Source organism: Lepidochelys olivacea (assembly GCF_965140295.1).
Source record: "Lepidochelys olivacea isolate rLepOli2 genome assembly, chromosome: 8".
Classification (NCBI taxonomy): Eukaryota; Metazoa; Chordata; order Testudines; family Cheloniidae; genus Lepidochelys; species Lepidochelys olivacea.
Genome location: NC_140418.1, coordinates 69,866,085 through 70,154,442, shown reverse-complemented (window position 1 = coordinate 70,154,442; position 288,358 = coordinate 69,866,085). Strand labels below are relative to the sequence as shown.

The following is a 288,358-nucleotide window of genomic DNA, read 5'->3' as shown; positions in this document are numbered from 1 at the left end:
ACAACAGTTTATTGATAACCATCTATGAGTTATAATCTAGATTCCTAACTGTAGTATATGTCAAAGAATAACTAAGAAAGCCAGATTATAAAAAAGTTTTGCTTCTATATGACAATTTTATAGATGAGAGCCTTTCCTTCCTTATTAACTTCCCTGAATGACGTGGGTGCTAGAAGACATTTGACCCATGCCAAGAACAATTAGCCAAATAGCTGAGAGAATGTGCTGATAAATTGTTTTTTCAGGCAGTGGTTTTGTAACTTGAAATGAATCTTAACTGAATGACAATTTTAATTCTTCAAGTACTAGCTGGAAATAAAGGTTTTAACTGCATTGCACATTCAATACACAAAAAAACCCAGGACTGCAGTAATGATGCATGTGTGTGCAGGTTGATTCAAATTACTATTTAGCACACTGGGGACCTTAAATCCCTGTCCATTGACTTCAGTACCTACATCATGCAGAACAGATATTATTCTCTTTCTTTTGGTCTCTCCAGGTTTGTAATACATTATGGAATATTTTGATTTTTTTGATTCACGACATTCATCCCAAATGATTCCCTTTGTAAATTCATGTTGTTTTTTGTTTCTCAGTAGCTTTGTTTCATTGCTGTAATGAATTCCCCTGGTGCAAACTGTCATCAGTGTAATTTTTATATACAAGAAAATGTGTACAGCCTTGGTGAGATCTACTTGTGGCGCTTCCAATGACTCTAACAAGTCTTAAATTGTTACTTAATTAAACACAGTGAAGTGAAAGGAAATGAGAGAGACAAATGTTACCTCAGATTCTTGAAGGGAGGGCTGCTCTTATTTGTACTGCAGTTTAGGTCTAGCTGAAAGTAAAGGGCTAGAAAACACTGCAAATGAATATCAGAGGGGTAGCCATGTTAGTCTGTATCCACAAAAACACCAAGGAGTCCGGTGGCACCTTATAGACTATCAGATTTATTTGGGCATAAGCTTTTGTGGGTAAAAAACCCACTTCTTCAGATGCATGGAGTGAAAATTACAGATACAGGCATGCATCTGAAGAAGTGGGGGTTTTAAGCTTATACTCAAATAAATCTGTTAGTCTTTAAGGTGCCACCAGATGACTTGTTGTTTTTGCAAATGAGTGTCCTTCAGTGCAGCACTTTCTTAACAAGCTGCCACATTAAAAAGTTTCTCTGTATTTCTGTTACCACTTACCCTGAAATGCAATAATTGGTCTGTGAGGAATCTCACAGTATGTCATATTTATTTTATGCTGGACTATTCTGAAAGAAAAATGTAAATAGATCTGATCATGCTAAGCTATGTGATGACTGCCATGCTGCACTTAGGTCACCCTCAGGGTTAACTTTAGGTACATTCAGGCTCCAGATCACACTGAGGTGTCACATATGAAAAATAGTAGTGTGTTCACAAATCCAGTCCCCCCACCCCCACCGCCCACCCAGTTACTCAGACAACGGAAGAAACCTTATACAAGAAGGCAATGTCAAGTAAAGAAATGGAATCATTCAGATTGGAAGAAGGCAGATAAAATAATACACACTGTTCTTGTTTTGCCCATAGATATTTATCACCATTTTACCTGGAGTGGCCTTGGGTCAGAAATAATGCCTCTGGGCCTGATTTGAAGCCCACTGGAATCTGTTGGAAGCTCTAATTGATTCCAGTGATATTTGGCTCAGGCCTTCTGAATGTGGTAGGAACTGGTGTGTTTATTTGCTAAATGTCAAATTAAAATGACAATCAACAGAAATGAAATGGACCTGTTTGGTGAAGTTCAAATGCCATAAACCAAATAGAGGGAAGGAATTCAAACCAGGGTTTTACTTTCCTTTTTGAGGATCCACCTATAATGAATTTCTCTTGTGAGAAGAGGGAAGAATGAGAGGACCTGATCAGTCTCCATTGAAATCAATAGAAAGGCTCCAAGTGACCTCAGTGAGCATTGGAGCAGACCAGCCATGAGGGCTTTGTAAAGAGAGCCAAAGGAGTAATCTAAAGGGATGACGAACCAAGGAAAAAGAGTGCATGGGGAGAATCGTATTGAGGGAGGTTGTCTGAACAAGGCACTGTGCATAGGCATGATTGAGAGTCCCAAGCAATGAGCAATGATCGCCATATTTGGGGTCAGGAAGGAATTTTCCTCCATGGCAGATTGGAAGAGGCCCTGGGGGTTTTTTGCCTTCCTCTGCAGCATGGGGCACGGGTCACTTGCGTGAAGATTCTCTGCACCTTGAAGTCTTTAAACTATGATTTGAGGACTTCAATAGCTCAGACAGAGGTGAGAGGTTTATTGCAGGAGTGGGTGGGTGAGTTTCTGTGGCCTGCATTGTGCAGGAGGTCAGACTAGATGATCATAATGGTCCCTTCTGACCTTAATGTCTATGAGTCAATGAGACTGCTGCTTTCTTTCTGGGAAAGTGGTGGTGCAATTAGAATAGTGATGAGAACAGAGCTCACTGGACTAATACACTTCTGGAGATGGCAAGTTTTGGGAGAGTCTCTCTGTTAGGACATAATTATGAGAGAATTTTGCATGTTTCTTATGCTCTTGATCAGGCGTATTTTGAAGCCCTTCCATCTAGGATAACAAGCCAGAATAAGGTCCCTGCCACTGTAAACCGGGAGCTCTTACCAGTTACATTTTCATCTGATGAGAAGCTACTTTGTTTGACAAGAAGGTGTGAGGATACTTAAGTGTGATACTTAGATACTTAAGAAGGTGTGAGGATACTTAAGAAGGTGGAAGTTGCCATACAACTTAAGGATACTTAAGTATCCCCACACCTTCTTGTCAACTGTCTAAATGGGCCATCTTAATTATCACTACAAAAGTTTTTTTCTCCAGCTGATAATAGCTCATCTTAATTAATTAGCCTCTTACAGTTTGTATGGTAATTCCCACCTTCTCTGTATGTATATATGTATCTTCTTACTATATGTTCCATTCTATGCATCCGATGAAGTAGGCTGTAGCCCACGAAAACTTATGCTCTAATAAATTTGTTAGTCTCTAAAGTGCCGCAAGTACTCCTGTTCTTTTTGTGGATACAGACTAACACGGCTGCTACTCTGAAACCTGTCAACATGAACAGAGGTTGGACAATCTGGTGCCTTTTGAATAACTTTTTCACATGTATGTTTGTGTTGGGTCCATTGATGGTTAAAAGAGCTTTGTTTTACACACATTCAAACAATGGTGTGATACATTTTGGGGCCATTTTTTTCCAGGTTTGTGTCATGCAATTTCCTGCTTAAGATATTGAGAAGTACATTGGTTAACTATTTAAGACTAACCAATGTATTTAACCAAGTTCAAAATTTGTAACTTATCGTATCCATATATTTCAGGAGATCTTGTATGCTGAAACAATTGACAAATATTTCCATGTTTCCATACAAATTTTCACCTTTTGTTTACATGAACAATCACTTAAGTATCCTCACACCTTCTTGTCAGCTGTCTAAATGGGCCATCTTGATTATCATTACAAAAGTTTTTTTTCTCCTGCTGATAATAACTCATCTTAATTAATTAGCCTCTTACAGTTTGTATGGCAACTTCCATCTTCTCTGTATGTATATATGTATCATCTTACTACATGTTCCATTCTATGCATCCGATGAAGTGGGCTGTAGCCCACGAAAGCTTATGCTCTAATAAATTTGTTAGTCTCTAAGGTGCCACAAGTACTCCTGTTGTTTCTGTTCATGGTGAGTAGAACCTCACATTAGAATAGTTTAAATGAAGTCAATGAGGTCATTGTGCAGTAAGATGCTACTCAGTGTGAGTAAGGGTATCAGAATTTGGCCAATGCATTGTACAGTTGATTTCAATGGAACTACTCATTGAGTAACTTTGCTTACATTGTCAAGTATTTGCAATATTGGAATGAGGGACAGGAATGGTAAGAGGAGAAGGAAATGGAGCAGGAAAGATTTCTCTCAGACATCAGTACAGTAAAACACCTTAGGGCCAGTATTTAGGTGCCTAAAGAGAATAGTGCCTAGCTGATCATTGAAATTTCAATGGGAGTTAAGTGGCTGGACACTGTGCAGACAGACATCTAGCAGGATTTTCACCTTTAGGTGCCTAAATACCTTAGGAAATCTGGCTCTTAGCAACTGCTCCTGCTCCCACTGAAGTAAAGAGCAAAACTCCCATTGACTTAAATGATGCAAGATCGGACTCTTAAACATCTGCTTAGTTTTAAGCACACAAGCAGTCCTGTTGAAGTCAATGGGACTACTTCCATGCTAATAAGCTGTTTAAATACTTGGTTGGATTGTGGCCAGTGGCTTTTAACTTAAGTTCCAGCAAGGAACTTCATTCTGCACACAGGAAAAATAAGGTTAGAGGCATCACAGGTTCTTCTTTTTAAAACAAAACAAAACTGTTTTTATTAGTGAAGTTCCTTGTTTGATTCTTCCAGATAACTTCCTCCTCCATTATTAGTCAGGATAGAATTCAACTTATATCGTTCTTAATATATCCTTAGCTTGAAACCATGTTGTATATATCTTCCAATTCTAAATTCCAACAAAGAAGTGTTAAAATCTTGGTATTTACTCCTCATACCTTTTTTTCTTTTAAGTGTTGTGAGTGAACTTGGTGGATTCATGAAAATGAGCAGTTACTAGCACTAAATACAGCGATGTATAGTGTCCTTATTTATGGCCTAGAGCCCTCGATAGACAAGTGTTAATTTGAATCAATAATTAGGGCATTCTAGTTCTGATTTGCAATATCCTTGGATTCCAGCCCTGGGCTTCTCCTGAATGATGATTGTGAATGCATCAAATAGATTTATCCTAGATATCACTAAACTATCATACACTTTCACAAATGAATTTCATGGCTTTGAACTGAGAATCAAGATTTTCAAAATTGAGTGCCTTAAATTTAGCTTCTACATTTAGGCACCCATATTTGAAAAATCTTGGCCTACATCTTCAAAGATAAAAGGCTATTTAACAATTACACTGCCAATCACCTCATTTCTCATTCTGTTTAAACGTATTCATAGCTTGGCTCAATTTCATGTGAGCAATAGCCTAGTTCTTTATTCACTGTGTTGCCTTTTCTGCTCTGCCACTTACTTGGTCTGCATGTTGGGACTGCATGCTTTTGTCTACTATGATTTTTGGTTGTAGAATTGAATTCCCATTGCATTACAGGTGCAGAATAACTATTCTTTAAAAAAATATGAACTAAAGATGTATTTGTTTGGCTTGGCTTATTAATATTTGATTAAAATAAATGCAAAGTGACTTTGTTCAATGCCCTAGAATGCTTGCACAAAGGATGCTTTATAATGTAAATTTGATTTGATAGTTCTGTAGAAGCTAGACACATTTGGCACTGATCTCAAAGTCACTCATCCTTAAGTTAAACCACAGTAGACAAAAAAGAAAAGCTGTTAGGCTTTTTGTGTGTTTGCTTGGTAGTATATGAAAACTAGACATTCTAATTTTTCACTCTTTTCATTGCTTCTTTACTGACAGGAACGTTGCATCCTTTATTCAACACCTTACTATAAGAAAGACTTTGTTGCTTTTCTACAAAAGTTCTGCATTGTCTTGCATATCAGCAACAAATTTAATTTCACTATCTATTCATACAGCTGCACTGATATGAAGTAAAAACACACACAAAATAAAGAGTATATTTTTCGGTAAGCTATTAGGCATGTGAAGTGCATGAAGGAAATAACGCGGAGTTTTCTAGCTTGCCCCTTTTATAGAATGTAAAAGGGACCCTTCTAACTCTTTCACTTCAGTTTTACCATGTTTTTATGAGTATTCTATATCTTGGTGAGTGTCTTATTTCTTTACCACTGTAACTGATCAAGATGAGTTAAAAAAATTAAGTGTAATGAAAAGCAGGAAATAACATAGCCAGTTCCATTCTCCCAGGCTTTGCAATGTCATCAACCTGAGTGCTACTGTTATTGCTCTGGCTTATGTCGTTCCTGTACACTCTATTAGTGGGACACTTAATGAAGGGTAGCATAATGTATCAGTAGCAACTGGCTGGCCAGCCTGAAAAATAGCAATTCTGAGCAGCAATAGTGGTGGTGTTGGCAAGTTGTCCATTATGTACGAAAGTATACAAATACTATATAAGTATATACAAATGCACATGGCATAAGAAACAAAGAATAAGAAACAGACATTTTACTGAATGACTGAGGTAACGATCTACTGGGCAAAACTGAAACCTGATGGGATGGTTGTGCTACAATTTAGACACTAGTAAGACAGAGAAATCACAGAAGAGATGGAGCAGTGACACTGTTACATGTTTTTCCCAGCACTAGCAAGCAACAAATTGCCAATGGGGTAGATGGTAGTGAAATTCTTGGTAAGGTGAGAATGAATAAGAATAAAAGTTGTGTAATTGGTCATTGTCTTGAGGAGATCATTGACTTGAGGAGAATGGGATCTGGGGACCCTGTGGATCCAGGGACAGAATCGGCCCACTGCTCCTCCTACATGTCGTAAGAGAAGACTAAAAGGGGGCTGCCTGGAGAGGGATGGGCTCCGCCAGGTTAGAAATTTGCCCAAGACACACCATATGATGAGCAAATCAATGATGTCCATACCAGATTGATCGCAGCTCGGGTTAATAGTGACCACGCCATCCGTCTCCCACCAGGGCAGACATGACAAGTATACTACTGGTATAACCCCAACAAAGAGGATCTGTGGAAGAGAACATCACCATAGCCACATGGAATATAAGGACATTGAGAAGAATAGGGAGTTTGAAAGAGCTAACATACGAAATGGAACAATACACCTGGCACCTCCTAGGAATCTCGGAGGTCAGATGGAAGAACTTTGGAGAGGTACTAACAGAAGAAGGCCATGTACTCTATTACAGTGGAGAGGACAAACATGGCAATGACATAGGATTTCTTCTGCATAAAGATATCAAGAATTCAGTATTAGGATGCTGTCCAAGCAGGCTTATTTCCATCTGTCTAAAGGCAGTATCATTTAATATCCCAGTGGTACAAGTCTACAGCTCTACAGCAGACTAAGATGATGAACAAATTGAAGATTTTTACAATCTGCTCCAATACATCATCGATAAAGTTCACAAGAAAGATATGCTGATTGTACAAGGAGATTGGAATGCTAAAGTGGGTATTGATGCACAGGTAGATTGGTGAGATTATTGTGGCCCTTTCTGTAATGTGGTAACCAATGAGAGAGGATTGAGACTTTTGGAGTTTGCCAGCTATAACAATCTGGTTCTTGCACATACACTAGGAGCACATAAAGTATCCAGATAATCAACATGGCACTCACCTAATGGTCTACATCACAGCCAGATCATCTACATCATGGTGCAAACCCAATTTCATTCTGGGATTAACAGAGCTAAAACAAGGAGCTTCACCAGTGCTGATACTGGAAGTGATCACGACCTTGTGATGCTAAATTTTTGGCTGCAGCTAAGGAAAATCATCAGGCCAAAGTTCGCCAGAACCAAGTTCAACTTAGAAAGACTCAGAGACAGAAACATTGCAGAGTCATTCCAAGCAATGATTGGTGGAAAATTTGCCCCTTTGCTTGCTCTAGAGGAAGACGTAGAAATGATGACTGACAATTTCAATGCTGTTATGAATGAGGCAGCAATGGACATCCTTGAGAAACATCGTAAGAAGGCAAAACCATGGGTCACAAATGAAATACTACAAATGTGTGACATTAAAAGAGAACTTGAGAGAGACGAGAACAGAACTGAGGGAGCTGATAAACACAGAGTGCTTGGCAGAAAGATTAAGAAAGAAATGAAGGTGGCCAAGGAGATATGGATTGAAAAACAAAGCTCTAAAATTGAAGAGTGTATCAATAATAAAAATAGCAAATGAGCCTTCCTGGTTATAAAAGATCTGACCAAGGAAAGATGGACCAAAGCTAACACAATGCAAGACAAAGAAGGGAATAGTCTTACAGAAGAAAGGGACATTATCAATAGGTGGACAAACTACTACTCTGATCTATACAACCACCAGACAAATGGAGATCCTACTGTCTTAGACAACCCAAATTCAACAGAGAAGGATGACTTTCCAGTACTACATGAAGAAGTGGAGACAGCTGTGAAATCAGTCAAGTACAGAAAGGCTATAGGTATTGACAACATCCCAGCCAAACTGACGAAATTCAGAGGAGAAATAGTAATAGATGTACTCACCAAGATCTGCAACAAGATCTGGCAGACCGGTGAGTGGCCCTCCACGTGGACACAGTCACTAATCATCACTCTGCCAAAGAAAGGCAACCTGCAATTGTTTCAAAATGACCAGACCATAAGCTTAATTAGCCATCCCAGCAAAGTGATGTTGAAAGTCCTATTGAACAGATTGAAGTCACAAGCAGAGAATATCATCGCTGAAGAACAGGCTGGCTTTGGTGCTGGAAGAAGTACCACAGAACAGATTTTCAACCTTTGTGTTCTATGTGAAAAGTACTTATAACACCAGCAAAATATTTACCACGTCTTTGTTGCCTTCAAGAAGGCTTTTGACAGGGTATGGCATGAAGCTCTCTGGGCAACCATGAAGAAGTACAATGTTGGACGTAAGCTTATTCTTACCATTAAACAACTGTATGCCAAAGCTAGCAGTGCAGTTCTCGTCAATGGCAAAATAGGAGAGTGATTTTTGGAAAGAGGTAGCCTTCTTTCTCCCACTCTATTCAACATCTACTTGGAGCACATAATGACTGATGGCCTAGAAGATCACATATGCACAGTCAGCACTGGGGGGTGAACAATCTCAAATCTTCGGTTCGCTGATGACATTGATGGCCTGGCAGGTAGCAAAGATGAACCAATCTTGCCAACCTTGTGAAACGATTGGATGAAACCTCTGCAAAATATGGCATGGAAATCAGTGCAGAGAAAACCAAACTGATGACAAACAAATGTGACGGGACCAGCTCACATATCACTGTCAGTGGACAAGAGCTGGAGACAGTGAAACACTTCAAATATTTGGGAGCAATCATCACTGATGAAGGATCCAGAGCAGAAATTCGGGCAAGAACTGCTCAAACAACAGCAGCAGTGGCAAAGCTAAAGCCAATTTGGAGGAATAAGAACATTTCTCTGGAATCCAAACTGAAACTGCCACATGCATTGGTCATCTCCATTTTTCTGTATGCGTGCGAGACGTGGACCCTTACGGCAGAACTTGAACTGAAAATACATGTAGTAGAGATGAGATGCTTCCGTAAAATCCTGGGCATCTCCTACTTCGACCACGTCACTAATGAAGAGGTCCACAACATCATCACCCAATGTGCTGGGTCATTTGAAGACCACCTGATGACTGTGAAGAAGTGCAAGCTGAAGTGGTACGTCCATGTAACAAGATCATCTGGCCTATCCAAGATCATCTCCAAGGGACAGTACAGGGGAAGAGAAGAAGAGACAGATGGATTGACAACATAAAAGACTGGACAGGAATGGACTTTGCAGAGACTCAAGTAGTGACACATAATCTTCAGGGGTGCAGACAACTGGTTGATTGCTCATCAGTGATGGTGCCCCAATGACCAATGCAGTTATGGGAGTGATGATGATAAAGGCAGAGAAATCACAGAAGAGATGGAGCAGTGACACTGTTACATGTTTTTTCCATCACTAGCGAGCGACAAATTGCCAATGGGATGGATGGTAGTGAAATTCCTGGTAAGGTGAGAATGAATAAGAATAAAAGTTGTATAATTGATCTTTGTCTTCCGAAGACCATCAAGACTTGAGGAGAGTGGGAATGAGAAGTTTCTGGGCTAATGCTAAGGTACTCTGTGTCAGGATTCTATATTTAAAAGGGGACGTTAACTACTTAGACACGTCAGGAAGCAAATATTACCAAACATGCAGTATCAGCCTCCGTCTCCTTTTTCCTTTTAATATTTAATCCAATCACACAAACTTTAATTGTGGCCAAATCCTGGACCCTTACTCAGACAAATGTCTAAAACAAAGTTTATTTAAATTAAGGGCTGAATGTCTGCATGATTTGGTCCCTAGAGGCTAAAGTGTTAAAATCCAATGTGGGAAAGAAGGCTTGGGAATCTGAAAAGACACCCCAGTTAAGGTGTAGGAAACTTTCTGTGACAGAGAGGAATTCCAGGAACAAGAAGCAACCAGCATCTCTTTCCAAGAGTCTGCCTAATGATCTGAGGAGGTGGTGGTAGTGGAGGGAACACCCTGTACTAGAAATAGAAAAGAGGGAGGCAACCACACATGGATGCTGCTTCAGGAGGAGGCGAGACAACAGATCTTACCGACAGCTTGAAAGCACTGCTGCTAGTGCCGGGATCATTTGCAAGTCTGCTGATTTGGTTTCTGTTGTGCCTCTCTTCTCAACATCTCCCCATTTCACTTCAGGGCTGCTTGTGATCATTTCTTTTTCTCCTCTGTTTTTCTGTGGTATGGTGAAGAGGAGGACACAAAACATCTGGGAAAAGGTTTCTCATTTGAATCCAGAATTCTAGCTTCCTCCCCCTAATGGCTCTTGATGACTTCCTCTCTGTAATATGGCGAGACACCATTCACCAGGGTGCTGGTTTTGTTTTAGCAGTTGTAGCTAGTAGGGCTTTCTGCTCTTCTACTGTATCAGTTCCCAGGAATCTGCAATTTTAATGGAGGAAGAAGAGTTTCCTTGCTGCTGTTTGCAAGGTTATTTGCCAGATGGGAGCTCTCCTTTCCAGTAAGTTGAATATCTTCACAAGCTTCATTTGATAAAACTGAGTTTCACTCAGAAATTGTAGAAGAAACTGTTGTCACTATTACTAAGACAATTGAAATCTGGAAAATAACTTCCTTGAAGACCCTTGCTTAAATCTGAACTCCCATTGAAATCCGTGGAAACAGGATTCCTCCCTAAACTATTCCCCCTGCTCCCCATGTTATGAATCTAATTCCCACTAATGACACTGGGCCAAATTCTCTGCTGATGGCATAACTTTATCATCATCCATGGAGTTATATCAGCAGAGGATTTGGGCCAATGAGGTTTGTTTTTTTTATATTGACATTCAGTGTGAGCAGGATCAGAAAGTCTAGGTCTGATTCTCCATTGCATTGCACAGATAGATGTAGGAAATTTATATATGTTTGCTAGTATCTCATATATGTAATCTAATACATATGAGAAAAATAATCAGGAACTAAGATACACAATGAGAAGGAGAAACTGAGGGCTTGTCTACATGGGGTTTAAACCATATTTAGTCAAATTAAGCTGGTTTGCGGACACTTGCATATGCAATGGAACACAAATCATCAGAGTACTAGCTCCACACTTATCACGAACTTTGGAGTTCTCATTCAAAATGAACTAAGTTTGGTTTGAATTGAGTTAGTTTGGTTTATTGTTTATGTGCATGCAACACAGCTGCTACCCTAGCAGTCCTCCAGCTGCTATCCCACACTGCTTTGCGGGTGACCATTACTGACCCATCTGTTTACCTGTGCGTGATCCGCTGCTTCAGTGTCAAGTTGATCGCATGTCCCTCTCCTATTTAAAATATGGTTCAGGGCCAGAATTTACCCATTTGTTCCTGGATATGACTATATCAACCTTGCTGTGAGATTACTTCAGAAGCTGTTGCGGTTCAGTGATGAGACAGAACACAGCTTTTTGCAAGCAAGCAGGCTGGTCAGCGGAGATGGGCTGTTCTGCCCCCCCGCCTTCCACCTTCTCCTTTTATTATATTTCTCCCCCTAAACATTACACACTGCTACACAAAGGAATGTATGATGTTAATTCATATGCTTAGTTACCATCCTTTATCTACTACAATCCTGGTTCTCAGGCCTTGAGCCCAGGCTAAAGAAACCTCCCACAGTTGCTGTCCAAACAATCAAGTTCTCAGGGTTCATATCTAGCCCTTGTCCTTGGATAGAGCAATGTGTGCATTGCTCCTAGGAAACAGTCAGGGTGTGCCGCGCCTGCTTCCAGGTGGAATAGCTAGACATTAACCCTTCATCTCCCCTTTTTTGTTTATTGATAATTGGCCATCTCATGGTAGCCGCCAATTTGTTTTATCATGCTATTTAACTCCCAGACAGACAAGGACATAACCTGGGGAGCTTTCCAGGGCAAAAATTTTACAAAGTCTTAACAAGGAAGGAATACATTGTACACAGCAACAACAAAAAATAAGCCCAATAATTACAAACACAAAATAACCAAAAGCTTAACATCTGCAATATAATCATCTAAAAGGGATACACTTCTTTTACTACAATTGTGACCAGCAAAAGGCAATATAAGTATCATTCTACTAAGACAGCAAAGGGTGCCATCACTTAAATTTGCAGGAATATAATTAAAGGTGCATGAACCACAAGTAAAAACCCATCCTGATGGTAGGATGATATGGCCATAATTATATAAAACATTAACAGCATGGGAACAATTTAAAAGGGATTGAGAAATTTTTTGACAGCCTAAGGGCACCTTTGTACTAGTGCAGTTAACTACACGCGCACAGGTGACATTGTGAGCCCCGGCCGGGTACGGTGTGTGAAGGAATATAGCCGTGCGAGGCAGAGTATAGTTGGCCGGGCCCCAATTAGCCATGCTAAAATACTGGGAGAAAAAATTAGCATAAGCAAAGAGCAGTATCTTATTCTCCTTCGGGCTTGTAACGGGGGAGGCGCTTCCGAGCCAACCCCTACAGAAAATAGCAGGCACAAAAGGCACACAATCATCACAGAATTAGCAGTGATTTGGGCGAGAATCGCCACAAACAAAGTCTTAGGAGTTTCTGGCTGCTGATCTGCTGCCAGTTTTCGTTGAGCCGTGGCGACCAATGCTTTTACTGCTCCCCCTGTCACGGGCTGGCTTGGGACGTTACGCCTCCTCCGTTTCCGTCCCGCCGTTGTCGACTCGGGGGGCAACGCGGTCTCCTCCAAGGTCAGCTGAAACTCTGGTATGGGATTCGACAGCCCCTGGTGCCATGCCATATTGTTTAAGTGCTGGTCGCACGCACCGGGCTGGAACCCACAACGGTCCTGCAGGGAGAGACACAGCAGCATATCCCCGACCCCAAGTGATTAGAGGTGCTGGGCCCAGCCACTGTGGATCGGGCAGCTGACGGTAAAAGACACGCGGTCTTTCCAGTACCTCAGATTTGTGAAAATGCCGATCCGCAGGGGTCTGCTGATCTGCATTCAGTGTTAAATTATTTAAAGTAAACAAGAGGATATACATTTGTTGTTGAATGTCTCCTAAGGTTTGGAGACGCAGCTCCCCTTGTTTTAATTGTTTATCTAGCAAGGTTTTGAGTGTGCGATTGGCACGTTCAACAATGGCTTGGCCCGTGGAATTATAAGGGATTCCGTGTTTAAGACGGACGTCCCAGCGGGCACAAAAGGTGGAGAGGGCTGCAGAGCAGTAGGCTGGGGCATTATCTGTTTTAATTTGGCAAGGGCGACCCATAACAGAAAAGCAGGCCAGCAAATGGTGAATAACTTTGTTAGTGGCTTCCCCACGTTGTGGGGTTGCCCAAAGAAAACCTGAATAAGTATCAACGGAAACATGTAAAAATGAATAGGGGCGGAATTGTGGTACATGAGTAACATCCATTTGCCACAGCTGATTTGCTGCGGTACCTCGGGGGTTAACAGCATAAGAAAAAGTAGGAGCAGCAGCAGCACAGTGGGGGCAGGAACGAACAATAGAACGTGCATGATCAGCAGGAATGTGGAACTGCCGGGCCAAAACAGAGGCAGACTGATGAAAAAAGGCATGGCTTTCAATGGGGTCAGAAAAAAGGGAATTCACCTGACCACGCAACGCGCGATCGGCGCGTGCATTGCCCTCAGTGAGTGGCCCAGGCAGAGGGGTATGACTGCGAATATGAGCAACAAAGTAAGGGAAATGACGAGTGGCAAGAAGACGCTGTAAAGACAAAAACAGGCGAAGGAGATCTGCATCAACCTGAGGGGTAATGAGGGCAAGGGGTAAATGATCAATTACCTGATAAACATAATGGGTATCCACAATTAAATTAAAGGGACAATCAGTAAAAAGTTGAAAGGCCAAAATAACAGCAGCCAATTCTGAACGCTGTGCAGAACGCTGAGGCAGTGTAAAACGAGAATGCCAACGAGGGGGGTCACCCAACTGATAAGTGACTACACCTCGGTGGGGAGAACCATCAGTAAAAAGAGTGACAGCGGAAATAATGGGTTGAGAGCGGCTAAGACGATGAACAACTAGGGGCACCTTTTGGGTAATGACCAATCGAGGATCTTTTGGAGGATTGTAAGAAATCTCTCCCACATAATCACAAAGAGCAACCTGCCAGGGCAAGGAGGTGTGGCACAAAGAGTCAAATTCAGTACGGGACAAGGGGAGCACAATGGCAACTAAATCAGTGCCAGTGAGTTGCACTGCACGGTGGCGGGCTTTACGAACAAGATCAGATAGGGCATCTAAATACGGATAAATATTTCGAGGAGGGGTGGATGAAAGGTACAGCCACTCTAGATCACGAATCACTGTAACGTCAGCTCCAGTGTCCACCAGCCCTGTAAAAGGAACATCATTTAAGAGAAGTGTTAACTGAGGTTTCGAGGGGCGGACTGACATTGTCAGAGCAACAAGTGGAGAAGACGCGCTGTGAGACGGCGAGTGAGACAACGTAGATCCAAAGCCTCCTCCGCCCCGAGTTCGATCCTCGGCAGCTGGCACCTGATAGGGGACTAAAATCAATTGTGCAATTGACCGTCCACGCGGGAGCGACTGTGGAAGACGAGTCCACACCTGAACCTTAATAATGCCAGTGTAATCAGCATCAATGACCCCTGGAATGGCAAAAAAGCCCTGTTTCCCAGCATGTGAGCGAGGGAGAACAAGACCTACCAAGCCGGCAGGGAGAGGTCCCCTCACCTGTGTAGGTATGGCACAGACGTCCCCTGGCAGCTGAAAGTCAGTGTCCTCCTGCATGATCAAATCAAGCCCTGCACTTCCAGCAGTCGCTGCCCTCATAGAGTCTACGGATTCCAAGGCAGAGGAGCGATTGCCTGAGTAGGAAACACCCCTGTTTGGCCCTGGGTTCGGGGGGGACCCGTCGCGCGGTTTCCTGACCCGCCACGACACTGATTAGCCCAGTGATAACCTTTCCCACACTTGGGGCACTTCTTTGAGGGTCGGGCTGGTGCCTTAGATGAGCGGCACTCCCGCTGAAAATGACCCTCCTTTCCACAGCGGTAACAGCGCTTCCCCTCCTTCCCAGTTTTTCTGAGGGCGGCAGCCAGAACTCCAGCCTTGTGGGCTTGTGTGCCAATGTTCTGGCACGCCCGCAGCATGTCTGAGAGCTCTAAAATACCAGAGACTTGTGCTGCCTGGAGAGCACGGCGGCAATCCTCATTTGCATTTTCAACTGCCAATTTTAACAGGAGCTCGTGAGCTGCCTCAGTGTTATCCACCTGTCGGAGGATAGCCTCCTGCAATCTGTTGGTAAAATCCAAAAAGGACTCTAAGGCACCCTGACGGATACTGACAAAGCTTTTGGTAGGCTTGCCTGAATCCGGGACCTTCTTGAAAGCATGCTGGGCACAGGTGGAGATAATGGGGAAGACGGCCGGAGGGAGTTGAGACTGCATCCCAATAGTAGCAAACTGGCCCTCCCCTGCCAAATGCTCATAAATGATACCTTGCTCTCTATATACCTGGGCTTGGCGTTCTGCCATCTGCCGATACTCACTAAGCCAAATAACATACTGACTGGGTGACAACATCATGCGCAGCAGCGTTTTCCAATCCTCAGGGATTAGGGAGTACCCAGCACCCATCCCTTCAATGAGACCACGCACAAAGGTGCTAGTCAGGCCAAATTCACGAATTGCTTTCTTTACCTCTCTAACCACCGAGTATGGCACAGTGGTCCAGGTGCCCACGGGGTTGCCCTGGTCATCATTCTGCCAGGTCACCGGGCAAACGGAGACCAGATCAGCCAGCTCCTCTGCTGTAAGATCTGATCGAGCTTTCGCTGCGTGAACCATTTGTTGCACCAGCGAAAGCTTCTGAGCAGATGCAGATGACTCTCCGGGGGGCCCCATGGGGGGAGGGTGATCACACACCGGCTCCGGTGGGGAAGGCCAGGGAGGCGGTGGTAATAGAGGCACTGGGGGCGAAGCAGGGGGAGGGATGGCTGCAGGAGCGGACGGGGGTGGCAGGATCGGCAGCTCCTCTGTTGGTGCTGAAGAGGGCCTTTCCAAGGCGACACGCTGTGTCGCATCGCCAGGAGGGGGGATGACTGCAGGGGCGGACGGGGGCGGCGAGAGCACCAGCCTCGCGAGGGAGGGTCTGTCTGAGGCGACACGCTGTACCACGTCGCGGCAGAGGTGCCAGGCATGTAAAGCCTGCACGGGTGCCCGAGGCTCTTTGTGCAATGTCTGGCCCAATCGCTCCCAGTCCGCTAGCTTAAGGCTTCCAGCTTCAGGATACCACGGGCACTTGGCACGCACCTCCTGTAGCAGGAGAGTGAGTTCTCGAGCCGGGCAGTCATGCTGAGCCTTACGCAGCAAATACTGCAGCTCATTACGGTGTTGCACTTGCAAAGCAGAGAGGGAGCTTCCCATACTTACCACAATGAAAAATACTCACCGGGATCCACGAAGTGGATGAGTGACGCGTCTGAAACCCTTGCCGGGCGAGGTGAGTGCTGAGGGCCCCACGTTTGGGCGCCAGTTGTTGCGGTTCAGTGATGAGACAGAACACAGCTTTTTGCAAGCAAGCAGGCTGGTCAGCGGAGATGGGCTGTTCTGCCCCCCCGCCTTCCACCTTCTCCTTTTATTATATTTCTCCCCCTAAACATTACACACTGCTACACAAAGGAATGTATGATGTTAATTCATATGCTTAGTTACCATCCTTTATCTACTACAATCCTGGTTCTCAGGCCTTGAGCCCAGGCTAAAGAAACCTCCCACAGTTGCTGTCCAAACAATCAAGTTCTCAGGGTTCATATCTAGCCCTTGTCCTTGGATAGAGCAATGTGTGCATTGCTCCTAGGAAACAGTCAGGGTGTGCCGCGCCTGCTTCCAGGTGGAATAGCTAGACATTAACCCTTCAAGAAGCCTTACAACATCCCTCATGCAGCCACTTGGAGCTATGCTGAGACCCTGGATTTCTTCACCGTCTGGGGAGAAGCATCACTGCAGCAAGCCTCTTGTGGCCAGCCACCGAAATAAAGATCTTTTTATCGACATTACTAAGCAGATGGCTGAGGGTCCATATTGGGATATTGACCAGTGCAGGATAAAGGACAAACAGCTCAGGAGAATGTACATTAAACCCCTGAAAAAGTCTGGCAATGGAAATGTGACCTGTACATTTTCTGAGGAGCTGGACAGGATTTTGATCAGCTACACTACTACCCAACCCAAAAAAGATTGTGAATCCTCAAGGATAAGCAGCAAGACTCATTGGAGGATGAATACAAATAGGCCAATGAAGAGCTGTCCCCAGAAAGCCCACCTATCTTCAGGACCCTGGTGCTGACCAGGTAGAAGCTGAGCCTGATTCCTGCTGTGCAGAAACTGAGGCAGATTCCCAGTCTGAATCACAGGCCAGGACTGAGGAGACAGAAATCATGTATCTATCTTTATATTTTATTGTTATTATGTTATACTGCCGTACTGGCTTTTGTTACATGTACCCTATAGCCTTGACGATGTGGCCATATTTTCGGATTCCTGGGCAGACCACCTGGAACATCTACAAAAAGTCCTTGAGCGCATAAGGGAGGCAGGACTAACTGTTAAGGCTAAGAAGTGTCAAATAGGCCTAAACAGAGTGACTTACCTTGGACACCAGGTGGGTCAAGGAACTATCAGCCCCCTACAGGCCAAAGTGGATGCTATCCAAAAGTGGCCTGTCCCAAAGTCAAAGAAACAGGTTCAATCCTTCTTAGGCTTGGCCGGTTATTACAGACGATTTGTACCGCACTACAGCCAAATCGCTGCCCCACTGACAGACCTAACCAAAAAGAAACAGCCAAATGCTGTTCAGTGGACCGGAAAGTGTCAGAAGGCCTTTAACAAGCTTAAAGCGACACTCATGTCTGACCCTGTACTAAGGGCCCCAGACTTTGACAAACCGTTCCTAGTAACCACAGATGCATCCGAGCGTGGTGTGGGAGCAGTTTTAATGCAGAAAGGACCTGATCAAGAATTCCACCCTGTAGTGTTTCTCAGCAAAAAACTGTCTGAGAGGGAAAGCAACTGGTCAGTCACTGAAAAAGAATGTTATGCCATTGTCTACGCTCTGGAAAAGCTACGCCCATATGTTTGGGGACGGCGTTTCCACCTGCAAACCGACCATGCTGCACTAAAGTGGCTTCACACCGTCAAAGAAACTAACAGAAAACTTCTTCGGTGGAGTTTAGCTCTCCAAGATTTTGATTTCGACATCCAACACATCTCAGGAGCTTCTAACAAAGTGGCTGATGCACTCTCCCGTGAAAGTTTCCCAGAATCAACTGGTTAAAATCGTCCTTGAGATGTGGAAAATATTGTTAGTCTTTATGTACTTGGTAGTATATTTAGAGATGCATGTGTCTTATTAACTCTGTTTTCCTAGAGCTCCAGGAAGAAATCCCAGCCAGTGTTTCACCCTAGCTGAGATTTGGGGGGCGTGTCATAAATATAAAGGGAAGGGTAAACCCCTTTGAAATCCCTCCTGGCCAGGGGAAAGCTCCTCTCACCTGTAAAGGGTTAAGAAGCTAAAGGTAACCTCGCTGGCACCTGACCAAAATGACCAATGAGGAGACAAGATACTTTCAAAAGCTGGGAGGAGGGAGAGAAACAAAGGGTTTGTGTGTCTGTCTGTAGTCGTCTTGGCCGGGGACAGAACAGGAATGGAGTCTTAGAACTTTTAGTAAGTAATCTAGCTAGGTATGTGTTAGATTATGATTTCTTTAAATGGCTGAGAAAAGAATTGTGCTGAATAGAATAACTATTTCTGTCTGTGTATCTTTTTTGTAACTTAAGGTTTTGCCTAGAGGGGTTCTCTATGTTTTTGAATCTAATTACCCTGTAAGATATATACCATCCTGATTTTACAGGGGGGATTTCTTTATTTCTATTTACTTCTATTTTTTATTAAAAGTCTTCTTGTAAAACACTGAATGCTTTTTCATTGTTCTCAGATCCAAGGGTTTGGGTTTGTGGTCACCTATGCAAATTGGTGAGGCTTTTTATCCAACATTTCCCAGGAAAGGGGGGGTACAAGTGTTGGGAGGATTGTTCATTGTTCTTAAGATCCAAGGGTCTGGGTCTGTAGTCACCTAGGCAAATTGGTGAGGCTTTTTACCAAACCTTGTCCAGGAAGTGGGGTGCAGGGTTTTGGGAAGTATTTTGGGGGGAAGGACGCGTCCAAACAGCTCTTCCCCAGTAACCAGTATTAGTTTGGTGGTGGTAGCGGCCTGTCCAAGGGGTAATATTTTGTACCTTGGGGAAGTTTTGACCTAAGCTGGTAAAGATAAGCTTAGGAGGTTTTTCATGCAGGTCCCCACATCTGTACCCTAGAGTTCAGAGTGGGGGAGGAACCTTGACACTGCCGTACTGGCTTTTGTTACATGTACCCTATAGCCACAGACATTGTAGATGGATGTGGGCTGGGAGACTTTGAATCTACAGTCCCTACCTCCCTTTCTTCCCTCAGCCTATGCTGTTTATTCATGCCTCCTCCCTCCCCCACCCTCCACGGTATATATTTTCAAAATAGCATCTGCTCTGGCCAGCGATTGGCCTCTGTCTCATGCTAACATCCTGACAACGGATCATTTTCAAACCCATGTTGTGGAGGGCTTCTGCCCATCTACCTATTTTCCTTTCCCTTCCCTGCATCTGTCCTGCCTGGTGAATGCCCTCGCATCCCCCTCGAATCCTGTTCACTAGCTCAAAATGGTGGCTGGCTGCATGGCACAGCTGCAGAAATGCACCCCCCTCTACACTGTGGCAGATTCTGATAATGCATACTTCAACCATTTATTGAATCAGTGGCTACATGAAAAGACGTTTGGTTAGTATTCTCACTTTACATGAGGGACACCCTGGGCATTGCATGCCCCAAAGGTAAAGTTTACAGCTCTCTGTTAGGGTATGACGGCCCTGTAACAGGCATTCTTACAGGAAAAGAGCTTTACCTTAGGAATAGCAAATCTCTTAATAGCTTTTCACAGGCTTACATAGAGAAAGACTGATAATAGTGGATGCTTCAGACAATCATTGCAGAACCCTATCTATCTTTCTCTGAACTTCCACATGTCTGCACGGGATATGAAGAAGAAGCCAAGACTGAGAAATTGCTTGATTTCTTATTTCATTCAGAGTAGGGCTGTCAAGCGATTACAAAATTAATCACAATTAATTGTGTGATTAAAAGAATTAATTGCATGATTAATTGCATTGTTAAACAATAGAATACCATTTATTTAAATATTTTTGGATGTTTTCTACATTTTCAAATATATTGATTTCAATTACAACAAAGAACACAGAGTATAGTGCTAAATTTATATTTTTGATATATATTTTGATATTGTTGATAAATTTAGCACTATACACTTTGTGTTCTTTGTTGTAATTGAAATCAGTATATTTGAAAATGTAGAAAACATCAAAAATATTTAAATAAATGGTATTCTATTGTTTAACAATGCAATTAATCATGCAATTAATTCTTTTAATCACAATTAATTGTGATTAATTTTGTAATCGCTTGACAGCCGTACTCTGAATGAAATAAGAAATCAAGGAATGGATTGTGAGCAGTGCAGCCCTCTTTCTGAGTGGTGGAACACTGTGGCAATCCTTATTTTACCTTGGGTCTGTGCTTTTGTAAAACATAATTGATAATTTACAGTTGAAAGGGTTTGTGTGTAAAATGCCTTGGCACTTTATAAATGAATTTTAAATTGAATTTTAAACAATGTATTATATAGCAACCAAAAATAAACCTGTAATTAAAACAACACCGGAACCAATTCAATGTGGCGCAGGGCAGCGACCAGCATAACACATCAAAAGGAGGAGTGAGTCAAGTCACAGGCACGTAAATGCCTTGCCTTTGCCTCTTCTTGTTCTTGGATCTTCTAGTGTTGAATTGTGACGTTTGTAGTATTAGGTTGTTATATGGCTCAAAAGAACTGGGCTCCCAGGAGCAGCTGTTCTTGGTGCTCTGAGCTTGGGTCAGGGAAGCAAATGGACGCTGCAGCAAGGGTGAAGCAGGAAGAGTTGCTGGTGTTCCCAGTTCCCTGTTTTGTCCCAAGGCTGGGTCCTGCATGTGCTGCAGCAGAGCATTCTGGCCCGATACTGTCTCCAGGAGTTGCCCTGCATCTCTATGTCTTTTGCCATGGCAACACTATCCCTGGCCACTGTTATGTGATCTTTCAGAAAAGCTCCATTTCTTTTTCCCCCTCTCTATCCTCAAGTACAACTTTACCTCTCCATTGTTATTGGGTTGGGAGTGATTGGGAGTCTACAGTGAGATGTGCAAACATTTCATCCCAATTTCCCTCCCCCACACCCTCTCAGTCATTGATAAAAGCCTTGTCCTTGGGTGTCTGGCTGCTGCAAGTAGGAAAAAACACAAGGGGTAGGAAAAAACACAAGTGGTTTTTGTGACCTCTCTCATATTCCAGAGAGGCTATAGCACTTTTATAGCACTAAAAAAAAAGAAATAGTATTTTTCAGTTCACCTCATACAAGTACAGTAGTGCAATCTCTTTATCCTGAAAGTTGAACTTACAAATGTAGAATTATGTACAAAAAAAAGCTGCATTGAAAAATAAAACAATTTAAAACTTTAGAGCTTACAAGTCCACTCAATCCTACCTCAGCCAACCACTTAGACAAACAAACTTGGTTACAATTTGCAGGAGATAATGCTGCCTGCTTCTTGTTTACAATGTCACCTGAAAGTGAGAACAGGCGTTCGCATGGCACTGTTGTAGCTGGCATCGCAAGGTATTTACATGCCAGATGCGCTAAAAATTCATATGTCCCTTCATCTTTAACCACCATTCCATAGGACATGTGTCCATGCTGATGATGAGTTCTGCTTGATAATGATCCAAAGCAGAGCAGACCGATGCATGTTCATTTTCATCATCTGAGGCAGATGCCACCAGCAGAATGTTGATTTTCTTTTTTTGGTGGTTCAGGTTCTGTAGTTTCTCCAAGTATTGCTCTTTTAAGACTTCCAAAAGCATGCTCCACACCTTGTCCCTCACATTGGTATCTTCTTTGTGTTTTGTCAAATCTGCTCTGAAAGTGTTCTTAAAACAAACATATGCTGGGTCATCATCTGAGATTGCTATGAAATATATGGCAGAATGCGGGTAAAACAGAGCCAAAGACAAACAGTTCTCCCCCAAGGACTTCAGTCACAAATGCAATTAACACATTAACCTTTAACGAGCTTCATCAGCATAGAAGCATGTCCTCTGGAATGGTGGCGGAAATATGAAGGGGCATATGAATGTTTAGCATATGGCACATAAATACCTTGCAATGCCAGCGACAAAAGTGCCATGCGAATGCCTGTTCTCCCTTTCAGGTGACATTGTAAATAAGCAGGCAGCAGTATCTCCTGTAAATGTAAACAAACTTGTTTGTCTTCGTGATTGGCTGAACAAGAAGTAGGACTGAGTGGACTTGTAGGCTCTAAAGTTTTACATTGTTTTGATTTTGAGAGCAGTTATGTAACAAAAAATCTACATTTGTAAGTTACACTTTCACGACAAAGAGATTGCACTACAATACTTTTATGAGGTGAATTGAAAAATGCTATTTCTTTGTTTATCATTTTTACAGTGCAAATATTTGTAATAAAAATAATATAGAGTGAGCACTGTGCACTTTTTATTCTGAGTTGTAATAGAAACAATATATTTGAATATGTAGAAAAACATCCAAAAATATTTAATACATTTCAATTGGTATTCTATTGTTTAACAGTGTGATTAATCATGATTAATTTTTTTGAGTTAATCACGTGAGTTAACTGTGATTAATTGACAGCCCTAATTCAGATGCTATGGAGGATAGTTGCACAGGCATTCCCTAGGGTATAGCTCACAACTCCCTTCCACTCCTGCAGAACTTCTGGGGGGGACCATCTTGCTGCTCTGCCCTTTGCCTTTTTGAATAAGATCATTCTCTGACTCCTAGTCACCTGTCTCAGTGTAAGGTCATTGAGAGTCAGGACAGCCAAAAGGGGATGTACAAGGGATTACTACCCAGCTTGCTCCCAGATGTCTCCCATTAAACACTCTGAAACAATATAAGCACAACTGCAAACCCAAACTGGGAACATAAATCCCAACCCCTCAAGACACAATGGCAAACCCAAACAGCATATACTGGCCAGACAAAAATCCCAGTACAGCCTTCCTCATGCACACCTCTTATGTTGGAGGTTCCCCCTAGTCTTGGAACCTGGACCATATAATCTCCTGGACCATATAAAAGTGTTATAGCCTCTCTGGAATATGAGAGAGGTCACAAAAACCACTTGTGTTTTTTCCTACCCCTTGTGTTTTTTCCTACTTGCAGCAGCCAGACACCCAAGGACAAGGCTTTTATCAATGACTGAGAGGGTGTGGGGGAGGGAAATTGGGATGAAATGTTTGCACATCTCACTGTAGACTCCCAATCACTCCCAACCCAATAACAATGGAGAGGTAAAGTTGTACTTGAGGATAGAGAGGGGGAAAAAGAAATGGAGCTTTTCTGAAAGATCACATAACAGTGGCCAGGGATAGTGTTGCCATGGCAAAAGACATAGAGATGCAGGGCAACTCCTGGAGACAGTATCGGGCCAGAATGCTCTGCTGCAGCACATGCAGGACCCAGCCTTGGGACAAAACAGGGAACTGGGAACACCAGCAACTCTTCCTGCTTCACCCTTGCTGCAGCGTCCATTTGCTTCCCAGACCCAAGCTCAGAGCACCAAGAACAGCTGCTCCTGGGAGCCCAGTTCTTTTGAGCCATATAACATCCTAATACTACAAACGTCACAATTCAACACTAGAAGATCCAAGAACAAGAAGAGGCAAAGGCAAGGCATTTACGTGCCTGTGACTTGACTCACTCCTCCTTTTGATGTGTTATGCTGGTTGCTGCCCTGCGCCACATTGAATTGGTTCCGGTGTTGTTTTAATTACAGGTTTATTTTTGGTTGCTATATAATACATTGTTTAAAATTCAATTTAAAATTCATTTATAAAGTGCCAAGGCATTTTACACACAAACCCTTTCAACTGTAAATTATCAATTATGTTTTACAAAAGCACAGACCCAAGGTAAAATAAGGATTGCCACAGTGTTCCACCACTCAGAAAGAGGACTGCACTGCTCACAATCCATTCCCCCCTACCCCCACCCTCCCAGACTGATGGCTGGATGTACAGCTGCACATTCTCAGGCCTTGATCTCAAAGTAGGACCAATAGCCATCCCTGACTGGATTGCCCTGACTGTTTCCACTTACTAGTAGATGCCTTGATGGCTGCTCAAACCACTGAGTAAGTCTCTGCACCTCTGGCTCCCACCTATCGTTACAGTTTTCTCCTTTACTCGCACAAATATTGTACAACATAAAACACATAGATATAATCTTTGGTACATTTTTTCTAGCCTATTCCACAAGCACCACCACTTTCCTTTTGAACAATCAAATACACATTCCATTATCATTCTGCACCCACTGAGTCAATGGTGCAATAGCCATTTGCTTCCACATGGGATTAGGGAATTGCATTTTGGTGCACTGCTGCTGCAGCTCCAGGGTTAGTTCAGCAAAGATCACAAAAAAGGTTGCCTTTGCCATACTGAAGTTCTCTCACCACTGCTGGCCAGCCTGGCTCTTCAGAACAATCCTTTCTCACCAAATTGATGCTGGTTTTCTGAGCCCACAGATGGTGCTGCACGGTGTGAAGCTGCTCCAAGAACTGCTCCTCCAGAATCAATTGCTATGATGGGATGTACAAACCGCACACTGGACTGGAAGTGGTTGAAAGACATTACTGGGCTCAGGTAGCGCCGGCCTATCGGCCCTGCAGAGCATGTGCCACCTGGAGAAAAGGGAGTAACCTAGCTCAGAAGGGAGCTACCCTGAAGGCTCCTGATGAGGGCATGGGAAAAGCCTCTCTGAAGGAATGACTATATGCAGAGCCTAGTTTGGTTGCCTTTTCTTTTTCTTTTCACCTTATTTTGGACTGGAAGCTGGGAGAGAAAAGCAGGGTCAGGGTGACCCAGGGAGGGTAACTCAGAGGGCACCTTTGAAAGGTCAATAGTATCTGGCCCCGGGTTGGAGCCTGGTGGAGTGGATGGGCCCTGGCTCCCCTACCATAAGAGATACTAGGCTGAGCCAAGGTCTTTCCACCTGGAGAAGGGAGGTTGAAACAAGTCTATCCACAGAGTTATTTCCCAAACAATTGGGTGTTATCCCACCTAGTCACCCTATACTAACAAGGGAAAAGGAGAAGAGTTTATACTTACAGAAGTAGTCCAGTTACTCCTACAAATCGGTATGATTGAGACACACTAAAAGTATATTATCAATAAATAACTGTACCCTACAATATTTTTTTTAAACCCTTTTTTTCAGCATGATCTACATTATAAGCCTATTTTACAACTTATTTATAAACTGGGTATTCTATATTTAAAAAATAAAGGAAAAGATACTCAGCTGGTGTAAATAGCCCCAGTAAAGTTGATGGTGCTGTGTTGATCTAAACTACTTGGGGACCTGGCCCAATATCACTTTTTTGTAATAAAATATTTGTACACATGTGAAAATGCACAGTTCATCAGACAAGCTATGAGCATGAGGTCAGATCTTCAGCTGATCCATCAGCAGCACTAAGGGTGACCAGATAGCAAGTGTGAAAAATCAGGATGGGGTTGGGGGTAATAGGTGCCCATATAAGACACAGCCCAAAGTATTGGCACTGTCCCTATAAAATCAGGATATCTGGTCACCCTAGCAGCACTCTGATGCCAATGAAACTACAAGGGTTTACAGCAGCTGAGGATCTGGCCTGTGGAGTCCACTAAAAGCCTTTTAGTGCATTCTGGTGACTCTTAGGTTACTTTCTATGTCTGCTTACTTACAGCATTTTAAGGTGCTAGCCAGAGAAATACAATAAAGGAACCTAAATGAATTGTACTTCTGTTTTGTTTTTCCCACCTCTCTGTTTTTCATTTTCACTCCTTTATTACCAACTCATTCTCTCTCTCTACTATTTTCTCTCTCCCCTCTCCTTCATCTCCTCCTCCTCTTCTTTCCCTCCTTTCCTTTCTTTGGAAAAAACCTCACTCCCTCTCATTCTTGATTGCCTGTCCCCTCCACTCTCCCCACTCCCCTCTATTCTCTGCTGTCAAGCCTTTTGTTATCTCCCCATTCAGGAACAAGCAAACATGGGCTTTGCAAGCCTCAAATACTGTCCCTGATTGCTTTTTGATGTCTTGTGGCAGAGATCTATTAAAATGATAATGAACACTCCCACCGCCCTCAAGTCTTTACAGAATTCTATATTGTCCAACGTAAATAATCCAAGTGCTTCTCTCCTGTGCTCATGTCTGGATTTAGACATCATCATCTGTCTAGTCTACAGCCATCCACATTGTCTTACTGTAAATCAAAAATTTATTCCTATAAACAATTTGTCGAATCTAACTTGGTATATAAAATAACTTAATCCACCACATAATACGAATAGTGTGAAATCTGTCAATTTGTGGTCAATCTTTTTGGATGACAAGGGCCCTAACATAATAAGAAAAGAGCAAATGTAATAGGGAGTCACTAATACGTTGCAAATATTACTAATAGGGCATGAAAGTGTTAGAGCCTGAAAATGAAATGATAAATTCACTAAGTCTGTAGAGCCTTTCCTCAGAATATAAAAGTTTTATTACATAATAAAAACACATGACAGGAAATCACTTATGTTCACCCTGGTAGCATTTAATGTAAAAAATGCAAGTGCTGATCTTTAAATGAAGCAAGTTCTGTTCATCCTTCCTTCTTGCTACTACACAGCCTCTACTTGCTTCAGGAACATTTAAGTGTGTCCTTCCTTTGCAATAGGCATCAGCATAGTGGGAAGATCCAGCTGCCTCAGTGATCAGCACTATTTCTTCTGTATGTTCGATCTTCAGCTTCCAGGCTCCCCTATTTGTTGTACCCCCGACTCATGTGAAACTCTGAAGCAACGTACTGTTGAAACAGGGTGGAGAGGCTGCTGGAGTTGGGTTCTGTTAAAGGGAAGGGCTAAGTTATTGAGCAATTCCTGTTTGGTTCCAACTAGTTCTTGTGTAAACTGCCTGAGGACATTACACATTTCTGAACTGAAATTGATAAACCACTTGTCTTTCCATCCTGAGTCTTTCTGGATAGAATAATTTGTATGGACTATTGTAGAGATATCTACAAAGCAGGACAGCATATTTGCTATATCCTCCATGTTCAGTACTGAGTTTTAGAGTGTCTACTCATATTGACCTATATGTAAAATCTAGAGAGTAAGAATATGTTGGCCTCAGTAAAGAGCCTTATGTACTTCATGCATAATCATCATATTTGCTGGCTCAGAACATTCTGCCCTTGTTCAATTCACTGGTTCTTAACCCTTTTAAGGAGAGTGAATTGTGTATACTTCCTGGCTGTATGTGTCCAAACCTGATGTCCTTCTAAAGTTAAACTCCCAGTGGAAAAAAAAAAAAACAGGAGTTAAAATGAGTAAGGAGTTTAAGCCTTGGCCCTGTTTGTATTACTTTACTGTATGACAGTGTGCCTTTTTGAAAGTTAAGCTGATTATATCTCCTCCTTTATCTCTTCTATTCTCCCTGTTATCTTTTTAAAAATTCCACCAGATTCCACAGACAAGATTTACTCTCTTATGAAACCATGCTGACTAGTTTTTATCACCTCATATTTCTCCAGAAGTCTTGTGATTTCATCCCCTATTAATTTCCTTAATATCTTGCCTAGTACTGCCCATTGTGTGATTAATTGGCTCCTCTATTGTCCACTTTGTAACGATTGAAGTTAGGTTTGCTTCTCTTCAAAGGGTGATGAAAAATACAAATGGACAAAAACTATTCAGCCTCCTCTTTCAGGATTTGATGATGTTGTTTTTGTGACACTGGGACTTTGCCTATCTTCAGATATTTTAACTAGTAGCATTTTATTTTATAACTCTTCAAACTCTTGTCACTAACCTTTCCCTCCTCCCCTGACTTTATTTCTATTTTTTGTATTTTTTTCTGGCTTCTCTCATGAATACAGATGAAAATAATTTTTACTTTAAGCATATCATACTACGCAATTAAACTCTCTCCAATGTTCCGTAGGCCTTGTCTAAATTAAATTTGCTCCAATGTAACTAATTCAATTTATTACACTACTAATATTGATGCACAAAGTGGGGCTTTAATCAATGACCTAAGAGAGAATTTGAAGTAAGTCTCTATGGCTGAAATGTTAATGTATTGACACACTGTACTGCCTAATACCTCATTTTGATTTTTCAAAAAATGTTCGTAACCTACCGTATAGCATCACAATAGTAAAAGGCCCCCAAATCATTGCAGTTTGTTTGACTTTGAAGAAATGATTCCTACACTGGGATTATTTCCAAAATTATATTATATACATATAATATTTTGTATTGTATTTCAATGGCATAAAGCTTCTAAATATAGGGGTTACTCCACTATGGCTTCTGTATGATCCTCAGTACTGAAACATCTCCAAACCAAATTCTGTGAGTTCTAATTATTTCATTTAGGAGTAATCCATCATGATTGTGGTAACTCATGATTATGCAGAATATATTTCCTGGGAATTAAATTAACTCACATTGGCATTGTAGTCAGTGCTGAATCATCATTACTAACCAGTACAACAAGTACAGACCCACCTTCACACTTTTACAAGGGACTCTTTCTGGTTCTGTGATCTGAGCTGAATGCAAAATGCACTTTTTGAATTGAGAACAACTTTTAAAGTAAATTGCATTAACTTTTTATTTCTGTGCCATGTCTTATCTTCTTACTATGATGATTTAGCCTAAATGATGAGGTTGAGTCCATGATAAAAAATTAAAATGGTACACAATTATTTTTAATTGGCAGGCCTGTACATGCTGATCATAGAGCTTCAAAACTAGGAGCAAAGGAGACGAATGGGTAAACAGTAAAATTCTGTGTGGGCCACATTTGATGCCATCTGTTCATCTCAACTGCATTCTCAAATATGGATAACCATTATCTTATACAGTTAATTCAGATTGCACTTACAACATCATGATTGCTATCTATAAATATATCAGAGGGATAAATACCATGGAAGGAGGAGAATTATTTAAGCTCAGTACCAATGTGGACACAAGAACAAATGGGCATCAGGAAGTTTAGACTTGAAATTAGACGAAGGTTTCCAACCATCAGAGGAGTGAAGTTCTGGAACAGCCTCCCAAGGGAAGCAGTGGGGGCAAACAATATATCTGGCTTCAAGACAAAGCTTGATAAGTTTATGGAGAAGATGATATGATAATTAGGATAGCTTAATTTTGGCAATTAATTGATCTTCGGCTACTAGCAGTAGATATGCCAAATGGCCTGTGATGGGATGTTAGATGGGGTGGGATCTGAGTTACTACAGAGAATTCTTTCCTGGGTGTCCGGCTGGTGAGTCTTGCCCACATGCCCAGAGTTTAGCTGATCACCATATTTGGGGTCGGGAAGGAATTTTCCCCCAGGGCAGATTGGAAGAGGCCCTGGGGGTTTTTCGCCTTCCTCTGCAGTGTGGAGCACGGGTCACTTGCTGGAGGATTCTCTGCACCTTGAATTAAACAATGATTTGAGGACTTCAATAGGTCAGACATAAGTTAGGGGTTTGTTACAGGAGTTGGTGGGTGAGATTCCGTGGCCTGCATTGTGCAGGAGGTCAGACTAGATGATCATAATGGTCCCTTCTGACCTTAAAGTCTATGATTCTATGATCAAGAAAAGAAAATGAGGCTGCTATTCTACATTATATACTTCAGTGAATTGAGCTTGATTTAAACTAATTAATTTGGGGTTTCTGCATAGGCGTAGTATGACTTCTATATTTGGGGAGGGCAGGGGCAGAGGAGCCAGGTCAGCAGTGACTGAGTACCTTGGAGAGCATCTCATGGCAGCCAGGATCCACAGGCAGGTGCTGACTTCAGGGGGCGTTGCTGGCCAGTGTCCGGTTCCTTCGGGGGAGAGGCAAGAGTTCATCGGGGTGCAGCTTAGAGCTGTGCCTGGGGAGTGCGTGGCCCTGCAGAGGCCGTCCAACTCAGGGAGCAGGGCAGAGATGGCTGCTAGGCTGCCAGCCAGCACCCTGTCTCCAACAGCATGGAGAGGCAGGGCCCAAGTGGCTCCCACCAGCTTCTGAGCTGCCGGCTTCTTACAGGAGGCAATGGTTTTCAAACAGTGGGCGTGACCCCCAAGGGGGCTGCACTGCAGAGTTGGAAAACTTTGGTACTAGATGGAAGGCAGAAATCGGGAGGGCAGGGGGGCAAATGACTTTGTGTGTCCCCTGACATGTCATCTCTGGGTTGGTGGGGGTAACACCCATCATTCCCCCAAAGTTCCACCCTTGCGTTTCTGTTTCCTGTAAACTACTACATGACAAAGGAGTAGGTCACTCTGTGATAGCTGAAGTCTAAAAATAGACACTGGAAGTTATGATTTCACAGCAGTGACACTCACCGTAGCTCCAGAGATTTTATATTTTTAGGTGGGTATTATCATGCTTAACATTAGCATGGCTGTGCTGATCAAAATAAAAATATTGGTGACATTCCCAGACCACCACTTTATATGTAAAAAGCTGCAATATGTCAGTGTCACCTGGTTAAACACACTGACCCCGATTATCAGGTATTCTATTACTGCACCATTTTTGTACCTGTTGAACTCTGAGGTCTGACAAGGCCAGCATGGGAGGGACTGTTTGCCCAAAGTCTGCCTGTGAGCAACCTGGCAGGGAAGAGGAAGAAAGGGGTGGTGACTGGGAGGAGCCTCAGCTCTGCCCCACTTATTTGCCACCCAGAGTACTTGACTGGATACTTAGGGGTAAGAAAATTGCTCTTCTTCCCTGATGAAGAATGAAGTCAGGAGGTAATTTCGCCTCAGAGGCAAAATTATCTCCTGGCTTCACCCTTCTAAGTCACACTGCATGTCAGGGCTACTCCTAGGGTGGCACAGTTTGCACAGCTTTGAGCAGGAGATGGTGTATAATCTGCCCCTTGTGACTCCAGCTGCAGGAAGGAAGAGCAGAGTAAACATACTTGATATTGCTTTCTGTGAACAAGTAGCACAGGAGATGCGGGAGAAGGATGAAGGGTGGCTCCCTCCACCACTTGCCAGCCAGTGTGCACCGGGGAAATAAGCCACACCAGGAAAAATGATGAAGTAATTTCCTCTCCTCTGTGGAGCAAGCGGGGAGTAGTGGGAGGATTATGATTCAGGGTATGTCTATTCTGCCAAAAAAAAAGTATGTCCTTAACTTGGGTTAAGATAGCGTTGAAGACATGACAATTCAGTTTTTAACTTGAGTTAGCTTAGCAGTTTGAATTCAACCCCAGGCTGCCTTTTAGGCTTTAAGTGGAGATGCTAACCCAAGTTAAAAGCAGAGTTGCCACATCTTAATTGCTATCTGACTCAAGTTAGCTGGCATGTGTTCATAGGATGATGCAGCTATGCATCAAATCTTACTCAGGGCAGCTTCTGTAAAGTTGCAATCCAGCCCATAGTAGGAGACGAACTTCTCATTAATGGGGGTTAATCCTTCCCCAGTTTTTTTTAAAGTAAGGACTGAGGTCCAAATCCTACTTCTCTAACTAACTCATGCATGTAGTCACAGTAACATCAATTGCACTACCTATATGAATAAAGCAAGGAGGATTTTGCTCAAAACAACTGAATGTCTTCAGGAATCACTTATGAAATAGAGGATGCTTAGATAGATGATGGTGGAAAACTGGGACCACAAACAAGAGAGAGAAGGGTATAAAAGCAAAGGGCAGGCAACAACGTGGTAGAAGAGAAAAATACAGCACTGTGGCACAGAAATCAAAAATACAAGCTGTCAAAAATATAAAGGGAATGGTAACCACCTTTCTGTATACAGTTCTATAAAATCCCTCCTGGCCAGAGGCAAAACCCTTTCACCTGTAAAGGGTTAAGAAACTAAGGTAACCTAGCTGGCACCTGACCCAAATGACCAATGAGAGGACAAGATACTTTCAAATCTGGAGGGGGGTGGGGAACAAAGGGTTTTTCTGTCTGTGTGATGCTTTTGCCAGGAACAGATCAGGAAGGCAGCCTCAGAACTTCTGTAAAGTTAGTAAGTAATCTAGCTAGAAATGCGTTAGATTTCCTTTTGTTTAATGGCTGGTAAAATAAGCTGTGCTGGATGGAATGTATATTCTTGTTTTTGTGACCTTTTTGTAACTTAAGGTTTGGCCTGGAGGGATTCTCTGTTTTGAATCTGATTACCCTGTAAGGTTTTTACCATCCTGATTTTACAGAGGTGATTCTTTTACCTTTTCTTTAATTAAAATTCTTCTTTTAAGAACCTGATTGATTTTTCATTGTTCTTAAGATTCAACGGTTTGGGTCTGTGTTCACCTGTACAGTTTTGTGAGGATTCTTATCAAGCCTTCCTCAGGAAAGGTGGTGTAAGGCTTGGGGGATATTTTGGGGGAAGATGTCTCCAAGTGGGCTCTTTCCCTGTTCTTTGTTTAACACGCTTGGTGGTGGCAGCATACGGTTCAAGGAGAAGGCAAAGTTTGTACCTTGGGAAAGTTTTAACCTAAGCTGGTAAGAATAAGCTTAAGGGGTCTTGCATGCAGGTCCCCACATCTGTACCCTAGAGTTCAGAGTGGGGAAGGAACCTTGACAGAAGCCAATTTTTCAGAGGGATAGTGCCCCTCTATTTTGTATTTTTGTCTGATGCACTTTGAGGATTGATGAAAAGCTGCCACTATCAACAAATGAGCATTTCTACAAGAGAAATAAACCAGACAGGAGTTACAAAAGGTACATAAATACCCCCCCCCCATAAACAGCTAACAAATAATCAAGGATTTTGTTTGAGTCACTCTGGGATCATTGTTTGTTTCATTATATACAAGGTCCTTTAATACTGTACTTGGTTGCTTGGCTTTACTGGTTTTTCTCTCTCTTCTTTCATATAAATTACTTTTTGAGATTGCTATGTTTCTTCCCTTGTTGACCAGGGGCCGCTGAGAATTGCAGTAGAAGGGAATAACTAAATCAGAACAGCTCTGGATATGTCTATGTCAAGCTCTGGCTAAGAAATTTTCTATTTCAAGCAGCATTAGAGAAACTCATCACAGGACACCAGATAATATTTTGAAACAACTGTGATTTTACATAAGACAAGTAGCAGCTTCTCTTTATTGCTCTAATGGGTGCAATGACATAATACCTTAAGCTTCTCATTTTAGAACATGTGTCTAGACACAAAACATAAAAATTTATGGACTGAAATCAGTGAACAGAATTTCTTAATGGAGTATTGGGGAAGAAAGTGTTGAATGCCAATACAGGATGCATGGAGGTTGAAAATAGTTGAATATACCTTCTTTTCTTGGCTGAATGTGTATTTTGACACAGTCCATACCTCAGGTTCTCCACAGTTGACCTCCAACTTTCCATCCCCTTAGATGATTTCTGTCTTTTGAGATATTGAGCATTTGAGCTGAATTCCCAGAGACAGATCTTCCAGGCTACAAAAGGAAATTAAGTAGTCATGGTGTGAGAGACAAAGTACTGTTATGGAATAGAAATTGACTAAGTGATAGAAAATAAAAAGTAGGGATAAACAGTCTATTTTCAAGATGGCTAAAAGTTTAACAGTGGAGTGATCCCTGCTTCTGTCCTACTACTATTTATTGTTGATCTGGAAAAGCAGATGAATGTTGAAGTGGCCAAGTTTGCAGCTGACAAAATTATGTAAGTCTGTGAAAGACTTTGGAATGTCAGAGGGACTGAACAGCGCTAGGTAAATGGGCAGCGTGATGGCAGAAGAAATTCAGTTTCAGCAAATGCAAAGTAATACCATTCATACCCATTTCTGAGTTTTACATTCACTTTGGAGAGGGCTGAGAACATGATCAGTAGATCTGCAACTACTTGTAACTATTGGTCAAAATGCACAGGAATGGACTGGGTCACAGACAACAGTTAACTAGGGGCTATGAAGGACTTGTTCCACTCCCTGTTTCTGGGTTGAGGAGGAGAATTCCTTCCCCTATGTCCCCATATAGATTTTGTGTTCAAGGCCCATCAAGTTACTGGTTTTGTATATTGGACTGGGATTTGGTGCTTGCAAAAGTTGGAATATTCAATATTATGGTAAAGTGACCAGGTTGTATAGGTAGGTACTATTTTCAAACATGGTGTTTTAACAGTGAGCAACTAATCCCATATTCAGGAATCCAGACTTCCAGCCTGATATTTCAGAGGATTTGTGCTCCAAAGGCTCCCATTGATAGCAGTGGGGGTTGTCCCTGAGTGAAGACTGCAAAACTTGCATATTAAAAGAAAACGACCTGGAGAAACAACACTCATAAAATAAATTGTAAGAACAAAATCTTTTATTCAATGTTGTTTTTCTTTGGTTCATTTGTCCCGATTCTAATTTTAGTGGACAATTCCATTTATAAAACATCTAAAAAACCTAGCATGTTGAGAAAATTTCACTAGTGACTTAGAAATATTCAGTCTTTTGCTTTACATGAAACATGACTTTCTTCCTTTTTTTGGAATGAATTGAGCTCCTTGTCAATGAACCACTTAACAGTACTCTGATACGAAGGACTGACAGGGAAGGCTAGCACATTCACACCAGTATTTTATAAAAAACAATTAACTCAATGCAAGTTTTCTGATGTAGCAGAAATTAGTTAGTATTCTTGCATGAATATTAAAGACTGCAGAAATGATTTCAGTGCAAATAGGTTTAATGATTTCGGTGCGGGGAAAATGTCCCCAAGAAAGCCTTCACATTGGCCAAGAAACTAGAACTGCCATTCCATGCCCAGTAGCTGATTTAGAGCAACTAGAGTTTTTTGTTCCTTGGTATTAAGTTCAAAACCAAGCTGGGTTTTGTGATAGGACTGTAAAAACAGCAACGGTGCCTGTGAGAGACAGAAGACTTCTAGAAATTGGAAGCAAGTTCCAATAATTTGATCTAAAGCCACTCAGAATCAGGAAATAAAATCCCATCAGTTCTTAAAATTACACCTACTATATATTTCTGTGGTGTTAGGAAGGTGGGGCAGGGGCAGGAAATGGGAAGAGTGGAAGGAAGGAATGATGGCTCTACTACTGCTCAGGTCCACTGCCCAGTGTTCCTGTGGAAAGCAGGACAATGGAGGCTGCTGTGGAGAGCTGGAGCATTTTCACTGTTGCTCTGTAGCCTGTGGGGAATGTCCCTGACAGAAATCCCCTCAGCCAGGGCCAGCTACATGAGATTGGTTCAGAAAAGTGAGGAGCAGGATATGAGCCACAGAATATATATGAAGCACAGAAAAGAGCCATCACTCGATTCACAACTGCAATAATAGAATTTTTTCTGTAAGTAACTACAGTGCCTGGTACAACAGCAAAGGAGATGTTTTGAGGTCTCAGCAGCTGCATGCCTAACAGGAAGTATGCTGTCCCACACCATCTACCACCCTTCCCCTCACCCCCTGCAACTTGTACAGGTATAGGACGGGATGCTACTCCCCATGCTTCTCATAAGACTCTGTGGGTGGCACCTCTATCCAGGCGCATGTGCTTGGACAGTGCAACTTCTTTCCCTGTGAAGCAGTTCAGGCTCATAAGAGCCTAAATTGCACCCATAATATATATACAATAATGCCATATAGGAGCTAAACTCAACAGTAAATTAAATTAAAGAATTGCAAGTTAATAGAATTATTTATCACCATATAGTAAATCTCTTTGGCTGAAAGAGTTGATTTTGCTATTTTCAAGGTTGAAAATGAATTTATTAGACTTTGAAGACACTCACAATGTAATAAGGTTGGCTCTTGGGTCTGATACAAAAATATCTCATCATCAAGTGTTACTGGTATTGGGCCTGATTGAACACTCACTTACACCGCTTTTAAACTAATGTAAACTCCATTGACTTCAGTGTAGTTATTTCCAATTTACAGTAGAATAGGTGAGTTCAGAAGCAGATCTATTGCATTGAAATTTGACATGCAATACAGAATGATTCTGGGAGTAGATTGATTCTGTGGCAAATTCCATAGCTGCAGATTCAAAGAATACTAACTACAAGTAGCTATCTGCCTATTTTATGTGAAGATGGTGCATATCGCCACATAAAGGGTCATGATGATGGGAGGCAGCCAGACAGCCAAGGTACCATGGATATTGGTGAAAGAGGCATCTCAATATAGAATATTCAAATAACTGTGTGTGTGGAGTTTATAGATGAGGGGATATGCCCTCAGTCTCTACCTTGGATTAACATTCATGATTTTATGGCCACGATAAAATAAGTGTTTAGGACTGGGGTAAATAAAGTAGTTTCTATGGCCTCAGTAAACTTAGGATGAATACGTTAGCCATGTGGGGAATCCTGTTCCCCTGACATCCTGGTTATGGAAAGGGTATGGAAGATTTTTAGAGAATCAAGCTAAGAGTTATAAAACACCTAGATAAATGGAGGGGAAAAAACAGCATGCCTCCTGCAAAGGAAAACTCTTTCCAGCCTATAAGGCAGTCAACAAAATGGATGATGGAGTATTTGTAGATATTTATTTGGACTTAAAAATAGCATTTGATAAAGTCCATCACAAGTGACTGTTAGTGAAACTAGATAGTCAGGGTAAGCACTTCTATCATGGATTAAACTCTGGTTAAAAAATGCTCATTTTTCCCCATAAAAATAGTGAATAGAGTGCACTAATGATCTATATTAACACTGTCATTTATTACATATATAAGAACATAACATAAGAATGGCCATACTGGGTCAGACCAAAGGTCCATCTAGCCCAGTATCCTGTCTTTCGACAGTGGCCAATGCCAGGTGCCCGAGAGGGAATGAACAGAACAGGTAATCATCAAGTGATCCATTCCCTGTCACCCATTCCCAGCTTTTGGCAAACAGAGACTAGGGATACTATCCCTGCCTATCCCGGCTAATAGCCAGTGATGGACCTATCCTCCATGAATGTATCTAGTTCTTAATTGAACCCTGTTATAGTCTTGGCCTTTACAACATCCTCTGGCAAAGAGTTCCACAGGTTGATTGTGTGTTGTGTGAAGAAATACTTCCTTTTGTTTGTTTTAAACCTGTTGCTTGTTAATTTCATTTGGTGACTCATTTGGTGACCCCCTAATTTGTGTGTTATGAGAAGGAGTAAATAACATTTCCTTATTTACTTTCTTCACACCAGTCATGATTTTATAGACCTCTATCATATCCCCCTTTGTCATCTCTTTTCCAAGCTGAAAAGTCCCAGTCTTATTAGTCTTTCCTCATATGGAAGCCATTCCATACCCCTAATAATTTTTGTTGCCCTTTTCTGATCCTTTTCCAAGTCCAATATATCTTTTTTGACATGGAGCGACCACATCTGCACGCAGTATTTAAAATGTGGGCGTATCATGAATTTATATAGAGGCAATATGATATTTTCTGTCTTATTATCTATTATCCTTTCTTAAGGATTTCCAACATTCTGTTCGCTTTTTTTACTGCCGCTGCACATTGAGCGGATGTTTTCAGAGAACTAGCCACAATGACTCCAAGATCTCCTTCTTGAGTGGTAACAGCTAATTTAGACCCCATCATTGTATATGTATAGTTGGGATTATGTTTTCCAATGTGCATTACTTTGCATTTATCAGCATTGAATCTCACCTGCCATTTTGTTGCCCAGTCACCCAGTTTTGACAGATTCTTTTGTAGCTCTTTGCAGTCTGCTTGGGACTTAACTATCTTGAGTAGTTTTGTGTCATCTGCAAATTTTGCCACCACACCATTTACCCCCTTTTCCAGATCATTTATGAATATGTTGAATAGGACTGGTCCCAGTACAGACCCCTCAGGGACACCACTATTTACCTCTCTCCATTCTGAAAACTGTCCATTTATTTCTACCCTTTGTTTCCTATCTTTTAATCAGTTACCAATCCATAAGAGGACCTTCCCTGTTATCCCATGACAGCTTACTTTGCTTAAGAGCCTTTGGTGAGGGACTTTGTCAAAGGCTTTTTGAAAATATAAGTATACTATATCCACTGGATCCCCCTTGTCCATATACGTGTTGACCCCCTCAAAGAATTCTAGTAGAATGGTGAGGCATGATTTCCCTTTACAAAACCATGTTGACTCTTCCCCAACAAGTTATGTTCATCTATGGGCCTGATAATTTTGCTCTTTATTATAGTTTCAACCAGTTTTCCTGGTACTGAAGTGAAGCTTACTGGCCTGTAATTGCTGGGATCACCTCTGGAGCCCTTTTAAAAAATTGGCGTCATATTACTTATCCTCCAGTCACTTGGTACAGAAGCTGATTTAAATGATTGTAGACTTGTAGGTTGTAGACTACAGTTAGTAGTTCTGTAATTTCACATTCGAGTTCCTTCAGAACTCTTGGGTGAATACCATCTGGTACTGGTGACTTATTACAGTTTAGTTTAGCAATTTGTTCCAAAATCTCCTTTAGTGATACCTTAAGCTGGAACAGTTCCTCAGATTTGTCACCTAAAAAGAATGGCTCAGGTTTGGGAATCTCCCTCGACCATGAAGACTGATCCAAAGAATTCATTTAGTTTCTCTGCAATGGCCTTATCGTCCTTGAGTGCTCCTTTAGCATCTCAATCATCCAGTGGCCCCACTGGTTGTTTAGCAGGCTTCCTGCTTCTGATGTACTTAAAATTTTTTTTGCTATTACTTTTTGAGTCTTTGCCTAGCTGTTCTTCAAATTCTTTTTTGGCCTTCCTAATGATATTTTTACACTTCATTTGCCAGAGTTTCTATTTGCCTATTTTTCTCACTAGGATTTAACTTCCACTTTTTAAAGGATGTGTTTTTGCCTCTCACTGCTTCTTTTACTTTGTTGTTTAGCCAAGATGGCTCTTTTAGGTTCTCTTACTATGTTTTTTAATTTGGGGTATACATTTAAGATGAGCCTCTATTAAGTGTCTTTAAAAAGTTTCCATGCAGCTTGCAGGGATTTTACTTTTGGTGCTGTACCTTTTAATTTCTGTTTAACTAACCTCCTCATTTTTGTGTAGTTTCTCTTTCTGAAATTAAATGCTGCAGTGTTGGGCCGCTGTGGTGTTTTCCCTTCCAGAGGGATGTTAAATTTAATTATATTATGGTCACTATTACCAAGGGTTCCAGCTATATTCACCTCTTGGACTAGATCCTGTCATCCACTTAGGACTAAATCAAGAATTTCCTCTCCTCTTGTGGGTTCCAGGACTAGCTGCTCCAAGAAGTAGTCATTTAAGGTGTCAAGAAACTTTATTTCTGCATCCCGTCCTGAGGTGACATGTACCCAGTCAATATGGGGATAGTTGAAATCCCCCATTATTATTGATTTTTTTATTTTAATAACCTCTCTAATCTCCCTGAGCATTTCACAGTCACTATCACCATCCTGGTCAGGTGGTTGGCAATATATCCCTACTGCTATATTCTTAATATTCGAGCATGGAATTACTATGCATAGAGACTCTATGGTACAGTTTGGTTCATTCAATATTAATCTCAATGAAGGAGTGAACGGGAAGGTGAAAACATCTGAAGGATATTTAGATTAATCAAAACTAGAGAAAATTTGAAGAACTTCACAAAAATCTAATACAACTAGATTATTGGGAAATAACCACAAAATCAGTGTACAAAAGCACATCAGATAGAACAATTTAAAATTACTTTTATAGACTGATGGGTTTAAAAGTCTGCAAGACATTGCTTTTTCAGGGTTGGGGTTAGGGAGTGGATGATATGATAAAGTTTGTTCTGGGCTTGGTTAAAGAAATCTTTGGTGAAATTACTTTAGGGTTAGGCTGTCTAAGTTTTTGAAAATCTAACAGCTCCAATGGAAGGTAAAGGGAGTTTTAGTATTGACTTTAGTGAGAGCAGACAGACCATTTTTGAATGCCTTTAAAAATCTCACCCTTTATGTTCTTGCTGACATATTTGAATACTGTTTGTGTTTGGAACTAGGTATATGCCTGGTGAATTATTGATTAATAATCTGTACCCACTTGGGAAAAGGCCTTGGTATCATTGTGGAGGACAATGAAAACATCTGATCATTGTACACTAGTAATGAAAAGACCAGACAAGTTGTTATGCTTTATTGTAAAGGGATAAAATATAATAATTAAATATAATGCCAGTGCAACAATCAGTGTTATTCCCTCATCTTGAATATTGTATTCACTTTTGGTCATCCCATCTGAAAATGGATGTTACAGAAACATTGATGGTCCACTTAGGACTTCAGTTTAGTAATGTAGACATAAGAGGTTACAATAGGTAGATACATGGTCTAGAGAAAGTCATTTAGGTGCTTTTATTATTTTAATAAATTACAACAAGGGTACAACCAAATGAAGTTAGAAAGTAACAAATGGGAACTAGATAGATGGAAATATTTTAAACATACAAGTAGCCTAGGTCCTATAGAACTCATTATCACAAGTTCTGAATACTGAAGCAAAGAGCTTACTACTGTTCTAAAAGGATTAGTTATTTGTAGGAATAATAATGCCCTCTGTAATTACACTAGATAGGATAAAAAATTCATGGGACCTGAATTTTAGCCAGGTATCAATCCAGCCACCAATACTGTGGGCACAAAATTGCCAGCTCAACTAACCACACCTACATTTGTACCCATTGAGACACACAACCATCTGCAAGTGTAGTAATGAGATGTCTAAAGAGGTATTTAACAAGCCAAGCCCTCCCTGAGTACCCCCTCAGGGCAGGAAGATGCCCTGCAGACAGTTTTCACTGTCTCTCTGTGTCCTTCCATATACTCCAGCACTACCTTGGGCTGAGAGTACCTTTGTCATGGGGTAATTTATTATTATACACATCTCAAAGGCATAAAATAAAGTCTCTATCATAACTCAAGACACCTCTGGCTATGCCACCTTTTGTCACTCAATTCTTGTCCTCAAGTCTTCCTTCATACAAAAGATTCCTTAACTGATCCTCATAGATCATAGAACCCTAACAGAGTTCAAAGGCTCAAAGCAATAACACAAATATCTACCTACCCTAGTCTTATTAAAAGTCTCCCATTCCCCCTGTGTTCTCTCTCAGCTCCCTCCTGTACAAGACAGTGGACATGGGGTCACTTCTGTTCTCCTTCACCCCAGTACTCTCACATATCAGCAGTAAACATTTCCTTTATTGCTCTACAGGCCCTTGACTTTCTTCAGCCTTGGTTCGCTCTCACAGTCTCCATCCACATCTCTCTGCTTTTGGCCTGTGACTCCTGCTTCCTGACTCCCCAGGCTCCTAATCTCCTGACCCCCAGTGCTATCCTGACCCCCTCATCATGCCTATCTAGGACCTGTTCAGTCATAGGAGGACTTAGTCTGTCCCTGAAAAGGGCTCAGTCACCCTGTGATAACGTGCAATTCTGAATGCAAATAATTGCACCTATAATAATAAAGAAGTTTTTAAAAATGTATGTCTAAGGGATACAAACCCTTCTGGTTGAGGATCTGAGACTGTCAGTAATTTATCTGGGATTACGAAGAAATGTACCCCATAGGAATGTTGCTGCATAATTGTCCATCATGGTCATTTAACTTCTTCCTGTTGTCCCCTTTCCCGCACTGTTCTGGTATAGGTTGATGCCAGAGCCAGAATACTCATGTGTCCCATTATGCCACAAGGCAGTTCTTATGTTCCCAGGTGTTGGTGGGACATTCTTTTAGAAAGAAAGGGAAAATGCCAATTCCCTAACAAATTTTGCAACTCTCTGAAGCTTCCCTCTCTGCTTCCACCGAGTTTGGGATATTTTGTTGCCCTTTCTTTAAGCAGATCTCATTGTTCTCTCAATCAGGTTGCATGTATCAATCTGATAAGTATGAGATCAGGGAGACTTTCAAGAGCTTGTCTGAGGAGTCCCAGATGTGTCCTTTCAAGGAAGTAGAATCTTGCTAACTGACTGGTGGATTTCTCTAGTAAGTTCACCCCAGAATAAACTGATGATGGCTGAAGTGGTGGTGGCATTGATTATGATGATCTGAATTTATCTATGGCAACTGATTTCATTTTAATTAAAAGATACCACAATGATAATCAAATCTATGATGGACGTGTTCCTAAGACCTAATGGTTGTCAGGCACTAAATTAAGGCTCCAGTGGGCAGATCCAGGATTTTATTCCCCGTGTGTGTGTGTGTGATTATTTTTTGGTTTGAAATGTTGCAATGAAGGGTAAGGGTATGTGTGTGTGGTGAAGACATGACACCTTTGCAGGTTGATCAGGCTCGGGTGAGCATGAATAGTGAGGTGGCTAAATTCACGTGACCAAGGGGGATTGGTAATTACTCATATTGGACACCCGAGTTATTCAGGGAAAATCAGCTACATCTATCCCACTGGGGAGCAGATATATTTTTGTCCAATACCATTGCAAGATTGGGGCTGATGTTTTTAATCATTAGCAATAATATAGATGATTGAATAATATTTGCCAACATTACCCATTGCAGTTTCCTCCTTTTATAAAAAGAATTGTTATTTATAAATGTTTCCTATTCAATCAGTTCTAGAACCAATCAATCATTGTTTGAGAACAAGATGAGCTGGGGAAGACATTGCTCTCTCCCCCAACAACATCCAGAGATGTGTTATCATTAATACAAAAGAATGTACTGAATCCCAGGAAGATAACATGTTAAGTTCCATCCATTCTCATCAAGTAGGGGGATGGTGGGCAATGAAAAGGTGGTTTCTTTTCTACAAGATATGCCAGAAAACTAAATTAAAAATATATTAAGTCAGGCAATGTTGATGAGAGGTAAAAATAAATGATCATTGACTTGGATAATGGATATGAGGTAGTTAACAAGGAATCCCCAAAGAAAAGGAAAAGGACTATAACCTGTGAAGGTATCCGTAGCAAATAAAAGAATGCAGTGAATACCATCCCAATGTAGAATATAATTATTTTACAGTTAAGTTGAAATGAAACCTGTATGACAACCACATGATAGTATAGAGGAAGCAACATTTGTAAGGTATTGAAGCCCATATAAATAATGGATTTTCAGTCATTCCCAAATGATTATGTGCTCTGTATGTTTGTTTAATCCTCATCATGATTTCTTCACTCATTTTCAATATTTTTCCTTTATTTTCTTCCTTCATCCTTACAAAGGTTTATGACAAGAGTATGTCCAGGCAAACACACAGCAGCATGAGTACATAATGTAAATCATAACACGTACCAATTAAATGTATACAGACCTGATTCTCCTCTAATTTACACCCAAGTCAGACTGATGTAATCTACTAATGGAATTACTCCTGATTTACACCAGTGCAAGAGCAATTAAGCTGCTTTGGATTTGTACCAGTATAAATGAAAGGAGAAAGAGGCAGGTCCATTTATTTTTAAGAGTTGTGGCACTGGGTTGCAAATAAAGCATGGTGGTTCCATGGTTCGCCATCTTTTCTGAGGAGTCAGGAGCCCTTATAAACCTTTAGTTTTTCCACTAGCCTCTTTGGAGTTACACTGGTAATACCATTCCGTTCTCTACTGTGATATAGAAATTTATTTAATAGAATTCTTTTCTGATTTAGAATTTTGTCCTTATCAGTTTTCTCCTCCACAGAGGACTTCCATATATCCTCCAACGGGTTATGTTGATGCCTTTGTCATTTTCAGTACATTTTCCTACAATTGTCCCTGAATTTTCTTATCTCTTTGTATTTTTTTTTACCCCCACTCTGGAGTTTATAATTTCCATATTTCACTCTGCTGCTTTTTCTGACAGTTCAGTTTCATTTCTTTCCTTGAACTATGCCTTGTTTAGACAGAATTTATCTTTGCATTATGCAAATTTCTTATCTCAGATTTGAAAAGCACAATTTTTGACTAGCGTCATTAAATTCCATGGATGTCTTTTATAGCATCACAACCATATCAAGTTTTTTTATCAACTCTATTGTAGTTGTATTTCTTAGGCATTTATAATCAACAAAATCATTGCTAGGTGTGGTGGGGCTTGCCTGGTTTCTGATAAATATTTATCTTCAGCTACTGTGATCCTTTATGGACCTTGTTGTAAAATCTTTTTGCATTAATTTTGCTGATGCCATGGGACTCCTATGAGATTTTGGGGTTAATACAAATTATATTAGGAACACCTGCATAAATGAAAAGCTAAACCCAATCATGCTTCTAGCAACATTTGTATTTCATGAAACACCTTGCTAGTCTCTTATCCTTGTACTAGCATATGATGTCTCATCTGTGTTCCCAAATATTTGTAAAGTGCCCATCGCTGCAGCAACCTAAGCATCAGTTACCATATTTGATCATAGATACTCTTGTATCTATGGCATTCAGCAGAGACTTTTCTCCTTATCTATCTTTTCCCATATGCAGTCCCATTAGTTGAGGGCCGGTAAAGTACAGAAGTTAAAATTCCCTAATTTAGTGTCTAAAGGTTGGTTCAAGGCATTCTTAGAGTAGAATCTTCACTTAGAATTTTGCTTTCCTTGCTGGTTCAACAGATCCAGACTCTGTTGACTACAGCTGGCTGAAAAATTTCCACTGCAAGTTTTCTGTTGAAATCAAGATGTTTAATGAGAATATGATGAGTCTGGTAACATTTTAGATGATAAAGTAAAATTGTTTAGACTTTGTTTCATTTTAATAGTATTGAAACAATTTTGATAAGCTAGAAATGTTTTCTTTCAACTTTATCATTGATTCATTTTTCTAACTCAATATACTAATTGTAGTTGATATATTATAATATTGTTACACATTATATTAATATATTGAATCAGCATTATTCAAGTTGAATGATAGACCTTACAGAAATGAAACAATTCAATGGCTCTCTATTGACATTCTTCTGAATTTTTGTTGAGGGAAATATTGAAATGTCAGCTTTTTGTTCCAATTTGGAATAAATACAAGTTTTGAAAGGTTGTAATAGAAATTCCATTTTCCAACCAGCTCGCCTATTAACATTCATGGTGTGATACAAAGCTTATTGTTTTAGCCTAAGAGATTGTGCTGGTAGTTGGGCATTGTGCTTGGCTTTGGGGAATGGCAGTTTTCAAAGAAAGTAGTAGAACTTATGTCTGCTATTTTCAAATCTGGGACCTAAAACTAGAAGATAAATCCCTATTTAAGCACCAACAGAAAAGTAACCTGATTTTTAGGGCACTGAAAACTCACAACTCTGACTTTGGTGGGATCTGCAAGTACTCAGCACTTCAGAACCACCCTCACCCCCACTACTTCAGTCACTAAGCTTCAGGCACTCATATTTGAAAATTTTGGCCTATATGTGTTGCTTTCAAATTTTACACGTACCTTGTTTGTTTTTTTAATTAGATGCATCTCGCTTGCTATCAAACAATTGTTTAAAATATACCTCTTACTCCACTCCTCATATCATTGGCAAAATATGCATATCAGATACCTGGATGAAAAAGTATACTATTATCTTATTAGAGAACATGTACTGTAGGTTTAGTAAAATTTATTTTAATCAAACAGAGATTAAAATTGATTTTCCAGCCAAGTATGTAATTTGCTGAATATTCAAAGATGTACTATATAGCTAAAGAACTTATAGTTTAGCTTTTTGTTTGCAGTTGAGTGATTTTTACATTATAGGAGAAAATATATCTTCCTTCTCTGAATATTCAGCTTGAAATCCTGGCCACACTGAAGACAATGGCAGTCTTAGTAACAAATCAGTTGAGGATTGTCAAGGTTCCTCCCCCACTCTGAACTCTAGGGTACAGATGTGGGGACCTGCATGAAAACCTCCTAAGCTTACTTTTACCAGCTTAGGTTAAAACTTCCCCAAGGTACAAATTAATTTTATCCTTTGTCCTTGGAATATCCACTGCCACCACCAAACTCTAACTGGGTTTACTGGGAAACGTAGTTTGGACACGTCCTTCCCCCCCAAATCCTCCCAACCCTTGCACCCCATTTCCTGGGAAAGGTTTGGTAAAAATCCTCACCAATTTGCATAGGTGACCACAGACCCAAACCCTTGGATCTGAGAACAATGAAAAAGCATTCAGTTTTCTTACAAGAAGACTTTTAATAGAAATAGAAGTAAATAGAGGTAAAGGAATCACCCCTGTAAAATCAGGATGGTAGATACCTTACAGGGTAATTAGATTCAAAACATAGAGAATCCCTCTAGGCAAAACCTTTAAGTTACAAAAAAGACACACAGACAGAAATAGTCATTCTATTCAGCACAATTCTTTTCTCAGCCATTTAAAGAAATCATAATCTAACACATACCTAGCTAGATTACTTACTAAAAGTTCTAAGACTCCATTCCTGGTCTATCCCCGGCAAAAGCAGCATACCAACAGACACAGACCCTTTGTTTCTCTCCCTCCTCCCAGCTTTTGAAAGTGTCTTGTCTCCTCATTGGTCATTTTGGTCAGGTGCCAGCGAGGTTACTTTTAGCTTCTTAACCCTTTACAGGTGAGAGGATTTTGCTCTGGCCAGGAGGGATTTTAAAGGGGTTTACCCTTCCCTTTATATTTATGACAAGGATGAAAAACTGTTTATCCATATTAGTAGTCAGTTAGTAGCAGGTTCAATCCCTATGTCTGACACATAATTATTTACCTAGTTTGGCAATATTTCTTGCCCCAAAAGGAGATATTTTGTTTTGCATAATGCTGGGTCAAATATTAGACAAGAATAAGGCTTTATAGAGTTTGGTTTACAGTTCTCCTAATAAAAAGAAAAGGAGTAGTTGTGGCACCTTAGAGACTAACAAATTTATTTGAGCATAAGCTTTTGTGAGCTACAGCTCACTGCATCCGATGAAGTGAGCTGTAGCTCATGAAAGCTTTTGCTCAAATAAATTTGTTAGTCTCTAAGGTGCCACAAGAACTCCTTTTCCTTTTGCGAATACAGACTAACACGGCTGCTACTCTGAAAGTTCTCCTAATGCTCTTAATACAGCAATAAATACTTTTAAAGAAAGAAAAAGAGCACTAGAGTGAAGAGTAAGCACCAAAGGCCAGATTTTCCAAAGGTATTTAGGCACCTAAAGGTGCAGCTAAATACTTTTGAAAATCCCCACTGGGTGCCTAATCAAAGGGAGTTGGGCAGATCGGGCTTCTTTGAAAATCCCATTAGGTGCCCATCTACATCTTTAGGCATCTAAATACCTTTCAAAACCTGGCCTCAAGTCCACCCACACGTCAGTGGAAGTGAGGAGGCAGGCAAACAGGGGAATTAGGATCCCAACTGAGCCTAAAGTAGGACAATGATGAAATGCAAACACATTAGGATGCTTCTTCCATGCTACTTTCATTAATAGTTTCTTTTCTTTTTTTTTTTATTACTGGAAGTGCATTATTTGCTACTCAGTGTTCATAATTTGCTGTTCCTTCCTTAAGATGTCTGTCATCCAACCAGAGTGCAAATGAAATGTTATGTAATTTAATTGATTAGTCATACCAGAAACAAATGAATACAGTACTGAAGTGCAGATTTCACAGACATCCCAAGAGTCAAAATTTGTTGACAAAATATTTGGCAAATACTTGTGATAATGAACATGTTAGCAGAAAATTGTAGTCATTTTGCAGACAAAATATGATGAGGATAAAAAGGACTAAATTCACACGGATTACTATTCACAATGAATAATTTAACTAGTTCTAGCTGGCAAAATACTGCCCTTCAGAAAAATCAGTTTAGAACACATTTAACAAAATAATTCACCCCCAACCATCCATCTACCACCAATCCATCCATTTTCATGCATCCTATTCAACTCTACATATTAGAATTGATATGCAGACATAAAGAGGTATCTAGTAGGTGCAGAAACAGTCAAAGCAGGGACTGCTGCATTGTGGGGAGGAGATAAAACAGGACCCAGCCAGGGCCACCCCTTTCCACTGTTAACCCAGAACTTTACAGGCAGACCACACTCCCCTGAGGGCACTATGACCAAGTGGTGCCTCCCCCTCCCCACTGTGTGGGCCTGGGAGACAACTGCAGAGAGGAGCCAGCCAGAGACTTCAGTTGGTAGGGGCAAAAGCAACTAAAGCAGGGACCTCTGGACATTGAGAGTACTTTCTACAATTCTGAAAGGTCTTTTGCTACCCTCTGCTGGTGGGCTGTTGACTGCAAGTCTCCTGCTCCCACTTCCCTACCCATCCCTCAGTCTCTTCACCTCAGATTCATTCCACACCTGCCTCTCTTACCTTCTCCCCTTCCCATTTAGTTTATTCCCTCCTAACTAAAACCATAGTAAAATAAATAAAAAATGGTGGGGGCAAACATAATGCGAGTTCCATCACATGATTAACTCTGTTTGCGTGTTCTAGTCCTTCCCCCACCTCTGTGTCTGTCTTGTCTATTTAGACTGTAAGCGCCTTGGGGCAGAGACCAAGTACTACTTGGTGTTTGTATAGCCCTTAGCAAAATAAGGCCCCATGAAGGTGGGACCTTTGGCACTATCCTAAGACATGCTAAATAAAGAAAAAGTGTTCAACTATGAAGAGGTTGTTTTTCTCTTTGCTTTAGATGCTGATTCTGCAAGTGGATGTCAGTAACCTGTCTTCACTGACCTTAACTCTACTAACTGGAACTCTCACACAATTGTCTGCAGAATGAAGTTGTTAGAGTGCAACATCTCTTCTTAGAAGTTTGACTGTTAATGCATGCCTCCCACCTCTCACCGAAGAAATCTCTAGCAATGAACACTAGCTCACATCACACACAAAGACTGAACTATTGCTTCAAAATGGCCTCTTGTCAAACTGACCATTTCAACAGTTGATTTCACAGGACAAGAAATCCTGGAAACCATATGGAAAGCTTAGGTGTCTTGACAAGTGTTATTGAATGGAGTTTTTCCAACTCTTGAAATTTCCTGTAAAAATAATTTGAAATTTCAGTTCTGATGGAAAGTTCTCAAAGGATATCAGGCAGTTGTAATTCTGCTGACATTCACATGATTAATGAAGGATTTATAGGATTTGCATAGGAAATGAAATATCGGATACTAACTAGGACTCTGAATAATTTGTGGGGAATAATCTACTTTATAAGTTTAGCCTTCTTCATTTTGTGAATTGTCCACAAGCAGTTTAAAATTTAGAATTTCACAAGCAGTTCCTAGAGAGCATCCAATTTATAAAATTTGAGCTGGTCTAGCTACTTTTGATTGAACTCACAGTCTACATGGTATTGCTTCAGATTTCAGATTAGTTGGTTGCCTCTTAGCACTAGAGTTCCAGTGAAGATTCTCTCATTTACAAATTCAAAATTCATTTTTCACAGATATTTTCTAATCTTTTCTTACAATTCATTGTCAGAGTCCTCCTCCGAGTCAACTCATGTTAAAATAAGATATTTGCTGAAAATGAACACAAAAAAAGTGGATGCAAATTCCAGACTTCGACTGAATATTTGCAGAAATTGTTTAGATGTGTTCCCCGAGTTTTTCCACCAGCCTGATTAACTGTACCTGCAAAATATACTAGCTGTGAACAATAATCTGGCCCTTAAAACAAAACAACAACAACAAAAACAACAAACTTCCAAACAAACAAACAAACCCAACACACCCCTACCAACGATAACCCTCAAGGTTTTTGGTTAAATGGCATTGATTTGGTATCAACAAGAGAAAGTTGATCTCCCAGCCTGCCTTTTGTAAGTCTCACCAATGAAGATTTTAGACCACACTGGCTAAAAGAAAGGGTATGTAACAGATAAGCATTTAGCTTCAGTGCTTCATGAAGAATAAGGTAGAGGCAATTTAAACTTTTACTGTACTTGGTTTAAACAAATCACAAATGTCACATAAAACCTCCGCAAGGAACAACGCATAGTGACAACGCATAGTGATTTAGCAATTACTTATAGGTACCGCGGATATGAGCAGTGGGAAGTGTTGGGGATGTGTGTGTCAATTTTTTAAATTTAAATTAAATTGGGGGTGAAAAAAACCCCAAAACAGATGCCAGTCAGACCCAAATAGCACCAGTGTGCCAGACAAATTCTAACTCTTCTATTTTAATGAAAAATTTCCATGGGATCTTTTAGGACAAGTGATTAGATGCACATAAAGAGTTGCTGCCAACAGAGCAGCATCCCCCAGCACACTGATCCAGTACTGAGGGAGGAAACAGTACCATCTACTGCATCACCAACATTACTTCCTGAAGCAGCCCAAGTTTTTCTTGGTAGTCTCCCAAGTAAGTATTAATCCAGTACAGCCTTGTTTAGTTTATGACGCTTGAGAAAAGTCACAGTCCATTGCAGGAAAATTATTAGTCATTTAAAGATTTTTGTTTTGCTGTTCATCACTCGTTGTTTGCTTGATTCAACATTGCAAAGCACAATCAAGAAGGGAAATAGTGTAATGGTATTGCCCTGACATTGTGGATTATACAAAATTGCCCTCAACTGGCAGAATTGTACTTTTTTTGGCTTCTCTTCTATAAACAGACCTTTTTTGCCAAAATCAACAGCTGCAATGTTGGCAAGAGAGAAATGCATGCTGCTCAGAGATAAATTACATTTCTCTTGCTTGTGTATCAGAGCTTCTGGCTAGTGGTTTTGAGGTTTCAGTTACCTTGGAATAAAACAGAAGTGTTGTAAAACTTCATTTTGAAGATGCAGTATCAGCAGCAGAAAGTATGTTAATTGAAATAATATTTTAAACATAAATTGGAAGAAAACAAAATGGACAAGTGTTCTATAAGGCGGGGAAGGGAGGAAAGGGGGGAAGATGAGGATTTTTGTTGGGAAAAGTCCCAGGCATTGAAATTACCCTATTGCCGCTTTTGTGCTATTGAGTGCAGCTGTGTCTTGCCACACTTTTGAGACTGGGAAACTCTCAGGATTCCAGGACAGTTGAACAGCTAGCTGACATATTTGGTCTAGTACTATTATGTCAATACTGAACTAAGCAAGACCCAAACTACTGTAGTAGTGACTTTGGCATCACATTAGTGAGTTGTGTTGGAACCGGATACCATTAGGTAAATCTCTCTCTCACACGAACAAATGAGGAACTGAGCCTAGAACTCTGCTCCTTCATCTCCAGAAACACAGGCTTGTATATCTTGAACTAAAGGAAAGCACCAAGCAGCAATCAGTCCTTCTCTATTGCCAGTCATTAGAGATCAACGTCACTCAGACAAACTAAACCAATACATTATATATGCATATGAAGGATAAAGAAAAAACTTCCGTTAGTCCTGTTTTTCATATTATAGCTCCTTGCCCTATGTTATATGTTCCAAAATTTTGACCCATCTGGAATTCTGATTTTTCATATCAAGCAAATTCACTCAACTAAAAGGATGTCTATTAAACCACTATTCTACAGATCCAAGCACAATAGAACTTTGACACTAAAATGACGTTCTAGTTGTCAGAAAAGAAAAAGACTCTAGCCTTGTGTTCTGCACGTAAATTTTGGATCAGGTAAGGTTTGATGAAAAGCCCAGTGACATCAAGGATCTAATCCATTGGATTAGGTGCTTTGTGGGAAAAATTTTTAATGAAGAATGTGCCTTTTCCTGCTCCCTGTATGTACCAGCAGGGAGCAGATAATTAGGCTGTACCACACCCATTAAAAATTCACCATTGTTTACATTTGGCAGGAATTGCATATAATTGACTCAAAGATTTACCCACAATTAAGAATTCACCCTTAGATAATTCAGAAGCACAAACCAGATACATGAATGCATGATTACCTGAGTTATAATTTCTCCAGATACCTGATATGTAATCAATATAAAATTTATTTCTGCTTTATGAAGCTTTTGTTTTCAAGAAAGAATGGATCAGTGAATGTGTCAGAAAGGTTTCCAGATATCAGTATTGAGATAAAAACTTCAAAAACAGACTCCAACGAGAGACTGCTGAATTGGAATTAATTTACAAACTGGATACAATTAATTTAGGCTTGAATAAAGACTGGGAGTGGATGGGTCATTACACAAAGTAAAACTATTTCCCCATGTTTATTCCTCCCCCCCCCACACACACTGTTCCTCAGACGTTCTTGTCAGCTGCTGGAAATGGCCCACCTTGATTATCACTACAAAGGGCTCCCCCCCAGCCCCCCGCTCTCCTGCTGGTAATAGCTCACTTACCTGATCACTTTTGTTACAGTGTGTATGGTAACACCCATTGTTTCATGTTCTCTGTGTATATAAATCTCCCCACTGTATTTTCCACTGAATGCATCCGATGAAGTGAGCTGTAGCTCACGAAAGCTTATGCTCAAATAAATTTTAGTCTCTAAGGTGCCACAAGTACTCCTTTTCTTTTTGCGGATACAGACTAACATGGCTGCTACTCTAAGAACTGTAATGTCTCTACAGGAAGAAGAGAGCTGCCTGAGGGTTTGGGAAAAGAAGCAAAGAATGATATTCTGGATTATGTGTAGCTCCCCAGTAATCCTTAGATCCACTGAGACAAATTTCTTGATCTTGAAGGAGGTTAATTACTAACTATTTATAATCCCAAAGCAGCAGCGTCCTTATTATAATGCTATATCATATACCAATATGTCCCTTAGCTAATGTGACTGGCTAATTATTAAAATACTCTTTTTCTCCAGCTGTTGTCTTCCTGGGTAAACAAATTTCTAAATTCAATCGGCTTCTATTTGCACTTCATTGCTTCTTGACAGCAAACACTCTGCAAAAATGAGCTGCCTTGTTTATAATCTCCAAGGGCAGAAGAAACAAATGTATGCATAATTTGCCTAATTTTTTGTAATACTAGCTTCTTCAAAAGATAGCTCTTAAGAAGTTTAGTTTTTGCACAAAGTGAATTTTAAAGGCACACCCTACCCATTTTTTGGTGTCCTAGTGGTCCCCTGTGCTGCATTTCAAATGTGGTTTCGTTGCAGTCAATTCTGCAACTTGTCTTCTGAAAAGAAAGAGAATTAAAAATAGTCAAAGCAAGGGCAATGAGCAAAAGGTATCATTTCTGGCATGTACAGTAGCTCATTTACAACTGGCTCAGTCAGTTAAGAAATATACAAAACTCTGCCACATTCTAGTGAATGCTGGATTTCCTTCCTTTATTCATTCTGCAAAAAGAAAAAAAAAATGGACATTGAGCACTAGCTCAAATAACATTTTTTTTTCCATTGGTGATGTCTGATCATATATAATATGCATGCATCACAATGCTATTACAGTTATGGTTCTGCCAGCACTTCCATAATAAACCCCTTACTGTAAGGGTTTACTTTGGTTGTTTTAAATCACATTCCTGCTGAAAAAGACATATAAGGGCAGAGGGTGGGTAATTAGAGTGAATGGAAAGTGGATGTCCAAATCCCTTATGTGGGTTTGAAAAATCTCGGGCAGAACCTGGAAGTGTGATGCAAGTTGACAGAACAGCCAGGACCTTTCCTTCCAAACATCCTAAGGTATTGAAGAAAGAGAATATTTTTTAGGAAAGGAAGGAATACTATATGCTATTTTACTGCATATGCTTACTTTGTGGTCCTTTTCATTGTGTAGTGATTTTCCTGAGCCATGATTCAGGAATTTCAGCTCCTCTGCTGAATGTGTGCAGGGCACATGAAGATGAGGAGGAGAAAGAAAGATTTAACATTGGGGCTGCTCTGAGTATGTGTACCTGTGATCACTGCTTGCGGAAAATGGGTCTCCAGATGTGTTTTGTGATGTCTAGTGGCAGCAGGAGCAAGAAGATATAAGGTCATCCTCCATCTTGGAAGGCTGAACTTCACACTGCAGGGAGATCAGGGTAATGAAGGTGTTCTATTTAGTGAATTTCATGATATTTTTGAATGAATTCATTTTTTTTTTAAATTGCCTGGCTCTAAAGAAATCAGTTTTGCCTGATTCATGAAAAATCTGATACTTTCAAACTAAATTTTTGGAGGCAAAAAACTCTCATTTTAGCAAGCTTCTTTTTGTGTTTGAAAGTATATGAGAAAGCCTGACCTTATGTGACATTGCACTCCATATGATTTTATGAAATATGCTAATGAGTGTGAATATAATGTAACTGGAATATGCTTCATGCAAAAGGTCTCTTGTAAGGTATCATTACAAAACTTATAATCTACTGAGTATGGTCATCCAATTTGAATAAATGTATCATTCTTGTATCTGAAACTAGAAATATGAAATATAACTCTGATATCCTATTGTAATTATACAAAGTGTGGGCCATTAATGGTGGCTTGGAATCTTGATGGCTCCCATTAACCAGGACAATTGGTTGTAAATGGCTCTGTTTACTTGTAAGTCTTCCTGTATGCATGTGTGCTGGCAAGTGCGTAATGAAATCTTACAGTAACGTAATCATGTCACCTGAACTGGAATCCGTCTTAAACCTGGTGATTTTCCATTTAGAAGGAGGGGTGGGAACCCAAAGAGACAAAAGATTCCTGCCTTGTGCCAAAGCTATAAAACGGGGTGGAACAGAACAAAGGGGGTTGCAGTCATGAGAAATCCCTTAGCTACCACCTGAGCTGTAACAAGGACTGTACCGGGGAAAGGATTAGTCCCAGACTAGAAAGGAGTCTAGTCTGTGAAAGAAACTTATTGGAACATCTCTGAGGGTGAGACTTTATCTGTAATCAGTTTCTTACTGTATTAGGCTTAGACTAGAGTGTTTTTGTTTTATTTTGCTTGGGAATGTACTTTGTTCTGTCTATTACTTGGAACCACTTAAATCCTACCTTTTATATTTAATAAAATCACTTTTTGCTTATTAATTAACCCAGAGCAAGTAATTAATTTCCAGGGGAGGAAACAGCTGTGCATATCTCTCTATCAGTGTTATAGAGGGCAGACAATTTATGAGTTTACCCTGTATAAGCTTTATACAGAATAAAACGGATTTATTTGGGGTTTGGACCCCATTGGGAACTGAGCATCTGGGTGCTGGAGACAGGAGCACTTCTCAAGCTGTTTTCAGTTAAGTCTGCAGCTTTTGGGAGACGTGGTTCAGACCTGGGTCTGTGTTTATAGCAGGCTAGCATGTCTGGCTCAACAAGACAGGGTACTGAAGTCCCAAGCTGCCAGGGAAAACTCAGAGGCAGTCTCAGCACATCAGGTGGCAGTCCCAAGGGGGTTTCTGGACTCAACCAGTCACACCATATATTAACATATATACAGGCCTAATAAGAAAGCAAATGACTTCATCTTCCAGGAGTATGATATACTAGACTGTGGGTGTGTTTACTACTAGTTGCTACTGCATAGACCAACAGTTGCTGAATTAGCTGAGCTATTCATTTAGCTCAGCAGGTGTACAACTAAATTTTTTTTTTTGAGCCAAAGGTTGTGAATTCCATTCCTAGTACTAGCTTTTTGCAGCTGGCTTATGACAATGGCTGTGAACGAGCTATTACATTGCTCCATTTGGATATTTAGTGCAATCACTTCTATATTTGGGAGGACAAAAAAGCTACTTTTGCCTGCAGAGATGAAAGCTAGATATACATTAAAAATATTATGTTATTTGACAGTCAGATTGATGAACACCACCAAGAACTCAGCATCAGTATTACAGATTTGCAGAACAAACCTGGTATTTTTGGGGAGAGGGAAAATGTTCTCTGAGTCATATTTAGCAATTAAAACCTGTTTTATTGAAAAATGTTACAAATACAGTTGCAAAAGTTCCTTGCAAGCTGCAGGTTTGACCCATAAGGTTCAATGGTAAAACAAAGTGTCATTTATCAGGAAGCCAGAATGGTTAAGTACAATCTGGGGCCATCTTCAAAGACCTGAACCATCCCCCAGGTGAGAAGTCCAAGCTGCTATGTGCAACCATTCCACCCATTCTAACACAGCATGAACTCCCCTACCATATCAGGTGCTGGGTTGTTCTGTTCCCACTGGGTTGGGAGAATAGGTGAAGATGTTTGTGCAGGGAGTCAGTGCAGAGACCATGACTAGGATAGCTGGTTCTCTGAGGGAGTCTGAAAGGGCACAGACTTCTTTAGGTGTGACAATCAGTTGCTCACCTACATGTCCAGATCTGCCCGCCATGACCTACCACTTGTGAGGAATCTGGTGAGTCCTCCTCATGGGTGAGTGGTGGCATCTCAAGATCTCCACTGCCACCAGCTTCTATGTACCCAATGCATACGAATGACCATGCTGGGTCAGACCAAAGATCCATCTAGCCCAGTATCCTGTCTTCTGACAGTGGGCAATGCCAGGTGCTTCAGAAGGAATGACCATAACAGGTAATCATCAAGTGATCCATCCCCTGTTGCCCATTCCCAGCTTCGAGCAAAATTGAGGCTAGGGACACAATCCCTGCCCATCCTGGCTAATAGCTATTGACGGACCTATCCTCCATGAATTTATCTAATTCTTTTTTTAACCCTTTTATAGTCTTGGCCTTCACAACATCCTCTGGCAAAGAGTTCCACACGTTGACTGTGAATTGTGTGAAGAAATACTTCCTTTTGTTTGTTTTAAACCTGCTGCCTATTATTTTCATTTGGTGACCCCTAGTTCTTGTGTTATGAGGAGTAAACAACACTTAATCATAGAATCACAGAATATCAGGGTTGGAAGGGACCTCAGGAGGTTATTTAGTCCAACCCCCTGCTCAAAGCAGGACCAATCCCCAACTTAATCATCCTAGCCAGGGCTTTGTCAAGCCTGACCTTAAAAATATCTAAAGAAGGAAATTCCACCACCTCCTTAGGTAACACATTCCAGTGTTTCACCACCCTCCTAGTGAAAAAGTTTTTCCTAATATCCAACCTAAACTTCCCCCCCTGCAACTTGAGACCATTACTCCTCGTTCTGTCATCTGCTACCACTGAGAACGGTCTAGATCCATCCTCTTTGGAATCCCCTTTCAGGTAGTTGAAAGCAGCTATCAAATCCCCCCTCATTCTTCTCTTCCGCAGACTAAACAATGCCAGTTCCCTCAGCTTCTCCTCATAACTCATTTGTTCCAGTCCCCTAATCATTTTTGTTGCCCTCCGCTGGATGTTTTCCAATTTTTCCACATCCTTCTTGTAGTGTGGGGCCCAAAACTGGACACAGTACTCCAGATGAGGCCTCACCAATGTCGAATAGAGGGAAACGATCACGTCCCTCGATCTGCTGGCAATGCCCCTACTTATACATCCCAAAATGCCATTGGCCATCTTGGCAACAAGGGCACACTGTTGACTCATATCCAGCTTCTCGTCCACTGTAACCCCTAGGTCCTTTCTTCAAAACTGCTGCCTAGCCATTCGGTCCCTAGTCTGTAGCAGTGCATGGGATTTTTCCGTCCTAAGTGCAGGTCTCTGCACTTGTCCTTTTTGAACCTCATCAGATTTGTTTTGGCCCAATCCTCCAATATGTCTAGGGCCCTCTGTATCCTATCCCTACACTCCAGCATATCTACCTCTCCTCCCAGTTTAGTGTCATCTGCAAACTTGCTGAGGGTGCAATCCACACCATCCTCCAGATCATTAATGAAGATATTGAACAAAACCGGCCCCAGAACCGACCCTTGGGGCACTCCACTTGATACCGGCTGCCAGCTAGACATGGAGCCATTGATCGCTACCTGGTGAGCCCGACAATCTAGCCAGTTTTCTATCCACCTTATCATCCATTCATCCAGCCCATACTTCTTTAACTTGCTGGCAAGAATACTGTGGGAGACCGTGTCAAAAGCTTTGCTAAAGTCAAGGAACAACATGTCCACTGCTTTCCCCTCATCCACAGAGCCAGTTATCTCATCATAGAAGGCAATTAGATTAGTCAAGCATGACTTGCCTTTGGTGAATCCATGCTGACTGTTCCTGATCACTTTCCTCTCCTCTAATTGCTTCAGAATTGATTCCTTGAGGACCTGCTCCATGATTTTTCCAGGGACTGCGGTGAGGCTGACTGGCCTGTAGTTCCCAGGATTCTCCTTCTTCCCTTTTTTAAAGATGGGCACTACATTAGCCTTTTTCCAGTCATCCGGGACCTACCCCAATCCCCATGAGTTTTCAAAGATAATGGCCAATGGCTCTGCAATCACATCCGCCAACTCCTTTAGCACTCTCGGATGCAGTGCATCTGGCCCCATGGACTTATGCTCATCCAGCTTTTCTAAATAGTCCCAAACCACTTCTTTCTTCACAGAGGGCTGGTCACCTCCTTCCCATGCTGTGCTGCCCAGTGCAGCAGTCTGGGAGCTGACCTTGTTCGTGAAGACAGAGGCAAAAGAAGCATTGAGTACATTAGCTTTTTCCACATCCTCTGTCACTAGGTTGCCTCCCTCATTCAGTAAGGGGCCCACACTTTCCTTGACTTTCTTCTTGTTGCTAACATACCTGAAGAAACCCTTCTTGTTACTCTTAACATCTCTTGCTAGCTGCTACTCCAGGTGTGATTTGGCCTTCCTGATTTCACTCCTGCATGCCCGAGCAATATTTTTATACTCTTCCCAGGTCATTTGTCCAATCTTCCACTTCTTGTAAGCTTCTTTTTTGTGTTTAAGATCAGTAAGGATTTCACTGTTAAGCCAAGCTGGTTGCCTGCCATATTTACTATTCTTTCTACACATCGGGATGGTTTGTCTCTGTAACCTCAATAAGGTTCTTTAAAATACAGCCAGCTCTCCTGGACTCCTTTCCCCCTCATGTTATTCTCCCGGGGATCCTGCCCATCAGATCCATGAGGTCATCAAAGTCTGCTTTCTGAAGTCCAGGGTCTGTATTCTGCTGCTCTCCTTTCTTCCCTGAGTTAGGATCCTTAACTCAACCATCTCATGATCACTGCCTCCGAGGTTCCCATCCACTTTTGCTTCCCCATCTAATTCTTCCCGGTTTGTAAGCAGCAGGTCAAAAAGAGCTCTGCCCCTAGTTGGTTCCTCCAGCACTTGCACCAGGAAATTATCCCTTACACTTTCCAAAAACTTCCTGGATTGTCTGTGCACCACTGTATTGCTCTCCCAGCTGATATCAGGGTGATTGAAGTCTCCCATGAGAACCAGGGCCTGTGATCTAGTAACTTCCGTTAGTTGTCGGAAGAAAGCCTCGTCCACCTCATCCCCCTGATCCGGTGGTCTATAGCATACTCCCACCACGACATCACCCTTGTTGCTCACGCTTCTAAACTTAATCCAGAGACACTCAGGTTTTTCTGCAGTTTCATACCGGAGCTCTGAGCAGTCATACTGCTCTCTTACATACAGTGCAACTCCCCCACCTTTTCTGCCCTGCCTGTCCTTCCTGAACAGTTTATATCCATCCATGACAATACTCAATGTGAGTTATCCCACCAAGTCTCTGTTATTCCAATCACATCATAATTTCTTGACTGTGCCAGGACTTCCAGTTCTCCCTGCTTGTTTCCCAGACTTCTTGCATTTGTGAATAGGCACTTGAGATAACTTGCTGTTTGTCCTGCTTTCTTAGTATGAGGCAGGAGCCCTTCCCTTTTGCGTTCTCCTGCTCATGCTTCCTCCCAGTATCCCACATCCCCACTTACCTCAGGCCTTTGGTCTCCTTCCCCCCGGTGAACCTAGTTTAAAGCCCTCCTCACTAGGTTAGCCAGCCTGCTTCCGAAGATGCTCTTCCCTCTCTTCGTTAGGTGGAGACCATCTCTGCCTAGCACTCTTCCTTCTTGGAACACCTTCCCATGGTCAAAGAATCCAAAGCCTTCCCTCCGACACCACCTGTGTAGCCATTCGTTGACTTCCACAATTTGACGGTCTCTACCCAGGCCTTTTCCTTCTATGGGGAGGATGGACGAAAACACCACTTGCACCTCAAACTCCTTTATCCTTCATCCCAGAGCCACATAGTCCACAGTGATCTGCTCAAGGTCATTCTTGGCAGTATCATTGGTGCCCACGGGAGAAGCAGGAAGGGGTAGCAATCCGAGGGCTTGATGAGTCTCAGCAGTCTCTCCGTCACATCGTGAATCCTAACTCCTGGCAAGCAGCAAACTTCTTGGTTTTCCCGGTCGAGGCAGCAGATAGATGATTCAGTCCCCCTAAGAAGAGAGTCCCTGACCACCACCACCCGCCTCCTCCTCTTCGGAGCGGTGGTCGTGGAACCCCCATCCCTAGGACAGTGAATCTCATGCCTTCCAATTGGTGGAGTCTCCTTCTGTTCCCTTCCCTCAGATTTATCATCTAGTCCACTCTCTGCATTAGTACCTGTGGAGAGAACATGAAAACAGTTGGTTACCTGTATCTGTGCTGCTGGTACATGGACGCTCCCCTTTCTTCTTCTGGAGGTCACATGCTGCCAAATTTCTTCACCTTCCTCCTGTCCCCGCTGCGCAGCCTGTTCTGAATCTTCAGAACATTGTGCCTGTAGAAGCATATCCTGACGTCTGTCCAGGAAATCTTCAGTTTCTCTTACGCAACGCAGGGTCGATACTTGTTTCTCCAGACCTTGAACCTTCTCTTCCAATATGGAGACCAGCTTGCACCTTGTACAGACATAGTTGCTTCTGTCCTGTGGAAGAAAGACAAACATGGCACATCCAGTGCAGCTCACAACAGCTGAACGCTCCCCATCCATATTACCTTCCTTCTACGAGCTTCCTCAGGAGTTGTAGTAACTACTCAGAGAAGCCGGCAAGATGTAAGCCTCGGTGGGCTCTCCCCGGGCAAATTCCCAGGCAAACTCCCTTTGTTAGCCTCTATGCTGTTCGCCGCTTTTTATAACAGTCAGGCCCACTCAAGGCTCACCTGGAACAAAGCACTCCCCATTCACACTTTTCAAACAAACAACCAATCAAGCACACGGTCAAACTGTCAAACTGACCCCACAACAGACACTCAGATACTCACCAACACAGCTTCCCTAATGCAGCCCTTAGTGTACCTCCTCTCAGACAGATCCCAGGCAAACTCCTTCTGTGAGCCTCTCTGCTGTTTGCCGCTCAGCTGGTTCGCAGCTTATTTACTTTCCTTATTTACACTTCCTTATTTACTTTCTCCACACCAGTCAATTCCAATATATATTTTTTTTGAGATGAGGAGACCACATCCTCATACAGTGGAAGTGCAACAGTCTTCTAACCAATCATCTTCATAAATGCACCTACTACTACCATAGGATGAAAAAATAAGGCTCACCCACTTATCTCCTAGAGGTATCTGTACACACCTGCAAATCTCAGGGGACCAGTAGGGAAACTGTCATCAGGTGACAATGTCAAAGTTGAGCACATATTAATCTTCTGGATATGTTATTTAAAGATACACCTCTGGAATCACTGCACTTGTTTTGTTCCCTTTAAATCCCACCTTTGCACTTGTTAGATTAAAAAGCACTTTGTTATCACACACCTGTGTATTTGCCTGCACTAACCATTCAGCAAGGAATTTTGCACCTCCAGGGCACTGCCTGACACCAAGGAGCAACGCTTGCTGAAGTGCACAACCGCTTTGTTCTCACTTCAGTCTCCTTTCTGAGATTTCAGTGGGTGAGGAAGTTACCCGAACTCACTTGTGGCCTGACCTAAAGTCCCTGCAAAAGGCTTCCATTAACTTCAGTAGGATTTGGGTCATGCCTTTGATTAAGTGAGTTGACTATTTACATATCTATCGATTTTGAAAATCCCACACTAAATACATAGAAGCAGAGCATAAATAGCAATTTTCATAGCAGAAGTACCTTTACCTCTGTTTAGGCTATTGAGCAGCACAATAAAAGATAGGGGTACTTGGGATTATACTATTGCTATTACTTATTCAGGAGGTAGAAAGGAAATTAAAAAAACATCTCACTGAGGCCTACTGAAGAGACAACAGGAACTATTGGAGGTGAATGAGACAACTGGAAAGTCATGAAGGGGAAACGAATGAATAGAGAATAGCTGTGATGGAGACAGGGCATTATAGGAATGGAAGAGACTGTGGGACATTTCAAGGAAGAAACGGACAATTTTTAGGAGTAGAGTTGAGCATATGGTGAAAACAATTGTTTTTTAATGTTTGTAAAAGAAATCAGAATTTTCTTTAAAATATTTCCAAATTATTCACCAGCTCTATGAGATGAGCAAATAATGGAGGATAAATAATTTATTTGAAAAATATCACAGTTTGTTAAATATATTGGGCCAGATTCTCCAGTCAGAGCAGCGCAGAATGAACAGACTACCGATGTAGCTTATCAATGGAATCCCCTTGTGCAGAAACTCGCCATTGGCATAAAGCTAGTCGAAACAGCTCCTGCGCTAGTCTCCATCCCAACCCATAGTTCAAGGGGAGAGAGATAGGTGTCATGGGTGGAGAGGGTGTGTGTGTGTGTGTGTGTGAGAGTGAGAGAACAGAGCTCCATGCCAGGGGAGGATGGCTGTCATAAGGTCCCTGAGGGCCTTATTCATTGAGATTAATTTTTTGATGATTGCTGCAGATGAAGAAACTATACATTTACTATAGTTTTTTATTTAACAGGCTGAAATGTTTTGTTACACTTTTTAGGTTACCAGCATTCTGCATCTCAGTACTTTAGTTTTTGGAACTGAAACTAATGTTCCCCCTCCCTTCTCTTTTCTATTTCTCAACAAGCTGTCATAATAAGGGCACGGTACATAATCATCCTTATGTTAACTTTCTGGAGTTGAAATGCTATTCCTCTAGGGTTGCCTTAACGCTAGCACTTGGCATATGCACAAAAAGAGGAACTGTGGAAAGGAGGGAGGACTTTTTTTGTGATGGGCGCACACCTTGGAAATGAGACAGCTGAGAGTCATGTGATTTACGGATAGCCTGAGATTGATACCTTTCTGGATACAGATTTGTTTTTAAAAAACTCAGACACAGTCTATTTTTGATGGTTAAATGTACAAAGTCAGTTAACGATTGTGTGAAAGCCCAGGATTTGTTTGGTTTTTTTTTTCTTAGTGAACCTCAGCCTTGGTTTGAAAATAAGCTCTGCAGGGTAGGGACCGTCTCTTTGTTAAGTCTGTGCAGTGCCTGGGCAGTGCTTATACAGCTAGTGCCTCTAGGCATTACTGCAATACAAATAATAATGTATTTATGTAGAATAGATTAATCTGTAATGCATTCAAACTAATAACTGGCACTTATGTAGCACCTTCTCTTATAGGAGGTCACTGCTTTACAAACACCAATGAATTTTGCTTCACAACACCCCAATTACATAAATGTAATTTCACTCATTTCACAGATGGGGAAACCGAGCTAAAGGGAAGTTTGTGGCTTGAATCAAGCCACCCAAGAAGTCTGTGGCAGAGCCAGGAAAAGAACCCAGATTTGGCTCCTAGTCCTGATCTTCAGCCACAAGACTACACTTACCTCAAATACTTGTTGTATGCCTGTTTCCTACAACTCGCAGAAATCAAATCCCCTGCTTCCTGCAACATCTCACCAATTGGTGAGGTAAGTACATAAAAATCCCCAGCTTGGGCTGATGCTTCTACTTTGCCCCATCCTTCCTACGGATCTGTTTTTAATGGACTTATGTTCAATGTTTCAAAGTCTTCAAGAGGGTTCTATGCATTACCACCTCTTCCTGTGTCCAGGAGAAACTTGTCTCCCCCTTTAGGTCTTCTGTTGTACCTGGAGGTAGCTCCATTACCACTAAACTCTTTGGTGACCCAGTCTGGGCAGTCTTCCACCTAAACAAAAACTAACCAAGGGCCAGGAAACAAGATAAGGCAACTGATAAAGATAATACTTCTACATGCAGATCTCTATTGAACTGACTCTGATACCCCCTGGAACATATCCAATGGCACCTCTTTCAATTTCTTAGCAAACATGCACTAAGGAAGAGAAAAATTCATAAAGCCTAGAACAGAGATTGACAACCTTTGGCACATGGCCCGCCAGGGTAAGCCCCCCGGTGGGCTGGGCTGGTTTGTTTACTTGCTGCCTCCGCAGGTTCAGCTAATCGTGGCTCCCATTGGCCGGGGTTTGCTGTTCTAGACCAATGGGGGCTGTAAGAAGCTGCGGCCAGCACATCCCTCGGCACACTCCCGAGCCTGGGATCCTGCCCGCCCTTCCTCTCTCTCCTTCCACCCCAAACTCCTTCTCTGCTGCTATGGAGAATGCGGTGTCCTATGTCAGAGGTTCCTAAACTTTTTTCCTTGAGGCCAATCTGTGTAACTGCAAAAGGCACTGCAGCCCACTGTTAACACTTCTTGAGGAAAATTATTAAATTTAATTATATATAAACTTCACTGTAAATAAACAATGTACGTTTCCTTTTCTTTTTAATGTAAAGAATTGTAATGATAGAAATCCCTAGCAATATGTACTCAAAGAAATGCTTCAAGTTCTTTGAAACCGAAGACTTTCAGTAAAACTACAAAATGATGAGAGCAAAATGTGCTGTTCAGACAGGGAAAACACAATTTTGTATAAAATTGCAACACAATGTTAACAAAGTTGTTAAAAACGTGTTATTTGCTGATTTAAAAACAAAAACAAAATAGCTGTCCAACTTCAACCACGATAGTGGGGGTGCCGAAAGCCATTGAACAAAACTGTAAACCATGTATATGATGGAAACTGCTTCAAGACTGCAGCAACCCTAATTCCAGCACCCCTGGTTGTGCTGGTGGACCACCCAGGACCATATCATGGCCTACCTTTGGACCACAGCCCACAGTTTGGGAACCCCTGTCTGATGTGACCTATAAACAGGCTGTCCATTGCTCCCAGTGCAAGGATTCTGTAGCTCTTGGGCATGTGTAGGGAGACAGAATAAATATTTTGACTGTTAGTATGTAGAACTGGTTGAAAGATACAGGCAATTTTTTGCAAAAATTTGAATTTTCAGTACATTTTGATCAGTATAAATTTGTCAAAAAACAAGCACTTTCTTTCGCCCTCTCCTCCCAAGCGCTCTGACATTTCAAAAACCTGAAAACTTGACCAGCTCTATCTGTGGATAACTTTTAATACCGCACCTCCAGTAAAACTTTTTAAAGATGTTCAACTCAGTGCTCTTTATGTTCAATGTGGTATTTTTTCCTGTAACCTAGAGTAAACAGTTCTAGTATTTCATAAGTGTTTTGTACCCACACCTCCCACAGCACATTTTGGAGGAGGGAATTACAGCTATTCATTAAAGACGAGACAGTATTGCATATTCAATATCAATTGACATGTTTTGCCACCTCTTATATTTGCAGATTGTCAATGAGCAATTATTATTTTCTCTAATGTATTGTTATTTGAAGTTATTTACGATATAATTCTTGGTCACGGAATTGTTCTTGGTCTGTAGATAGTCCACAAACAATTGATTGTCAGTATTCCATATGGGAAATTCAAACTTTGTTCTGAATTGGTTCATTTGTGTTGCCTGACTTAGGGTGACCAGACAACAAATGTGAAAAATCGGGATGGAGGTGGGGTTGGGGTGGGGGTAATAGGAGCCTATATAAGAAAAAGACCCAAAAATCAGGACTGTCCCTATAAAATTGGGACATCTTGTCACCCTAGCCTGACTGGATGAGCAAAATTTGTAGAATTAAATATCGGTTATAAATACTCAGGACTCAAAATTTGTGTGCTGCAAATAATGTCTGATGAACATTCCTGCTATTACAGTCATGCTCTAGAATATTCTCAGAACACCAGAAGGGTGTGAACACGAGCAAAATGAATCTGTTCTTATGTGTGAATATCTGCAATTTTTAAAATGTATTCATTCAGTTCTGATGCTGAGAACTTTCTCTCTGCTCCTGACTTAGCTTCTTGTGAGGTCCAAGTTCAGTTTCCTTTTCTCCAAAGCACCTATGATCATCCTCTCTGAAAGTCACTAAATCCATTTCAGGATGTGTTAAGTAAAAATTATGCGCATAAACAAGAAAACAACCCAGATGAAGAGGGGAGAGGGATTAGAACAAAAAATGATCTGTCTGAATGAATCTCTATATGGATATGGGAAAGGGGAGATACATCTTCAATTTGTGTAGCTCACAGGAAGTTCAAGTTACTGTAAGCATGGTATCTGACTTCAGGTAAGAGCCACCATATTTTTGCTATAAAGGAGGTGCTCCGGTGGAGGGGATTGCAGGGAACAGGAATTTACTTGCACATCGGGTGATTGGTCCAGGAGTTAGACTGTTTTGGGAGGAAATTATTATAAAGAATCATCTTATGACAAACTGCCAGCTTCTTTAGCTAGGTTCTTTGAATATTAACATGATCCTGAATACATAATGTATGATGTAGTATTGAATGTTATTGGTAATGTGTGATCCCTCCTCCTCTGGAATTGTGGCATGGTAAAATATGGGCTGTCCTTGTAATGGAAAAGCTCAAAGTGAGGATTGGTATTTTGTCTAATTTGTATGGTTCAGATTTCCCGTGTCCCAAAATATTGTCAGTGAGTTTTTTTAAATGAAAAACAGGTACAGTTTCCTTGAGAGAATATTCACAATTCCCCCAACCCCCCTTTTTTCATTCAACTCCAATGTTAGTTCATTTTCTCTCTAATGAACTCCTGAATGCAAATAAGAATGTCTGTATGCTTGCCTTGTTTGCTTTCAAGGGATTAAATAACCCCAGAATAACACCCTTTGCATGCTAGCTTGTTTCAATAGGCTATAGATGATCAGAGAAAAAAGATTTTATTCACCCTCAAACCAATTTTCAATGCCTACATAAGTCACATGAGATCCAGTTTTGATTTCAGTTACACCAGTTTCACAAATTTAAACTCCAGTGATATCATTGGAGCTAATGGTGTAAGTGAGATCAGAATCAGGCTCTGTGGATTTTAAGACAATAGCTCCTAGTTTCAGAGAAATAAGTTCAGAAGCATAATAGCAAATAGCTAAACTATGTCTGCATATATAATTTATCTGTAACACCATATCAGGATATTACTCCATATGTGCTGTGTTATGTAAGAAAAGACAATAAGGCATATAGATAGGGTGGTGTAATTGAGGTTGCTATAGGAACCTGTCTCCTGTCAGGGAATATCTTGACTGCTGTGCAATTGAAATTTCAGTCTCAGCCCTGCATTAATTTAATATTTTGCATAATACATTAACCCCCTAGAGACTCCATTGATGGTAAGGCTGACACATGATTCATTCAACATAACATCACCTCTGATATAACATATCCGTACAGCGCCAGTAGAGCTATCCATAAGCAGAAATTCTGCTGAGCATTTGTTTACTGAGCTGGGCTACCCGCCCAAATGCAGTTTAATGTTCTTTGAAACACAAGGAAATTTGGTGACATTAAACAAGTGACCTTAATGTGACCTGGTATGAAAAAGTCACATATTTGTTCCCAACAGCCATTAATTTCCTGCAAAGTACTGGATAGGTGTCAGTTACTTGACTTAAGCTTTTTAGAAGGTGGCAGCTCAAATTCTGTTTTTTTTTGTTTGTTCGTTTGTTTTTTAAAGGAAAAGTTATTAAAACAAAATATGATGCTGTCAAGGTTCCTTCCCCACTCTGAACTGTAGGGTATAGATGTGGGGACCTGCATGAAAGACCCCCTAATCTTATTCTTACCAGCTTAGGTTAAAATTTCCTCAAGGTACAAACTTAGCCTTGTCCTTGAACCCTATGCTGCCACCACCAAGCGTGTTAAACAAAGAACAGGGAAAGAGCCCACTTGGAGACGTCTTCCCCCCAAAATACCCCCCAAGCCCTACACCCCCTTTCCAGGGGAAGGCTTGATAAAAATCCTCACCAATTTGCATAGGTGAACAAAGACCCAAACCCTTAGATCTTAAGAACAATGAAAAATCAATCAGGCTCTTAAAAGAAGAATTTTAATTAAAGAAAAAGTAAAAGAATCACCTCTGTAAAAGGTGGATGGTAAATACCTTACAGTGTAATCAGATTCAAAACATAGAGAAACTCTCTAGGCAAAACCTTAAGTTACAAAAAGACACAAAAACAGGAATATACATTCCATTCAGCACAACCTATTTTACCAGCCCTTTAACAAAAGGAAATCTAATGCATTTCTAGCTAGGTTACTTACTAACTTTTTACAGGAGTTCTGAGCTGCATTCTTGATCTGTTCCCAGCAAAAGCATCACACAGACAGACAGACCCTTTGTTTCCTACCCCTTCCAGCTTTGAAAGTATCTTGTCTCCTCATTGGTCATTTTGGTCAGGTGCCAGCGAGGTTATCTTAGCTTCTTAACCCTTTACAGCTGAAAGGGTTTTGCCTCTGGCCAGGAGGGATTTTATAGTTCTGTATACAGAAAGGTGGTTACCCTTCCCTTTATATTTATGACAGATGCTTTTCACAAAATAATTTTTATTTACTTGTGGACAGATTTCCCAAAAGGTTAGTGGCCGATTGTCAAGTGCTTGAATCCCATTTAGGTATCTAAAGCAAGGGGATGATTTTCAACTGTACTCTTGTTGGGCAAAAAAGCTCAGATTTTCAAGAGCTGGTACCTACAATTGGGGCCAGATTTTCCAAAAAGCTCAGTTTCCATTTAGACACTTAAATAAACAGTATCCAGAAGCTTCAGTTATGACACTTATGGCCAGATGTTTCAAAAGAGCATTTCTGGGGAAACATCTAGCCCAAATGATGGGTGCTGTGCTCTTTTGAAAACTGATCCTTCATGGACTGCATTGGTTTACTTTTCTTGCATCTAGACACTTGAAACAGATTAGTGCCACCCCATTAAAGAACAGAGAGGTTTGCATTAACTACAGCTCTAGTAAAAATTAATAAAGGGTGGCTGCTGGTGCTGTTCTATGTTGTTGTGTTAACAAGGTGACCTTCACAAAAACATTTCTAATTTCTAATTGGGAATTTATAATTTATAAGAGGAATCATAAATATAAACAATTAAAATAATTATGGGGATGATCTTTCTCCACTATTTTGTATTGTGGGAAGCTACACATGGCAGAGTAATAGAACAATGTAGATGAGAATGAATGAGTTACATAGTGGTTAAGCATCTTGCTTTCTCTGATTGCCACAAGGCATTATCTTTCCTAAGGCTGCTGCATTAATTCTTCATTGTTATTGCATAAGAAATCTAAAAATAGGAAAAGAGATGATCAGCAGAACAAGAGATGAAGAAAATGAAGTGAAACAGCATGTAGAATAAGACATAACCCCAGGAGAAACCAGGGAAAAAAGTACTGACAACCACTTTTCCAGCTGGCACAACATGTTGTTTCACACCATGTGGTAGTCCATTGTCGCTGGAACTTGCCATTTGTTCCATAGGAAAACAATGGCAATCATTGTTTTACCTGTATCTTAGTGCAAAGGTTACCCCTTTCTTTGGTAAGTATGGGCAAAAGAACATGTTTCATCACTATGTGGTTTCAAAATAACCAGAGGGCATGGAACTTTCAGTACTAATAAGTTAGCAAACTGTCAAAATGATCGCAGTAATTCTCATCCGTTGACACATCTCAAGGATTTAATTTGCCAGCAGGAAGTATACACAAAACATTTTATAAGTTATATCCAGTAGTAGCAGCTGCAACATAGCCTTTTATCACCAAAGTCTGAAATTTTGACAAGCTATGACCTTCTCAAGGCCTGATGATATCATAAGTCACATTTATTTTAATGGCAACTGTGTTAGACTGAAAAAAACTATTTATGTCACGCACTGCTGTTGGAAACAGACTAACAGGTATAAGGGTGATTGTGGTGAACTGTGTATAAAAACAACAGACTCACATTGAGTGGTACCTTATAGTATGAAGAGTCCCACTGATTTAAATGGGATTATTTGCGTAAGGTACTACCCAAACTAAGTAAATGTTTCAGAATCTACCTCTACTTGAATCATCAAGAAATTAATCTACATATTCTGTTAATCTGCTGAAATACATTAGTTCTGGCTTTCCAACAATTCCCCAGCCTCACCAACCTCATCCTCAGAAGCAAGCTCCCCACAGACCAGGACATACCAACCCAAAGTAGCACGAGACTCTGACAGAACAGATTTGAAACCTGTAGATATATCTCCACTGCTACCATGACTAATATCCCCTGCGACACACTTTTTAAAGGCCCCTGGGTCCTCCACATACCTATTACAATATGTGGTGTACCTCATCTAGTTTACTAAATGCCCCAACAAAAACTATATTTGGTGAAACAGGACAATCACAATGCTCTCAAATGAACTCACACAGAAAAATAAGACAAAAAACACCAAATCACCTGCGGGTGAACACTTTTCACTAGGCAATCACTCTATATCTGACCTCTCAGCCCTCATCAAAAGAAATCTTCACTACACCTTCAGAAGATAAGCCTTGGCTTAAATTCATAACTTTGCTATGATAAATCATGAACTGAATAAAACCACCGGATTTACAGCTTATTACAAAAAACTATAACCTACTCATCCCCTCCCCCCCAGCTTTTCCCCACTTCTCTCCTTTCCTTTCTGTGACTAGAGAGGTGTTAATTGGCCACTTCACCTTGAATGGTCCCTTGCAATATGTGCTAACTACAAGTCACATATAGGCCCACCCACTCTGGGGTAACCCAACAGCCAAGCAACTAATCATCCTTCAACTTTATATTGGACCCTCAGTCCAAGTCCAGACTCACTAGTTTTTACACCTGGTATCAGAGAGAGAGGGGAGGGTTGGGTTTGGTAATCCTTACCCCTTGTTGGGGGGCAAGGGCAGGGTTCCACTTCATCTTCAGTGGGCTGGTAGGGGAACCCAGACCCTCTTCACTGGGTTCCAGTCTAGGGGCCCTTGAATAGGCAGAAAAGGCTTGACTACACAGACCCCTTGCTGCCTCCCTCAACCACTTCCTACATTGTCCTGTCTTTGGCCTTTGCTGTAGCCTTTTCCTGGGCTCGCACTGCACTCTCACAAAATCTCTTCCACCACCTCACTGCAGAGCTTCTTAGCACTTTCTGGCTTTGCTGGAAAACTGTTTTCCCCCCAGGGCAGGAATCTTTCTTCTTCCTGCCGGCCCTTAGATTAGGGCACAGAGTCCTGAGCAGATCCACTTTTTGCTGCTCCTTCCCTACTGCCTCCAAGGCTCTCCATTGCAGACATACTTTCCTTTAGGGAGGCTCTGTCTGTCAGCAGTGCCACTCAACTCCCTGTCTCTAGCCAAGTTTCTCTTATTGAGCAAGAACCAGAGATCTGCTCTGCTCCCCAGTCAGGGCCTGAGTCAGGTTCTGCCCTTTTAGCTCCTCCCATCAAGCCTGACACCTACTGCAGGGATAGCAGGGTGAAGCTGATTGAACCCACAGGCTCTCATTAATCTCTTCAGCACCAGTGTGCAGTTAGTACACTTCTTCATAAGGGCACAGTAGTGTTCATGTTTATGGGCTTTCTTTGATTAATCTGGCTCAGAAACCATACAATCCCCCTCCTGCTTTAATGCCAGTGTTAAGAATGAATATGTAATGAACTCCCAGTTCTAAAACATGAAATCTTTTGGTTTACCCTCCAACTTCAGGTCAAAAATGCAGCAGTGTTAATGGATTATGAAGGGTGCATGGGGAGGAGAGGAAATTAACACATTCAAAGGGTCAGGTTAAACAAGAGGCAACTAGGGCTAACTTGTTGCTGCTTTCCAATCAAAGCTCTCTCTGTGTGCATTTTTAGTGTAAGAAAGGGGACCAAATACTCCCCAAATATATTGGTTTAACTCGACCATTTAAATAACTAACCCTTTTCTAATTTTTCTGTTTATGTCAGTATCACATGTTCAAGATTTTTAAGAGTGATTAGTAATTTTGGGTGCCCAACTTGGGTGCCACTCAAAATGGCTTAGAATGGGCATATTCTGAAAATACAGCTCTTTTAGGATGTCTGAGGTTGGGCATTCAGAAATGGAAACTCATGAGATCGCTAGTAATGCCTGAAAACCTGGCCCTGTTTCTTTGTCACAATAACAGGACTGTTTTTAAACTAAGGCACTTTCTAATCACTTGGAATAAAATGTCCCTTTCACTCAGATATATTATCTTTATTGGAAAGCACAACTCCAGTTGTGTCTGTCTGTGTTTTTTTGAGCTGTGTGTTAAATATGAAGGATTACAACTGGATGCCGTTGTATCACCATGAAAATGAGGAAAACCTAGCTGAGATTTGCCAGATCCCCTTTGAAGTGAGAAAAGGTTTTTTGAAAAGAGAGAGAAAGCTCAATCCCATAAGACTTAATCACATGGGTGGTCCTATTAATTTAAAATGGGACTGCAGGCATGGGAATGGACTACTTGCATGAGTAAAGCTCTCAGGATCATTCCCAGAGAGCTGGTCCAACAAAAGGGGATGAGAAAGAAAAAGTCAAAGGGCAGGAGATATGATCAGATTTGCAATTCAAATTTAAATCCTTTTTAAATATTACAGCTGCAAACATCCTGAAGGACTTCTGTCACTGAACTCTTCCATTTTTGTTAGCTTCAGACTGTGCTGAGCACAATTAAATATTAAGACCTGTATACTCCTTACTCTTAAGGGTAGTGAAGGTCATAGTGTATATCACAATTCTTTGTGCACATTTCTCTTAAAATAGAATGAATATGTTTTGTTGACTTTTGTATTTTCCTTGCAGACCAATGATTAGGGGTGGATTGCAATACACTGATTTACACAGAATTGTACCTCACTCCTCGAGCAATGGGAATACGCAAGAAGAAAATTACTAGTCAGTGTGAAATTACAATATGGGGCATAATTGTGGCCCTACTAAAATTAATGGGAGTTTTGCCATTGACTTAACTGATATCAGGATTTCCCCCAGGCCTTTAGTTATTAAGGGCCAGGTTATGGTCCTCTTATTCATGTTGAATACTACTTTACACCATGAATGCTCCTACTGAATTCAATTGGATTACTTTCAGAGTAAGGGTGTATTCAGTATTAATAAAGGAATCACAATCTGGACCGATACATTTAATCCTATCCCCCTGCCAGTGCATGTCATTGACAGTTAGGAAATGAAGGGGCTGATCCTGCAAAGTGTCAAGCACCTCCTTGGAAGTGCTGAACTCTCTCAACTATCTCTGACTTGACTGAAAGTTGACAGTGCTCAGCAGGAAGGAACTATAAAACATGGCAACTTTAATTCCTTCAAATACATACTCATCTATTTTTTTATGGCAAAGTGTTGCGTGGTCATTTTATTTACAGTTATTTCACAATATTGAACGTTAGCACTTTCTGATGAGCAGCACTAGACTAAATAAGAAATGACCCCAAATTTTTATAGGTAAAGAAGTTTTCTGGTAACATGCATAGGGTTAGAGGTCAACACATCACTTAGGGCTGCCTCTTGTATGGTGCCAGGTGCCTCTTGAGACAGGTAGCACACCCTCAACTTTCACTGAAGTCAATTGGAGTTGAGACCTTTTAGCACCTCACAGGATATGCATGGCACTTTGCAGCATCAGCCCTTTGGATTCCCAACTGTTGTTGGACTTAAACAGGCCCTGTCCTTGTTTCAAAACCTGTGATGCCTATTAGCACCTTTAGACAAAGGACCTCCGTCCTTTAGACGGAGACCAAGGACTGAATGGGCATTGGGACTGCCTAACACTAGCACATATAGAAGCAGTTCCTTTCAGACCTGGCAGGAACTCTTTGCACTTGCAAAAGACTTTGGCTTCTGCTGTAGTTGATCTGACATTGTCCACAACAGTAGAACAACATGAAATGATATTCCAAACCCAGGATTGGCCTGGTGTAGTTGACCGAGCATTGAACTAGGAGCTAGGAACTCCCAATTCTATATTCTAAACTATGCTTCGCCACAGCCTCATCACATGGCTCTAGGAAAGTCAATTTCCTTAGCCTTCAATTTCACCATCTGTAAAAGGAGATAATGATTCTTATTTACCTATCTCACAGGGAGGTTGTGAGGGTTAGTTAATGGTTATATAATGCTTTAAGATGTAATCCAACATGTATTATTGTTATTACCTACTTTTTGCTTTCATATGCTAGCTGCCTTCAAAACACCTAACAGCATTTGGGTGGGAAGGTGAACTTCTTCAGGAGCCAAAAACAATGCTCAATCAAAATTAACTAATGCACTTTTCTTTGGTTGTGGGGGCAATGGTGTTTATCTCCTACTTCCTCTGCTTCTGGATTGAAAAAAAAATAAAGGTGTGGAAAAAAGATAGTATTCCACACTATCACTGCTTATCTGCCAGTTTGAGCATGTATGTTAGGGAGTGTAAAAGAGTGGCGCAGCTGACAACAACAAGGGATCCTCATTATAGATCCAGCCAATATATACTGGCACTTATTGCTTGATCTCTACTCAAGTTTTACAGAACTTTCTGCTCTGCCACGAGGCTTGGAAGATCACATCAAAGCAAATCAAAAGCATCATTTCTTTAAAAATTGTATCTTTCTTCTTCTATGAAGAACACTGGATTCTTGAAGATAAACACGTTGAACACAGTGCCAGCAGAAAAATAAATGACAAAATATTTTTCAGAGGGAACAAATAGAATTGCAAGACCTTGGAATCTTTCCAAAGTTTAGATATGAAGTTCTCACAGTAGATGTTTACCTGTAACTTCATATGGTTTTTCAGTTGGAATTATTTGTTCCTTCTTCTGCCTTGTTAAAAATTGTCAGGATGTGCAAGACACTTCTGACAGGTTGTTCAATTTATTTGTGATGTGTTCTGATTTATAGGTTATTTTGATGTTATATCAAGCCCCATGGCCAGTGCTAGAACTTCGGGCTCTCATTTTACAGTCTAAGACTTAATTGCTCAATAACTGCACTATGATGAAAACTATTTTACCTAGGTTTCAACCACCTACATTATTGTGACACTATACCCCCCACTATACCCCCATACTCTAAAAATTGTCATAGAGATATTATTATGATGTGATTATGGTATAACTATGATGTATTTTATGCAAGATGGGTCATATGAGATATCATTGAAAAGGTTATGATTTACTGAATATGATTATCCTATTTGTATGCATGTGGTCATTTTGGTATCTGAAGTTAGGAATATTGTCTATGTATCTATTACAAATGTGTTTACTCCTGGGGAATGTCCACTAGGCAGAATGCAATCAGTCTAGATGGCTAGCTACTCGGGCAGCCCTGGGGTTAGTCACGCCTGCCAGCTGCAGAAGTCCCGGAGGTCCCGGAAAGTCACGGAATCCATGACTTCTGTGACCTCCATGACAGACTTGCAGCCTTAGTCATAATTTACTACACAGCTTCTTCTAAGCAAGCGTATTTATTCTTAAGGTAAAAGCATAACAAAGAAAACTAATTAAAACAATAAAAGAACCTACATACATGCTAAAAAGCTTACCAGAGATCAGCCTACCTACCGTCTATGGCTCTGGTAGGTGTCAGTCCTTCAAAACCTATAACTGGCTTTTCCTTGTTCAGTTTAGATTCAGAACCAGAACGAAGTCTGGAACTGATCAGTCATTCCTTTATTTAGCTCAGGCCTTTGATCTTGGCCTTTGGTAACAGGTGATCAGCAGACAATAATCCCTCTACTCAGGGTGTAGCTTCAAAAGTCTGAGTTTTTGCATAACTGAAGTAGGGCAATTTGCATTAACTTCTTCTTATGGAATCCTCTGGATATCCACTTTAAGATGTATTGTCCCCAAAGTCCGTACTTGTCTGGCACATTTTCAATATAGTCTCTTGAATTCTCAGTTCTTATATCAGCCACATCTCCCCAGACAGAGATTCCATATAATTCCAGCTCACAAAAATATATAAACTTAATACAATAAAGTTTTTCAAGGATATTGTAGGAAATTGCTATATCTGTCAAAGTAATTTCTTAAAATGATATGACTATTGTACTTTATGGTAGCCTCTGGCTTTGATACTTGAATTCAATCCAAACTAAAGCTGTCAGTTCTTTTAATATTATATGTGTGAAAGCAATGAAAAAGAAATCCATTAGCATCAAATTTATTAGTGTTCTGGAACAGGGTGCAATAACACAGAAATAATTTGAGGTTGCAGTCATACAGCAATGAAGTGCAGCTACCACTTTACAGGGATAGATAGAATTTAGAGGTCGTACGGCAGTACATTTGATATATAACTATAGAATCAAACATACGTTTGGTTCCAAAGACTTTAAAGTTAAGACTATGAGAATTTTATTTTTTTAACACATTTTTTAACACAACAATTCTTTCTTACCTATAGTAGCCTTTGTTCCTTCTTCATGGACTGGAAAATATGTCCGAGAACCAAGGATAGTGTAACAATTGTATTTCTGGAATTCTGAAAAGTATCAAAATTGTGGCCTTCAACTCAAAGTGAAATTATATGGGGGGAATTTCTTGATTTTTTCCAAGGGAAAAAATAGTGCTACACTTGTCTTTGAACTTGTCTTCAACTCCCACGAGGGAAACCATTCTGCTGAGAGGACAGGAGCAGCATCCCAGAGACAGCAGAGGCAGAGGAAGAAGGACCCTGGAGGACCTGCTCATTGGCTTGGACAGGAAGACACATGAGCAGTTTTAGCTCCTCAGGGCATGGAGGTTTGGGCTCTTCAGCAGGAAGAGACTGATGGATCATTCATGGAGCAGGAGGCACACCATTGGGAATGGGGGTGTTCCCTACGGAGGGGCTGATAGAACTGGTGGCTGAACAAGTTCAGGGACCGCCTGCTGCCATGGCCACTGAACCACTCTGTGAACCACCTCCTCCACCTCCTCTGCTGCCCAGGGTGCTGCTGAGGCAGTGAGCTCAACCCCCCCACAAATGACTGTGAGGAGCCTGCAGGACTCCTGGGACCACACCTTTCACTGGCATCTGAAACCCCTTGCAGGGGGACTCCCTGAGGATCCAGGAGGGGAATGATGAGCCTGTAGGATTCCCTGACCCCCCCTGGTGCCTGCACCCCAAACCTCACACAGGTGATCTCCCTGTTTGTCCTCAAGAACAATTTCTGTGTGTTGTTCCTTCCTTGTCGGGGAAGGGCAAGGAGACAGTTGCAGAGACATTAACTTTTCTTCATTGTTCACATATGCAGTCCTGTTATGTTTTGTTGGTTTACATTTCTTTTTAATAAATATTTCAATTTTACATTCCATATAGTACTTTTAATAAGTGCTATCGTTTCCTTGACTTGTGTGTGGACCCTCCTTCCTAAGTATGATGAATGTAAGATGTTTTCAGGTTTGGGATTGTGTCTTACGATTCACAGCCCATGAATCAGAATGATGTAACTGTCTGGTAGCATCAGACTGCAAATCATTTCTGTCTGTCCCACACCCACAACCCTCCCGCCCCCACCAGGTTCCGAAATATGCAAAGTCCCAGAGAGACGGAAAAAGTTCAGTTAGTATTATGAGAAAGCACTGCTAGTTCTAAATACAGCAGAACTCACAACACAGGGGATGTCTACACAGCACTTAAACACCTGTGACTGGCCCATATCAGCTGACTCAGGCTCGCAGGGCTTGGACTATGGGGCTGTAAAGTGGCAGTGTAAATGTTCAGGTTTGGGTTTTACCTTCACAATGTTATGGAGTCCACAGCAGATGTGATTATGTGAGCTGTGTTGGCCGCACTGACATCCAGATGGGTGCGTAAGCCATGCCAATGAGATTTCAGCTTACCAAATAGCCACTCCACAACCATTGTGCAGCTGCTGTGTTTGTAATTGAATTCCTTTTTTCCAGCATCACTGATGTTAGGATATGGTTTCATGAGCAAGTTAGGAGTGGTATACAGGGTCCCCCAATATAACATTTAGCACAGACACACTATAGAGAATCACATCATTTCTGGGGAATAAAGTACCTTCTTCCCCCTTCAAGTACAATCCTGATCCCCTCAGCATGCCAGTGTCATGAACCTTTCCAATGTTTCCCATGTTGGTGTTCATGAATCTGCCTTTGTGGTTCACTAAGCCTTGCAGAATGAGTGAATAACAATCTTTTCGGTTCACATACTACCTCACCCCTTCTGGTGGACAAAGTGTTGGGATGTAGGTGCCATTGATGGCCCCTGCACCAGTTCAGAAACCTCCTTCTCTGAAATCCACCTTTTATTTCTAGAACTTTTCTTATGGGAACCTCCTGTGGTTAGATCACAGTGTTAATTGCCTCACAAATCTTCATAACCATGACCCCCAACAGTGGACTTTCCAACCCAGCAGTGGTTTGCAACAGACCTGTATCTTTGTAGTTTGTCAGCTTCCACAGGACAACAACCACCCACTTTTACACCAGTATGGCTTCCCTGAATCAAGTGTTCTACCACTGAAGGTTTGGTGCAAGCTCCTCACGCAGGTCGATGAAGGTCTGTTTTCTAATTTGGAAGTCTGAAGCCACTGCTGGTCATCCCAAGTTTCCAAAACTATGTGATCCCACCACACTATACTAGTTGTCCTGCATCAGAAGCGACAGTCCATCACATCTGTAGCATGGGATCTGAATGAACTGTCATTGACCTTCAAGGTCAGCCATGTGTCAGAAAGTTCTTACCAAATTCCATCCAGCATTTTTCTGATTACCTGCTCAACTGCATGAGCATTTGTCCCTCAGTACGAAGTGTGATCAGAACCAGAGCACCCCACAATTGTTCCAGGTCCTCCACCCAATTTGGCAGTAGGGAGACATGTACAGGAACTGCCATTGGCAAATACATGAAGGCAGGGCACCAGTCCAACAACACACTGCAAAGTGGTTCCTAGATTGTCTCCCCGTGATGCACAGAACTCTGGGATACCGCCCCTGAAATGGTAGTAGTAATGGTGCTTAACAACAGTGGCAGTATGAGCATGGGTATATGTATGTACACAATATTATGCCTGTGGCCAGCGCAGCATATCTAGCTTCTCAGTGTGTGTATAGGGAACATGTGTGAGTTTGTACATGGTCAAGTAACCGAGTATGTGCTCCAGTGTAGACATAGCCTGAGAGTGTGAAGAAGGAAGAGTCAGGTAACCCTGATAACCTGAAAAATAAAGGAGATAATTGGTTGTAGACGTGTGACAGCTGTTATAATGTTGCCTGTGTTGATGTATAACATATACTAACAAGGGAAGATAGAACCAGTAATCTCGACTATCTCCCGGCTACTCACCCTCCAGAACACAGTCCCTTGTAGCTATCACAATACCATTGCCACATGAAGGAGATGGAAAAGTGAGTCAGAGCCAAAGTGGTCCACCTTGAGCTAGCTGGCACTTCCACCATGTGGGCTGCCACGACCATGAAACAAAACAAAAAAGTAAAAAAGCAATTAAAGAAAATCAAGTCATCTTACTGCAGTTTGAAACTGTAAATGTGAGATTATTAAAAATGGGAGACAGTACTCCACTTATCAAGGTTCTTTATGAAGTCACAGGTGATGCTAACTTGTTTTAAAAGTGTTTGTTCTGTTGTTTAGCTTTTTCATATACTATGCTGATTTTCACTTGTAAATATATTTTTATGGATGGTTTTCCAGTTTTTTCCTAAGAAATTTGTCAATGTATTGACTGATTGTTCCCAGAACTTTAAACAAAATTAATTAAATTCTTGTCAGTTTTGGGATTGGTACTATGCATCTCCTCCCAAATTGTATGACTTTCTGATTTCTAAATTCACAAACAACTGAAAACATTATTTTTGCAACTAAAAACACCATCAGTTTTTAACTGATGACCAACATTCCAACTTTTAGCCTGATTTGATTTGAAATAGCCAAGGTAGTAAATGTACAATACCTATAGCTATGGCTCTGTTAGCTTTTAACAATTTAATTTTAATTTGAAATTGTTAAAAGCTAACAGAGCCATAGCTATAGTGGTGTCACAAAGTGGTGCTGCAAAGTACTGGGGTTTGCTCACCCTATATTTTTGCATTTATCTATAAAGTACTGCTGTTGATATTGTTACAAAATGGAGACAGTTTTCCTTTAATGCCATGTATTTCCTAGACCAGCATAGGGCTGGGATTCATAGCTGATTCATTCAATTATGATTCTCAGCAATGTTCTTTCCAGGATATTGCTTTTTTTAGCCACTAAAGAAAACTGAATACAAATGGATTGTACGCAAGATGAGCCAAAAAGAAAAAAACACATGGTTATTGGCTTTCAAAACCATAAACTAATTTAATACTTTACGTTTCCTGAATGTCCTGATATATATATTTTTAGAATACCAACAAACAGGAGTCGGAAAACATTAAATCTATTAAACAACACAGAATGGTCTTTTATGTATTTCAAAACACAGCTGTGGTTCTAATTTTAAGGACAAATTAATCCCATTTTTTTCCCAAGCACCACAAACCACCCCCCCGCATGTACCACTGGGTAAAAAACAAACAACTCCTCACCTACCCTATTAATATGAATTTCCACTGTGGAGGCTGTATACTTTGTAAAAATGCTTCTCGTGCTGGCTCTTTTTTCCCAAAGATGACCAGCCAGGAAAGGACATGCAAATAAGATGTCAGCAAAACATCCTCATATGGAATGAAATCAATAGGAGTCAATAGGAGTTTTGAGACTGACTTCTATGGGGCCAGGATTTCACTCATGGTATTTTTTCTGTTTTTACTTCCTTGAAACGTCCACAGAATCTAAGGGAGGCAGGAGGCTGGTATAATGGTAAATAAACTGAAATGTCTAAATATAAAAACACTGGCAGATATATATATATATATATATATATAAATACACACACACACAGAGTATATTTTGAGCATGTCAGACCCATGTGATTTTGTGTTTGTGCCTCCACAATAATGGACAATTATTCTGGATTTCTCTTTTTAATTTGCACAATTCAGTGAATTCAATATTAACCAATTTATGAAATTATACTACTTAATTTTGATACCCATTAGGCTCCATAAGTACCTGCGTATATTGTCATGGCATCAATCAGAGATACTTTATGGAGATTTTAATATCTATGGAGGATAATTTGTTAAGCATTGAAAGCATGCCAGCTTGGAATGCCTATTTCTGGCTGATTATCAATCTACTAATCATCTTTGAAATCTAAAATTGTTTGGTATCTGAATACAGTATGCAACTCAACAAAGATTACTCTCCTCAAGTAATTTAGAATCAACACTGAAATAAAATAGCATTGAGAGAATTAGAGATGACAGAGCCAAAAAAAAAAAAGGCCTGGGTTACAATTTACCACTGGTTAATTTGTTAGTCTAGACCTCCTGGTCGCTTAAAATAGTGCAGTTTGTTAGGCAGAAGTTTCCCATTGACCAGATCTAAGGTATTTGAAATAGCAACAGAGGACCAGATCTTTGGGTAGTGCCTTTGCTTATCCAATGCAGGTCAGGAAGGCTTTGTGCAAAGGTGGCTTTATGCCATCTTTGCTATAGCCCAATTTTGGTCCTACTGGATGCCAGTTCAGTTCCCAGACTGCTCTAAATTACACCCGGTGCCCAATGCCACAAGAGGCTGTGCATACAAGTGAAGATCACTGGTGTGTAGGGAAATGCATGCTATGCCCACTTTCCTTTGCTCTGCCCATGGGGGGCCAAACAGAATGGCATAGGAGCTACTATGATGGCTCTTTGCCAACTGAGGATTTCCATACATAGCAGAATGGGGCCCTGATCTTGATTGGGGTCTCTGGGATTTACAGTAATATAAATAATAGGAATAATGATAATAATTTAGTTAGTCACACTGTGTAGCATAAAATGTTATTTGGTTTTAGGAGAAGACAGGAAGTTTTTCCTAATGTCCAATTTAAACTGCCCTTGCTGCAATTTAAGCCCATTGCTTCTTCAATCCTCAGAGATTAAGGAGAACAATTTTTCTCCCTCCTCCTTGTAACAACCTTTTATGTACTTGAAAACTATTATCATGTCTCCTCTCAGTGTTCTCTTCTCCAGACTAAACAAACCCAATTTTTTCAATCTTTCCTCATAGGTCATGTTTTCTAAAGCTTTAATTGTTTTTGTTGATCTTCTCTGGACTTTCTCCAATTTGCCCACATCTTTCCTGAAATGTGGCACCCAGAACTGGACACAATACTCCAGCTGATGCCTAACAGGTATGGAGTAGAGCGGAAGAATTCCTTCTTGTTTCTTGCTTACAACATGCTTGCTAATACATCCCAGAATGATGTTCGCTTTCTTTGCAACAGTGTTACACTGTTCACTTATATTTAGCTTGTGATCCACTAGAACCTCCAGATCCCTTTCTGCAGTACTCCTTCCTTAAGAAGTCATTTCTCATTTTGTATGTGTGCAACTGATTGTTCCTTCCTAAGTGGAATACTTTGCATTTGTCCTTATTGAATTTCTTCCTATTTACTTAAGACCATTTCCTTGTTTGTCCAGATCATTTTGAATTTTAATCCTGTCCTCCAAAGCATATGCAACACCCCACAGCTTGGTATTGTCTGCAAACTTTATAAGTGTACTCTCTATGCCATTATCTAAATTACTGATGAAGATATTGAACAGAACCGGACCCAGAACTGATCCCTGTGGGACCCCACTCGATATGCCCTTTCAGCTTGACTGTAAACCACGCACAACTACTCTCTGGGAAAGATTTTCCACCAGTTCTGCACCCACCTTATAGTAGCTCCATCTAGGTCACACGTTCCCAAACTTGGTTCTCGTCTTGGTCAGGGTAAGCCCCTGGTGGGCTGTGAGATGCTGGACCACTGCTTCCCGCAGCTCCCGTTGGTCGGGAACGGGGAACCACGGTCACTGGGAGCTGCGAGCGGCCGTACCTGCGGATGCTTAGGTAAATAAAGCATCTCACCACCCGCCAAGGGCTTACCCTGAACAAGCCGTGAACCAAGTTTGGGAACCCCATATCTAGGTTGTATTTCCCTAGTTTGTTTATGAGAAGGTCATGCCAGACAGTATCAAAAGGCTTACTGAAGTGAAGATATTCCACATCTACCATTTCCCCCCTATCCACAAGGCTTGTTATCCTGTCAAAGAATACCTTGGGGGTATTTAGCAACATTCCATTTTTTGGAATACAGTCACAGAATCATTGAAATGCAGGGCTAGAAGGGACCTCAAGAGGTTATCTAATCCATCGACCGGTGAAGAAGCAGGATAAAGAGCATCTAATTTTCTAGACCTTCCTGTGCGCTACGGTGGGGGGATGAGTAATTGTGTCCTTTATTATTAAAACACTTTTTTTTGTTTGTAGCCTAGATATACAGGATCAGACACATGCCTTATGGAGTCATAAAGAGTTTTCTATAACTAGTAGCAAAGTAACTGATGGAGGAATCTGCCTTAGAAATGACCTTTTTGGACACTGAATTTGATACAAATGAAAAATGAAATACCAGGATTAATTTTCAACACCGTGCACTAACACTAACAAAAATGGGAGCTGCACATCTAGTTCACTTCACACATTAATGAGATGTCTCCCATAATATGACTTCAGTTGCAGGTATTATTACTGTGGTCCATTTAAAATTTGCCTGCACGACTGTGTCAACAAGAGGATGACTTCAGTAGATACTTGAATATATTAGACATAACAAAATGTTACCTGTGAACCATGCTGTATCAAATCCTTCTATTGTGTTAGCTGCAGCAGAAGGGATTTTAATGGAACTCTGTATGTGATCAGTAATATCCTTCAGAGGACAAATTTGGGAGTTCTGTCTGGTCTAGAAGAAATGTTTTATTTATTTCACTAAACCTAGGAATAGCACATATTACAACATTGATTATGTTTCTATCTTTTGATTTGCCTTGGGATTTACTTCTATGGTTCTTTCCTAACTCATTTCCCTACCCCTGCCCTGCCATGCCTTTTCAGACTCAGAATATTGAGCAGCACTAAAGCACAGCACAAAAATTACCCACATTCCTGCATATTGATAGAGACTGGGCTTTGTATAATTGTGGTCTAATCAGGAAACCTGCTACTACAAGCCACAAGCTCAGAATCAGATTTTCATTCATTTCATTCATTTTAAAATGAATTCCTGTAATGAACAATGAAATAGATGATGCCTTTGGACGTGGAAAAAAAGCAGATTTTAGAACCAGAATAGTTTTACCTGCAGCACACCTGAAAGAAGAGAAGTCTTTGTAACACCCTGTTAGATATTCTATTTCACTCTTTTCTTATGGCAAGACATTTATCCTGAGGTTTGGAACAATTCTTATTTTATGGGAACATAAGATTTCATTATCTTATGGGGATATAACATCTATATCCCCAAACAAAGAGGGAATGAATAAACATTGACTAAGAATGAGATGGATATTTTGTATTATCATATCAGGCAAGCAGGAAACACAAAATGTTGCTAAAATAATTATTGTTAGCATGTATGCATATATATTAGAGATACTAACCTGAGATTTCTATCAATAGCAATGCTTACTGACACTTCGAAACCTTTTAAAAAAGCGTTTGTTACATTCTTTATGGCCAATAGATATTTTTTTCTACAGGAAATAAAGATTTAAATTAATGAAATTGTCAGGCAAGTTTGAGTTTCCAAATTTCAATATTGTCTTTGTAAGAATACCTTGGCACTCATCCCAGGATTGGAGACACCATCATATTTACATTGCTGAAGTATTGTTTGTTCGATATTCTTAAAGACATTTGAGTTAATTTGACATGGCTAAATTAAGAGAATTGGAAATCTTGACAGTTATTCTGTCTAGAATGAACTGTTGAACAATAGGTGAGCTAGATGAATAGCGTAAAGTGTGAGTCCCTGAAGGAGGTGAGGGGTGGGATAAAAAGGATTGCTATGGAAAAGTGACTGTTTCTGCACTAAATTGAAAGCATCATAATATGCTAATTATGAAAGGGATGTTAGGCCAGTTTCTGCTCTCATTTACACTCATGGAGTCCCAATGCATTCAATGGGGTGCAACTTTTATCAGAATCTGCACTTTGGAGGCAAGGGTGTAACATGCTAAGAAGTTTCAAAGTCTTTTTGTGTATTTGTGTAAATTGACACCACTCACGTGACATCTGTAGAGAGATGCTGATTTCCACCAGCTGAGGACCTGTTGCAAACTGTTTCAAGAAGTACCTCCCCCAGCATCCCCGTATGTCCCATTGCATGGGATTACTTTAGGAGGACAGCTTTAAATTGTTGGGATTGCTCCACAGGTGCCTGTTTGATGGAAACTGCTTCCCAGCTAATGTGCTCAAACAAGCTACTCCTCTGCCTGCCATGGGCAAAATCCCTCCTCAGCCAGCATTGCCACATTAGGCCTGTCTTGGTGCCCTGCAGGTATCTCCGTGGATGAAGGCTGCAGGCACTTTTAGTGGGATATTTTTTTTAAAAACCTCTCATTGAAATTGATGAGAGTTAGGTGTCTCAGTGCTGTTGAAGATCTCATTATTTTTTTTCTTTGCAACCCCATTTGAGAAGATTTTCTGCCCCACCCCCACCCCAAAGGGGCTGTAGCTTGATTCATGGCAATAAAAATATCATGACTCGGGGCTGAATCCGGCCCTCAATGCTTTATAATCTCATATTGCTCTTCAACATTATTTGACAGATCAGGAATGTATCTGAGTATATGACCATTGTTTTTCCTCCTAAAATGTTCTCTATAGTGCAATAGTGCCTGTTGAATAAATATCGGGTTGCCTTATGTAGTCTTAGATTGCACTAATGACTAAGAAAAATGAGCATGTTCCTATGGACAAGTGCATCAACAGCTCTTTTAACCTACTGGAAACATCAAAGCACTGTTGTTCAGTGTTGTTCTATATTATGGGCCTGATCCCCTTTCAATGGAACTGTGCCAATATATACTAAGGATCTAGCCCGACATTTTTGCAGTATTTGCCTGACAATGGTTTTACTAAGTTATAAAAATACGAATTTTTCTCTATCAAAGAAGTGCCCTCTGTGCACAAGGAAATAAAGACGATTGAACAGGCATTCCCATGCAAAGACTTTTCACATGAGGAATGTAATCCTCTTCCCAAGGCAAAGTCCTGCATTTCCCTTCCTCTTGGGTTTTGGCTAGTGAATTTGTATGGTTATGGATCCACTTGCCACTCTCATGAGCAACCCCTTCTCAAGAAACCTCCTCAAGAATCCCTCTGTGTTGTGGGGCAGAGAGAGCTGCCAAAGAGCACTGGTCCACAGCACACAAGAGAAAGCAGAGATCCCCCTGCAGTGCCTTACTGTGGCTTGCCCAGGGAACCTGACTAGGCTTCCCACCTTTAAGCCCTTCCACAGGGTGTATGTCTCTGAATTCATGGGAATCCACTGGAACGAGCATTCTTACTTGACATGGTGCTTCCAAAAGACTCAACCAATAGCATCAGGAATAATATATCCCTGGTAATACTTCAGTCAACTCCTTTTCTTTTAAATGGGGGGAAAAGTAGTGAAGCTTTAAATTATTAATTTCACATTGACTGCTTTTCTATTATCTTTCAAGTATGAACCATATGAGTATTGAGCTTATGGTAATGATCAAATTCATTATTTACTGTTTGGAAAACCTGGAAATTAATTTACAATCTGTGTCTAAACAAATAGATCTATGTAACAAGCAACTTTAGATCTGGAAGAGCTCACTCACTATGTGAACTTGAAATTCATTCTGATGACATATAAAGGTAAATTATCAAAAGGGTTGAGGTCTTGCCTCTCATTTTGCAGTCATGGAATTAGAGGCTCAGATGCCCAGATATTTAACTTTTATTCACTTCTTTCAATTTCTCATAACTTAGATAATAATTAACAGGACCAATAATGGACTACTCGTCCCTCACAAAAATAACAGACACATTTTCATTGCAAGAAAAACAAGCAGTGGCAGTCTAGAGCACAGGAAAATCCATTTAATTAGAAATTGATTTTATTTGATAAAACAGTGCCTAAAACTGAATTTACTCTGTTTTTCTTTGCCACGCAGCACTGTAACTGAGGTTTAAATTCCAATGAATCAAAATATTGCAAATATTTTCTTCCTTTTGATAATCTGAAGCTTTCCATTTTATGGCCTGATACTGCAAAACTGCAAAACTTTTATATTTCAATATTATTAAACATACTGTGGGGGGGGGGAGAGGAAAGTGCAGCATTTCTCTCTTATATAGATATTGTGAATATATCTTTTATTCTTTTCCCAGATGAAATATTGACAGTTAATGGTCTCTGACTTTTCAAAATAATTTGCATGAAATCTTCTAAAGAAAGCTTAATATGTTTAGGTTTTTTTTTAAGTTCAAAGAAGAAAAAAATGGAGATATACAGTAGGTGGTTTTATTCTGGATATTCTTAGTAAATTATTTTTTTCTTCATGCAGTGTGACTCATCTTACAACAAATGTGCAGTTCTGCTTTCCCAGTTTGTATTGTCATAAATGCTTTATAAAAATATACAATAGAAAAATGTCTCACTTTTATGGGAAAATTGTAACCATTTATTCACCAACCCATGAATACTGCTTAGAAGAAATCTAGGTTTGCTGTAGTACAGTCAAAATATTTTTCATTGTCAATTATAGTTTTACTATATCTTCTCATATAGTAATTTCAAATAACCAGGTACCATACAAAACAAACTAGCTGTGGTAATAGAATACTTAAAGTAATCACAGATGATGGTTTTACAATGAACTGAAATCCTGAGTAAATTAGCATTTTTGGTATTACTTATCTTTAATGTACTTTTTTCTTTCATTTATTTAACTGGCACTGCTGTGCACAGTCTAGTCTGTCTGTCTATCTGTCCCACATAGCATAGCCTTATACATTACAGGCCCAGATTTTATCAATATTTAGATGTTGCTTCATTTGGCATTGCAATGGCTTATGCCTTAGGTGCCTAAGTTTCAAAAGGTGACATAGGCTTTTGAGTCAGTCAGGTGTTGCAATGCTGACCAGACCAACACCTATATACCTTTAAAAATCTGGGCCTCAGAGCCCAATGTTTTAGATTAGAATATGCAGCTATTGGACATATTGCTCTGGCTCTTAAGCAGTCAAGAAAGGGTTGGGTTTATGGAAAGGGGAATTTCCTTGGAAAATGAGTGGGCATTGACGTGACAATTTTCTCAGTATATTTTTATTTTCAGTATGATTTTATTAGCTTGTTTAAAAATGGATAAACCTGCAAGGCCATTTGTAAAGTTTACACACATGAAGCCCCATGTCAAAACACAGATCTCTTTGCAACTTCTTTCTCTTGTAAATTGTCCTTACGTTGTCATAAAACCCTCTTCCTCCATCCAGAAGCCAAGCCTTCACCACTGTTGGGAACACTGGGGCATGGCCACTAGGTAACTCGAGGGGATGGAAGACCACAAGTGTCGATGAAGCCCCCTCGCACTAGGCCCCTGTGTCCTTGCCCCTCCCCCTCCTGCCTGGAGGCACTCGCAGCAGCTCTGTGTGCTAGGCCCAAGTGTCCTTGGCCCCCCCGCCTGGAGGCACACACAGCAGTTATGCTGAGAATCTGCAACAGTATGTTGCAGAGTCAGACTGCCTGAAACTAAGCAAGGCCAAACAGGGGAGATATGGAAGAACAATGCTGAATAAAGCAGCTTTATGTATAGTTTAACAAATGATACAGAGAATCAGGGAACTAGCTGGGAACTGGATTGGCTGGCTATATGGATACTTGGAGCAGCTTGCTATTGGATAAGTATGCTGGGAAAAAGGATGTATAAAAGCCTGTGTAACTTCCTGCTCTGTTGTGCAGGATTTGAGATTTTATTCTCCCTGTACCTTTTTGCAGCTGCAAATAAACTTTTCTGCTTCTCCACCCCGTTGTGATTATTGGGTGTAGCACACCGGGTAACGAACCACTCAAGCTGTTGTTCAGCCTCTCGGCACTGGGTGCTGGCAACACCACCACATTGACTTCTTATTGTTCTAAAGGCTAGCATTCTTTGCATTCACGGTTCCAGTTAAATAGATTGTTTCCCTTTGCCCATCTGCTTAACAACACAACAAGAAACCAATTCACATTTAATAATCCCCCTTTAACACAAAACCTCAAATGCCTATTGCTAATTCCACATACAATTTTGAATGCAACAATTGTTTTAATCTGTTGAGCAGGGATACATGCAGAAATTTATAATGATTTTTAAACTGCTTCTGTGGCTTGCCAACTTGGATTTTATTATTCCTGTAACACTATTGGTTTTGCGTCTTCACTATTTTTAATAAAATATTTTAACAGTACATGATGTCATGACCTCAAAATATATGAGGCCAGATTTTCAAAGAGCCAGAAGTGGAGACCCATGCAGAAAAACAGGCACTCAATTTTGTGCCTAATTTACAGTTCACTTAGGATGACTCTGCATTTTGAAAATCAGGTTTTGTGCCTACCAATAGACCCATAACTAATTCACTGTCACAGGCTGGCAGTCTCTTGAAGGCAAGCCAGGCTCAGACTTGCTTGTGTCCAAACAGTTATTCCCCAGATGAGTGTGATAGAGACTTAATTATAATGACTGACCTCAGCTGCAAGGGAATCAGGGAAAGGACTACTTAAACAGAGCTGTGCCCCTTCTTTAGGGAAATGAGACCCAGAAGAGAGGAGTACTGGAGTGTTTGCTCTCTGGAAAGGGCCTGGGGTAGTTAGGCTAGAAGAGACTTTGGGGAGCAGGCCAGGCTTGGGGGAAGGGAGACATCAGAGGGAAACCTGCTGGGAAGAATCACCATAAAACAAACTGTAGAGGCAAAGAGCAGAAAACTTCAATATAGCCTAATGGGGGCAGAAGGATTATTAGGCTAAATATTTATTTGGATTTACAATTGGACCTTTGTCACCCCAGAAGGGGACTGAACATTTAAGTGACCTGCCCATAGGGCCAGGTCATGGAAGACCCAGATAAACAGGACAGTGGGGAGTAAGGAAGTGGTGATCAGGAGGTGCTTGTGTTGAGGACCACTACACTGTGCCCAGGCACAAGAGTCACCCTCTATGTAAAGGTGGGCTATAACATTCATATATGCAATTGTAGTGGCTGATACTGCAGATTAAATATATAATTGCCTATCTTTTTTTGTACATAAAGCTAGGCATCTAGTCTCTGAAATCTGCCCCACAATATAAAGTTACAGGAAATAATCTCATACCCTCATGCACAAATTCTTGCAAAAGAATTTCAAATACATTAATGTAGTAATGTCTTGAAGAGTATTCACATTTGCTATTTGGCCTGAAAACCAAATCTCTACTTAGTGCTAAATGGTTATACAAGCTGTGCATTTGTAGAAAGTCCATGCTATGGGTCTGCAATCCCAGTATGCTGTACTGTGAAGGAGCTACAGCCTTGGTAGCATGGAGGGGCAAAGGGTGGCCTAGGGAAAATGCATGGTAACTCTCTAGAAATCTGGCCCCAAGGGTGGAATTTATGCATAGTTAGTAATTTAGGGGCAAATCCTAGCTCTGCTTCTTCAACAGTGCAGATCTCAGCCAGATTCCATTACAGACCCCAGTAAACTGTACAATTTGGCCTTACAGAGCCCTCAGACTTTACTCTAATGGAGTTCTCAGCCCTGCCCCATAGGTGGAGCCTGTGATTCTATCCATAGATCCTTAGAGATGACATCCAAACACCTCTCAGGTGTTGCAAAGGGCTGTAATCAAGCTGCAGGTGCCTAGCAGAAAATTCCCCTATCAAAGAGGAAGTGTATGGTGGCTCATCTGCACAATCCAGCCTCTGTGCCCTCCATCTCCCCAGGTATAGAGTGGCATGCTGCGGGAGGAAGTATGACAGCGCAGAACTCTACCAAAGTCCTCCAGTGGTGCGGATACATTAAGGACCAGGTTGCACTAGGCCTGAAGATGGTCCAAGACCAAGACACTTGAAGCTTTAATCTTATGATTTATATGAATACAGGAACCATTTTTTAAACTCTTGGTACAGCTAAGTGGCTGGCTGACATGGCTCTAAGAAATATGTATTCCTCATCAAACGTGGGGGGTAGCTGCAGACTGAACTGATTCCTAGCACAAGTTAAGAAGAGGCACATGGTTGCTCTAACTCAGTGTTTCTCAATGACTGGTCCCTGGACTGGTGTCAGTCCCTGAGATCTCCCTGCCATAGCTTAGGAAGGCAGCAAGCTGGTCCCACATATCTAAAAGGTTGAGAAACAGTGCTCTAACTCACACAAATTAGAACAGTCCCATAGAGACCATTCTACCAGTCCAGGAAAGACGGAGTGCCTCATATTTTGGTTCTATTCCAGAGACAACCTACAATGAAGGGAGAGCTATACTGGCTTTATTCAGCTAAGGGTTCTCTACTCTGATATAATCCTCAGATGCCTGATTAAAGCAGCTAAAGATCCTCTTTGAGCTGCTGGAATGGTGCAAAGAGGACTTGCTCAGGGCCAGGATCTGTCCCATTCAGGTTTCTAAGTTAAAACTATTCTTGGCCACCATTTTGGAAACCCTTATGTGGCAGAACATGTAGGGACTGTTTGTTCCCCACAATTTTGGAGTACTGGTAGGGTAAACTTTGCTATTTTACCAATTTCATATTAGAACAAAATGTGTGATTAAAAAGTAAAGTTTTCCATGAGAATGTGCAATAGCTAAGGGAGCAAATTCTGCTTTTAGTTATATCCTCCTGTTGGATACTGTCTTCTAACTGCCTCTATTACCTTTCACCATGTAAATTATACTCTTTTTGCACACCCACTTTGTGCCATATAAGTTGCAGCTTTCCATATCCTCTCACCTACACCCAGTTACACCCATCATCTGGTGAATTTACACCTGTGTGAAAATTACATTAATAGATGAATCACAGCTGAACTTGGCCCATAGACCACCATTGAAGTAGATCCAGTTTATACCAATTCTGAATCTGCTCCCTATTTTCAGATTAGGAACAGTGTTAACATGGTTAAGAAAAATAATTACTTGTGACCTGGTGGTACGTAATGGTCCTGTCTCATTCCAAAAGTAAAAAGCTGTGTACCAGTTTTACGCATTTAGAGACCGGCTATGGATTCTGAGATAAAAACAGGTGTAGAGTAAAGTCTGGCTACTGCCAGGACAAGCAGGAGGGATTTTTTCTTGAATTCACATATTCTGGTACATTTCAGGTTAATGTCTGATTTACTATTTTAGAGACTAGAGCTGTATGTCCTTCAGGGTTTTAGCTCAGGTGGCACAGCACATATTATTGAATTACATTTTCAAGGCTAAACGAATAATATAGGTGTAAATTCAGGCCTGATGCATTTATATTGGTTGAATAATTTGGTTTGTTACTGGTACTGTATGTGATGTTCCCTTCCATTGGTCTTTTCACTTTTGTATTCCTAAACACGAATTCCATGAAAAGTGAAGAACACTTTCCATCCTATTGATATTGCTTTAAAACCAGAAATCAGACATACAGTGTAATTACTTCTCGGTAGCAATAGTGTGAAACAATTTAGGAAACCTATCTAAGCCTAAATGTAACCATGCAAAAAGATGGAGCTTCTGGAGTTGCTGTAATATGTTGGAGGAAGCTTTTGAAAACCAGCTATTTCAAGGAGACAATAGAGACACAACAAAATGTGCAATGACAAAGGTTTAACTAAGAGAAATGCAACATACCAGAAATGTCTCAAGGAATTTCTCAAGAGGCTGAAGAGTTACACCAGAGATGTTTCAGAGTAGCAGCCGTGTTAGTCTGTATTCGCAAAAAGAAAAGGAGGACTTGTGGCACCTTAGAGACTAACCAATTTATTAGAGCATAAGCTTTCGTGAGCTACAGCTCACTTCCTCAGATGCATATCGTGGAAACTGCAGCAGGCTTTATAGAGATGTTATGGTTGCATCAACAGTGATTCTGCACTTGTGTCTGTGTGGGCAAGAAAGGTACTTGGCTACATTTCCCAGTTTAAAAGTAAAAGATGATTTTTCTAACCTCCAGCCATAAAAATTCACCCTCCTATTTGGACATCAGTCTAGGTTCTTTCTCATTTTGCATAATCATCAGCGTTATGATCTCCCATTGCAAAAGAACAAATATATTTCACTGTCTGGATCACTTTTAGAGTAGTTAAAGGAAACAAAGAAAGAACGGGTACAAAGTCTCCACTGTTGCCATCTTCAATTAATTCAGTGAGACTAGCAGATAAGGACCCACCATTGAAGAACTACTTTATTCTAATGAAGATGCTGAAATAGTAACTTCACTAACAATTCTGGGGATGATATTTGAGCCAGAATAGACTCCTGCTTGCTTTCCCAGTAGAGCTGTGTAGGCTCTACTGGTCTAATAAGAGTAAAAATAAGCAGACAAGAAACTATTGAGTAAGAAAGTGCCATTTTGAAGTCACTTTTCTGACCATAACAGCAGTTTAAATATATTCTAAAAAAACCATACTGTTCCATAGAAGTCATTTATAAAATAGAGAGTAAATGGGTAGGAGGAGGGATTTGCAAAATAGCTGAGAGATTTAGGAGAACTAGTCACATTTTGGGCTAATGAGATTTGTACTCCTAACTCCAGTGCCTTTGAAAATCCCACTTTAGATCTCTTCATCTTCTGGAAACAACCTGACATCCTGTGGTGTGCATAAATTGACTGGCTTCTCAATATTGGATTGTATCTCCCCTTTCTAATGTAAAAAAGGTGGGAGAAGAAGCCTTTGTGGTGCTCTTCCCCTCTTTGCTGCAGTTTATGGAGGGTGCACTGCTGGAGAAGGGTCTGCACTGAGGAAGGCAGTGGGCTGGGGCAGGAGAATGTGTGCCAGATACAATATATGTTATTCCCTCCCCCACCCTCCCGTGGACCTTACATAGTGAAAAAATACAATCTAAGGCAGCGTTATCAAAAGCAGCTCTTCCCACTGGAGTCCCTAATAGTGAACCGCACATTACCAAGTACAGGAGAGGACCAACTGGTAGTCAGAGAGAGGTCCTGGGCCTCTGCACTAAGAATGGATGCTGGCATCATGTTGTAGATTCCAGGGGATCCTCCATGTTGGAAGGGAAGACCTTGAAACGCTCCATAGATGGAACAATTCTCATGGAGATTTCCTCTCACTTAGCCCAACCTTTGGCTTTTGTCATAGGAGAGGGGAGATCTTCCTCATTGTCATTAAACAGCTTATAGTTCCTTCAGTGTGGACCTAGGGATATTTATGATTATGACACACGCAGTCTCTGCCAACTAATTAGATTGTTGGATGAATTACTTTATTTGATGGATAAAAGTTAAAAAACCCAACTTATGGTAGTTAGGAACGAGTTTATTCTTAAATATCCAATATACTTTGAAAAAAAAACTTCTGGGCTAGATCCTCACCTGATGTAAATCAGTGTAGCTCCATTGACTTAAAAGGTCCAGTGCATTTTACATGAACTGAGATTCTGCCCCTCCACTTATAAGGTTGAAAATGTATCTGATTGGCTGAGACACACAGTGTCTGTCAATCAGATTATGGGAATTCATTCATAAAGGTGCAATGAGTAAATTACTTTCTTGCATCAACATCCATGATCTGGAATAATTAAATCCACATCATTCGTTTGGTATATCAGCCTTTGTATTGGAATATTGTTGCAAGATCAGATTCTTCCTGCTTTGAATATCTTCGCTTTGCCATGGCATTTATGGAGCAGCAGAAGGCCATTATTTAAAGACGACGGACTCTTTCAATTTTACTAGGATTTTAAAAATCTGAACACAGTTTTCTGTGATTTTGATTTTGAGTGCAATAATATTAGGGGTGATGGAAGCTCATCAGTTTTGACCTGTCTTGCTTTTTCTGATAGGATTTGTTCTTAAACTATTGGAACATTTTGCACTAATCAGGCTTCCTAATAGCTGCTTTCTTGTGCTTTCAAAAGGATAATTTCTGGATGAAAAATGTCCATTGAGATCTATGAAACCGGTAGCAAATTTGCTAACACAAATATGAATAGCATCCTTTTTGTACTTCTTTGTAAACATTTATTGATGATTTTATTTCCTATCACTGCTTAGAGTATTTGAAGAATTTGCTTATAATCCTTCATCTCATATTCCCTACCTTTGTACTACTGAAGTAATGTACTACTATACAAAGCCAAGCATTCATCCCTGGGAGTTTTTCACATGGTTTGATCTTGCTGAAGTTCTTCTACAAGGTATTTACATTAAGTTTTATAAAAAGATTTAAGCTAGCTTCTTCAATATCCTCTTGACTCAGGCAGTTTAAAACTAGCTTTTTAGAATCAGCAAGTTTATTTTGGTAAACGAGCCAAGAAGTATAGTTTATGGTTCTTTGACAAGCATAATAATCCCTTATAGCATTATTTCTATCTATGTATGCACAGAGCTACTGATGATTGAGTGAAAATAGGATTAAGTGGGATTTAGTGACATTCTCAGTAAAAAGCTTGAACTTAATACAAGAATTCCAATGGGAATTTTTGCCCAAATATTTTTAACTAGCACTTAAAATTTAAAAAGTGTAGAAAATAGAGGTCCAACTCCCAAGTAGATAAAATAAGTCTTCCTCAATTTAATTGTAGTCTCAGCCTTTATAGGAAGTAGAATGCCAACTCGCAAAGACAGAGTGTATGCTTATTCTTTTTAAGGATTTAAAGTATCTCTTTTCTCTTGTTTATTGACTTTGCTTAATACATTCTTTGAAGTTACAGTTGATGGACCAAGCAAACCAGAGTGTAATTAACCACTACTTAGGTCAGCAGTCAAGAATGATGAAGTAACTGTCAACCATCAGGCATTTATAAGTCATCAGCCTCATACAGCCTGTTCCTTCTGTAAATTGTTTTCTTAATGTTGGTAATAATGCAGAGAATGTCTTCCCCTTACAAAAGTCATGGGTATGCTCTGGCTATTTCACACTGGTGACATAAAGCAGCTGTAAACCAGGCTGGTAAATTGATTGGTTACCTGAGCTTTGCATCACCAGAACATACTAGTTAACTTAGTTCTTTGTCTTTTCCCACTAAAACTGAACAACATGGTTGTTATTAGTCTAGCCACTCCTTTTGGTATATAGTGCATTCCTAGGGTGAGACAAGCTTCCTAATCACTCTGAAAGTGCTTGGGTGAATGGGGGTTAAAAATCTCACCCTGTAATTATTACAAGTGGCTGGACCATGTGGAATTTTGTAAAATTGGAAACATGGAGGAATGTTGTAGAATTTAAATGCAGTGAAACCTGTCTTTGGCAATTGAGTTAAAGGACCAACACAAATCAATTAGTTAATGGAAGTCTGGAGATTCTTTGGGATGGTTTATTAAGCCAGGAAGTGGCCTAATAAGAGTGACCTCTTGCACAGATTTTACAATACATTTCTTGGAAATTTACTATTATTTGGTAAATTACACCAAAGTAATCGTAAAAAATCTGAAGGGAATTTTGCTTCAACCTTGGTAGTGGGGTTAAAGGGCTGGATCTTGATAAATGAACCAGATAAGGTGAAAGTATCATCTAAAGAAACACCTGTTATCAGGGTGAAGCTTAACAGGGAGGAGCAGCTGGGATCACTCCATTCTCTTGAAGATTTTGTAACACGACATTTTCATATTCAAAAGTGAAAGTCGAGGAAAAGTACAAGATGGGATGTCCAGGGGAGATGTTCTCAAATGGAAACAACAAACAGCAATGTCTTTGCAGGATGAGGGTAAAAGAGTATGATGACAATGTCTGCCTTTCTTCAGTTGTCACAACAAGCATAAAAATGGTGGGCCCCTCTCCCTCAACACAGTATAACTATAAGGCAAACACTACCAAAACAAAAAGGTTGCTTTAAATAAAGATAGTTTTGTTGTTAGTGTTATTCGTGGGCCATCTATGGAAATCCTCGCTCAGTGAAGATCTTTTGAAATAAAGGGCTGAATCTTGGCTCATAATCATGCAGAAGCAAAGCACATGTTAGCCAGCATGGAACATCATCTGTCAAGATTGTCTGGCTTTAATTTGTCAAACAGTTCTATCCCTGTGGTCCTCCTGGACTCTTTTTGTTACTGCTACATACCAAAAAAGCCTAAGGCTGCTGGAAGCACCTTTTCCCATCTGCAGCAGGCCACATGGGAGCACCTCATACTATAGGACTGATTTGACCACCATGTACCACACATTGGAGACTGCTAGACTCCCCCTAGGACTGATTCTGCTGACCCTTGAAAAGCTCTGTTTGATTTAGAGTGTAGCAGTGTGCCTAATCAGTAACACAAGGTTCTGAGAGCACATCACCCTGATGCTCCGTGGTCACAATTGGCTCTCTCTAGAATACAGAATCATATTCAAGGTTTAGTCCTGCTATTCAAAGGATGGAACCAAGTCACCTGAGTAACTACCTCTCAACATGTAACCAATTGCCCACAGTCGTTATAATGCGCTGCAGCAGTGGTAGTGTCAACCACAGGGATGAGACTTATGACAGCAGGGGCCAGAGCTTTTCTGACAGCTGGCCTACAGTTGTGGAATTCACTCCCAGAACACATCAATATGACTGGATTTTCCTACTCTCCTTCCGCCCCTCTCCCAAACTCCTCCCTCCCGCAGTGGTCAACTAGTTACATTGCAGTGTTTTCCAACCCCCTTGTAAATCCAAACCCCCCCCCCAACCTCTGAACAAAGAGAAAACCTCACATATTCAACTCAGCTTTGCTAAAACAAATGGTCATGTGTCCCTTTCTCTGAATCCCTCCACTACTGCTCTGTTTTCAGCTATGTCAAATTCAAGCTTTTTTGTCCTCACCTTCAAGGCCCATTACATCCATGCTTCTTCCTACTTATTTGCTCTTGAGTCTTATTGCCTTGCCCCACCCTCTTTGTTCTGGCCGAGATGCTATCATTGACTAAGGCCTAGATGGAGATCTGTAAGTCTGTATCGTGGTGTTGCTGCTTTATGTACACCTAGAGAAGACGTTTATTCTTTCTGTATAACTAACTGAACTTTACATTCACATCTGTGACTTTGACATTTTCCCACCGAATTATCCTTTAATTTTGCTAGCTAACTGTTTCCCAAATGATTGTGATTGTAATCCTGATCCATGTTGTGCTTGAAACTAAGAATATGTCCACACTGTCCTGCAGTTTGAACTAAGGGGATATGAATAACTGTTCATCGAAATGCTAAGATGAAACCCCTCCCTCCATATGGATGCTGCTGGCATGAACTTAAATGTCCCAAATTTGTACTAATATAATCCTCTTTGAAATGCCCTAAGAGTTACTGACAAGCCAGAAGTCAACTTATAATTATTCCAGGTAAGTTGATTGGCTAACATACCCCCAAAGCCTATTTACTAATGATTTATATATAAAGGACAAATGGTTAAAATGTAATTAACTGTTGAAGTCTTGCATTCAACATCAAAAGACAGTCTATAAAATAGCACTTTGCTAATTATCAGTAACATCTGCTTTTGAGTCATACAGAGTCATGACTGATTCTTAATAAAAGGTTCCCCAAATAGTGACCCACTTCATGAGCCAGCTATCCAGCTCACCTATATGAGCAGATATTAGGGTAGTAGCAGGAATCTAGACGACTCAGTTTTTAATGCTTAAGTCTTTTATTGTTCTAGATCAATTTCCCAAGTATCTAGTTCAGTCTCGTTTTAAAAATCTGCATGGAAGAAACAATTCTAAAGCATCAAACAAATACTCAAGATACTCCTGTTTAAAGTATTCCTTGCTTTAAGTAACGACAAGTGGCTGTAGGAAGAGAGCCCTACCTAAGGCTGAGCATCACTATATGAGGTGCTGGATCCCTTCAACTCACTGTTGGCCATGAACAATAACTCTACTGATAGTTAGATCTGGACAAGACCATATTCAAACATTACAGTGTGTCCAATTTGTATGTCAATGTATGTAAGTATATGCCAATTTAAAAGGGTTATTTGGCTGGCCAAAGAAATCCCAGGTTAGCAGCAGATGAGCAAGTTATCCCAAAAGAATACAAATTATAATAAAATTGTACAAAATCCTGATTAATTTTGTGTGGACCTGATGTAGTTGTCAGCTCATTAATCAAAATCTCCACACTGACTCACTCCCTTCAATCTCTCTTAGTAGGCTAGGAGATGAGATGCAAACATTGAAACTCTCAGCACATTCACAAAACCTGCTCCACCCCCTGCTCGAGGTGTGTGGTGACATGAGACTTTGGCAAATGCTGATTAATCCTGTCAGGTAGAAACCATCTTGCCCGGTCCTAGTTTGAGTGTGATTTACTTTGCTGTATAGCTTACTGTCCCGTGCAACATAGGACAGGATCCTATCATAATTCACATGCGTAAAGGTGGAGAATTATGATTTCTGGATGAACTTTTACTGAGAATTTCCTGGCTTCTGCAGCTTAAATTTTGAAGTCTTAGTACGATGTTAATGTACGACTTTGGGATTTCAGTACAGCAATTGCAGGTGTTAAATACAGGCTCTGTAAAGTTGTCATGAACATACAGCTAAGGGTAGCCTAGAATTCCTCCTTACCTGTAAGGGGTTAAGAAGCTCAAATAACCTGGTTGGCACCTGACCAAAAGGACCAATGGGGAAAGAAGATACTTTCAAATCGGGTTCGGGTTGTGGGGGGGGAGGCTTTGTTTGTGTTCTGTGTTGTGTGTTCTCTGGGTAAGCAGAGAAGCATCAGGTCATAGAATCATAGAATATCAGGGTTGGAAGGGACCCCAGAAGGTCATCTAGTCCAACCCCCTGCTCGAAGCAGGACCAATTCCCAGTTAAATCATCCCAGCCAGAGCTTTGTCAAGCCTGACCTTAAAAACCTCTAAGGAAGGAGATTCTACCACCTCCCTAGGTAACGCATTCCAGTGTTTCACCACCCTCTTAGTGAAAAAGTTTTTCCTAATATCCAATCTAAACCTCCCCCACTGCAACTTGAGACCATTACTCCTCGTTCTGTCATCTGCTACCATTGAGAACAGTCTAGAGCCATCCTCTTTGGAACCCCCTTTCAGGTAGTTGAAAGCAGCTATCAAATCCCCCCTCATTCTTCTCTTCTGCAGGCTAAACAATCCCAGCTCCCTCAGCCTCTCCTCATAACTCATGTGTTCCAGTCCCCTAATCATTTTTGTTGCCCTTCGCTGGACTCTCTCCAATTTATCCACATCCTTCTTGTAGTGTGGAGCCCAAAACTGGACACAGTACTCCAGATGAGGCCTCACCAATGTCGAATAGGTCAGAAAACTCCTTCTCCTAAAATCATCCTAAAACGAGTCTCAATATTGCAAAAAGAGTAAGTAAATAAGGCAAGGCACGTTAGATTATCTTTTGTTTTTAGCTTGTGAATTTTCCCTATGCTTAGAGGGAGGTTTATCCCTGTTTTTTGTAACTTTAAAGTTTTGCCTAGAGGGGAATCCTCTGTGTTTTGAATCTGATTACCCTGTAAGGTTACCTTCCATCCTGATTTTACAGAGGTGGTTCTTTTACTTTTTTTTCTCTTTATAATAATGTTCAGATTTTTAAGAATCTGGTTTACCTATTTGGTTGGTAGATTATTCTCAAGCCTCCCCAGGAAAGGGGGTGAAGGGGCTTGGGGGGATATTTTAGGGAACAGGAACTCCAAGTGGTCCTTTTCCTGAATCTTTGTCTAACTCACTTGGTGGTGGCAGCAGTACCCATCCAAGGACAAGGAAGGATTTGTGCCTTGTGGAAGCTTTTAACCTTTGCTGGTAGAAATAAGCTTAGGGGGTCTTTCATGCAGGTCCCCACATCTGTACCCTAGAGTTCAGAGTGGGGAGGGACCCTTGACAAAAGTCTACTGATGTGACCACACCACCTTTGGAAGTGCTGTTCTTACTAAAAACGAACCCCCCCCCCCCAAAAATTCTGCACTGCTCACTGAGGGCTCAATCTCCTGGTCACCGGCTTCTTTTTGTGTGTGTTTATGATTAGATCCTATGGTGATTGGTGCCAGAGAGAAGCTTACAGATAAATAAATGAACATCTGAGTAAGTCCTGATTCCTTACTCACCTGATTAGACCCATTAAATAATACTGAAGTAAGTGGTCAGTCTTCCTGATTATCTCCTAGACTAATTTCTTCACAGGGCAGGATTCATGCAGAACATACAAAGTAGAGTTTTGTCTGAATATAACCTGTCCACTCCACTGTTTCCGGAGTAATGGGGAGGGGGGAGGGAATGGTTATGGATATAAAAATAGTGTTTCATTTTACTTTGCTTTCCTCCAAGGGGTTTCATTATTTTTCCGTTGAAATTTTAACTTTACTCTTAATTTTTATTTGTATTATAGTAGGAGGCTCAGTCAGGGACAAGGACTCTATTGTGCTAGGTGCTGTATAAATTCATAACAAAAATGGCCTTTACCCCAAAGAGTTAACTTTACAGTCTGAGGGCTTGTCTTCACTACGGAGCTAAATCGGCGCTGCTGCAGTCAATGCAATGGCACCAATTTAGCAGGTCTAGTGAAGACACGGTCAACTGATGGAAGAGTGCTCTCCCATCGATTTCTGTACTCCACCTCAACGAGAGGTGGAAGCAATGTCGGCTGGAGAGCGTCTTCCATCAACATAGCGTAGTGTGAATCTCGTGGTAAGTAGATCGAAGCTACATCGACTTGAGTTACGCTACAAACGTAACTCAAATTGTGTAGCTTAGATCGACCAGCAACGGAAGTATAGACCTGGCCTAAGTAAATGTGTTTGTAGGCTGCTTTTCTCTCAGTTCCTTACAAAGAGGAAGAGGAACCAAATCCAACAAAAATGGAGACGTAAAGAAAGCAGCAGACATTTGCTTCTGTTTTGTGGCTCTCTCAGCCTTTTCGGGAGGCAAGAAATCTCAGAGCCTTTATCTGGGATACTTTGCATCCTTCTTGCTTTGGTACAGATCTGAGCTACATCAGTGTACTAAACAGAGGATCCTAGCCTTCTTATTGAACATCATTGTCTAACTGAGTTTTAATAAATATGATTTTACAGAAATCATATTTATAAAATAAATATGCCTTTACAAAAAGGCAATTCAGATGTTTCATAAACAAATTATTAAACAAATGACTGGTTGGAGAGTCACCTGATCTTGTCTCATTAGTATGCAGCACTACTGGCATGGTATGAAGGGGGCTTGGGGGAGGGGAAAGAAAAAACAAAATACCCCCTAAACCAGAGGAGTTAGAGGAAAATGAAAAGCACTGAGAAGAGAAAGCATGTTGTTTCTTAACTGAATTGGAAAGCAGGAGGATGAGGACAATGACATAGCCTGCAGCTCTTTGTTTATGAAAACATTCTCCCAGTGATCCATGTCTGCAGCAAATGCGATGACTGCATGTGGTGCCACCCCTTCTATGTTTCTGGTACTTCAGTTAATGTGAAGTAAGTTGTTAATGAGCCAGGGTTAGCACTATGCAGACCATAGTCAGTTCAATCATCCTTCACTGAACTCACTGTGTTAGGACTGCTGACTGTCTTATAAACTGTTCCTAGTTACACTATTCTGGGGATTTCTTGCTTCTCATGTTTCCTGCTGCCAAACCAGCCTAAGTAAAAGAATTGTCATGACAGGTGTGGTGGTAGAGACTCACATCTGGAAGTGATGCAGGTCAGTTTCATACACGTCTCAGTGATGGGAGTTTTAGTGATAGAGATAACAGTTTCAGAAACTTGCTTCATTTTGGGTAAGTATCCACAATTTGGATACTTCCGACTTTATCCAGCAGACAAACTTTTGGAGCCTACAAAGCTAGTCATTAGGTCTCTGGCACATCTGCTTCTGGGCCCTGCTGGAAAAAAATATCCAAATATTTCAGAATCTCAGCTGAGGCTGAGTTCAAATTTTATTTAGGAATGGATGAAGATTCAGTGCTTCCTTTATTTACCAATCTGGTTTATCCATGCCTAGTAACAACATTTCACAATAGGTTTGCCCCAAAAGAGCCGTGACTTTGAATACTGATTTTTTTAAAGCACATAGTGGTTGTCAGTACTGCTACCCATTGTAAGATCTTATAAAAGGTATAAAATAACAATAACCTATGTAACTGCTCACTGTATGGATAGCACATATGTAAACAGTCTTCCGTGTTTGGTGAATAAAGAAAAAGCTTCAGTCCTTGGGGTCTTTCAGTGTAGCATGTTTTCGTTAACGTTAGCATTCACTATTACTAGGAAAAGGAATTCCATCATATCAAAGGGATAAGGGGACAATGAGAAACTACATAAAAGATGAGCACTGATCTCCATAATTGTGGGGTTTACTGGGTAACCATTAGAACCGTATGGAGGGTGGAAGTTCTGTTTCCCAAAGGATTTAGAGATTTGACTTCATTCCAAACTGGGGTGAAAGCAGAACTTTTCAAAATCCTCTGCAAATTAAACTCTGAATTTTGTTTGTTTGCTCATTTGGGGTTGATCAACATGTTTTGTTTTGATTTTGACATTTTAAAAAATAAATAAATGTAAGCAGAGTCAGGATGAGCTCCACCCTAACATCTGATGGTGAGGTGTGGCAAATTGTGGAGAAAAACTTCAGGGGCTGATCTCATTTGCATAGGCACACCCACCCCGCCTAGAATGAGGCCATAGCTGCCCAAATGGTCACTTTGGCTGCTGTGGGATGCCCAGTGTCTCTGTTATTGGGGCAGGAAGAATAAATTGTTATTACCCTGATTATGGGAATCAAGGACAGTGGAACTGTACTTGGCCTTTTGTTATGATGGAGGGACTCGCCGTCAACTAAGTAGCACTCACTAGGCAAAGGACATGGGTTCCAAAACTCTGTGAATTGAGAGAAGTTGGAAACACGTATTAGTACCTGGTGGTTCAGGCCCCTTTGTGAGGGCCTGAACCATCAATTGCATCTCTGTTTCTCTCCACTGTGGAACATCAGAGCTAATTTTGGGTCTATTAGGAGTCTAGCTACAGGTGCTGAGCTGAATTCACTTTGGCTTTATGGTGCACCAGCACTGAGGCTCCCACTACTACAAGCTGAAATCACTAAAGAGCTGAAATCGCTGAGCACTGTGTTAAGTAGTGGGGAACCTGAAGACCTATTGCAGAGCAGAGCAGTTTGTGGGATGGCGGGAACCGCTTGCGGAGCGGAGCGGTTTGTGGGACGGGTGGTGGAGCGGATCGGAGTGAAGCCCTATGGAGCTGCGGAGCAGTCAGCTTCAGATCATGTAAGGTGCCCCTTACCTCTTTCCCCGCCCTGCCCCCCCATACACACATTTTCACCCAGACTGGGGAGTAACACTCTGTAGATGAACTTTTGAACTCTGGGGCTGGACTTTTGGGTTGTTGGACTTTTTGGACTTTGGGTGATTTTTGGGTTGCTGGACTCAAGAGATGTTTGGGTTGTTGGACATGGCCCAATTTGCTGGGGTGGGTCTTTGCTCATGGTTTGGTTGATGAACCCTAGTTGTGGTGTTTTCCCAATTTAATGCTGATGTTGTTTACCTCATGTTATTAAAGATTCTCTGCTTCACCGAGACTCTGTGCTTGTGAGTGGGGAAGTATTGCCTCTTTGAAGCACCCAGGGGTGTGTGTAAGATTTTCCCAGGTCACTGGGTGTGGGCTCGAGCCAGTTTTGCATTTGCTTTGATGAGAGGGAACCCCTGTGTACTGAACCCGGCCCTTGCTGCTATCAACTCGGCGTGGCAGAAGGGTTACATAAATAATCGTTCATTCAAACTGAAAAGTCATTTCAAAATGAAAAATTGGAATGTTTAGTTTAGAAAATGTTGAAATCAGACGTTCAAACATTGTCAACTTTTTTTTCATCTGGTTTTCTTCTGAAACAAAATTCTGGCAAAATCAACCTGATTTGCAAAGCATTTCCATCTTGCTGGACCTGCATATTCTTATGGAATAGGATTAAGTTGAAGTTTCTCAGAACACCTCCAATACCCATTGTTGTTACCCACTTAACACAGGAAGGCTTGTGGCTGTGTGAGAGAGTGAGGGGGATGGCAGCCATAGTTTCTTGGATAGGCTGGAGAGCCACAGGAAAGGACAGTGAATATCCCATAGATCTTAGATTATACAATGTTTAGTCCTTTGACTCTGTACTATTCCTCAGATATCCCCACCCACAGCAATCCCCTGTGCTAATCCAACAATGGCAGCTTCTGTGGAATGACTGCATGGCAATGGCTGCTCCTGTACCACAAGCAGAGTGATCCATGTGATGGCATTTGTGGCATGAAATACTGCTGCTTTAGGCAGTGGAAATGTACACTAATCTTTCAGATGTCAATTGTTCTGGTTAGCAAGGTGAATATGCGTTGTGGAGGAGCACTGTTGCTCCTTTCAAGGCATAAGTGAGTACCAATGACTTCCCTAATCCTCTCCAAGGTGTGTGCATAAATACCTTGCTGGATTGGGGCATAAACCCCAAACTAGGACAAGGAGGTTAAGGAGCAGGTCTGGGGCCAGCTGACTATGGCTCACCACACCTGCAAGAAGAGCTTAAGAGAGAGCCAGACAACTCAGAAAGGGAGAAGCCAGTAAAGGAAGAGAGACGTATTTTAGGAGTGCCTGAATAAGGATACAGCAGGAGCCTTTAGTACAATAGAGGGGCCTACAAGCAACAGCTACACCAGGCCCTTAGAAAAGGGGTCAGAGAAGAGACCCAGAGGAGAGGTGTGGGTGACGTGTGCACTCCCCATTCGGGGAGGCTAACCCTCTGCCCCTTCCACTCGAGGCCCTCCCTGCTCTGCTCCCTTCACCAGAGGTCCTGCCCCTTCTGCCATCCCATCCGCCCCAGTTCTAGTTCGCCGGCCCACTGGTGCAGCCCCGAGCCCTGGCTGGCACCCAGAGCAGCCCTGATCCCAGGCCGACCCATGGGTGGCTGGAGCAGTCCAGAGGATCTCCGGCTGGCCAGGGCTGAGTCCTGGGCCCAGGCTGCAAAGAGGAGCTTTGAGCTCTGCTGCGGCTCGGCCCCAGGGCGGCAGTGAGGAGCATTAGTGGAAGTTTGGGGTGGTTTAGTCTTCACCTCCATTATGCACCACCCATGAGGAGAGGTAGTTGGGAGCTTTCACTCTTGGGCCGAGGGCTGAAAGAATCCTGGAATGCTGAACCTTGAAACTCTTGGTAGAGGGAGGGTGTGACAGCCTCAGGTGGTGGGAGTGAAACCCAGGAACATGGCCCACTTTGAAACCTGGAGCTAGCTTGCAAAGAAGATGACTAGTAGCTGTGCCCAGCTGGGCTGAAGATTAAGTTGTTTTTGCTATTTTCTGTTGGACTTTAAGTGAAGGACTTTGAGACCTTATGGGGAAGCAAGTGGTGGGGAAGCAGCCCTGAAGAACTCTGGGGTGTTGGATATTGCTGCCTCTCATAGGGCCCTGGATCAGAACCCTACCAACCTCCGGGCTCCCCTACCAACCTCCCTTTTTGTGGAGGGGACATAAACCCATTTTCTTCTCCCCAAGTAGCGGGGGGAGGAGGAGGAGAAGATAGACATTGTAAGCCCTGAGCTGAGGGTGTGCCACCCACAGTAGCCTGGAAGTTGGCTGATGACCCCTTTCTTTTGTGGGGATGTTGGGCTGTATCTATTTTGTTTGACTCTGTTACCCTGGAAAGGGGTGAATTAAACTGGTGAGCTATCTGACCCCATGAACTAACAGCCACGCTACAGCACCAGTGAGGTCAGTCTCTGTCACAGGCTGACTATGCATGTGAATTTTGTGCTTCAGTCCCTTCGCACTGTGCAGAGGAGAAAAACATCATCTGTGCCTGAAATCTAATATCGTACCTTTCCTACACAGATATTCAAAGTGTTAGACACACTGATTTCCAAACTGTACCTGTGTCTGTAATATAGGGTTCATGTTACATAGTAATGTACCTTTGTGGTGAATTACAGATATGTATTTTTAAAACTTCATTGAATAAATGTACTCCCTGGCTATGATTGATTTTCTAATTTTTTGTGACTCATTCTAATTATAATTTGTAAATATTCATATGAAAATAAAATCCAATTTCACAATGATCTAGACACATCATAAATACTGAAATTCAGTAATTACCACTAAAATGATTTGTCACTATTTTACTTATGTTTTAATAAAACCCAGTTAGGGTTATTCAATAAGATAGACAATAATTTCACCAAGAGCAACAGACTTATTGCAGAACCTGGATATAATAGAAAATACACAGCAAACAGAGCTCCATTTATTAATTTGAATATATTACAGTTTTAAAGTGTTGTTTGTCTTTCTGGTTGGATGGATATAGTGGATGCTTTAGGTATTCCTTGCTATGTATAGTTATTTTTATACTGCTAAAACAATATCTGATTAATATGGAAAAGAATACAATTTACTCTTTAAGGGTAAAATTCATTTCTAGCAGTGGGCTGGAATGAGGCCTATGCACCTTCTAAGTTCAACTTCAGGTCTTAAAACATAGAGTGACCATTTAAAAATTGTCTCATTTTCTCCCTCCTGTAATGTAGTTGCCATAGTAGCTTTTGTGTGAGTGTCAGTGCTGAGATTTCCGCTGTATGGTGATGGGAATTGGTCCATGTAATCACCAAGTAGCTTTGGACAAAATGTTCCTGGTCATGCTGTAATTAGACTTGATATCTTGTAGTTGACTGTATTTAAAGCCAAGAGCCTCATCCCTAAAATACAGTGCATTACAACCTAAAAGGAATATATAATAATGCATTTTCCTTTTCTACTCTCACCCAGATTTATAAAAGTTGGATATCACTATTTTCTGAGCACAAATAAAGTGCCCTTTTATATGTTGTGGAGAATGAGGGAGTTATGAGAAGTATTTTTTTAATAAATATCCAAGATCCCTTAGGTCACAGTGTGATATTATCCTTCCTGAATGCACGGAATTAAGTGAAAGGAATTGCTAAAGGAACCAAGCAGAAAGAACAATGACTTGGACAAGAGTTCTTGAAGAAACAATAGTGAAGCTCTTTATTGGGGGAATATTCTGTCTCTATCCAGTCTGGAATGGCTTACTTTTCTCAAGGCTAAGCTGAGAATCAAAGTGGATCCTAAACCTTAACTGAGATAGAGGTAACTGGCCTGGCTGAAATGTACATAAACTTGCACAGAAAGATTAAGGGTAAAGTAAAGAGAAATGTGTGTCGACCTTTGTTTTACCCCTTTGGTCTGATTTTGTTGTACCTTTGGTGAATAAATAATCCTCTGTTTGAAGAAGCACATCTCCACAGTGAAAGAGCTAGCAGGTGCCACACAGAGTTGGACTGAAAGTGTCAATATGGGTGGCAAACAGGGATGCTGTAACCCAGAGATCCAGTCGAAGAGTGGTTGGACTACTTGGTTCCGCCCAAAGTGAGGTGCAGACAGTCAGGTCTGCCGCCTTTGGGAAGAGCGCAAGAGAAACTAAAATGGCATCCAAGGTGCAATTTGCCCTGTAATTGGACCTATGTATTGTACAGGTTGAAACTATTTGCCAGTGGGAAGTCAGCCATTCTTGGAGCTGGCTGAAGACCTAATCTAGGAGTGGGCTAGATGTCCCTTGTAAATAAGGATCTGCTATCTGTGCTTACTCATCTATTTTTCTTATTACTTTAATGGTGGTGTTACTGTTGTGTGGATCAGAGTAAAAGGCATGACTGGTTTATTTGTATCTAAAGATATAACTGTGTGTGCTTTCTGGGTAGTAATGGGTAATAAGAAATCTTGTATAACTTAAGGAAGCCAAGTTCTGGTTTGAGGGCTTAAACTGGGACATAGGTCTGGAGCTTGATTCTCAGTTACACTAAGGCCCCCTGACAGAGCAGTTTAAATGGTCCTTAAGGTGGAAAAAGGTGCCCTCTACAGTACAGAGCTAGTGTAAGGGCTCTGTAGTGGACTTGCTCCCATCCCTGATTTAGGGGATAGATTGGGGACATGTCCGGGGCTCAGCTCAAGTGCACTTCGGTGTAGTCTCTCCTTTCCCGGGCCTGAGGAAGCATATACATTACAGTCCGACGGAAGCTGCTGTGCCTTACAGTGGGGACTGGATAGGCTCTTGTCTAGCCACAGCGTATGGGCTGCACAAAAGTAGTTTAAGTCACCTAGGATTCCCCCTCTGTTCCTGTCCTCGGCAGGAAGAGAGGAACTGTAATCAAGCTACTCTGAACAGGGGTCATCAAGCACCTCTGAACCTTCAAGACCATTTAGAAACAGTTACCCCATGAGACACGTACCCTGATAAATGTACTGACCACTCCCTCAATGCATTTGTTAAGTAAAAAAATAACTTCTCACTGTGAGAAGCTGATGTATGTGGCAACCTATGTCTCTAAAAAGAATGAAATAGAAAATAGACTAAGTATGAGGACTGCATAGGACATAGTCTCCTCCTTCCAGAGGTTTTATGGGTAATGCAGAGGCGTAGGAGTTTGGATATCTGGTTTCTGTGCTGAGTGAGCCACAGATTCCCTGTGTGACTTTGGCTGAACTGTTCCCTGCCTCAGTTTCTCCATCTGTAAAATGGGGATGATAGTAATTCCCTTTTGGGGAGATGTGTTGTGAGACTTGATTAATTAGCCTTTGTAAATTACTGTGAGATCCTAAAATGGTAGGTGCTATACAAGTGCCAAGTGTTTTATGTTCTTTTTTCAATAACAGGTAAAGTGTTAAAGCTTTTATCTCATGTGCTTTCCTCTGAAAAGGCACTTGTGTCTTCGAGTGCTACAGTGATTGCTCCAAGTAACCATTAATCAAGAGTGTCCTCCAAGGTGACAATATTCCAGTTTGCCCAGATGAAGGAAATCTGAATAAATGGCTTGTTTGCGTTGTGTAACACAGAACTGAGACTTAACTAGACAGGCATAAACACCTTTGACAGGATGCATATACAATTACCATGTTGCTTGAATTTCTGAAGACAAAACTGTTGTCGACCACGTGGAGGGTAGGATCCAGAAGGGGGAAATGAACACCTAATGTGCTGTTGTGAAAGATGATTCTAATCTAATTTCTCACCACTGCTGAGAAGAATCCTAATATTTCCTTAAAAAACAAAGAAATAAAAGGAAAGAAAAACCTCTCAAATTTGGTTTAAATCATTCCCGTAGCAGCCCATGAAATACAATCAGTGCTGATTCCCAGCAGTTTTTACAGGCACACTCGAACTAAATTTTACATGAATTGGAAGATAAATTAAAGCCTTTTCCAGATGATACTCACTGTACTATAAATCTCCTTTGCAGTTTCAAATTCCATCTAAATAACCCTGCATTAAATTTCATTCCACAGATGAGCCAGGCCAGAGCAGGTGTAACTGGTGATCGAGAAGATTAATTAAAAAAAAAAAACCCTCAAACCCAAAACACTGAAAATAAAAGGAATCTGGAGAGGTTTGGGTGTGGAAGATGTGATGCTGGTAAAACAAAAAGAATAATTTGTTCAGAGTTTAGTAAGTTGGATGGAGTACCAAACCTGCTGCTAATACACTAGAGTGAAATTTACTCTCGATTCATTTATTAGAGTGCTTCACCAAAAAGTCATTTTCCACCCCAAACTATTTCCACACTCTCATCTTGTAGGGTAATGCTTGACCCACCATAAAAATAAATATGTAGGGTCTGATCCTTACTTATGCTAAGGCCTCTTTGCCCACTCTGGCAGGGTAAAGTGGCCTTAGAGTAAACGAAAATCAGGCCTTTAGCATTTTATCAAACATGACTTTTACCTCTGAAAGCTCCTTCAGCAGAAGTTTTCAGTACACAGCTGAGAATCTATGTCCTTCAGTCCAACTCCTGAGGATAAACTAGGAGTGTGGCTGGTAGGCTCTCCCAGATTACCTGAGTAACAATATTCCATAGGGTTGGACTCTGACCCAGCCCTATGCAGTGAAGAGGGGAATAAAATCCCACAACCCCTGTGCACGTGCATTAGCTCTCCCCCTTTTCCAATTCCATGCGTGTGGGGTCAAAGGGGAGTGCCTAATACTCCCACTGGAGCCTGGATTCTGCTCCCTCTCTCTCTGCCTTGGCCAGTGCAGCTGACCTAATAAAGAGCTGAAGTAAGTTACTTCCACCCTAGGAGAAAGCTTCCTCTGTGCTGCTGCTTGCACAGGGTTGAGACTAGCTTGTAACCTACAATGTCTTCTATTAACAAACAGTAGAGCCTTTCATCCTGAAGGTTCTCAAAGCACTTTATAAACAAATGAGCTCAGTGAAATCAATGGAAGTTTTGCAAGCAAAAGGACTTAGGGTATATACTGGGATCACTTCACCTTTCATCAAAAGGAAGCCACCTCTGGAGTTGAACACAACAGCTATTTGATAGAGCATAGCAGCACTGCGCATTATTCAGGGAGTGAAGTGACATTCCAAAGTGAGTTGGAGCTTGACCAGCCCTTGAGGGCTAAGATTTCTAATTCTTGCAAAAAGTACCTTGGGTTCTTTAAAGGCCACATGTGGACAAGACCTCAGAACCTCTGGTCACAATAGAACTCTAGCACCATGCAGTAAAGGGAAGTGCACCATCTCTATATAGTCACATCCACTTTCTAAGGTACCTAGGCTATGCCTTACAGCGATCAGGCCCAGAGATTCAGCTTGTGAGATCTATTGGGATACCCAATCAAGAAGCATGGATGGACAAAGTAAAATCTCCTGTTATAGTTCAAGTGCCATATTCTGCTTTAGTTACTTAAGTTCTCCCTTTGAAGATCCAGCACCATTAGGGAAAGGTTTCTCAAAAGTTTTGGAAGGAGCACGTAGGTGATATGACAAACTGCCCACATGGTTCATGAGGAAATTATTAAGAGTTTATATACAAAATGTAGACAATGTAGCATAGTGCTTGGAATCAAGAAAATCTTGTGTATAGGTGTGATGGGAGACAGTCATTCATGGCATAGCTGCAGAATATAATAATACTTAGCTTTATATAATATAATATAATATAATTAATTAATAATCCTGTAAGATTTACTAAAATCCTAAAGGAATGAATTAGGGCTGTCAAGCAATTAAAAAAATGAATCGTAATTAGTTGCACGATTAAACAATAATTTTACTATTTATACACATATTTTTGGATGTTTTCCACATTTTAAAATATATTGATTTTAATTACGACACAGAATACAAGGTGTACAGTGCTCTCTTTATATTTATTTTTTATTATAAATATTTGCACTGTAAAAAAAAGAAATAGTATTTTTCAATTCACTTAATACAAGTGCAATCTCTTTATCATGAAAGTTGAACTTACAAATGTAGAATTGTATACCAAAAATAACTACATTAAAAAAGAAAACAATGTAAACCTTTAGAGCCTACAAGTCCACTCAGTCCTACTTCTTGTTCAGTCAATCGCTGAGACAAACAAGTTTGTTTACATTTGCAGGAGATAATGCTGCCCACTTCTTGTTTACAACATCACCTGACAGTGAAAACATGCATTTGCATGGCACTGTTGTAGCCAGCGTTGCAAGATATTTACGTGCCAGATGCGCTAAAGATTCATATTTCCCTTCATGCTTCAACCACCATTCCAGAGGACATGCGTCCCTGCTGATCATGAGTTCTGCTCGATAACGATCCAAAGCAGTGCAGACCAACACATGTTCATTTTCATCATCTGAGTCAGATGCCACCAACAGAAGGTTGATTTTCTTTTTTGGTGGTTCGGGTTCTGTAGTTTCTGCATCAGAGTGTTGCTCTTTTAAGACTTCTGAAAGCATGCTCCACACCTTGTCCCTCTCAGATTTTGGATGACACTTCAGATTCTTAAATCTTGGGTTGAGTGCTGTAGCTGTCTTTAGAAATCTCACATTGGCTCCTTCTTTGCGTTTTGTCAAATCTGCAGTGAAAGTATTCTTAAAATGAACAACATGCTGGGTCATCATCTGAGACTGCTTTAACATGAAATATATGGCAGAATGTGGCTAAAACACAGAGCAAGAGACATACAATCTCTCCCAAGGAGTCAGTCACAAGTTTAATTAACACACTTTTTTTTACGAGAGTCATCAGCTTTGAAGCATGTCCTTTGGAATGGTGGCCAAAGCATGAAGGGGCATCTGAATGTTTTACCATATCTGACACCTAAATATCTTGCAATGCCGGCTACAAAAGTGCTTGGCGAATGTCTGTTCTCATTTTTAGGTGACATTGTAAATAAGAAGCAGGCAGCATTATCTTCTGTAAATGTAAACAAACTTATTTGTCTTAGCAATTGGCTGAACAAGAAGTAGGACTGAGTGAACTTGTAGGCTCTAAAGGTTTACATTGTTTTGTTTTTGAGTACAGTTTTGTAACAAAAAAAATCTACATTTGTAAGTTACGCTTTCACAATAAAGAGATTGCACTACAGTACTTGTATGAGGTGAATTGAAAAATACAATTTCTTTGGTTTTATCATTTTGACAATGCAAATATTTGTAATAAAAATAATATAAAGTGAGTACTGTACAGTGAGAACTGTTTTTAAATAAGAAATATTTCATTAACATAAAAGAAAGGTAACCACTGTGAGGATATTATGTTTGATGAACATTTTTTTAAGAAGGTACAGCCAGCCAGATGGCAGTGGTCTCTGCAGGAGACCAAAGGTCTGGCATGTCCTTTCTGGGTCCAGACAAAGCCTGCAGCATAGAGCAAGAATAACACTCCTATGTGCCCTGCAGGCTAAAAGCGAAATGGGTATTTATAGCTCCCATGGACTCTGACTATTCATGCTGTAGAAAAGAAAAATGTACCATGTCAATATGAACTCACCATTTTATGTGAAAAGTCCAGTAAAATGGATTGTGATTTTTAGATACAGGTTTGACCTTTTAATTATCATTCTTACTTGTATCCTTTACTTTTCTGTGAGACTGTGGCATGTCACTTGCACGGTATTCAGGGAAGCCTGGACTTCTACAGAGCTAAACCAGGGGCAGCAGGCAGAATTCATTTGATCTAATCATATTCTACATTCCTACTGTGCTGCACTCCAAACTCTATGCTTTTTAACCTGAACATGTTTGGTTTCACTTGGGCTGCTTAAATGTCCCTGCAATGTAATTATTTTAATTGACTCGTCTTTAGCAATAAATATAGGCAAAGCTCCATAGGATCTGTGGCTGATGCTCAGCTGGCAAGAGCTCATATCTGCTTATGAGCCCAGCAGATACTTCTGATGTTAAGGAAAATATGAACTTTACTAGCTCTCTCTCTGCTTAAGAGAGAGAAACAAAGCTCTGATCCTATAAGATGCTGAGCATCTCATGGGGAAACGCTAAGCTCCTTCAACTCCCTCAGTAAACATAATTATTATTTTAAAAAAGAGGCTTCTTGCACATAGTGGTACTAGAGAAAGGCATAACAATTAAATTTCTGCCCTTATTCACAAGCATGCAACCCCCATTGACTTCAATGGGAGCTGAGTATGAAAACCCAGTCTCTAAGGTGCCACAAGTACTCCTGTTCTTTTTCCAGGAGAGTATGTGCCCCTTGTTTTTTCAGCTTGTTTGACGTCAGATATACCAATAATGATAGATATGTTTGCAAGAAAAAAGAGAGCTGGGGTAAGGCTGCAACTCAGTGTGAGAGTCTTGGTGAACATACTACTTGAGAATCCGCTGAAAGACTGGGAATTCCCAGACTCTCAGCTTGGAAACAACTAACATGCATGAACCTCTGTTCTTTGTATTGACAAATGTCATGTACATAGATTCATAGATATTAACTTCAGAAGGGAGCATCATGATCCATAATGGTATTTATCACACCTTTGGAGTGTCACTTCTTATGGGCATCCATGGAAGTTCTGTCTTCTGCACACACTATTCTCCTTCTGTTGGTCTAGACTCTAGAGTTTCATTGTTTGGTGGAACGTAGTTGTCATGGGAGAGCAGGGACATAAAGATAGAGATGATTTAGTTGGGGATTGGTCCTGCTTTGAGCAGATGACCTCCTCAGGTCCCTTCCAACCCTGATATTCTATGATTCTATGATTTCTTTGGTAATTAGAGTCAAACCAGTGAAAGTTTTGAACATCTTGAGTTGGACTTGAATTGGACTCTATGTTCCACAACTGGTGCTTCAAAGGTAGCGCTGGTAAGCATACTGTGATTTAGATTACCAAACTCTCAATATTACCTTGCAGATACCATGGACTCATAGCAATACTTGCAGCAAAGAATTCAGCAGCAACTCACAGGTAAAAAATGTTTTGCCTAAAATGTTCATCAACAAATTAGTACAAATCACAGTCTGATCACAGACAGTTTTTGAAAGTGTAAAGATAAAGTTCAATGGATACATAATTTCTTATTAACTGTTTGCTGAGCACTAGTACTAGCCCCTTCTGAGCAGTCAATTATCATGACAAATTATTAGCTAACAGATTTATTCAAGCTGTGGTTGTCTGTTTGAAATAGACATCATGCCATGAACTTGATTTTGCTGTGGATGCAGCCTACTGAGCTGAGTGACATTTAGTGCCTCCGAGCTTGACTGGAAATGAATATTCTGTGATATAAGCAGTCAGTGATTGAAGCATCATTTCATCCTGACTCACTCAACTTTTTTGTTAATTGATTACCATTGTCTGCTTATAGTGCTTACAGTGCCAAATAGACTCCCATATAGTCTCTCTGCCCATGGTCTACTTAATATACTGTGATAGATAAGATTGGATGAACAGTCTTTCTGAATGACAATGGACATGATGGTCCTACCAATGGAATAATTTGCCAGAGGAGGTTAATGGAAAGATTAATCTCCAGGAGGTTTTCCCTGTGAAGGTTTGTCCCTGATCTTTCTATCTGTCCTTGAAGTCTTTAAACCACGATTTGAGGCCTTCAATAGCAGACATAGGTGAGAGGTTTTTCACAGGAGTGGGTGGATGAGATTCTGTGGCCTGCGTTGTGCAGGAGGTCAGACTAGATGATCATAATGATCTCTTCTGACCTTAATATCTATGAATCTATGAATCAGGGGGCAAGGTTTGCCCATTCCGTGTAAAGGCTGTGGATCCCACTGTCCACATCCTGCACATTCCCAAAGTCTATGTGGAGTGGCTGGGATATCTGTCTGTAGATAGCTCAGTACCAGGTCTGTGTTCCTCGTCCCTTCCTCCCCTCTAGCATCATGGCTTCAAGGGGAATTATTAAACCTATTGGTGTGCAGAAATGTTGTGATCAGTGCATGTTCTTTCCTCATGAATCAAGGGGTCATGATCAGTCCCAAATATATTAAAGTATGTTCTAACATTATTTTGTTCACATTTAACAGTAGAGATGTTTTTCTACAGCACCAATACCTCTATATGTCAGTATATCTGGACCTTTACTATGAGAATAAAACTCTGTTTGATAATATTTAGGACTTCTGATAGGGGTCTCTGCAATATTATGGAGTCTTTCCATTTGTGCTGTTGAATTTTGAGAACAATTTGAACTACAATTCTGATGTATTAAATGACCCTGTTCTTTAGTTTTTTAAAAATATTCCTTTTGAGGCACCAGTATGAGAGAGACATTTAGGCAACCAACAGTGATTCACATAAAAATGAGCACTGATGGTACAACCAGAAGAAAGCAGCATCTTTCTTGCATGGTTATTTCCCAGTTAGAGCCAGACTCTGACACCTTTACTCTCAATGAATAGCACCTTATTCCACAAATGGTCCCATTGACTGCAGTAGGCCCCTCATGAAACAAAGTACTACTTAAAATGAGTTAGGGTATCAAAATCTGGCCCATAGTTACTAATTGCTGTTGCTGTTATCTATTTGTATTTCTGAGACAAGGTGGGCGAGGCAATATCTTTAGTTGGACCAACTTCTGCTGATGAAAGAGACAAGCTTTCATGCTTATACAGAGCTCTTCTTCTCCTTCTTGACTTGAAGAGCTCTGTGTTGCTGGAAAGCCTGTCTTGTTTACCAACAGAAGTGGGTCCAGTAAAAGATACTATTACCTCACCCACCTTGTCTTTCTAATTTCCTGGAACCAACATGGCTACAACAACACTACAAAGAAAATTTTTGTTTCTGACACTGTATGAAGTTACTTTGTTCTCATGTAGAAATATGACAGTTACCTTGATTTACCATGCAGTAACCATTGTTCTCAAAAGAGCTGCTCCTCACATGTCATTGGCACAAGAATTAATTGTGTTTTGTGGTAATTCAATAAACAGAAGCTTCGCTTCTCACTATACTAACTTTTGTTTTTTAAATATTACATTTGTGAGGATTTGTGCGGGGTATTGCTCCTAGATCAATCTGCAGTTTAGCTCAGACACTAACATGGTGGTATAATTCCTAAAGAAAGGCTGGGTTTACCTGTAACATTTTAATACAAATATCCATCCACATTCACATCAGTGTGACTAGGTGAATGTTTGGAAAAAAAGATTCACAACCATTGCTTCACAACCAGCTTTGATTGTATTTGTGTTCCCCAGACATTCTAGCAAATGAGGTTGATTGAGGGAATGTTTGTGGGAACAGCAACTGCATGTGAACATTGGTGAATATTTGCAGAAAGAGAACTTTGCGTTTGTAAATGTGAGAATTGGTACCGTATCTGGATTCTAAGAGTTGTGCTCATACAGGCAAGTAGCAAAAAGATACCAAGTGATCCATGTGTTCAGTCAACATGAATAAAGCTTAAGTTTTGAATTTGGAATGTCAAATACTTGCAATGAACTCCTTATGAACAACCACAGTGGGGATTGTAGTGGTTCCTACAGGTTCCATTTGGCAATTAGGTTTTGAAACAGTAGCCCATTTCTCTGGTACTTGGGACTCCTAGTCATTAAGTGGAAATGAACAGAGACCAGTAGAAACCAATAACGACCAGTTGTAGCAAATGGACAGCAATTAAAGAATCCTAATGGAACTTACAGAATTTCCATTAGAGAATCTGCAGAACAAGAATTTTTCACAGAAATTGGGGTGAAATTCACCCATGATTCAGAGGGCCCTCTTCATGACCTAAGCCCTAGCTGCTGTAAAGGTTGAATGAGCATGGACTAGCGAGTCTGAACAATAGAGCTGGTGGAAAACTTCTTGACCAAATGATTTTTGGCCAAAAGGGTTTTTTGACAGAAGGGCAATTTTCATGAGAAAATTTCCATTTGTGTTTACATTTGGGTGGGTTTTGTGGGGAAACAAAAGCTGGGTTTTTTTCAGTTTTCAACAGCTGAGAACCAAGAATGTTTCAATTTTTAGTTTAACAGAAACCAAAAATATTTTGGCTTTAGCTTTTTGGAAGAAACCTGAAAAACTCAGCCAAAACCATTTTCATAGAAATGAAATACATTTTTGACCAGCTGTACTGCCCACCCTTTATGTATTCCAGAGATGATCTCCATGACAGCCTAACACAGGCTGGTGTGGAAGACTGTGATGGAGGTGGGTTAGGGCAGGGGCTGTGCAATCAGTATTTACATGGATCCAGTGACCCCAACACTCAGAGTAACTGATATTGAAGAGTTATCATTGCTTTTCCAGCAGGAAGAGGGAGAAAAAAGGTAGGCTGGGCAGCAGTCTTCCTCTTTTGTCTATTGGCAAACATGTTGTTTTCTCAACTCTTTACACCCTATGAGAAGTTTATTTTTTTTTCAATTAGTCAGAAAAAAAGGCACACTATTATTCCATTCTTTGCATGCTTACATATTGCACAACAGACACGCTTTGAGACCAAATATACTTTAAGAAGTTAACACATTTGGAAATAGATAAACTGATCTCAATTGGTATGTTGAAGGTAGAATTAACAAGTGAAATCGCTTCAAAATTGATCTGGTAAAAAAAACAATTTTTTAATTTTTTGACAAAAGAACAAATTGTTCATAAAAAAGATTTGTGATTCCCACCCTCCTCCCCATTTTCTGGTTAAAAGGATTTGAAAAAGGTGTTTGTTCTAAACAAATTTTGGGGGAAACAGCGCCTCTGTGTTCTGTACTGCAGACTTGTGGCTTTCATAATCTGTGATCTGCATCATGGTAACATGAAATAATTCCATATCATCCTTCATGTTATATAGCATTTTTTTCCTTTTCTACCATGTCAGTTGCAAAAATAAGTAAATAAATCCTCCACAAACAACCCCATCCCACCCTCACAGTTTTGAAACTGGTAATATTGGTAAAACTCACAGATTGCACAAAAAAACTTGCGTTCAAGAGAATCCATTTTTGACCAAAGGCAGCAATACTATTTCAGTCTATCTATCAATATCTATTTTTGCAAAATATCAGTTGCAGTTTGTTTCGCCATGCACTACATTTCCCATTTAAATCAGTAGACATCAACTATCATGATGGATACCAGATGTCATGCCTGACCACTTTGCCGCTCTTTTTTTTTTTTGACCTGCTATATGTCCAGATAAGCCTTCCCTCAGTGGAAATGTGCTCCTCTTATTGTAGGTAATGAGGTTGGTAGATCCAGGAAAGCCACCTCCCTTCCATCCCTGTTTCTACAGTGGCCTCTGTTACAGCCAGCCAGAGGGGCAGTTCATACATATAGGAGTGCAGGCTGAGGCAGCAGCCCATATACAGTCCTAAGTATCTCTCCTCTTATCCTGCAGTATTCATGTAAACCTTGAGAGCCTGCTTCCAAAGGAGGAACCCATAGACAGATCACAGAAAGCAACATGTAGCTTTCTGTTACGATAGGGAGAGCTACAAAACATGAGAGCAAAATAACACCCAAAATTAGAGAGTGAAAAAATACATCAAAAAGAAAATGATTGGGAGGAAGGAAAGGTAGAAAATGGTGTGGGAGAGAAAATGAGCAAGGCAATTGATGGTGGCAACAGAGACTGGCACAAGAGGATGTAGGCTGATAGTGCTGATTTGCTAGCATACCCCAAGTGTGTGTGCGTGATCTACCAGCGAAAAGTAGGGGGACCCGCTGTCATGTGTTTGATAAAATTTTAAATTGACCCATGTTTAGAACTGTGATTAAACTTCAATATATTTTATAAAAAATAGTACTTAGTTTACTTTCACGGAAGTGAAGAGATACAATTGCACAATGGTGGTTACAATGTAGAAATACATATCATCGATAAACTGCAAGTGAGTTCAAAACATACTGTACAGCACCGCATCAGAAATTGTGTGATGGCAAAATGAATCATATACATTTTTTCAAAGTAAATCAAATCCCTAAAATCTTTCTCTTGGAATAAATAATAATAATGTGCATTATGCTTCAGATTGCTACCAAAATATTTCCTGATGTTGAGCAATAGACAGAGTCAAAAAAGACATAAGGTAAAAAAAAGACATTCATGCATTTAAGCCACCATTAGTCTCTGACTCTAATATAAGGCAGATCATAATCTTTTTAAAACTGTCTTTAGCCATTTAAACCCTCTTTAGTGCTTTTCATGACAAGGTCATGGCAGGCCTTGTTTTTTCAAGAGTTAGGATGCTTGTATTTCCAACCGGTCATTTTTGACAGGCTCAGCCATATTTGGAACACATTGCACAGTAGAAAATGCGTTTGTTTTTTAATGAAAAAGAACTTAAATAAAAAGAAATCCAGAAGGATGTTTTAGAGTTTATCACAAATGACACTTTTGAAGTGTGCGTGTGTGCCGGGGGGTGGGGGTTTAAGGGGGAGAGACAAGTTTATGTGTCATCTTCGGTCTTAATGATGTGGAAAAGGGTGACATTGAACAGGACCTGATGTCCATTGTTCCAGGCATAGAGAGCTCTATCTCTTGCATTGTAGTCAAGCATGGATATATGAAAGTACTGATTATGGAACGGAATGTCTGTATACTCATAAGTTGAGGTTTTTGTGGAATAAGAATAGTAGACCTTGGCTCCTGTTAAATGTGAGTTGGTAACATACAAAGTTCCACAGATCATGAAGGATTCCCCAGCACTTCTTTTTGGATAGCCTGTACTCCAGCTCTTCATCACTTCTAACGTATCCTGGTTTAGCTGGCTGATAACAATGTTGCCTGCATTCTGGTTGGTAGCATATACGGCCCACAGCCCAATTTCATCTGCCATCAGGTCAATATCTGAGAAGCCGCCCCAAGTGTAGGGGTACACATTGTGAAAGCCAGCATATTCCAGGCTACGCTGTGCAAGCACCCGTCCTGCGTCAAAGCTGTATTTGATGATTATGTTACTCTGATACTTGTTGAAATAGAGGGAGCCATTGTAGACAACATGATTGGTTCCTGCCCATTTGAAAGGAAGATTGTATGTTCTTGATTCAGCCCCACTGACAAAGTCTGTGATTGATTTGTATTCACGGACAATTTTATTGTTAGTATAACTGTCCATGTACCAGACCTGAAAGAAAAATAAAGAATAGGCTGTGAACTACTGAAATAGAATCCTTGGCTGATCATGCTGTATACTGAGTACATTTTAAAAAATGTTCCAGAAATCCTGTGGCATTGTAAGTTACTAGACTTGCTCATAAAACCTACAGAAGTGCAAGATGTGTTTGTATATTTATTCTGTTGCAAAAACATTAGTAACACTATCGTTTTGGATCAGAACCTACTCAATAGCCTCTCTGAGGCTGCTTTCACAACAACGTCTGCCAGCGTCAGAGAAGTTTGCTTTTAGAGTGTTCTAAAAGCGTGGGCCTCTGGCTCAAGGGGTCATTTGTGTTGTTAATGATGTGCCCAGATTGTGAAAATCCCAAAGATGGAAGGAAAGTTGAGTGTGACTCGAACCTTTGAGTCACACCCAGAATTAGAACTGCTTGGAATTTTTCAGATGAAACTTTACTTGTTGAAAAATGGCATATTTTCAGGAATGAGAATTTTCCATGAAAATGTGTTTTTTGGGGTTTTTTTTTGGTATCTTACCGATTTTTTTCCACTTTTTGGTTCCCCATCACCTTTCTCTCCCATTTTATCTTCCACACCTTATTCCTTTATTTCACTCCCCACCTTTCCCCCCTTTTACCCCTGCTAAGGGGGGAGGGAAGAGAAAGTAAAAGAAATAAAACAATAAAATAAAAACAAACACAAATTTTCTTTTTGCTGAAAATTTGGAAAATTCCCCCCAAGATGAAATTTTGTTAATTTTTGTGACACATACGTGCCTTATTTCAAACTAGCTGTGACTGAAATCAAGCAAACTCAAGTGCATTGATTTTTTAGTATTGGCCTTATCAGGTAAAGACCTGGATAAACCACATTGAGGGCTTAACTCTGCAAGCATATGCATTAGTATACACATGTAGGAAGCTCATTGACATCAGTGAGATTACCCACATGAGTAAAGTTACTCATGAATAACTGTTTACAGGATTGGGTCCGTAGAAGATGGTTATTGAAAAAAATATAATGAAAATAAGGAAAATAATGTTTATTTGTATACAGAATACAGACTAGTATGCATCCTCCCTGAAACAAGCAGTTTAAAACTAATGAAAATATGTAATACGGTTGAATTATTTTTTTAAGGAGGATGGTTTAACCTTTTTTCCCCTGAATTACTTCAAAATATAGGATATGAAAATGCAGGGAATTCGAGAAATAAATGCTAACTGGGAAAATCTCATGTAGGGAAAATATCTCCTTGTAAAGATTAAAAATGCAAATAAAATATCAGAAGAACAGAAAGATATTCAATGCCCCAACGTACTCGGTTATTCTTTTCTGATGCTAAAGGATCTGTCATCCAGGCTCCAAATCGGGTTCCAGAGGTCTTGACTGTAATGGGGCCTGTAATTTTCATCAATTTGCCACATGCTGAAATTAGAAAAACAAATGTACTCTTATGAAAGCCACAAACAATTTAAATATAACCTGACCATATTCTGAATGATGTCAAAGAGCTGTCTAGGGAACAAGACTAATTGCTATAAACCACAGAATGATTTCAGGATGTATGGGGTTGCTGGTTGAAAATGACTCTTCATCCTTAGTGTATGAAGACGGGTAGTTTACATTTTCTCCATTGAAAAAGGAGACAGGGATTTTTTAGAAAAGTTAATAAAGATTCTGAAACACTTTTATACCTTCTGGGCTTAAACAAAATAAGATACAATATATTAAAATATCTCCCCCACCACACTCAGAAAAGCCAGAAGCTAGTGTTGCCTCCAAATGAATTTGAGAAATCTATCCCTTCATTAACAACTTGACACATCAGAAAGAGAAAAGGGAAGTTAAAAAATTCTAATGTAGATTCACAGTATGGCATAATCCAAATATTCATAAATTTAAAGATTTTGAATTGACTTTTTTCAAAATTATATTCCATTTACATCTCGGTGAAGAGTACAAAATAAGCTATGTTTGAGCTCCTGCTGTCTTGGAATGAATTGTCTAAGCACGAACCGCTCTACCCTGCAAATGTTACTACTAATACTACTAAAAGTGCCTACTAATGTGAGTTAATTCCACTGTTATAGTCTCCCCAATACCGTGTGCAACTCAAGGGTCAGGCAAGTGGAGTGGATTTCATTCTTAGAGAACTGAAAATGGCAGATCTAAAGTCCCATCCACGTGCCCCTACAGAAAGACCTGACTCATCCCTGCTCTCAGTTTATGAGACTTAATGCACAGCTCATTATTTTCTAATTTCTCCCCACACGATCGACTCGACTCCATAGGTACATCTGGAATAATAATCCAAGTTCTAATATAATTAACTCCAATATACCATAGATAACAGTTACAGAGATAGACTCGAATGTGTAAAACCACCATAGGCTTATGGGCAAAGTAATCAGCAAAAAACACCATAAATGAAGAAAGTAAATATGAGAATTATTCTGGACTTGTCTGCGCATCAATGGACATGTAATCCACCATGCTGTCCCTTGTTAGGCTGTCTGGGAGGAAATAATGAGAGTCAATATGATCTTGAATGCTGACCTTCCTAATAATCCAAAAATCTATATTTTAGGGGATATTAATAACATGCCTATTACCAACAAAGCTTACAGGGAATTTATTCTAAATGTATATTGCCAAAAACTTAATATCACAGAATGGTGTAGATGAATAAGTGACCTTGGCAGTTTGGAAAAATATTATATTCCAGCTGAATGTAAATATTGAAACATTTCATGATTGTTTTAAAAAAAGTATTTTAGATATATATAATTCATTCTGATATAACTGCTATTGCACATGACACAATCTAGTCAGAAAAGGTAAGAGACAAAGAGAATATAGCCCTTTAGAAGCTAAGGTATATCATTCAAAGGAGCAGGTTACATCATGATTTCATTTTTAATTTATGTAACAGACACAGAATGCACTGTATTGTATGTTCCTATTTCAGACAGTTATAATGGGGCTATTGTTCAGGTAGTTTCTGAGTTATCACCAAAAGCAATTCAATCCCAGGCTAGGAAAATGGGTTATAACAAAAATTAACATAACCTAAGTACATACTGAGGATTTCATGAACAGCACAGGTTGTGTTTTTACTGTTAAGGCCCTCTTAAAAGAGAGCTAGTTGCTAGTTCCCCCCAGTTGCTTATAGTATTTAATTAACTAGCTCTCCAAGGACGTTTTTTTACAGAACTGCTACCAGTGTCACACATGGCCCAAATGCTTCCATTCTGGTATGATTTGCAAATCTCCTTTGTGGGGAGTTGACTAATATATCCCAGTCAGGCCAAGTTTTACCCTCATTTAAGATGACATGTCAGCAAACTCATTTTGTGAAGTATATATATGTGGTGAAGTCAGAAACCATTTGGAAAGTACTAAAACAATTATGATTTAAGAATCAAATTAGTGGAAAACATACAGAGCACTGAAAGAAATTAGAATGAAATTAGTCACCGCAACTAATTAACATTTACTTGCTGTTTTTTTAACTAATGGAAAAAATACAAACTGAATAATGTAAGAATTTGCTGGGTACATAATTAGTATCATTCAAGTACTGTGTTTAAAATTAGAATTAAAATACATGCTTTCAATTTTAGAAAAATTTGGAGTTCTAAAACAAAGGATATTTTAAAAAGAAAATGGAAAATTTAATTCAGGAAGATACAGAAGTATAAAAAATTAGCCCTGAAATTTAGCTCTAGAATTTACAAAATAACTGTTGGATAATTATCTTTCAAAACCCATGGTGGGTTAATCAAAGAAGAAGAGGGATGAATTTAAAAAGAGACAAAATTCTGATTTCATATAATCCAGTGGGGACATCCCCTCAACAAAGAACATGTTGCCTCCACTTTTTCCTCTCTCTCTATTGTAGTTTCTGGCTTTCCCTTTCCTTTTTATTGGAAACAGAAGCCCCAAAGCTTCTGTCTCTGTGCATGGGGAGCTTGAGGAATCAGTTTGTGCTATTTAGAACTAACTAAGGCTAACACATCTTATACCCACCACATCCCATCTCCACTTTAAAGGTAACTTTGAATCCAGTGCAGAAGTTTCTGATATGGCCCCCCAGTGGTGCATTGTGGGTCTGTTGGCTTCCTAATGTAATTGCTCTCATACTAGTGCACAATGTAGACTGGACTATTCCCCTCTGTGATTTGGAGGGAGATAGGAGGAGCAATCAACGCCCACCTCAATGACTAATGTCCCCAGTCCTTCTACATCCCTTAGAACAAGTTATCTTGGCACAACCTCTTCCCAGCTGAGACTTTCACTCATGGAGTGCAGTGATATGTGCCTTCAGTCCTGCCCTCCTTTCAAATCTCAACAGATTCCCCCCAGTTGCATGTATGCATACATCCCTCATTTGTGGCAACACTTAGAAAGGCATCTTCAGTTTTCATTTGAAAAGTCTGGTCACTCTTATCAACAATATTGCTTTGTGTGTGGGAGGTGATGTTATAGAGTGATAGTGTGCAGAGGAAAACAGAAAATAAAACTCCCATTTTTGCATAAGGCTGATGCAGGCAAAGGGCAGTCAGAATTTTGTTCACGCACAACATCAGTATCCAATGTGCACCAATGAGTAATTTGAATTCAGAAGGAATGACAGAATGACAATGGAGGCCCCAAAGCACATCTCAACTTGAACAGTGATCTTGATGGATCAGTTTGTACTATTTAGAACTACTTAGGGTTACTGCGTATAACCTTCATGGTTGAAAATTACTCTGAGAGTGCCACAAATCAGCTGACCTGCCAAGTTCTGATCATGGAAACAGAGTGAGGCTCTGGGCTCTCTGATTGGGCGGAGACAAATTGTGAGACCAGAGGAGGAAATTAATTGACAAAATATAAGCCCCATCTCCTCATTTCACTTCCATGAATCACACAAACACTAAATCACGTGCAATGCCTTTTTGACAAGTGGCACATCAGAAGAAAAGAGAATCTGATTAACAGAATTTAAAACAATGAAAAAGTAAGCTGCCCCTCTTCTCTGGGAAATATTGTACCTTAATCTCATCATTTTCTCCATGTCTGTCTTGTGGAATCTGATCCTGCAAACACATTTGCATACATGTAACAATGGAGCTGTAAAGATTTTGCAGGATTGGACCTTGAGGCAATCTGTATTTGTGTACATTGTAAAGTGCCAAGCCCACTGTGCTAAAACATTAGTTGTTTTATTGAAATGTTGTTAATTATTATGGACTAATTTATTCCTAAGGCATTTCATGGCATTCTTTATAACAAGTTATTAAAGAATGAAATGTTATTTATAAATTTAATGTTAAAATAATATTAAATATTAACTTTAACTTTCCCCTATTTGTCCAACTGTGGTGCAGCATTCTACAGGGATGTCTGCAGAAAGAGAACTGTTTTGATATGAAGCCTTTTAACAATTCATAAATGAAGCAAGATTAGTTTTGTGACATGGTTACAAGTAGTTCCAATTTTCCGTTCTGAGCAAAAAATGGAAACAGGTACTTTTTTATCTACTTTACTGTAAACTGTGATGATCTAATCCCAGCTCATTCTCATCTTCAGTGCAAACTCCCATAACTGTCCATTTGGGAATTGTTCTTGAATGTGAACGTTGTTTGTGAGGGAATGGTGATATTAATGAACTGAAGATGCAGAATCAGTCCCTTAAAATGTCAGTGACATGGCATGTCTGGGTTACATTTAGAAGATCATCTTTTCAACAGAAAATAAAACACTACTCTGTCATGTTATATACTGTAGCTGACTGATGTAAAAAACAAACTAACAAAAAAACACATGGCCTCTTCCACAGGCAGGGGCTCTGAGAAAGGAAAACTCCAAGAGTTTCCCCTAGTAGAATTTTCCTGGAATTATTCTGTGGGGAGGGGAGTGGGATACAGATTGCTGCTTTGTGCAATGGGCAGCGGTTCTGTCCCAGAACCCATCAAACCTACCAGGGCCTGCCATCTGTATCAGTTCTTCCTTCTGCATCTGTGGAGCCAAACTGCCAGGGAGTCTGCAGGTGGAAGCTGCCCTTAGAATCTGCCTTTAAGGAGAATTCCCTTCTGTGGATGGGAGCTGCAGAAGGATTAGTTCAGGCTCAGGCTGCATTAACTTTCTCGTGGCTTTCTGAAGTGCTTTCTGCAATGCTGTTCTTTGAGTCCAGGCCATGGGAAAAGTGCTGCAGAGATGACTGAAATTCCCCCTCCCAGGATGGGGTAGATCAGTATATGGATCCCACTGGTCTTCTCTGGTTGGAAGTCTAATTGGACCCCTTGAAGCCAAAACAGGGGTTTCAGCTACAGCAGCTGGTAAAATTTCTAGATCCTGTTTTAAGTTAGAAAGTGACCAGATTAAAAAAGGAAAGGAAATAAAGAGCTGGTAAAAACAACAAAATGGGGAAAATGTCATGGCCCTCCTTCCCTTGAGGTGAAAATAAATTAAAAAAGAAAAGCTCTTGATCCAATTCATTAGATGTTTTCTGGATAGTCGGTTTCTTGTTTCCTTTGGAAACAAGATAGAAAGTGAATATTCTAAAAACAGTCCTGGGAGGCAGACATGCTGACAGCAGGGTGGCAAAAGACTAGATGATGGAAAACTCCTCATTGTTTTATCCCCTGCTATGTCCTTTCATCAACTCTGAAATGAATGGCAGACAGTAGCATCTACAACTATATTAGACATGCATGTGTCATAAATATAAAGGGAAGGGTAAACCCCTTTGAAATCCCTCCTGGCCAGGGGAAAGCTCCTCTCACCTGTAAAGGGTTAAGAAGCTAAAGGTAACCTCGCTGGCACCTGACCAAAATGACCAATGAGGAGACAAGATACTTTCAAAAGCTGGGAGGAGGGAGAGAAACAAAGGGTTTGTGTGTCTGTCTGTAGTCGTCTTGGCCGGGGACAGAACAGGAATGGAGTCTTAGAACTTTTAGTAAGTAATCTAGCTAGGTATGTGTTAGATTATGATTTCTTTAAATGGCTGAGAAAAGAATTGTGCTGAATAGAATAACTATTTCTGTCTGTGTATCTTTTTTGTAACTTAAGGTTTTGCCTAGAGGGGTTCTCTATGTTTTTGAATCTAATTACCCTGAAAGATATATACCATCCTGATTTTACAGGGGGGATTTCTTTATTTCTATTTACTTCTATTTTTTATTAAAAGTCTTCTTGTAAAAAACTGAATGCTTTTTCATTGTTCTCAGATCCAAGGGTTTGGGTCTGTGGTCACCTATGCAAATTGGTGAGGCTTTTTATCCAACATTTCCCAGGAAAGGGGGGGTGCAAGTGTTGGGAGGATTGTTCATTGTTCTTAAGATCCAAGGGTCTGGGTCTGTAGTCACCTAGGCAAATTGGTGAGGCTTTTTACCAAACCTTGTCCAGGAAGTGGGGTGCAAGGTTTTGGGAAGTATTTTGGGGGGAAGGACGCGTCCAAACAGCTCTTCCCCAGTAACCAGTATTAGTTTGGTGGTGGTAGCGGCCATTCCAAGGATAACGGGGGTAATATTTTGTACCTTGGGGAAGTTTTGACCTAAGCTGGTAAAGATAAGCTTAGGAGGTTTTTCATGCAGGTCCCCACATCTGTACCCTAGAGTTCAGAGTGGGGGAGGAACCTTGACATGGTGGCACAGTGGTGGGATTAACCTGAAATCATTTTGAGATCCAGTTGAGATTTTTTGAACTAGAAATACAGATTTTAAAAAGGAATTTTTAGGAAGTCCAGAAGGCAGCTTTGAAACTGAAAGCAGCTTGGTTTCTCTCTGCTTTGTGGCCAAGCAGAGACAAAAGGGGATTATCTTGTGAATTGCAGGTTTTCTTTGCCTGGAGGCAGGGTACTTAACTCCTGCAGGGAAATTCACAGTCTTCCAACCCAGAGGTTTTTTTTTTTCTTTTCTTCCTAAAAGTAAATAGGGGGTGTGTGCTCTACCCATTTGCCTGGAGACAAAAGTGGCAGGGTTTTTTTTAGGATTTTGATTTTTTTTTTGTTTTACAAGGAGCACAGGTTTGAAAAGAAATTTTTTTTCTTCTTTGGGCTGGGTAAGCAGGTTTCCAAGTAGTTGGAGGTTTTTTGCTTTAATTTGGGCCCAGAGCAGAGACAAGGGAATTGTCTTTTTCTGTAGGCTGACAATCACTATCAGAGAATAGGTATTCTATTCCAGCACAGCAAAATTTTACAGCCAAGTTTTGTTTGTTTATTTCTAAACCTCGGGTGTAAAGTTAGTTAAAAACAGAGAGGTTAGAATGGCCAAATCCTCAGCTCGACTACAGCTGGAATTAGCCAAATTGCAGGCTGAGGAAAAACAAAGGGAACATGAAAGACAGATAGAACTCATGCGGCTGAAGGAGGAGGAGAAGGAAAAAGAGAGGAAGCATGTGGAGGAGATGGAGAGGATAAAGGCCCAGCAGAATATACCAACAAACCCTAGCAATCCTTCTCCAGGTACCACTTCCCATCCCAGAAAGTTCCCCACCTACAAGGCAGGTGATGATACTGAGGCCTTCTTAGAAAACTTCGAAAGGGCCTGCCTTGGGTACAACATCTCTACTGACCAATACATGGTAGAGCTGAGGCCGCAGCTCAGTGGACCCTTAGCTGAGGTGGCAGCTGAAATGCCTAAAGAACACATGAACAAGTATGAACTGTTTAAATCCAAGGCGAGAGTCAGAATGGGGATAACACCCGAGCAGTCTCGTCGGAGGTTCAGAGCCCTAAGGTGGAAACCAGACATGTCATTTACCCGACATGCCTACCACATTGTAAAACATTGGGATGCCTGGATATCAGGAGCAAGTGTTGAATCTCCAGTAAATTTGCCCTTCCTAATGCAAATGGAACAATTCTTAGAGGGTGTTCCTGAGGAAATAGAAAGATACATCCTAGATGGGAAACCCAAAACTGTAATTGAGGCAGGAGAGATTGGAGCCAGATGGGTGGAGGTGGCAGAGAAGAAGAAAACTGGTCGCAGTTGGAGCGGAGACCAGAAGGGACCACCCCAGACCACACCCTATTACCGGGGGCCGCCCAAAGCCCCACCTACCTCCCAAAGAACCCTCCAGACCCCTTATCGTCCCACCACCCCGTTCTCCAGCAACCCTCCTCGCCCCAGTGACCCGTCAGCTGGACGATGTTTTAAGTGTAACGAGCTGGGGCATGTAAAGGCCAACTGCCCCAAGAACCCCAACAGCTTACAGTTCATTGCACCGGAATCACACCAGAGGTCCACAGGCCCAGATACCTCCCAGATACCCTTGGAGCGGAGGGAAACTGTGAGTGTGGGTGGGAAGAAGGTCACTGCGTGGAGGGACACCGGAGCACAAGTGTCAGCTATCCATGCTTCCTTAGTGGACCCCAATTTAATCAACCCAGAGATCCAAGTGACGATTCAACCCTTCAAGTCCAACTCTTTCAATTTGCCTACAGCCAAGTTGCCTGTCCAGTACAAGGGCTGGTCAGGAATGTGGACTTTTGCAGTCTATGACGATTATCCCATCCCCATGCTGTTGGGGGAAGACTTGGCCAATCATGTGAAGCAGGCCAAGAGGGTGGGAATGGTCACCCGCAACCAGGCTAAACAAGCCGTGAGGCCTAGCTCTGTTCCGGAAACTTCTATCAGGACCCAGTCAGAGGTGATGGACCTGGACCCCAGGCCAATGTCTGCAACAGCAGTAGTGGATCCAGTCCCAGAGACCCAGACGGAACCAGTCCCAGAACCGGAACCAGCCGAACAACCAACACCAGACCCCGTGTCAGCACTGAATCCAGTACTTGCAACCTCAACACCAGAGGGACCCACCGAACCTGAACTGGCAGCAGCCGATAACCCTACACAAGAGGCTCAGCCGGAGCCTGAATCCCAACATAGTGCACCAGCGGAGAGCGGTTCACAGTCAACAGAAACAGCTCCATCCCCTATATCGCTTCCAGAGGGACCAAGCCTAGGTCCACAATCCCATGAGGAACTGATGTCTCCAGCATCAAGGGAACAGTTCCAGACCGAACAGGAAGCAGATGAAAGCCTCCAGAGAGCTTGGACGGCGGCACGGAGCAACCCACCGCCTCTCAGCTCTTCTAATCGATCCAGGTTTGTTGTAGAAAGAGGACTTTTATACAAGGAAACTCTTTCTGGGGGACACCAGGAAGACTGGCATCCTCAGAGACAGTTGGTAGTTCCAACTAAATACCGGGCCAAGCTCTTGAGCTTAGCCCATGATCACCCTAGTGGCCATGCTGGGGTGAACAGGACCAAAGACCGTTTGGGGGGGTCATTCCACTGGGAGGGAATGGGCAAGGATGTTTCTACCTATGTCCAGTCTTGTGAGGTGTGCCAAAGAGTGGGAAAACCCCAAGACCAGGTCAAAGCTCCTCTCCAGCCACTCCCCATCATTGAAGTTCCATTTCAGCGAGTAGCTGTGGATATTCTGGGTCCTTTTCCGAAAAAGACACCCAGAGGAAAGCAGTACATACTGACTTTCATGGATTTTGCCACCCGATGGCCGGAAGCAGTAGCTCTAAGCAACACCAGGGCTAAAAGTGTGTGCCAGGCACTAGCAGACATTTTTGCCAGGGTAGGTTGGCCCTCCGACATCCTCACAGATGCAGGGACTAATTTCCTGGCAGGAACTATGAAAAACCTTTGGGAAGCTCATGGGGTAAATCACTTGGTTGCCACTCCTTACCATCATCAAACAAATGGCATGGTGGAGAAGTTTAATGGAACTTTGGGGGCCATGATACGTAAATTCGTAAATGAGCACTCCAATGATTGGGACCTAGTATTGCAGCAGTTGCTCTTTGCCTACAGAGCTGTACCACATCCCAGTTTAGGGTTTTCCCCATTTGAACTTGTATATGGCCGTGAGGTTAAGGGGCCATTGCAGTTGGTGAAGCAGCAATGGGAGGGATTTACACCTTCTCCAGGAACTAACATTCTGGACTTTGTAACCAACCTACAAACCACCCTCCGAACCTCTTTAGCCCTTGCTAGAGAAAACTTACAGGATGCTCAAAAAGAGCAAAAAGCCTGGTATGATAAACATGCCAGAGAGCGTTCCTTCAAAGTAGGAGACCAGGTCATGGTCTTAAAGGTGCTCCAGGCCCATAAAATGGAAGCATCGTGGGAAGGGCCATTCGTGGTCCAGGAGCGCCTGGGAGCTGTTAATTATCTCATAGCATTCCCCACCTCCAACCGAAAGCCTAAGGTGTATCATATTAATTCTCTAAAGCCCTTTTATTCCAGAGAATTAAAGGTTTGTCAGTTTACAGCCCAGGGAGGAGACGACGCTGAGTGGCCTGAAGGTGTCTACTACGAAGGGAAATGTGCTGGTGGTGTGGAAGAGGTGAACCTCTCCATGACCCTTGGGCGTATGCAGCGACAGCAGATCCAGGAGCTGTGCACTAGCTACGCGCCAACGTTCTCAGCCACCCCAGGACTGACTGAACGGGCATACCACTCCATTGACACAGGTAATGCTCATCCAATTAGGGTCCAACCTTACCGGGTGTCTCCTCAAGCTAAAACTGCTATAGAACGGGAGATCCAGGATATGTTACAGATGGGTGTAATCCGCCCCTCTGAAAGTGCATGGGCATCTCCAGTGGTTCTAGTTCCCAAACCAGATGGGGAAATACGTTTTTGCGTGGACTACCGTAAGCTAAATGCTGTAACTCGCCCAGACAACTATCCCATGCCACGCACAGATGAACTATTAGAGAAACTGGGAAGGGCCCAGTTCATCTCTACCTTGGACTTAACCAAGGGGTACTGGCAGGTACCGCTAGATGAATCTGCCAAGGAAAGGTCAGCCTTCATCACACATCTCGGGCTGTATGAATTTAATGTACTCCCTTTCGGGCTGCGAAATGCACCCGCCACTTTCCAAAGACTTGTAGATGGTCTCCTAGCGGGATTAGGAGAATATGCAGTCGCCTACCTTGACGATGTGGCCATATTTTCGGATTCCTGGGCAGACCACCTGGAACATCTACAAAAAGTCCTTGAGCGCATAAGGGAGGCAGGACTAACTGTTAAGGCTAAGAAGTGTCAAATAGGCCTAAACAGAGTGACTTACCTTGGACACCAGGTGGGTCAAGGAACTATCAGCCCCCTACAGGCCAAAGTGGATGCTATCCAAAAGTGGCCTGTCCCAAAGTCAAAGAAACAGGTTCAATCCTTCTTAGGCTTGGCCGGTTATTACAGACGATTTGTACCGCACTACAGCCAAATCGCTGCCCCACTGACAGACCTAACCAAAAAGAAACAGCCAAATGCTGTTCAGTGGACCGGAAAGTGTCAGAAGGCCTTTAACAAGCTTAAAGCGACACTCATGTCTGACCCTGTACTAAGGGTCCCAGACTTTGACAAACCGTTCCTAGTAACCACAGATGCATCCGAGCGTGGTGTGGGAGCAGTTTTAATGCAGAAAGGACCTGATCAAGAATTCCACCCTGTAGTGTTTCTCAGCAAAAAACTGTCTGAGAGGGAAAGCAACTGGTCAGTCACTGAAAAAGAATGTTATGCCATTGTCTACGCTCTGGAAAAGCTACGCCCATATGTTTGGGGACGGCGTTTCCACCTGCAAACCGACCATGCTGCACTAAAGTGGCTTCACACCGTCAAAGAAACTAACAAAAAACTTCTTCGGTGGAGTTTAGCTCTCCAAGATTTTGATTTCGACATCCAACACATCTCAGGAGCTTCTAACAAAGTGGCTGATGCACTCTCCCGTAAAAGTTTCCCAGAATCAACTGGTTAAAATCGTCCTTGAGATGTGGAAAATATTGTTAGTCTTTATGTAGTTGGTAGTATATTTAGAGATGCATGTGTCTTATTAACTCTGTTTTCCTAGAGCTCCAGGAAGAAATCCCAGCCAGTGTTTCACCCTAGCTGAGATTTGGGGGGCGTGTCATAAATATAAAGGGAAGGGTAAACCCCTTTGAAATCCCTCCTGGCCAGGGGAAAGCTCCTCTCACCTGTAAAGGGTTAAGAAGCTAAAGGTAACCTCGCTGGCACCTGACCAAAATGACCAATGAGGAGACAAGATACTTTCAAAAGCTGGGAGGAGGGAGAGAAACAAAGGGTTTGTGTGTCTGTCTGTAGTCGTCTTGGCCGGGGACAGAACAGGAATGGAGTCTTAGAACTTTTAGTAAATAATCTAGCTAGGTATGTGTTAGATTATGATTTCTTTAAATGGCTGAGAAAAGAATTGTGCTGAATAGAATAACTATTTCTGTCTGTGTATCTTTTTTGTAACTTAAGGTTTTGCCTAGAGGGGTTCTCTATGTTTTTGAATCTAATTACCCTGTAAGATATATACCATCCTGATTTTACAGGGGGGATTTCTTTATTTCTATTTACTTCTATTTTTTATTAAAAGTCTTCTTGTAAAACACTGAATGCTTTTTCATTGTTCTCAGATCCAAGGGTTTGGGTCTGTGGTCACCTATGCAAATTGGTGAGGCTTTTTATCCAACATTTCCCAGGAAAGGGGGGGTGCAAGTGTTGGGAGGATTGTTCATTGTTCTTAAGATCCAAGGGTCTGGGTCTGTAGTCACCTAGGCAAATTGGTGAGGCTTTTTACCAAACCTTGTCCAGGAAGTGGGGTGCAAGGTTTTGGGAAGTATTTTGGGGGGAAGGACGCGTCCAAACAGCTCTTCCCCAGTAACCAGTATTAGTTTGGTGGTGGTAGCGGCCATTCCAAGGATAACGGGGGTAATATTTTGTACCTTGGGGAAGTTTTGACCTAAGCTGGTAAAGATAAGCTTAGGAGGTTTTTCATGCAGGTCCCCACATCTGTACCCTAGAGTTCAGAGTGGGGGAGGAACCTTGACAGCATGTTAATTGTTTTACTGAATCTTGGTGTTAGTTGGAAACACCTTGTTACTATCTTTTAAGTGACTAATAGTAATACCATAATAATACAGGATTTTTTGCATCACAGATTTATCCTGTGTCTATTTGTGATATAGTTGTGAATTCAGAAATATAGCTGGGAAAGATCAGTGAAGCAAAGAAACAATCTGCCACATGAATTTTCTACAATAGTAGCAGTGGCTAAGAAATGTAAACAGCCCACAGATTATTTTTCAGGGCCAAAAGCTCCTTCTTTTCTGTCAGAAGAACAGTGTGACAATGTAGAAATAACTCTTTTCATGGTACATAACCTTTTGACTATACTACATCTCAGCCCTTCAGTTTCCTCATAAGCAGAAATACCAGATGATAGTGAGAAAGGAAGGTTTTATGTACTTCCATCCCAGCAAAGAAGAGAAAATTTTGGAACATTCTTGTGAGAGCTTGTTTGAAAGATTTGTAGTACTTTTTTCAGAACAAAGATATCCAGATAGGTTTAGATAACAGCAGATTTTCAGGGTGAGATTTTTCTAAAACACTGAGTATTGGTCTAAATCTGCTTCAACTGGAAAAACTTTAATTGATTTCAATGGAAACAGCAAGGCCCATGCTGAGCGCGTTTGAAAATCCCAAAGGTTATCCTAACTGAACAGCCAAGCCTTTTAATGTTTGTTCACTCAACGTGACTGTATAAGGAGTACAGTGCACCATCTCATGGGTGTTTGTGGCCTGATTCCCTTCTTGTACTAGTGTTACTCCATAGACTTCATTACAGCTGGTCATGATTTATGCTGGTTTAAGAAGAGGATCAGGGTACGGGATGAGGAGTGTATACTACCCATGAAGGAGTGTAGAAGTGGATGCACTATCCCTGCATGCTAGGGAATCCTGAAAAGCAGAATGCCTTCCAGAACTGTCCATGGGGTGATGAGACATTGCCAGCACCTATTCTGTATGTCACTAGAACATGCGGGGGAGGCTGGGAAGACCATTGACATGTGGCTGTTTTGAGGGTACACATAGGTGTGGGTAGCCAATGCTAATATATCCCCACAATCTCTGTGATGACTAGTGTTTACCCTGAAGATTACAAGTTATACCATATACCACAAAACAAAACAATCCCACTGTAATGATCATATAAGTCATTTTTATTTTTATGTAAGGTTACTTTTTAGATGTATTGCTGAAAGAAAATGAGCCGAATACATTTAGTACAAGGACAGAATAGAAGTTTTCTTGGTTAATTAATAAATATTTATCTATTGAACTCTGCTAGTACCTAGTTATGAGATTTTCCTTTTTCTGTCTCAAACACAGTCGATTGGGCTTTTATATGCAGAGTGTTTCAGGTATTTATTTAGATACTAAACACTGACCTGAATTATTATGGGTAATGAACAGGGTAGAGGGAAGTGAGTCCACTTTTCAGTGTGTGCACAAGCAGTTTCCAGATGCTTTACTTCTTTTGTATCCTTCCTTAGGATAAAATTTGTTATGGGACTACACTGCAAAATGAAGAGCTAGAAACTGAACTCACCCTTTACTTAGAGTTTATGTATCTATTATCCTACTTAGCCCCAAACTGGAAAATATGATGGTCTAGTGGTTAAAGCCTACCACTGGGAGTTTAAATTCCTGGTTCTATTTTGAGCTTTGTCACTGACTCATTGTGTAATCTGTGGTGTAGTCACTTACCTTCTTTGTTTGGTTTCCTCATCTATAAAATGGGGATAATCATGCTTACCTCCCTCACAGAAGGCTGTACAGCTTAGTGTTTGTAAAGCTCCTCAGAATCTACAGGAATTGTACCATACAAAGAATCACTATTATCAATAAAAGAATCCTTTGCCAATGTTACCATCTCTTTTGTGATCAATATGATGGGATTTCTTTGTTGAATATGGTATCACACTTTCCTGGCCCCAAGCAAAAATATCAATGTCAAATTTTCCCTTGACCTTGCTATATAAGAAGCTGGAAATGAGTCCAGCATGTATCCAGTCTAATAGTTTCTTTCATATTTCATAGGCAACTGTTGTCTGAGAGAATATTGATTTACTAGACTAATCTTATTTTTAAAAATCTGTCACTACTAAATAGCGTTAATGCACAGTAGCTGATTAAATGAAGGTGATAAATCATAGGAAAGCAGTGTATTACTAGAGTAAAAATTGTCCCTATGTACAGCACATTATGTGCAGTACATTAAGGCCTACATTTTCTTGTGTGTATCTGACTTGCATGCGTGCCAGCTGAGGATTTGCACACACAAATGCATGCAAGCACACACACCCTTTTATACGCAGACAACAAAATGTATGCACACAAGTCATGCATATGCTAAACTGCAAGCACACTTCTGAAAATGTAGGCTATATTTATCAACTGCTATTTATCAAATGCAAAGTGACATTTTCCTATTCTAAGGAGAAGGAACAAGTTTCACTCTTCACAATGGCTGTGGAAATCTTTAAATCTCAGTGAAAGTGAAATGACTGCTCACTGTATGTTAATGAATGTTGCAAGGGTTGCCAGTGCAGATGGAAAATTACTTTTAAGTGGCTAGAACTGTATAAATAATGCATAATATAACAGTTATATTACTGGAAAACACCTGCTAGGGAAAAGAAGAGGGAAAAAAAGCCATTACACGTGCTGGTTAGATAGCTATACTGCAAGATTCAACAAAAACTCTGTAATGATTCAAGCCCAGATCCTGGGTACAGTGTTGCTGTTCTGTCCTACATGGCCAGAGGATTCTGGTCCTAAGCGCAGAGGGATCCTCAAGTGGTGTGGAGCAGGCATAGCCCTTCAGTGCAATGGGCACGACTGGGGTGAAATGGGCGATAGCTGGAGTTTCCTTTTGCCCCCTGATCCCCAGATGCTGTATCAGCCTCTTGGGGCTATATACAGCAAGATTAACTTTAAGCTGATTTCAGGCTGCTCTAACTTGCATGTGGGGACTTGCCAGGAACACAGCCAGTCCAGGAATAGGGGAGCTCAAAAGCCACCTGAGCTGTGCTATGCTTTTCTCAGCCTTTTCTGAGCACCTGGACCTCTGAGAATTACCCCCATTGGAGCAAAGACAATTCTGCATTAGGATTTAAGAAGGCTGAAATCCTTTCAGTAGTTAGCCAGAAACCCCCTTTAAACTCCTTAAGCATGCAGGCACACCATAGGCCCTAATATGAAAACATTAGATGGTAAAGCCTTACTAGTGTTATTGTCTGGCATCATCATACTATTGAGGCTCAAAATGTAGTTGCCTGTGGACTAGGAGAATATGTGATTGTTACATGGCTAAAGAAGGAAGAGGGGTGCAGAGACATAGGTCCAGGGAGGTGGAGAGGAAAACAAGAAAGAACCCTAAAAACAGAGAAAGACATGGGATCCTGGCAGTAAGCAGAGGGAAAAGGAGCCCTGGGGAAATCATACAATTGTATCTATATAGGGAGATAACTGAGTTGCAGAGTTTGGATTCAGAATCAATCTGGAGATGAATTTCTGAGAGACAGAGAGAGAGAATGCGCACGCACAGATAAGAGGGGGCTTTCTGATCCTGTAGTGCAGTTTCATCCAACTTGCATACAGATACTAGCAGTAGGGTATGATTTTTAGTTCAATGTGGTGATGGTGTGTGTATTTGCTACTTTTATTTGATAGAACTTCTTCCCCTTCAATTGCCAATACAAAAAAAAAAAAAGTTCGGCCCCAGAGACTTCTTTATTGGTCAAGAAAGAAAGGAAGAATTGTATGTTAGGGAAGAACTCATGGGAAGAGAGTTAAGAGAAGGGATTTGACCTAGGAAAATAATTAGAAGGGAAGTAAAAGGTGTGGGAGGAACCTGTAGGAAAGACTACATAACTATAACAGGGATGATTCTGATATTCAGAATACCTCCCATTGTGCAATCAATTCATTGATTTATGTTACAGAGATTCACCACAAAAAAATGAAAACAAGATGACTGAAAAATATGGAATGCCAATTTTTTCTCCTTAATTTTGCTTCAGAACATTAACTATCAAGACAAGTTGCTATTTCAACCAAATTTCTTGCTTGCCGCTGCATAGCAAAGCATCTGTTTTCCCTTGACTGCACATGTACATGTTCTGTCAGTGTAATAACATGCTATTATGTGTATGTATTGAGGGGGAGAATTGGCTTATAAGAGATTTCTGTCTGAGGAAATCTTCCATGTATTTTTGCCCATCACAGATGTGCTAATCCAGTGTAAAAAGAAGAAGCTGAAAATAAATAATTGAAGAGGTTAACCCAGTCTAGATGACTTTTTCTGTCTTTTTCCATTACGTCAAAAATGTACATCTTCTATAATAGGCAGCACCTCTTTCATATTTCAGATGCCACCCACCGCCTATAAAAGTCCACACCCAAGATTTGATAATTGAGAAACCTATCATAAGCCTGAGTTCTATTTTTAAGTGTTTAATGTTTTTTCATAGTGAATTGTTAGTTCTCATAAAAGGGGTCAGACTGAGAGAAGTGGAAGGCAAAGACTTTCAATAAATAATAATTCTTGGCTCCTAAACAGTACCTTCCAGCCAAGTATCTCAAAGTGTTTTGTCAGTTACTTTAATTGGAGCAGGCTAGGGCCTTTAAATCCTCAGAACATGCCTCTGAGGTAGAGAAGAATTAATTATCCCCTGTTCAGGATGACATTTGCAAAAAAGGCCTCTAATTTTGGGTGCCCAATATTAGACAACTAGTCCCTAATTTCCCTAAGCACCCACTGAAGCCAACGACTGGGCATCCAAAACTGAGACTTTCCCAAAGTCACACAGGAAGGTTATGGCATTGCTAGAAACAAACACAAAGCTGTGCTGTCAACAATACCTTATTTCCGCTAAAGTAGCTGATAACAGTGCTAATTTCATTATGCTGCTCATCAGTGGATCACACCTAACCTATTAGTATTAGAGGCCCAAAGGTAATACAGTCTGAGAGGTCATTTTCTGAACTGGCCATTTGTAAACTTCAAACCAAGATTTAAATTTTGATGATGGTTTTTGTCATGTGGATATCTCTCCATTGGACGCTGGACAGAGACCGCCAACATATATCACACTGGCCACCAAAAAGCACCTGGATGGCAATCCTGGCCTGAGTTATATTACAACTAGTATGAGAGAGGAAACAATCTTTGCATCCCATTAACAAGCTCATGAGCAATTCAATCCTAAGACCCCCCGTCCCTAGGATTTCCAAGTTGCCATCCCTTATAATTCTGCATCTTAACTCTTTCTGTTAACAATGGGTCAGAGTCTAATTTAAACAATACTGGTGGAAATCTAGAGTAACATAACAGTTGACTTCAGTGAAGTCACTCTTGATACACATTAGTGTAACAGAGATCAGAATCTGTTCCAGTGTGTCAAAGAGCTGAAAAATAGAGGATTTTATGTTTCTACATCAAAGCTCTAAAATATATAACTTAGGGACAAAATATGCCATGTAATGGTTAACTTACTGAGTTTTTTCATGCAGTCTCGAAGTCTGGTTTCTAAACTGAGCACCCTCTGGTGTAGTTCCTCATAGTCATAGGCACCAATTTCTTCCTGAATCCCGGTGAGAACTGCAGACAGATTCCTAATTTCCTCCTTGAACTGGGTGATTAACTTGGCATCCATTTTATACTGTTCCAGAACTGGGATCAATGGTAACAGCTCATCCATCTTTTCCTTCAACTCCTGCAAAAAGCAGTCAACTGGGCATTAGAGCAGCTTAAAGGAGTTCAGTCCCCTAACACTCTTTAATATAATATTTTGAACTGATTAATAAAATGACTTTAATATTCTTATTGATTTTAGTTTCAGATCCATTACTAGTGTATCATGAAAGTCTAAGCAAATTCAACACTATGTGTTGGATAAAATGTAAAAGAGAATATTCAATTTCTACTGAAAGTACAAAATTCATTTTTAAAAGATTGGAAACAAATCTCCTGAGACCTGTCTTTCCCTGCACGTGATACAAAACTCCTGTTGACTATATTTTTCTGGAGAAAAGGTGACCAGGACTGACCCACAGTTCTAGGTGAGGATACAGCACTGAAACAGTGACATTATATTGTCACTGATTTTCTATTTAATTTTTATAAATATTAATATTTTATTTACTTTTTTTGACTGCCACTGCACTCTGAGCAGACATTTTCATGGATCTGTTCACAGTAATGTCTAGGTCTTTCTCTCCCCTAAGTGGTTAGAGTTAAATTTAGATCCCAACAATTATATGAGAGATTCAAATTATATTGGCCAACGTGCATTTGTCTTTAGTGATTTTTCACTGCCCAATCAACTAGTTTTGTTAGATGCCTCTGAACTTCCTCAAATTCTTCTCTAGCTTTAACTAACTTAAATAATTGTATGTCATCTGCAAATTTTGCAACCTCATCATTCTTTCTCTTTCCCAGACAACCCCTACTTAAACTTTTGCCATGTTGAAAATCGGCCATTTATCCCCATTTATTGAATGTTTGTCTTTTAGCTATTTCTAATCCATAATGGCTATTTATCACTTGTCCTATAACTGTAATGCACTTAATATCTTTTGCCAGGGAGTTTGTTAAAATAAGTCTTAATACATTACGGCAACTGGCTCTTGTTCAGCCACTAACATGTAGATACCCTGAAAGAATCCTAGCAGATTAGAGATTTTTCTTTTATGGAAGTGGGTTTATCCTTTTCAGATGATGTACATGTAGATGTTTTATAATTCCATTGATAATTTAAGGAAACAGCAGGACTTCCATGAGAGAGAGAGAGAGAGGAGGAGATGCAAGCCTGGACAGAAGAGGGAGAAAAAGTGATGGAGATATAGGTTTGACAGTTGCCAGAACAGAGATAACAGAGGTCTTGGGAGCAGATGAGATCACCCGGGGGAAAGCATAAAGGGGAAAAATGAGGAGACCAAGGTTAGAATCCTGGAGAACATCACAAGACAGAAGAGAAGGCTGATTACTTCAGAATCATCTGTTAACTGTAGAAAGGAAATCAGGGAAGAGTGTAATGGAAGCCCAAGCAAGAGAAAGTGGATCAGTGACACTGTCAAAGGCAACAGAGACATTGAGGAGTGAGTGGAGAGTTTATTTTATTATTATTGAAAACTATGCATACAGCAACATAAACTTACAGCAATTTAAAACACACATTAAAAACTTTCTCTGCCCCAAAGATTTTAATGTGTGAGCCCAGTTTTGCATCCATTGAAGTAAATAGGAGCACTGTGACTGATTTCAGTGAGAACAGGATCAAGCCCTAAGAAATTTCAATGGGTAGAATTACAGAACTGTACTACCTTTGGTATTTCATTTTTAAATTAACTTCTTAGTTGGAGATTGGGGGGAGGGATAGCTCAGTGGTTTGAGCATTGGCCTGCTAAACCTAGGGTTGTGAGTTCAATCCTTGAGGGGGCCATTTAGGAATCGGGGGCAAAAATTGGGGATTGGTCCTGCTTTGAGCAGGGGGTTGGACTAGATGACCTCCTGAGGTCCCTTTCAACCCTGATATTCTATGATTCTATGATCTTATCACGTCACTAAAGGAAGTGAAGATTTTGTGATCACTGTAACTATAATGATTCTTTTGATTTTATTGATACTACTTAGACACCTCTTAAATCTATTATTACAAGAATGAATTCACATTGCAATAAAAGCAGGAAATTGCACCATTTTTGAGCTTATTTCTCCTTTGATTTGCCACATAACTCCCACCAGATTTAATAGGAGCAATGTGGGGGTATCAAGGACAGGCAAACTGACAATTTTTTGTGTCTCAGGAATGACGTACAGTACCAAAATTTTAGTCAGTCAAAATTCCGAAAGACAGTATTATTTTGACATTTCAATTACTCTTTAATTTGATTGTCTGTCTGTCTGTCGGTTTTAGTCTCCTGGCAAACTGTCAAACTGAAGCTGAATGTCCAGCCAATACAAATATCGAATATTTAAAAGGTTGGAGTAGTACAACAGGTTGCTGCCTTTGACAGCCAAATTGGACCTTCAAATTCTGGTATTTTGTTCCTCTGGAAAAAAAAATAACAATAATACAAAATATATAATGGCACAACACAATGTGGTGTTATGGCAAATAACATTACAAGGGGTAAAGGGGAAAACTTTCATGAAGCTGAAACTGGCTGAGCAGAATTATACTCAGACTTTCAGCTAAACTGAGAATAATAAGTAAGAGATCACTTGGAGAGTATGGTTATTAGTATAATTAATTACTGAAACCAATGGGAGCTGTTCAGTGCCTAGTACCTCTGAACAAGCAGATGCCACTCAGGTGCCACTCCTTTTGAAAATTTAAGCCTATGCTTTCATGTTTCAGCTATCATGAGCACCTCCAAAAGACAGAATAAAATGTGCATCCTTGGGATATATTTAATGGACCCTATCTTGCATTCCTTGCACACTCAAAACTCTCCCTCATTAGGGCCCAGTACCTGCAATACTATATGTCTGTAACATTGTCTCCTTAGTATAGTCCAGATGGCTTCCTAAGAATAGACAATAGCCATTTCTAACCTCTAGCAACTAGATTTCATAGCAGATAGGGTGGCTAAAGTTTTTGTTCAGTGAAAAATTACTAGGAAATTTAACATGGACATTTTTTCTTATAGCACATGTGGATCAGAGAGGGGAGGGGGAACACCCCGAATAACTAACTCCCCCAATCTCTAATCAGAAACTTTTAGATCTTAATGCTATTAAGTACCAATTACAATAACTTCACTCATTATGATCTTTCTTCTTTTCAGTTCTACGAAATGTCAGACAACTGTAAAAGTACAAAACCCTCTGGTCATTTGCTATTAATTCCCTGGCTTCCTCATTTATCACCAGTGCTTGACTGCATATAAATCTCTCAATATGAACTGCACATTGACACAGTAAAATAGGATTCTGTTTATACTGACATTTCTCTAACGTCTTAATAATTAATGGTCACTCCTTATTACAGTTAAACTGAATAAAGTGATTATCATAATAAAAGAGGTTATATTGTGGTTCCTTTTCAACATTGCTTTTGTATAAGCTTTTCAAGCTGAGATCTTAGCAGTTCATGCATTGCTTTTTAGTGCATAGCTTGCAGCAGGCTTTCAAAATTATTATTAAAATAAAACTTACTTGAAAATGCTTTGTCATTAATGTCTTCCGATCATCTTCAATTTGCCGAAACTTAGCCTTCAGCCCTTTCATTTGTGTTTCCATTTTTAAAACATACTGGAAATCCCTCTGCGTCCGTAGGTTTAAAACTTCAATAGATTGGGACATATTCTGAACCTGTTAAAGAAGAACACTGGCTGCACTCTGTTTTTCTTTTTCTTGTATGTGTAGGTAAATGTCAAATGATAAAATGTCATGCCTCTGTCAATGCTTGAATTGTTAGCCATTGTTTACCTCAGTGGAGCTTTGAATTCATAACTGTACAACGATACAGAAAGTGGGCCGCAGTTTGGCCTTGGTCACACATGTAATCCCACTGAAATAAATGGGATTGTTCCACTATAAATTAGAGGGATTTGGCCCAATGTCTTTACCCATCGTATAATACCTTAAAAAAGAAAACTGTGCACTGAGTTTTGTGACAATTCAGCAAGGGGAAGAACTGTTCAGGGCAAGGAATCATAAAGGAGGTTTGTGATTCAACATTCCCGAACAAAAGAATGCAAGTATTCAATAACTCAGGAAAATGGGATATTGACCTGAGTTAACTTATAACTCCATGCCACTTCACTACTTAATCCAATTTATAGAAGATTTGGGGTGTGTGGAGGAAGAATGGGGTAAAGTTTTGATCTTGAATTTAAATTTGTCAAGCTTCATCAAGGATCTGAACTTATACTTAGCAAATGAAATGCATGCTGCCACCCAGACAGAGTTTGTACTATATAATGCAGCACTTGCTGAATTTTTTCAAGTGCTCTGTATACAGCATGTGGCTCTTAGAAGCAATCATTTTGCCCGGAACATTGTACTACTCTATTAAAGAGAATGGGCATGATTCTGATCCTTCACATAAATGAAAATCAGGAATAATTCTATGGAAGTCAGTGAAGTTACTTGAGTGTGAAATCAGTGCAAGAGAGATCAGGAGCAGGGCCAGTGGGTCTCCTTTAAGAGATATGTACAACTTGGGCTTTTGATAAATATGAATACAAGCTTTGAAGAGCCAATATTTTACACTCTAGTGATGCACTAGTTTAAATGTCAGTGCTTTGGAAAAACATGGTCTTGGGCTTGAGAGTGACATTTACTCAAACTAGATTTTTAAATTTTCAGGAGGACTACGCCACTGTTTTTGGTAAGTCAGCAAAATACCATATCTTAGGGCTTGATCCTGCTCCCATTGAAGTTAATGGCAAAATACCAGCTGACTTCAACAGAAGCAGGATTGAGCCTGTAAAATGCTAGTGTGTGTTAAAAAAGCTTTGAACTTTTTTCGTTATACATCGAGGCCTACTTTACTATAAATATCTTTACTCAAAGTTACCTATGCATGCTTCAGAAATATTTCCTAACTCTGATACAGATAATAAGATTTATTAAATTGACACCAACATTATTACTATTAGTACATTCCTTAGACTGTAACTTCTTTGGAGCCGGGACTGTCTTTTTGTTCTGTGGTTTGTACTGTGCCTAATACAAGGGGGTCCTGGTCCATGGATTCTCTATCTATTGTAGAGGCATTCCTAGATGCCTCTACAACAGATTTCAATCCAGCAAAGCTCTTAAGCATGTGAACAGTCCCATTGGACTTGTGCTTACAGTAAGGCATATGCTCAAATGCTTTGTTGGATCAGGGCCAGAGTGCTCACCTAGCAGGTTAAAGGCTGTTAAGCTCTAAATGACTTGGACTATCCTACTTGCCTCTTTCAATGCCATATTGCTGAAGATGGGATCAGCAAAGATTACCGTGCTGACCCTTAGTATAAAAGGGAGGTTGCTGGCAGGATATCCTTCATGATCATGGGCTTTGGAAATCACTTCCAGATCTGTTATCCTTCAGGATATGCTGCAAGGCACTTTTCCTCCAGCCATTTGAGGAGAGGATGGGTTGAGAGTTGGAGAAGTTTTTACATTTGAGATTTTATTATAAAATTCAGCAATGTAACAGGTGGCCAGACTGTAGGATATGTGATTGTTTATAGTTTTATCAGTAGAAATAAAATACATCTATTCAACTGTAAATCATTAATAGAAAAAAATCACTGAAAGATTAAAAGAAATGAGTTTCAAGTAACTGACTGAGCATATGTAGAACAAAAGACAGCCCATTCCCATCTTTAAGACAAGGACACCTTTAATTTGTGTGTACTTTATGTATCTTTCATCAGTGTTAACTTTATAAAAATCAGACAAAAAATGTGGGAAGAGGTGACACATTTCCAGACATGAAGCTGAAGTAGAACATTTTGTTGTTGTTTTTTCAGAGAGTTTTGCATGTGCAATAATTTTATGCCAAAATTAACTTTAACTCATGCACAGTAAATGGGGGAGGGGGAAGTACCACTAGAAAATATTAGGCCCAATCTTAAAGATCTTACTCACAACTTGCTCAGGCAAAACCCCTTTTGTCCAGCCAGTCTAATGGAGGTGGGAGAAAAGGGTGATATTCCTTCCGTACACTAACATATATAACCTTTGAGGTGTTATCCATAGTTTCAGTTGGCACCCCATTGTGATGACGACTGTATCATACTGCATCTGGTTATTACAATCCTGTAACATATTGTGGATCTGATACAGTTTGATTTTACTTAACCTACCACCTCGTTAAAAATACCTTAAAAATAGTGTTGATAGCAGTGTAGATTAACTAGCAATAATTAGCCATATACATTTTTGTTAGAAAGTACTGTTAATGGAATAAATCCATATTTTTATCTTCTTTTATGTTCTTTCTAATCACTGAAGCCAACAAAATAAATCCTTTCAGAGCTATGATAAAGCTTGAAATGTTTCACTTTGCCAGAAGCCACTTTCCCACAGAAACTGTAATAAACAGCAATATGTGGCTTTATTGATGTAGTAAAATGATTGTTTGTACCCACATTTGCCATCATCTAGTGAAAAAAAATAATTTGTAGAGCTTAAGCCTCCATATAGAAGACCCCAAATTATCAAAGGGCTAGTTGTGAGAGGGTTGGTGCTGTGGACTTCAAAAAGAAAAAGAAAAGATTAAAAACCTTATTTATGAGTATTTTAATGTTTGAGAAACATGCCAGAGTAAAAGCTCTGGAGAATGAAGTCCACACCCCTGACCGACATAAGTTGCATAGACAAAAGTGCTGGTGTGGACAGCACTGTGTCAGTAGGAGAGGTTCTTCTGCCAACATAGCTAACATCACTTGTTGGGAGTGGTTTAATTATGACGGCAGGAGAGCTCTCTCTTGCTGGCAAAGAGTGGCTACATGTGAGACCTTACAGCAGCACAGCTGAAGTGGTACAGCTGTCCCACTGTAATGTCCAGAGTGTAGACATAGTGTTAGTGTAGGTTTGACAGCAGTTCTCTAAACTTTTCTTGGGTTTGATCCTAGTCTTTTGTTCCAGCTGCTGGTGTAGCTCCTGTTGGGATTCCCTCCGAGACCACTTTCCACTTGGCTTCCCAAAAACTCAGACTCCAAACTTTGTCACTCAGGTATCTTTGTTTGACATACAGCATCTCTAAGATGAGCTGTTCAAGCTCAAATGTGGGGAGGGGTGTGTATGGATGCAGGGTACATCACAGCTCCAAAGTTACACAGAAACTATCTTCCTTTATATACATTACACATCTCATTGCATTTACTATACATTACATTATGAAGGATACCCTGCCAACAACCTCCCTTTTATGCTTAGAAGGCTCAGCACGGTAATCTTTGCTGATCCCATCTTCAGCAATATGGCATTACTTGGTTCTCTTAAAGAAAGAAATCTGGGAGGCAGAAATGAGAGAAAATGCAGCATTAAGCTGCTGGATCAATGACTCAGGTCAGCAGAGCTGTGTTGTAAAGAAACCAGATGAAGTGTGGTTAGTGGTGGAAAACTGGGAAGGGGAAATAGAGAAATAACATTGATAGGTAATCATTGAATGCTGTATTTATTATTTTAAAGAGGGAAAGGAGCAGATTACTATGGAAGTCTTAGTGGACAAAAAGAAGGGATACATTTGGGAGACTTACCTTCTCTAGCAGTTGTCTAAGTTGTCTGCTTTTGGCGTCTCTTGAACATAAATTTTGTTCTGGTGCAACTACAGTACAAATGCATCGGCCATCTGGGTCTTGGGCTGAACTATACACTTGCCATCCTTCTTTGGGGCTAATTTGAGTCTATAGTAATAAAACAATAATAAGCAAATGCAAAGGGAGTGAAATAGCTGATATTCATGAATGACTTTTTGGTTTTTCAAATTCTTAAAACAAAATATCTCTATGTAGACAGACAGACACACACGAATTAAACTTAAGAAAATATGCTTGCACAGTTACATACCATATGTATGATAATTTTTCATTTTTCCAAAGTTTTCCATTATACCTGACTCCTTGTTAATAGTTATTTAGAAATATTTGACAGCCCTGCTTAATTATCATCATATTCAGTCTGGATGAGAACAGTTTTCTACTTATGATTCAACACAAGTTCATTGATTTCATTCTTTGTGGATAGGGTGTTATTGTTTTCCATGAACAAAGAACAAATATGTCCTTTCTTACTGGATGACTTTTACTTGAAAGAAAATAACAAGATAGAAAGGAACAAATATAAAGTCCCCATGAGAAAGCACAGTAACAGCATCCATGCTGACCAACTCTCAGGCCTAAAAACAAGTTAGAGAGGGCCCACTTTACTTTTAAAGGTGCAGTACACCAAAAACAGCCTTGCAGTTACATAGCTATAAATACCAACAGCAACAGAGAAGCCTCAGGGAAGTACAGCAAAGAATCTGTTTAGTTTAGATGAAAGGGAACAAATTTAGTCATTAAGACTGTAATGTATGCTGGAAATTCCTAGCACATTCTGCTTTCAGCAGTCATGGTAAAACTCAAAAATTCTCCTAGTCTTTTATGGTTTTTTTTTCAGTGGTGACCAACATCCCCAAGCTCTATCTGCCAGTTTCCCTAAATCTTTGAAAGATGATTGAAAGAGTTGGTTGACATGCATTTAATAAGATGTACAGAAATTTACAGAGGTCAAGATGAAAGAAGGAAATAAAAGAATCTTGACGATGAAGGAATTTCAGATGATAGAATTAAATCTGTTAATAGAATTAATGTTCTTGAGTATTGGTTTTAGAGATGACTAGTCAAGATAAAATTATGCATTCTTCTTTTTATATCTAACATATACAATTTTGGCTACTTGATTTCAAAGCTCAGAGGCTAATGGCTGCCACCACAATAATTTCATTTTGGCACAGTGTATGTGAGCCACCAGTTATATTATAAAAACTTAGTTAACATCAGTGCAAACAGTAATTATTAAAACTGGCAAGCATTAATATTGATGCTTACTGGCCTAAGTACAGTCAGCTATTGCATAGTTCATCACTACAGGGCAGATACAGTATCTCTCTAGAATGAGTTTAGAATAAAAGGTGAAAGAGTATTCCCTGGTGATTCTTCTCTGCATGTCATCTTAATGCAAGAGAAGAGAACCACCTCTTTTCTTCCAAAGGATTTCTGCTGGGGTCACTGAAGAAAGCAGTGACCTCTCCTTCTGTAGAGTTAATTGAAAGATCAAAACTGTAATATTCCCCTGTTTTGCTAGGAAAATAAAAGCCTATAATTTAAAGGGATGGTAAATGGAGGACAGCTGAACTTGCTTTAGGGTTTGCTAGAAAGACTTATCTAAGGTTCATTGCTAAATCATGCCAGTTTTATGATGTTCTTCTAACCTTTATTTTTTTAGGGCACATCTAGTTGAACAGAGATGGTGAACAATAAAATCTAAACAAAATTACAGCTGCAGGGACAATTTAAACTGGTTTTGAATAGCAAGTAAAATTGTAAGCTTGAACAATTTATGCTTGTCAAAGCAGTTAACCCTTACAATGTTAGCTAATTTTAGGTTGGTGGCTTCTATGATTTTCCATAGTCCTCATACCCAGATATTGATGTCATGTAGCAGTACTGAAACCAAGTTTATGTCAAAGTTTAGGACTATCTGTAGAACCCAATGTTAGCTCCTATCCCTTTTAAGGCACAGGAATTCTTACCCCTAATGTACAGATACACTGCAATCTTTGAGCTTAATTGTGAGCTGATACTGGTATAACTCAGGAGTTACTCCATTCATGTTAATGAAGTTTCACCAGTGCAAAATGATGAGACACCAGAATCATGCCCAGTCTATAGTAAAAAGGATGTAATTCGGGTTGTATTGTCCAAACAGTGCTGTATATGTTCTGCTGAAACCACACATTTCAATCTCATTTCCTGACAAAAAGCATGTTTACCCAGGGACAAATTTCCTTACAATGTGGTGTTAGATGAAGAAACACTTGTACAATCATAAAACCATTTGCCATTCGATTTTTTAAAAATGAAGTGTTCTACACTTTTCAGAGTAGCAGCCGTATTAGTCTGTATCCACAAAAAGAACAGGAGTACTTGTGGCACCTTAGAGATTAAATAAATGAATAAATTGGCTAGTCTCTAAGGTGCCACAAGTACTCCTGTTCTTTTTGTTCTACACTTGTGATGTATATCTCACAATGAGAAACCCTCAGGCACATACTAGACGTGCATTGTGATTGTTTATCCATGCTTACATGAATGATGATATATTACTCTACATTTAGGCTCCATTGCTTTACTGTATTCTGTTTTTCCAGGATTCTTTCATTCAGTAGGAAAGAAATTGCTGTCATGAGAGGGTATGGATGGAAGTATCTATCTATCTATCTCTGTGACTGTGAGTGTGATTTTTACACACATCTGCGCTTTTATTTTATTATTTTTTTGTTCTTTCTCATTTAATCCCACCCTCCAGCAGAAGTTGCTCTGCTTCCCAGAGAAGGCGCTAGAAGGCATCAACATCTTATGAAAAATGTTAAATCCAAACCCCAAATGCAGGCTTACCACTGACAGGTCTTAGTAAGCAGATGAGAAAAGAAATAACCAAGCCTCAAAGAGGAGAAACAAAAATATTCATGTTAGTTCTTAACAATCTTATGAAAAGAGAAAGGAGCCCCTGCAAAAGCTAATATTTCATGTTATCTTGGAATAAAGGCAGCTGTGCTATAGAATTCCAGTACTCAGGTCCAAAAGGTTTCTTTTCCCTTTACACTACCAGATATTTCAATAAGAATATTATAGCTGTGTTCATTGTCACCACTGTCTAGGCAAATGCATGTCATTGAAATACATATAATTCCTATGACTAGTTGTGTATAAACATTATGGGCCAGATTTTCTTCTGGTATAACTCCACTGACTTCAACAGTTATTCCAGCAGAGAATTTGGTCCTATCTTTCCCTTTTATAATAGTCTTTTTCAGCTCAGGTGAAAAGAAATCATTAAATATACAGGAGATGAGGAGTTTTTGTTCCTGTCTCTCTTGTATAAAATGTACAATTTTTCAAATTTTGTGTGGAAAGTTTTATAACAAGATTACAAGATTCAGTTTGAACTGCCGATTGCTCATGAATGTATGTTGGTGGATTTCTGAAGATATGTTGGCAATATATGCGCAGGTGTCAAGGGTTAGTACTGAATTCACAGCATATAGGGCCTTATCTCATAATGCCGCATTTTAGAAATTACATGCCATAGAAATAAGAAGATGGATAACAAGATGGAAAAAGCAGAAGAAATTCTCTTGACTATGATATGCTACAGAATATGATTTTTTCCACCTATGAATGTTACAAGGCTGTTCTGCTTTGGATATAAGGCTTTTATCCCTGTGTGCTGGCTTCACTGACACTTCTATTACCTCACAGCTCACTAAAGCATGAAACAAGCATGGTTGCTCCATCTTAATAAGAGCAAGCAGTGTTGTTAAAAATAATGACAATGCATACATGATATGGTCCAGAGCCTCAGTGGGTTTAAAATCAACAGAACTTCACTGAAGTCAAGGGAGATGTCAATTTACACTAGCTCAGGATCTGATCCTGCAAATAAATGTGTGTGTGTGTGTGTCTCCCCGTCAACTAGTCAAGCACAAATGTATACTTGGATGAAGGAACCCATCTGACTTGTGGGTGTCGGTAGGAATTAGAGACATGCCCCATATAGTTCAGTGTGAAAATTAGTTATATTTTAAGAAAAATTCAGGATTTCCCCATTCCCCCATAACATGATGTTGTACTAAAACAAAAACTCATTTCTTTAGGATAACAATACAATGAATTTAAAAGTAACAGTATTAAAAACTTTGTATGCAATATTTTTTTCCTACCCACATACAATCAGATCATTAAATATTGATCAGTTAATTAATCACTTTTAGCTACAACTGAAATTCAGTTCTGAGAATAGTAAGCTGTTCTACTCTGATTTCATTTGCACTGAAATTACACAGATAGGATTTCTCAAATATTTGGTAGAATACATTTTGTTCCAACTCCATTTGCTCTTCTACAAATGCTACTGTAAAGGTCCTTGAGTTCACCTGTCCGATTGAAATATGAATCTAATTTTTAGATTACATATAGAAATTCAGAGAAAGCGTTAATAACACTTTTTTCTTTAGTTCTACGTAAACAGAGACTACTGTATGTTGTGTTAAAATTTACTGGCATATGAACATCAAATACAAGTACTGGAAGATTTTAACTAACCTAACTAATAATTCATCATCTCCATTATTTCCTAATCAGCCTGCATAAGAGTCCTGTGGTCAAACTGAAAAGTACCTATTTTCTTTTCTTTTTAAAAGGCATTCCTTTGCTTGACTGTTCTGCAAATTAAGAAAAGAAACTCTGTGGCAATGCTACAGAGTAAGATAGACTGTAGGTTTCTTTTCAGTTATCTTATTCTATAATACATCAGTATATATTTTCTGGAACAATAAATATGGAAACAAATCTAAGCTAAAGAAACAAGTATTTTCTTAGATATTTTAAACATTTCATACTAAAAAAATGAAGCCATTTGTTCTTAAATACTTAATGAGGCTATTTTTCAAAAAGTTTCTCTTGTATAGTAAGTCTGTAGCATCCTCACAAATGCTGTGCAGTTTGAAGTGTCCAGACAGAAGCATGCAGTCAGTTACAGCATAAAGATTAATAGCTTTAAGAGAGATTTACAAAAAGGCAACTTAAACCATAGCATTTGTGGTCCCTTAAAATATCAGTTCAGCATGAAGATGGCTTATAACACATCAGAGCTACTTACTAGAGTATCTGAAGTGGATAGTCTGGTGGTATTTAGTCCTACCAGAGATGGGAGAGTTTGGGACATCCAGTTAGAGATCATTGCCATGGTACTGAGAACAGCACCAAGCTTGAGCAGTGGAGGACTCATTGCTGTGGAGTTAATGAGTTTTCATAGTGACTGATTATCATCCTAGTGTTGGCTGGCAGTGAGAGGCGTGACTGCAGCACTCAACATCCACAGCATGAAAGGAGATCAACCTCCCCAGATTTAATCATCCATTAAAACCCACACACAGCCTCCCCCAGCCTCTGTTCTTCTAATCTTACCAACAGATACTTCAACAGACTGTCTTCTACTGACCACTAAGCCATTCTTTAGATGCCAATAATTATTACGGCTTTCATGGTGTGTGTGTGTGTGTGTGTGTGGAGAGGTGGGGGGGGGAGAGAAATTTTAAGATGCTACAGTATTAGTCAACATCTAGTTAGTTCAACTTTTGCAGGCTGATGTGAAGACTTGTCTAAAATGTCAAACCAAGACAACCCAAACACAAACCAAATGTTCTCCCCGCACACCCTACCCCCGCAACTCCCTCTCCTTAATTAAAAATATGCCCGGGAACATTTCTAATATAGTACTTTGTATCTCTATTCATCCTGGTTAATGATGGGCAGGATTATTAGAGAGGCCAGGAAAACACAAAGGCTGTCATTCTCAGAAATTGTTTCCTAAAACTGCTATCCACTGATTTTAGAGTAGTCACTTAAATTATCAATATCAATAACTCCACAGTTTGCAAAGCTTTGTTATTACATGTTCACGGACAGTACAGAAGTAGAGTGACTGAAGAACAAATAGCTATGCTACTTTTGAGAAGAGGAACAGAAAATAAATGATGTATGATTCAAGTAGGGGTTACCGATTCCTTAAATCTGCTTCAGGGTCTTCTGTTGTCTAATGTGATACAATGATTTCAGTGGCAGCTTGTACTGATTTGTAGGGAAGTCATAAAATAATGTAGAAATAACAGAACAAAAGCTTATACCACAAATTGTGCAATATGGGTAACTGTTAGGTATAGTATGTGCATTTTGAATATGTTTCTAAAGAGGGTAGGTAGAGCAAGTGTTTCTTAACAGTATTTACTTGGTTAAAAGTTTACAAGGAGACAGAATATTGTATTTGCTCCTAAGGTGAATGCTGGAGTTCATTTCAAAATTTACTTCCACAGAAATATATTTTTCTTAAACAATTTTGGCAGGTGATATGAAAAAAATCCTCAAAGCAATTGAAAAAGATATATATTTATATAGAAGTGTGGGAGCTCATGAATGCATTCACTGGAATTAAGCTTTCTAAACCTCCAGAAAAGCTTTTGAAATTCTCAGAGCTTGTGTCCCAAATTCATGCTAGACTTCTCTCTCCCAAAATGCTTTTAAAATGATTTCAATCAACCCGTTACTTAACTGAGAAGTACAGAAAATCAATCATTGTCTTTTTAAAATCAAGATATACAGGAAAAAACACATTGAGAGCTACCATATAATCTTATGAGGGACCTTGTGGCACAAAGGCTCAGCAGCAAATACAAGAGAGATCGCATGCATCTAAATAGTAACTACTTTCGTGGAATTGCACACTGACCTAAAATGTTAAGTTTCAAAATATTAAAAAAAGTGTTCCTCACTGAAGAGTGCATTTGGAGATCCACGAGGTTTTAGTAAAGCAACAAACACCTAAAGCAAAACTCCTTTTGAAAGATGCACGTCCAGCAAATCAACAACAATTAACAGTTTAAAATGTGAGGCAGATTGTAGGTTTACTTATTTATGAGCTACTTCAACACAAATGATAAAATATCGAATGTCGGCAATTTTACCCCTGGATTATTAGTCATGTTAATAAAAGGTCTAAGTATGAAGAGTTTTTGGTGCCCCCTATTTCAAGGACTATAACTACAAAAAACATTACACCATTTATAGATTTATATATGGGTTTTAGGTGGAAGATCATAGTATTTTACACACATTAGATAAGAGTGGGTAAAATCCTTGCCTCATTTAAGTCAATGGCAAAACTCCAATTAGCTTCAAAGGGGCAGGATTTCAACTGTCTGTTATCCAAGGATCTCAAATTGCTGTACAAACATTAATTATAATTCACAATGCACTCTGAAGTAGGTAACTAGTATCTCTGTTTTACAAATGGAAGAAACTGATATAAAGAGTGTAAGTGATTTGCCCAGGGTCACACAGTAAATCAGTGGCAGAGATGGGGCCACAACCAAGGACAACTGTCTTTTGCGCTAACAAATAACACTCTCTACTCCGTTGTGTTTGACTTTTGCCATGTTCACGAGTCTGACCTTAACAAAATTTTGTTGGCTCTCATAATTTTTTAGATACCTATTCTGACTATTCAAACGAAATGAGCCTGATTCTGATCTTGGTTCCACTGGTTCCACACTAGTGTAACTCCAATGGCTTCACCTAATTTGCACCAGCATTTATGAGTGCAGAATCAGCCCCAATGTGTCAGTTGTATTGTATATTGCTTTGTTCTACATGGTTTCTGTTCAACAAATACTTTGCCTTAGGCTAAAATTAATGTTAATGGGTTCGAAGCTCAGATGTGTCAAGTAAAGGAAGAGGCAAAGGTGGTTCAGGGTTACCTCTATTCCTTCCCACGTCTTGAGGGCAGTTGGAGATTGAACCAGTCACCAGATCCATACAGAGTAACCATAAAGTTGTTCTAACTTAAGCTTTCCTGGGGCTCAGGATTTCCCTCTGGTTCTAACATACCTCTGGAAGGCTTCCTACGGCATCATGGCTGGGGGTAAGGGTGTGCTGTAAAGGCCCTCTATACGCAGGGGTGATGGAACAGTTTTTATAGTGAGGGTGCTGAGAGCCATTGGACCAAACTGTTAAACCCTGTATCTTATGGAAACCACGTCAAGCCAGTGGATGCGGTAGCACCCACAGCACCCTTAGTTCCAGTGGCTATGACTATGCCACCTTTATGCCAGCCTGCAGTTGGGAGATCCTCAGCTCTCTAATTAAGGCAGCTTTAAGTCTGATTGGTTTCAGTGGATTGGTTTCAAAGGGTCATAGCCAAGGCCAAAGGCCTGGCACTGATGTGTCTATTATAGTTATATTTATAGAAGAATGTGTAAAGGAATGGATCTTTCAAGAACTTGTGGTCTTTTTTATATGACTACCATATCTAAAGGAATGGTTAACAAGTGGACTCAAGGTTTATTATACTGTTTACGCCACATTCTGGTAAGAAGAGGAAGTTTTCACCATCTGTAATACAAGTATTGATTGGCCTCCCACAAACTGGATGGTTGTGCTGCCTTAACATATAAGTCCTATTGCCATTCCTTATATTGCACTGCAGATGTCCAAAAAGCTGCTGTTTCTTTTGCTCATGCTGATGCTACTGCACACTAATGTGGGATGGGACGCGTACTCCTATCTTCACACAAAAAGAGATGAGCACCCAACTACAATTTCTTCGTCCACAACTGGAGAAAAGCAGTAAATGCTACAATTTTCTACCTGGAGCTGTTTCTTGAGGGGGACTTTCCCTCCAGCCCCAACCCAACCTCAAACCAACCAACCACACAGAACCACTTCTTCCACCACCATATTTCTCCAAGACATATAGAGGTCATGAAGTATTTAAAATTACCTGTACTTGGCATATGAATGTAGGTGCCCAACATCTACACACTTATTTATCCAGGAGACTTGTAAGATCACAAAGACACCATTTTCTTTACTCTTCCTTCCCCTTTCATAGATCCCCTGTTAGAGTGATCTTCCTTTCAACAGATTTGGGCTGAGTGTGTCCTCCCTCCTCTGTAAGTATTCGTCTCACCCTCCACCACAGGAGCCCTCTATACATAGGTCCAAGACACTCCTTTCCTCAGGGCTGAGCATGCGACTGCCAGTGTTTCCAGCCCCAGTGACTCTGAGTCAGAAGACTGACTTTGAATTCAGAACGCAAATGCATTCTCCTTGCATCTCTGGGAGTGCAAATATTTTTGCTAGTATTGGGAGCCAGTGAACTCTAATCCCAGGTCTGCTACTGACTCACTCTCTTTGGGCCATTTTACCTCTCTTTCCCTGTCTGTAAAATGGGCTAATATTGTATCATGGATGCCATGAGAACCCCTCAGTTAATGTTCGTGAAGTCGGTTGAAGATGAAAAGAGCTATATATCAGTGCTAATTATTATTATTACTATGGCCAATTCCTCCCCCTTCCTAGTTTTAATATTTCCCTTTGAAAATGCATAAACTCCTTGTTTGGAAGGTTTCCAAAGACTGAGAGGTGGCACACACTAAATTACATTAGGCAAATTAATCCAATTTCTGAAGAGAATCTCCTGGGGGTATCTGAGTGGTGTGAAACCGAATTACGAAAATGTATTTCAGTTGTGAAAATTTGCTTGAGTTGAACAGTTCTAAAAAGTTACAGTAAGTTATTTGGAAAGTATCAACTCACTTCTCACTCATCTGACATAGGATTGATTCTTAACCAAAATCCCACTTTGTGAGAAGGCAGAAAACTGGCAGCAGTAAAATGAGAAAAAATATCAGCACGTAAAAATATAGAACATTTATATATCTTGCTTGTAGCTGAATCAAAATAAATATCTGAACGCTATTGCTGCAGTATACAAAGTGAGTTTTAATAACTGCAGGAGCACTTACATTCATCCACCTTTTTTTAACCTGTTAATGTGTCTGTTACTTTGCTCAGGGGTGCAGGTGGAAATTTCCACACAAGCAGAACCTCATATTGCAGTGCAAAAAGGCCTACTTATGATCATGCAGATAGCCTTAAAACAAAAGAGCCATGTTATACTGTTGGATAAAACAATAAAATCCCAAGCCATTTGGGACATTATCCCAAGGACATCTTGGGGAGCCTTACAATAAAAAATACATTACATCCATAAAAAGAACAGAAGAATGTGAATTGGTCCTTTACTAAGTTAAGAAGAACACTTTCAATATAAAGTCATTTCCTTCACTGAGGCCCACACATAGCTCACACTATGATGTGCTAAAGAGAGAGAAACCTGACAGCAGATTCTTGAGATAATTTGGCAGCTCCACATGCCAAGACAATAGTCTGAAAAGGCCATTTCACCTGCTTCAAAAAAGTTTAGAGTGCAACTAGAAGTTCTGAGCTCAAAGATCTTTAATATCTCCATTTGGTAAAGTAAGACAGAGATTCAGAGCCAAATGAAATGTGCATGTAACTTACTGGTGAGTGTGTGTTACAGGTCTCTTTAGCTCAAGCTGTAGGAGCTTGTACTTTTTGCTCGGGAGGTTGCTGAATCATGCCCCAGGGTATCAGCCATGGCCAGCACATAACCACGCACACCTAGCGTATAGTGCAGAACTCAATGCTCTAGAGGGAGGTGGAAGTGGGGCAGGGGCAGAGATCCATTGGTTACTAGGAGTGCATAGCTGCTTCAAACTCTGGGGTGCTGGGGCTTCTGTGAGTGACTCTGCATGTCTGGGAGAAGAATTGTCTTCTGCTTTTTGTCTTCCTACCACATATTCCAGGTAACTGGGCTGAGTGTGGTCTTCAGGATTAGGCCAAAATGCACAACAGTGCCAAGGAGTCACAATTTGGATCCACCAAAGCAGTTTTGTAACATCAACAGGAAGGACAAAAGGGAAATGTAATAATCAAATCAACTTCCAATACAGTTATGGAGAAGAGTCTGTTTCAGTTCTAAACTTTATTGCCAGCCATGATTTTTAGAGGGGAAAAGTTTAGAATTTTGCAATAACAGGAGCAACAAGAAAACCTTCAATAAACCCCTAAGATTCCCAAAAAAAGTTCTGCTTCCAAAATACCTGTCCCATCAGGATGTTAATCAGGGCATTCTTCCACTTTGCTCAAACCATCCAACACTGAATGTCAGACACACCATGAGATACACATTCAAATTAGATAATTATCCAAGATATGCGGAGTGGAAGTGAGGCCAGAATTAGGCCCCTATGGTGTGTGTGGAAATAGCGAAAGAGAGAGAGACACACACACAGCGTAAATGTTCTCTGTGTTATTGCTATCCAATGAAAACTGAATGTCATTAAAACTTAGAGAACATCTGCAATAGTACTATCATTATTCCTAGACTAGACTGGAAAGAAAACTGAGCATTTTTTAAAAAGAAAAAACTCATTTTCTGTCTACTAAACATGCATGTTTTCCCCCCAGGAACTGAAAGGAATCTAATAATTTTTGGCATCCGCGTAAGCTCTTTAACTCAGTAATGTACTGTAATGTGGAAGTGAGTTCTACAGATGAGTTCTGTAAAGAAGCATTTACATTTATCAATTTTTAAATGTGTTAATTTTTCATTTTAATGGGGGTCCCTCTGTTCTTGTGTTATGAGAAGGAGTAAATAGAAGCACCTGATTTAGTATCTCTACTCTCTAAATATCATTAATGTGTTACATCGTATTTCTCTCCTTTCTAAAACATATAGTCCTAATCTTTTAAAAATCTTTCCTCTTGCCAGTCATCTCATAATTTTTGTAGCTCTTTTCTGGAACTTTTTATTTGTGCAGATCCTTAATAAGGTGTGGTGGCTGATGTTCCACACACTATTCAAGATGAGGGTATACCATTGACTAATACCATTCAGAGGAAATATTATTATTTCCTATGCCTTTCTTAATGCAGCCTTGCGTCCTGTCTGTCCTTGACCACTCCTGATTACTGATGTTTTAAATCCAGAATGATGCCAACCGTAAATCTTTTTGCTGAATAGTTACACTTAGTTTACAATGTATCGATATACGTGAGTAATTCTGATTGCTGCTTCGAATATGCATTATCTTTCATTTGAACTGGGTGGCCTAATTTTCTAGTTTTATTAGGTTCTTCTGAAGTGCCTCATCCCTTTTAGACCTGACTAACTCAAACAATTTTCTGTTATCCACCAATTTTGTCACTTCACTGTTTACCACCTCTTCCAGAAGTTAAATAAATGCATTATATACCACCAGACCTAGTACAATTCCTTTGGGGGAAACCATTGCTAAGTTTCTTCCATGCTGAAAATCAGTTACTTATTCCTTCCTTTTTCTCCTCATAATCAGTTTCTGATCCACAGCAGAACATTACATGACCCCTTCTGACTCCTTAGTTCCTTAATTGTCTCTTGTGATGGACTCATCTAAGGCTCTTCGAAAGCACAAATTAATTACAATACTGGTTGTCCTTTATCCATTATATATAAACATTTTCAAAGAATAGTCATTAATGGAGAGGCATGATTATCTTTTACAGAGGCTATGCTGGTTTATCTTTAGCATAGCATACTCATCCAGGTGTTTTATAACTAATTATTTTTTCAATTACTTTAGCTGGTACTGAAGCAAAACTCACTGATCTGTAATTAGCCCCAAGACCCATTTTTAAAGCTAGGTACAGCTCAGGCTGCCATCCAGTACTCTGGATGAGAATGTAATGATTCTGTGCACCCCAGAGCTCTATTGACTTCTGTGATGCTTTATTTGGTGCCCGAATCTGCCCATGAAGAGCCCATTATCTGATCTGGGCTTTAGTCTCTGACAGTGCCTTGGAAACAGTACCTGTGGAGTAAGTATATCCCAGTCATCCATTGCGGGCTGTGATCCAAAGCATTTGTGCACCCTTTGTGTAATGCTGTGGTATGTGTCTGTAATTCTGAAAGTCTGGTTTCTCTACATTATATCAAACCATGACAAACATCTGAATTTCAATCCATATTAAGTTTACTGGTTGGATTAGATACATTTGAAAAAATCATATTCTTTGACTTACAACTGCTGAAAATTTCAGACATTGCCTTTACTGAATTGCCTTTGAATGAAATCCCATTTCAAACTGCTTTTCTCACTGTCTTTGTAAAATCTTAGTGTAGTGACTAAACTGAATCCTTATAAAAAGAAAAGGAGTACTTGTGGCACCTTAGAGACTAACAAATTTATTTGAGCCTAAGCTTTTGTAAGCTACAGCTCACTTCATCGGATGCATTCAGTGGAAAATACAGTGGGGAGATTTATATACACAGAGAACATGAAACAATGGGTGTTACCATACACAGTGTAACAAGAGTGATCAGGTAATGTGAGCTATTATCAGCAGGAGAGTGTGGGGGGCAAGGGGGAACCTTTTGTAGTGATAATCAAGGTGGGCCATTTCCAGCAGTTGACAAGAACGTTTGAGGAACAGTTGGCGGCGGGGGGGGGGTGGGGAGGAGGGAATAAACATGGGGAAATAGTTTTACTTTGTGTAATGATCCATCCACTCCCAGTCTTTATTCAAGGCTAAGTTAATTGTATCCAGTTTGCAAATTAATTCCAATTCAGCAGACTCTCGTTGGAGTCTGTTTTTGAAGTTTTTTTGTTGAAGAATTGCCACTTTTAGGTCTGTAATTGAGTGACCAAAGAGATTGAAGTGTTCTCCGACTGGTTTTTGAATGTTATAATTCTTGACATCTGATTTGTGTCCATTTATTCTTTTACGTAGAGACTGTCCAGTTTGACCAATGTACATGGCAGAAGGACATTGCTGGCACATGATGGCATATATCACATTGGTAGATGTGCAGGTGAACGAGCCTCTGATAGTGTGGCTGATGTGATTAGGCCCTATAATGGTGTCCCCTGGATAGATATGTAGACACAGTTGGCAACAATCTTTGTATAATTTAAGCAATTATATTTGAAAGTCCTCCTTGAAATATGACCCTCAGGACACAAAAGTGTTTGTGGAATTTCAAGAATTTGTGTATGAGTGTATGAGTGTATGAGTAATGGGGAAACAGATATATCGTTGGTTATATGTTTCTAGTATAACTAGGTGTCATAAATATAAAGGGAAGGGTAAACCCCTTTGAAATCCCTCCTGGCCAGGGGAAAGCTCCTCTCACCTGTAAAGGGTTAAGAAGCTAAAGGTAACCTCCCTGGCACCTGACCAAAATGACCAATGAGGAGACAAGATACTTTCAAAAGCTGGGAGGAGGGAGAGAAACAAAGGGTTTGTGGGTCTGTCTGTAGTCGTCTTGGCCAGGGACAGAACAGGAATGGAGTCTTAGAACTTTTAGTAAGTAATCTAGCTAGGTATGTGTTAGATTATGATTTCTTTAAATGGCTGAGAAAAGAATTGTGCTGAATAGAATAACTATTTCTGTCTGTGTATCTTTTTTGTAACTTAAGGTTTTGCCTAGAGGGGTTCTCTATGTTTTTGAATCTAATTACCCTGTAAGATATATACCATCCTGATTTTACAGGGGGAATTTCTTTATTTCTATTTACTTCTATTTTTTATTAAAAGTCTTCTTGTAAAACACTGAATGCTTTTTCATTGTTCTCAGATCCAAGGGTTTGGGTTTGTGGTCACCTATGCAAATTGGTGAGGCTTTTTATCCAACATTTCCCAGGAAAGGGGGGGTGCAAGTGTTGGGAGGATTGTTCATTGTTCTTAAGATCCAAGGGTCTGGGTCTGTAGTCACCTAGGCAAATTGGTGAGGCTTTTTACCAAACCTTGTCCAGGAAGTGGGGTGCAAGGTTTTGGGAAGTATTTTGGGGGGACAGACGTGTCCAAACAGCTCTTCCCCAGTAACCAGTAATTGTTTGGTGGTGGTAGCGGCCATTCCAAGGATAACGGGTGTAATATTTTGTACCTTGGGGAAGTTTTGACCTAAGCTGGTAAAGATAAGCTTAGGAGGTTTTTCATGCAGGTCCCCACATCTGTACCCTAGAGTTCAGAGTGGGGGAGGAACCTTGACATGGTGGCACAGCGGTGGGATTAACCTGAAATCATTTTGAGATCCAGTTGAGATTTTTTGAACTAGAAATACAGATTTTAAAAAGGAATTTTTAGGAAGTCCAGAAGGCAGCTTTGAAACTGAAAGCAGCTTGGTTTCTCTCTGCTTTGTGGCCAAGCAGAGACAAAAGGGGATTATCTTGTGAATTGCAGATTTTCTTTGCCTGGAGGCAGGGTACTTAACTCCTGCAGGGAAATTCACAGTCTTCCAACCCAGAGGTTTTTTTTTTTTTCTTTTCTTCCTAAAAGTAAATAGGGGGTGTGTGCTCTACCCATTTGCCTGGAGACAAAAGTGGCAGGGTTTTTTTTTAGGATTTTGATTTTTTTTTTTTTTTTGTTTTACAAGGAGCACAGGTTTGAAAAGAAATTTTTTTCTTCTTTGGGCTGGGTAAGCAGGTTTCCAAGTAGTTGGAGGTTTTTTGCTTTAATTTGGGCCCAGAGCAGAGACAAGGGAATTGTCTTTTTCTGTAGGCTGACAATCACTATCAGAGAATAGGTATTCTATTCCAGCACAGCAAAATTTTACAGCCAAGTTTTGTTTGTTTATTTCTAAACCTCGGGTGTAAAGTTAGTTAAAAACAGAGAGGTTAGAATGGCCAAATCCTCAGCTCGACTACAGCTGGAATTAGCCAAATTTCAGGCTGAGGAAAAACAAAGGGAACATGAAAGACAGATAGAACTCATGCAGCTGAAGAAGGAACAAGAAAGGGAGGCAGAACAACACCAAGAGGCTGCCCACAAGAGGGAAATGGAGGCAAGGAAGCATGTGGAGGAGGAGAGGGAAAAAGAGAGGAAGCATGTGGAGGAGATGGAGAGGATAAAGGCCCAGCAGAATATACCAACAAACCCTAGCAATCCTTCTCCAGGTACCACTTCCCATCCCAGAAAGTTCCCCACCTACAAGGCAGGTGATGATACTGAGGCCTTCTTAGAAAACTTCGAAAGGGCCTGCCTTGGGTACAACATCTCTACTGACCAATACATGGTAGAGCTGAGGCCGCAGCTCAGTGGACCCTTAGCTGAGGTGGCAGCTGAAATGCCTAAAGAACACATGAACAAGTATGAACTGTTTAAATCCAAGGCGAGAGTCAGAATGGGGATAACACCCGAGCAGTCTCGTCGGAGGTTCAGAGCCCTAAGGTGGAAACCAGACGTGTCATTTACCCGACATGCCTACCACATTGTAAAACATTGGGATGCCTGGATATCAGGAGCAAGTGTTGAATCTCCAGTAAATTTGCCCTTCCTAATGCAAATGGAACAATTCTTAGAGGGTGTTCCTGAGGAAATAGAAAGATACATCCTAGATGGGAAACCCAAAACTGTAATTGAGGCAGGAGAGATTGGAGCCAGATGGGTGGAGGTGGCAGAGAAGAAGAAAACTGGTCGCAGTTGGAGCGGAGACCAGAAGGGACCACCCCAGACCACACCCTATTACCGGGGGCCGCCCAAAGCCCCACCTACCTCCCAAAGAACCCTCCAGACCCCTTATCGTCCCACCACCCCGTTCTCCAGCAACCCTCCTCGCCCCAGTGACCCGTCAGCTGGACGATGTTTTAAGTGTAACGAGCTGGGGCATGTAAAGGCCAACTGCCCCAAGAACCCCAACAGATTACAGTTCATTGCACCGGAATCACACCAGAGGTCCACAGGCCCAGATACCTCCCAGATACCCTTGGAGCGGAGGGAAACTGTGAGTGTGGGTGGGAGGAAGGTCACCGCGTGGAGGGACACCGGAGCACAAGTGTCAGCTATCCATGCTTCCTTAGTGGACCCCAATTTAATCAACCCAGAGATCCAAGTGACGATTCAACCCTTCAAGTCCAACTCTTTCAATTTGCCTACAGCCAAGTTGCCTGTCCAGTACAAGGGCTGGTCAGGAATGTGGACTTTTGCAGTCTATGACGATTATCCCATCCCCATGCTGTTGGGGGAAGACTTGGCCAATCATGTGAAGCAGGCCAAGAGGGTGGGAATGGTCACCCGCAACCAGGCTAAACAAGCCGTGAGGCCTAGCTCTGTTCCGGAAACTTCTATCAGGACCCAGTCAGAGGTGATGGACCTGGACCCCAGGCCAATGTCTGCAACAGCAGTAGTGGATCCAGTCCCAGAGACCCAGACGGAACCAGTCCCAGAACCGGAACCAGCCGAACAACCAACACCAGACCCCGTGTCAGCACTGAATCCAGTACTTGCAACCTCAACACCAGAGGGCCCCACCGAACCTGAACTGGCAGCAGCCGATAACCCTACACAAGAGGCTCAGCCGGAGCCTGAATCCCAACATAGTACACCAGCGGAGAGCGGTTCACAGTCAACAGAACCAGCTCCATCCCCTATATCGCTTCCAGAGGGACCAAGCCTAGGTCCACAATCCCATGAGGAACTGATGTCTCCAGCATCAAGGGAACAGTTCCAGACCGAACAGGAAGCAGATGAAAGCCTCCAGAGAGCTTGGACGGCGGCACGGAGCAACCCACCGCCTCTCAGCTCTTCTAATCGATCCAGGTTTGTTGTAGAAAGAGGACTTTTATACAAGGAAACTCTTTCTGGGGGACACCAGGAAGACTGGCATCCTCAGAGACAGTTGGTAGTTCCAACTAAATACCGGGCCAAGCTCTTGAGCTTAGCCCATGATCACCCTAGTGGCCATGCTGGGGTGAACAGGACCAAAGACCGTTTGGGGGGGTCATTCCACTGGGAGGGAATGGGCAAGGATGTTTCTACCTATGTCCAGTCTTGTGAGGTGTGCCAAAGAGTGGGAAAACCCCAAGACCAGGTCAAAGCTCCTCTCCAGCCACTCCCCATCATTGAAGTTCCATTTCAGCGAGTAGCTGTGGATATTCTGGGTCCTTTTCCGAAAAAGACACCCAGAGGAAAGCAGTACATACTGACTTTCATGGATTTTGCCACCCGATGGCCGGAAGCAGTAGCTCTAAGCAACACCAGGGCTAAAAGTGTGTGCCAGGCACTAGCAGACATTTTTGCCAGGGTAGGTTGGCCCTCCGACATCCTCACAGATGCAGGGACTAATTTCCTGGCAGGAACTATGAAAAACCTTTGGGAAGCTCATGGGGTAAATCACTTGGTTGCCACTCCTTACCATCATCAAACAAATGGCATGGTGGAGAAGTTTAATGGAACTTTGGGGGCCATGATACGTAAATTCGTAAATGAGCACTCCAATGATTGGGACCTAGTATTGCAGCAGTTGCTCTTTGCCTACAGAGCTGTACCACATCCCAGTTTAGGGTTTTCCCCATTTGAACTTGTATATGGCCGTGAGGTTAAGGGGCCATTGCAGTTGGTGAAGCAGCAATGGGAGGGATTTACACCTTCTCCAGGAACTAACATTCTGGACTTTGTAACCAACCTACAAACCACCCTCCGAACCTCTTTAGCCCTTGCTAGAGAAAACTTACAGGATGCTCAAAAAGAGCAAAAAGCCTGGTATGATAAACATGCCAGAGAGCGTTCCTTCAAAGTAGGAGACCAGGTCATGGTCTTAAAGGCGCTCCAGGCCCATAAAATGGAAGCATCGTGGGAAGGGCCATTCGTGGTCCAGGAGCGCCTGGGAGCTGTTAATTATCTCATAGCATTCCCCACCTCCAACCGAAAGCCTAAGGTGTATCATATTAATTCTCTAAAGCCCTTTTATTCCAGAGAATTAAAGGTTTGTCAGTTTACAGCCCAGGGAGGAGACGACGCTGAGTCGCCTGAAGGTGTCTATTACGAAGGGAAATGTGCTGGTGGTGTGGAAGAGGTGAACCTCTCCATGACCCTTGGGCGTATGCAGCGACAGCAGATCCAGGAGCTGTGCACTAGCTACGCGCCAACGTTCTCAGCCACCCCAGGACTGACTGAACGGGCATACCACTCCATTGACACAGGTAATGCTCACCCAATTAGGGTCCAACCTTACCGGGTGTCTCCTCAAGCTAAAACTGCTATAGAACGGGAGATCCAGGATATGTTACAGATGGGTGTAATCCGCCCCTCTGAAAGTGCATGGGCATCTCCAGTGGTTCTAGTTCCCAAACCAGATGGGGAAATACGTTTTTGCGTGGACTACCGTAAGCTAAATGCTGTAACTCGCCCAGACAACTATCCCATGCCACGCACAGATGAACTATTAGAGAAACTGGGAAGGGCCCAGTTCATCTCTACCTTGGACTTAACCAAGGGGTACTGGCAGGTACCGCTAGATGAATCTGCCAAGGAAAGGTCAGCCTTCATCACACATCTCGGGCTGCATGAATTTAATGTACTCCCTTTCGGGCTGCGAAATGCACCCGCCACTTTCCAAAGACTTGTAGATGGTCTCCTAGCGGGATTAGGAGAATATGCAGTCGCCTACCTTGACGATGTGGCCATATTTTCGGATTCCTGGGCAGACCACCTGGAACATCTACAAAAAGTCCTTGAGCGCATAAGGGAGGCAGGACTAACTGTTAAGGCTAAGAAGTGTCAAATAGGCCTAAACAGAGTGACTTACCTTGGACACCAGGTGGGTCAAGGAACTATCAGCCCCCTACAGGCCAAAGTGGATGCTATCCAAAAGTGGCCTGTCCCAAAGTCAAAGAAACAGGTTCAATCCTTCTTAGGCTTGGCCGGTTATTACAGACGATTTGTACCGCACTACAGCCAAATCGCTGCCCCACTGACAGACCTAACCAAAAAGAAACAGCCAAATGCTGTTCAGTGGACCGGAAAGTGTCAGAAGGCCTTTAACAAGCTTAAAGCGACACTCATGTCTGACCCTGTACTAAGGGCCCCAGACTTTGACAAACCGTTCCTAGGAACCACAGATGCATCCGAGCGTGGTGTGGGAGCAGTTTTAATGCAGAAAGGACCTGATCAAGAATTCCACCCTGTAGTGTTTCTCAGCAAAAAACTGTCTGAGAGGGAAAGCAACTGGTCAGTCACTGAAAAAGAATGTTATGCCATTGTCTACGCTCTGGAAAAGCTACGCCCATATGTTTGGGGACGGCGTTTCCACCTGCAAACCGACCATGCTGCACTAAAGTGGCTTCACACCGTCAAAGAAACTAACAGAAAACTTCTTCGGTGGAGTTTAGCTCTCCAAGATTTTGATTTCGACATCCAACACATCTCAGGAGCTTCTAACAAAGTGGCTGATGCACTCTCCCGTGAAAGTTTCCCAGAATCAACTGGTTAAAATCGTCCTTGAGATGTGGAAAATATTGTTAGTCTTTATGTACTTGGTAGTATATTTAGAGATGCATGTGTCTTATTAACTCTGTTTTCCTAGAGCTCCAGGAAGAAATCCCAGCCAGTGTTTCACCCTAGCTGAGATTTGGGGGGCGTGTCATAAATATAAAGGGAAGGGTAAACCCCTTTGAAATCCCTCCTGGCCAGGGGAAAGCTCCTCTCACCTGTAAAGGGTTAAGAAGCTAAAGGTAACCTCGCTGGCACCTGACCAAAATGACCAATGAGGAGACAAGATACTTTCAAAAGCTGGGAGGAGGGAGAGAAACAAAGGGTTTGTGGGTCTGTCTGTAGTCGTCTTGGCCAGGGACAGAACAGGAATGGAGTCTTAGAACTTTTAGTAAGTAATCTAGCTAGGTATGTGTTAGATTATGATTTCTTTAAATGGCTGAGAAAAGAATTGTGCTGAATAGAATAACTATTTCTGTCTGTGTATCTTTTTTGTAACTTAAGGTTTTGCCTAGAGGGGTTCTCTATGTTTTTGAATCTAATTACCCTGTAAGATATATACCATCCTGATTTTACAGGGGGAATTTCTTTATTTCTATTTACTTCTATTTTTTATTAAAAGTCTTCTTGTAAAACACTGAATGCTTTTTCATTGTTCTCAGATCCAAGGGTTTGGGTTTGTGGTCACCTATGCAAATTGGTGAGGCTTTTTATCCAACATTTCCCAGGAAAGGGGGGGTGCAAGTGTTGGGAGGATTGTTCATTGTTCTTAAGATCCAAGGGTCTGGGTCTGTAGTCACCTAGGCAAATTGGTGAGGCTTTTTACCAAACCTTGTCCAGGAAGTGGGGTGCAAGGTTTTGGGAAGTATTTTGGGGGGACAGACGTGTCCAAACAGCTCTTCCCCAGTAACCAGTAATTGTTTGGTGGTGGTAGCGGCCATTCCAAGGATAACGGGTGTAATATTTTGTACCTTGGGGAAGTTTTGACCTAAGCTGGTAAAGATAAGCTTAGGAGGTTTTTCATGCAGGTCCCCACATCTGTACCCTAGAGTTCAGAGTGGGGGAGGAACCTTGACACTAGGAAAACTACTTATTCAGGCATTTTAAAAAAGAACATATTTCATTCTGCAAACATTATATTCAATTTTCTCTTCATTGTAACTGTGCCAGAAAATTATCTGGGTTACATAAATTTCAGGCATATATTATTTAAATAATTAAATGAACAAATTACAACTTTTTCCTTCCATTCTAATAAAAAGTTCTATGAAATATTTTCCTTACACCATACTGTATGTATCTAATGCCCTTCATTTTATGCATTCATTTGTGAAGTATGTACTTTAAAATCACACTGCCACAGAGCACTTCAATGAGGAAAATGTGTGCACCTGAAAACAGAATTTGGCTCCAACAATGGAGCTGTACACTGGAAATGTGATTTCAAGGAATAAAGCATTTAAATCACTTTGCCTTTTTTAGCACCTCTCTTATTTACAGAACAGGAATGATCATAGAAATGAGAATTTTAAGCAAATATTAGTGGGACACAAATGTTTGAAATAATAAATATGAGCATTTGCACCAGAAATCTGATTCAAATAGTTACTCTCATCCAGTTAGAGAGCAGAAACAAGACCACGTGAGTGATCTACGTTTCCAATTAAATCTAACACAGCTCAATGTCAGATGTCAGTGGACGACCTCCAGATTTACACCCATGTAACTGAGAAGAGTAACTGGCCAGTATAACCATTCAAATCAATGCCTTCCACAAGGTCATTCCTTCATCAGCGATTTACATTTCACGATTGTCCTTGAATGAAATTTCACTTTTATACGTCGAGGAATAAGGCCATGTTATTTTTCTAAGTTTCTGTATTTAAGTGGCTTTTTCTGGTGATGGTAAATCCATACATCGTTTGTTGGCAAGAGCTGGTGAATAAAATTGACCGTGGCAATCCTCATTTATAGTGGAAAGGCTCCTTTTTTGAGTTGAACTTTGAAAGTGCTGGCATCTGAAAAGTAGCAGGTAGACTTTTCTGAGGTCACAGTGCTGTAAAGCTTTCATAGACCTTTCCCTACTAACAAGTGTTACTTTTGTCACCTCAGGGATTGGATCTTTTTAATGTGACACCTAGATGCAAGTAAGATTTTTTTTTCTTCTCTTTAAGAAAAGGACTGCCTGAAAGAACACAGCTCTGGGTAAGGACTTTGTAACCTATATACCTCTTCATACTTGTCTTTGGGTTTTTAGTGTCTGGATTTCCGTCTGGACCTTTGGCATGTTCAGTGTTCTCTCCAGGATTCCCAGGTTCCTGGAACATATGCTGTTACCGGTGCCTTCAGAGAGAAGTTTCTCCTTATTATATTTTTAATGAACAATAATAAATTTCCTCTTTTTAGGACTGCTAGGTCTCCACTTATTCTTACAATTATGCCTGTCTATCACTTGTAGGTGCAAGAGGTAGAATTTACGTAAGCAGAGCACTCTGAAGGCCAAGAAAAGCAGTCAGGGCGTAGTGCAAGTTCAGCATAATCAAGCTTTGTGTTTCTAAATGTTATCATTTATTTTGCTAATGGACAAATATGTCAGGCAAGCGTGATAGTCATGCATGCAAATGGAGGCCAGGTTGAAGTTTCATTAAACATTTGGACCATTATGCTGCATCCTAAGTTTTTTGTCCCTCTACCAGGTCCGTATCACAAAATGAGAAAAGCAAGACCTAAATATAAGAAACGGGGTGATTTTAAATGAGAAGCTGACTATACCCTCATCTAATACCATCTGAAAGGATGAAGTCAATACCCAAAGATATAAAAAGAGGGGATCTTTATTCCTCTCAAATAAACAGAATTTCCTGTTCTAAAAATCCCACATAACATGTATTTTAAACCTTGCCCCCAAACAATTATTTGCTTGCAACCACAGTACCCTAAAATAATGTCATTGAAAATTTTGTGAGAGGGGCAACCCTGTATTTTGAAAACCCTCATGAGGCAAAGAAATAATATTTTCTTCTTTTTTTCTCTTATTAACTCTGCGTATACTCACAATAAACAGTTTCTGTGCTTTGCAGATGATTCAGCTTTGCTGCAGCATTTAACCAACCTGAAAAGATATTTATAGCTTTGTATATTTTTCCACCAAGAACATAGGCTTGACACTGCAGAAAGAAAAATATTTTTTTTCACTGATTAATCTAAAGATTTCAGACTTTCAGTTTTAGTGATACTATTAAGTTTTATGTTAGAAATAGTAATATTATAAAAGATTAACCCCATCCTGCTTAGGCAAAACTCTTGTTGCAATCAGTGGGAGTTTTGTCTGATACAGAATCATATCCCACTTGAAGTGTCCTAGTCTAGTAAACAAGGCTATTTGTTATTTCAGTTAACATTCCAAAGGAGAAACTGAAATAATATTTTGTCTATTATCAACATCTATCAGTTTTTACAGAACTCACATCGTTCCATCTGTCGACTGAAAATGTGACCAAATGAACTGAAATATATTTATCTGAAATCTATTATTGAACAAATATCCATATTTAAGCACGGAATTAATACATCTCTTATTACTTGGAAAAATGTGTAATGTCATTTTTCTCAGCTCTAAATCAGGAGTGTCTTAGGAAATGACTTGCTTCATAAAGCCATATATGGTTTATTAACTATGTGTGGCATTAAGAATGTAATTTACTTTTTTAAAGTTGTTTTACATTAAGTATAGGACATGGAAAATGAAAGCAAATTGAACAGAAATTGAATTACAGTACATTTAATTAAACTTAAAAGCATGTAAATAACAGTTATGATTCCATTCATATTAAAATTTCTGATTACATAAATATCTTGGTCCTAATTCCCCACTACAGTACATCAGATTTATGCTGATATAACTTTTCTGAAGTCGTTGGAGTATAAAACTGGAGTAACAGTCTGGAGAATCAGTCCCATTGTATGGAAAGAAAGAGTTCCATTAAATGACGAGGAACCTTCTACACAGAGAATCACCCGGATTCTCAAGTCAGTTGTCAGGCTCCCCTTAGCATTTCTGCTGGTAGGGAGAAACCCTACCTCCCATGGGAGAATTAACAGGAAACTTCATGAGTTAAAACACATGGAGAAAGGGCTTTAAAATGTGCACTAACTATTACTCATATTGAAGTGTTCTGTTAACTGTTAAATGCCATTCAAAACAAGAAAGCTCTATCTTGACGTAAAAATAAACACCCAATCCTGCATGGAGATATGCAAGGCTATTAGATGAAGCAAGCTACAGAGTAAAACTTGTTGCTACTCCATGTGGTAATACTGGCTCTTATTACTGCCTTTTTCTGTACCACACCAAGCATATGCTTTTTTCAAAGCAACTGAGATTTATTAACACAACTGTGTATACTTTTAAATGAAATTTAAGAAGCTAACATTCCAATTTTATTTTCTCTTTTTACTTTCCAAGTGTCTCCCCCCTCAAAAAAAGTCCTGTTTCAGATACTGGTTAAATCTAATTATATTATGAAATATGACTATAAAGTGAACCCTTGGTGCGCCACATTTTCCCTCAGTGACATCCATGCTAAATTTGATTAATTTTAAAATTAAAAATATTTTTCCAGCAGTCCAGACTGCAGGCTCAATCTGGTACCTGAATATCAAATAGTTCTTTCTGATTTGTATATTGCATATCACTGGTCATTGCTTCTGTCATGATTTCACATACAAAGAGCAAAACATGACTTTCAGTCAAAAATAGCTTATTTTTAGGTTAAGGAGAACAACAAGAAAGAACAAAGTGATCCCAATTCAAAGCCCACTGAAGTTAATGTCTGGCTCTGCTGAGAGGGCACAGTGTGTTTAATCTGTGCAGGGTGCAGCAACTCTAAGAACAAAATGACCACACTCTCTGGGGAGAGGCAGAGTTCTTAAGAAATGCAAAAGTGAGGTACACAGAAAACAGACATTACATTGGGTTTCTGAGCACCACGGGAAAGTAAAATGTAGGAATCAAAATTTCCTGTATGATATGAGAGGACAATTTCGTCCTACTGAATCAGAGCTTGGCTGGAAGCTTTGTTGATGCATGAGGCTTCCTCTTTCGTTTCTGTTTATTATTTGTATTCTGGTAGTGTCTACAATGTGCTAGATACTGTCCACACACAGAAGAAGACACAGCTTACAAATCTAAATAAGATACAATGTGTTAGGGAAAGGAATACCATAAGAATAACTATGTACAGTCTATACCTCACTGCATCTCAACCTGCCATTTATTAGCTGGCATCATGGCAACATTGAATCTTGGAGAGGGCTTTGAAAGAGGAGAGGGTGATTGTCACTCGGATGGTGTTACCTGTTCCTCTTTCACTCTATCCCTCTTTTCTATCTCCTAGAATGTCGCAAACTGAAAGTCTGACATCAGAGTATTGATCTAAGAGTTTTCAAGGCTATATAACCCAAATCATCATTGTTAATGTGGTAGATGCTTGATATACTGAAATCAAATAAAAATTGATGTGATGCTTTTTAGAATCTTTGTAATTTACTTTAAGGCCACTGCCAGGTGGTATAATGTAAATAAGAATCCAGTCCAATAAGTAGATCATCATGAATGATATGTAGCCACAATAAACCATGCTATAATATAATTAAATCCCATATTAAGAATATCAACAAAGAAAATATCTCGAGGAGTCATAAAGATATAGAAAAGTCCATATATAAATACAATAAAATACATATTTCCCTCCTGGCTGGAAAAAGAGGAACAGTAATAGTCACCAAGAAGAACCAGGACAAAACAACAGTACCCAGAGACTTGAAGTGGTGTCTTGTAACCAAGCTACTAGCATACAGAATGTATATAAAAGGACTGGGAGACAATTCCCGTACTTTTCCTAGCATTCAAAATCAGACTAATATGACCAAAATGAAAGCTTTATGGTCAAAATTTAGATAAATGCTGCAAAACTGATTTTATTAGACTTGCAAAATAAGTTTGTTTGGTTTGAAAAAATGATTTGTCAACTGGCTTATAAACAATGTGTATAAATGATTGGAAATAAAATGGATCATAATCCTGTGACAAAAGTGGCATTATTTGCTTAATTTCTTTTAGACAAGGGTCCAAACTGGTACCTCAAATGCTAGGACGCTTGAACTTTGATAGGGGAGGGTTCTGAAACCAAATCTATAGCGAAATGGCAAAGTTTGCACCATCTCTAGCGTTTGTCCCTAATAGAATATATTCCAAAAGTAATAGAAGAAATGGGTTTCAAATAATTTACCAGTTAGCATATTAAATCAGCAGTTCTTAGCTTTCCATTATTTATTTCTCCAAACAGGTTTAATGAACACCTATTCAAAGAACTTTCACAATTATAATATACACAACTAAGGATATACTTCTAAGCAAGTAGACCTTTGCCCAGTCAGTTCAACCCCAAATCTGAAAAATATAGAACACCCGAGAAACCAGTAACTTCCCACACCTGAGCATTCACTAAACAACATCTTGTCCACCCTGCTCAAGAACAGTCTAAGCCTTGTAGTGTGACATGAAGTTAATACAAGCCAGACAGTGTTCAGCCAAGAAATGGGGAGAAGTGAATTCCAGAATCAGGGAGCTGGCTTGGAGAATACTCCATTACCAACCCCCTCCCATTTCAACCAGGGGGCTGTTAGCTCAAGCACCTCCACTGAGCATAACTGCAGTGGTATTATGCAGGGAACATTTTCAATTTTTTTTATTAGATTCATTTCTAGTCCGTTCTTAATAGTGCAAGTAAGGTGAAATTCTTCCCAGTGGAGAGGGCTTGCACAAATCCTTGTGCACAGCTTCATCTTCACTGTATGGACTTAAATGGTCCATAGGGACTTGTGCAGGCCCTCTGCACTGGGCAAGTCAGTCCTCATTGAGAATATCTGCATCTTTTTTCTGTCTACTCTCCCCTGCCTGGCCAGTGACGATTCCTGCATGTACAGAGCTGCTTTTGAGTGCTGCATCTATAATCGGATTAGTTTATTAAATGAGCTGGCAGGAACATGAAGAAAGCAGGACAGAGTACTTTAGAACAGCTTGCAGCTCATGGAAACATAACTTTAAAAAAAAGAAAGAAAAGGAGCCAGGGAAGTGACTGGTTGAAGTCAAACCAAGCCTTTGTTTTCAATTAATCCCTGCAGTTTCCTATTTTTGTTAAAGGTTACGTCAGATTCCCAATTAAACCTCTCATTTTATTTCCGATGCCAGCCGGTCTGTTAAATCAAATGCACAAAAATGACTGACTAATTTCACTGGAGAATTAGTTTAGTAGAATCATGCTCTTTCAACCCAATGTCTTTATTCCTGTAGGTGATCAACATTTACAAATAGCTCACATATATTAGAAAATTGTCTGTACTGAATGATATGTGAGGATCCATTTATTGTGTGGCCAAAAGCATTTGTGCAAGATTGTTCCTGGCCCTTGTGCACAGGCTCAGAGAGAGTGCAGGGAGCCCTCGCGAGTGGGCTTCAAGGACAATTGCAGCCTCTGCCCTCAGAAAAATGCAGGCATGGCTCCCATTGCAAATTGCCCCAAAGGGTGTGAGACTGTAATGTGGTAGGGTCATGGACCTGTCCCAAAGAACAGTAACTTGCAAGGTTTCCTTGTTTGCTGGGGTAGCTGGAGATAGGGATTTTGTTCCTCCTGGAGCACTTTTTGTAGTGGTTCAGTTCTTGCTCTAAATGTAATAATCATTCTAGCCCTTAACATTTACAGGGATAGCCTCCCCCTAACTAATATTATGTGGAAAAGGGGTGATTATCCTAATGACTCTCCCCTTCCCCCTCCTCCCCAAGCCTAGTGCTTTTTCTTTGCAACCCATTATCTTTTCAACCTGCATGTTCTGTTTTCTCTCCCTAGGTATCACCCTCTCTGCTTGTCTCTATGTGGTGGTGAGGTGAGAGAGATGGTCTAGTAGCTTTGAGCAGCACTCACTTCCTTTTTCCTGATATCCCCATGTCTACTAGCATTAGAGACTAGCAAGAGTTGTTGTATGGCTTGAACTAGTATGACAGCAATTTCAGCATTAAAGGCTGGAGCTCATCTACTGTTATGAATCTCTAGTCCTAGTAGCATTAACAGCATTTCCCCTCTGGGATTGAGAGTTCTCTCTCAGCAGGTCTAAAGGTAGAAATTGGCAAACGATGTGGCTTTTCAGAAAGTACAATATGTGTTTTCTGCAAAATCACATTCTGAGGAGGCATCAACTTGTTGGTGACAATTTATTTTTCAGTGCATGCTATGTTTCTGCAGGACCATTCTGGTACAATTGTTTTACTTTTAAACAACGATGAATGAGTACTAGATACAAATATATGTGGCTATTTAGGAGATCCCAAAGGCATTATTTGTTGCAGTAGAGGGTATTAATGCTAGTGCTGTGACCCAAATTACAATTTAGTTAATTATATTCTGCCTAGCAAAATGATCCCTGCCATTTCAATTGGATACTGTAGTCTATCCTAAACTGTTACATAGTGCTGTTTGTTTCACCTCTGAGATGGCTGCAGTTCAGTGGTGGGTAAAATAATCCCTATGGGCCATATACTGTGTATTTCAGTTTGTGATGAAAAACACTAAAGATGTAAAATAATGTTTATTTATTAAGTGCATACAAAACACACCTTGATTTTTTTTAAGGCTCTTTTTTTTTTTGGATTTTGGTTTAATAAGAACAACACTAAACAGGACCAGGCAAGTTTATTTGAGAATAAAAACAAAATGTTTCTTAATAGCAGAAAAATAAATAATCTCACCTAAGTATCTTGCTCGACTTATTCCAGTTATCACTTAGAGTATGCAGACTGCTGAATTCTTTTTTATTTCCTATTTCTCTTTTACTGATCAGAAATAAAATGCCATTTAAAAATATTACATTTTAAGTCATTTAATTGCTGGTTGTTTTTGTTGAGGCTGCTGTACACCCTGTTATTGGTCTTAGTATGGTCTGTAAAGCAAAAGCATCTACTAGTCATGATGTGCTGTACTGGCTTTAAGGGTACAAACGGGGTAATTGGTATTGCCCTCTTGTGGCCTACAGAGAAGCTAAATGATTCCCTATTATCAGCCAGTGAAAGAGCTTTCCTTTAACATCAAACGGAAGAAGAATTTGATAATGGAGCTTGAAGGACCAAGGTTCTAATCACAGCCCCTAGCTGATGATTGATATGTGTGTGATTTATAAAATTGTCTGTTGTCTGATGACATTAGTTTGTTACAAGTGAACTTCAGCAATCCACAAGAGTGAACAAAATCTATACATGAGCCTGGAAAATACTAATCTGTGGCACATTCTGTCAAGATCAACTACTTTTGCCTCATGTGCCATTTCATCATATTGTTCAAATAAAGTAAACGAATAAATGGTTTGATTTTGGAGGGCCCAGCAATATTCACAAGAGTCAAACAAAGGGCCAAAATTGTTTTATATGATCTACCATGATTTCTGCAAACAGGTGAAGTGTTAGATTAAAAGAACCAGTTTGACTATGACTAGGAATCTTGGTGATGTTTGTAAAGAGTGTATGAGGAAGGGGAGACAACATAGAGGGTAGGAGAAATGAGAAAAATGGAGCAATAAATATTGACAAATATCCACAAATGGGCTCCTCTTTAAGAATTGCTTTCTCTCTGCTCCTAACATATCTATGAATGTGGCATGAGCAAGAGTGCTGAGAAAAAGAAAATCCAATGTGTTGTCCATAGACTTAATAAATACACTCAGCAAAACAGCACTTCCTCCATAACCACTGTACCCACACTCACCACCACAATCGTGGGCCTGCCCATATAAAATCTGCTAAATGCTGGGTGTGTCTCAAAGAATTTATCAATGAGATTTGCAAGAGATTCGGCAGAGTCTCTTCAAAGGAAATCAGGACACCCCTAATCATAGCAAACAGTGATCTGGCAGTATTCAAGCACCATTGTTTAGTTGGGAGTGGTTAGAAAAGTCACAGGTGTCTGTTCCTGACTGTGGGCCTCATACAAAGCTCTCCAAAGTCAGAGGATGTATTTCTATTGATTTCAATCAGCTTTGAATCAGGCCTCGATGAATGTACAAGCTCTTCAAGCTCAAGGACTTGCGTGCGGAAATTTAAAATTTGGCTCCATGGCTACTCTCTCCCTGCACTTTAATCATTCCATGAATATTCATGCCAGTAAATTTGCAGAACGGGAACACAGAACATGGTCAAAGCAAATTCATGTAAATACTTGAGTGAATATTTGGGGAAATACTCTGCGGTATTTTCCCATCTGTGTCCCGCAACAGAAATCTCTGTTGTATTCCATTGATTTGTAACTGATGGTTTTTATTGGTGCATTATGCATGTACCTGGGTAATTTGCACCAAATATAAACAAAGAGGTCAGCAATTCAGTGAGCTAGTTAAAACCCTGCGTATTCAAAACTGCCTCTATTGCTGGACACGTTTTTAATTGTTACAAGACCATTGCAACTGACATTCAGTGGGTGTCAAAACAGCTACAGATATCCGCATTTGATCTGTTCTTCCACAGCCTCACTCAGATATCTAACTCCCCTTCCCCTTCTCCACAAACAGTAATAGTTTGCTTAGGTATTTCTATATTGGCAATGTTAAGAGACATGGAGACCATTTAAAACACCATCACTTTGAATTGTTTTATTAGTTTCAACTTATAATGCAATACTCAGTAAAACCAGTGCTGTGTGTACAAAAGAAAGCTTTTTTTCTTTATTAGAGAAGAGAAGCATAAATTCACTACAAGGGAAAGAGAATAACCTTTAAACAGCACAGAAAATATAGGGGGGTGGGAAAACACTGCAATAAATTCTAAGAAATGTGTAGATTTGCACTGTATAGGAACATTAATGTAAAAATGTTGTGATGTTTTCTAAGCTACTATGTTCAGGGAATATTTCCTTTTAATTAGAGCTGAAAAATTAATCGCGATTAAAAAATGAATTGTGATTAATCGCACGGTTAATAGAATACCAATTGAAATTTATTAAATATTTTGGGATTTTTTTCTACATTTTCAAATATATTGATTTCTATTATAACAGAATACAAAGTGTACAGTGCTTACATTATTTATGATTACAAATATTTGCACTGTCAAAATAATAAAAGAAATAGTATTTTGCAATTCACCTCATACAAGTACTGTAGTGCAATCTCTTTATTGTGGAAGTGTAACTTACAAATGTAGGTTATTTTTGGTTACATAACTGCACTCAAAAACAAAATAATGTAAAGCTTTAGAGTCTACAAGTCCACTCAGTCCTACTTCTTGTTCTGCCAATTGCTAAGACAAACAAATTTGTTTACATTTATGGGAGATACTCCTGAATGCTTCTTATTTACATCACCTGAAAGTAAGAACAGGCATTCACATGGCACTGTTGTAGCTGGTGTAGCAAGATATTTACATGCCAGATGCGCTAAAGATTCATATGTCCCTTCATGCTTCAACCACCATTCCAGAGGACATGCTTTCATGCTGATGATGAGTTCTGTTTGATAAGGATCCAAAGCAGTGTGTTAATTAAATCTGTGACTGAACTCCTTGGGGGAGAATTGTATGTCTCCTATTTTGTTTTACCCACATACTGCCATATGTTTCATGTCATAGCAATCTCTGATGATGACCCAGCACATGTTCATTTTAAGAACATTTTCACAGCAGATTTGACAAAATGCAAAGAAGGTACCAATGTGAGATTTCTAAGGATAGATACAGCACTAAACCATTTAGGAATCTGAAGTGCCTTCCAAAATCTGATCAGGACGGGGTGTGGAGCATGCTTTCACATGTCTTAAAAGAGCAACACTTCGATGCAGAAACTACAGAACATGAACCACCATAAAAGAAAATCAACCTTCTGCTGGTGGCATCTGACTCAGATGATGAAAATGAACATGCGCCGTTCCGCTCTGCTTTGGATAGTTATCGAGCAGAACCCATCATCAGCATGGACGCATGTCTTCTGGAATGGTGGTTGAATCTAGCACATCTGGCACGTAAATAACTTGCAACACTGGCTACAACAGTGCCATGTGAATGCTGGTTCTCATTTTCAGATGACATTGTACACAAGAAGTGGGCAGCATTATCTCCTGCAAATTGTAACCAAACTTTTTTTTGTCTGAGCGATTGGTTGAAGTAGGAGTGAGTGGACTTTACATTGTTTTATTTTTGAATGCAGTTATTTTTTGTATATACTTCTACATTTGTAAGTTACACTTTCACGACAAAGAGATTGCACGACAGTACTTGTATTAGGTGAATTGAAATATACTATTTATTTTGTTTTTACAGTGCAAATATTTGTAAAAAAATATAAAGTGAGCACTGTACACTTTGTATTCTGTATTGTAATTGAAATCAATATATTTGAAAATGTAGAAAACATCCAAAATATTTAAATAAATGGTATTCTATTAACAGTGAGATTAATCACATGATTAATTGTGATTAATTTTTTTAAAATCACTTGACAGCCCTAGTTTTAATATGAACTAACTGGTTTACTTGGCAACACTTATTAAAAAATAGTACATTAAGAGTTTAGTTTTTCATAAGGGATATTATATGATGGGATCAGCTACAAGTGCTTTATGTTATATATTTCCATATTATAACAAATGATATGCCCTTTTATACACAGTAGATCAACTGTCTTGAATGTCCATAGGTTGAAAGAGATTATGTCCAACTACTATAGTGAATATGAGATAGGTAAGTGATGCCAAATTTCAAATACTCATATGCACAATTGTCTGCATTCATTACTGGCTGTAAACATTTAAAGTTTAGGGCTGACAAGCACATTGCTTACTAAGTTATCAATGAAATACAGTAAGTTTGCACCTCTCAGTCAGTCGCTCACATAATTTCCATCCTAAAGTTCAGAAGTGGCCATGACTCCTTAGACTTGTATTATTGAAAGCAGATTTAGTAGCTATCAGGACAGCTCTTCATTACGAATATTTGGGAGAAGTTAATCTTCTGAATGCTTGAGATTACTCACCACATAATGCATTATCATTCTTGTATGTGTGTCTCAGACAAAAATGAGAATATCTTTTGAGCTAGAGACCTGGGCCCTCTGACTGATAATAAATGACTCTTCAATTATTACAAATCTAGGCTGTTACACAAGTTGTAGAGGCCCTGGGAAATGATGTGATTAGGCTTTGTCTTCTTTTTGCAGTCCAGTGGCTGAATCTGTGATACCACAGACTATTGTAGTGGAGGAGAGAAAACCTTTTATATCATAGTAAACAGTTCTGACATGAAGCTGATGGATGACTCTTTCCATACAAAAGGCTCACAGCTTTCAAATGCAAAATAGTCTAGAAAACCGGGTACATGTCATGTCATATTAAAGGCATTCATTCACAGTAACTTTTTATAACCAAGTGAAGAAAGAAAGGTCATTCCCCCTTCTGGAATGGTTGAATTTTATAGAAGTTTGAGAGCGTCTATAAATTTACAGTAAAAGACTGTAGATTATGAATGTTGATGTGCCGAGTGATATCAACTGGGTTATTATGAGAAATATTCAGTTTACAGACCATTCTGCATCCAGTGATGACCTATATTCATATTTTTTTCCCTCTGCTTTTAATATGGATGCTATTTTTTAAACTACTCCTACTGTTTATTCCTCATGTGAAGTTCTAATCCTTCAAGGAGAGGAATATGACCTCATGTGAGGAATATGCCACTAGATAAATCTGTAAGGAACAAATATTTTGCTTTCAGGAAAATGTTCCTTTTCATAAAAAAGGGGGCGGGGGAGAAAGGGAGTTCATCTAAAAAAAGAACTTGGTAAAGGTAAAATTGTTTCTTAGTAGAATGTTTGTTTTTCAAAGTGTCCATGACAGACTGAGTCGATCTTTGGACAACTGCAACCCAATATGATTGCAAGGAACAGAATTCACAACCAACTCGAGTAAATGTTACTGTGTGCTTTTAGATTTAAGTTAAAGTAATTGTTATATTTTTAGCACTAAGTCCTTTCTATAGTAGGATCTTTACAGAGCTTTCTAACTTCAGTTCAGGTTTTACAATAGGAATTTACCACTACACCATTGGAAAATGACAGATAAATTTACCTGCTTTACAATTCTGTCATTCATTTCTGAAACTTAACTAATATGGTGGTGTAGAAATGTACAAAATGATGAGCTACAAGAGCAGTTGTCATTTTAGACCCAAAATGTTTGTGCAGCAGATCCTGAAAGTCTTTTCAACTAAACTCTGTCTATAAAAGGCATGAAGTGAGACCTCCTGGTATCGAACAATATACAGCAGTTTGAAAGAAGAGGGGAAAGTAACTTGTTTACTTCAGCTCAGTGCAAAGCTGTGTGTATGAAGAAGGAATGAAAATCTAGTTCAGTTCCATGGGGCCACTATGCTGAACACTTTGAAACTCTGGGTAAATGACTGAATGACAGCATTTTTGTTTTTTGTTTTGTTTTTTTTTACCCAAATTAATGTGAGAGCAGAGTATGTTTTTTTTTAAAACCAGTTCAGCTGTCTGGGTTACCCTTTCTTTTAATTAAAAAAGAAAAACAGCCATACAAAATTCCAGAAGATCAATAACTACTGGGATCACCATGCATCAGATAAATAAAATCTTGTCCTCACAATCCACTCATCCCACAATCAGTTCATCTCATCAAAAAATATTTGAGAAAATAAGTAGTCCTTATGCTACAAGGAACTTTGGATGGATGCCCATACAGACACCAGGGTTATCAGCAGGAACTGAGCCCAGGACACTTCATCACCAATACCACAGGCGGTGCCTTTAACTCCTTTAATTATGAGAAAGTAACACACCGAGCCCTATCACTAAATGTTATTCGTACGAGTCGTAATCACACACAGGCCATTACAACTCGCAAGCTCTGTAAGTCAAGAAACCTGGACTCTGTCTGACAAATGTGGGGAATAAATTTCAGAGCTGAATCCTTTCAACGAAAACACCATGCCACCGGACCAAACCCTGTATATAAACCAGATGATGTTCGACTGAGTGCCTCAACTCATCAGGGAGAGAGATGATCTCTCAAGTAGACAAGTTATCATAATTTTGGTCTCTATAGTCAAACATCTTAATTTTCACCTGGACCAACTAGAAGCCAGTGGATAAACATAGCAGAGGGATAATGTACGCTGTTTGGGACATGCTGCTTTATGGGGTGCAACTGTATTTTTTTGATAGCCTTGGGCTTGCTTACAGGACTGAGGTATAAAATATTTCAAATGTAGACTCTGTGGAAAAGAGGATTTTAAAAGAATTTAATATTTCTGAATAGACCTGTACTGAGAAAATTTCTGAGAGGTTTCTCTCCATTTAAAAAAAAGTATCTCATTGGAAATTTTATTGTGAACACAATGTATTACAGTTGTCTTTTGAGGCATTTTCATTTTTACAAATAAATGATCAGCTTCATAGCTGTAATTTTTTCCTACATTTTCTGTCTTAGAACTGAATCACAGGGGCCAAATACACATTTTATTTATCACCCAACATTTCCAAACTGCTCCAGGGCAGGATTTATTTTTTTAAAGAAACATTCACCATTTTTGGCATCTGTAGATTTAGAGAATGTAGGAGGTGTTTTTAAAATGTTGATGGTTTAAAATATGTAATAGCTGAGACTTAATAAAATGAATATAAAATAATCTATGGAACTCCCATAAGCTAGAAAAAATGTACATAGTACAAAAATATACTGGGTTAGACCAATGATCCATCTAGCCCAGTAGCCTGTCTTCTGACAGTGCCCAATGCCAGGTGCTTCAGAGGGAATGAACAGAACAGGTAATCATCAATCACCTTGTTGCCCATTCCCAAAGTGTATTCATTTACATATATTTATTTACAAAACATGTTTATTTTTGAATTATTTACATATTTATTTTGAATTTACACATTTGTATTTAGATGTATTTATTTTTAAATTATTTAAACCACTCAGGGGCTGGAGAAAAATATTCTTTAAACAATTGGAGGGGTTTGGATAAATAGGAAAATTATTTTCTCCAGCCTGCCCTACATATTTCTATATTATATTCTGTACACATAGATTTCATATTCTCTACTTTTTATGCACATGGAATTTTCATAGACAATGGAAACTCCACATAAAGAATGACTGAAGAATATGCAACATAAATCCTGCATCCTGTTAAGATGCAAGGAACTATTAGCTGCCAATTGTTTCTCATGCAGCGCTTTTTGTGAAGATAAAAAGTTTTGATTTATATTTTTCTGGATATGGGACGAAGCATTGCAGAAGGTGGGGGGAAAATCTAGCTGAAAAAAAACACAGGATCATATATTGGCTGCAGATGCATATGTTTCAAGAAGTCCTCAACATGGATTTGATCTTGCAGCGTGCATAATATCCTAGCTCCAAACCAGCAAAACACTGAAGCATGTCTTTGAGTGTTAATACTAGAGAAGTGACTTAGGGGCATGAAGCTAAATGTTTTCCTGGACCAGAAACAGGGTGCTTAGCACTCTGCATGGTCAAGCCCTACATAATTTTTTCAGCAAAGATCTTCTTGAATTTGTCCTTTGGAGACCGAAATTATAACCCATGATCAGTACTGAGTTGTGACGATTTTTTTTGTGTGGCTGGAGTTAAGAAGGTTCCTAATTACTGTAGTTTATTTTATATATCCCTTTATTCTTACTTATCAGAGACATCTGCTAGCCACTGCTGTTTGATATAATGAATACACTTTTCAAAAGTTGACTAGTTTTGCAAATTTTTTAATTCATGTAACATCCTGAGGTCAGTCAGCTCTGATCACAACATCATGAAGGGGGTAAGTGAATGTGAAGTGTTGCTTTTGCGATTACTAATCCTGCTTGAAACAAAGTTATCAGCATTCAAACTATTGGACACAGCAGGAAAAGAAGGAGGGCTGTGAAATGGAAGCTGGTTTAGTTGTTTTAGGACAATGGGGAAAAAAGGTTCCCATCTAAGAGAATAAAAATTTTAAAGCTACTCAAAATCGTACAGACCACAGCTAGTAAATGTGGTGTTCCTGCAATTATTGGGCCTGATTCACGGCTCCATTTTTAAATTGGTGTAATGGAAAAATCAATGGAATTACATTAATGTAAAAACAGGAGTAATGCTAATCAGGCACAGTATGGTTTTTTATCTTTTTGCAGCAATCCGTTCTCACCATACAAAGAATTCCACTCTAAGTTACTATTTTTTATTAACCCTTTCACATCCAAGAGTTAAGATTTCCTGGCGTTGAACACATTGTTAGCAATAACTATAATGTGTCAGTCTGCTGACACCAAGAGCTTAAGACTTAAGAGCAAAGATTATCAATGTGAACTGGAAAAATCAATACACCTTAGCCAACTTGTCAAAGTGCTGATGTTGTTAAGGCCATTAAATAGCAATATAAAGAGATAACTCCCATCATCATTAGCCCTGGAGGTCAGTTTTAGATTCATAATAAAAGGATTTAAAACCTGCAAGATTTTACAGAGGTATTGAAATGCCAAGAAGCTGAAGAAAATAATTCAGAGTTTAAACTGAGAAGACTAAGAAATCATATTTCACTGATATTTATTTTCTTGCTGTTAATGTTCATGTTAGCCATTCACGGACTAGCAAATTACACTGCACTTCATTGTTTCCTTTTGTAAACACAGTATATGCAGTTTGATTCTCACAGGAAAAAGGAAGAGTAGTTATGGATGAAACCTGTCCCTGACATATGCTTGGGGATTGTAGTCAACTCCCTCCAGCCAAATGGGATGCCCCAGTATGTGGTGCAACAAGAAAACTTTTTGTTTTAGACATACAAAGCAAAGAAAGTGTGAAAACATTCACCCCAACTTTTAAATATATTGGCTTTAACTATTCTCCTGCCCCATGTGTGATTATTGCGACAAGCATTCATGCAATCAAGCCTTACTTGCATTTATGCAATTTGGGGACAAAAACAATACCATGTGACTTATCTGACCAATCTCTATTACCAGCAAAGCTTGAATAGCAAATAGTGAGTCATCACACAGAAATGTAGGTAATCAATACATGGATTAAAAAAAGAATCTCAAAAATAATTAATCAAATACTTTCAAATGAATAATTCCAGGGACATTATGATCTGCTCACAGATAAGCAGGAAAGGAGGTTAAATTGGATAAAATGTTTGTGACATTCTTAAATGGTGTGTGGAGTTGTGAAAAGCCTTGGAAAAAAAAAATTAAACTTGGCTCAGTGATTGTATAATTAACTGTAACCTTAGAAGAGTAAAACTACATTTTAACAAGCAAGTTGGAACTTTATATATGATACTCCGGGTTTCGGAAGATGTTTATGCCAATTTCAGTTGATCGTATTTTTCTAAATTTCCCCCTCCGGGAGTTCTTTTCCTTGCACTCCAACACACAAATTTTGCGGATAGTAAACCTTTTACTGTAGGAAGTGTAAACAAAGCTCACAGTGAGATCTCTGCAGCTTCTTTCTGGAAGAATGCGAAAACCATGGGGCAAGTTTTATGTCTGGTGTAGCTCCATTGAAATCACAGTCACTATGCGAATGGATTTGGTCCATTATATTTAAATAATCAAATTTTATTCACAAGAAAAACTCTTTGCTGTTCCAGTGAAAAGTTTAGCACAACTCCCACTAGCTTGGCTGGATCTTTTTTGCTTATCGGGCAAAGATCTGTCTAAGGACCATGAGCATCCTGATTCAATTCTCATTTATATCCATGTATACAAGAGAGGAAAAAAAATGAGTCATGCTTAAAATGGTGGTCGGGGAGTCATGTTAATGAAGGGAGATTGGATAAATCTGGTAATCATAGAATATCAGGGTTGGAAGGGACCTCAGGAGGTCATCTAGTCCAACCCCCCTGCTCAAAGCAGGACCAATCCCCAATTTTTGCCCCAAATCCCTAAATGGCCCCCTTAAGGATTGAACTCACAACCCTGGGTTTAGCAGGCCAATGCTCAAACCACTGAGCTATCCGATCACTCCCCCCACCCCTTTTTTTTTAAATCCTGCAAGCACCTCCTAACTCAGCCAGAAACCCCCAAGCTTTGTTTAACTCATTTTTAACTCCTAGAATTTAAACTCATAGAATATCAGGGTTGGAAGGGACCTCAGGAGATCTAGTCCCCCTGCTTGAAGCAGGATCAATCTGCAATATCACTAAATGGCCCCCTCAAGGATTAAACTCACAACCCTGGGTTTAGCAGGCCAATGCTCAAACCACTGAGCTATCCCTCCCCCCCAATGAGATATGATTCCTTTCATCTTCTAGGACAACGGGTCAAATGTGTTCTACGCTAGTACTGACCAAAAGCTGTTATCTTCAGAAGGCTGTTTAATAATAGCTTTTATTTGGTACCTGCTGGTGATGGGCAGTTGTCATCACAACAGTCATCATTGTTGTTAGTAATAATCAAAACTCTAAAGGATCAGAGATTTAGCATGGGTAAGCCTCCAGATATGACAGGAGATATTTCAAGTTACTTCTGGTTTTACCCATGCCAGAGACATAACAAAAACAGCCTCTGTTGTGCTATTTCCAATTTCATAATATGATCCAAATCACTCATCCTTGCTTGTCGGACTCTCAACAAAGAAACCTGGGACTGAATAAGACTGAATTAGAGAGCTGATCAAAAGATTTTAATCAGAAAGTTGTTTTCTCAAAAACCGGTGGTTTATCAACAATAAAGATTTTCATGGAAATGTTTAATTTTCAATAATTTTGTAAAACCATAACTGGTTTTCAAAAATTTGGGGTGGAGGGGGGAGGTTTTCAGATTTTCTTTAAAAAAATTCATAGGAAATTTCAATAAAATAAAACAAAAGAACAAACCCCCAGATCATTTCCCAAAATTCCCAATTACGTTTTTCTAGGTAGTTCTATTGGGTCACCCTTCTGCCCCTGGAGTTTGTCCCTCAAGAACAGTGGTGAGAAACACAAGACGACTGCCTTACCTGGATTGTGGCTGTAGTGGGCTTTTGTTTCCATTCTTGTAGATCTACCAATTTACAGACACACTCAACATTTACTTTAAAACCAGAAGTAGAAAATGAAAATATTTGACACTTACTGCACACCTAAATATATGACCAAAACTTTGCTGTATTCAACACCAACCATAGGAAAGCAGATTGTATTGGCCCTTGCATCACCTGCTAGATACCACAGTGAGTGGTGTTCTATGGATCTCACTTACCAACAGCCCAGGCCGCCTGGTAAAGTGAAACATAACTAACTACACAACATGTTTTGGACAGGAAATAAAGAAGATTATCATATTAATTTAAATTGCACAAGAAATAAAGGTAAAAAGAATATAATTACCTAAAAGGAAATTTTGCTGAACATCAGCTGAACTGCCCTACTCTTCTGAAAAGTACAAAAGCTTTTTTTAGTCACAACAGGGAGTCAAGAACTTGGTTTTTTTCTAATCTGAGAAAATATAACAAAAATACAAGCACAGTGGCTTGTCACTCATGCTGGACTCTTCTAAAAACAAAATGCTACTTCCTAAATCACTTACATCACTTGTTACAGTGAATTGATGAAACTAGATGATTACTGCATGATCATAACTTAGCTCTACCTCCATATAAAAAAAAACCACTGTGTGCAAGGCAGCAAAAACCACACCACAATAAATGAAAATTATGACTTTCGTAAAAAATGCAATATGTTCAAACAATATACTCTGTTAAAAAGAGATTAAGAAACACCATTTTAAACAATTTTAGGAACCACTTTGCAGACTATGTAGGAACATCAAAGCACAAAACACAGCCACAATTAGAGACAAATTGAAAATGAAGAACACTTTACTGGGACAGTATCTGTATGATTTCTATTATGGACTCTAGATACTAATTTAATTAGGATTACATTCAAAATTAATAGGATAAATGCAATTTTAGGAGGATATTTAATGTAACATACAAGAATATGCAGCTAATTTAGAACAAAACAAATCCTTCTTACCTATTAAGGATTTCAAAGAACCAAGGAAAGGATAATGTCTGTTACCATGGTGACACAAAAGCAACACAGTTATGTATGGATTTTATAAAGAGTAAATTCAAAACCTCGAAATAAAGTATTGTGGAAGTGCAGATCTTGTGATGAGCATTAATGAAAATGTTATAGATAATCATGTGAAAATGGATGAAGAATTACACATGCTAATTAAAAAAAATCTGCCAGTGTGGGAACAAAAACTAGCTGAGATTAAGTCAGAAACTGACAAAGGTGAAACCAGATTGTCCATGGCAAATTCTGAGAACAGACTTGATCCCATAGAATGGGGATGAGTATTTACTCTTCGTAGACTATTACTGAAAATATTGCTATGCAGGTTTCATAGAAAAGGAGACATTTTGAAAAGATACTTATGGATTGTTAATATATATCAACAAGCCCTAAGGTTGCAAATGAGTTTTTGATCTTCAGAAGGCTTTCAAATCAGGGCAGTGTTTATATATTCAAACATTTACTGGTAATCAGAATGGATATTTCAGACTGCAAAAACAGATTCTTGATTTAAGAGGGTTAGAATAAATATCAGCTCTTATCTTAGTATCTTAATTGTTTCTGGAGAAATTTTAATGACCTGAAACAAGTTTAGTTAATTGTTAACCAATGGTCTGAGTCCTTGGATATTGCCATACTTTGAAATAAAACGTGCATCAATAGTTAACTGATTCAGGGCCTCATGAAAATAGCTTGTAAAACACAGTCAAATGGGAGACAGGGAGGTAGTTTTGTTTTATCCTGAAATCTAATCACAGATTTTCATGCTACCAGTTTCTTGTGTTAGCATATTGCTGAGATCTCTGTGTAAAGAGCTGCATGATGGAAGCTATTTTCAGTGCATAACAACAAGTTCTATTGGACCTACAAAACTCATGAAGAACAGCATGTTTTCCTGAGTGCCATCGACTGGCACCTTATCTACTATCTTCAGACAAATAGATATACAGCTATACCTCTCCTAACATGTATTTATGGTGTTATAATTAATTTCTGTGTTTAAAATAGTTGATGAATCAAATCCCTTGACCTGACTTTGCTTTCAGCTGAACTCTGAAGAAATTCAGATTTGGCTTCAGAGCTAGAATTGAACTTTGCTGACTGGTCCATATCCTTGATATAGGCTGGTCCAACATCCCAGATGTGGGTATCTGCCAACCTTTGTGGCCTGGCGTATCTGTCCAAAGAAACACAGGAGTAAAAAATCACATTGTTGTCCAGCCCCATGTCTTTAAAGTTTGATAGTCAATTAGAAAGTCTGGCCAAGTGTAGTTACTTGTTTGCAAATAAAAGGTTAGGTTGTGCAAGCCTTCCACAGCCTCAAGTAAGATCATGGTGCGGAGTCTCACAGCCCAAAATTTATATTTGGGGAAGGACTGTAACTCACCAATGGACAGCCTTTCCTGGGATCCCACATGTGCAGAGGGGGGCCATAGCCCCATATCCTCTCCTTCCCCTTTGAGGTGATGTGTAGCTCCACTGAACAGTCCTTGTGCATGCCTGGGCAGAAGGGCTGTGGAAAATGGGGCAATATCTGTATTTTTTTTATAAATATCATCTGCACATCAGTTTATCTAGGTAATACTATCCTGCTTGAATGCATAGAGTTAACTCAAAGGAAGCTGTAAGGGGGGGAAACTTACAGGAAAGAAAATGATGGCAGAGATAAGACACCTGTGGTAAACAGCTTCAAAGAAATTAAGATAACAGACTGGGTCATCAATGGGGAGGAAACTTCCTATCTGGCTCTACAGGAGGGTAGAATGAATTACATTTCCCAAGGCTAAAGCCTGGATCAAAGAGGATTCTAAATGTCTAACATCCTAGAAAAGGAAGGAGGATGGGCAAACTAGAAGAGACTGCTCAGGGTGCTGCTGAAAGGCTAGCAAACATACTGAGGGAGAGTGGTAGAAACTGCAGTGGGGGCTGTCTGTTTTCTCCCTGCCAGAGATGGAGTTAGCTGGACTGGAGGGAACTTTGGGTTGTGGGGTGGGGGCGGTTTTCACTCCCATACTCATCTCCCCTGAGCAAAAAGTGCAGTCCAGCCTGGCCTGGAGAAGATTGTTGAGTCTGAGATTTTATTATTTAAGATATCTTGTTAGTGTTTATAGAACTGTTTTGAAATAACACAACTCCAGTGCACCAAAAGTGACCCTGCCTGGTTACACAAAAGCAATCTCCAGCAATGCAGGGGATACATAAAGAGAAACAGGCAGAGAACAGACCACAGTTTATAAGTGAAGAAGTTCAGCTTTTTGTAATGTAAGAGTAGAAATTTAAACACATGACTGATCAGTTAGAAGCATCAAAGAAAATAGTTTGGCTGCAAAGACTCTGCAGACTCTTTAAAGAGAAAAAAGAGCTAAAGAGGCTGACAGCTAGGATGGGAGTGAGATGATCACTATCTTGGAAAATAAAAACATCCCTATGGGAGAATGTCACTTATCAAGTGCTGATGAGCAGGTGACAAATTCCAGACTACCTTGCTGAAGCCCATTACTAATGCCAAAGACATATAAGACATGAGGAATCAAATACAAGATACATTTATACCTGTGACAGATCTGATAAGATTCTTCCAAAGTTAAATGGGAGCACAGCTATGCTAACACACAATGCCAATCAGTTTTCAGCTATTGTGAAGCACATCAAAAAATTCACCAACCATATTCATACTGTAATTGGAATCCACAAGGATTAAGACACAATAAATTACATTGATTTTGTATAAAAATGAAACAAGCCAAATAATAGAAACACAAATACAGCAGATAAGACTTACAGGAATTACCATAAAGTTCAATGAAAGATGGGGAAATTACAGCTATAAAAATAAAAACAACTGAGGAGATGAAACCAAATGGAATTGTATGCAGTGGAAGGGTAATATGAAAATCAGTAAGAAACGCTGTATGATGTTCTTCTCTTGTAGGGTAGGAGTAGATGAGAGAGCGAAATAGAACAATAGTGTAGCTGAAAAGTGAGCCCTATCAATGACACAACAACCCAGAAAAATATGTCTGGAATACCCAGGCTGAAGGAATCCACAGATGACATAGAGCAACTCCTCCCACCTTGTTCTAGTTCCTGGAGCTCTCTGGCAACCTCTGTGTGGCATAAAGGCATCGAGGAGGCCCTAATTTATCTTGTGGTGAACAAGCCCCCCAGCAGCACCAGGGTTGGGGCAGCAGAAAGGTGATTTATGGGGCAGCAGACAGGTGATTTAGCCCCACCTCTCCAGTCCTGTACTGAGCACTGATCACATTTGCTGAGGCTTGAGTCCAAAGTCTTTTGAGTTCACAATACAACTACCACTTTTCAGAGGCACTACTAAGAAGACTGTCATGTTACTGTTTCTTATCTTATCAGTATTAAGGAAGAATTGCAAATGTCAGTAAAAGGCCTTGCATATTCTGATGCTTTCTATTCTACATGTGAATTAAATTAAATACTTTCTTGATAGAGGTTTAGTTTTTATTGAAGCACAATAGAATTTAAATATGAATGAATGTTCCCACAACTGGTCTCCAGTGAAAACTATTTCATGTCAATCAGCAATAGGACAGAATTTCCTACTGTGAGTTGACTGTATTTCATTAAATGAATTATTGTAGAAAAACATTTCTCTCACCATACGGAGCCACCTATTATTTATTCAACATAATCTTACTGTCTTTTAATATTGCTTTTCTCTGTCTGTGATACAAACTCATGAATACCTTAGAATAAATGGAATGCATCCAAGAATGTGTAATACGTGTTCTGCATCTGCCCACCAAAGGGTATAAAAATCACTAGTTACTCACAGGTAATGGAAAGGTCTCTTTTTATTCAACCTGTTCAAAATGTTTTGGATACTGTTGAAAGCTCCAAAGTTGTATCTATGGATTTTAATAAACTAACATGTCTGGCATAGTCTTTTTTTTAAGTTACTATATAAAATACGTGTAACCCTTCTGCCTGTCAGAGTTGGCAGCAACAAGAGCCGGGTTCAATATCTAGGGGATCCATTCCAATAACACAATGCAAACCAGCTCGAGCCCCCACCCAGTGACCTGGGACAAATATATACCACCCCCGCTGGGTGCCTCCAAGAGGCAATACTTCCCCTCTCACGAGCACATAGTCTGAGTGTAGCAAAAAGCCTTTTAATAACAGAGAGAAACAATGTGGCATTATGTTGGGGAAACACCACCAACAGGATTCATAACACAACCCATGAGCAAAAAAACCCACCCCAAGCAAATTGGGGCATGCCCCTTTCCCTTTGGTTCTTGAGTCCAGCAACCCCAAATCACCCAAAGTCCCAAAAGTCCAATGACCCAAAAGTCTCTGTCCCTGGTCAGGGCAGCCCCAGAGTTTGAAAGTTTATCTGCGGAGCTTTACCTCCCAACCTGGGTGGAGATGGGACGGGGGTAAGAGGCACCTTACATGATCTGAAGCTGACCGCTCCACAGCTCCGTAGGCCTTCGCTTCACTCCGCTCCGCCAGCCGCCCCACGAACTCCTTCGCTCAGCTCCGCTCCGCGGCCCACAAGCAGCTCCTGCTGTCCCACGAACTGCTCCACCAGCCAGTCCACAAACTGCTCCGCGTCCCACAAGTGGCTCCCACCGTCCTACGAACTGCTCCACCGGCCTGTCCACAAGGCACTCCAGCCGTCCCACAAACTGCTCCACAATATATCTTCAGGCTCCCCCACTACTTAACACAACGCTCAGTGATTTCAGCTCTTAGTCAGTTCAGCTCTTTGGTGAATTCCGCTTGTAGTAGGGGAGCCTCAGTGCTGGTCCACCATTAGCCTAAAGTGAGCTTAGCAGCCTGTAACTAGAAAAGGAGTACTTGTGGCACCTTAGAGACTAACCAATTTATTTGAGCTTTCGTGAGCTACAGCTCACTTCCTAGCTCACGAAAGCTCATGCTCAAATAAATTGGTTAGTCTCTAAGGTGCCACAAGTACTCCTTTTCTTTTTGCGAATACAGACTAACACGGCTGTTACTCTGAAACCAGCCTGTAACTAGACTCCTAATAGAATCAAAATTAGCTCTGATATTCCACAGTGGAGAGAGGAGGAAGTGCAATTAGCATGTAAGGCCCTCACCAAGGGGCCCATGCCACCAAGTATTAATACTTGTCCCCAGCCTCTCTCCAGTCACAGAGTTTTAAAACCCATGACCCTTGCCTAGCAAGTGCTACTTAGTTGATGGTGAGTCCCTCCATCATAACAAAAGGCCAAGTACAGTTCCAAGCAGAGTTCCCATAATCAGGTTAATAACAATTTATTCTTCCTGCCCCCATAACAGACACACTGGGGATCCCACAGCAGCCAAAGTGACCATTTGGGCAGCTATGGCCTCATTCTAGGTGGGGTGGGTGTGCCTATGCAAATGAGATCAGCCCCTGAAGTTCTTTTCCACAACTTGCCACACCTCACCACCAGATGTCAGGGTGGAGCTCATCCTGACACTGCTTACGTACGTTAATTATAAAACTTATCTGAATAGTTCTGTATGCTGGCCTGAAACTGTATTGAACATAGAGGATTAGATGCACCACTCCATTTCTTGTTTGGAAGGTGCAGAGCATTTTAGGAGCTCTACTGTACCAAATGTCAAGATTGATGAGAAGGGAAATGAAGATAGATTGACAATCTGGTAGGAAAAGCATTACTTATGAAGATATTAACTCTACAGTCCCTTTCCCACTCCCCACTACAGCATCATTCCACTTTTGCTTCACCCACGCACCAGACCCCCAGGCAAATAGCTCAGGCATCTGCAGATCTTGAAATCAGCTGATCAGGGGGTTTGGGGACAATCAGGGAGTTCCAAAGGAATGATGGCATAGGGATTCTGTGAGGATCAAATCACTGTTTCCATACCCTATGCAGGTTATTCCACTGTAGGGCATGATCTGACCTACTGTAATTATGGGAATGGAAATCTACAAATCTAGGGCAGGCTTTGCTTTCCATCTACCCTTTTTACGGTAAGCGAGAAATAGCTTGGCTTAGAAGAGAAGGTACGGAATAAAAATGCTTCATATTTTCTGGAAAGACAGACAGAAGATCAATAGGCTGTAAATAATCCTATGGTAATTTGGTTAAAAACATCTAAGAGGGCATATTACTAATTCTGCCAGTGTAGCTAACTCTGTTTTTAATAATTCTGTTGATGGATTTTTAGTATACTAAATAGAGAGAAGGTGTTTTTACTTGAAGATGAGATGGATACAAAAGTATCCCCTAGAAAATGCCTCGGTAAGAATGATTTTCGTGTTTAAGGTGGTACCTTAATTTTGTTATGCACTTGCAAGAGTTTTTTCCTACTTTTTTGCATTTATCATAAATAAAGTATGGAAGATAAGCTGCTTCTCCTCCATTCTTGACTTTCAAAATTGACACAGTATTTTGCCTTTATATGACACCCCAAACAACTCCACATCTCTTCCCCTTGAATAGCTCTTTGTCCGTTCTGTTGTACCAGTTCTTCAGCAGAGCTATACAAAATCATTTGCAGGGCCACTGAAGGTTCATCAAACACTACTTCCTTAAGGAAGCCAACCCCCTGAGTATTCTAATGGTAATTGCCATTATGAGTCCATAAGTGCAGGAACTTAAGACAAATGTTTCTATCCTTCATGGATTTTGTGAAGGATTTTTTAAGAGAGCCAAGATGTCCAATAGTGCACTGGAATGGCAAATATGACTTACTCAGAGCCAGAACGTCTTTCAGCTATTAAAGGGACTCGATTTCTTGTGCCATGTGCTGGAAAACAAGTAAGGACTAAAGCACTGTGTCAAAACTATAATGGCAACAATAGAAACATGCTACAGAAAGCTTAGAAATGTGGATATAAGTGTGAGTGGCAGAGAGGAAGTATGGAAGGCTGACTCTTATGCTCCTATAACTAAGCCTATAAATTTAACAAGCATAAAAATCAGGAGTTTGTCAGACAAAACCTTGGTGCAGATTCACTAAAGGGGATTGAAAAGGTGACTATAGGGAAAAAAAAATGGAACCACAAATTCTGTGTCCTGCAATGCCAGTGTTAAATTATGTGCCAGAAAGAGGAAGATCAGTCAAATAGGGGCACATCTGAATTGGACAGGATGTGTTACACTCAACAGAAACATCTTCAAAAGACTGAACAGTAAGGAGGAGAATATTGGTGGTAGAGATCAGAACCCTCAACTAACCAGAACTGTAATACAGAACTTTACACCTTCATGTATCAGAAACTACACTGAAAAGTAAAATGTCTGGAAACAAAATATTGTCCTCCTGGGAATGATTGCTGAGCTTTTGGAAAACTAGATACATTCAGGTTATATCAGAGTGGTGTTGAATGTTTCTGCTGGAAAGTATCCCCAAGTCTATTTATGGAAAGAGATTCTTCCTAATTACTTAGCTTAAATACAAAAAAAGGATCTGCTTTGTGTGGGGGAAAAACATTATGCCTATCCCAGTGAGATGATCAGGAAAAAAGGAGCAATTCAGGTTGAACACTCATTGTCTCTTTTATAAATATTAGAAAATGAGAAAAGATTTTATCAGAGGCAAGAAATAAGAAAGAAAAGTTCTTTGAAGGTAAGACGACTATGATTTCCCCCCACCCCCAGATCTCCTACAAGCAATGCCTGCAAATGAGAAGAATTAAAAGATGTTGCACTGAATTGTACTGATGGGGGAGTTGAGAAAGCCTTATTGTTTTTACCTTCACTTTGGGTTATTTACTATATGAATACATTACAACAGTACAGATCCCTTGATTTGAGAATTTGAAAGATCTTTTTAACATATTACATTAAGTCCTACAACAACCCTGTAGGGTGGACAACTTTAATTATATCCACTTTGCAGATGAGATTAATGAAGCTCAGAAAGGTTAACTGACTTGCCCAAGTTCACACAGCAAGTCAATGGAAGAGCCAGGAAGACAACATGGGAATCCTGATGCCCAGACACCTGCTCTAATCAAAAGGCCATAACTGCTCTCAAAGAAAAATGTATAAAATCATATTTTCAGTAAGATAATGAATAGGTTGCTGGTGAGGAAAAGGGCAGAAAATACCAACTTGAAATTCTCAGAGGCAGATGAGGGAAGGGACTGGGAAGGGTGACTTGTTTGTCTTGTGATTGAATTTACACAGTTGGCATGAGAAGAACTTGAAGAAAGTCCTAGATACAAATTTGTCTCTGGTGTAAGTGGAAGCTACCCCACAAAGTCTGAATCTAGCCTTCACCAAAATTTTTGAGATCATTTCTCTTACAAATTGAAATTGGATTCTGTTGCTGAATTGTAAGAGGTGCTAAGCATTTGTCCCACTGAAGATAGTGGGAGCTGCAGATATTCAACACCTCTGAAAATCAGGCTATTAGTGTGGAAATACACTTAATGTTCAACTGAAAACATATTTAGTGTTTCTTTCCTGCTCAGACATGTCCTGCATTAAAAAAAAAGGAGACACATTCTGGCCCTGATCCTTCTGGGTGAGTCTCGTGGGAAGGTCACTGTGCATGCATAGCATTCCATACAGGGTCAGGACCTAAAGGTGCACAAGGGACACTAGCAGACCAGGTGCCAGCTCATGCCAAGGTCCCTAGGTCTCACTGAACACTAACAAATGCATAGCTGGAAACCAGTCTGGCTTACCTGTTTGTTAGCATTATTAAAATAGATATTAGAGTTATAACAATATGTTTAGACTTTATGGAACACTTGTAGGATGCTGCATGTATTAATCCTACTTATAACATCTGTATCCCATGTTATAAGATAATGTTTAAATGTTTGGTCTGTAACTATCAAAATGTTTGAAGACTGTACATTCCCTACAGTCAGGGGAGAAGCATTATCAAGTGTGAAATATTAGTTTACCCCAAGAGGTGTTATCTCCTGCCCATCAGGAAGTATTCTTGAATCCAAATGGGCCATTGTGGAACAAAGACTTTGTCCTTTGCTTCACTCACCAACCCACCGAGAGGTTACCTGAAAGAGTGTTCACCTGATCAACTTGAATTTTGGGATGAGGGGTATAAAAATCCATGACAAGGACCAACTGGGTCTCTTTGTGCTGTTTGAACTCTGAGGGGCAAAGATTCCCAGATATAAGCAAGAAATCCCCCAGTTGCTTGGTTTGGGTGATCCCCAAAGGATATATAAGCTTCTATAATAAGCAAGCTTTTATTACCTTTTGCACTTAAGATTGTACCCCATTTGTGTGTGTATTCTTACCTGCTTTAATCTTGTAAATAACTTTCATTAATTCTCTTAGTTAATAAATCTTTAGTTAGTTTATTACAGTATTGGCTATAGGCATTGTCCTTGGTTTGAGATTTGAATATAATTGACCTGGGACTGGGAGTAACCTGAATATTGGTCTGTTGTTTGGTATAAAGCGACCATCTATCACATAGTCCATCTTGTCTGGGTGGAAGATGGACTGGCATGCCCAAGAGGACTGTCTGTGACTCCCTGGTCAGATTGTTATAGAACTTTAGGAGTTCCCACCTGTTATTAGGCTGGTGAAGTTTAATTATAGATCATACAACCAGGTTGGGGTGTCTGCCCGGCCTTTTGACAGTCCACCCTGAGGTTGGCACTCATGATCATGAGCCTCCCCAGACAGTGTGACAACGCAAAAAGTGATATTTTAATCTGAAGATCGGTTGGCTGTTATTTGAATAAGTAGCTGATACAGAATAAAATGTCAGGATCCAGAAAAAGCAAAAAAGAACTCTTTATGCCCATATACATATTCCCAATCAGCTGAGAACTCTCTAGAGTCCTTGTGCAGTTGTGCATTTCTCAGATAACATTGTTGAACCTCTGCCAAAGAGGAGCAAATTTTGCAGCCTTGCAGGTTGGTTCCCCATTAGAGGAGAAATCCATGACATGGAGTGTGGTAATTTTCATAGTGTGGCTTGCTTTATCTACACTGTGTATGCCAGTACTTGAACAGAGGTAATCACAAATGGCACTGTCATGGGGCAGCTGCCCAGTATTGGGAGTTAGGGCTCATCTGACTGTCTGCCTTATGAAGGCCCCGCCTGGGGTGGGGGGTGGGGGGAAGGGTAACTGACTGCCCTTGGTGGCTGACTTGTAAATGAGCACCTAATAAATGTTACCCACTCTCAGTTAGAGGGGAATTTCTAATTAAGAAGCATAAAGATGGATTATGTGTAACATGTAAGGTCCAGGAAATAATTTGGGATTGTGAAGACTGTATCTGTGAAAGGAGGGTTTTATACAGAAAACTCAGAGGCCTTAAAGAACTAAATTTTCCTTGCAGCATCTCTCAAGAATACAAGGAAACATTTCTGCAAAGTTTTAAGAATACTGGAAAGAGTGTGAGACTCTAAGTCATGAACAAGATACAAAGTTACAATGCATGATTGTCTTAGACCCAGAAAGTGAATCTGCTACACTATAAAACCCAAGAAGAAGAGGGAAGACAGGACGTTCCTGTGGAGTGAAGCTCCCAGGAGAGGCCTAAGCCAGAGGACTGAGCAGGGAGCCCAGAGGGGAACCCACCAGATTTGAGAACCTACAAAAGGTGCCTAGAGAGGGCAGCCTCCTAGATGGAAGGCTGCAGTCAGCAGGCATCTGAGAAGGCCTGGGCTTAGCCAGGGGTCTTCCAGATATTGGCTAGAAGCCTGTCCTGGCAAGTCTCACTTGCTGTCACTGGAGAAGAGTTGCAGTGGATGGATGACTCTGGACCCTGACTCCAAAAAAGAATCTTACTTCAGTAGTGCAAGAAGCCTAACACCATGTGCAGAGACTGGAACAGAAAGAACCCCTGGGGAAGAGCCTGGGGAGTGGTAACTACTGGACTCAGGGTGGGCAGATGGACTAAGAATGACCCAGTCAACCAGCTGAGATATTGGAGTTAAAGTTTTGTTTATGTTCTGGGCTGGTTTTTCTGTTAATAAATGAGACCCTTTCCAGGGAGGTGTTATTTAGCACCTACTGGACTGTTTGGACTTGTTGATACATTGGGTGAGGAAAAATCAACTTACGGCTCACCTGCTACACCATGCCTGCCTGCAAGGCGATGCATCTGTTCAGCCTGGAATAACAAATTTCTTATATAAATTCTTACTTAAAAAAAAATCAGCCCCACTCATCATCAGTGCCCATCTCCCTGGGAGCAGTTCTAGCTCCATAACTTATTCGAACTAGAGAAATTAAGACAGAGAGCAAACTCTCTTGCTGTCTGCAACAGCTTCCCTAAAAATAATGTACATCACAAAATTTCAAAATTATTCAGCATTTCTGCAAACACTGAACAGTGCTACCATGCTAACAAAAATACCTTGTAAAACAGTGTGTAAGGTGTGTAATTACCTGTGGTCTACCAGTCTAACAATATTTTCCATTTCTATATAGGTATAACTTTAATCTTTAATGGAGGGCAATCAATTAAAAAACAGAATTTGAATACTTAGAAGTATCATAGAATATCAGAGTTAGAAGGACCTCAGGAGGTCATCTAGTCCAACCCCCTGCTCAAAGCAGGACTAATCCCCAATTTTTGCCCCAGATCCCTAAATGGCCCCCTCAAGGATTGAACTCAGAACCCTGGGTTTAGCAGGCCAATGCTCAAACCACTGAGCTATCCCTCCACTCTGATGTCAATATAAAGTATGATACCTTATTTCCATTATCTAGTGCATCAGCATTTGGAATATTGTATGTGAAAGCTTCATGAACTATAAACTCAAATGTCTGTGCCTGATTGTCTCTTTGAAATTGGTTCTTGGAGGGGACCCTCAGTATGCAAATATGCCTCTTCTGACATGGAAAAGGTCAGACATCTGTATTGAGCAACACCCACTGTTTCCTCCCTGCCCCAGGTCCTTCAGAGAGAGAAAGGATGGAAGATCTATCAGTAAGTAGAGGCCATAGTCAAACATTTTAAAATAAATAGCATTCCATCAGCACCAACACATGAGAGCTAAAAGCTATTGTGGGAAGCTGAGAATAATTCACTGCTATTTAATGTGCTTTTTTTTCTAAAGCACATCACAAGTTTTATTTTTGTAGCAACTGAGGCTGCACTAACAAAGAAACTAATGACGCAAAAGTGACTTACAGTTTAAAGTGAACATAAGATATGTCAATTATAGGTGGTCAACATATTATTGAACTTGAGACCTAATAAGATTTACTGTTGTTCTCAGAGACCTGACTTTACTACCTTTATTCCATTTCGATGGCATGGTATTATAAATCTGCACAAATCACAGTTGCCTACTGCATGAAGTGCCTCTTGCCACGGTGATAAGTGTATGAGAACTTTGTAATTCTTAGATGATAAATTCAGGAAGGTGATTTCTGAGACTCTGGAGCCAGAGTTAGGCAAGAGATGCTGTCAAGGTTCCTTCCCCACTCTGAACGCTAGGGTACAGATGTGGGGACCTGCATGAAAACCTCCTAAGCTTATCTTTACCAGCTTAGGTCAAAAACTTCCCCAAGGTACAAAATATGCCACCCTTTGTCCTTGGATTGGCCGCTACCACCACCAAACAATTACTGGTTACTGGGGAAGAGCTGTTTGGAAATGTCTTTCCCCCCAAAATACTTCCCAAAACCTTGTACCCCACTTCCTGGACAAGGTTTGGTAAAAAGCCTCACCAATTTGCATAGGTGACCACAGACCCAAACCCCTTGATCTGAGAACAATGAAAAGCATTCAGTTTTCTTACAAGAAGACTTGTAATAGAAATAGGAGTAAATAGAAGCAAAGAAATCCCCTCTGTGAAATCAGGATGGTAGATACCTTACAGGGTAATTAGATTCAAAACATAGAGAATCCCTCTAGGCAAAACCTTAAGTTACAAAAAAGATACACAGACAGAAATAGTCATTCTATTCAGCACAATTCTTTTCTCAGCCATTTAAAGAAACCATAATCTAACACATACCTAGCTAGATTACTTACTAAAAGTTCTAAGACTCCATTCCTGGTCTATCCCCGACAAAAGCAGCATAAAGACAGACAGAGACCCTCTTTTTTTCTCTCCCTCCTCCCAGCTTTTGAAAGTATCTTGTCTCCTCATTGGTCATTTTGGTCAGGTGCCAGCGAGGTTACCTTTAGCTTCTTAACCCTTTACAGGTGAGAGGAGTTTTCCTTTGGCCAGGAGGGATTTTTGCGAAGGCTGAAATCTTTATTAGCTTGAGGCAGTTTTTGTTCATTTTCATCTAAAATAAAGGGTCCCATGATATCAGTGATAACCAGGAGGGGTTTTCACATAATTAATTTCAACTGTATTTCAAGCACAGTGCAGGGTTAATGGTTTAAATCTAAATTTTTTTTTTACTAAAAATTGGTGGTTTTTTTTTTTGTCAAAACAAATATTTTCACAGAAAGTATCTGCTTTCTTAGAAAACTTTCTAAGCTGATTTCTCCCACTCTCTCTCCTGCCCGCCCCCACCCCGGATTTCCATTGTTTGTCATCTAAAAATTTTCAGTTTTTGGTTTTTCAGGAAGTCAAAATTTTCTGATGAAAAATAAACCTATTTTCTTACCAGCTCTAGTGAATGGTCTCTACCATGCTGCCTGGAAGGCTCTCTTTCTAGCTCCTCTGGCCAAGTTGCAGGAGTTGTGCTGTGCAGAGCAGGGATTGTGAAGGAAATGGTCTTTCACCTGCCTGAAAGTTCCTCAGCTTCTTCTAGTATCAGGTGTAAAAAACCCAAAGGAACTGTAAACAAGATTTGTCTAGCCTGAGGTACAGAAGTGACAGAAATTGGCACAGGAGTGACAGAAATTGAGCTCCTCTGACGAAACTGGCAGAAACAGGCCATGAAAGTTAGAAAGTTACCATTCAAGGACCAGACACTGGTTCATTAGATACATGGCGGCCTTTTATTAAGGCTAAGTGTATATAAACTGTATATATGCCAACTATGCTTCTTAATTTCTCACACACTGGAGTTTATTTGATAAAATTTCATTTTTGGATTATCATCTGACTCCTGTATACCTCTTTACATCTGTGAGCGCAGTTATTATGTTTGTGCAAACCTGTTACCATCATATGAACTAATATTGAAGACAAATATGTTAGAAAAAATGCAGAAAGAAATGTCGTTCAGGTACAAAAATGTAGGGCTAGAACCTCCAGAATGGTGCAGCATTTTTGCACCACATAGCTTTTGGCTATATTCAAATGGCAAACTTAACTGGCTGAGAGAAGATTACCCGCTGCAACAATTTTCTTATAGCGTAGAGGCTTTTATGCCACTTCCTCTGTTGACACAGCAGGGAAAGTGGGTGTGGCCAGAGGAAAGGGGACATGGCTGGGATGCCGGTATTTCCACACACATCTTTGGTTCTGGTTTCAGTCCCTTGCAGCGGCTTGCAGTTTACATAAGGGTAGCACCCATGATAATCTGAGATCTCGTCTCCATGCAAAAGTTACACTAGTGTTAAGAGCACCACACTACTTTAGTACCAGTTTAACTAAATCTCTTTAAAAACCACACAGTTAGTTAAACTGGTGAAACTTTGTATCTAGAAAATCTGCAACTCAGTACAGGGAGACCAGTCATACCCAAAAGCTGCATGAAGATTAGGGGAGTGCACAGGTGAGCTTTACACCAGTTGGCCTGTCTTTTTCTATTCTGAGCCTAAAATTGTATGTTTTTAATGTTCTCTTATGATGACTGCTGCTTTTCTTTCCTTCACTCTTGAAGGCCTTTACAATAGTGATTAAATGAGTCCTAGTTCTGTATAAATTATTCTGCAAACCTAGAGAATGTTTGCGAAGAGTAGGATCAAAAGTCAGATTAAAGTCTACTGAAGTCAGTGAAAAGACTCCAGTTGACCCTAGTGGGTTTTGGATTGGGCCCTATTTGAGTAACCTGCTAGTGGGGGCTAGCAGACCTTGGTGGGATTAGTAGGTCTAGTTGTGAACCTGAATATATAGGTGTGTGTTAAGGGAATGGGCTCCAGCTTTTGAAACTGTGGAACAAGGTGAAGATGGCAGGATCAAGTAGTGTATACAAAGTAGAACACTTAAACTGACAACCCAGTTAGAAACCTCCAGAATGGGCTTGGTAAAAAGCACAATGAGCGGCATCCCTCTTGGTGTGCCGTCTTTGGGCCTGTCGAAAAATGGCTAGGTATCATCATAAGGCCTTTTGCTTCTGGAAGAAGTTCTATTAGTCATTGCGTTGAGAACATCCCGTTCATTCAACGGCTAATGAAGTCATGGCCTGTTCTTTCCTATTATCATATTGCATCTGTCCTCACTTACATCATGTCCTTGATAATACAGAACTTACTCTCTTTGTAACCAAAAAACCTAACCAAGAAAACATTAGTATAATTGCTGGTCTAAAAAATTATTTATAATGTTCATGGTGTCATGCCCTGGTCTTTTCTGCTATCCGTGTATGGATAGTTCAGAAAGATCTCAGGATACCGGCTTACACACACACACGCAAACTTAATGCATTGGTATCTTTGAACTTCAACCCTTTTGATAAGCTATGTCTTCCTATATACTCACTACAAAGGACTGCATCTGCCAAATATGCTAATTAAGCTGCAGTCTGTCCTTTTAAAATGTAGAATCCTTAACATGTTTCATTTTCTCTGTAAGACTAATTTTTTGTTTTTTCTAGTTCTTTATTCTCTCCCAAGAAATTTCAGAAATTTGGCATCTTGCCACACAGTAAACTGCAAAGACAGCATAATGAAAGTTAACGGAGCTCTGAGATTCAGGTAACTCATATGAATTAAAAACAATTTACTAATGCATAGCGAGTTCAACAAAATCAAATCTAAAATACTTCATGCAGAGTATATAATGGACTAAATCAAACTTCAAAACTGTTGGGGCATATTTTACCAAACTGAAGTAAAATAAATGCCAAGGAAATGTCAGTAGGAGCAACAGATTATTGTTTTTACGTATAGTCTATTTTTGTACAATATTCCTATGAAAAATGAACAACCAGCCTCCCCTCTCCTCCCAACACACACACTTATCAGTGTATATATTGTGGAAAAGCCTTACCACCTCTGTCTGAACATCTAAGCGGAATTTCTGTTTCTAAATTATAGACATACTCAGAACTAAGGATTAGACTGTGAAATGAGTTTTGTGCCTGCACAGGGGATTAAGGAAGCATAAGAATCACGTCTTTTCTCCCCTTCAAGGGATAGCCAAATATTATGGGTGGGGAGGGGGAAGGGGACGGAGAGGGAATGAGTGGATCCCAGGTTCCATTCCCCCCCATACATCTGTCAGTGCTAATGAGCCAGCTTGCCAGGGATCGCAACACATAGACCAGCAGTAAATTAGTACCCCTGGGAGCAATGGGGAGCACAATTTCCTCTTTGTGTCACCTGTGAGACAGCACAGCAATGCGATGCGATACCTTTTACTGAGGGCGATATCTTAGGGAAACAGTCTAGGCACAGATGACCTCCACGGGCACGATCCATTTACGCTCACGGGGAAGACATTTGACATCAATTGGTGATGGATTGGACCCTAAATCTTTAAAGAATTGATAGAACCTTGCCACACTATTTTCATTAAAGTCAGTGTTTTGAATCACCTTCCAATTCATCCACTGGGACATCTGTGCCAGAAGGTGGCTTTACCCTAGAAGGAAGGAAGGCAGTCAGAGGAACTCCCCCCCCTTGAGATTCTTCCGGTAGAAGCCAAATTTATTTTACAGAAAATGTTTCCTAGAATCCCCACTAGTGTAGGGTACACAGGAGATGTACTGAATACACTGTCTCCTGTATACTCTGACCATGTCCTATCCCCAGATAACCACTTTCTGGGCTGCATAGGACATCTCCATACTCATTAGTAAGATATTACTCCAATCCTGAATTCCTTGCTCAAATGGTTGGGCCTTTAGGTCTAAATCCTGAGCAGCTTTGACAGTGTGTTGGCACTGCTTTCCTTTAGTCTGCTAAATCACATTCGATACTTACACTCTTAAATTAATCCATAATTTCTCTTTAATAATAATGATTCAAATTTATATAGTGCCTTAAGGATCTCAAACACTTTAAACAACCACTATATCATGTTGCGTGCCCTGTGTTATTGTCAAGGTTCCTTCCCCACTCTGAACGCTAGGGTACAGATGTGGGGACCTGCATGGAAAACCTCCTAAGCTTATCTTTACCAGTTTAGGTCAAAACTTCCCCAAGGTACAAAATATTCTACCCTTTGTCCTTGGATTGGCCGCTACCACCACCAAACAAATACTGGTTACTGGGGAAGAGCTGTTTGGAAACATCTTTCCCCCCAAAATACTTCCCAAAACCTTGCACCCCACTTCCTGGACAAGGTTTGGTAAAAAGCCTCATCAATTTGCCTAGGTGACTACAGACCCAGACCCTTGGATCTTAAGAACAATGAACAATCCTCCCAACACTTGTACCCCCCCTTTCCTGGGAAATGTTGGATAAAAAGCCTCAGCAATTTGCGTAGGTGAACACAGACCCAAATCCTTGGATCTGAGAACAATGAAAAAGCATTCAGTTTTCTTACAAGAAGACTTTTAATAGAAATAGAAGTAAAGAAATCACCTCTGTAAAATCAGGATGGTAGATACCTTACATGGTAATTAGATTCAAAACATAGAGAACCCCTCTGGGCAAAACCTTAAGTTACAAAAAAGATACACAGACAGAAATAGTTATTCTATTCTGCACAATTCTTTTCTCAGCCATTTAAAGAAATCATAATCTAACGCATACCTAACTAGATTACTTACTAAAAGTTCTAAGACTCCATACCTGGTCTATCCCTGGCAGAAACAGCATATAGACAGATACAGACCCTTTGTTTCTCTCTCTTCTCCCACCTTTTGAAAGTATCTTGTCTCCTCATTGGTCATTTTGGTCAGGTGCCAGTGAGGTTACCTTTAGCTTCTTAACCCTTTATAGGTGAGAGGAGCTTTCCCCTGGCCAGGAGGGATTTCAAAGGGGTTTACCCTTCCCTTTATATTTATGACAGTTATATAGAAGGTCAGACTAGATGGTCATAATGGTCACTAAAACATTGGCCAGATGCACTACTGGCAGAAGTAGATACAACTTCAATGGATTTGTGCCTGTGTACCCCAGTAGTGAATCTGGCTTCTTAGCTATAAGTTTCCAGTAAATCAAATATCTGATATAACATATATACTACATAGGAAAGTTATATTAGCAACTTGATTTATTGGAAATGTATAATTAAAGAGCTATATATATATAAATAATATTCTCACACACCATATGTGTGTATATATACACACACACACACACCACTTTTGTTCAGTAAAGTACTACCTCAGAGGGCCAAATCCTGATGTTCTTATTCAGACAAAACCGTCCATGAGGGTTTTGGAGTGAATAAGAACTGCAGACTTGGGCTCTCATGGTCTATACAGCAACAAATATAGCTGGTTGTAAACATTTATGATGTGAGAACGTGAATGAATGAACTGTGAATGAAAAAAAAAAAGAAAAAAGAATAAGACATGTCCCTCTAGTTTTCAAGTGATGGAGTATTCCACATGTAGAATGCCTAGAATATACATTGAAGACCAGGACACTATAGCTCAGAAGGTATGTGAAAGTTCAGAATTAACATTTATATTTTGCAGATTCTTAGTTACTGATGTTAGTAGTAGATACTGAACCACCATTAGTAAGAATCTACAGATAACTAATAGCAAAATGTTGAGTGAGATTCTCTATTGGGGTTAATCAGCACAGCTCCGTTACTTCACTATGTTCTAATTATAGCTCTTGGCTTGCCTTTAGGATGATCATCGGTGACATCTCAATATTTACTGGCAACCACTGAAGTTCTGTGTGTTCGTGTTTCTCTTCTGTATACAAAGGGCCAAATTCTGTCCTGAGTTACTCTGGTGAAAACCTGGAGTATCTTGACTGATGCCAGTGGAGTTGCTCTGTATTTACACCAATGTAACTGACAGCACAATTTTAGTCTCTCACTATATCTGTAGATCAGTGGGTCACCAGATAAAAAGAATGAAATCAGTAGGGGCAATTTATCCTTTCCAAACCGTAACAGTACTGTTTATAGTCTAGGGGAAAAAAAAATCTTTATACATGCCTGGTCAGCTCAGAGCAACCCATAATAATAGACAAATGTGTGTCAGAGTGTCTTGATTTATTCAAATATCAAGGCAATATTTATGTGGCAGTTTTATTTAGCTAACGATGAATTGAGAGTAAACAGCAACATGACAGCCTTTGTTAAAAACCTCTCAAGTAGAAAAGAAATGGCAGTCCTGGGTTTTACTGCCTGTAGAGAACTCAGAGGTCTCTTCAGTATGTAAATGGGATCAGATTCTCTGAACCTGCCTGGTCCCTTTGTGCTGCTTTGGTGACAGAAAGGGGCCAAAAACTTGGTGGATATTCACAGATTGGGATTCCTCCAGTGTTTGGTGGATCCCTAGCAGGCTAAGAACTCATGGCCAAATATTATATCACCCTCACCATAGCACCCATCATGCCTGGCATGCCAGGGCAGGGAGTGGGGATGGCCATATGCACCAGTACCACAGACTGGTGGATGGCTCTTTAGGAGCCACAGCCAGATGCTGTAGAACCAGCCCCAGAGTGAGATAGGCACATGACTTCCCCTCCTTTCTGTTCACCCAGTAGAAATTGGGGACAGAAAACAACTAGTCCATGGAGTTCACAGGCTGTGGATTTACAGTGAACAGCATAGAGTGTTGATCATATGCAGCATATTTCAAAAACAGCTGAGCCAGTGTGACACAGAGGGCCATTGGTGGTTCACTATGTAAGTCAGCAACTCTTGTCAAGCCCAACACTCACTACACCTAACACACTGTTGTCATTATATATGCCCAAAAGGTGGCATGTAATAGATCACTGGAAAATGAATACTTCACTAATCATTAATTTTATTGAATGGTACGTGTATTGATTGTGTACAAAGAGTTCTACTATGTGCTAGCATTATGTTCTTAAAATGTATTTGGCAAGCAATGCATAAGCAGTCTGTCTTAGATAAAGGAATGTGTATTTGCTTGTCTGACCTGCCTAGCCCTCAGGCAGAGTCAATGAAGGTACGCGTATATAAAAGGTAAACACAGCCATGAAATTAGAGAGTGGTCTGAACCTCAGATAAGCAATTGAATCAGCTGGTTGTGTACAATATTACTGTATTATAAAAGTTGTGACAAAGTTTCTCCTCTGCCTTGGTGGATCCTGCACTTTTTGGCAGATTTGCTCGCCTCGGAGGTTCATGGTAGCCCTCAGTTTGGCCGCTTCTGCTAGAGGCTCAAGCCTGCCATTCACTCAGCTAACCTCAGCACTAGCCAGTATGGGGGAAACAGAGAACAATCCCTGCAGTCTCTGTGTCCCACCTAGTGGGTTGGGGACAGGCCAGATCCCTTTCCAAATTAGACCTTCCCTTTTGGTGTGCTTCACAGACAAGGTTATCTCCGCCAGTGACCAATCAGGATCTGGGGGCGGGCGGTTCGGGCGGGAGGAGATGGAGGGAATCCAGGCACACCCTCTACACCATGTTCCAGCCCGGGGCCCTATGGATAGCAGCTGTCTACACTAGCCCCTGTATCAGCTGTGTGACAGCTACAACTCCCTAGGCTACTTCCTCCTGAAGCTTGATCATACTTGTACATTTCAGTCATCCAGCAGCACACCTTCTCACTCCCTGCACACCCCCCCACTAACTCATAGGAGGTCCTTTTTAAGCCAGGTGTCCCGATTAACTTGCCTGCCATAATTGAGTCTAGTAAGTTTTTAATTGGCTCCAGGTGTCTTAATTAGTTTGCCTGTCTTAATTGGTTCTAGCAGGGTTCTGATTGCTCTAGGGCAGCTCCTGCTCTGGTCACTTAGGGAACAGAAAACTATTCATCCAGTGGCCAGTATATTTGCCTTTGACCAGACTCCTGTACTCCCCTTGTCTGGGTCTGTCACAAAGTGTATCTAGTAAGGTCTTGTATGAAAGCGAGTGACACACTGGTGATTAATAGTATTGTGAAATGTGTGTATTAACACTATCTGGGGAATTACAGTTATTCACTGATATTACGCTTTAAAGTCTGTGGGTTTTCTCCCGAGAAGGGGGGAAGGTAACTATCTACCTGTTTCCACTGTAAACTAACCAGAACAGTGGAAGCCCTATTTACATATGAATCGGCAGAGGGACTGGGAAGTGAACAGGAAGGGAAGAACAGCAGGAAGCCTTTCTTCTTCTTGGAACAGGGTCAATGAACTTTGGGAAGATGGCATGGCATCTACACACCTAAGGAAGAGAGAGAGGCTTGCTCCTAGCTTACTTTTCAGAGAATACATTCCAAAGCTTTACTGGACTATGAAAAGAAAGGGGAGAGAATCTCATAGGTATCCAGAACTTGGGGGATTAAAGGGTCCAGAGCTTTGAATCCGTCAACCATTGGGGTTGAAGTCTTTGGGAATGGAGTTTAGGTTTAACTTACTGAAATGAAATTTTAATTGTAGAAGTGCATTTTTTCTTTTATTTGCTTGTAACACTTCCTATCTTTATTCCTTATAGTGGGTATCACTTAATTCTTTGTCCTTTTGTTAAATAAAATTGTTTTACTCTTACTATAAACCAGTTCAGAGCTGTAATTGAAATTGGAGTAAAAAGAAAAGGAGTACTTGTGGCACCTTAGAGACTAACCAATTTATTTGAGCATGAGCTTTCGTGAGCTACAGCTCACTTCATCGGATGCATACCGTGGAAACTGCAGCAGACTTCATATACACACAGAGAATATGAAACAATACCTCCTCCCACCCCACTGTCCTGCTGGTAATAGCTTATCTCAAGTGATCATCAAGTTGGGCCATTTCCAGCACAAATCCAGGTTTTCTCGCCCTCCACCCCCCCCCCCACAAATTCAGCAGGAGAGCGAATTTGTGTGGGGGGGTGGAGGGCGAGAAAACCTGGATTTGTGCTGGAAATGGCCCAACTTGATGATCACTTTAGATAAGCTATTACCAGCAGGACAGTGGGGTGGGAGGAGGTATTGTTTCATATTCTCTGTGTGTATATAAAGTCTGCTGCAGTTTCCACGGTATGCATCCGATGAAGTGAGCTGTAGCTCACGAAAGCTCATGCTCAAATAAATTGGTTAGTCTCTAAGGTGCCACAAGTACTCCTTTTCTTTTTGCGAATACAGACTAACACGGCTGTTACTCTGAAACCTGAAATTGGAGTGATTGTTCACCCCAGTTTTAAATTAATAAACTGCTGTTACTGTCTCTTTAAAGGAGCAGCAAACTTAACTTCTGTGAGAGTTCCAGGAGAGGACTGGACACTTCAGAGAGATGTTTCTGGGGAACTCAGGAGTTGGGGTGCACTGCTTGTTACCTGCAAGGCCAGGTTTGGATGGGCAGAGTCCTGAAGAGTTTGCTAGTAAGGCAGACAAGCTGGTATGTCAGGGAGTGGTCACACAGTTTAGCAGCCACAAAACTCTCATTTGCTGAGGCTGAGAGTGGTAACATGGTAACCTCACAGTTCTGGAAACCTTAGCTGATTGGCTGGCTGTTGATGGTAGGGATGTAAGCCACAGCAGCATAGCACCTGAGGCAATTAGAGTTGCAGGGCAGGCGGTGGTCTGGGTTGAATGCCAAAGTGTCACAGCCAGATCCTCTGCTGCTGTAAATTACCCCAGCGAAGGATCTGGCCCATCTATTTCTAACAGGAAGTAGGAACATAAGGGAATACTCTATTCGCATGCATACACATCCTGAATGTCAAAAAGGAATCACAAAATAATCAGGAAAGTCACAGTTTCTGGCAGCCTTGACTTAATTCTACCCTCCTGCTCCTCAGACAGACCCTCAGGCTTCCCAGAGTCACAGAATCAGCCAAGAAATAGAGTAGCTGTCCTGATCTGCTTTGGCTGGCTCCTCCCTTTAAGAGACAAAGACTTTCTGTGGTGTTATAAGAAAAAATAACCTTATTTTCATTCTTCCTTCACTGCAGCTGCCATCTTGAGTTTATAATGCTCAGTGTCAGAGTTCCCTGTGCTTTCATGAACTTTTCTAAGGGGTGAAAAATAATTTAAAAACTTACAAGAAGTTCTCATTTTTTAGGGAAGTAAAAAAAGTTTTATATTTTTTAAAGACCATTTGTTCCTGCTGGGAGTTTCTGTGTAATACAATACAATTACATTTTTCTAACTGAAAAGCTGACTTTGTTGCTTTGTGGCAAGAATAATAAAGACTGTAAAACAGCTCACACTCCTGCTTCTCTTCTGTGGATGGGACTTTTAGGACAGGTCCATCCGTGATTCTCTTTGGTAATGAATCAATCACAAGACTCTGCCTCTGTTTTTTCTGCTGCAGTGCAGAAAATTATTTAGAGCCATATTGATCTTTGAGTAGAAATGAAAAGTTAGGTAATGTAATACCTTTTGATTGGACCTCAAACTAATTAAGCCCCCAAAGCCCCTTTTCCATGTGAACAAGAGGAGAACTTTTGGCCTCAAAACTATTATATAAATTCTTTGTGGGTCAATAAAAATGATCACATTATGCATCTTGTATACTCTCTCTGATACAGTGATGCTATCAGTCTCCTCTCCTATTGTATGGTTTTCTCTAGAGAAAAATGACTAGGCAGGAACAGCTCAGCTACTTCCATAAACACGATGAAAAATTTATTTTACACCATACTACAAAGCAAATCTATACATTCTGTCAGCTCATTATTTTTTTATTTATTTACGGTAGGATCTACAATTTGCTAAGTGGTTCTGGAAAGTTGAGAATGCCTGGACACTGTCTTGAGCAGCTTAGTAATATTTGTATTTACAGCCTCTGAAGCTAGGTTCAGTTGATGTTCATAGACAACAGGCTCCTGAACTGTTATGCTAATCATGTCACTTGCAAGAAGGGTGATGTTCTTATATTCTTATGAAGTCTGGAGCTGGGTGAATTTTTTTCAAAGCATAATTTATCAAATATATGTAATCTAATTGTCCAATCACATAATATCTGTGACTAGATTGATTTCTTCAAATTCATTTGTCATATTTAAGTTTTGGTATCTGACTCTTTATTTGCATTTTTAAAAAAAATCTCTATGCTTTGTTATAGACTTTAAGGTCAGAAGGGACCATCATGATCATCTAGTGTGATCTCCTGCACATTGCAGGCCACAGAACCTCACCCATATAATTGACCCCTAACCTCTGGCTGAGTTACTGAAGTCCTCAAATCATGATGTAAAGACTTCAAGTTACAGAGAATCCACCATTTATACTAGTTTAAACCTGCAAGAGACCCGTGCAACAGGCTGCAGAGGAAGGTGAAACTCCCCCTCCCCCGAGTCATGAACAGTTTGCTGCAAGTAACCAGTATTCATGCTGCACAGGTTCATTTTGATTGGTCAGATATGAATGAATGAGCATTTCCAGTATAAATATACATCCTTGTGAATTTAAAATTATATTTCTGCAAATATGTGACCTTCTGACTTTGAAATTAACTTTCCATAAGCATTATGAGTCATAGGCGCAACATGAGTGAAATGAGTGGGGGAATCTGTCCAACATCTTAGATGTCTATACACAAATACAAAGAGTATGAGGAAAAAATAGGAAGAATGAAATATTAGTCCATATGCTAAATTATGATTTAATTGGCATCACTGAGATTTGGTAGGATAAATCTCATGACTGGAACATTGGTATGGAAAGGTATAGCTTGTTCAGGAAGGATAGGTAGGAAAAAAAGAAGAGGAGGGGTTGTATAATACATCAGGATTATATACACTTGTTCTGAGGTCAAGAAGAAGGTAAGAGGCAGTTGAAAGCCTACGGGTGAAGATAAAAGGTGGGGGGGAAACAGGGGTAACATCATGGTAGGGGTCTACTATAGGTGAATGAGGTATTTTTAGAACAAATAACAAAAATATCCAAAACTGAGTGGGTAGTAATGGGGGACTTTCACTACCTAGACATGTATTGTAATTAGACAAACAGAAAATATCCAATAAGTTATTGGAATGTACTGGGGACAATTTTGGTTCCAGAAGAAATAGCCACGTGACAGTAATTTTAGACTTGATTCTGACTAATAGGAAGGAGTTGGTTGTGATTCTGAAGGCTGAAGACAATTTGTGTAGAATGCATGATTCCAAGGAAAGGAAGTAGTGAGTGCTGCAGACTTAGGACAATGGACTTGAACAAACTCAGAGACCTGGTAGGTAAGGTCCCATAGAAAGGAAATCTAAGAGAAAAAAGGAGTTTGGGATAACTCGCAGTTTCTTAAAGAAAAGATTTCAGTGTGATAGCCATGTTAGTCTGTATCAGCAGAAAGAACGAGGAGTACTTGTGGCACCTATAATTCCTGCTGATAATAGCCCACCTTAATTGATTGGTCTTGTTAAGAGTTGGTATGGCAACCCCCGTTTTTCCATGTTCTCTCTGTGTGTGTGTGTGTGTATATATATATAATCTTCCTACTGTATTTTCCACTGCAGGCATCAGATGAAGTGGGCTTTAGCCCACCAAACCTTATGCTCAAATAAATTTGTTAGTCTAAGGTGCCACAATTACTCCTTGTTCTTTCTTCTTAAAGAAAAGAGTCACAGAACAGTAAGAGGCAAATACTCTTTAATGACCTGAAAATGAAAAAGGAATTTGTCCATGTTTCCACTTTTGTGGAAATGTGACAAATTGCTATGGATGAGTACAAAATAGCAAAAGTATGGAGGGACAAAAACTCAGAAAGGCTAAGGCACAAAACGTGTCACACCTAGCAAGAGACACAGTCAATAAGAAGAGAGTCTATAAATAGGGCAGGAGCAAGGCAAACATGAAGAAAAACATAGGCACTCAATTTAGCAGGGAAGGAGAGTTAATAATGGGTGACATCAAGACAGCTGAGGTGTTTAACGCTTATTTTGCATCAGTCTTCACTAAAAAGTTTAATTCTGACCAGATATGTAACATAATTAATATTAACAACGGAGAAGAAACAAGTCAGAATAGGAAAAGAATAGGTTAAAGGATATTTAGATAAATTAGATGTATTCAAGTCAGCACAGCCTGATGGAATTAATCCTAGGATACTTAAGGAATGAGCCGAAGCAATCTCAGAACTGTTAATGATTATCTTCAAGAACTCATGGAGGTCTAGAAGTCCTAGAGAGCTGGGGAAGGGCAAACATAGTGCCTATCTTTAAAAAGGAAAACAAAGATGACCCAGGGAATTATAGACCAGTCAGCCTAACCTGAAAGATACTGGGACAAATTAGTAAATCAATTTGTGAGCTCCTAGAGGATAATTGGGTAATATGTAATAGCCAACATGGATTTGTCAAGAGCAAATCATGCCAAACCAACCTAATTTATTTATTTGGCAGAGTTACTGGCCTAGTAGATGGGGCAGAGGTAACTGGAGAAATATTATTTCTTGATTTTAGTCCAGCTTTTGACACAATGCCACATGACATTCTCACAAGCAAACTAGGGAAATGTGATAATATTCAGAAAGGGAGATTGATAGATATTAGGTAAAACTTCCTAACTGTAAGGAGAGTTAAGCACTAGAATAGGCTTCAAAGGGAGTTTTTAGAACCCCCATCATTGGAGGTTATTAAGAAAAGGTTAGATAAATACCTGCCAGGGATGGTCTAGGTACTTGGTCCCACTTCAATACAAGGGGCTGGACTATATGACCTCTTGAGATCCCTTCCAGCCCTACTTTTCTATGATTCTTTGATTTGTGCTAATAAAACACTATTGCACAAATATTCATGGAAAACAAGCAAAACAGTGTAAGCATGAATAAAATTAGTTTTTAAAAAATTTGGATAAAATATTAATGGACAAATTCTAATAGGCACAATGGAAAGAAAGCAGAAATGATCTAGGAGCCAGAAATTCTATTTTCTTCAGTTGTGGACCCCTCCACCCCTCTCTCAGTATTGATACCAATGACTACCAATACTAGTGTAACACACAGAATAGAAAAGGCGAAGTTTTTTAATTCATACATATTTTAAAAAAACATACATACAAAACAGAGAAAACAAAAACACCCTTCCCCCCCGACATTTTTTGTTCTGGTCTGTTTATGGTAACTTTTGTATTTGTTTTATTGTGCATAAATAAATATTATGCATGAAAATATAATATTAGGAATCAGCTTTAAAATGTCTTCTTTCATATGCAGGTTTGTTTTTTTAAAGAGGATACTTTGTTTTCTTCTTCATTGCAAACCATTTGAAACTAATGGCTGATTAAGAAGAGTGATACAGCTTGGAAATAGCTGTGATTCACATTTGTAGGGTGATGTTTGAAGCATACAGTAGCTTATTCCTTGTTTTGTTTGCTTCCTGACATACTCCTCAGACATCCCTTCTGAAAAAAATCAATCTTCTCAGCCTGTCTTCCTCCTCCTTGTATTCACTGCCAGTGAAATATAGTGTGATAATTTTCTGCAAAGCCTCATTGACTGATTACATTATTTCACCTTCCATCTCCTGACTCTATACAGTGAATGCAGGGCTTCTTGTCTTATTTCAAGAAGTGAGCAAGGGTGATATGATCATTGACAATTTTTGAAGAGTACAGACAGGAGAGAGGGACAGGCATGATTTAGGATGACATGAGGGGTTATAACAACAAGAAATGAAGATATGGACCATTTGGGCAAGGCTGCACAGACCCAGCCCTTTGGAGACTATTTCATGCATGTCAGTGGGAGTTGGATTGGATTCAGTATCAGAAAAAAATTCCCTAACAGTGAAATGTGTTTGGTTGTGGAATAGCCTGACATATAGACATGGTTAAAGCTCCATCAGTTGGGTCACGGGACGAATAATTTGTGCTACGTAATCTAAGAAAATTGGTCTACTATTCTATTGGTCAGTGGTCCACAAACAGATTGTAACTTTCCAATGTGTGTAACAAAATGCCCAGGAATTAATTACAGACCAGGAATTATTTGATGTATGTTTCTCTGAATAGTTTGGAAAAACTGAGAAAATGACAATCTGAGCTATTTTGATCTGATGAATAGGTCACATGAAATATTTTTTATTTCCTACGTAAATGAGCAAAACTTTAAAAGAATCAGGTACTGTGCCAATACAATTACAAATCACAAATCACTTTCCATGAATACTCACTCACAATTCACTATTTCAGAAAACATGCCTGCCAGCAGTCTTGTTTGCTTCAATATTGGGCAATGAAAACAGGAAAAAGGACATGCTAATGGTCAAAGTGAGTTTGTTTAAACATATGAATGAATATTTGTGGAAGATTTTTTTTTTCTTCAGTATTTGCTCATGTCTACTAAGAATAGTGTCTTTGGAAGGCAAATGCACTGAACCGCCTAGATCTTTTCCATCATCGCTTTTCTCCCACAGGCAGTCAGCGCTGATGTGCTTGTCCTTTAGGAGATCAGTTTTGATGGATGGTGTTCTGGTGACTCTTATTTTATTTTAGCCGCAGAGGTGGTAACATACCCTAACTCACATTTGATTGATGCTGCAGAACCAGTGAGAAAGAAACTGTTGTAATTGCTGTGACCATTAACTATTTCTTGGGAGACTCTCTTTTTCATTTTGTTGGGAGACTGAGACAGAGGTTTCTCCAGGCAAGGGGTAGCTTATAGTTCAGTGACATGAAATTCAACCCTAATCTACCTTGATAGTCTAAGTCGCATTTGTAGCATACTTTATTAATATTAGCTCAATATATTTCTTAAATACCATCCATAGTCCACAAAATTTTATGCCTGTCCCAATACTCCTGGTTCTCTTGTGTGCCCACAATTCCTTTCTGCAATTGTTTAGCATTTGGTCTTCCTACTATTTTTCCTTATCTGGCCTATACAGTCTATTCCTGTTTATTACAGTTAGTACATTTTTAAGGGTGCTGTGATGATATATCACATCATTCTGATAGCTCCGAATAGCTGTCCTTCCTCCTTCCACCCCAAGCCCCAACTAAATCAGGATGTATTCATTTGAGGTCTGTTTTACATCTCCCTCTAAAACAAAGATATAGTTTAATTTTTAAAATAACAGAAATTGTACCGCATGTACCAAACATAGAAACAAATGCTAATTTTGCATGTGGCATATAGTAGCAAAATGTACGTGGAGGCCCTTATCCCCCAAACACTGTGATCCTGAGACACTTCCCTAAGTAGAAAACAGGCTTCTGGCGGGAAAGGTACAATAGAGACAGTGCCGACCACTCTCAGCTCCTGGTTTAGTGCCAGTGTTGCAGCCCTACGACTAGCCGGGGCAAGGGCACCTGGAGATGTGCGGACTCAGTGGAAAGTCTTTGCCAAACATGTTCCAATGGAACCCCATCCATACATGTAATTACATATTATATTTATATAGTCACCTACCTCTAATGTCTCTAAGTAACTGAACATATAATTGACAATTATACAAATTATGGAGGAGGGTGACCCAGTAAAAATGACTTTCCTACTTGCTTTATTTAGTAATCTTCAACAAAAACAAGTATTAAACAGCTATGCAACGGATACTGTCCTCCTCATCTTCTGCTTCAGCCTACTCCTTTCCCCAGAACCTGCAGCCAACATATTCAAATGTTGGTGCCTAAAGTTAGATACCTTGATCCATATTTAAACACCTACCTACAAATGTCCACCTCTTTAAAGGCAATACAACCTGGAGCTCTCACTGGTTTCTATATTACCTTGGGTTAAACTGCAGCCAGCTAGCCCTCATCCAGGCTCCTGTCTTAACTCTAGTTATGATGCTCAAATAAGCACCAGCGGAATCAGATGACATGGAGATATGAAGCTGTTCTTGAGGCAAGAATTCCCTGAGCTGTGGTGTGTTAAGGGGTCCCACCCAAACAATTCATAAGTGAGTCCTAACTCTGTGTTCTGTGTGTGTATGTATTGCTCACAGTAGTCTAATATATGTTTGCATTTGCAAACCTGAATGAATTGAGAAGCAATGCAGAACTGTGAGATTTGTCCATAGGTTCACACTGCGATACGTGTATGACTTAATTAATCCAAACTCAAACGTTTTGAATGTCAGGGCCAGTGAACCCATGCAAACTGATTCTAATGCAAACAGAATTTCAAAGCCCTTGTGAGCAGAAGTCGGCAGGGTTTGCATGATTCTAAAGACTTCTCTAGTAGAATTTTACACATTGATTTTTAACAGGAGATTATATTCAAAGATCAAGTGGCCATCTATTCTGAAGTAATATTGCTTGATCTGAAAATATAAACTTTGTCTGGTCTGAAGGCATGAACGTTTTGGACTTGAAAATAATCCAGTCTAGGAATCTCTTATTCTCATGTTTAAATTGGCAGTGATAGATATGCTGCTGATTAAGTCCTCCAACTATGGTTAACCTTCTGTACATTATAGTAGTAGATATAGATTGTAAAAAGACAACCTCCCCACAGCAATCTGTGTATAAAGAAATGGGTAGTTTGGGGCAATGTTTCTCTTATTTTTCTGTTGTGCCTGTCATGGGTTATTTTAGTTACACTGACCCTGGCTGGAGTAGCAACTCCAGAATATGGATGCGTGCCCTTGCAGAGATTGCCAAAGTCTTTCCAGTCTGAAGAGCAGCTTATCAGATCTGTCTGTTTTGGACTTACTCCTAGGAAAAATCAGAGAGCTGTGGGGCCTAAAACAGAATACATAAGGTCTTGGGATGGAGTTGCTCTAGCTTATGCAAGTAGTGAATTTGGCCTGATGTGCAACAGTTGGTAGATCAAAGGCATGGGCTGTAAAGGGGGGCAGGATGGGGAAGACAAGATTGAAGAGACTCCTGAGTAAGGATATCACCCTCTTAAGGTAAGTGATAAAAGCAAACACTAGCTAACCTAGTTAAAGAAAGCAGTAAGGAACCAGGTAAAGGACAGACAGAAAGCATTTCCTAGGTAGGAAAGCCATGGGTACATTCGTATACATAGAAAATTAACATCTCAATGGGAAAGAAAGAAAGAAAGAAAGAAAGAAAGAAAGAAAGAAAGAAAGAAAGAAAGAAAGAAAGAAAGAAAGAAAGAAAGAAAAGCCTAGTGGTCTTTAGCAGCAAAATTTTGCATAGGGGCAGATTCATTGTAGAGTGACAAAATATTAGGAAAGAAAAAGAACACATACCCATAAAAGTCTAACAACACAGATCCATAGAAGTGTATAGTCCAATACCCCTCCTCTCCATCCCCCCTCCCACAAGTCAGAATTAAGTGTACCTAGGCCATCCCAGACATATGTGTGGTTAACCTATTGTGACCTTGGTGGGTATTGTGCTTATTGGTGGATTTCCTCACCTTGGAGCTTCACAGCAGCCTTCAGCTTGGCCGTTTTTCTGAACCCACAGTCCAGGTCGACTCCTCCTGTGTCTGACCAGGAGTTGGGAGGATTTGGGGGGAACCCGGGCCCACCCTCTACTCGGGGTTCCAGCCCAGGGCCCTGTGGAATGCAGCTGTCTAGAGTGCCTCCTGGAACAGCTGTGCAACAGCTACAACTCCCTGGGCTACTTCCCCATGGCCTCCTCCCAACACCTTCTTTATCCTCACCATAGGACCTTCCTCCTGGTGTCTGATAATTCTTGTACACCTCAGTCCTCCAATAGTCCACGTTCTCACTCTCAGCTCCTAGTGCCTCTTGCTCTCTGCTCCTCACACGCACACCACAAATTGAAGTGAGCTCCTTTTTAAAACCCAGGTGCCCTGATTAGCCTGCCTTAATTGATTCTAGCAGTTTCTTGATTGGCTGCAGGTGTTCTAATCAGCCTATCTTAATTGTCTGCAGAAGGTTCCTGATTGTTCCGGAACCTTTCCTGTTGGGAAACGGAACGTCTTTTGCTTGCTCCTCAGCTATCTGCTTTCTGTTCTTTCCTAAAGCCCCCTGGCCCGGATTTTTCTTACTTTTTGCACCTGCCTTAGTCCCCCCCCCCCCGACCGGGCCAGACGCTTTTTTTGTTTTCTTTTCATTTTTTGTGTTTTTTTCCGTTTACGTCCTTCACCAGCACCCGCCCCTCCCACGCCTGCTTTCGGGCGCAGCTACTTGCCTCAGCTGAGCCCCCGGAGGAGGGGGGGGAAGATTGCCGATTTGCTGTCCGGAGGGGGGAATGGAAACCCCCAGACCCAGCCGTTTTGCCAGCAGCTCGGACTTTACAACATTCTTGGCATGCCGGAAGCCTTGGAACACAGCCAACACAGCCGGAGAAGAAGATTTCAGCAGATAGAAGAAATAATATAAATCATCGTGAAGGAGGCCGTAAGACTGAGTAATTTTCTGAATTATACTCTCGTGGGGGGGAGTTTGACTGTGATTACTTGCGTTTGTGGCGGCACAGGGGGTGTGGCGTGGAGACCCCCACCCCCGATCCATCGGTGCCGCTACAACTGTCACGGCCCCCCCGCCGTCTGTCCCTGCTGGCAACCTGCCATCTCCCTTCGGATCCAGCTGTTCACTTTGAACTTTGCCTTCCGGAGCGGACGTAACGGCCGACCAACCGAGACTCTATGGACAAACGTGTGTGGGTCTGCACCCCCCCCCCCGGATTGCTTATCCCACAATTTGCCCCTATTATCGGACCCCGATTTTGTTTTTTTTCCCCCTCCCGCAGTCTAATCCCCTCGGCATTCCCTCCCTCCCCGCCCGCAGCCTAGCGGAAGGAGGGACTACTTTGTTTCTCCCCTCCCCCCTCCTCCTTCCGGTGTCTCCCTGTCTCTCCCTGCTCACAATGGCGGGGAACGAGAGGGGTGAGACTGCTTCAACAAAATTAGTTGTCCCTCCCCCCCACCACCCCTGCCCGACCCCCAAGGTCCCCCCCCACCACTATTGTCAAGATACTTGCCACCCCCCCTGCTGGGGCACCGGTAGCAGGAGGCACCAGGGTGATTGCTGCTGCTGCTGCACCCACCGCCCACCCAGATTCTAGGAAACCCCCCCCGGTTCGCCAGAAGGGCCAGGGAGGGTGGAAAGGAAAGGGCCCCGCTAAAACCACTGAGCCCTCCATGGCAGGGGCTGCCCCCGCCGCTGTGGCCTCATCATCAACCGTGGTGTCCCTCCCTGCGTTTCCCTCCACCAGCTCCGCGATTGTCCCTCCCCCGGCCCCCAGGACATATGCCCGGGCAGCAGCGGGCTCCCCCCTGCCTGCCGCCTCGTCATCTCGCCCCCCCCGCCTCCGCCACCATCACCAGCGGCCGAGGCCCTTTCCCCGCCTTGACCAGGAAGCATGGCGTCCGTTGCCTCCTGGTGCCCGCCTCGCCCCACGTGGAGACATACGTGCAGGTGTTGGCGAAGGTGGTAGGACCCACGGCTATTGTGGCGGCCTCCAAGATGTATGGGAAGGTCGTTTTCTTCTTAGCCTCGGAGAATGCCGCCCAGGAGGCGGTAGAGAGGGGCCTGACGGTGGGGGGGTGTTTGTCCCCCTAGAACCGTTAGAAGACCTGGGCATTCACCTCGTCCTTACCTCCGTTCCTCCCTTCTTACCCAATGCTGCCCTGTTACCCGCTCTTTCCACCCTGGGGAAACTTGTCTCTGTCATCAGCCCTCTCCCGTTGGGCTGCAAGGACCCCACCCTCCGTCACATTTTTTCGTTCCGCCGGCAAGTGCAGCTTCTACCACCGGCAGGGGCGCGTGACGGAGAGGCGCTCGAGGGGTCCTTTCTAGTCCCCTACGAGGGAGCCCGCTATCGGGTCTTTTTTATTCTACCGGAGAGGCCCGGTGCTACCTCTGCCGTTCAGCGGGGCATGTCCGCAGAGACTGCCCTTTGGCCCGGGGGGGAGGGGCACCTGAAACCCCCGAGACCCGGCAGGACATCGGCCCCGTCGCTGCCGACGCCCCTGGCTGCCCAGCACCTGAAACCAACCCTCCTCCTACTCGACCCATCACTGCTCCCGTCCGGGCCCAAGAGATACCTTCCCTACAACGCCCGGGCGAGCAAGGGAGTTCCACCCTTGCTAGTACCAACCCAAAAGAGCCTATGGAGGAGGGTGTGGCAAGGATATTATCGGGTACAGGAGAGGGCCCTCCCCAAGGAGAAGCCCCCACCCCTCATGTTGCCCCACCGCTACCTCCCCGAACCCCTAAACCATCGCCTCCGCCCCTCGACACGACCCCTGCTAACCAGCCCCCAGATGATGCTATGGAGGGCTGGACCCTAGTCCAGGGGAAGCGAGGCAAGTGGAAGGCTCGAGCTCCGCTGCATCCACCCGACGCAGAAGCCCCCCGGAAGACCAGGAAAGGAGGCACTGCTATCGAGCCTCCCGCCACGGCCATGAGCGAGATCCATTCGCTGGTGTCGAGAGGGGAAGACGGACTGGCATTGGAGGGCAGAATCCCCCCTCCATGGGAGACCCTCCCCTCCGAGACTTCTGAGGACGCCCCTTCTGCCTGGATGCTACCCGAACCCCCTGCGGACCCCGAGGCGACCGTTGAGACGGGCCCTAGAGGAGAGGCCCCCGGGGTGGCAGGAGTTGGCCTCTCCCCCGTGTATGCGGAGATTGAGGCCCTAGATTTGACCCCGGTCACCCAGGGAGGGGATGATCTGTTGCTGGCTGGCCTCGAGCTGGGCAGCCTTACCCCAGCCTCCCTTTCCCCATGCTCCCTCCCCATAATTGCCTTCCCAGGTGAGCACCCTGCAGAAGGTGGTCCACCACCTGATGCCATGGCCGCTAAGACCACCATGGAGCCAGCACCTAGCATTATTGGGAGCCCCCTCCCTTACCCCTTAACCCTTGACTCTGCTCAGGAGGCACTTTCCTTTAGCTGCTTGCCTCCTGCACCCCAGAGCCTTACCCCTGCCCCTGCCCAAGGTCCCTCCTCCTGCAATGTTAATGCCGCCCCTGGGGTTATTTCCTTTCCGCCTTTTGCAGATTCCCCCCAGGGAGCAGTCTTTGCACTTTCTAGCCGCGACCCATTAGGAGTGGCAATTTTTCCCCTGCCATCCCCCTCCACCCCAAGGCGTGAAATGAATTTAATAACCCCAGCCTGTCAGACGCCCCGTTGGTGGTCCGCACCCTGTCTACCTGCCTTAGCGGACCACGAGGCTGTATTAAGAGGCCCATCAGGGAATACCTTGGGAATTGTAACCCCACCCCCCCATGAGCTGCGGCATGCGCTACGGAAGTTCCTAGAGCACACCCGTGGCGCCCGCGATAGGGCACAGTTGGCTCTTCAGCTATGCGGGGACTTTGATCAAATCCTCCAGGCCACAAGGGCCCTTATAAAGGAGGGCAGGGGGCAAGGAAGGCGCGGTGCTGCGGCCTACGAGCGAGCCCGCAGCTTCCGACGCGATCTACTCACCCACGGGATAGGTCATGGGTTGCTGTGCAACCCGCCGGGGGCCCTGAACCTCCCCACCAATACGAGGCCCGCACCCCCCCAGCCCTCCACATGACGCCTCTTATTATTGTGACCCTGAATACCAGGGGCTGTAGGATGGCTCTCCGCAGGTCCCAGGTGCTCTCTTACCTTCGGGAAGGGAGGGACTCTGTAGTTTTCCTGCAGGAGACCCATACAGACCCGGCCGCCGGTGACAGGTGGCGGCTGGAGTGGGGGGACGGGGTATACTTTAGCCACTTCGCGACCTGGCAAGCTGGAGTGGCGACCCTGTTCTCCCCCAACCTACAGCCTGAGGTGCTAGGGGTGAACGAGGCCGTGCCGGGCCACCTGCTGCACCTTCGAGTCCGTATGGAAGGGCTCGTGGTTAATCTTGTTAACATCTATGCCCCACAAATGAGCTCCAGGCGGCCACAATTTTATCAGCAGGTGTCCGACTTTCTCGGCACCCTGGATTCGCACGAGTGCCTGGTCCTGGGAGGGGACTTTAACACCACCCTCGAGGAACGGGACCGCTCAGGGGCCAAACCGAGTCCGGCCGCTGCGAATATTCTCCAAGGGATAGTTGACCATCACTCCCTAGTGGACGTCTGGCGTGACCATCACCCAGATGATACCTCCACGTTCACCTTTGTCCGGGTGGAGGCCCATCGGTCACACCACTCTCGGTTGGACCGTATTTACTTATCCCGTTTTCATCTTTCACAGGCCCACTCCTCCGCCATTCGGCCGGCCCCATTCTCCGATCATCATTTAGTCACTGTAACGGTCTCCCTCCGTGCAGAGAGACCGGGGCCGGCCTATTGGCACTTTAATAACAGCCTGTTGGAGGACGAGAGCTTTGTGATGTCCTTCCGGGAGTTTTGGCTGGCCTGGCGAGAGCAGTGGCATGCCTTTCCCTCGGTGTGGCGATGGTGGGATCTCGGGAAGGTGCGCGCCAATCTCTTCTGCTGTGACTACACTCGGGGCACCAGCCGACGGCGAAATGCGGCGATAGAGCAGTTGGAATGGGAGGTCTTAGAGATGGAGAGGCGCCTGGCCGCCGATCCCGAGGACCCGTCCCTCTGCGGAGCGTGCCGGGAGAAGCGGGAGGAGCTCCGGGCCCTTGAGGACCACCGGGCCTGAGGTGCCTTCGTTCGGTCCCGCATCCGCCTCCTTCGGGAGATGGATCGCGGCTCCCGCTTCTTCTATGCCCTGGAGAAAACGAGGGGGGCCAAGAAACACGTCACCTGCCTTCTTGCGGAAGACGGCACCCCCCTCACGGATCCGGAGGAGATGTGTGGGAGGGCCCGTGACTTCTACACAAGCCTTTTCTCCCCGGACCCGACCGATCCTGACACTTGCGAGGTGCTCTGGGAGGAACTCCCCACGGTCAGCGTGGGCGACCGAGACCGACTAGAGCTGCCTCTCACCCTGGCCGAGTTCTCGGAGGCCCTCCGTCGCATGCCCACCAATAAATCTCCGGGCATGGACGGGCTGACCATGGAGTTTTACCGCGCGTTCTGGGACATTCTCGGCCCAGACCTAGTCACCGTCTGGGCTGAGTCCTTGCAGAGCGGGGTCCTCCCTCTGTCATGCAGGCGAGCGGTGCTCGCTTTGCTGCCGAAGAAGGGGGACCTCCGTGATTTACGAAATTGGTGTCCCATCTCGCTCCTCAGCACTGACTACAAAAGTGTAGTGAAAGCAATCTCGCTATGGCTAGGGTCAGTGCTGGCAGACGTGATCCACCCAGACCAGACCTACACCGTCCCAGACCGCAATATCTTTGATAACCTATTTATGGTTCGGGACCTTTTGGAACTCGGGTGAAGAGACAGTCTGTCTTTTACCCTCCTGTCCCTAGATCAGGAGAACGCGTTCGATAAGGTGGACCACGGGTACCTCCTGAACACTCTGCAGGCGTTTGGCTTCGGACCCCAGTTTGCGGGTTTTCTCCAGGTGCTGTACACTTCCGCAGAGTGTCTGGTTAGGCTCAACTGGACCCTGACCGAACCGGTCAGCTTCGGGCGAGGAGTACGGCAGGGGTGCCCCCTCTTGGGCCAACTGTATGCTCTGGTGATCGAACCCTTCCTCTGTCTCCTCCGCAGGAGGTTGACAGGGTTGGTGCTGTGGTAGCTGGAGCTGCGGCTGGGTCCTGTCAGCATACGCTGATGACGTGCTCCTCATGATCCAGGACCCCGGCGACTTGGCGCCGGTGGAGGCTTGCCAGGCCATCTATTTGGCAGCCTCCTCCACCTGGGTCAACTGGGTCAAGAGCTCTGGCTTGGCGGTAGGAGACTGGCAGCAGGTGAGCTCCCTCCCAGCCGCGCTTCAGACCATCCAGTGGAGTGCGGGTCTGCTGCTCTACCTCGGTGTTTACCTTTCTGCCACGCATCCCTCTCCACCGGAAAACTGGGAAAATTTAGAGGGCCGGGTGATTTAGTGGCTCCGGAAATGGACGGGACTACTCCGATGTCTCTCCCTCTGAGGGAGAGCGCTGGTGCTTAATCAACTAGTCCTGTCCATGCTCTGGTACCGGCTCAACACCCTGGTCCCGGCCCCGGTTTTCCTGACCAACCTCCGGACATCGATTCTGGGGTTCTTTTGGTCAGGAACACACTGGGCCCCTGTAGGGGTTCTTCATCTACCCCGAAGGAAGGAGTATAGGGCCTGAGGTGTCTACACACTCAGGTCCGTGTCTTCCGCCTCCAGGCCCTACAGGCTCCTCTATGGTGCAGGCAGTTCGGCATGGAGCACACTGGCGCATGCCATCCTGCGCCGCATCCGGGGACTCCGATATGACCGGCAGCTCTTTTATCTCCATCCGGGAGGTCTTCCGTAAGACCTCTCGGGGCTGCCGGTCTTCTACCAGGACCTCCTCCGGACTTGGAAACTGTTTTTAATGACCAGGTCTGTGACGGCCACCGAGGGGGTAGATCTCCTCGCAGAGCCCCTGCTACACAACCCCCAGCTCTGTGTGCAGGTGGCGGAGTCCCACTCGGTGCGCCAGAGCTTGATCCTGGCAGAAGTCATGAGAATCGGAGACCTCCTGGACTACGACCGGGGTGACTGGCTGGATCCCCTGACGCTCGCTCAGCGCATGGGGCTCTCCAGACCTCGTACTGCCCTGCGCGTACTTCAGGAGGTGAGGGCCGCTTTGCCGCCCGCTGCTCGGGTTTACCTCGACCGGGTCCTGCGAGAGGGCGCGCCCTGCCCACCCTCCACCCCAGGCCCTCCGGACCTTTTCATCGGGCCCCTGCCCCGTGGACCCGACCGACCCCCCCGCCCCTTCACCGTGAGCTGGCTGCGCGAGCTGCAGCCAGTCCGGTTCCAGACCGTGCCAAAACGACATCTCTACACGCTCGTGCTCCACACCCTTCATGTCCTCACTCTCGCGTCCCGCCCTGACACAAAGTGGCGGGACCTCCTGCCACCTCTAGAGGGTGAGGAGCCCCGGTGGGCCAGCCTCTATTCCACCTTAGTGCCGAGGCCCGCCAGGGATATCAGTTGGCGGCTCCTTCATGGGGCCGTGAGCACGGGCGTGTATTTGGCGCGGTTCACCTCAATTCCGGACACCTGCCCCTTTTGCGGCATGAGGGAAACCCTGGCGCACGTATATTTGGAGTGCGCCAGGCTGCAGCCCCTGTTCCAGCTCCTCACAAATCTCCTACTATGTTTTTTGTTGCATTTTTCCCCTCACCTTTTTATTTATGCACTCCCCATCCGTGGCCTCACAAAGTCATGGGATCTTCTAGTTAACCTCCTCCTGGCCCTGGCTAAAACGGCCATCTATAAAACCAGAGAGAGGAGGTTGGCCGATAGAGTTTCCTGTGACTGTGGGGCCATTTTCCGATCCTCGGTCCGTTCACGTATCCGGGCGGAGTCCACCGACTCCCTTGATGCTTTTGAGGAATGGTGGGCGCTGTCCGAGGTTCTCTGCTCGGTGTCCCCATCTGGGTCCCTTTGTCTGACCCTTTGATTGGGGGAGAGAGTAAGGGACCCCAGCCCCAGCCATTGCTGCTGCGGACACCACCACCTTAGAGGGGTCCTTTCACATGTGGGTGCACGTGCCCCCCCCCCCAGATTGTCCACCCCACAGCCTGCCCCTCTTGTTGGGTGCTTTCAGAGGAGGGAATTGTTGGTGACACTCAGGCGCGGCGCCAGGTAACTCGAAGAGGTGGAAGACTACGAGAGTCGAGGAAGCCCCCCGCTCTAGGCCACCAGGTAACTCGGAAGGATGGAAGACCACGAGAGTCATCCCGCTCTGGGCTCAGTCAAGCTTGAACACTTCCCTTCCCTGAAGCTAATGAGAAAACATTTGTGATTGGTTGCTGTATTACACATTGCATATGCTGCTGTTTTTACTTTGTAAGTGTGTTATGAAAAAATTATTCTCCTGTAGCCATCTGGCCCGACCCTGTCACACTGTTCTTAAAAACTTCCAGTGACAAGGATTCCACAAACTCCCTAGGTAACCTGGTCCAGTGCCTAACTAACCTTATGGTTAGAAAGTTTTTCCAAATATCTAACCTAAATCTTCCTGGCTACATAAATAAGCTGATTATTTCTTGTCCTACCCTTAGTGGACATGAACAACAATTGATCACCATCCTCTTTAGATAACCTTTTATGTATTTGAAGACAGTTATCATGTTCCACCTCAGCCTTCTTGTCTCTTGCCCCAAATCAATCTTTCCTTCTAGGTCATGTTTTCTAAACCTCTTATCATTTTCATTGATCTCAACATATAATAGTCTACTTATTTTAAAATAGTAAATACTTGGTAAACAAATGATGTAATAGAAACCCTTCCTTCCCAGAATTTGTTAGAATTAAAGATGTCAAATAAGAAAACAGCAACATTTTTTCACTACTGTCTTTAAAGATAAAAAGAATAATTTTTTTTAAAAAGCCAGTACTTTCTGGGGAAAGAGTTTGAGTAATTAGGCAGTGAAAGGATAACATCTTTGGTTCTTAAAAGGTTAGCTTCTATTAAAACAAATAAATGACCAGGTTCAAATTGCATATACCAAAGAATGCTAAAGGAAGTGTTAGCCAATGTCTTCCTGAGTATGCTTGGTTAAGGAAGGCTCCTAGAGGAGAAAAAAAGTGTAACATGCTTTTATTTAACAGAAAAACTGGTCACTTAGTGTTTATCAGAAAATTGTTCAACAATAGCCACATTTATAAAATATGTGGGACCATATGAGGAAACACTAACTTATTATGTTCCTTGGCAGGAAGATGAATTAGATGACTTACTAGTTCTTATTCATCTTTAATTTCTATGACAGCCAACTTCAGAAAAACAAGAATTGTTTCATCAAGGACCAGCTTTTGTCTTGAACAAAACAAGGGTGTAGGAGGGACTCAGATCACATCTATGAGCATGAAGGAGAACACAGGGGCTGTGATCGAGATCCTAACCCCAGGGAGAAACTAAGCAGAAAAGGGACTTCGTTCTGCCCTCTATATGCTCACAGACCTAGCTTGCCGTGTGGGCTGGAGCATGTCAAAATTACTTTACCCAAAATGCAACCAGTGAGTCCAGGAAGAATCACATCTCTATTGTTCGAATCATTAATTTGTCTCATTTATTGGTTGGAGTGAGAGTCATAGTGAAAGGAACTTTTTATACATGAATTTTGAGTAATGTCAGAGGTGTCTAGAACAAATGGAAGGGAGCTGTTTTACTTGCCTACATCTAAATACATAAATAATATAATTCTTAAAAGGATCATAGCCACTTCAAGGTGAATCCATCCCACTCCTGCTAGGTACTGAAACATAGTCAATGGTACAAAGGCATCTGGCAGACTAAAAGTATCGGCATGGACAATTTTTCCTTGTCCATGGCTAGAGATCGTAAGCCAAGGCCACCAGCCAAAGTCTAAAACCTGACAGACTTGAGGACTGCAAGTGCTGCAAAAAATGTGCACCATCATCACCACCTTTCTATCACTCATCCCCAAAATGCAAGCTTTGAAACTGGCTGATAATTGGCAAGATTGTCAAGTGATAGTTTTTGGCGAAGGGGCCATACTAGAGCTTCCTTGAGAACCTCTGTTAGCCTACCCTCACTAAAGGGAGGTCTTGATAATCTCCACCAAACAGAGACCCAATGTGTCTCCCCACTCGGTCTTTCAAGATAGGATAAGTATGGATCTCACCTACAAATATAAGCCTGAAGAACTCAAATATTTCCAAAAGCTTGTAAGTGACACTGGCTAAAAGGAGATGAAAGAAGATTGTATGTTTGTCCTCTTGATTTGAGCCATTGGTCTCAGATGACAGAAGCAGCCATACCAATACAGGTGTGAATGACTTTTATCTTAAAAATAATATGCACAATGTATCCAAGGCGGAGGCTATTCTAAGCATTACTCTTGTGCAAATGCTCAGGGATGGGAGGCCACAAGAGCATTCCTCCCTCCTTTTGTACTCCATCTGTGAGAGATAATCACAGTCCCTATGCTCTAGAGACTACTCCTCTTGTCCTCCTCTCCCCTGACACATAGCATTTGATGAATAGGTAGACCCATAGTTCTGCATCCCATCCACAATGGCTCTCAGGGGGAGCAGGCTGCACAATCCCAATAGATAGTGCTCTGAAAAGTGAAGAGCTGGGGGAAGGAGGATTGTGCCTCTTGAGTATGTGTGCTTCGCCAGTGCTTGCTGCTAAGAGCTGGCGTAAAACACCAGACTGTAGCCCTTATTATAGGTGGTGTCTTCAATTCAGTGACATGTTAGCTGTCAGCAAATGTTTACTTTTTAATCATGACCACATGGTTCACTCTCAAAGCAGCATCTCACTTCTTAGTCTCTGAAGTGAGTAACAGCACCATAGAGGATGTAGTGCTTAATATTTTAAAAAGCCATGTTCATAACAAATGGAACATTCTGAGAGCACTGGTTCCTTAAATAAACACATTCAGAATTTTCTTCAAATACATTCTCCCCTGGATTGAGAGAGATAGCACAGATACCACAAAGTTCTCATGCTAATGCTGGGTTTTACTGTTAGATGCTGCCATATAACAGCAGATGGCAATAATGTTATCTTTATTAGTGATACGATTTATTATCTCAAAGTGTTTTACACTATACCCAATACAGAGGAGACAGTGATGGGGACTGAATTTCTGTACAAGAAAATTCCCATAATGCACTGTTGAGTAAAACAACTGTTATAATGCCAAGACAGAAGGATTTGATTTACAGAACAGGATAAAAAACACTAGCAATCCCTCACTTCCTAAAAAAACAGGCATAAAGCCTGTGAGATGAGAATAGCTGATGTGGAAGTTAGATTTCTGAAAGCTGATGGATACACTCAATTGAAACATGCTTCATATTTGCACAGAAAAATTAAACATTAAAAAAAGAAGTTTGTTTAACTATGCTTCTGGAATGATTACTGAGAAGTTAAGCTGGAGAAATGCATGGCTCAGCAGATTTGTAATCAGATACAGAACTTATTTCCTTTAAATCACCATGTTAACATTTCTCCCTGCACTGCAGAAGTTAATGGTAGTTTTGCCATTGAATTGCATGGTAGCAGGATCAGACATTTAAGAAAAGTCATTACTATCCAATGGTTGATCATTGGCTTTGCTCAAATGAGCTGATGGCCTGTTTACTAAGCATCTTAAGAGATGGTCAGTAAACAGGTGCCTGCATCACCAAAAAACACCATTACAATTGAATCTAGCTACCAGTCTCAGCAGAGAGTAAAAATTAAATGAATTTTGGGGAAAATGAATTGCTTTTTCATCCCTAGATTTAAGTCCTCCACACTTGAGCTCATGGTTGACAAATAGAAAGCCTGTTCTCTGGACCTTTTAAAAAATCATAAAAAAATTAATAAAAAATTCAAGTTTTCCAAAATTTCAATTAAAAATCTTAAACCCCATTTTCAGCTTTTTTGTCCCCCCAGCACTATTTCTCCTACCCCATTTTCTCTCTTGTTTACTCCCTCGCTCCTTTTACAGTCGCAGAGTAGAAAATGAAAGACAGGTAAGAAAGAAAATAAAGAAAAGGTGACGAGGACAAACCAGAGAAAGAGCAATAAACCAAAACAGTGAAAAACTGACTAGTTTTCAATTAGGCAGTCTTTGCTTTTTCCATGAAAGAATCAGAATTTTTGAAAAAAACAAGGGTTTCCACGAATATTTTCATTTTCAAAAGAGGGCCCTTTTTCTTTGAAGAAAGATTTCAAATGGAAAATATTGACCAGCCCTTATCAGGGTAGTGGGAAAATTCACTGCCCATTACTGTGCCTATGCTGCAGATGAGGACTTTGTTCTTCATTGCAGTGTCTATCTAGCAGATTACACACACGCTCTCTTTCCATTCACTGTTAAGATGAATAATGAAATGGTCAATCATACAAAGAGCATGTCTGTGTGTGAGAGAAATTGTTCATACTAAACACAGAGAGGAGAGAAACAGATGAGGAAATATATGTAACTGGGTGGGAGAAAGATGGAAAAAGCAGAATGAGGCAAGCTCCATATTTATGCTCTATACATTTCTTCTTAATGTTGTGACAAACAGAACAGTGCAAACAGAAATGTCTTTAATAGAAATGTAGTTGGTAAGAGTGACTTGAATTAGTGTTCCAGCTGTGAGGCTGATGAATGTTTAAAGGCTGTTTGTTTAAATTGTGAACAGCTCTAAATAGCTTCGAGAGTTGTGGCAATAGCCACTGCAGAGGAAGAAGATAGCAATAGTTTAAAGGCCACTGAGGAAAATGTAAGCCCAGTAATTGGAATTTCTCCAGTACTTCAGATTCAGTGATTTTCATCTATTGCTGAAATAAAGATCTTCAAATTCACTGACTGAACATGTAATAGAATATATACATGGTCTAATGAGAAAATAACTCTTGAGGGCAAAGAGATCAACAGAAGATGAAAACTAAGCCACAGAAGTTTGAGTTCCTGGGATAGTACTGTATAGATTGAAGAACACAGCAGGAAGCATTGTCTTGGTATACCGCAAGAAGGACAGGAGACTTGTTATGGGTTTTAATCAGGCTGCAACTTTATTATATAAATGTCTGGGACTACCCGGCAGATAAAGTATACAGTGCAAGCAATTCCATGCTTATTCAAAACAATTCTCTGGGGCTTCCACCAGCCCCCCCCCCCCGCCCCTTGTTTCCATCCAGGTCCCCCAGCCAACCCATGGCTTGGACCTTACCATCCACCAACTTTATAAGTGGGTTAAGGAGGGCTATGGGAACATGAGGGTGGGGGGTGGGTGGGAGGGAGTTTGGCTCCCAGCCAATTAATGGAGTCCCCAACCCCCTCCCCCATTCTGTTCCTTTATCCAGTACCTCCTTTTAAGTCCTTTACCAGGCCATTAATCTGGTCACTGGCTGCCCTCCCAATAGAGTACCTGCACTGAACATCTGCCCAACCTTACAAAAGAAGTTGCAACATATGGCCTACCACCTTTTCTTCTCACCAGAAAAGGTCCTCCCTCACACCTGCTGTGGGGAAAGTGAAAAAACCACACTCCACCTAAGCCAATTCTGGTGCTGCAGAGAAAAATTCCTTCCCAGCCCCCCCTTCAAAAGGGGCGACTAGAGTAATGCCTACAGCAGTTCCTAACCCAGCCTGCCATTCACCTCCACTAGGGGAGGGAGGGTGGGTGCTGGCTTCCTCGCTGCGTGGAACAAAGAGACTTGCCCCACCCAGGTTTCGTACCTTTATGCACATTCCTGGGGAGGAGGGTGAGTCACTGCTGCAAAGCTGACCACCAAGCACCTTTTTTTACAGCAGTTTCTGACCTCCTTCCTCCTCCCACACCACAAAGCAGAGCTCCCCTCCTGAGTAAGCCCAGATAAACTCTGCACCACCTTAGTTGTGGTGCAGTCATTGGAGGAAAGCAGGGTAGAGAGGTATTTCTGTAAATATCAGCTAACAAAGCTATATTATTTTAGCAGTGTCTAGCAGTACTGGAACAGCAAAAGGTCTGAAAGGATTGTCTTTATAACTCTCCTATTAGAAAGGATTAGAATGCAAACCTGCTATTTAACCCACTGAAAGTCACAACTGGTTCATGCTCAGGGGGATCATGAATTAGCAGTTACTACCACAGAATATGGAGACAGGCAGTATACAACCACAGGGCCTAAATGTGCCACTATGATGGTTGTATGTTGAAATGTGGTGGAGTAAAAGTGTACAATTTACTTTGGCCCTGCTAATTATACAAATTCTTATTATGGGAGCACTTCCCCCTCCTGCCTTTTCTGATTTGGATACAGTTGCCGGATGGAGAAGAGTAGTGGCACTGTATGACAATTGTATGCAAACTATTGGAAACAGATATAGTTTCTAGCTTTTACACACACACACACACACCCCTTGGATGCATTTGCCAACCCTCAGCTTAGTAGCATATGTCACTGACACAGGTATGTAAATCACTGCTTGCTCAGCTAGTTAAACCATGTCAGGTAGTATTAGTGTCAGGGTGATAGGAATATATTAATTGCGAAATAAATGGAAAGGCTGGCTGGCAAGATTTGTGGGGCCCCAGATGATAGGTGGAAATCAGCCACCTCTTCCCTCTTGTGCCACTGTGAGACATGTAGTTAGGGTCAGCCTGGAGGTTAAGGAGCTGGCATGGAATGTGGGGCCTCCAAAGAGGAGAGCCTCAGAGACCAGTTTCTTTGTTGGTGTTTGAGGCCAGTCTTTACTGATAGATCAAATTGTTGACATATTCATCACCCAGTGGTTTACACTATGTGTTGACACATTTACATAGGGCTATAGCCTGGCCACCTCTAATGCTGGTGTACACTGGGGGGGCGGCGGGGGGGGGGGCGGGTAGGAGTAAAGCAGGAGTATGTGAATGGCATATTCTGCCCTCGGAACTGCTTTCTATGGGGGAGTCTGATACACAAATAAGGGCAGAGAGTAAACAGATCCAGGCTCTTCCCCACTCCTACCTGCTGCCTCGTACAGCTGTCAACCATATATAGAGTTTGCTACGCTCCCCTTAAAAACCGTTTGTGCTTTTCTGATACACCATGTCGCTCTGGTCAGAGTGCCCTTGGTGCTTTACCCGTACAGTGTAGCTTTGCACCATCCCCAAAGAGAGCTCTGCTTCAGAGGCACAATCTAATCCATAGATTGATATTGATTAATATTAGAACACCAGGCCAAATTCTGCTCATGTACACCAGTGTAAATCAGGAGTACCTCCATTGAAATCAATGGGGTTCCACACCAGTGTAAAACTGACGTCGGATGAGAACCAGACCCTATAGTTCTATTATCAACCCCCCATCTGCCTTTGTGGCTGCAGACGTACACATGCTCCCTGAATGGCATTGCTGCTTTTTATTCCAAGGGTTTGCTTTCTCCTCAGAACCAGAAACATAAAACCTGAAAAATTAACAGTACTCCCTCACTTGTATCATTATATTCAGTTCTGATCAATCTGTCTCACAAAGGATTGAGCAGAACTAGTCATTGAGAGATAGCCAACAAAATGAGGCCTGGGAAGTCTTTTATATGCAGAGAGATTGAAAAGATTGGAACCCTTTAGTATGGAGAGACGGCAGATAAGGGAGGCCATGAGAGAAGTATGAAAAATAACAAATGGTTAAGAAAAGGTAAATTGGTACTTCTAGTGACCTTTTCTTATAATACAAGAACATGGGGACATTATAGCACAGTGGTTCCCAAACTAGGAGCACTGCTTGTTCAGGGAAAGCCCCTGGTGGGCTGGGCTGGTTTGTTTACCTGCTGCATCTGCAGGTTCGGCTGATTGCAGCTCCCAGTGGCAGCGGTTTGCTGCTCCAGGCCAATGGGGGCTGCAGGAAGTGGCGGCCAGCATGTCCCTCGACCTGCGCCACTTCCTGCAGCTCCCATTGGCTGAGAGTGGCGAACTGTGGCCACTGGGAGCTGCGATCGGCTGAACCTACAGACGTGGCAGCTAAACAAACCGGTCCAGCCTGCCAGGGGCTTTCCCTGAACAAGCGGTGCCCCTAGTTTGGGAACCACTGTTATAGCAGATTCTAAGGCCAAAATTTAAAATTTATTACAGTAAATACTTCTTACCCAACATATAACCTGTGAAAGTCACTACCAAAAGATATAATTTAGACTTAGTAAGTTTTTTAAAAATTATCATATATATATGGATAATGGCCACTGCCAGAACAGGTTACTGGCCTAGATGGACCTTTTTGTGGTCTGGTATGGCACTTTATATGTTACTTTGAAAAATATTCCTGTCACCTCAGGAAATGTTTTAGTGTCTAACCCACATGATATTCCCAGCTCTGATTCTGATCAACTGACCAATTCTCAAATGTCTGGAATTAGAGTCTATGAATATGGCTCTTGAGGAGATGGAAATTATTTTAGGAAATATACATTCATCTCTTAATGTCTTTAGAAGAAGAGTTCCCAATGTGGAAAAATCAATAAGTGTTCTTCAAGAAAAAGATAATGAAAAAATAAGATTACAACTTCACAGTCGCAGTTGTCTGCTAGTATTTATGACAACATTGCATGGTGCAGACATGTAGAAGATCAAGAAAAGAACTTGAAATACTTAAACCATCGTTTTGTAAATTGCCCAATATTTCTTTTGGTAGAACTGAATTGGACATTTGGTTTTATAAATGTAATACATATTTGAAAGAAACTTCGGAACAGACGAGAGCATACCGAAACCATAGCAAAAATAGTTTTCACATGGACTCATCCATAATTTACATAATTTGAATGCATCAATTTCTGCTACAAGGATGGACTTCTGTTTCTCAGTCAGATACTCCTAGTCTAAGATGCAGTCATATATCGTGAATGGATACTTCAGACAACTCATCATTATTCAGATTATCTTTTAAATGGTTAGAAAATTCAGTAGCCCAGATATCATACAAGCCACATGTTATCAAAAATGTCATTTTATCTCTTTTTCCAGAAGTTGTATCAGTTAATGAAGTTCATAAAGTTATCTGTCTTTGCAGGTGCCTGGCTTCTTCTTATGATTTGGAAAGAGATGTAATGGATAGAGAACATAAGTATGAAGGAAAAATTATAATTCTTTTTTTTCTGCTTAATAAAAATGTCCTTATCTATATGTAATTGCTACCTTTGTGGGATATTGCATTACCTCTGGGTGTATCAACTATAAAGTAGAGCTAGTAAGACAGGAATAAACAAATCAAAAGTTCAGTGAATTTAGGTCTTCATTCTGGTTCATGAATAATATACAAACCTTTCCTGATTTCTGCAAATGTATTAATTATAGGTAATTATTGGATGAACAACTTCCAGACTATAGGTAGTGTGTAAACTGTTGACTACAATTATTTACCTCTAGGCATTTATGTTGTGTGAATGGTCACAGGGTATTTTTTATTGCTTTGGAATTAGATTATTGGAACATAAATATAATTTCCGTCTTTACACATTTTGGCTTGCTGTACATGCATCTTGAATGCTTTGTGAGTATCAGCTCCTAAGATGTATGTGCACTGAGTTGTTGTTTTATATTTCTTTTCTGTAAAATCATTTAAAACAAAAATAGAAAACAATGGACACTTTCCAGTTTGGAATCCAATCCAGAACTAAAACCATAGGTTTGGCTCTAGATAGTCTGCTCTGTCCCTCCCCTCTCTTAGGTGTAAAAGGGAGTGTATTCAAGGTTCTGATTTTGATCTATTTTCACAATTTATGGAATCAGGAAGAAAAAGCACCTCAAACCAACCTGTCCTAATAGAAATTGTTTTAAATTAAGGGAGGAAGACCACACTAGTAGTTGCTCTCTTCCTTCTCCCTCCCCCTCACATTACTGTTCACAATCAGGATAACTTTAGTCACACTGCTCAATTCATTTTAGTTTTTGTATCTCAAATACAATTAGAAGTATGTAAAATAATGGATGAAAACTATTTGTTACCAAAATAACAACCAATGGACCAGAAATTCTACTCACACTGAATGAATATTACATAGTAACAAGTACCTTGACCAGAGCTTTTGATTTTATATCTATATATAAATATAATGGATGAATGGCTTCTGACTGGAAAAAAAATCAATGAGTGTATCAGGGCACAACACAAAAGAAAATGAAAATACTCTGCTGACTGACAGTAGGAAACGCAATTTTAAAACAACAACAATCTTGAATGTAATGCTAAGAGTTTGAAATACACATTTAAGTAATTGTTTGGCTTAACTTGTGATGACATAAGCATTCTAATGCTAGATTAAATCTATTAGGCATAAATCCTCTCCGCATAAATCACAAAAATAAAAAATGTTGCTGATGTATTGTGAACATTAAAACAATTAATTCAGGGCATACTGTAACAAATAATTTAAGGGGACAAATTCTCAGTAAAAAGTTCAGAACTTAGCAAGGCAGTTAGGAAGTAAATTTTCTGTCTACAGATTCTTTATATTTATTTATTTGTAGTTTATATATGTGGCTGTCAAGGTTCCTCCCCCACTCTGAACTCTAGGGTACAGATGTGGGGACCTGCATGAAAAACCTCCTAAGCTTATCTTTACCAGCTTAGGTCAAAACTTCCCCAAGGTACAAAATATTACCCCCGTTATCCTTGGACTGGCCGCTACCACCACCAAACTAATACTGGTTACTGGGGAAGAGCTGTTTGGACGCGTCCTTCCCCCAAAAATACTTCCCAAAACCTTGCACCCCACTTCCTGGACAAGGTTTGGTAAAAAGCCTCACCAATTTGCATAGGTGACCACAGACCCAAACCCTTGGATCTGAAAACAATGAAAAAGCATTCAGTGTTTTACAAGAAGACTTTTAATAAAAAATAGAAGTAAATAGAAATAAAGAAATCCCCCCTGTAAAATCAGGATGGTAGATATCTTACAGGGTAATTAGATTCAAAAACATAGAGAACCCCTCTAGGCAAAACCTTAAGTTACAAAAAAGATACACAGACAGAAATAGTTATTCTATTCAGCACAATTCTTTTCTCAGCCATTTAAAGAAATCATAATCTAACACATACCTAGCTAGATTACTTACTAAAAGCTCTAATACTCCATTCCTGTTCTGTCCCTGGCCAAGACGACTACAGACAGACACAGACCCTTTGTTTCTCTCCCTCCTCCCAGCTTTTGAAAGTATCTTGTCTCCTCATTGGTCATTTTGGTCAGGTGCCAGCGAGGTTACCTTTAGCTTCTTAACCCTTTACAGGTGAGAGGAGCTTTCCCCTGGCCAGGAGGGATTTCAAAGGGGTTTACCCTTCCCTTTATATTTATGATAGTGGCCTACTGATGCAACAAGCCTAATGTTATTTACTTCCTTTGGTTCTTCTCCTTTGGTACAATTGAAGCATTTCTGGGGGCTCTTATATGCACTTCTCTGACTTAATAGTCTTTATAATAAGGTACCAGAATCAGTCTCTTGTCAGTTGATTATGACATTTAATCTGTTCATTTCTTAATTATTTGGAATGCTCTAACATTTGTTAGGCTGTCAAACACAAGCCTCTTTGGACACTTTGTGAAAATGCACTTAAATACTTACACAGATAGCATGTATGATTCTTTTTGTGATCTCATTATGGGCCCAAGCCCCAAATTCTGGGAAAGCCAATGGGAGATGAGGGCACACAATATCTCACAGAAAGTACTCATAAACTTATAGGAGCAGCCATAGTCTATGCGTTCCACTCATGTGAATCATTATATCAGTTCTATATGTAAGCTTATTTCACCTCTCTTTAAAATTTGCTAAATATTAAAGAGGGACCCAGACTGGACCACTGAATCTGAAGCATGTGTAGGAACAATAATACTAAGGTAATTTTGAAATTTAGACTCTCCCACGCAAGCTCAGATAATTCATCAGTGTATACATAAGGGTTTTAAGATCTGACTTAGTTATCCTCAAATGGACCTGCATATATGCCTTGCATTTTAAATATTCCTTTCCGCTAGTATCTTTAGAATTATTTAAAAAGTTGAAAATCTGCAAATAAAAGACTATATGTGAAGTGGGTCTTTGAGAAGAAATGACTGTAATTTTTCCTCTGATTCTTTTTTTTAACAAAAAAGCCATTTTTCATCAAAACAGAAATTTCAACTGGAAATCTGAATGAAAGGCAAAATATTTTTTTAAATTTCTTTATGGAAACAAAAATCATTTCCCAGCCAGTACTAATTTTGAGAGATTTCTCACCATGAATATAACGTATGAGCATAATAATTGGCATATGTGGACTTGGAGTTATTAACAGTTTTTCTCTCTCTAGCTCTCCCTTTAAAAATAACATTTAGAAAAACCCTGTTTTAAATTGCAAAGAAAGAAAATGACTTATAAGGTTTCTGTGGTACAGAAATAGAATCCTTATAAGGAATACATCAAAATTTTGTGCTTTCACAAAATGTGCTGGACGGTGGGACCCAGTGAACATTCATGTTCAGCTAGCGCTGGCTAATTGGAAAATAATGGGGAGCCAAAGAGCTATAAACTACAAATAATGGGCTTGCTTCTGCTCCTACCAAAGACAACAGCAAAACTCCTATTGGATGTAGTAGGAACAGGATCAGTTCTGTTGGGTCCAGAGTGACCGGCAATTCAAAGCAAATCACTAACTGCTCATGTCTTGTTAAAAAGAGAGCAGTTTTACTTTGAAAATGTTGTATTATGATTACTAAAATCTAATGAAGATCTGTGTGGATTGTTGTTAAAAATAAAATGCTTTTGAACTGCTTCTGCATAGTAAATCTCAGTCGTTGCATGTTTCAAAAATGATATATTACATTGTTAAAGCATTGTAAGTTTTCAGCTGCTCTGTTCTCCACTGATTTTAACATCAAATCCAATATTTTGAAAAAATACAGAAATAAATTGTGTGCTGAGAATGTTAGTTCACCTGCACACCACAGCACTGGTGTGACTATAACAAAGGGCAGAAAAATAAGGAATATCCTGCAGAAGAGTATTTGGAAACTGAAATAGAAATAACCCATATTCAAATGATGTAGGAATAAATATTTATTTGGACACTAAATAAGTTACTTTTCTTATTTATATAAAGGAATAACACCACCCCAAAGGCAATAAATAAAATAAATACAAACAACAATTGAAAACAACTACATTCTATAATAAGTACAATGGGTCTGCTCCCGTAAATAATTAACAACTATTTATGTGATAAAATATTGCTGAATCATCAGACCCTTATGCCCTAATTCTAGATATCATCCTTATTCAGTACAGCACTTAAACATGTGCTCAAGTCCCACTGAAGTCCATGCTTAAAAATTAATTATGTGCTTACATACTATTTTAGGCAGGGATGGATTATAGTATGTATAAGTGCTATCTTGAATCAGGACCTTAATCTGGAGTACTTGTGGCACCTTAGAGACTAACCAATTTATTTGAGCATGAGCTTTCGTGAGCTACAGCTCACTTCATCGGATGCATACCGCCACGGTATGCATCCGATGAAGTGAGCTGTAGCTCACGAAACTCATGCTCAAATAAATTGGTTAGTTTCTAAGGTGCCACAAGTACTCCTTTTCTTTTTGCAAAGACAGACTAACACAGCTGTTACTCTGAGACCTTAATCTGGGTGCTTCTAATTAATTAATTAAATAGAAACCAACAACCATGCATACATATGGCAAAGTATATCAATCAGAAAGCTATCCCAGAGCACATCAGCTACATAAGAACAAACACATTCCCAAAATTGCCACTGACAATTTATAAAGGAGTTCTGCAACATGCCTTTACTGCGGATCCTCCTTCACCCAACTGCCCCAGTACAGTTTACTCCACAGCTGCAGAAAGGTGCAAATACTTGCATCACTCCCTGAAATCAGAGGGACAAGTGTGGCCCCTTTGTCTGTAGAATGTACCTAAATCCTGGTTGTCCCAACTGAAAAATGTTTTCAAGGGAAGTAATACTACATTGGAGATTAAAGCTATAATCAGATTTATAGGGATTCATTTGAATAAATGTCAAGGAATCCATTTGATGACTTTCTTCTTGATCATAATCATTTCCAAGTGGAATGAAGAAACAAGAAGTATTACATTTTGGGCTATATAAAGCTGTTGTGAATGATTGCATGGATACTCCATGAGAGAGAGACTCGGAAAGGGCCAAAATATTAAAGGATTTTTTTCATCCTGTAGATTCACACTCAATAAAATCCTTTATAAAATGCCAATAGACATTTTGTAAATAACTTTATTTTGTTGGAATTGATGTGTTCTAGAATATCTGTCCTCTAAATAAAAAGCACAAAGACACAGAGGCAACTGGGCAATGAGATATAAAACCTTTTACTTCTAGGCTGGCAGTTCAAATCCAGCCTAGTTCTGATAATGATTGTAAGTTAACATCTTGTGACTGTTTAGTGACTTACATAAAATGAGTTTGGATGTCTCAGTCCAGTTCCCAGTGAAAAAGTTTCCATATCACAAAAAACTGTCACCTCCATTGACACTAATTTGACACCTTTGCTGGCTGGCTGTGCAGCCAGGCCAAAGATGCACACAGCTTGGACAGTTGAAACGGAACTATTTTCTCACTTCTGCAAGTGATCCCCAAGGTGAGCGAGGCAGGGTGGAGAAGCTTGTAAGGCCATTTCCTATGCTGTACCTGTGCAGTGAATAAATATAAGACTTCAGTCTGCAACATTGTAAAGGATGCTCACAATCTGATTGGAGATAAAAGCCCATAGGCTGCAACTGTTACTGAACATGAACAAAACAAAAATAACCAAGGGAGGAAAACAAACAAGAATAAACATACTTGCAAAATGATTGCACCTGCATCTTTCTCCTGACTGAATCAACAAACAAACTCCTTCTGGCTGGTCTGAGGATCAATTTTGGACTGTCCCACAGGACTAGACCACAAGCCCAGCAAACATTCTGGCCTAGAACTAGCCCAGGCCAACCCCCAGCAGTTTCTACCAGTAGGTTTCACTACCCTGGGATAGCAAAATCCCTGATCTCTCAGTTATGAAATTGGATGACAAAGACTGCCTCGCCCCAGTTTAATAGCTTATTGTTCTACAAAATTTTCCTACAAGAATTGTCCTGAAAACGTAGATAAATATAAATCAACCAACCACAATATCAACTTTCTGATACAGAAGAAAAAATGCTATACCACCTGTCGCTCCATTCAAGCACATGGGTGAGTAGATGGGTTTTACACTGGAAGGAGACAAGAAGGAAGAGAAAGCTCTTTCTCCTTTAACAAAGGACCCTTAATGCCTCTTAGGTTTTGGAGAGGCTATCAGTAAGAATTAGGCTGTGTGTAGCTGGCGGGGGCATGCCTTCTATAGGCAGCAATGGTAAAAGAACTTCATTCCCATATCCAGCATGGATATCATGATTACTAAATTTACATGATGTTTGTTTGTTTTTTGTTTAGAGGTATTAATCAAAGCCCACATGGCCAAGTCTAAGCCCCTGAAGACCAGTGATGTGCACTACAGGAGCTACTGGGAAGTTCCTTTCAACTAATAACCAGCTTATTTACCTATGAAAAAATAGTCTTTGAATGAGCCAGACTGAGTAACAGTAGTGATAGACATACTTGGATTGTGGCTATGACCATATTTGGAATTTTTGCACTTCTGAAAGATATTCTTCTAAAAAGAAAAGCATGAATATCACATGGTGAAATGAGGCACATCTGCTCTGCTTTGCAGGTGCACTGCGGTGCATGAATATCAGCCAAGTCTGTTTGTGAGACATAGGACAGATTATCACCTTTACATTGTAGGTGACCTCAAAGTTCTTTGGTCCTAATTTCCAAGTTCTTTAAATCTGTTAAAATATTTTGTAGGCTTACTATATATGTTTCTACCTCAACAGCATTTAAAACAATATTATTCTTTAAATTATAGTATGCATAATTACTGTTTATTTCTCAGTTTTTTATTAGCTGTGGGACTCAGAACTCCACTCTAATTAGATAGCATGTTGAACTTTTACATACATCCCTCTCCCCAGATCATGATTTTAGAAACACATTTGACTGACATATGCCATTAAAAGATTCTCTCTGTCTCTAGGTGCATATGCCATGTTCATTGTCATGGTAAGTGAATGTCTTACAAAAATTAAGCAAGGTCTATGAGATTTTCAGTTTTCTCCTTTGGTATTCTTCTCCCTTCCAGAGAGAATATTGAGGGGTTTTTTTATGTTGGAGTTGAGGGGTACTGAAAGAATTTGTACAGTGGGAGTGCTGAGAGCAATTGAACCAAACTGTAAACTCTCTATATAATGGAAATCGCTTCAATCCACAGGGTGCGGCAGCATGCCTAGTTCAAAAACCTACATCATCATGTCTATAAATTACAATAACTATTGTCAGTTGTTATTGTGGGAAAGCTATTATCAAGAGATGAGGTTTATGTTTGCTCCTGAATGTTGTCTTTCTAATTCCTTGTGGTAGAGACTGCCATACTCAAGGTCCAGACACCAAAAAAAGTCATGAATCTACTCCTGTGAGGTTCATCCTCACTTGTTAAAATATCCAATGCCTCTGAGATTAAAGGTATCATGATAGATTGTCATCTTTCTGAAAGTCTTTGAGAGTCCCAGCCTATTGGGGGCTGTACAGATGAAGGCTAGGACTTTGAATTTAATTTGGCATTCACTGGGATCTCAGGGTCAGGAATCAGAGTCTGGTAGCAGAGCCAGTCTGGAAGAAGGACCTGCAGCATAGCCAGTCTCTGGGCAACCCTAATGAGCACAACTGACCCGCAGGGGGCTGTCTGAGTGGCTACAGTGTCTGGTTGGAAAAGTCATTAGATCAGCTCTTAAGACCAGTGGTAGCAGCAGTTCATTAGCTGCTCAAAGTGTTTGCCCATGGCTGCAATAGCTCCTCTGCCTGCTGGTTCCCAGACCTGCTCCTTGTTCCAGCCCTGCTGCTGCCTTGGATCCAGCCCTTCCCCTGGTTTGTTTCACTCTAGGTAACCTGGTTCTGACTCTCAGCTCTAATTCCTGACCTTTGATTTCAGCTCTGACCCTTGGCTCTGGTCTCTGACTCTGATTCTGAGCATAGGCTCCAGCTCCTGACTCTAGGTGTGAGCCTTGGCTCTGACACTTGGCATCTGACTCCAGCTGTGACCCTGAACTCTGAATCCTGGCTAATGATTCCTGCTCTAACCACCATGCCTGACTCCTGCTCTGACCGGAGGCCAGACTACTGCTCCAACGATTGGGCATGACCATCCATGTCCACATGATACCCAGGGATATGTTCTTGCTCCAACATTGTTGAACATATTTATGAATGATCTGCCTCTGACAATTTCAAGGTAATTCACATAGACAGATAACATCTGCCTCGTTTCAAGAGACAGAGTCTTCAAAAAGATTGAGGACAACTGAAGCCACCATTAGTGGCTATTACTTAAGAGACTTAAGTCCTGTGAGTCAAAGACTATGTTGTCATGCTTCCATCTCAGCTACAAGAGCTCAACATTTTCTTGGATGAAGAAGAGCTGGCACATGACTCAAAACTCTATCTAGGAGTTACTTTAGCTCACACACTTACCTACAAGGACCACCTCACCTAGGTAGCTCAGAAGATTAAGACCAGAAATGGCCTCCTAATCAAGCTTGCAGGATCAACTTGGGAACCTAATGCACAAACATTTTGCAGCTTCCTGCTAGCTCTCTGCTACTCCTGTGTGGTTAAACTCTTCCCAGACAAAGCTAGTTGATGTACAACTGAATCAAATGATGAAAATAATAACGGGAACTATGAGACTAGCAAAGACCAAGTGGCTATCAGATCTTGCCACATTGTGGCAAGCAAAATGGGAATGAGCTGCTCCCTCTGTAAGAAACTTCCTCCTCATTACTCAGCCTGATGAGAGACTGCCTGGCTATGACCTGCCATGCTAGCTCTGATGCAAGCTGAACATTTTCAAATGCAGGGTGGTGAGGTGTACAAATGACTGCAACTGGGACTCAGGAACTGCCCTCTGTGTAGTTGTGGTGGAGTGGAGAATGCGGCACATCTAGTGAATGGCAGCTCATCTCATGTTGGACTATCAGGAGGACTTTCCAGTCCCCGCACTGCTGATCCCGAGGCTACTGAATGGCTAAAATGTGTGTGATACCTTCCTAAGCCTTTTAGACATTTTTACATTTTTTTTGTTTTGACTTATGCATCTGTTTTATCTCCATTCCTTATATTTTATATTTGAACTTTTTCATCTTTATTGTCTCACTTGGGCATTCGTTAATTAATAATAATGTTTTGGAGGGGATTCTATTAGAACCCAGAGCTCTGTATTGATGTATTTGTGTCTCGCTATGTTATAGTGAGGCTGCTGTGTTCTGAATCAGCTGTAGGTTATTCAGTGCCTCCAGGTTCATTTCTTAATGTAGGTCATTATAACTGTCAACCTGGGAGATTTCAGTGTATTGACAACTGTAGCTGTAGCTAAGTCTGCATTCATCTAGAGAGTGTGAAACTGTCTTTGTACTAAAAACATTGGGAGTCAATAACCATCCAACTTCCACCTGCAACAGTAGCCATCTTGGCAACCTGTGGCTCCAGTCTTGTTAAGAATAATGGGAAACAGTGGCCATTTTTAGTTAGTGCTTAAAAATACATGGTTTTTGTTTTCTTCTGATAGCAGCAGCTTAACACCTCCTCCCATATATACACCTAAAATTATGACATTTTTGATAATATCACAAGAATTGGCAACTCTGTGTGTCACTTGTTTTGTCACAATCTCTTCCAATAGTATTAGAATAAAATGAAAAAGAATCCTTGTGTAACTTCACAGCCAATGTGGAAGTGGTGCCCTTCGGGGCTGGATTGAGAGGAAATATATGAACCAACTTTATTCAATTCCATTCACTCTTTCCAGGTCTCTAAGGCAAAAAATTACTGTCTGATGACCAATCGTATTGTTTATTGCTGAGAGAACCAGTGGTATTTGGACCCTGTTTATAAATAGAAATAGAACAGCTGCTAGTGGCTAACGTCATCCCTGTGTTATATCCTACTCTGAACCCAAGTATGGGAGGATCAAGGATGGGGACAAAGTTACATGTAATTGAAGACAGTTCTTCCCTGGATTCTAAATTATCTTGCTCAGAAATAGGGGATCAGACACCAGGTGGTAGTTGACAAGACTCAGAAATGAATGTTTTAGAACTTTCATGTCTCCCAATGTCATATGTAGGCTTGATGGTTAATGCCAGATTTTCATATTAACTAACCACAGATAGTAGAAAAAATAGGCTAAATTAATTACATAGTGGCTAATGAGATTTGACATGTACATAGCAATGGATCATAGAACTATGGAGTCATTACTTTCAATAAAAATAATGTATTTTGGCACATGTATGATATTACTGATATGGAATTTCATAAAGGGAATGAATTAACTTGTAACACTAATGAAGCATACTTGATATAACTCCTTTTTTCCTTTAACTCTCTGGGAAAAAAGTTTTTAGTTGCTATTTGGGCAAACAGTATGAAGACTATTACAGTTTCTGAACAACTTTATGGATTTTGAAAATCTACAAGTACAAACAATTTTAAGATGAAAATACAGAGATATAGTATACATTCTGCAGTAACCAACGAATTTTAGATCTGTTTTTGTTCTTCAGCTTTTCCAAAATCATGTTAATAAAAGCCATATATATAATTTACACTTTTTTCCTGACTATGCTATACATTTGGTCCTGTTCTGATTTCATTAGTCTGTCTTCTTCTGAAACTTTTTTTCGGCAAATTTCAAGAAATCAAAACCAATCAAATGTGGAACATAAAGCAATTACGGGACTTAGAGAAATAATGTACATGTAAAATTTGTGTTTGAATGATGCATGCACATTTTTAAGGCCTATTTAAGTTCTAGGATTTCAAAATTAAAACTAAATATTTCTGGCTAGAATGAAGACAGTCCTTTAAACATTCTCTGCTTATTTTCTTCAGAGGTGAGCACTGAATAGCTTTGAAATGCTTACTTCTGTTATACTATCATGATTATTTGGTATAGTGATTAAATGATGGCCTGCCTAAAATGGTCCTTTTAACAGAAGGCCACTTTATATACTATCAAGATCATTACAATACACCACGCTTTTAGAAAAGCAGCACAGAGATGCCATCTAGCAGCAATTCTTAGGAATTTCCAAATATTTAATAGTTCTTTCTCTCAAGATATTGGATCTGAGTGAAATACCGAGGGAAGCTTTCATATTTCTAATTGAAACCTTTTGATTAAAACTAGACTTCTTGCTAACTATCCAGCCACTCTGATGGAAATAAAACTTTACTGAAGTACATTATTATGAACAATGATTTTTTTTGTATTTTCCATATAAGTAGATATTATAATTATAGTCTAATTAAGAGACAAGACATTTTAATCATTTTCTTGAACTAAAATTGATGGTCTGTCAGCAGCATTAAAAACTTGTAAAATCAATTGGTGGTGAACTGCTTTCCATTTACTTAAAGAAGAGTTTCCATGCACAGTCAATATTCTGTCAAGTTTAACAAAAATACTAAAAATGTGTCAATGTGGAAAATAAATGAACTCAGTTTATATAAACACTTTAGCATTTCAGAAATTAAAGACTAAACTATACACTTTTTCTGGTTACATATCTTACCAAGAGATGGCGACACGTAAACGCTTTATGATTGGAAGATAGCCTAATAAGTTCTAACACAGAATGCTTGTCACAATAAGAGTACAAATATCATATGATCCTCTAAGAGTCAATAGTGGCCTCTCTGTTGGGGAACGTTTTGATTTCTGTGAAATCTGTAAAATGGGAAAAATGATACTGACCGCCTTTGTAAAGTGCTCTGAGGTCTAGTGACAAAAAGTGCTATATAAGCTGTAGGTATTATTATTACTATTTATTTATTTGGGTTTTTTTAAATAACTTATTGGATATATTTATTACTGTCTACACAGTAAATCTATCACAATATCTAGCACATTAGTAAAAATATATTATGTCATCTATTCCAAAACTTTTAATATGATTTATTAAGGTAATGTGCATGTGCAGCGGGTGTATAAATATTCATAAGTATATATATATATATATACTCATATAGAATTAGCTCTCACTAAAATGGATAAGCATAAAAGCTGAGCGAAGTTATCACAAATAATTCTTTTTCAAAAAAAGGCATAACATCCCCTTAGTCCCCCCAACTAATTTCAAATGGCAAATATGCTATCCAATCTGAAGGGCAGAATATTATTGCTTCATTTCTTCTTAAATAAATAAATAAATGAATATATTTGTACTACTGCTATTTCCTATGTGCTTTCAGTCATTATTTGTACTTATTTACTGAAGTCAGTCAATAACTAAAATAAAGACATTAAAAGGCAATAAAAATAAAGACAACTAGAGGAGTTTTGCATATACATAATTTGTCACAGAAATTTGAAAGCTATTATTTAAAGTCTTAAAATGTGAATAATTAGATGTATAATTTGCTATATTCAATACACTTTATATGCTTAATCTGGCAAAAAAAATCATTGAGAGAAGTGTATGCCTTTGGTGTTTAGATCTATGAAAAGCCAGCTCAGTTCTGTTAAATAGCAAAGTTTGACTAGGGCCTTTTATTTTTATATTATCCTAAGGACTTTTTTGCTTTTCAGTCCATGACCCCTTTACAAAATTAAAATAGCCTGCAATGAACATTTTAATATCCCGTAAAATGTCACACAGTGTGTAGAATAAAAGGCTATTTTTATGCCCTCTGCATAGTATAATGCAGTACCAAAAGGGCTAGAAGCAAAGTTTGAAAAGTTAATATATGCATATCTTTAAAGTGGATCATTACGTCTTTTCTGTTCTAAATGAGTATAGACATGGTTGATGGAGAGTTTATGCCATCATGTATATGGGGGACATCACTGACACCTGATGTGGGGCAGAAAGAAGTATGCCAGCTTCACTTCAGTTCCTATAGTAGGGGTTTTACTATTGTGGAGATAGACAAATTGATATAAATTCTGCCCACAGTTGCTCTCAGGCACTGGCTCCTTTTGACATTAAAAGAGTTGACTAGGTGTGACTGTGGCTAGATTGTTGCCTCTCGCATGTACAGAAAAACAGATAAAACAAAATGTAAGTATGGGATTTCATTAACATAAAATGTATGTATGGAATTTCACTAATATAAAACAAGCACATGCTGCTGCTCATACATATGTACAACTCTCATGTATTTGCTTGGTGAATCTCTCTTTATAGATTACAATAATAGCTACTAAACACTTCAGTGTTAACAATTACTTGAGCTTACTTATGGGTTTTGTAAGGTAAATTTCACTTAGATTTGCTATTTTTAAAAATCCTCAAAAATTATTTCTACAGATGTAAATTAGATTTCCATTGAAATGGTTTTAAAGTTTTATCTCAGTGTATTTTTCAAGATGGACATTGTTTACTGTATTTGATGAAGTGAGCTGTAGCTCGCGAAAGCTTATGCTCAAATAAATTTGTTAGTCTCTCAGGTGCCACAAGTACTCCTTTTCTTTTTACGGATACAGACTAACACGGCTGTTACTCTGAAACCCATTGTTTTTTATGTGATCAATTTTGACATCTACCTGTTTACTAGTGCTGAAACTGTTTCACACAGTGGTTTAGTATTAAAAAGGCATCATTAAAATGACATTCACATACATACTGTATAAGTGATGACAACACAATGTATACTACTTGTGGTAATGGACTGATATACTCAACAAAAGTACTCATTACCTTCGTATATAGCCTACAAGGAATCCAAAGATTGCATAACATAAATACTGAGACAGATGAGACAAGTTCTAAGTTTATACTGCACAAAATACAGTGGTCTAGTGGTTTTCAGTTATCAGTGCTATTAAATGGTATTGGACAAGGCTGATTTTCAATAAATTATTAAAGGATTTTTAAATTCCCTACACAAGACAGGTTGTATAATGTAAGATATTGCTTACTTTTAAGTATTCATAATTCAGTTTCAGAGCTGATATTTTTGATACCTGAATGCACTTGAAAATAATGAAACTTTGCTGCAGTCTAGAGCGTGGCTATTGTACTCAAGGGGAAAAAACCCTAAGCCTTTTTTTCCCCGTGACACTTCAGTTTTCAGTCTCTCTCTCTATATATATATTCATTTCTTACAACACTGATGCCAGTGTTGATGCTAATGCTAAACGTTTCATAATGGCTGATGTATATTCATTGGTCACTATAAATATCTCCTTGACTTGTGCTGGGTAGTCTAGTGTTAATTTCAGCCAGAGCTGGACAGTTTCCAGAGTTCAACAGATAACCGTTGTTTCCATCCTAGTCTTAGCGTTTTAACGCTTCTATCACCAGCTTCTTTTATTTTTGTCTGATAAAGTAAACTCCGGAGGGGGAGGCGGGAATCGGAATATCAGCGATCAGAGACAATTAATCTTTTCTATTCGAGGTTTCAATTGTAGGAGCATCCCAAATGTTTTGGACACAAACTGCAGCACGTCTGCGTTGTTAGAATTATTGACCAATTTCCAGCATACACATAGAGAAAAGGAGCGGGGCCTGGGGGGGCATCTCTTTCTTAAACAATGGCACCAGACATCTCAATGAATGTTGACAACAAAATATCCTTCCCGTTACTATCCAGTGTTGCTGATCGGACAACAAAAGGACACGCAAAAGCCTTTCCACGCCGAAAGCCAAACCCCGAGAGATCCGCATTGCCTGCTCCATAAAACATTTATTTTTATTTATTTATTTACCTTGAGGTGGCATTACTGGGATAGGTGAACTTGACATCTGCCAGGAGCGGGAGGAAGGGGGGGGGGGGAGAAGGAGCCTTGGGCATAGGAGGACAGCTTTCAGATGGTCTCACGCAAACCACAATACACCGTCTCCTACCTTGGAAGGATCGAGCCCAGCGAGCAAAGCCAGCAGCAGCAGGTTGAGGATGTTGGAGGCCGCCTGCATTCTGATCCAAGGTGTGCTCCGCTTTTTTCACTCTTCATTCATTCACCCCGCTCTCGCTGCAGAGCCCAGGCTAGTCAGTTGCACTTTCTGCCCGCCCGCCGGAGCCGACTGGAAGCCGCAGCCGCCCGAGGGACAATCATTCCGCAGGCATCCTTCGAGCGGAGAGGGAGGGGAGCGCCAGCCCAGGGAAGGCAAGCGAGGAAGGCGCTGGCCGTGGTGCTGAAGCGCCTCCAGCCCCCCCCCCCCTTCCCCTCGCCCCCTTCCCTCCGCCCGCAACCAACCCACCGCAAAAGTTTTGACCCAAGAAAAGAGCGGAGCCCTCGCTGCTGGCAGAGGGGCTGAGACCTGGGCAGCGGATGTGACATCAGCACAGCTCTGGGGGGCTCGGGGGCTGTTTTGCAGGGAATTTGTTAACCAAACACGGACCGACTCACCCCCTCTCGCTAGCCTCACTTCGGGATTTGCTGGCAGCCTGAGCTGCGGAGCGGGCTCCAGTAGCCACACAGGAAAGAGCTACAGGGCACTGGAGCTGGCAGAGCCCACGCACTCCGAAATCACCGGCAGGGGGCGGGCTGGCTCCCCAAAGCCCCGAGATAAAGTTTGCATTTTCTCCCATCCCGTGTGCTGGTAACAGAAGCATTTTACTATGGCCAGAGAGCAATGTGCAGCCCGCCATTTCTGTCCCTTTGTCTAGAGGCGGCTAGACACAAGAATCTTACCATAGACAGCTTGAAATAGCCAGAGACAGACACAGAGACTGGTGATGAGGGCGGTAGAAAAGCAGCAGAGAAGGTGAACAGCCAGGACATTAGGAGGAGCAGGGACTGGCCATGTGTGCTGTCGGCTCCCTGCTCTTACAGATCAGCCAGGAGCCGCTCCCTGTCGGAGGAAGAGAAGCAGCCAGGGAGCTAAGCAGCTGAGACCCAGGAGGGTCAGGTACAGGCCACGTGGGCTGTCAGACTGTTCCCCTAGGGGCCACCTGGAGAGCCGATTAATGGGGACTCTAGGAAGGGCAGGGATCGGCAGTGAGCTGCATAGCTGTCAAGTTCTAAGTAGCAACTTGAAGGACATCGTTGTGGATGTGAGGGCACGAAGTGAGCAAGCTTATTCTGGGTCACCCTGTCCCTCTCTATGTAATCATAATAAATAAATGCTAATACTTGCCCCTGAGGTGCTTTCACTTACCTGTGAGGTAGGGCACGGGCCAATATCACCATCCCTATTGTATAGAGGAGTACATTCAGGCACAGAGGGATGACAAGACTTTCTCAAAGTCACACAGTGAATTGGGCAAAGCTGAGTGTAGTAAGATGAGGCCCTGAAACATAAACCCTTGGTATCAGAGGCCCAGTATGAGACCTAAGGCATGAGCTAAAGTAAGGGTCAAGACTTTGCTAACATAAAGCAAAGTTAAGCTGCGAGCCAAAAGGCAGGCACTGCTCACAGAAGCTGGCAAGGAAAAGGCTGAGGTTGCATAAACATTATGCTGTTGCACAAACATATCTAAAGGTGTCTTGGATACCAGAACTGTATACAAATGGTACAAGAACATTCTTATACCATCCACATAGATAACAAGGAGAGGGGCAAAAGGCTAGTATGATGGATAGAGTTGTTTTGTTTGAACCAACAAGGTGAGAGGTGGCACCTCACTACGTAGAAGGGTGGTGCATAGTTACGTAAAGGGGTTGCACCTCAATACGTCAAGAGCGCTGTGTAACTTGTTTGTACCTATGTATAAGAATGCATCCAGGGGTGGTGTCTTTGTCCGGCCTAGCGGGCAGTGGAAAGTCCCGCCACTGACTGAGCTGAGTTCATTGCCAGGGAGCATAAATTCGTAGTGTGCCCTGTACAGTCTATAGGGAACTATCACTATGCTTCGTTTGAGCAATAAACCTGGCCAACGTGTCTTCATACCTTACTAGAGTCTGTGGTCATTGGCGGTTCTCTCGGGGTCCACTGTGTTAGCTATCTGCACAGAGCTGGGAAAGCGCACAGAGGGAACACGCACTTATCATCATCGAACACGAACAGAGCACCACACCGGTAGCTTCTGACAACACTGAACATAGCACTGAAACTAGGAGGACTGTCTCCCAAGCTTGTGCACTAACCACTAGACTATTCTCCCCCTAGTTACAAAGTGCCTGCAGTTTTCTTTCCTCCTTTCCCCTCTCTTAATCCCAATCGCCTATTTCTTTGTCTCTTTACTATGGTCTCTCTCTTTGCCTACTACCTGGCCCTTTCTCTCCCCTTTCTCCACTGGTTTTCTTCCTCCAGTGGTTCAGTCTCCTTCTCCTCACTTCTAGCCAACCCCCCAAAATTATGAGTCACTCCCCAAATTGTGAGACTAATTTTAAACCCACCAAAATTTAATTAATTAATTAATTAATTGTGCTGTATGGAGGCAGACAATCCCAGGTCCATATTATACAACTGTCCATACATCTCAGGATTTAAATATACCATGCAGTATTGTGACCACCAAACTGAGAACAATCTAGAGAATGAAGAGGCTAAGATTTTGTGGGATCTGAATATTGTCACAGACTGAATTGGCCAGACAAACAGGTTGGACATAACTGTTGTAGAAATGAAGACAAACAAGACCAGGTTAATTGATATTGCCATACCAGCAGCTAGAATCATAAAAAAAAAAAAAGAAACAAGAAAAGAAGATAGCAAAGTACGAAGAGCTCTGTGAAGTGGAATGATCAGAGACAATCTGAGTGATTACTTGACCATTTGGAACAATCCCTAGGGGTATGAATGAGCAGCTCAAGAACATGCCAGGAGCGCAAGACATCACAATCATTGACCTCTAGAAGCACTCTTGAGCACTATGAGAATTTAAAAAAAAGTCAAAGGAGAACAAGTCTACAAATGCTGGAATTCTGTGAAGTGTTTAACAAAATACCTGACTACACAAATCTATGGAGTCAGTTTGTGGTCAGGTTTTAATGATGACTCATGAGGATACCTTTTAGACAGTAGCTTCCCCTTTTTATGCCTAAAAATCTCTTATGTTTTGAAGCTATTTGTTTAAAACAAATTGAAACAAACAAATCATTCCCATGATGTAATAATGAGGGATAATAATAATAATGACAATCAATACAATGGTGGTGGGGGGGTAAGGGCAGGTAGTTATTTGCCTTCTGTTTTTTGAGCCTGTAGAAAGATGCTGCTGGCCTGCAATTAGCATGTGATCAATACAAGTTGAAATTTCAAGCCTAAGTAGTCATAAAAAAGAGCCTTTTTACAGGGTGCTCAAAGGGGGACTCTACTTACTTTATCCTAACACTTGGCATAGGGAAGTGCCATTTTGTCCATCTCCTCCATCTTCTCTGGTCTCTTTCCTATTGTTGACAACTCTCACAATTGAATCATGCATCTAGTTTTTGTTTAAAACCCCAGCTCCTGAAGATGAGTATTTACAGAACAATCTCAGATTTAATTTAAAAAAAGGTTCTAGCAATCATGGTTACACAGAAAAGCTTAAGAATGTAAAGTCAGAAGACAACCCAAAATTTTAAAATCTCATAATGGAGGGGTGGGGGATTGAATCATGATTTTGAAGCATTTTGAGGTGACTATACTGCTCACCCTTCATGTTCCATCCAATCTCCCTTCCCACACTTCTTCCCCATTTTCACCTGCCTATCTTATATTTTTTGCTGCCCATTTATAACAATATTCCATACTTCACATTCTTCCTTTCTGCCATCTTCTTTCCCTCTGCATGCTCTTCAGTCTCTACCCATGCCTTTTCAGAATCCTTCCTACATCCCACAATCCTGTGTACACTGCTCAGTCTCTCCACTGGACCCCACATACACTAGCCTCTCTGCTTCTCCCCACATTCCCTTTTATCCTCACAGTTGTCTGTCTAGTTTGGAACCTTTAGAGCACAGGGGAGTAGCCATCTTCGCTCAGGGAAGCTTGGCTTCAGGCCCTGTGGAAACATTGGAAGATGGTGGCCAACTTTACTAAAGGCAGCCTCATTTCACATGTGAAAGCTGTAAGGAAATGGCATCTTTAATAATGGCAGCCTATGGCTTCAGTGTCTTTAAATGGAACAAGAAATGGTAGCCATTTTGAATGAGAGCAAACTTTAATGAGTTCCATGCTAGCCATAATGAAATACTTTAACATATGATGAGGCCCAGCAATTCTGCACATTCCTTTGTAACCCTGTGTCCGTTGCCACCTGGCAGTGGAATGTACTGCTGTTCAGAGTCAAGAAGCAACAAAGCTGGCAGCCTAATTCTCCCCACTTCCTGCTCCACTGTGCCAAAGTGACAGTGAGGGAGAAGTGAGAAGGAACGGCACAGAAAATCTTGGCTGTCTGCTTGGAAGCTGTGAGAGTATCTTGTAGTATCTGGAAGGCACAGCTGAAGGGTGCTTAATGCTTAAAGCCCTGCCTGTGAGTGACATTTTCACTCACATAAGTCAAAGTGACAAGGAGGGCAGATGAAGGGAGATGAGCTCAATTGGAGCTGCCCTCCTCTGCACTTTAGGGGTTGGAGGGAGGGGATGGAGAGAGAAGGGACAAGCAGCTGGCACACTAAAATGGGCAGAGATTGACTCTGCAGACTTTATGCCCCCTCCACTTAGGGACAAGTAGAGATCTGCCTTCCCTACCTCCTGTGACAGGAGGGAGAAAAATAGACTGATCCCTTTTCTAGGGACAAGCACTGAGCCATTGAAGGGAAGGAGAAGCAGCACAGGAGGAGGCCCTTACATAATTCCGGTTTTGTTTGCTATGGGGAGAGGGTAGATAAGGATGTGTGGATGAGGTGAGTGGAGGGAACTTTTGGTTGGCAGAGGCATATAATCAGAGGGGAGGGAAGGTGGACTTGATTTGGGGAAATTAGTAAGCATGGATGGTGGCATTGTGGTGAAATGTAAACAAGCTCTCTTGTTCTTGCCTATTGCAAATATATTGCATGGTTTTGTGCATGTTACATTTTGTCTATATTTTAAGCTCTCTGGGGTTGTTGAATGTATTTTACCATGTGCTTTCTCAGCACTAGCGCACAGCCCGGATTGGGGCTTCTAGCTGCCATGGTATTCCAATATAGAAATAATAATAATGTAGCATCATGAGTATCCATATGAATGAAGCAAGACCACACTGTCAAAAAGTCTAACAAACTTTAACTGAGTCAGTGCTTGAGTTTTCACAAGATCTGGCACCACACATCACAAGAACACTTTGTTTCCTTTTCCATTCCCCAACCTCTCTCTCAAACCACAGCCACATGTTACACAGACTTTGTGGGAGGCGATGTGCATAACAACTGTCATAAATATAAAGGGAAGGATAAACCCCTTTGAAATCCCTCCTGGCCAGGGGAAAGCTCCTCTCACCTGTAAAGGGTTAAGAAGCTAAAGGTAACCTTGCTGGCACCTGACCAAAATGACCAATGAGGAGACAAGATACTTTCAAAAGTTGGGAGGAGGGAGAGAAACAAAGGGTCTGTGTGTCTGTCTATAGTCTGTCTTTGCCGGGGATAGACCAGGAATGGAGTCTTAGAACTTTTAGTAAGTAATCTAGCTAGATACGTGTTAGATTATGATTTCTTTAAATGGCTGAGAAAAGAACTGTGCTGAATAGAATAACTATTTCTGTCTGTGTATCTTTTTTGTAACTTAAGGTTTTGCCTAGAGGGGTTCTCTATGTTTTGAATCTAGTTACCCTGTAAGGTATCTACCATCCTGATTTTACAAGGGGGATTTCTTTATTTCTATTTACTTCTATTTTTATTAAAAGTCTTCTTGTAAGAAAACTGAATGCTTTTTCATTGTTCTCAGATCCAAGGGTTTGGGTCTGTGGTCACCTATGCAAATCGGTGAGGCTTTTTATCCAACATTTCCCAGGAAAGGGGGGGGTGCAAGCGTTGGAAGGATTGTTCATTGTTCTTAAGATCCAAGGGTCTGGGTCTGTAGTCACTTAGGCAAATTGGTGAGGCTTTTTACCAAACCTTGTCCAGGAAGTGGGGTGCAAGGTTTTGGGAAGTATTTTGGGGGGAAAGATGTTTCCAAACAGCTTTTCCCCAGTAACCAGTATTAGTTTGGTGGTGGTAGCGGCCAATCCAAGGACAACGGGTGGAATATTTTGTACCTTGGGGAAGTTTTGACCTAAGCTGGTAAAGATAAGCTTAGGAGGTTTTCCATGCAGGTCCCCACATCTGTACCCTAGAGTTCAGAGTGGGGGAGGAACCTTGACAACAACAAACTAGCTATAAAAGCTGTATGATAAAGCAGTAGGTAAGCAGCACAGTTAGACTCTGTTTGCATTTTATGCTGAGGAAAGATGCAGTGATGGATACTGGGAAGTAGTCTTTTCTAATTCTCCTCTTGGGTAAGTAAGGAAATGGTATTGCTGTGTGCTGGCAATAGATGGGGTGAGTGGCAGTCTGGCTTCACTAACCTCTATCTCCCACCAGTCCATAACCCTGGTGCCTGACCAGTCAGGAGCTTTGCTCAGTGCCACCGAAAGGTGAATTGAAAGGATTACAAAACAGACCCTCCCCACACACACCATAGGCAGCATATGAGAAATCTTACAAACCATCAGTGTAGGGAAGACAGTTGCATGTCGCTGAGAGAATTGCATCCTGTTCAAGAATGCCATTTTTGGGTAGTGTTTCACTATATTTTTCCAAATCTGAAATTCTCTTGGGATAAAACCAGACAGACAGATTTTCATATTTGAGTGAAGCAGAGTTGATTCTTTTAATGCTAAAATTAGAATGAAGAAGAATACTTTGTTCGATTAATCTGAAACACAAGGCCTGGCATTATAGAAAAACACTTCAGTCAGCAATTTATTTTTAGTAGGCAAAAAACTCTTTAATTTCCATATAAAGCATATATCAAAAGCATGGCCTTTCATATAAAAAAAGTCATACAACCTTACTGAACATACATAAGGGGTCTCCCACTGAAATCCCAGTGGTTAGAATGGAAACAGGATCTGGCCCAATATTGAGTCTGTGATGAATTTTCTTCTACAAAGTGTAACAGAAAGGAAACTAATTTAAAAGTTTCCTGTGGAAAAGGTTTATTAGGCATAGAAAAGAGATAAGAGAATATCAAAAGGGACAGTCATATAGATTAATACAGGTTAATAATAACCAAAGCAATAATACTATAGCACTGGAAATCTGAGATTTCCCAACAGAAAGAGAATGGACAATGTCTTCAATAGAAATAGCCTTTTATGGAAAAAAGCGCACAGATTACAAAACTACAAAGACAAGTATGAGAGCATTTAGGATCCCTTTCTAGAGTACATCCCTGGCTAATTCCTTTACTTTCCTTTGTAGTATATCCTAACTTCTTCTCTCTTTTTCATATCCATCATGTGCAAAATTGGCAAAGTTTAAGAACTTCAAAATAAATCATACAGTAACACTTTTTTTAAAAAAAAGATCCTCTATCAAAGTTGTTGATTTGTCTGACAATTTCAACATGCTTTTGGAATGTCTATCTTTGAAACTAATAAAATATTGAATAGAACAAGTTAAGATAAAAAGGACCAACTATTCTGCCCCTAAAAAAGGCAAATTTTCAGATTTCCAGAACTCCCCAGCTATTTTAATTGGTCTCAGGAACTAATCATTTGTTGGAGGCAATAGTAGCTAAGTGGATTTTGCAAGGACCTGCCATAAGGGTGACTGCATCATGATTATGAATATTATCTGGAATAACAGAGAAGGGACTCAATCCTATTCCACTTATGTTAACACTCCCTGTAGGGGAGAAAGATAAAATTTAGAATGGACTTTTTTCTCAACCAGACAATCATAGAAGCCAAAAGCCATCGGCCAAAGTGTATAATTTGGTGAAAATTGTCACAAACTATTATTTGAGGTACCTTTTTTCCTCTTGGATTTGCAAAAATATTCCTGAAATGTAAACTAAATTCAGACTAACTTGAACATCTTTCTGCTATGTAATCAAGAGAGACAAGGGAAGCAACATATAGGCTTTGATTCAGCAGGCCATCCCTATTCAATAAAGGGCTTAAGCAAATCCTTAATTTTAAGCACATGCTTAATTCCCAGGCACTTCAATAGGACTTAATCACATGCTTCAATACTTTGCTGAATAAGGACAGCCATAAGAACATTCTTAAATGCTCTGTTGAATGATGTTTACAAGGAGGAGGTATGTCTACACTATGAAAATTAGGTCGAATTTATAGAAGTCGGTTTTGTAGAAAGCGGTTTTATATAGTTGATTGTGTGTGTCCCCACACAAATGCTGTAAGTGCATGTAGTCGGCGGAGTGTGTCCACAGTACAGAGGCAACCATTGACTTCTGGAGCACTGCACTGTGGGTGGCTATCCCACAGTTCCTGCAGTCTCCGCCGCCCATTTGAATTCTGGGTATGAGTCCCAGTGCCTGATGGGGCTAAAACATTGTCGCGGGTGGTTCTGGGTACATATTGTCAGGCCCCCCTTCCCTCCCTCCCTCCATGAAAGCAAGGGCAGACAATCATTTTGCGCCTCTTTTCTTGAGTTACCTGTGCAGACGCCATACCACGGCAAGTATAGAGCCCACTCAGCTAACCGTCACTGTATGTCTCCTGAGTGTTGGCAGACGTGGTACTGCATTGCTACACAGCAGCAGTTTATTGCCTTTTGGCAGCAGACAGTGCAGTATGACTGGTAGCCTCCGTCAACGTAGTCCTAGGTGCTCTTTTAACTGGGCGCCTGGGCAAATATGGGAGTGACTCAGCCAGGTCATTTCCCTTTTAAGTTTCGTCTCATGGTGATTCAGTCCTACCTGCAGTGCACTGTCTTTTAATCTGCAGATAGCAGAAGATGATGGCCAGTAGTCATACTACACCGTCTTCTGCCGAGCACCCAGGAGATGACGATGGCTAGCAGTTGTACTGCACAGTCTGCTGTCAGCAAGATGTATAAAGATAGTTGAAGTGGCTCAAAACAAGAAATAGACCAGATTTGTTTTGTATTCATTTTCTCCTCTCTCCCTCTCTCCTTCCCTCCCTTTGTGAAATCAACGGCCTGCTAAACCTGGTTTTGAGTTCTATCCTTGAGGTTTTGAGTTCTATCCTTGAGGGAGCCATTCAGTTTCTCGCAAAGCCACCCCGTTTGTTGATTTTAATTCCCTGTAAGCCAACCGGTAAGCCATGTCATCAGACAATCAGACATGGCAGACAATTGTTCCGTGCCTTTTTTCTGTGCAGACGCCATACCATGGCAAGCATAGAGCCTGCTCAGATCACTTTGGCAATTAGGAGCACATTAAACACTACACGCATTATCCAGCAGTATATGCAGCACCAGAACCTGGCAAAGCGATACCGGGCAAGTAAGCGATGTGAGCGCGGTGACGTGAGTGATGAGGACATGGAGACAGACTTCTCTCAAACCACGGGCCCTGCCAAAGTGGGCATCATGGTGCTAATGGGGCAGGTTCATGCGGTGGAACGCCGATTCTGGGCCCAAGAAACAGGCACAGACTGGTGGGACCGCATAGTGTTGCAACTATGGGATGATTCCCAGTGGCTGTGAAACTTTCGCATGCATAAGAGCACTTTCATGGAACTTTGTGACTTGCTTTCCCCTGCCCTGAGGCGCAAGAATACCAAGATGAGAGCAGCCCTCACAGTTGAGAATGAGTGGCACTAGCCCTGTGGAAGCTTGCAATGTCAGACAGCTACCAGTCAGCTGGGAATCAATTTGGAGTGGGCAAATCTACTGTGGGGGCTGCTGTGATGCAAGTAGCCAACACAATCAAAGATCTGCTGATATCAAGGGTAGTGACCCTGGGAAATGTGCAGGTCATAGTGGATGGCTTTGCTGCAATGGGATTCCCTACCTGTGGTGGAGCCATAGATGGAAGCCATATCCCTATCTTGGCATCAGAGCACCAAGCCGGCGAGTACATAAACCGCAAGGGGTACTTTTCAATAGTGCTGCAAGCACTGGTGGGTCACAAGGGACGTTTCACCAACATCAACGTGGGATGGCCAGGAAAGGTACATGACGCTCACATCTTCAGGAACTCTGGTCTGTTTCAAAAGCTGCAGGAAGGGACTTTATTCCCAGACCAGAAAATAACAGTTGGGGATGTTGAAATGCCTATAGTTATCCTTGGGGACCCAGCCTACCCCTTAATGCCATGGCTCATGAAGCCATACACAGGCAGCCTGGACAGTAGTCAGGAGCTGTTCAACTACAGGCTGAGCAAGTGCAGAATGGTGGTAGAATGTGCATTTGGACGTTTAAAAGCGCGCTGGCGCAGTTTACTGACTCGGTTAGACCTCAGCGAAACCAATATTCCCACTGTTATTTCTGCTTGCTGTGTGCTCCACAATATCTGTGAGAGTAAGGGGGAAGACGTTTATGGTGGGGTGGGAGGTTGAGGCAAATCGCCTGGCTGCTGGTTACGCACAGCCAGACACCAGGGCAGTTAGAAAAGCACAGGAGGGCGTGGTGCGCATCAGAGAAGCTTTGAAAACCAGTTTCATGACTGGCCAGGCTACAGTGTGAAAGTTCTGTTTGTTTCTCCTTGATGAAACCTCCCGCCCCTTGGTTCACTCTACTTCCCTGTAAGCTAACCACCCTCCCCTCCTCCCTTTGATCACCACTTGCAGAGGCAATAAAGTCATTGTTGCTTCAAATTCATGCATTCTTTATTAATTCATCACACAAATAGGGGGATAACTACCAAGGTAGCCCAGGAGGGGTGGTGGAGGAGAGAAGCACCAGGAGGAGTGGTGGAGGAGGGAAGGACAAGGCCACACAGCACTTTAAAAGTTTAAAACTTTAAAACTTATTGAATGCCAGCCTTCTGTTGCTTGGGCAATCCTCTGGGGTGGAGTGACTGGGTGGCCCGAGGACCCCCCCACCTCATTCTTGGGCATCTGGGTGAGGAGGCTATGGAACTTGGGGAGGAGGGCGGTTGGTTACACAGGAGCTGTAGCGGCAGTCTGTGCTCCTGCTGCCTTTCCTGCAGCTCAACCATATGCTGGAGCATATGAGTTTGATCCTCCAGCAGTCTCAGCATTGAATCCTGCCTCCTCTCATCATGCTGCCACCACCTTTCAGCTTCAGCCTCTCTTCAGCCCGCCACCTCTCCTCACGGTCATTTTGTGCTTTCCTGCACTCTGACATTGTCTGCCTCCATGCTTTCATCTGTGCTCTGTCAGTGTGGGAGGACAGCATGAGCTCAGAGAACATTTCATCGCGAGTGCATTTTTTCGCCTTCTGATCTTCACTAGCCTCTGGGAAGGAGAAGATCCTGTGATCATTGAAACACATGCAGCTGGTGCAGAAAAAAAAGGGACAGTGGTATTTAAAAAGACACATTTTATAGAACAATGGGTACACTCTTTCATGGTAAACCTTGCTGTTAACATTACATACATAGCACATGTGCTTTCATTACAAGGTCGCATTTTGCCTCCCCCCGGCGCGTGGCTAGCCCCTCCCCTCTTCCCCCTCCTCCTACCCGTGGCTAACAGCAGGGAACATTTCTGTTCAGCCACAGGCAAACAGCCCAGCAGGAACAGGCACCTCTGAATGTCCCCTTAAGAAAAGCATCCTATTTCAACCAGGTGACCATGAATGATATCACTCTCCTGAGGATAATACAGAGAGATAAAGAACGGATGTTGTTTGAATGCCAGCAAACATACACTGCAATGCTTTGTTCTACAATGATTCCCGAGTATGTGCTACTGGCCTGGAGTGGTAAAGTGTCCTACCATGGTGGACGGAATAAGGCTGCCCTCCCCAGAAACTTTTTGCAAAGGCTTTGGGAGTACATCCAGGAGAGCCGCAAATGCCAGGGCAAATTAATCATTAAACATGCTTGCTTTTAAACCATGCATAGTATTTTAAAAGGTACACTCACCAGAGGTCCCTTCTCCACCTGGTGGGTCCGGGAGGCAGCCTTGGGTGGGTTCGGGGGGTACTGACTCCAGGTCCAGGGTGAGAAACAGTTCCTGGCTGTTGGGAAAACCGGTTTCTCCATTTGCTTGCTGTGAGCTATCTACAACTTCATCATCATCATCATCTTCCTCGTCCCCAAAACCTGCTTCCGTGTTGCCTCCATCTCCATTGAAGGAGTCAAACAACATGGAGGGGGTAGTGGTGGCTGAACCCCCTAAAATGACATGCAGCTCATCATAGAAGCGGCATGTTTGGGGCTCGGACCCGGAGCGGCCATTCGCCTCTCTGGTAGGCTTGCCTCAGCTCCTTAAGTTTCACGCGGCATTGCTTTGAGTCCCTGTTATGGCCTCTGTCCTTCATTCCCTGGGAGATTTTGACAAATGTTTTGGCATTTCGAAAACTGGAACGGAGTTCTGATAGCACGGATTCCTCTCCCCATACAGCGATCAGATCCTGTACCTCCCGTTCCGTCCATGCTGGAGCTCTTTTGTAATTCTGGGACTCCATCATGGTCACCTCTGCTGATGAGCTCTGCATGGTCACCTGCAGCTTGCCACGCTGGCCAAACAGGAAATTGAAATTCAAAAGTTTGTGGGCCTTTTCCTGTCTACCTGGCCAGTGCATCTGAGTTGAGAGTGCTGTCCAAAGCAGTCACAATGGAGGACTCTGGGATAGCTCCAGGAGGCCAATACAGTCTAATTGCATCCACAGTATCCCAAATTTGACCCAGCAAGGCCGATTTCAGCGCTAATCCCCTTGTCGGGGGTGGAGTAAGGAAATTGATTTTAAGAGCCCTTTAAGTCGAAAAAAAGGGCTTCGTCGTGTGGACGGATGCAGGGTTAAATCGATTTAACACTGCTAAATTCGACCTCAACTCCTAGTGTAGACCAGGGCCTACAGACCTTAACAATAGAGTGCTGGCAATATGGTGACAAACTGAATGCCACTGGTATAAGTAATGAAGGATTTTCTATGTGGCACTGAAGTTAGAGTAACTTATGTTTGATACCAGATTGCAAGACATATTGCTAGCAGTTGGAGGAAGACAAACTCTTATTCACTTGTTTACATTAGAGACTACTGTTGATGTGCTGGATATAGATATTTAATTGTATACAAACATAGTTCCATGCACTACACACTGAGTTTGACACCTCCCGTGTGTACTGATGGGAATTGTGATAAAAGATAATATGCTTCGGCATCAGTAGAAAGAGATTCTTGAAAATATTTATTACAGCTCACATTTGAAGATTGGGAATCTAATTGAGGGTGCTATCAGAGAGTACCATAGAAAAATGATGTATATTGTAGAAAATGTTTTATAAACTAAATTTATACTTGCCCTGAATATTACATCTTGTGTGAGAATTTTAGGTTTTCCACCAAGCTCCTGGCTATAAGGATTGTTCTTGATTTGGGCTGTCTTCCTTTTACATTCAACTTCTCCACTTTTGTAGTGATGAGGACCAAATACCTTTGCCAGAAGAGTTGGACACAGTATTGGGGATCTCTCTGGACATTTTTCCATGGATACTACCCTAACATCACTCTTTATTCCAGATGTTGTTTATTACTTTTTATTCTGTAATCCTCATAAGGAGGAAAGTAGTAACTTTCCACAATTCCAGTCTAGTTTTTTTAAAATAAAATATATAAGTATTTTTAATGATTCTGTCATTCACAAGACTGTTTTTTTTTTTAAACTATAGATCACCTACACTACTGGCAGCTGTTTTGTAATTAAGATAGTGGTCTTTTCTCCAGTGTTTAATGTATGCATTAAAAACAAATCAATCAAATAAAATCCTTCACTTCCTGTTTGTGTAGCTGTTAACATCATCTTTATGTTAGAGAACCATATGGCTCTGGTTGTTTCATATTCACAAGTCAGTTTTATTTAAATATAAATTGTGTGTTTAAGTAGAAATGAAAACATGTAATTAAAATTAGGCTGTCTTGTAGAAATGGGCACTTCTTAAGGAAAATGAAAACATACCAAAAAAAATCAGAGGTGCTGTAAACCAAAGTGCTTTCTAATAAGTAAATTATGGCATTGTGCTAAAATATATTTTTGATTTCTTCCTTCCAATAAGGACAAGTACAATTCAATATATTCCTTCAGGATGAAGTATACCTGTAATTACTGGTAAAATGTCACTTCTGGTTTTCAACATCAAAGATAAAGAACAAGAAAGAAATCTGAAACAAACCTTTAAAATAAGGACCAAATATACAGCACAGGGAAAAGTAGACATATTCTTGATGAATCCTCTTAGACTGTGAAAATTGCAGGAGTACACAGGATAAATTGGATTTAGAGAGCTGAACATGAATGAAATGTGTTTTATTTCAAGACTATATAAGGGATAGTAAAATGTAGTGAATTGGTTAATGAATAGAAGTTTAGGTTTGGGTGATATACTTTGAAAGTGGGTGATATACTTTGAAAGTGATGACCAAAACCTCAATAAAGTAATACTATAGTAGGTGAATGGGAACAACTTCATTTTTTTACATTAAGAATAAATCTCACACTTTTTAAAAGCAATATTAAATGTTAAATGTCTAAAAATGCAGTGTGTAAAACGACACTCGAAACTGAAATAAGTACCAGTGGAACTGGTTCTAAACCCTAGAAACCTACAGGGTGGTATTAATATTTGATTTTTCTTTCTGCTTAGAATAGAAGTATTTCAAATATAAAAACCCACCCTAGAAACCTACAGGCTGGTATTAATATATGATTTTTCTTACTGCTTAGAATAGAAGTATTTCAAATATAAAAACCCACTTCAAAAATAACAAAAGACAAGGAAATTTGCCATAGCACATGATACAGTTACACTGCTTCTATTAAAAGTTACCACTAGAAGTCCGTAAATCATTGGATGTAAGCAGAACTTATGACTGTGAGTCCGATTGCATGTGAATTATATTTAAAGTTACTAGTTTAATTGTAAGAGATTGCTTGAAATGTGTTTACAAAGTATCAGGGTCTGCTCTTGCAGGTAGTGAGTGGAGCTGAGTACCCACAACTGACATTGACTTAAAAGAGAGCTCAGGATGTTCAGCATCTCACAGGATCAGGCACCAAAACAATCAGTGGGGACCACATGGTCATGTTCAAATGCATCAGCCATCTTCACCAATAACATTTAATGGCAGAGATTACTAAAGGGAGACTGTATCATGAACATAAGTTGTAGTACAAGCAGCCTGGTCAGTATTCTAGTCTAGCCTAGTGTACTCTAGCCTAGTTTATTTCTTATACTGTGCCCATTATCATCATACCTGAGAACCTTCCAGAAGTGCACTAAGTAATGTATCTAGAATCTCTCTCCAGTGCAATGTGACTGTCATTCTTGCTCCAGTTTGCAATTGGGTAGGTTTCGCTATAATGAGAAATGAGTTCATTTAAGGAGTGCATATTTTCTATAACACAACATTGTTCTTTTAATTTTATTTTTTTTTGTGCTTTAAAGGCCCATCTGTATTAACCATAATAAATACAGTTTAATATAGAACCAGGAGATACAGTTATATTGCTTTAGATAACAACTAAGGTATTATGACAATAAAATGCTAATTGATAAGTATATCTTCACCTGGCTACTAGTAAATAGGTAATCTGAAAAAAATTAGCTATACTGATCCATGCTGGCATTCCTCCTGACACTTCAAGTCTGTTAAATTTTAAATACTGCTGAAAGATCAAGGCCATGTAAGCTACACACTGATATTCTCTCTGAAATCAATTGAAGCCAGGAGGCAGATTTTTAACAATGAACTTTAGGAACAAAAGGATAAGCCACATTAAACAGGGCTTCCAGTTTACTTCATACAATGTTTATTGTTTTCTAAAGGGGAAGTCTTTTCTAAGTGAATCTGGTGTACCTAATTGCCATTATCAAATAGTGTATGACCAAATAATCCTTTTAATCCCTTTGCAACTAGTTCTGCCCAGTTTTATCCTATGAATGAATGAACTGCTGCTGTTCAAATTGTTACACCAGTTAAAAAACAGCTCCAAGAAATCCTGCAATTGCTTTTAGACAAATGATTCCTTTTCACTCTTTTGAATAAAGATAATTAAAGACAGAGGGCCATATCTTCAGGTGATGTAAATTGGTACAGCTAAATAGTCCTTAATGGTGCTATGCTTATTTACACCAGCTGAGAATCTGGTCATATAATCAGCTACTTGTAATATAATTAATTCTCTCTTTGTTGTAATATCCTTTTAAAAATGTTTAAGACAAAAGATTTTTCCCTAATGATTTCCAATTTCTAGCACATCAAAAGCCAGCATAACTGACTTGTTTAGACTGACTGGCACCGCTATGGCCAAAATGATTATGAAGTAACTGCTGCTACAGAGCAAGTGGAGAAACTTTGCTGTAGTATTTTGTATCATGACACCAAAATGGTTTGATTCACACATTGTTTTGTTTCATTCCTCAGTGACAGTGTGATTAAAAATCTACCAGATATTTAATAGATATGGGTTCAGATAACCAAAAGAAATTGGTTAGCACATTTTGTGATCAGAAACTTGATGTAAGTGAACACTATTTCCAAATGACAGGTTTCAGAGTAGCAGCCGTGTTAGTCTGTATTCGCAAAAAGAAAAGGAGTACTTGTGGCACCTTAGAGACTAACCAATTTATTTGAACATAAGCTTTCAAGAGCTCACTTCATCGGATGCTGTAGCTCACAAAAGCTTATGCTCAAATAAATTTGTTAGCCTCTAAGGTGCCATAAGTACTCCTTTACTATTTCTAAAAACATCGCTTCTTTGGAAAAAGAAGCATCATAGAAATAATCATTAGTTGAGACAACACACCTTCCTTAAATTTTTAATGGCATACCTGACCATCTTTAATAAACTTCATTAAGCTTCCACCACTTGGTTTTCTGCACTGCTTTGGGCTGTTTTCTTCTCACATGGGATACATATCCATTGTCAAGGAGCAGCGTTCTAGGCTGAGTTGCACTGCTTTCTCCTGGAAAGACCTTACAGCGAGCTGAGCTGAACAACATAAAAAATTGTGTCAGGAATCTGTGCCCTCTTACTACCACTCTTATAGATAATCAGATTGTCATAAATATAAAGGGAAGGGTAAACCCCTTTGAAATCCCTCCTGGCCAGGGGAAAGCTCCTCTCACCTGTAAAGGGTTAAGAAGCTAAAGGTAACCTCGCTGGCACCTGACCAAAATGACCAATGAGGAGACAAGATACTTTCAAAAGCTGGGAGGAGGGAGAGAAACAAAGGGTCTGTGTCTGTCTATATGCTGGTCTTTGTCGGGGATAGACCAGGAATGGAGTCTTAGAACTTTTAGTAAGTAATCTAGCTAGGTATGTGTTAGATTATGATTTCTTTAAATGGCTGAGAAAAGAATTGTGCTGAATAGAATAACTATTTCTGTCTGTGTATCTTTTTTGTAACTTAAGGTTTTGCCTAGAGGGGTTCTCTATGTTTTTGAATCTAATTACCCTGTAAGATATCTACCATCCTGATTTTACAGGGGGGATTTCTTCATTTCTGTTTACTTCTATTTTTATTAAAAGTCTTCTTGTAAAAAACTGAATGCTTTTTCATTGTTCTCAGATCCAAGGGTTTGGGTCTGTGGTCACCTATGCAAATTGGTGAGGCTTTTTATCCAACATTTCCCAGGAAAGGGGGGGTGCAAGTGTTGGGAGGATTGTTCATTGTTCTTAAGATCCAAGGGTCTGGGTCTGTAGTCACCTAGGCAAATTGGTGAGGCTTTTTACCAAAGCTTGTCCAGGAAGTGGGGTGCAAGGTTTTGGGAAGTATTTTGGGGGGAAGGACGCGTCCAAACAGCTCTTCCCCAGTAACCAGTATTAGTTTGGTGGTGGTAGCGGCCAGTCCAAGGACAACGGGTGGAATATTTTGTACCTTGGGGAAGTTTTGACCTAAGCTGGTAAAGATAAGCTTAGGAGGTTTTTCATGCAGGTCCCCACATCTGTACCCTAGAGTTCAGAGTGGGGGAGGAACCTTGACACAGATGCTATTCCCTCTTAGTGAAAAATGAATTAACTACCAAGTCATATTGCTGGCAGTAATGTAAGATAGTTCCCTATTCCTTGTTCATATGTCCATATGAATGACTGCGATAGTATCATTTGAAGAATTTACCATCTCTCCACACATGACAATTGAGGTCAGCTCCAGTAATAACTCTCTCATTCTTTATCACTTTCTGCAAAACAATGTCCATTTCCCCCAGAAATCCTCTTTTTCTTATTTGTCACATACCATCTGCACATATAACACATAGGGGGCCATTTTCAAGCGCTAACTTAACCAAAATTATCCTGTCACTTTACTACACATTCCCACATCTCTTTATCTAAAATTAAACCAATTACATTACTCTTATTCAACAAGCCATAGTATAGTAGCTTATGGCTTTCCCCAATATCTCCTGGCTTTGGTCCCTTCCATTTGGTCTCTTGAATGCATACAATCTGTACTTTCCTTTTCATCAATGTCTGAGCCAGCTCTGCACTTTTTCCAGGTAATATACCTGTATTCCAAAAAATCAGTATTATTGTCTGGGCTCTCGTCTTTGACCACATCCAAACAAAATGATTAAGTAGCCCTGGCAGCAGTACTCTGATGAGGGTGATAATGCTTTGCTTCTGAGGAATGCTCTAGTCATATAGGGCATATAAAGGGCTCATTTCAGGGATTTCTTTGACAAAGTTTTATGGCTGGCTGCCCTGCCCTCTTACTGACATCCATAAAACACCTGCAGATACAGGGACAGCATGATACTAAAGACAAAACCTAGCATTCCATCTGAGAAAATAATATTTCACCTATGCTAAATATTGGCCAGGATTTCACAGTGAAATATTGTCCAGGACTCCGCTTTCATACCCTTGTTTGTGTGAAAAGGACAAGGAATTTTTAATGATTGCAGATTATCAGGAATTTGGGTTTCCAGTCTTATCTAGAGCTGGCAAATAGTGATACAAATGTTCAAAACCATTTCAGCAACTTCTAAATAAAATTTAACTTTCACCCTCTCCCTTTTAATTAGTTTTTGTGAATACTCATGCAAGAGAAGTTCTGTTTGTATGGATATTTGCAGAAGGCAAATTTTAGGTCCATAGTCAAGATCTGTGTAAACATGAAATGAAATTAGTTTCCTGATTGAAGGAAATTTATTCTGGAAAGGAGTCTATTAAGGTTAGGCAATCTAATAAGGGAAGAGGAACATTACCATGTGACCTAGGTGACCAATCACACAGTTTAACTATTAAATTGTAAGTGCAAATACACTAAGGAATACACAACTTGAACAGCTCAGAAGAAATCTATAGGTCAAAATTTATCTGCAAAAATGGTCTAAGAATTCTGAATTAGTTGACGATACGATCTGTTTATAGATAGTTGACTATATAAGAAAGTGGTAAATCTGCTGAGTAATTTGCTGAATAAATTGTTAATTGCAAACTATGACAGCACTATGTGCAGCAGCCTAAGGTCCTGGTCCTGGAAAGATTTATGCATCCATTTTATTGTACACACTGTGGGGAAAATCCTGACCACATTGAATCAATGGGTGTTTTGTCTGTGAGTATTTCCATTAACTTACATAAGACTACCCACTGCATATAAAGTTAAGAATGTTTGCAAGTCCTTGAAAGATCCGGGCCTGTATTTTCTTGGTGGGACTCTCAAAGGCCCGAGGCTTGATTCTCGTTATCTGTGAGATCTCAGAGACGATAGCCCAATATGACATAATTTCACTTTCTCTTTTACTTTATACTTTTAAAACATATAAGCGATTTTTCATCCCTTTCTTGCTACTTTTCAATAATTTTCAAATCCCAGACTAACAGGTGTTCATGCACTTCTAGATTTATATAAGTTCCTGTCATGCTATCTGGAATGACTCATGACCATGAGTGCCAGCCTCTGGGCAGACAGTTGCGAAGTGGGGCTGAGACCCCAAACTAGCTGTATGTTCTATAATTAGATTTCAGCAACCCAGTAACAAGTGTGAACTCCTGAAGCACTCTAACAGCTTTACCATAGAGTTACAGGCAGTCCCCTTGGGCATTCCAGTCCATCTTGCCACCCAGGCAAACTGGATTTAACTTATAGTTGGTTGCTATACACCAATGATCACAAAAGATCAGGTTGCTACCAGTCACTTGCCTCAGGTCAGTTTGTACCTTCGGTCTCCCACCAAAGACAATGCTTATAGCCAGACCTGTAATAAACCAATTAAAGACTTATTAACTAGGAAAAAGAAATGAGAGGGTTATTACAAGCTTAGTGCAAGCAAACCTATATAAACAGGAGTTACAGTCTATGGTTTTATAATGTGACAGAGTTGTAATAATCTGTCAACTCTGAATGTCTTTTAGGGCTAACCCAGGTTGACCCTGAGGATCTCTGCTTTGTTTTGTAGCTCTAGCCCAGTAAGAGTCCAAACAGCAAAATAGAGGTGAAAAATGTTCTTGTCAGCTGTTTTTATTTCCTACTTCTGGAATTCATGTTAATGGAATGAGCCCTTTTGCATGTAGCCTCTTCATGAGTGTGAAAGGATGATTAATAAAATCTTTGTATTGTGATATCTCACAATGGACCATTTAGTTTTGATAGGCCTTCTTGATGGTTAGAAGATAATCCCTCCTGACTGGGTTCATAGTTTCAGAGCAATCATTTTTTACAGTCATAAAGCAAAAACTTAAATATTACCTTAGAGCTTTTTCTAAAGATATTATAAGTGAGATTAATACATGCAGCAACCTACAAGCATTTCATAAAGTATAAACACATTGTTATAAGTTCAATACTCATATTAACCATACTAACACACAGGTGAAACAGACTGGTTTCCAGAAGTGAATTTGTCAGAGCTCACCTGAGGCTTAATGCTTTGGCAAGAGCTGGCCCCTGGCCTGCCAGTGCCAAAGTTCCAGTCTCCTTCCATAGATGTAAAAGGGCAAGCCTCTCTCATATTATGTTCTTACTCTTACATATATGCTTGCTTTGTCTTTGCATTGACAACCAGCTCTCTCCAGAAGACTTACCAATTTGAGGAATGAATTGCGCAGATGAAAAATACAGATAAGCTAATGTGATGACCTCTCTTCAAATTTCAGAGTAACAGCCGTGTTAGTCTGTATTCACAAAAAGAAAAGGAGTACTTGTGGCACCTTAGAGACTAACCATTTTATTTGAGCATAAGCTTTCGTGAGCTACAGCTCACTTCATCATCACTTCAGTACTTATCCGATGAAGTGAGCTGTAGCTCACGAAAGCTTATGCTCAAATAAATTGGTTAGTCTCTAAGGTGCCACAAGTACTCCTTTTCTTCTCTTCAAATTCAGTCTGAACTTTCTTATGAGTTGAATATCAATAAAAACAGAAAAGGAGTACTTGTGGCACCTTAGAGACTAACCAATGCACTTTATGCATCCGATGAAGTGAGCTGTAGCTCACAAAAGCTCATGCTCAAATAAATTGGTTAGTCTCTAAGGTGCCACTAGTAATCCTTTTCTTTTTGCGAATACAGACTAACACGGCTGCTACTCTGAAACCAATAAAAACAGAGGCTTACAACTATGGCGTTAACTTACATTGTCTGGGCGATAAAAATTTACCACTCACTCTCCATCTTAATGTTAATAAATGTGAAGGGTGGAACAAACAGTGTTTCCTAAACAGCTTCTGTTTCTTATGCTATATTATTAATCTTACATTACATTGTAGTAGCCTCCACTTCAAAGAAATAATAGAGAAGGTTTCAGTTTTCTTAAGATTGAAAATAGAAATTCATGCTTCACAGAAAAAATGACGAAAGATGTTTTGTTGTTGTTTTGGGGGGATACCAATCTTTACAAAATGTATGAAGCAACATGTGGACACGATATTGAAGTCAATGCTAGCAGGATATAAACCTAATTTATAGGTTGTGTGTGTATGTAATTTGGAGATGTTCTCTCTTGTAAATTGTAATGTGTGTCCACTTTTAGTGTTTGGCACCAGTATTCAAAGATACAACCACGAGATCCAGTAGGAGAGCAATGCCTTGTCAGATGTAATGATGCAGTAGTTTCTGTAAGGTATTAATGCTACACTGTAATTTTTCAATCAGTCCTTAGTACGAGGTGACATGGAGCTGAGCTGACTGAGGAGTGGCCCTGGGAAGGAACTGTGACTCAAAGAGCTGTGAAAATCTAGCCTTTCATAAAATATTGAAATGTTGCTTGTATTACAGGGCGAATGTTGATATTTTAATGGCAGCCACTTTCTAAAGAAATGTTCAAAACACATATTACAAATACCTGTCATTGTTTTAGTATCTCCATGCACTGCATTGAACTGTTGCATTGTCAGTGAAAGCTGGCATTTTAATGATACTTCTTGGTTGGAGACCAGTTTGATGACACAAAGGAGAGCATTTAAATATAGTGAAGGGAATACTCCAGTAATTTAGTCTAACTTGATGCCAGACTGACAGAGTAAATGATAAACATTTATAAATTCTGCCTTTCATTCTTTTTAAAGTTTTATTGGAGATATATTACTTAAGTTTGATTAAAATGCTCACTGTTGATTGAAATTTGTTGAAAGAAAACATTTTCATCTAAATTTGGCCTTTTTTTCTGAAATAGAATTTTTTCATTAAAACATTTAAAATGTTTTAAGTTTTCCATTTAAAAATTGTGATGAAAATGTTAACTGATTAAAATTACCCTATGGTTCAGCAAAATGTTTTTTATGATTTGTTGTTAATTTGGTTTGGTATGTTGAGAAATGCCAATTTTGATTCATTATTTCAGCCACGTGATGGAATTCTTGTCTCAATTTTATTTCAAAATGTCTTTATTTTGAAAATTACACTTTAATCTTAAGAGTTTGCAGGAAACTTGGAAAATGAAAATCACTCTTACAAAAAAAGAGAGAAATGAAGAATGCTTTTAAAATGATTTGCTGAAATTTTTATTTTTCTTTCCTACATTTTGACCAGCTCTAAAAGTAACACACCCAGATTCAGAGATTCACCAAAGAAATGAACAGAACCACTAGGTGGCTTCATTAACATTCCAGTGAACTCACTGACTTCTAAAGTGGGATAATACAGCAATATCCCACAGTGCCTTGAACAATGGGATCTTGGTCCATAACTGGCCTCCTCAGCGCTACTGAAATTAAAATATTAAATAATAATAATAATGCTACACAAGAATTTCCACATGCACCTTCTTTAAACTCTCAGTGATGCTAAAACATAAATGGGACATTAACTATTGATGAAAACAGTATCCAGAAAAACAAGTTTTCTCTTCACTAAGAGACACATTCTCATAAAGCACTTGTATCATTGTGTTTGCAGTCAACTGTGGGAGCATATGGCAGAGTGCAGGCATCTAACACACTTATCTTTGTGTGCAGATGATGTTTGTAACCACAGACCTGTCAGAGAAACTTATTGATTCTAGCATGTGCACCTGCATTTGATTTTGGGTGCAATTTTAGAGGCTGCACTGAAAATCTGGCCGTCAGTAAATAATATATCTCCTTTTTTTGGGCTTCATAGTAGGTTTATGGGAACTCAGGGTGTCCGTATTTCTTTGATTGGAATCCAAAGATTAATTTTCACCTAGATATTAGTTGCTACATTTCATCTTGAAATGTCCCGTGAACACAGGTTGAACCCTCTATGGGCACACTGGAGATGTTACAACTGTTCATGGATTCTTTCTCTTGTGGTCGACACAAATGCTTCCTGTGCCTGGACCATATGATCTGTGCCTGTGGTTGTACCCACTATGCCATAACGATTGTCTGTGCATCCTATATCCATTTCTATCCTCTGAAATAGTCTCACAGAGCTACGAGTTGTGATCTAGATGCTAAATAGTTCTAGTCCCTTCTCCTGGCAAGTGTAATAGTCTATTGATCACATCCCTCCTGGATATTTGCATTCAGCTGATCTAGTCTAAGATACAGGCTATGTTTGAGTAGCAACATAGCAGGAGTCTCTTCAGCCATATTTTGTAGACATTTCTATAAATTGGATAGCCTAGAACTCTTGAGTTCTAACTCTGACTTTGCCACTGACTTACTATGTAGCCCCGGGCAAGTCACTGAACCTCTGAGATCTTCATTTTTCCCAATCTGTTAAATGGAGTGTTAGGATTATTTAATGATTGTAAAGTGTTATGAAAATATAAATGCAAAGTTCACATGTTACTCCTGCATGGGAGAGGAAATGTGTGATGAGTTACAAATCAAGAGTGAAAGAGTTTTACATTAGTCTCTAAGGTGCCACAAGTACTCCTTTTCTTTTTACATTAAGTAGATTTGTTTTAAGGGAGACAAAATGGTAACTAAAATGGTAACTTAGGCGTAGATTTCAGATAACCCTGTGCAAAGAAAACTTTGAGGGCACAGGAAGCGTTGTCCCCTTCCTTTGCATCTCTTTTTAAGGCCTAGCCACAATTCTTGTCTTTGCCCTAGGTTTAAACAGGGTCACCATTAGAGTTCTGAAAAGATGAGTGGGGAAAGAGGTAAGACCATAGCCCCATCTTCCTCTTGTATTACCCTGCAGCGTGAAGCCAGCATGGGAATGAATGCACACTGTACCGTATTAAAGGGTATCGCTGCCTCCACTCTGCCTGCACCTACTCTGGGGACTGCAACTGGTACAGAGCCCCTCTATGCTCACCCCACTGAAGGCTTAGCAGCTATAACCTTAACGGTTATCTCAGTTAATTGAATTTTGTTATGATTTGTACATTAATACAGAATGTGAGCTCTCCAGAATCCTCTTAGAAAATTAAGAACACATTAACTAGAATACTTGGTTTTTTAAGCAGGATTGGGGGAGTACAAGTATCAGTGGTCTTGTCTTTTTATACATATGTACTTTTTCATTAATGAAAACAATTCTCAGGGAGAGAGAAAAAAATCTTGTAATGAGAACTTCTGTTTTTCTTCTACTGAGTCAGAACAAATATCTCTACGTACATCAAAAATGACAAGGCAAATGTTTATTTCCATGTTTAGCTGCTTACAAAATAAAGGCCATGTGTAAAACAACAGATCAGAATGTTAATACAGCATTAGCTTTCTGAAGAATCATATACAAAAGAAAAACAATTGCCTACGTACAACAACCTCCTTACTGTGTGCATGTAGCTTTTGCTGACAGCTAAGCATTCAGAAAACCCAGCTATGTACCTACTGTAAACCTTCAGTTTGATCCTATTAACGCTGTCATTAATGCAGAGATACATGAAATTAAATTTATTAGGTATTCACAATGGCTTGGGTAATTGCAGAAAATGTTTTGGGTGTAAGCCAATTAAGATGGAAGTTCTGTGTATAGTGTAGAAATGGTCAGGATTGTCCAAATTGCTATGATAGACATATACATGTAATGTGAAAAAGACAAAAGGAAAATCCATAGTTAGGCAGAATTCCAAGACATACTTATGAAGGACACGGGGCTGATCAGCAATCATTTAGTAAGACGGTAGGTGATGTGGTTATTGAGACGGTTACTGTCTGGCTATATTTGATTATTGGGATATTTACTATATGTGTATGTTGGTTTAGTTTAGAAGTTAGGGCTGTTAGGAACCAAGCTGGAAGGCAATACAGTGACTAATGTTAAGCAACCTCCCAGTGAACACATGGTGGGTGTGAGGCTATCATAAAGAAACAATGCCTGAGCTATTATCTATTTCTAGGTCGCCAGCCAAGTTGTTTTGCCAAGACTGGAGACAAAAGATCCAAAGGACACTGAATAGTTAAAAAGTCACTGTCTAGAGAGAAGGGAGGAGGCAGCTGTCAGTGAGCTGTTCAGGAGAAACAGGCTGACATAGGGTATGTCTACACTAACGACTGTACAGGTGTCTAGCTGCATGGTTGTGCCATAAACCCGTACTGTCCACACTTAAACCCCAGCACATGTCTGAAGGTGACTGGAGGGCAAGCAAGCTAGCATGCCTGAAGGGTGTGGGTAAGTACACAGAGCATCTATGGCACAGCCCATACCTGTGCCAGTTTGCAGTGTGGACTGGGGTAAAAGGCACGTAACAGGTCTTGAGTTTCCATAGTCCTCCACTCTCCTTTACCCTCACAAACACTGCGTAATGTGCAGCAGGCAACAATTATACGAACTGCTTTAGCCACACTGCCATCCAGATGAGTGCATAGGAAGCAGCAATGAGATTTTAGCATACCAAATTCACACCATGACCATTCAGCAGCTACTGAGCTTTTAACTGAGATCACTTTTCACAGGGCCATTGATATTGGAGTATGGTTACATGAGCCAAGTTAAGAGTGAGTATATAGAGACTCCCCAAATAACGGTTGGTACAGACACACCCTACAGAACAATATCACTTCTGGGGAACAAAGTCCTTTCCTCCCCCATCAAATACAATCTCCTCAGCACTTTGGCGTCATTAACCTTTCCAGTGTTTTCCAAGTTTGTGTTCATGAATCTACCTTGTGGTCCGTTAAGTCTTGCATACACAAGTACTGGATTGTGTATATGTTTGCGTACACTCTCCATAGCCATGCTGGGTGTCCACATATGCTGCACTGGACCTGAGTATAAGACCGTATACACACGTATACCCTTTCCACACTGCTGCTGTTATGTGACATTAGTGCTACCATTTTAAGGGTGACAGCCCAGTGTTCTGTGTGTCGCAGGGAGACACTCTAGGAACTGCATTTCTGTGTGTTGTTGGTACCATCCCCTGTCTTCAGACATTTGTCAATGGCAGTTTCTGATCACGTCGCGCCTTACTGTTATTCCTTGCAAAACTGAGTGGAAGACATGGAGAAATGGATGATGAGTTGGTTCTGCTCCTGCTCCTTATTGCTGGTTGAAAATTTTCCTGGATTTTTTTTTTGACAAAAATTTGGTTTTCAACTAAATGAAAACTATTTTTTTAAATTAGGTTTGCAACAATTTTTGGCAGAAAATGTTTCAGCTTTTGGCAATTGAAAATTGAGAACATGTTTTTGGTTTTTCAATAAAAGACAAAAAGATTTAGCACATAAAAAATTCGGACCCAGTCTAATATGGAGTCTTTAGAACGTTAGAGTTGCAGGTAAGAGGATGTTGGCATCCAGTCATTCATTGGTGGTGTATGTTAGTGTAATTACAGGTGTTGTCATTCTTTTTTCTGCATACTGCACTTTTATATGCAGAAGCATCCCTGTCTGATTCATGGTCAGCACGTGTCAGTTACCACTTTATGTTTCAGTTCATATTGAGAATGTGGCAGAATGAGCCACTGCATTCTCCCTCTCATGGGTTTTCTTTCTTTCTTTCTTTCTTTCTTTCTTTCTTTCTTTCTTCTGAAAGAAAAAGTCACCTATGCTAAAAAAATGTTGTATCCTTTGTGTAGAGGAAAATGTAATGGGTCTCAGAGGCTAGCTAGGACACAGGTGGATGTGGTTTGAGAAAGGCTGGTGTGGGGAATGAAGACTGAAAGGAGAAGTGTTTGGGGGTGTGGTGCTGTCTCTGGGCATCTCAAAGGAAGATGGGACTGCTGTATGAGGGCTTTGGCTGCTTTAAAGAACTGTTAAATTTGATGACAACAGTATTGCAGGGTATTAAGACAACAGTATTGTTAACCTGCAGCCTTCAAAAACAATGAGTTAACTCCCCCGCCCCAAAACATGAGCTATTTTAAAGCAATGTATTTTTTATTTTTTTTAGTCTTAGGGATCATGGTTTCAAGCTTTCCTCTGCAACCTTGAGGGCTAGAAACTTAAAAAAAAAAAAAAAAGAAAGCTGACATTCTCACACAAATAAGAGGACTTCAAGAGACACAGCTTTAAGAAAAACAGCAAATATTGCAAAAGTTGGAATAAAATCATGATTGTTGGCAACACTGACACAATGAGGTCACATTTCATTCATTCAAATATTCCTGAAGCTACAATTTTATAGGTAGGTTTGTCAGGATTAGATTTTTATTGGTAAAGTCAGTAAATGTCAATTTCATCGTACACACAGAAACTGATGGAAAATATATCCATCAATAATCAAAATTTATGGATAGGTAAACAAAGAAAAGTGCTGCTTGAGAACTTATTAGAGTTAGATTTAAAGATACTCTGTATATTTTGATATATGATGTTTGCAATTTCTGTTATCATGTAAATCTTTACACCATGATTTGAGTACTTCAGTAACTCAGTCAGAGGTTAGGGGTCTATTATAGAGTGGGTGAGCGAGGTTCTGTGGCCTGCAATGTGAAGAAGGTCAGATTAGATGTTCATGATGGTTCCTTCCTGTCCTTAGTCTCCGAGTCTCTGAGTCTAAAAGCTATAAAGTTTTTGAATCTCAACTTTTACTGTCATTAAATAATTATTGTCTGACCTCCCTAATTTATTTTAATTGTGAAATAGCAGAAAAAAAATAGAATTGAATTCTGCCAAGCTTATTGTAGATTTGAACTAATTAGTTTAGAAAAACAAAAAAAATACACAAATTATTGAACAACTGAACAGAACCCACTACCTTTCTGGACATCCTTAACTTCTTTGTGGTTTTTAGAGTAATTATAAAATGTATTTCAACAATGATAGCTGTAGAATTATTTGGGTAGATTTATTTAGAATTTTTTCCAGGGAGCCCATTTTACCTCTAGATTTATCACTCTGATAACACAACCCTAAGTTCATTTTCACAATTAGGTCTTTTTCTAAAACATGAATGTTTTACATGGTTTTCTTGTGATAAGGATTACATTGGTACCAGCTGGTATTTACACCAAAGGGAGATGTCCTGGTCTAGATAAGACAGTCCTAAGGTATATCTTTTGACCCAAGCTCATTAAACTTACACTCTGTTTATTATAGTAATTAAACTTCTATTAAATTTTTTTTTACAAAGCACAAATTTCAATAACCGATATTTTTTTTAATATAACACAAAAGAAAACAGTATAAGGTTAAAGCAAGGTAAAGTTGAATAAATATGGATTTATGGCTAAGGTGGGATAATCTACCTGAAATTTCCTTGTTCTTGGGAGACAAGGTAGAAGTATCCTGCAATTTCTTTAACCTGCCTGAACATTTTATAACATAACTAGCTAAAATACACAAAGCACCCTGGCTGCAACATACTGTAGCTGTATCTTAATATTCAGTAAAGGCACAAACAAGTCTGTAACAACTAATATTAAAAAGAAGTTACAGCAATTTTATTTATCACTTTTGTTTCAGTATTGAGGTCTCTTTCCACTGAGTATAGGACTTTTGCTTTATTATTAGTAATACATCTAAGTTTATACTGCAGTTCTACATTTATACAAAAAGCACAAAGGAAACAAAAATCCTGGGGAAGATATTACATTAATTTATTATGTTGTAACAAACTAGTCAGTATTATAGGTGGAAAAGGTAGTAGACAATCTAATCACAAGCTTTCAGCCTGGAAGACCTGAGGCCGAGGATGTTTCACAAGCAAAACTAGTGTGAAAATCTTATTAAACTAGCCCCTAATAGAAATTTGTTACATCCCATTATGGGGTTAAGAGAGATCAAGTCTGAGGATCAAGTTTTATAACACCTGCTGGCATTGTGTATGGCTTTGGTCAAGAAAGACTCTGATTCTGCCAAGAGGTCAAACTCCCTGCTTGCTCAGAGTGGCATACTGCTTTGTCCCCCTCTAGTGGCGGCTAGGCCAGCTAGGGATTGATGAGCCTGCTACAGCCTTGGCTAAAAGATATGTGTCTTTTAGCTCATGCATTAGAGGCTCATGCATTAAGGTCCAGAGTTCCCAGGTTTGATTGCAATGGGACTATTCACTGTGTGTAAAATTAAGCATGCATGTAGAGTTTTCATAGGACCAGGGACAATATCATCATGATGGGGAGATTTTTCCCCTTAAGAGTAGTGGTACCTAGAAGTCAGCACATCCCTGTCACATTGCATGGCCCCGTTAAGATTTTGAGAGATGTGATATACAAAGGTCACTGAGATATTGGGAGGGAAGAAATGATTCCCCAGAATAAGCAGTGTTTATGAGGAATCCTGTTACTGTGTCTTTAAGGGCCTGACACCAAGAGCCTTGCAGGGGCTGCAAGGTTCTATCTCCCCACCAATTAGAATGAATTTAGTAAGGGGGCCAGCATATATGCTGCCTCTTCTCTCATCACAAGGCAGACCCTGAGCAGGAGAAGGCTGTCTGTGGGAATCCTCTAAACTGGAAGACTAATGGGACAAAAGGGGCCAGCTGAAGGTGGAGCTGATTAAGGCCCTACAGCTGGCCTAAATCACATCACCACTCTGATGGAGAAAAGCTTGGGAAACACCTGTCCTGAGGAGTGAGTCTCTGCAATCTTGCACAACTCCTGTCCTGTGGAGTGAGCTAACTGCCTACCTGTACCTTGAGCTCTACAGAAGAGAACTGGATAGACAGTTGTTTGAAAGAGGGAGAAACTGACTGCCTGAATCACAGCCTTGGTTCCTGGAGAAGGGCTGGGGGAAACTCCTGCCTTAAGGAGAGAGGCAGAGGGATTATCTGAAATACAGCCCAGCTTTGAGGTAGCTCCTCTCTAGCTAGCTGGGAAAAAGCTAAGAGGAGCCACAGTTCTATGGCAGGAAAAGCAGTGCTTATAGATCTGTGGAGAGTGCTGACAGGCAGGGAAAGATAGGAGCAGCCCAGGGAAGTGGAAAGTGATTGAAGCTGCCTAAATGGGGTCTTTGGGCTGGCTTCCACTATCCCTGCCTGAAAACAAAAAGGGAAGCACAAGCTTCAAGGGTAAAAGAGCCCTAGATGACACCCAGCTGGAGGCTGAGGGCCTGGCAAAGAAGCCAATAGACTTTGAGTTCCTTAACCTAAGAAGGGGACCGGACTGTGAGAGACCTTGCTGCAGGGCTAGGACACTTAAGTGGCAGACAGTTGTTTAACCAGGAGAAGATGTGCTAGAACCCTTGCAATGCCATATGCTGAGATGAGATGGTGCTCTGGTGGTGAGTGTGCACTGTAAGATATCATTGAAATTGATAGTAATCTATCATTCTCCAGCATTTGATCCTGCCTCATGGACTAAACATTTCTAGTTAATAGTTAGAAAATGGTTTACTCAGTCTTATAGTAAAAAACAAACAAAGTTTTCCCTGTAAAAACGCAGTCTTGGTAGACATACATATTCATGTAGGAATGTTTAATTGCCACAGAGAAAAATATACCTGAAACCTAACTAAAAATTAAAAAAGTAGAGAGACACTAAAAGGAAGTAGACAAATGTTTACTGTCTGAAACAGCAAACACCAGGTGTAAAGAAAAGAGTGATCTCTCTCTCTCTCTAGTCAATGCCAATATAGCTGTTTTTCTTACAAGCTTATTTGCTCTTGTGAAAGCTTACTGAAAATGTTATATATATAATCACAGTATGTAAATCTCATTGCTTGGATGTGTCTAAAAAGGCTTACCTAACTGCTCAGTAGATTGACAGTGAACTGCCAAAGGTAAAAACAGTTTTTGAAGCCAGTCCAAAATATAATTAATATAAATTCAAAATGATGATGGGGGAGGAAACAAAACAACACCATTAATATGGGAAATACATTACCTAAAAATAGTCTGTTCATTTTAATGGTTGCATATTCATAAAGGAAATATATCTTCCGTTTAAGACACTATTGAGATAATGCTTTCTGAAGGTTTATTGCTGACTATCCTTTCGGGAAAGATGGGGCTTTTAGTGAAATATGCATAAATAGCATTTTGGATATGTGACCCACATAATCATACCTGTCCAGAGAGGCTAGGTATGAAAATCCTACTATTGAGAATAATTAATCTCACCTCCCTAGCCTTATTTCTCATTAATTCAATATTCTTTTATAAAATAAAGCTCCCACAACAGCTTTAGTAATCAGCCTCTCAGATTTATGTACTATTTTTATGCTAGTATTGTTTTATAAGACAAGGTCCTTGATCTATTGCCAGGTAACTGTTTGAGTCTTTTCCAGCACCCTGTTAATCCTGCACATTAATTTATTATTCAGAAAATTCCTCTTGTAATACTTTTGAAAACATTGCCAGGTATTTTATACAAGCAATGATTTCAATATAATCACGTTCTGGGCACTTCCCCGTCCCCCCTTTTTTTAATAAAGGGAAAGATTTTTGGAAATTCTGCTTCAGGTAGAAATGAAAAAGAAACACCCTGGGCAGTTAAATTGGCATAGTGCTCCTGTCCAGTAAAAATGGCTAGTTGAATGGCTTCCGCTAACCAGAGAACTCTCACTGCTATAAAGATAATATTAACAAAGGTATAAAGCTTACATTATAATAAATAGGGGTATTGAAGTCTAAGAGAAGGTTCAGAATGTTGATCTAGCGGCAGGCTCAGTTTTGAGGCCTGAGTGTGTAGAACACTAAACCCAATATGAAACTTATTCAGAAGCATGTGAGAAAGTTATTACCATCGTGAAGGAGAAGAAATAAGTTAGTGTACCCTGAAACTGGTTCTCTTAAATGTCATTGTACTGAGAGATACTGTAACAGGTACAAAACATCCTATAATGATGACAATACATGTTGTTTTTACCAGGTGAAGTCAAGCGAGGATTGGAGAGGGAAGCTATGCAATGGTTTAGCAGCCTTTTTTTGTCCAAATTTTTGTTTGTCTGAATGTTGATGTACTTCCTGCCAAGCACACAGTATTAATAATCCAATTTCCTATGCTTGGAAATCTCTTATTTACAATTCCATAGAGACAGAAATCCACCTAGCATCTGGGCTCCAAACTATGTGGATGCTTAAGGATAGAGTTTCAGATGGTGTACATCAGAATAGTTTCACTGTGGAAGAACTGTGTTACCCAGACACGCCACTTCTCATGAAAGCTCTTCATTCCAAAGAGAAAGCCAGAACTCCTACACCCCACCTACCCTGTTCTTCCTGCTTAAGGAGGAATCACTTCTGCTCTTGTTACGGATTCCTGACAAATCTAGCATTTCTAGTTAACAAACAACAAAACGTTTGTTCTACATGCATACACACAACTCTCGTCCTATTAGGATGGCTATTTGGCCAACTACCATTGTTGCACCGAGAGCCCTCAGACTTTAACAGGCCAGACCAAATGCAACTGCAAAGACCCTCTACCCTGCAACTTTTGTGTGAGCCCCTAGCCTCTGTACGTATAGGAAACTTACCTGAAGAGGTGTACCAGGGTCTTGGGCCAACACCTGTCTGCAGTGAATTCACATCACTTAACTTAACTGTGTCTTGTGATTCCACTGAGTGTTAAAAGATGGATTACTTACTACTCTGGATATAAAACATGCAGGGAGATAAGGATCCATGACGAGTAGCTTCCTGCAGAGTACATAGGCCCTTTTACGTTAGGGTCTCATTTAGGGCCTGACTACACCTCCGAGTATGTGAAGCAACCATGGCCACTTTTTCTATCTGAGCCACCCACTGTGTGGCTTGCATGAGGGCACAAACAGACACTGTCTGAGCATGTGACAGCTGATCTGCAGCTTTGTTGTGGAAAAAGTGGTGACTTCACTCCTCTAAACTGTAATACAGAACAAGAAATCTGCAGAAGTGCAGACTCAACTAGGTATGGAATTGGACCACAAGGAGGAAAAAAGGCAGGGAACACATTTCCTGGGTTAAACTAATTCATTGCACAAGAGCGCCCCCAGATTTCCTCATTTTGCTTGTTGCAAATACCAATTGCATTCTCGCTGGTTTTCTCTCTTGGATGGCGTTGTATGTGCAGACCATTGTTTAGAGTTGGGGTTAATTACATAACTGAGTGTCCACTGACCAAATATCCCATTGTGTACTGACATATTAATGCAAATTAATATCAATTTTACTGTTAGTGATAAGTACTCTTTGACTTGCATTTCATTATTTTTTTCTTATGGACGTCCCACGACAGTGCCTCTGCTGTGTAATGTAAACACTCAATGATGTAAATAATTCATTTGCTTAGGGTCTAACTTATTCAGAATTGGGAAGGAATTTTCCCCAGGTCAGATTAGCAGGATCTTGATTTTGTGTGTCTGTGGTCTTCCTCTGCAGTATGGGCAGTTATGTGCTAGGATCATCTGTGTATATCTCACTAAGCTAATTCCCTGCCATTTCCTGAGCCTGGGGCATTGATACATCTTGGTCCCTCCTCTTCTTCCAGTAATACACAGTGGTTAAGTCTTTTGAATGCTATAATATTTGGTCTAATTCTGGCTGTTGGGCTCGGTGTTGGGGTGGTGAGTAGGAGGTCAGACTGGATGAGCCTCTGATCCCTTCTTGCTCTGGAGACAATGATTAAGGTTCTCAATCTTTTTCAGTCAGATATTCAGCTTTGTGTTTGTATTTCAGGAGAAATGCTGTTCCTTTTTCAAAGGAGCTACACTGTATTCAATTAAACAAAATGTTTGAACAATGAAGCAATCCATGTTCTTGGTTTTTGCCTCACTTAGTTTTTTTCAATTTTATTTAAAAAATTATTCATCATGTTTGCTCTCAGAGTCAGAGCACTGTATGGTGTACTTGCCTCACAAGTGTTTCTCCACAATAATTAATTACATAAAAGTCTATTCTAAAATTTTAGATGCTTCCTTTCAAGCTTTTGTTAATATACTGATTACAGTTAAGCATTTCAGTTCACCAGAAAACTGTCAAACAAAGCTTACCCATCAATTCAGAGGATCATGACCTTTGTGCCCACACTGCTTTCAGAGATAAGAGTGCAGGAAACCATTCATACTTCAAATACAGCCATGTTACAGAACCTGTAGGCAGCACAGTTGTTCTGTAACCCTGTTACAGTGTGGCTCAAATTTGTAGTTCAGGTTGGAACTAACTTCTAGGTAAACAGGACAAAATCTTGGTAATGTTAATCACATTCAAAGCTTTAATCTGATTGCAAAACTTGTTCAGGTACCCTGCCACCATTAGCTTCCCCTCCTCTGACACTTGTGCTGTCTGGCTGCTGTGTTGAGTTGCAGAGGAATGGTTAATGTCACTTCAAGCAGCATTAATTCAAGATTCTGCCCCTTCCTCCCCCCAGAACTGACCCCACATTGGGTTGGGAACATGCCCCTTAGACTAGCAGTTCTGATTCCTCCCTCCCCTCCTTTGGTCTGACCATACCAATTTTCCCATGTGGGATATCTGTACTGAGTTTGTGTGCAAAGGCAGACAGTAACAGTTTGGTGGGGAGGGGAAATTGCAGCATACCTTTTCTCTGTGTTCTTATTTCCCTATGATCAAGATAGTCTTCCTTGCTTCCTTCCAGGCCATTCTGTGTAGTGGAGCATATGCACCTCATTAGCAGTTAGATATTGAGTTAGAAAGATCATTACCCAAACCCACTAATCTGCAATGATTAAGAGGA

The 288,358-nt window shown here is 40.7% G+C and overlaps 1 protein-coding gene across 2 annotated transcripts; it reads right to left on the bottom strand.

Moving 5' to 3' along the window:
- Window positions 1-118,836: 118,836 nt before the first annotated feature.
- Window positions 118,837-253,227, bottom strand: OLFM3 (olfactomedin 3). Of its 2 annotated transcripts, none has more exons than XM_084636300.1 (6): window positions 252,953-253,227; window positions 148,405-148,551; window positions 144,362-144,517; window positions 140,696-140,915; window positions 122,661-122,767; window positions 118,837-121,349 (listed from the first exon to the last, which is right to left on the bottom strand). In XM_084636300.1, exons 1-6 carry the CDS (start codon window positions 253,019-253,021, stop codon window positions 120,672-120,674), a joined length of 1,377 nt encoding a protein of 458 aa, XP_084492426.1. In that variant the 5' UTR covers window positions 253,022-253,227; the 3' UTR covers window positions 118,837-120,671. The 2 variants fall into 2 exon arrangements, with proteins under 2 accessions (XP_084492426.1, XP_084492425.1); XM_084636299.1 differs by lacking the exon at window positions 252,953-253,227 and adding an exon at window positions 153,569-153,712.
- Window positions 253,228-288,358: the final 35,131 nt, after the last annotated feature.

Excerpts from the sequence above, each read along its gene's own strand:
- OLFM3 (XM_084636299.1), bottom strand. The coding sequence starts at position 153,697 with ATGAGTCCTCCACTGCTCAAGCTTGGTGCTGTTCTCAGTACCATGGCA. Across the intron at positions 148,552-153,568 it reads TATCCACTTCAGATACTCTA|ACTCAAATTAGCCCCAAAGA; the intron begins GTAAGTAGCTCT and ends TTATTACTATAG. Across the intron at positions 140,916-144,361 it reads TAATGACAAAGCATTTTCAA|GAGTTGAAGGAAAAGATGGA; the intron begins GTAAGTTTTATT and ends TGCTTTTTGCAG.